The sequence below is a fragment of the Populus trichocarpa genome, chromosome 6, assembly GCF_000002775.5.
Source record: "Populus trichocarpa isolate Nisqually-1 chromosome 6, P.trichocarpa_v4.1, whole genome shotgun sequence".
Taxonomy (NCBI): Eukaryota; Viridiplantae; Streptophyta; class Magnoliopsida; order Malpighiales; family Salicaceae; genus Populus; species Populus trichocarpa.
The window spans coordinates 20,294,770-20,564,678 of record NC_037290.2 but is presented as its reverse complement, the minus strand read 5'-3'; the positions used below and the strand labels follow the sequence as shown (position 1 = coordinate 20,564,678).

Sequence of the window (269,909 nt, the reverse complement as noted above, 5' to 3'; positions counted from 1 at the left end):
TTATTATTATTATTGTTATCATTATCACCACAACTTTATTATCACTATTATAACTATTACTATTACTATCAATAGCATTAATATTATTATTGTTGCTATTATTATTATCTTTATCATTATCATTATCATTATCATTATCGAGAATATCATTATTATTATTACTATTATTACTATTTTTTTGTATCATCACTATAATTATTAATATCACAACCACCCTAATAAATTATTATCAGCACCACCACCACCATTATTATTATTATTATTATTATTACTATCTCTGCCACCATTATTATCTTAATAAACAATTATTATCACCGTTGTTATTATTATTATTATTACAATTCAACTAATATTATCACTAGTTAAAATTATTACTATCACCATTACTATTACAACTACCATTACTATTAGTAGTAACATTATCACTACTATCACAATTATTACTATTACTAACACTTTTATCACAATTATTGATATTATTAATATTTTTATCACAATTATTACTATTATTGCAACTATTATTGTCATGAAAAAAACATATTTGGTCTGCCAATCAACCTTGTGAACATATATGTGGACTTTATAAAGTTTAATAATATGGTTTTTCTTTGAAACTATTTCTTTTAGAACATGAGAAAAAAAATAGGTAAAAAAAAATCAATTTCAATAAAATGAAAAAAAAGATACTCCAACAAACCCATTTTTGGTTTGCTATTTTTTTCTAAAAAAATAAGAAAAACTGAGAGACAAATGTATATTAAGATATTTATTCATTAAATTCAATATCAAATAGAAATCGACGCACTCACAAGATTTATTAGATAAAATAAAAGTAAAAGCATACTATGTAAGGCTGCATATATTAAAATTATCATAAGAAATAAATATTTTTTTTTCTAAAAATAAAATTAATGTATATATAAAATATATTTAAATTACAAATGAATATTACTAATCTCTTCAAAAATTTAACAAATCCAATATAACTAAAAATTAATAACTATGTAAAAAAGGATAAATAAGATAAAAAAAATAAAATCACAAAGAAGTAAAATACGAACTTAAAAATTATTTTTAAAAAATATAAAAAAAATTCAAAATTTTTTAAAAAAATCAAAACTATAAAAAAGAAAGAAAGAAAAGAATGAGGACATGCCTAGCGCTTGGCCCATGACCAATGGGCCTGCAAAGTCAGGTTCAGTCACACACCTCTTTTTTTTTTAAAAAAAAAAACATCATCCACCTCAGATCAGTCGAGAAAAAAAACGATGCATCCCCTAGCATATCCAAATTTCAGCCACTATTGTGGCTGGGAAATCGAGGTGCCTGGTCTTTTCCCTTCAAAATTCTATTTTCAACACAAAACACCTAGAAACCACCATAATAACCGTGTGAAACCAATCTCTAAGCTCTAAAAGCGCAAAAACCAGTCCAAAACCAAGAATCAACCTGGTAACCAATTTCTTCCCGATCTCAGATTTGTGTTTTTGTGGCACTTTCAAGGCAAAACAAACTCTCAAGTCAAACTCTCTTCATCATATGAAACTATTTGAAACAAAAATATAATATTTTTGTTATCGGAATCATTGAAATGACATCTTTCTTTCTCTAGGCCGGATTCCGGCCATTTTCTTTTTCTCCTCTCACCCACTAAGAATCGAAAAATATTGAAAATGAAGTTTACTACTGAAATGAATTTTACAAACTTCAAAGGACCAATCATCTAATAGCAAAAAAAAAATTAGGGACAAAAATATACTTCACAAGTAAATTTACACACGCCACTTATGTTACCTGTGTTTTGTACTTCAGTCCCCTGTCTTTCAATCTAACCCTCAACCCCCCCCTCGAAATGCAATTGAGCTTTAATTTGAACTCAAAGGGCTAAGCTGTGCTAAAAAAAGTTTAAAAACCAAATTAAAAATTTTCAAAAATAACAATATTGTAATTCACATTAAAATATGTTAGGGTGAATAGTAAATTCATGTACGATGAAAACTCCACACCATTTAACTTTATACTTAATTAATAATAATAAAAAAAACATGAAAACTAAATCATATTTCTAATTAACATGACAGTTTATGGGATTATGTATAAATTAAGAGTATAAAATATAATAAAGCCTTAAATGATTTTTTTTTTTTTGGATTCGAGGAAACCCCACCTCCGGAAAGTGCACTTTGTGGGTCCAGGTGAGCGAGTAAAACCCCGGCTGTCCCAGGCTTTTATAAGAGGTGCACGTCCTGACTCGAACTTGAGACTTGCTATGGAGATCTCAAGTTTTTTGCTATTACGCTACGCTTTCTGAAGACACCTCAAATGATTTTATTTATTTATTTTTGTGGTAACCATTATTAAAATCCAATATGCATAGGGATTGCAGCTAACCCCCTCGGATTTGTTTTCATCCTTTGATCCAAATTTAGAGAAACCATTCCATGCAACCATTAATCCAATAAGATACCGAAATTGTTTTTTGTTGGACTGTAAAACCGAGCAGAGCACCTGGTCAGGAGTCCCTTTTTAGGACAGAAACTACTGACACTGTACGAAATTAATTGACCTAACAACACGGAATGTCTTTTTCAAGTTCACAGGGAGAGAATGTTTCAAGGAGGGTGGTACTGTAAGGAGATTTAAACCATGATATTGACTGGGATTACGGTCTCGCCCTCCGTTTTACATTTATGGGCATCTGATGCATTTCACTTGACATGTTGCAAACCCTTTTCACAGAATCTAGCCATCCATTTGCTTGTGAGCTACAATGCTATTTGCAGCTTCACTTGGCCTACACAGTAAATAGCCAGCCATCTGCAGTTTTCACTTCAGAAAGTTCCCCGGGATTGTATCTGATGTGTTCCTCCCTGAAGCTCTACTTGGTCTGCCCTGGCTGCAATAATCCTCTGGCTTTAGTTTCGATTCAGTAGCACTGAAGAATCACAATTTGAATTTCAAACCACATTGTGTGTAATAACTCAATTGTCATGAATATTGACAGAGATCGTATCTTTTTATCCTGGTTGAGAAATTCAACAGCTTCCACTTTCAAGTTTTTTCAGACAGACATTCACACTGTCATTACCAGGGGTCCAGCTGTGCTTAGAAACCAAGATTACTTTCTTGATCATTTGCACTCCCAGTGGAAAAGAAACCTCATTGCCAAATAAGACCATGAACATGCTTTACTTTTCCATGTATTTGATACTAATCTAGTTCGTAAGGATTTCAAACTTCTCTTGAAGACAAAAAAGAAAAAAATCATTTCAGCGGGGTGACGGAAGTTAAGGTGACTCGGCAGTTTCCTAGCAAATCTGCAAGGAGAAGTTGCTTGATCATGGACCAAAGCACTGCTAAACAGAGGAGTACCAGAAGAAACACAACCCCCCCCCCAAAAAAAAAAAAAAAAAATTTCAGATTTGTGTCTCCCTGATTTGCAATAATTGTCAAGAGAATCCAAGGTAATTGTTATTCAAAGCACTGAGCACATCTGAGCTTGAGTCCGTGTCCTTAATGTGATTCAACAATCTTTCTTGAATATCTAAAGAAATAATATGATTACGCCTTAATAGCTCCATGAAATCCTTCACTTTCTCCAAATACGCCTTAATAGCTCCATGAAATCCTTCACTTTCTCCAAATAAGCCTTAATAGCTCCATGAAATCTTTTCTGCGATTTCAAAGTCATCTAACTTAAGTAAAGAGGCTGTGATACTAATATATGCCTCTTTGTAAACCTTCTCATTCTTCTTGTAAAGTTCCCAAATTCTTAAGACTTCATTTGTCTTCTTCCCTGTTGCAGCATATAGGTGATAAGAGAATCATATGCTGTTCCCCTTCTTTTACCTGAGATTAGTCTGTCAGATTTCTTCAGCATTTCCAGAGCCTTTGTCAACAAGTCCAACTTTGTATAACCTTTCGCAGCAACAGTGTAAGTGGTCCAGTCAAAAAAAAAGTTGGGATCAGAATCCATCCTTGTCAGAGTCTTCTCAATGCCCTCAACGTCAGAAACAGACGTGTATGCACTCAGTTGTATGGAATGTGCAAATTTGTCACTGGCAATGCCATTTTGCTCCATTTCTTGCATTAGACTGTCAATTTTCTCAATGTTTCCAGTCTGAAAATAAAATTTTAAAATGATATTGTAAACCAAGGATGTGTAAGCATAACCTAGGGTCTTCATCTCCTGCGCGACAGACTGCTTTTTCCACAGATTTTGCTTTGGCATAGCAGTTAAGAAGTGCACGAAGTATTTTCAATTGTTATGGAGTATTGTTGAAGTGCTTTTGTGCTTGTTCTATCCCATGAACTTTTGTGATCAAGTCCAGCCGAATGGCAACGTCGTGTGATGCAAGTTCGAAGTACCCATTGTCAGTCATCCACGTTAAAATCTGGGGAAATTTATACAGACAGACTTATCAGGAGATGACATTTGTGAAATAATAGAATTAATTTATTGAGAAATGAAAGAAGGAATCAGCTAAAAAGTTAATCCATCAAGCTGGGTACAATGAACTTATTCTTCATGGCAATAGAAGTTAGAATGTTAGCATAGCTGTGCATTTAGTTGTCCATTGACATGGATGGCACAGAAACAGGAAAGAAGGAAGCAGGAAATAATGTGAAATTAATCCAGCATAATTGCATATAAAATTTCGTGTTAGACATTAGTTCCGTAATGATATCCTGTGCTCCATCTGTCTGCTTTTTGTAGTCACGCCATCAGTGGCATAATTTATCATACAATATTAAACCGGTTAAAGAACCATCTCAACTCAATAACTTAAACTGTTGGATGACGTTTCATGATATGATTTATATTATTCTCTAACACACCCCCTCAAGTGAAAGCCTTTTGGGTTTGAAACTTGCATAGACCCACATTACCTTGTGCTTAATTTTTTTATCAAATAAATGAGGATGATGAGATTCGAACTCGAGACCACTTGATCATCAAGATTCTGATACCATGTCAAAAAATCATTTCAACCTAATAGCTTAAACTTTTAGGTGAGGTCTCAGGATATGATTTATATTATTCTATAATAAAGTCACACTGATCAGGATTGCAAGTGTGTCCAGTTATCAGGTCTTGGGACACTAACCGTCCCCTGATTCATAGACCCTAAGCTACAACTCATCTCCATGTTAAGAATTTTGGTGCTATAAATCAAGCATGCTAAACCAGTCTAACAGGACAGCATCAGACCAAGAACGAGGGGTTCATAACAAGCTCATCCTATCACATTTTTAGAGAATAATATAAATCATATCTTGAGACTTCATTTAACAACTTAAACTTTTGTGTTGAGATGATTTTTTGACATGGTATCAGAGTCTTGATAACCAAGCGATCACGAGTTCAAATCTTACTATTTTATTTATTTGATAAAAAATTAAGCACAAGGTAATATGGACTTGTAGTTTCAAGTCCAAATAACTTTCACTTAAGAAAATATGTAAGAAAATAATATAAATCTATCTTGTAATCTCAGTATTTTCACTTGAAGAAATATATTGAAGAATAATAAAAATTATATTTTAAAATTTTATTTAATAACTTATTTTATATTAAGATGATTCTTTAAGACCGTCTGAAATTATTTATTACCACTACCACCTAAACTTATACGAAAGCAGTCGTTGCTTGAACTCATCCTGCTAGTGGGATGAACATAATTTAAGTTGATTGGACGTTAATATTTACTTATAAATACTCAAAATCAACATTGATTCAAAATGAGATTACAAGACTTGTGGTGCAATTTCAATGTTAAGGCAACATAAACACCATTCAGCAGATAAGTACCATTGGTTCTGGTTCAACCAAGTTAAGAAAACACTCAATAATGCAAGTTACCTTTTCAAAGTTACACGTTGAGTCAACACAGAAAAATTACAAGTTTAAGTTTATCTTGTGGTTATATATGGTAATAAAAGTTAATTAACAATCATTGTGCATATCTAATTTATTTTATTTTATTTTTATTTATCTTTTAGAAAACTGTTATATATATATATATATATATATATATCCTTCGGAACCATAAGTCCATCAAATACCTGTCAGAAACAACAAAAGTTCACCAACTTGTTTTTCAATAAATTAATTATTATTAGAACTATCTAGTAGAATGGCCAGTGATAAATCAATATCCCAACTACAAAACAGAAAATTATATCAAAATGTCATTATAATAACAGCAACCACTCAATAATCAATCAAATTGTTTGTTCTCAAAAACCCATTTCAGTACACACACAAATATATATACACTCCAGCAAAAGTATATCGTTTGTTAGACCGGAGCCTCGTGATGAGTTCATGGAACCGAATTTTGTTGATGGATTGTCATTCACGGACCCATTGATTGAGAAACAGAGCGGTGGTGATTCTTTGATCTGCGACTGACAATATTATGTTGTACATTGGGCTATTTCCTTCTTCCAGTTAGGATTGTTGTCGAGCATTAAGGAAGAATCACTTATGAATGGTCGTTTACGATTACCCATCACAGTGTTCTTCATGTGGTTGATGGAACAAATTTCATCATTTTAAAACTAATAAAGCTAGAGATGTTTGCGCCTGGTAATGTCGCGCTTTGGTCCGAAAAGTGAGAGGAGCATGACATTTATATTATAAATTAGTTCTTTTAAATTGCAAAATAAAAAAAATAGTTTATTCTTAGTTTTAAAAACTAGTTAATTACTCATAATAAATCCATTTTATGTTGGTTTTTAATTTATTTATTTTTTAAATGGCAAATAATATAGAAAGATTGACCAGAAGTAAATTAAAAAATAATATTGAATTGAGCTCGAGTCAATAAACTAATTCATTAGTTTTTCAAATTACAGAAACTATTCATTTATTTTGCAAAATTAGAGGAATCTCCATGTTAATGTAAAAACAATAGTGTTTACGCGAGGTAAAGGAAGCAATACAGAATACTAATGTTTCAAATTTAAAAAGCTTAGCAAGTTTTTAATTTAATGTAATCTTATACAGATTTTCGTGTTGAGATGCTCATGATATTCCTACTTCATGATAGATAATTCTGGGTATAATGTTTTTTGGGATTCTAGCTGGTTTTACAATTCTGGGTATAATGTTTTTTGGGATTCTAGCTGGTTTTACAATTCTGGGTATAATGTTTAAAGCACATGCCAATCTTTTTTTATAATAGCCATAAGACGTGATTTCAGATGGCTCGACGATTTAGATGATCCAACGCCATCCGAAATTACTCGGGTAGAGGCCTCCTAGGAGAAAAACAAAATTCCTACCATGACCTCCCAGAGGGAACGACAGATACCAATATTGTAAGCTAACAAGACTCCTACTCTAAGCCAAACTATAACTAAAACAAGATAAAATACGAGATGCTCAGCTAAACGAAGCCGCCCAACCATCAAGAAAAACCAAAAACACAGCAAGAATTAAAGTTGCTACTGCATTCTTAGCATTATAATGGAACTCCAAAAAAAAAACAAGAAACTCTCTGCAACGGACAGCAAACAAAACATAATTATCATGTCCAAATAATTAAGACCCTCAAAAGTTAAAAAAAATGTCTAAGGAATAACAAAACTCCACCCACCATTCTAAATAGATTCTTCAACGGTTGGCCTTGGCAACTCTTTCAATCTCATCCTTCTTCTTGATGGCATAGCTGAAGAAAATGAAAACAATCACCAAGAGCACAGAAAAACAATTATGAAAGGAACAGCCAAGGAGGAAAGAAAAAAACCTGTTTGAGGAACCCTTGGCTGCATTGATAAGTTCATCAGCCAAGCATTCAGCTATGGTCTTGATGTTCCTAAAAGCAGCCTCACGAGCACCAGTGGTAAGGAGATACAAGGCTTGGTTTACACGTCTAAGAGGTGAAATATCAACAGCCTGACGCCTGACAACACCAGCTGAGCCAATACGAGTAGCATCTTCACGAGGCCCACTGTTATAGATCAAAAAAATTGTCAAGCGGGTAGCCAACAGTAACAGATCATAAAAAAAAATACAGAACAGACCATATTCAAATAATCTGCTGATAATCTCAGCAGTGAGCAATCTACGAGAAGAAAAAAAGATGTAATTAATGACAGACCTGTTGACAACAGCATCAACAATAACTTGGACTGGGTTCTGGTCAGTCAAAAGGTGAATAATCTCCATAGCATGTTTGATAATGGTCACAGCCTTCAGTTTCTTTCCGTTGTTTCTGCCGTGCATCTGCAGTGAGTTTGTAAGCCTTTCAACAATTGGGCATTGGGCCTTCCTGAAACGCTTGACAGAGTATCTCCCAGCTGTGTGTGGGACATATGTAGCATGCTTAGCTTGGACTCCAATATAGTCAGCAAGAGAAATGTCATTTACCTGATCCACAACAAACAAATTAATTCCCAGGTTCAATAACATTATACAGCTCAGCAATTTTTTAGGCAATTGTTAAGATGTGTGATCCATCAGTTTCAGAAATCCCTAAACCACCCATTACTGTCCCAGGTATCATGAACGAATTAGATCAACTCAAACTACAAACAAAACACAGCTACTAGTAAAAAATGACCAGAACCAAATACATGAAACCTGCTAAGCTTTCAACACTATGCAATTCAGTAAAATTCAAATCAAATTACCTACAAAAACAAATAACAAACAGGAACCATAATCACTCATAAGAAGTCAAACCACCTCTATCTTCTTCCCAGTTGACACATTGTTAAAACACAAATATTACACGATTTTCCAACAACGAAGTTTTTTAGTACAATTTTCGACCTCATCTGCTTATCTAAAATATCAAAAACCACGTCTATGTATAAGAGAAAATCCCACATGAATAATACAGCAATGAAAACCACCAGTCATCCAAAAAATCTATTAAATCTATCCATGCACCAAAACACGAAACAAATTAATTGCAGACCCATTTAAAAGCAAATCATGTAAACTAAAACCCTAACTAATGCTTCTATAAATTATTCAATACCAAAAACGGCAGAAGCAAACAATAACAAATCTTTTTGAAATTAAACACTTATCGTATCACATTCCCGATAAAGTAAAAGAAACACAGCAAAAACTACAAATCCTAGAAAAGGCAGATCACTTATAATTACATAATTAGCCAAACAAGATTCCATAACACAGATCGATTAATGCAGAACCACTGAGAGATAGGAAAAAAAAAACCTACGGTAATATCCTCGAAAGTCCAGCGATTGAAGAGCTTGACATCGTGGTGTGGCTGAATAACTTCCGGGTTTGGTGGAGCCACCACAGCTGCTTCTGCCATCTTTACCGCTTACCTACACACACCACAAACAAATACGTTCAGAGAGGAAAGACAGTTTATTGTATTTTGAGAGAGACATTGCGACGGAGATAGAATGTGAATTGCAGACCTGGAAATCGGAAAGGTAGAGAGCTAGAGAGGCAGGCGGCACAGAGTTCTCGGTGCTAGGGATTGCAGCAGTGTTTAAATGTCCCAAGCTTTTAGCATTATATAGCGGCTGCAAAATGAAATTAGGGTTTCAGGGTTTTAGTCAGACGTGAAAACGGGAGTGGGTTAAGGTAGCTTGGGCTTCGGCTTGTTGGGCCTACTCTTCTCTTATTTAGTTATTTAAGATTTAGTAATGTGTGCCCTTCTTCTGAGGTAATGTCTCCTTAGTTTTTTTAAGGATAAAAGTAGTCAATTATTAAAAAAAAATAACATTCATGGTAAGAGTTTTTAAATAGTAATTTATTAAAAATTCAGTTATGATAAAAAAAAAAAAAAGTATATTTCATTTTTCGTAATTTTTAATCATATTAAACTCACTAAATGTCATTGTAAAACACGCCAGGTAATAATAAATTTTCTCGTATTATGGTGTTCTTTTTATTTTTTATTTTTTATTTTTTTTAACTTTTACTGTATAAGTTTATATAGCTGAGCCTAGTTTGTGTGTTTGCATTACATTATGCGGGGACCAAAATTTCTTTAAATAAAAAAAAAATTCTGGTCTCAAGAAATTGTTTTGCCATTGTTATATTGTCATTTTTTATTCTATTAAAATAATTTTTTTTATTATCATATCTTTTTTTTATCTTAGCGAACACAACTTGTTTTTAACTAGAATCATTTTTTTTCTTAAAACAAAAATATTTTATGGCTGTTAAAGGAAGTTAACAAAAAAATATCAAAATAGTATGTTCATATTTTATGTGTGGTTGAAAACAAAAAAAAATCATAAATATAATAAAATCATGTTCAAAATCTATTTAAAAATTATAAGAATAAAAAAATTGATATGAATCTAATTTTCATGAACAATTTATTATTATTATTATTATTTTCATATCATATACATAATAATAGAAAAAATATATTAAATTTCAAATAAAAACTTATACTAGTACTAAAAAATCATTTTAAAACTGGAGAGTAAATGAATCTGATAAAAAAATTTCAGAGTACTAGAAAAAGATAAAAAAAACAAAAAAAAATCAAGCCTAATGACCGGTCCACTAGCAGACAAGATAGCCTTTTTTTTCTATCACGTTATTTACCTTTTATTTTTTAAAAAAAAAATACACAAATGATAGGTGATCTATTTGAAAATATGTTGCTAGTGTCACCGAAACATGAGACTTTCTAGCTCTAACTCGCATACTAACTAACTAAGCTACGAAACATAATTGTTATAAAATGATTAAAAAACTATATTAAGATGTTTTATTATTTATAAAAACAGTAAACACATCATAAAAAAATTCTAGTTTTTTAGAGTATTTGGGTAGTTAATCTTGTTTAAAGTTCTATTTTATTTTAATTTAATATATTGATGTTGATTTTATTATCATAAATTAAGAAGTAATCTTTCTTAAAATGAAATTCTATCAAAGATATATTTGCATGGTTGTAAGTATAATATTATTCAATCAAAACAATATTTTCATTCATCAATCCATATAAATGCTAAAACACAAAATAATACTCAAAATGATTTAAAAACATCATTTAACATTGAAAAGCATAAATGGATAAGTCACATGGACTCCACCTTTGAGTTTTCACATGGTTATATCTTCTCCAAACTTGGTGGATATAGGATGTTACTTCTCTTATATTTTCCTTCCATCTTTCCCTTTCACTTTCTAATTTTTTCCAAAGCTTGCTAGACCTTCTATGTTAAGTCTTTGAACCTTTATACTAAAGTTTTTTTACAGAGTATATCCTCATGTTTTTTCTATATTCCTATTTTTTTTCAAATTTTCCATGGAGTATTTATAGGGTTTTTTTCTAGGTTTTTGATGGATTCTCAAATATAGTTATCAAAGCTTAACTTTTTAATCAAAATGAGAGAGTTTTGAACAAATGTTAATAGCTAGAACCTTTGTCCTTTAGTGGTTTTTGGGGATAGTGGTTTTTCTTAAGTGGTTTTCCCTATTTGGGAGATAAAAACATGTATTTCTCACCTTTTGATCCTGGATAAAAGATTTATGACCTTTTATAAAAACCTTCAATGAGTTTTTAAGTGTGAACACACATAAAAGTTGGGTGATTTTGTGTAAATATGTATCTTAATCAAGGCTAACTCGGTTGACCACTTTCGAGGCTTCGCCGACGTAATTCTAATGTAAACCTCATCGAAAACCATCTGAACTTGATAGAGGAGATGCGTATATTTTATTTAGATTCATCTTTGCTCAATTAAAGGTTTGTATCTCCACATTTATTCACTTGAAGGTGTCAACTCGATCAATTTAAAATCTAAAAATGCAGTGATGGCTGATTAGGGACAAGATGTTAGAGATTTTTATGAAAGAATTGGGATGTAAAAGTCTAATTTCATGGGAATGAGGTTGTATAGGGGATGTTATTCTTCTATTTACAAAAAATCTCATGTCATTTGGAGGTCTGGAACTCCACCACGAGCTCTTGGAATGTGTCAACTCAATCATCTAAAACTACCAAGTAATGAGATGAATAATGGCTGATCGGCATGTCACCCATCCCTTTATTTAACCCAAATGACGCGTTGTTCATATTAAACCCTAAAAATTAGGGTTTTTAATTTGGGATTAGGCAAATTTCAATCTAATCCTTGTTTTTTCAATTATAGCATATGCACTCTTAATTGACTCAAAATCTTTTTAATCCTTGCAATTTCACCACTAGAAATTCTAATTTGATGCCCCCCAAGTTCAGTGTCTTCTTCATTTTGATCATTGGTTTCTGATTTGTGCAATTTAATTCTCAATTGACCATCAAACTTTTAATTTTCTTTAATTTGACCCATGATTTAGTCAATTTCAGCCTTAGAAGTCTCGCGCCTTTTATGATTTGGTCGTTGATTTTGAATTTCTTCAATCAAACCCCTAATTGTCTATCAAACTTTAGTTTTTTTCACAATTAAGCCCTTGAATTAACCAATTAAACTTTTTAAAGTCCAATTTTAGTTCCCAAACTTTAATTTCTTTTTATTAACACCCAAATTGACTCCAAAAACTGATTTTCCTTGCAATTAAGTCCTTGATAAAATTAGTTAAGCCTTTGAAAATTCTCATTGAGTCCTTACTCATTCAAATTTGTATTTTTTTACCCCAAATAAAATGTTCTCACCAATAAGACCTTTTATAAATCAGAATTGGGTTGTCAATTTGCTAATCATATACATTTTGGTCCTCAAACTTTTTCACTTATATTTTGGTCCTTCACCACCAACTTGAGCAATCTTCTAAGCTTTCTTCATACATATCTTTTAGTATTTTTTTGATGTTGTTTTTCGATTTTTTCTTTTTTTGTTCTTGATTTTTTTTGTAAGGTAAAAAATGGGTAACAACAAACCTAAAAATATAAAATTAATTTATGAATACTTGTCTTGCATCTTTTTTTATAACCTATATGCACATAAATTGTTTCTTAACTTTTCAATATGGGATAATTATATATAGCCTACATCCACATAAATTGTTTATAAACTTTAGATGTGAGATAACTATACTACACTTTATGCCTCATTTTTTTATAACCTACATCCACATGTATTGTTTCTTAATTTTTCAATTTGGGATAACTATTTATGGCTACATCCATATGCATTTAATATTTCGATGTGGGATAACTATACATAGTCTATATCCATTTGGGTTGTTTCTTAATTTTTTGATGTGAGATAACTATATATAGCCTACTTTTCTTAAGTTTTTTATGTGGAATAAATATACTACACTTCATATTTTTTTTTATAGTCTATATTCACATAGATTGTTTCTTAACTTTTTGATGTGAGATCACTACACACTTCATACCTCACTTTTTTTTTATAGCGTGCATGTTTCAAAACTTTTTTATGCGGGATACTAAAATATCAAGCATAGGTTTTTTTTCTATTTTTTCAAGTTAACCCGGGTCAACTCATATGATCCAGGACTAAGCCCCTTGGCTGGGTCAACCCCGAGTTTGGGTTTAATAACTATGGTTGTAAGGAGAGCTAATAAGATGACATGTGATAAGAGAGAGATCAAAGAGTGGTGGGGGAGAGAGAGAGAGGGCAGAGCTTTGTTTGGTTATAGAAAATAGGATTTCATTTTCTATCTTTATTTTTCTTTTCCATTTACACCTTTTATTCTTTGAATTTGGAAAAAACTTATTCTGTAAAAAAAAAACTTATCTAAATTATTTATTTATGATAATTTATTTAAATTTCAATTATTTATTTATGATATTAAACTAGTTTATTTTATTTTATTTTCAAGTAATTTGTTTCATCGATGAGCAAGTAATATTGTTCATAATACTATAATATTTTTTCTCATAATAAAAAATCATACAAAAACACATAATAAAAGAGATTAATATGACTTGTGAATATTTTAAAAATCATAAAAAGAATAAGATCTTGTACTAATAAAAACTAGATATAGTATGAGTTTAGAAATATATGATTTAAATAGAAGAAAAAAATATTTAATATAAATATTTTCCATTCTATAGATAATTTTTATGTGTGTGTGTTTGATTCACATGTTTATTGGTTTTCTAAAATTATTATTTGTGCACACACCATGATTTAGGCAACCAGTACTTTCTGTTATGTATGGACATGGATAGCATCAACAATCAACCATGTCCAAAATGATTGAACGGTGAAAATTTAACATGGTTGCAAAGTTAGGTAACTAAAATGTTGAAATTGATGATTGATGGTGGTAGACGATGACTAAAATTATTGATTGAAATTGGGAGGTTTGTTCTCCAATTACATCTATAAAATAGAGGGGGATTATAAGAGTCAAAGATGCACTAGAAGATTGAGATAAGAATGCAATGAGAGTGCGAGAAATTGAGTTGAGTTTAGAGGTGTTTTCTACTCCTCATTGTAGCTTGTATTTTTCTTTTTATGAGTAAAATCAGTAACTTTGTAGACATAGACAAATTATTAAATCACGTTAAAAACAATGTTTTGTGTATATCATTCATATTTATCCTAACACCCCCTTCTTTAGATTAATAAATTACTCAGTAGAGGTAAAAAAGATCAAATAAAATTATGTGTTGGTTTGTCACCCTATAAATCATATCGGGTCTATTAGTTGTTTTGGACTCCAACCACAACTGCGATCATGAGGAGAATGGGTGGATGCATCTTCTCTATCTTGAAAAAAAAATCAATTATAATTAAAAAAAATTATAGGAATTAAAAAAAAAACTTAAAATGAATGCTTCATATTTGCTATCTATAAACTTCTTCACCCTTTTCTCCCTATCTACCTTTCTTATATGAGTTTCCTCATATAGCTCTATTTGAGTAGGCTTATGCCCCAGTTGTTGCTCCTACAAAAAGTCTAACAAATAAAAAGTAAATTAAAAAATTCAAGAAAAAATAATTTGGAGATTTTACAAGGAGCTTTGCATGGTTGACGAATAGGAGCGATTCACCGGTGTGCTTGTTCACCAAACCATGCACTTCTTTATTTAGTTCGATGATCTAGATCATGATCGCCTTTTAAATTCTTCCAATGCCACAAAATCATGAAACTTTACCCAATTATCCTTTGTGATGTGACTCGGTTTATACTTCTTCCATACCTCGATGTCATCAAAGTTGACTCGGTTTTTTGCATATTTATGAGCACTATACCATAAATCATGCAACCTGATACAACAAAAAAATTGCTAAATATACAAAAGATTTGGAAATTTAAGATTACAATTTCAAATATAAAATTTGTTAATTGCTTGATACTTACATAATAACATTGTAGTTTTCTCACACTTTACTTATCACCTCTTGTTTTCCCTTTCCCAATAATTTTTTACTTGCATTTTCAATTTGTACATGTAATTAGTTTTTTGAATCTTGAAACTTTTTTATATTTAGTTCATGAATTCTATTTTCATATGTTTCAGTCTTCGTTACCTGAGAGATGAGAGACAAAGTCATTGAAAATAGGAAGAGAGATAAATATTTTGACCGATTACTTCCTGACTATAAAAAGAGTAAATCTTGATACTAATGGGTTCATCTTCAAGAGGGTAGTTTAGCCTTTAAACATATAAAAGTACATTGAAATGAATAAAATTTATTTAGATTTAGGTTGATTTTAAGTTTTTAGGATAATTAAAAGGTGTTTTGTGGTTTTAAATTGAGCCGGTAAGTTCAAATAATGTATTTAAAATGTTTTTGAGTGAAAATAGATTCAGATTTGGGTTTTATGGTTTGAAATACACCAAACTTTATTTTTAGGTTATCTAAGCAGTTGACAATACCTCATTTGTCCTTACATACAACTTGTTGTTCATTCAATTTTTAAGAAAAAATAGTTGATGCCATGTCATCTATTATAGACAAAAAACAAAAACAAAAATGCCTGGGCTTTTTCAATAAGCTATGTGTAAAGGGTTAGCCTTCTAAAGCCACAAGAGCCTAGGGTTTTTTAATTTAGCACGCATGCAACCTTGATCTCATTCTTCACGCCCTTCCTTTTTTTTTTTTTTTCTATTTCTTCAATTATTATATTTTTATTACATTTTATGAGATACTTTTAAATAAAATCATTAAAATTAAATTTGCAATTTTTTTATTTTTCCATAAATCTTATTTCAGAGCAGTGCCTTTTATATTAATATTAACAATTACTTTATAAAAAAAAATATTAACCTAATAGACATAACTTAATTTTTAAAATATTTATTGTAAGTATTTACTAAAAATATAATTACTTTTCTTTTTTTTTCTTATGATTTTGTTATACAGATTTCTTACTTTAATTATCAATGTTCTTTTTTGTCTTTCATGTCGTCATTGTAAATTTATAAATATATGTTTTTTTTACATTAAAATTTATAAATATATGATATTATGCTTCTAATAAAAAAGACACTTATTCACTGAATTAAAAAAAAGTATAAATAAGAAAAATAAATTTTGATTAAAAGACCATATATTTATTCCTTAATTTAAATTGTTAGAATTCTTGAAAATATTTATTTAAATTGGATTCTAATTCTTTTTACAAAAAAGCTATTGATAAAGAAGATGTTTTTTTTTATTAAAAAAAAAGAAATGGATTAATACGAAATAAGATTATTTTACTGTAGGAATGCATTTTTTTACAAAAAAAAATAAATCATTATTTATTCCAAATATTTATATTAGTTGCCTTAGAATTCAATTCTACAAAAAATAAATAAATAAAAGTCTCACCGCAAACTATCTAGTTTGTACTAAGTAAACATAGTTACCTTTTTCATGGAAAGATATTTTTAGAATAAATGAAAAGGCTAGAGATGAAAGTAAAAAAGTATTTTTTTAAAAAATAAATTAATATAAAAAATTAAGACCCTTCAGTCTTTCACTGTACACTATGAGAGAAAGCACTGTTCATTTAAACACTGCTTTTTTTTTATCTTTAGGATTTTTCACACTTTGATCCTTTAATTTTTTTGTCTTCGTATTTAGTCCTTTAAAATTCATTTGAATTATGATTGGTATTGGTGATTTGTTTTTTCAAGCGTGCGTATAAGGATCTTGAGATGTTAAGAAAATATTTTGTTACTCGGTTAATTCTTTGTATGGAAAAAAAAATCAAATTTCATTGATTTAATATAATTAGAGATTCTAGGAGTGGATTTAAAGCTTAAAAAAATGTTCAATCCCTTTTGTTTACCAACATCAAAGATTGATTTACATAGCTAGGGGGGAGATGATGTCTTCTTTCTTTTTTTAATTTCAGCCCCTCAATTTTTTTTGTCCAATTTGGTCCTTTCACATTGGCTTTTTGTGATTTGACTTGGTTATTTGTTTTGGTTTACTTGATATAGCGATCTCGCAATATCGAGGAAAACTTATGGTGCTCAGTTTTATGAAATAAAACAAGATTTGACTATTTTAGAATAAATAAGAGTCAAGGGACTAAAATTTAAACTAAAACAAATACGAGGAAACAACATGAAAAATAACATGTGGGGGTAAACCAACGTGTTTAGGTGACACATAAGAAGTGTGTCGGCGGCTAAATACCAGCTTTTGTAGTGGTATTGGAAACAACGTGCTAAGCTCTTCCCATTGGGTTGATGTGTGGTAACGGTGCTTCAACGATCTTTTTCTTCTCTTTCTTTTCCCTCTCATCTCCTCGAGATTCGAGCTAGACCTGTCAAAATTGAAAGGCATCCTATCATTAAGTTTTTGTTTTAAATTTGGTTATCATTTTTTTAATTGTTATTTGTTTTGTTTTAAGTTCTTTTTTTAATTAATTTGTTTTTCAATTTCATCATTGAGTTTTTGGTTTCATTTATTTTTTATATCAAATTTTGATTCTCATTCTTTTAATTGTTATTTGTTTTATTTTTTTTATCCTTTTTTGTTTACTTTCATCCATCAATATTTATTTGATTGCAAATTTAGCCTTCTGATTTTTTCAGGTTGGCCTTTTATAAGTCATAAATTTAGAAAATTAGTTTGAGGTGACTTCGGTCTTTTGAGGTCTTTTTTTTACAATTGATTCTGTCTCAATTTCATCTTTCAATATTGAGTTTGTTAGGGATTAGGCTCTATGATTTTTTTTCACTTTCCTTTCTATATGGTTATCATGATATCATGTCTCGGATCGTGATCCACTATCAGATTTAACAGTTTTACCGACAAGAACTTCTGTCGATATTTACACTAGCAGTCCATCGGTACATATGTTACCAATGGACTCATGGACAGAAACAATCCATTGAAAAAACTCTCATCGATAATTTATGTACTATCAGTAAGTCCATCAGTAATAAATATATCAATGGGTTTATAAACAGATAAAGCACGACAAAAAAAAATTACTCATTTTATTCCATTGTTACCTCTATCGATAAATTTAACATATCACAAGAAAAACGTATGTCATACCATTGGTGTTTTTATTTGTCTGTCGATATATCCATCGAAAAATATAACATATCACCGATAAAATACTATCTGTAATTCTATCGGTGTGTTAACAGTAGCGATGACATTTGCAATAATTATTTTCCAACTCTGTGGAATATATCAACAATCTAGTTCCGTCAATAACCCCATCAGTAATAGTGATATTTGTAGTAATTCTTGTCAAACTCTTTGGAATATATCAATGGAGTTGTGTTATCGGTAACCCCCCGTCAATAATATTTTAAAAATATATATTTTTAAAAAATATATTGAACAGAAGTATAAAAATAATTAAAATAAAATAAATTAGTATAAAAATAAAATATTTATTACAAATCTAAACATTTGTATGTTCAAATACAATAAATCTAAAATAAAGGCGGCGTTGGAGAAGGAGGAGGAGGTTGGTCATCGTCGGGACCGTGGGGCCAATTAGAGGGTGCATATGAACCACCTATCTATGATCTCATCTCGATTACCAATCGACGGAATTATTCATAATTAACAGTGAGTCGTTCATATTTATCATTAAAATAAATTGTCCGATCACCTGTCGGGCTAACATCACCACAAACTCCTGATTTTGAATGCTGGAAATCGATTGCGAGCATCCAACAGTCGAAGCACTATAGGTTGTCTGAAAGTTCTCAGCCATAATGTTAGAGAGTTCATACATCTGATTTCTATCGAGTCCATTGGATGATCCTACCTCCAACCATAAATTCAGATCGATATCCAGATGGGTCGAAAGATTGTCCTCGTATCTCTCTTTCAACCAGTTGTTATATGTATCTTGAAAAGAAAAAATAAATTCATCAAATTCAAGGAAATAATAATTTAAGAAAAAAAAGATTGAAAACTAACATACCACAAAGTGCCGAGTTTGGCTATCAATGAACTGTTGTACCCTTCTTTTGCGATCATCACTCCACACATGTTTTTTTAACAAAAAGCTTCATCGGGTTTGGCTCGCGTCTAAGAAACGTAGCCTACAATAAAAAAAATATTGTTAGTTAAATATATTTATAAAAAACAACTAATAAAAAATGAATGTAATAAAAAAAATCGTATCATCTACTTCACATGCTAAACAAACAAAACGGAGCCGCTGGTGTGCATCGTAACAGAACTGTGAACACATCGGTTCCGATTCTCTGCATCAAACTGTGACTATCAAGTGAAATGCGTGGACATCATGTGTTGAATGTATTCTGCCCATACAACCTCTGAGACGTATGACGATCTAAAATCCTTCCAAACCGCCATATCATTCCAGCTTGAAAGCTCCTTTTCTTTCGCATATTTTTTGGTTTTTTTACGCCTTGTTTGAAAAATCACACACCTATATGGTACAAATTAATTATCTGATAGTAAATGAAAAATAAAATTGTAATATTTGTAATAAAAAAAATTATCCTAAATTTGATTTTACCTAATTGTACTGTGATTCTTTCAAACTCTCCTCGTAACATTATTATCAGCTCTCTCCCATTCAAATTTTCCATTGAAGTAAAAATTTATAAAAGAAAATTTTCAATAATTTCAATAAACTGTCCAAATTAACATAAAAATATTGAAGTTAATATTAACCTTGAAAACCATGCATTGACCTGCGGTTTTTATTCAGGATATTTGAAAACCTGACTCTATTGAAACAATAGAATTTCCATCAATGATTTAAAGGCCGATGTTATTGTTCTCGCAGTCTCAATGTTTGGAAACCTGAAATTGCATTCGTTAAATGATACTATTTTTTAAAAAAATTATTAAACATGTTGTTCTAAAAGCAAAACAAACTTATATTAAAAGGTTGTTCTTTCATTGGGCCTCGTATTTGTAGGTAAATGGATCCCGTTGTGAAGGAACCCCCCTTCAACATTGCGGGATCACACTCAACGAGCCCAGGTCGTGAGTTGATGTCTGTGCCTCCGGTACATGTTCTTGGTTGGCACCTAATAACTCATAGTCATTAGCATCACTTCTAGAAGAGCTAGCAGTGATTATGTCCTCGCGGCGTGCAATAAATTTTTTCCTAAGCATCTACACAAATTAATGGATTAAAAAAATTAAATGATTCTTATTTTTTAAAAAAAAAAATCAGCAGCATCTCCCTTGTACAAAAGACTACCCAAAAATTCTAAACTTGCAAATACACATCATATGTGCCACAAATCAGTTGATTTTATTCAATTTCTTCTAACAATTTAGCATAATTCAATTTTGTAGAAAATTTTCATTTTATACGTGATAATATTTCTAATCATAAATTTACAACAAATTATTCTAAATTTACAAAAAATCAAAATAATAATTAAAATTTATCCTACATATTTAATAGAAATTGAACAATAAAATTAAAAAAAAAACTAAAATTCAACAAAATAATGCAAAAAATATTATAATAACAACTAAAATTCAACACAATTATTTCTAAGTGATAATATTTTTAATCCTAGATTTTCAAAAAAATATTCCAAATGGAATAAATTCAAAATAATAATTAAAACTAATCCTACACATTTAATTAAAATTGAACAACAAAATTGTATTAAAAAAACAACTAAAATTCAAAAAAATAATGTAAAAATTATTACAATGACAACTAAAATTCAACATAATTATTTCTAAGTGATAATATTTTTAATCCTAAATTTGAAAAAATTTATTCTAAATGAAATAAATACAAATTAATAATTAAAATTAATCCTACACATTTAATTGAAATTGAACTAAAAATTTGAAAAAAATAAATAAAACTTAACAAAATAATGCAAAAATTATTTCAATAACAACTAAAATTCATGTCATTTATTAATTCATAAAATTATTAAAAACACAAAATTGAACAAAAATAATGACAAAAAATGATGCAAAAAAACACAAAAAAATGAAAAGGAATGAAAAATTCTTACCTTAATGGCGTGCTTTATTTTGTCTCTTAATAAACCCAAAAAAAATTGAAGAAAGACAACATACCTCAGGATGAAAAGAGACGAGAATGCTTGATTTCGGGTGAGAATGAGAGAGAAGAGAGAGAGAGAGAGAGAGAGAAACAATTCTCTAAAAGAAAAGGAAAGAAGAAAATGAAGCTCCGTCTATCATAATTATTCTTATTAAACATGTTTAATAAACAGGTGTTTGGAAGCCACATGTTTTTAAACATATTACATCCAAACTAATGTATTTAATTTGATTACATAAATGTATTAACAAGACTTACCTACTTGGTAAAACATTTCTTTTGTATAAGTGTTTGGATGCAATTTATAAAAAAAATCGTGTGAGTGGAAAAACAATTGCATCACTTGTGATAACCATGGAAAGCTAGAATTCAAATCAAATTCAAACACCACCACTTATGACTCCCAATCATATATAATCTCTATCTAAAATAGAACTCCAGTTGTTCCAGTTGTGTATCCCACTATGATTTTCTCTTAATTGTAACCATCATAAATTCCTTTAGTTTAGCTAAATATATTTCTGTCATAATTATCAATCCCTACAATTTAGGGAATGCTATGTAATCTTTGTCAATATATATACTTCACTAGAATCACCACAAGAGTGTGGTCTTAAACCCGATATACTTGCCATCTATATTCTTCTTCAACTTGGAGATGCATTGAAGAATGTTGAGTATGTAGCTAAAAATGACATTATTTATAACAACTCCTATGTTGTGCCACCACCTACTATATTAAATATTGTACCTCACTCATCCGAAGCTATTTAAAACTGATGGTTTAATCACTTTTGGATTTTCTAATCAAAATAAAAAAAGGTCTACATAAGTTCTTGACATTAATGAGTTGGTTGAAGCATTCAAGATAGCCATTGAGTCATCAAATAAGAATATAAGGATGATTCCAAGTAAGATGGATAATGGTGTTAGTGCTAAAGTTGATATTATTGTAGAACTTAAAAAAATGAACCTAACATATGAAAAGCTAGTGGAGGTTGGGATTAAGTTGATGGATAATCCAAAATATATACATTTGTTTTGGGTATTTGAGGAAGAACAAAAAACATTATTTGTTATAAGACCGATTCAATAGCTAATGGTTTCCTTGCTTGTTTCTAATTTATCCAATTTGCTTTGTATTCAGTTAAAGGTTTTTAATATTCTAGGTATCATGAACTATATAGGTGATGCAGGTGATGCATTGTTAGTTTTATTTCTCAATGTTAATTCCTAAACCATATTAAATAGTTTATTTCAAATCTAAACTCTGAACTCTGTATTATGAACTATGTTGTTGTTAAAGATGTTGTTACCAAATTGAAGATGTATATGGAATAATTTATAAGACATTTGTCTATATGTCATTACAAACATAAATGAATAATGACTTGATATTGAAAAGAAAAATGAATCAAAGAACTAAAATTTTTAACATTAATTTGTTTTAAAAAACCAAACCTAAGTTAACTTGAAGCAATTACAAGTGTCTGAAAGCTAGTTAATTACCAAGATAATATACTAATTAACCTAAAAAAAATGTGGATTTTGTTCAAAATAAAATAGTATTTAAATAAATAATAATAATGATTTTCTAAAAAAAATGTTTATGCATTATATTAAAAACAAAGTAAATTAGATTTTTGGGTTAAAATATATGTTATAATCTTCACTTCAAATATTAGATAAGACATTAGTATTTCACTTGGAAATGCATCAAGATAATATATTTTTTTTATTTTTTAAAATTTATTTTTACATCAGCATATCAAAACAATTCAAAAATACTAAAAACAATTAATTTGAAGCAAAAAAATAAATTTTTAAATTTTGATGAAAAATAGGTTGTATCATAACCCTAACGGAGTCTAGGAGTCCATTCTTTTAACAACCTTCCTAAGGGTATTTAATCTGTACTTTTGTCTGACATGGTGGGTGTTTTTTTTCCCCTTATAAGCATAGGCTCTTTTAGATCATTTAATCGTATTATGTTGCGGGCCAGATTATTTTTTTACAAATATAAAAAATATTATTCAAGCATTACTAATTTCTAACAAGAAGAATCAAGTGAGGATTGATTCAATATGACCTGATCAACTTGACAGGTTCAAAGATAACCCAAACGATTGGTAAAAACTTAGTTGGACTAAAACAATTTAAGATATTTTTTTTAAAAAAACTGAGACAATAACATATTGGATCGATCTAGGTTAACATGTCAAATCTGCAACCCTGATCTTGAGACCATGATAACCCCTACATAAAATAAATTGAAACAAATTGTGAAACATAATTCTCAATCAACCCAATATTGAAGAATGAAATTAAAAAAAAAAGGAAGAAAATTGTCCGAGTCAACCCGGATTAACCTACTAAACTCACAACCTGGGTTATAAGATCAAGATATTCTCATAGAACCCGAGTCAACCCAGATTAACCTACTAAACTCAGAACATGGGTCATAAGACTAAGATAACCCTATAAAAAAATAAATCAAAATAAATTATGAAACTCAATTCCTAATCAACTCAATAATGAATGATAAAATTGAGAAAAAAAATCAATTAAAAAGGATAAAAAAACTACCAAAGTCAACTTGGGTTAACCACCGAACTCATGACCCGAATCATGTGATTGAGAAAATTTCATATAAAATAAACTGAAACAAATTATGAAGTATAATTACTAATCAATCTAATATTGAAGAATAAAATTTTAGAAAAATAAATTTTAAAAAAGAACTAAAAAAATTACTTGGGTTAACCTGTCAAACCCATAAATTGACTCATATGACTGGGATAACCTCAAAGAAAGCAAAACAAAATAAATCATGATTTTCAATCAATAAAATATTAAAGGATAAAAATAAAAAAAACATGGGTCAACCAATCTATCCCGTCAAACTCACAATCGAAATCATAAGACTAAGATAATCTTATAGAAAATAAATAAAAAAAATCATGAAAATTAATTTTTAACAAAATAAATATTAAAAAATGAAATTAATTTTTTTAAAAAAAAACACTACTAAAATAATAATAGTGCTTCTTGAGATGGTGTATAATAAAAACATCATTTCTTTTGGTGTTTTGTTAAATAATTAATTCATTCATTAAAAAAAAATTCATTATATGATGATAATTGTGTACTTGTTTGCAAAGAAGAGAAATATAGGGGCAAAAGGGCAACACTCTCGAGCTATAAAAACAAAAAAATCAAAAATCAAATCACTCCCTGCTGCTATTGTCTGTTATTTACCACCCACCACTCTCCCTCTCTCTGCTCCTCAATGGAGCTGTCATTTTCTCCTCCATCTTCTCTTGGAATTTCTGCTTTAAACACTCACCGCAACACCTCTTCTCATCAACCAAAGATACCCATTAAGCCCACAAGCAAATCATTTGATTTATTCTTCAAAAGCTCTAAACCTTTTCCTTCAAGCACTGAAATTTACAGTCTCAAAAGAAGCTTAAAACTAGCACCGAACAGACATTACAGGCGGAATCCCATCTGGGTATGATTTATTTCTCTATAGTTTTCACTTAAGCAAAGAATGAGAATATTTTTATGATTGATGTTTATAGGATTTGCGCTTTGAATAATTTGGAAAAAGTCAGTATCTTTACTGATTTTACTTGCTTGCTGTTATTAGTTATAGTTATGTGTCTTGTGTCAAGTCGAGTCCTCTCATATTTGACCAACACAAGTGACACGGTTACTTGTTCCGACCTTTTTTGTTCACAGAACAACCAGGCAGCTGGAGTTATGGCACCCTGAAATAGAGGATCTCTAAATTTCTTCGATGAAAAAGATAGACAGAAATAAAAACTATACGAATTTCTTTTTATTAGCCACTGGGTTTTTAGTCCTTTTAAATTTGCATCATAAGCTAAGCAAGTGTTAGTTATGTGGTTATGGCTGCGGTGGATTGGTTTCCATATATTGTAGTTGTAGTTGAAATTTTGATCTGGACATCTATATTGGAAAGGCTTACTTAACCGCCGGTTAGTCTTGGAATGGCTAATGTACACATATATACAAATGAATGTGCAAATTGAACTCATTCAGTTTAATTGAAAAGGCCGAAATGAATCCGAAACTTTTAGAAGAAATGAAAGGGTTTAGGCTGAGTAAAGTTTGAGCCAAGACATCAATTTGCTTATCAAATTGCTATATGGAGGATAGTGGTCTTATTGTTTTCCATGGGTGTCGTTGGTTACTTTCTTCAAGTCACTGGCTGGTGTTTACTACTTTCTCATCACATGTCCTGGGAGTTAATTTGGTTATATCAACATGGTCGTATACAAGTTTGGTTAACTTCATCCAAGAGACACATGATTCTACCTATAAGGCATTAATGTGAAACCGGCTTCTACCAGGCCTGCAGTCAAGCTGGAGCAGCTGGATCTGATCCAATGTTAAACAAAATCTCAGATTTCAAAGATGCATGTTGGAGATTTTTAAGGCCTCACACCATACGCGGCACAGCTCTAGGTTCTACGTAAGTTTACTTTGTGTATATGCTTTTCCACCTTAATAAATTTATACTTGTCCACACTCATGCCAGTACCGTAACTGATCCATTGTCATCATTTTATTTGTTGATAGCGCTTTGGTGGCAAGAGCATTGATCGAGAACACAAATATGATTAAGTGGTCTCTGGTGTTAAAGGCATTCTCTGGTCTTTTTGCTCTAATATGTGGGAATGGTTATATAGTCGGCATCAATCAAATCTATGATATTGGAATAGACAAGTATGCATCACTTTTGACTACTTATTTTCTTTTAGAGCTATTATATCTTGGTTGTGGAAATAATCTGAAACCTTAATGTTGATCACCAGCTCTAGAATGGATTTCAATACACATTTTTGTGGCTTGAGACCTAGAACAAGTAGGTCCCTGTTAGAGTTTGCCAAGCAAAGAAATATTAGTTTAAGCCATGTAATTTAATGATTAGTGAATATCTTGAAAGGCATTTCATTGCCCGAGAAAACCAAGAGAATAGTGCTAGATGGACTTGACTAAAAAATTTGTCCATGTTCTTTTTTCTAGGCCATTTCAACAGTCTTATATGGTATATGCAAGGATTTTTCCTTCAATTTTAAACAATTTTCTTATAAAATTCTCCGTACCTGGATCCAAAATTCTTTTTAATTGACCCCTCTCTCTTTATTTTGCAGGGTTAACAAACCTTATTTACCTATAGCTGCAGGAGATCTTTCAGTTCAATCTGCATGGTTGTTGGTGATATTTTTTGCAGTAGCTGGGGTCCTGATTGTAGGACTAAACTTTGGTCCATTCATCACTTCTCTTTACTGTCTTGGCCTTTTCTTAGGCACCATCTATTCAGTTCCTCCACTTCGATTCAAGAGATTTCCAGTCATAGCATTTCTTATAATTGCCACGGTATGACTTCCTATTTTTCCTCCTTTTCTTTTTCAACAATTAAACTTGTGCTGTGTTTGTCATCTTCTCCATGGGTATTTCGAATTTGGTGAGAACAGAAGATTGAATGACGTTTGGAAAAACAAAAAACCATCTAAATCTGATCATAACTTATGCCACAAAATTGATGACAAAGGAAAAGATGGTGATTTTTGCTCTATGCTCTTATATGAACATGAATGTGGGTTAAGCCCTGAGAAAATGAAATAATTCCTCCAGTTGATGAAAAAGAAGTAACTCATTAAATAAGTCAGGGAAGCAAATGATCATTGTATTGGTTCACTTATAGTTGACATTAGCATGGTGTCAGAAACGTTTTTAAGATAGAAAGGATGTGTTCAGATGCTACTCCAACACCACCCTCTTAAATATTATTAACATATCGATGCATATTTTTTATTTGCAAATTAGATAAACATAATGACATGAGTGCCTCTCAAAAATTGTAGCAGTTGGATGAAACCTTGATAGAATACAATATCACAGGTACGGGGTTTTCTTCTCAATTTTGGCGTGTATCATGCAACCAGAGCCGCCCTCGGACTTCCTTTTGAATGGAGGTACTTTACCTTAATCATATATTGCTTCATATTTTGGTTGAGATAAAATGCTACAAAATTATGCATTCCTACCAAATATGAATTCTTCAAAAGCATCTGTATGTCTTGTTAGACTCCAACAATCAAACAATTGGAGTTACGGTGATGATTCAGGCTTCCTGAGGACATGCAGTCAATACACAGTTGGGTAGATCTTTGACAGAATAAATAAATAAAATAGGTTATTCAGTTGGTTTTAGTGTTTTCAACACATGTTTGTGTGAGTTATTTCTTTAATGCATTGATCAACTGACAAGGGCGCCATTGCTCAGTGCAGTAGTAAAGGTCTTTGGCTTGCAACCACAAGGGTGCAGGTTCAAGCCCTTAGACCAGCCCTTCATGCAAACATGTTGAAGGGTGAAACCATTTCAAATTTCTCCATTACTAGTTAATGGATTAATAATTGATCAATTGGCATACCTGAAGTCAGCAAGGCAGTTCTTCTGTTATAAACCCTTAAGCTGCAACTTCTCCCTGGCTTGAGGTGCACTATAGCATCTGAGTCTGTAGAAGTTGCAACTTTTAACCTCTCCTGAAAGTCAGGTATTGGCTGTACTGTTAAAAAAGAGCAATTATATTTAGACTGAGTGTGTAAAAGTAACCTTCTGCTTTAACACTTCAGAAAATCTATCAAATTTGGTAATTCACATGTGCCCATTCTCTAATCTTTGATGAGTTTTCTCATGTTCTCACTTCTATTTGTACCTGCAGCTCACCCGTGGCATTCATTACAACCTTTGTCACATTGTTTGCACTGGTGATTGCCATAACAAAAGATCTTCCAGATGTGGAGGGGGATCGCAAGTAAGTTCTAGAAATTTACTCACTCAAGGTGATTAATAGTGCATTTTCCTCATGTTTGTGGTATGCCTACTTCCTGTGTAGTAAAACATTTATGACCTTGATAAGCAACATTCCAGTTAATAGTTATTCAAAGTTCCTCCTAAACCTTATTTTATTTTATGTTCCTCCCTCAATGTTTTTTTTACTTCATTTTCTCTCACACCCAAAATAACCCTGCTATTTTGTTAGAGGCCAAACACTTGTATGTTTTAATTTAAACATGTACATGTGATCTCATATCTCATTGAATATTGTCACTGCAGATATAACATATCAACTTTAGCAACTAAACTTGGAGTCAGAAACATTGCATTTCTTGGTTCTGGGCTTTTACTGGTGAATTATGTTGGAGCTGTACTAGCAGCTATTTACATGCCTCAGGTATAAGTTTCCCTTGAAGCTGCTCCTGTGCTTATACGGAACTCATAGTATTAGTTGAAGGTCCACCTAACTCCTTGAGTTTTCTTCCATGAAGGCAAACTTAACCCCTCCACTTGCATCTTTTACAGGATTTCAGTCGTAGCCTAATGATACCCGCACATACAATCCTTGCACTGAGCTTGGTTTTCCAGGTGTGTTTCATGGTATTAGTAACCATGTTGATTAGCACTGTGACTAGGATGACTTTTAGTGTGTGTTCTTAGCTGGTATGGTTCATTTGATTTATTCTGCTAGTTTATTTATTTATTTATTCAGCAAGATAAATATCAATTCCTTCTTGCAGCTCTCATTAATTTGCTTATTCTTATGAGGACATTGATTTGTGCTTCTGCTCTTTCCATGGGATCTCATTGTTAAATTTTGGTATTTTTAATGGTTTCTTAAAAAAAAATTGACTTTGGCATCATCATGTGCCTTTCCATGGAGAGGTTACTGGTTCCATCTAGGAAGGCCTTCTCATCCAGCTTTTTATGCTCTTGAAGTAGTGATTAGATGGGCCTGTGAGATGGATGTGGAATTGGAATAAGCCAAACTTGCCTTCAAAACTTTTTCACTATTAGCTTGCTGATCTTGGAGCATGAGCAAGTTCCTCATTGTTAATGGTAGTCTTTGATGATATTAATGACCTTCAGACTGTTGCCACTGACCATAATCCCTACTGGGTTTCCATGTGCACAATAGATCAGGGAATCAAAACACAGAAATCAGCATATAAGTGTGCTTGGTTTTGCTAAAGTTTCACTATTTGCAAAATTGGCGTATTGATTTTTTCCTCAAAATGGGATGGAGATCGGCTTGATCCTTATCTTGGACCAGGTTGATCTGGATGGAACCCCTTACTAAAACTAAAACAACAACAAACATACGATCTCTTAAACATCAAGAACAATGTTTAAATATGATAAGCAATGAGGAATTCTGATTGTTGATCCAAACATTTTCTGTACAAGTGATGAATTTCAATCATAATTGTGAATGTTACCTGTATATATTTTGAATCAATATTGTCAATATACCATCATACAGACCTGAAGAGTTGCATGGATATCACAGTTCATTTAATTTCTAGTGCTTTGTTGTTTACGATAGATCTTTTCTGCTGGTTGCTGGTTTTTTTGGGATCGTGTAAAATGTTTACTTATGTTTTTTCCTCTTACATGCATCCTTTTTGTACCTGTCTCAGATGTGGGTGTTGGAACAAGCAAATTACACAAAGGTAATGCCTAGTTTCATGTTGTCTATAACAAGGTCTTGAAACTTCTGCTATAGTCGCAATTTGGATGGAGGATTTCATATATATAGGAGATTATTCAGCAATTATTTTGACTCAAAATCAAAGAGGGGTTAGGTTTTGCCTTTAGGCAATGAATTTAATTCAACTTAGAACTACAATTTCACTGATATAAACATGTGCCTTTTCTATTTTCTCAATTCGAGGGGCACTGAAATATGTACATTGAAAATATCCTTCTAGATACACGAATCATATTTCCAGAAAAGTAAAGGAGTTCTCTTGTTGCTCTGAGGGTACTTAATATGATTCATTTTTATAACAGAAAGTCTTCCACTGTTTTTTAATCTAATATGCTAGTTTTAAACTTTCACGTTTAATGGGAAATGTATCAAAGGGAAGCACGCTTCCTGTTGGACAAAACAAAAAGAACATAGATTCTTACAATCATCGCAGACACTGTTATTAAAATTTTTACTTCTATTTCACTGTTCTGTTGGCCTCTGTTGTCTTGCTTTATTTACTTGTTACTTGCAGAACATAGTGAATTGATCATGTCTGCATACTATGTCCAGAGACTGCTGCATTGGCAGACATTTTGAGAAAATAAGTCGAGCTTGATTGAGGAAATTTTGCAATTTTAGCCTTTTGCCACTTGTTTTTAATTATGATAAGCCAGCCCAATCATGCTTATACAGTGAATTCAGTGCAGCTTCTAGAAAATTTGCAACTGGTTTGAAATTCGACGTGATTCTCAATTAGGCTATAACAGTGAAACACACTCCACCAGTTGGATATGATTTCACCAAATACAAATACTGAGAATTTTTTTCAGTTGTCCTGATTATATTCATGTTTCCATTTGCAGGAGGCAATCTCAGGGTTCTATCGGTTTATATGGAATCTCTTTTATGCTGAATACATCATATTTCCTTTTATCTAGCCGAATTTTGATATTTTTCCCGGAATTCAGAGTTCAGAGAGAGATTGTACTTCACATATCTGTTATTTTGCAACGTAATAGTTATTGTTGTAATCTGTAACATGCAATTAGCATCACTTTGTGTCATTATACCAGTCTCTTCCTCGATAGCAAAAAGTTGTGAGATTTTATTTATCTTCTGAATCGTATGAAAATTCTTTGCTCTCACGGGCTTTGACTTGGATCTTCTGCGCATGAGAAATCCAACTTAAAAATGTAAAGTGAGATAGAATAAACAATAAAAATAAAAAGTAAATGAGACTTTCACCAAGAAACGCAGGGAATGCTGTAAGTGATGCAATCTACTTGAACTACTAGGTGCGAGCGGGTTTTCATGGTAGCGATACACCTATCTAGCGGAACCTGGTGACAGAAGAAATTCTTTGCAGTGCTTTTGCTTGAAAGGTCTGTTCTCAGGACTCCCAGGTTCAGGCTTTAGGTTGGCAGCCGCGAGGTACTGGTTTGTGTTCTGAAAGAAGCTATTTTGCCTAATAAAAGTGGAAGGCTAGGACTGACTTCACATTCTCTCTCGTAAGATCTCACCTGTCCTCACTTCAACTATTTCACCATAACTAGTTAAAGGTATTTTAGATGCTGCAGATGATGCCAAGAAATGTGGTGAAGTGTAGTTCAACTGGTTTCGGAGGACTATATTATGGACCAGAAATCATGCAGGTTGCCAAAAACATTCCGCCATCCAAATTCCTGGCATGTTCAAAGTTCTCAAAGCACACAAACTGATTGCAAGAAATCGAAGGAACTTAAAGAATGAAAGAAACCCATTGTCATGAAGATAAGGACAGCAAAGAACCTTGCAAAGCCCTTTTCTTTTTCATTCCATTTTTGTATCTCCACAAAAGAGAGGTATACAGAATGGAGTATAAAAAAAAATACAAAGAATGCCCTGTATCGTTTCTATCCCACTATTAATAAATCAGCAAAAGAAAAATTCTTGATCTAACATAGTCTAAGGGTTTGCTGTTTGTGAAAACAACACTAGGTCTGGGGCAAGGGGACTTCTGGATGATGTTTCTTTACACAATGAGGCTTGCGTCAAAACCATTGGTGATGAAACCTTCGGGCTAAACCGAGATGAGGTCCGTGGTGATGGATTATCACTTCTTGTTCTTGGTGACAGGTTTGCATGCTCTAAAACCCGGAATTGAAGCTCCGATGGATAATCCCTCATGCATCCTATCCGTGGCCCTGCACCAGTGGTCCATTTAGAGGACAAGTGCTCCGCCAATTGATACGATTTCATTCCTTTATGCGAATCTATCCTCTTCAGGATTTTTTCTTTGGGGACAGGCTCCTCGTCTTCTTCTTCTTCATCATCTTTGTCAAACAAATTAAGTTTAGTAATCATGAAGTCTTCCTCTGTCAAAAATGAATCTTCTGCCGTTTCATAACCATCTTCTCCAGGAGAATCAGGATCTTCTGCCTGGCAGCTTGGTCCAAGTTCTTCTGTTTTGAAAGTGTCGATCACATCTCCTCTTGTTGGTATTTCAAGTTCAGTAATTTTTAATTGTAATCCACGTGACAATTTTGATGCGTGCAGATTAGCATTTTCTGCCACATTAGAATCTCGTTTCCTTGAATCTGTGTCCTCTGGAGCCAAGATCTCAACATTTGTTGCTCCGGTGACTCGGAGTAAATCTGCATCTGGTTGGTCTCGGAGACTACCATGAATGTCCTTTTTGATAATGGATTCGTCTTCTTCATCAGTTGGGCTTTCCTGAATATATAAGAGAATAAGAGAAGTGCATCAATGATTCACGTCTATATTTCTGAAAATGCATAAATGACAGCTCGAAAACAAATAACTGATCTGCTATGAACCCTGGTGCACAAAGTCCCCACATAAAAGAACGGCATGAGCCTTTTGGCTTACTACAAAGATGAATTTGTTACCAACGTCAATTGATGGAGACCTCCATGTTCATAACGACCCTAATTCATGGAAAATGTTACTAATTTGGATGCTGCCGGCTGATAGTGTGCTGTTGAGGAACCTTCTTTTCTTGGGTTTCTAGCAGATGCTAACTTCATTGAAGTTACTGAAAGCAAACTTAATAGTTTCGTACCTTTACATCAGTTAGATCCACGTTGTGTTCCCTGAGGAAAGACATGAATGCCTGGAAGTTTTCTTCGGTTGGGAGATAATGGCCACTGTGAGGCCAAACTGCCTGTCAAAATGAAAGAACCTTGTAAATATATAAAAAAAGTAACATTGACAGAGAAAAAAAAGGGAGTTCGTGAAGCTATCTTAAAAACACCAGACAGTTCCTATCTACCTTTAGAACACCATCTTCCACAACCAATCTTCCAGCAGATAGAGTGGCTCCACCGGCCAAGAAACTTGAATGTTGAAATGTGCCCTTGATCTTCAGACCAATATAGAAGGTCTTCGATGTGCTGAGAACAAAAATCCATTTGGCATCCTTGGGTCCTTCTGTTGTACAGATAAGTTTCCCACTTTGTTTGTATAAAAATTTCCCGTTCTCCACAGTTACTTCAAAAGCCTCTCTTTCAATCTGAAAGATGGATGGACATTACTTGTAAGTAGATTTTAACAGCTGGGTAAGCGAAAGAAGAAGGAAAAAAGATGATAGACTTTAGCAGAATTTATAAAACATGGACGTTCCATTTCAAGTTCCAGGCTTTGGACTGTATTCAAATTGAAGCAGAAAACTGCAGTAACTATACTAACCACCAAATTTTGCAAGTCTTCTCATGACTATAAAAGTTAATACTTACAGGACCAAGATATTTTATGCATTGTTGTTGAAGCTTTGATCTAAGACATCTATCAAGGTTGACTTCTTTCCCATCTCCAATATCGAGCCTGCAGGTTTAAGAGGATTGGTATCAACTGTGAATAATGTTTATCCTGAAGCAAAGATGACTTTGTCATATGCAAGTCTTCAATTTCAAAAAAACTTACCAATAGAAGAAAGGCTGTTTACTCTGACAGTGAAGCCAATTGACATAATAAAATTGAAGATTATGTCCATAACGATGCCGTGGATCAATCTATTAGAAAGAAGAATAAGATCAATACGAGACAAAGTAAACTAGTAACTTCGTTTCAAGTTTCTATTTCAAGACTTGATCTTACTGCCTCAAGCCAATGCTGTAAAGCAAGTTTCCGAGCCTTTGCATCCTTTGACAATCCTTTTCCTACCTGCAAAGGATAAAAAATCCTGGCACTCAGAAATGCAGTAGAACAAAATGTTATCTGTATAGATACATCAATTTCTTTAGAACTTACCTTGGCAGCTCTCATTCTTGCTCTTGACCAACGTGAAATTGCACTCTCAGGTTTCTCAATATCAAAAAAAGATATGGAGCTTCTCTTGAGCTCTGCAAAATCCAACAACTTCCACCTACAAAACACATTGCAAGAACATTAAGTTCAGTGAAAAAGGAGATATACCACAACGAAATATATACAGAAGGAATTGCAAACGTAGACTGATACCAACCATCTCTGCTCGACAACAACAGCACAATCAGCCAACTGCCTCCTGGTTCTGAAGCTTTTATAGACTTTCTGCAACGTCACTGCAGCCTGGTGTCTTTGTTTCCCTGGCCCAGGCAATGATGAGTGGAGTTTTTTGTCAAGCAAGCTATCTGATCTTGTCAACTGATTACACCTTTCTCCAACTCTAGGACTTATGATTGATCTAGCAAGCACGTCCATGTCTGAGGTAGTACTTTTGAAGGACAATGTAGTACTCAGTTCCCTCTCCTTAAAGCCAGGGCATTCTTCAAATATCACCTTTCCTGAACCATATGATCTCATCGAATCAGGATCTGAGTCACAGCCATTAAAACCAACAGATTGTAATGCATTCCCCGCGTCTTCACTCCCAAAACTAACTGATCTCACAAGAACAGTGTCAAAAGGACCATCCAATTCAGCAAGGGGACATGAAAAGCTTATTCCCATTTTAGGAAAGGAACAGAGATATCTTTCTTAGACTCCAAATAAACAAGAGCAATAGGTCTCAATAACTGTTAAAAATAAGTAGAACAAAGAGAATTAATTCAAACTAAAAGTGCAAGTAGATTTATATCTATATGAAAGGCATAATATGGCAGATACATCAAGGCCAATTTTTTGTGCTCTCGAATGTTCATAAACACCTTTTATAATTATAATAGTAATAGTAATAAGGTCAAGCACCATTTTTTTTCCTTCTTATCTGCGAGAAAACCATTGATTGGAGGCAACAATGAGCAAAATATAACACATTCAAAGGGATTCAAAGGCTGGAGGAAAAAAAAGTGGAGGCTTTCAGATTAAACAGACAAAGAACATAGCTTTATCCAAAACATCAAAATGGGTATCCAAACATTTGAATATAATCACATCAGGAATTGGTCAAGTACACCAAATAATAAATGTTAATGTTATGAGGCCCCTGTGTATAATAATGAATTCAAAACCCTTCAAGCCCATGTTCCCAAAATACATTTTCAAACCAAGAAAATAAGTTCAATAAAAACTGGGAAAAAAAGAAGAAAAAGAAAACATTGAGGTACCTTCAATGGCTCCCCATCATTATAAAAATATCATAAACATGAGAAAATCAAAAAAAGAAAATCAGGGGAATTTTCATTTGACCTCTCTATTTTTCTATCTCAATCTTTTCATAACACAAACAACACAATGGCATCAGTGTCCAGAATGCGCCGTTATCCTGTTTCTAATGCCTAACCTTAAAAAACAAAAACAACAATCTTAAAGAAAACAAAGAATGAAAGTATAAGAACCAACAACATGGGAATGAAATGAAGGGAATATAGCAGGCTTACCTCAATCTGATACAGGAGAAACACAGAATCTTTGGAGGACAAAATGCAAGACGGAGAGAACCAAAGAAACAATGTTAATGAGGAAGGTGGGATGATAAAAGAAAGAAAGAAAGAAAAATGGCCAAATGCTTAGGATTGGATTTGGTAAGAAATGCGAGAGGGAGCGAGCAATGTGGGGTTGGTTGATGATTTTGCAGGTTCCAAGGATTGTTTACAGATTGGCTTCGATCGTTTTAATGCTCTCTCTCTCTCTTCCCCTCTCTCTCCCCCCCTCAAATGAATGTACTGTGTTGCCTTTAATGTTAACAAAATAGTTTGGCTTCCTTTGCTATTCTTGCAAATTTGTGAGATTAATATAGAGAGGGAAAAGGAAAGAAGCAGCAAGCGAAGATGGAAAAGGATGGGTGTAGCAGGTAGACAGGTTCCAACCACGTGTGCTGACTTCAAACAACCTTTTTTTTTACGTTCTTTTTTCAGCAAATTAAATTAAAAAGAACTTGTACTCATGCAAGATAATACTAGTATAATTTGCTTCTTCTTTTTTGAAATATAAATATATTTTACTATTTTTTATCCATTCCTCCTGTTAATATTGTGTTTGTTTTTCCATTTAAAAATAATTTTAAAAATTCTTGAATTCTTTTTATTTCATTTTTATGTAAAATAAATAAAAAAATATTATTATAATATATTTCTAAATAAAAATAACTTTAAAAAACAAAGTTACCGCTATATCATAATCCTAGATAATATCTCTAATTTCAAATAAATGGAATTCTTTTAAAACTTTAGGTTTGGTATTTTTATCTTAATTATAGGAGGGGATAAAATCGGTCTAAAGACGATTTCACTATATAATTTAATTTACAATCCATACCTTAATTTTATAATTGCTAAGTCAATTACCTACTTTTATTAAGCAGCAATATAATTACACTCCAAAGTCTAAGCCAGGTCATTGCTTGTAGTAAATTGCAAACACCAAGACCAAGTAGTAGAGCTAAGTAGGAGACGTCAAAGGTTGCCGTGACTCGTGTGGGGCTAAGCGGACCCGCACAGACCCTGATCATCAGTCCCTTCGATGTCTTTTCCTGAGCGGACCAGCTTGGGCTAGTCCATACATCAGCTTTTTAAAAAAAACAGTTAATTTAATTTGCAGATTAAGAAATAATAATAATTATATACTCAATAAAAACTAGTCAAATATCATGGATACCACTCTAACAGTTTATCATTAAATTAGAATGTTTTACGAATATTCAATGGTTTAATGGGATATTTTGTATAAATAAAAGGACTGAATAGGGCTTTTTAAAGGCCTGATATACTTTTTTTTTTTTTTATCTAAAACATTGGGAATAAAGAAGAACAACTATTTATATCAGTCCAATATAGTTGTAACTCATAAGACACTTGATATATTTTTTTAACTGATTATTAGTATTAATGACTTAAAAATATAAGATAAGTTGGTAATATTAGATTTAAAATGACATCGTTTTATATTATTGACTTTATACAATCTAAAAGTCAAACTTTTAATGGTTGAGTCGAGTTCTATCTTTTTATAGCTAGAACTTGCATAGTATGGTCTAGCACTTTTGCATGCCCGACTCATAACTTGGTTTTCCATGGTTATCTCTATATGGTCTATGGTCAAGGATTATGTATGATTTTGATTGGTGAGTGGTTGTATTTAAACATTTCAATCTTGAATTTTCTTAATGGAAAAGGAGATGTATCATTAGTGAAGAAAATATTATGTTGTAATAGTGTTTATATAATTGTTGTGTTGTATCATAGTTGTTGTGGCATATATTGTCGGTAAAAATATTGATGAAAAGTAATATTTTTACGTAAAATATGATGCATTTCTCCATAAAAAAAGTAATTGTTCAGTCATCTCATAATTGTTGTGACATATTATCAGTAAAAATATTGATGAAAAGTAATATCTATACATTTTTAAAAAAAATAAAATGCACCTATAGAAAAAATTATGTATTTCTGAAAACAAAAAAAAAATGCAGGATTCAGCAGACCAAAGTTGAAGTTGATGTCAGATTGAAAATTCCATTCGTTTATGCTGGAATTCCAGCTGCTGCGCATCCCAAATTGTTTAAAAAAAATTAAGAAAATCTGGGCATTATCAATATGATTGTTACTGCCTGTTTGTTTCTGTGTTTTAAAAGCGTTTTTGATAAAATTTGAAATTTTTTTATTTTTTTATTAACTTCAAATTAATATGTTTTTAGTGTTTTCAAATCATTTTGATGTGCTGATGTCAAAAATGATTTTTAAAAAATAAAAAAAACATCATTGGCATGCATTTTGGCACGAAAAGCTATTTAAAAAGAAACCGCAACCACACTGCCAAACAAATCCGGGTGTAAAGAAACTTGAAATTACAAGTTCAAATTCTTTCATAAGTGCAGCAGGAAAAAAAAAAAAAAAAACAAAGGAGAGAGATGCTTGTGAGGTAAAGAAAGCAAATTATTATAAATGATTTACACACACAAAAATAAAAATACTAATAAAAAAAATAAAAATAGCAAAAAAAGAAAGAAAGGTGTCGGAAAGTTTAGCAGGCAGCCTCCACCGTCACAGTTCGCTGATTAATGTACCCTGAAGTACATTTTTTGTTAGTCAATTAAAACCTAGATTGCCACGAGAGGCGCTAACTATTGCCCTGTCGCATTGTGCTGAGGTAATTGCCACGCTCCACGAAATTGGAAGTGAGTCCCTGTGAGAGTGGAAACACTCGCCACAGGGTGACGTGGGAATCGTTTTCTTTGAAAGTCAACAGCATAGAGATGACGATCTCAGCCAGCCAACTGTTCCTTCGTGGGACCCATGCATATACAGCTGTGATCCTTTGAATGTACGGACATGCTCCCTTTGGAAATACGACGTAGCGTGATTTTTTAATGGATTTTCAGTTTTTTCTTGTCTTTTGGGCATGAAATTAGAAACTTCGTAGTGACGAGGACGAAATTAAAAAAAAAAAATCATGCAAAAGCCAATATTCAAACAAGGCATAAGAGCTACCAATCCTATATTCTCACGGCATGAAAATGGCTTAACTTGTAAAAATTCCAAGGAAGGTAAAACTTTAAGGGTTTGATTTTTTCTTCAGAAATTATTAAAATAATATTTTTTATTTTTTATTTTTTAAATTTTATTTTTAACATTAAAACAATTCAAAAATATAAAAATATTAATTTTAAACAAAAATAAATAAATTTTAGCCACCCTCTATTCAAACCACAAACCTAAACCGGGATAAATTGAAACATCAATCTCAGTGATGTATTTGCTCACAGTAAGAGGAAGGGCAGTAGCTATCATTGAATGCAAAAGAAATGACCCGAAGGAGGAGACCTGAGAATTGTATATTGGCAAGAAAGAAGGAGGCAGAAGCAGCACTGTCAGGCGTGTTTTTAAATCTTGAAAGTGCAGCTGGAAAGCATGATGTTAGAAGAGAAGGACGCAGAAAGATGATAAAACGACATGATCAGGGTTGGGATTCTGTCTTGAGATTTTAGATAATATAGACAGGCAGTTCGAGGCAATTAACGTTCTTTTAAGAAGTCCAACGCGCTTCCCTGAAAGAAAGCACCGACATCACTGTCAGGCTCACAAGACAAGTGGTAGGTGGGGTAAAGGACTGATTTCCATTCAATTTTTATTGAACAAGTCCTCAGCAGGTAAAATACGTCTTTCAGGGCGCATCAATCACCTCTCAAGAGCCAAGTCTTGGAATCCTATCTCCGATTTGTCGGGTAATTCATTTTGGTGGGTATTTAATTACTTTTGAGAATAATTACATATTTATTTATTTGTTGAAAAATATTTTTTTAAAATTAAATTTTAAAAGATAAAATTAAAAAATAAATATTCAAAACAAAATATATATAGCAATCAAAAGTTTGAGGACCAAATTTGATATAATCAGCAAATAATATGACATTTCTAAATTTTTCACAACTTTCAAAAAGTATTTTTCATCCAAAATAAAAGAAAGAAAACCAAGCTAAATTTTTTTTCGACTTAAAAATGTTTTTCGTTGACCGGAAAGTGTTTTTTGTTGACTAACTTTTCTAATGGTAAATAAACACAAAAAAAATTAGAAAATAACTTTTCAAAAATAATTTTTAAAAAATAAACATGGTCTAAAAAAATAAAAATAGTAAAAAAAAAACATGTTTGGTCGTGAATATGAAAACAAAAATGAAGTGAGGGCAAGTGGTGAGTAGCTAGGATAATTTTTTAAGAGATGATAAAATTTAAATATTTTACAGGGCCGACAAGACAAGCCTCCCCTTGTCTTCACCCCTGAGTGAGGGACAAAAGTTACAGGAAGTAGGAACTGAGACAAATTCAATTAATTTTATTTTTCACAAATACCCTTATTTTTTTATATAATTTTATCCTTTTTTTTATTTTATTAATTTTAAAATGTACTTTAACATGGACACGCGTATACACACATGTGCAAGCGCACTCTTATCAATAGTTTATTTTTTATAATATTTTTTTATAATGTACTTGTATTTTAGTTTTTTCATACCATCAAATTAATAAAGAAAAATAAATTACTAAAAATAAATATTAAATTACTTTATACAATTTAATAACTTATAACAACTGAAAATGAATGAATCAGAGTAAATAAATTTTTTTATATACAAAGTTAATTAAACAAAGAGTATTTCTTTATTAAAAAAATATAACAAGAAATATTTTTAACGAACGAGTGAGTTTTTTTAAATTATGAAAGAAATTAATATTATTATTGAAAACTAATATAATAATAAAAACATGCATGACATAGAGAAATGAGAATTAATCATGCTCTCATAAAAAAATAATTTAATTTAATTTAATTTAATTATGAAGATGTGAGGATTAAGTGATAACCAATAATATGTATTTGTAATGAAATTATTATCTTACATTTTCAACTATGTTGGGTTTTATCTTTATATTGATGCAAATGTTTTATTGACATGTAATTAGTTTAATTATTAAATATATTTAGATAAATAATTTAATAGCTAATTTAATTATATTATCTTCTTAGAAATGAATTATATTTTTTACAATAATTACAATTTTCTTGACATGATTTCAGTAGACGAAGAAATTGTCATTTTAAGTTAGTTAAAAAAATCAGTATCATTGCAAATTAAAGAAAATAATAATCTCTATTTATTGTTCCAAAAAATACAAGTTTGATATATATAATAAATAAAACATATTTCTTTTAAAATTTATTTTATCTTGTACTTTCTTGTCCATCATCAACTAAACAAGATAAATAGCAATTTAATCATTTATTTTGTTTTGTTTATTATTACTAAACACAATATTATTTTTATTTGTTTTTCTGTCTAGTTTTTTCTATCACAACCACGATATAATATATAATACCTACATTGATCATGAAAACCATAATGGCCCAAATTTATACTTGACAATGTCAAAAAACTATCTCAATCCAATAGTTTAAACTGTTAGGTGAGGTCCCAAGATATGATTTATATTATTTTCTAACACCCCCCTCAAGTGAAAGCCTTTTGGTCTTGAAACCTGCACATGTCCACATTACTTCGTGCTTAATTTTTATCAAGTAAATGGGGATGGTGAGATTCGAATTCGTGACCGCTTGGTCATCAATGCTCTAATACCATGTCAAAGAACCATCTCAACCCAATAGATTAAACTGTTAGATGAGATCCCAAGATATGATTTATATTATTCTCTAACAGGCAATATACATGTAAGTTTACATCAAGCAAGCTCTCGTGAACCTTGAGGTTTATACTAAACAAACTATCAAGTTTGTGTCAAACAATAAATTATATAAATTTATATAAATAAATTATAAAGAGTTTACATTGAGCATACAGTTATCAGAGCTAAAAAAAGGTTAAATTGCACGAGAAACAAAATAATTAAATAAAACGATAAATAAAATTGTGAGAAAAGCAATAGATAAAACATAAAGGCAAAGCAAGTGATGGGAATACACTTATTTAAAGTAAATTATGAAAGATAAATTACAGAAAAAACTTATGCTCATATACACACTATTTTAAAACCTAAACTTATTTATGATACAAACAAGAAAAAACAAAACTGATATTTAGTCCCAAACTAGAGAAAAATACATGAATTAAGATAAACATCAATTTACAAATCTCACAAGAAATCAAATAATTTAAACATACATATGATTTTGAATCACTTATAAAGACTAAATATAACGATGCTACAAATGGATACTAATTATTTTTTTAATTTACTTTATGAAAACACGAACTTGAGAGTAATTAATATATTTTTAATATTTTAATATTTAACCTCTCTAAAAAATAATAACAAACATTCTTAAAATCATTTCCTTATTTGCTATTGTTTGCCCTCACATTAATTTTTTTTTTTAAGTTGGTGGATTATGGAATATATGTACAAAAAAACCTCCAGGCGCTATAAATTAATTGCATGTTTAGAATTATGGTAAAGATGACGGTTCAAAGTGTTTTTTATTTATAAATATATTAAAATAATTTTTTTTATTTTTAAAAAATTATTTTTAATATAACACATCAAAACAATCTAAAAATATATAAAATATTTATTTTAAATAAAAAAAATTAAAACTTTTAATAACACAATTTGCCGCATTCCTAAATACACCTAACTTGACGGCTGGGAGATATGATCGAGGCATCAATTTCCCTCTATCACAACAGTCAATGTTGATTCGAGAGTGACTGCGCACGAATTCGAAAGCCCACAAGTCTACTTGTCATAATCACTCGTGACTTGGAAATGTCTATATCATTCATAGTTCTTACTCAGATTGGTATCAACAAGCTTCGGTCCTCAGGTTCCTTTCCGTGCACTTTCTCTCCTTGACGAAGAGGTTAAATCTATCAACTAGCCAACCAGCAGACTCAAATTCACAGTCAAAGAAAGACGCTCATTGCCTCACTCGAACTTCTGGGCTTGGAAGACTTTTCATTTGAAGTTTCTCAGCTGTTCCGAGGCAGGTAGCCCAGTTACTTTTGTAATTTCTAGTCGAGTCGATGAAGATCCAATTTTCCACAAGGACTTGGTCCCGAGAGTTTGGTTGGATACTTTTCCGTCGAGCAGACGAAGTTTCTTTCACGAGGACTCTGTCGTCCCTTGAATCTTCAATTTCAATGTGCTCGGTTTGATAACTAAGCTTGATGTTAAAAACGTAACTAAAATAATGAAGGACTGAAATCTGTTCAAGGGATGAGCCTGACTTTTGATTTTGTACAAAGATTGTTAAAATTGTTTTTTTTTTTTTTTACACGAATCGAAATATATAATATAAACTAAAATCATAAAATTATAAATAAAATATTTTAATTAATTATATATTAACAAAATCCTAACACCTTTATTTTTTTACATTGATCCATCTATTTTTTAGACAAATCAACTCACTTACTTTGTAATTTATAAGAACTAAGTCCTTTCAAATTTTGGTAGGTCATTTAACATTACTTACTCTAAAAGTCAAGTATATTAACTTACAATTTTTATTCTATATATTTGCTGGCTAAAATAGAGGAATATGCCAATTGATATATTAATAATTTATATAAGGAACTATATGAATGGATATGTATTTTTATTTTACAAAAATAAAATCCACAAATAACTTACATTATTAAAAAATTATAATAATTATAGTCAAAATCAAGCATTTGATTATCAGATTGTACAAGTTTTGCAAGATATAAATTTGGAATAATGAAAATGTTAAAATACATATTTTTTTTTAAACTCGTAAAATCGGTTTGAGTTTCCTAAATTTACTAAGTTTAATTAAGTTTGATCGATTTTAACCGAGTTTAACTGATTTTATTGATTTTCAAGTTTTTAATCTAATCTCACACATTAAATATATATTACTTATAAAATTATAATTTTACAAATCAACTCATATTTTTATCACCTTTGGTTTTGTCAAAATCAGTCTTGAATCTCTTGAAGTTTAAAACGTAAGAAGTAAAAAACACGTGCGTTGTTTCTAGATTTTTTTTTCTTTCCATAGCTTGAAGTAATCCTTACTTCGATTATATTTATTTTGTTTTCTATAATATAATTACGTAAACAAAACATTTACTTAGGAATTACTGTAGCGGTCCCACTAGACTGGACATTACAGCGTGTTCATATTTTATTACTGCGGCCATTTAACTTTATCCAGCAGCCGTCAAGGCCGAGGAACGGTGTGAAACTATGCTTTCTTCCTTTCCATCAATGCCCTTTAGGCCCATTTGAACAGCATGCCTACAGAAACCAGGTTCTATCAATGGAAAACTAGCTATGTGACCATGTTCTTGTTCCATTATGGGTTTTTTTTTTCAACAATTTTTTTTGAATATATAAACATTTATAACATGTTTTTTATATAAAAAATATAAGTGTTAATTAAAAAATTTATACATATATTTAATTAAATAAATCGAGAATCATCTATTTCAATAAATAAAAAATCATTAACAATAACTAAATATATATATGAAAAAGTCAAGAGCAGGAAGTAGATCAAAATATTTGATCTTGCAACACAGTCCATTCATCCGATTATGTCCAATAACTCTATTTATTAAAATTATTATTTTTATTTAATCAAGTAATAATAGAAATAAATAAACCCATAAAATTGATTGAATACAATAAAAAAAAAAGAAATATCTCATAAGGTTGCATTTATTATAAATACTATTCAAAACTAAATATTTTTCGTCTTTAAAAATAAAGTTCAATTGTATAAAATATATAAAAAAATTATAGATGAATTAGAATAATCTCTTCAAAAATTAAACACATACAAAAATAATTAAAAAAACAGCTACTAATTAAAAAAAACTAAATAAAAAAAACAAGGAGAAAGAGCATTAATTTCCATATAAATTAAAAATTATTTAAAAAACACATTTAAAAAAACACATGCTTTAAAAAAGTTTAGAAAGAAAAAGGTTAGGTCAAGCCGGAGCCTAACCCTTTTAGAAAGGGCATGCACACGGGCTTACAAAAAAAATCCAATTGGGGTGGATAAACCACTATTTTTTAAAAACAAAATTTCAACCGACATATCGCCTAATCTTTTCTAGATTACAGCCATTGTGGTGAATGGAAAAACAAGTTCTATTATTATTTTTTAAAAAAACTCATTTTCAACCCAATTTTGACCCTAAACATCTAAAAAATAGCCTAAACACTTTGAAAAATCCATAAATGACTTAAAAAAACAACATAAAAATTTGTAATTAACTAGAAAAAAAAACTATTCATGAGCCTAGAATATAGTTTTTAAAGAAATTTCAAGTTGAAAAAAAAACCTAAGTTGAACTCCCATCATCATCATCAGAACGTAGTCTCTTCCTTTTGTTTTTTATCAGTTTCTTTTAAGGTACAAAAACATTCACACCCTCTCATTCTCTTTTTCTTTCTTTTTGTTTGGTTTCCTATAAAATAATAAGAATGAAGTATAGAAAGAAAAAAAAATCATGATGAGAATATTCATGTTTGGGAAACTTAATGGCTTTCATTGAGAGGATAGATAACGAGATTTTAAGAGCTTGACATTTATGCACCGTTAGATGGTGGCTCACAATTGAGCCATTTAATGTCTACTGTCATCCCTCATTTGATGTCAACAACCACCTCATGAGTACAAGCCACAAATCATGAGATTTAGCCATTAAATGCTCTAAATAAATGTATATATTTATATACTTGGTCCCTTAAAGTTTGTTTAATTACAAAGCCAAGTCCCCGAAGCTCTAATATAAATAGAGTACTCATTTTCTATTTTAAGCATCTAGTTTTCAAAGAAAAATAGAGAGAAAAACATCAGCGAAAAGTATTGACTATGCTCTTAGTATACAAGAGTTAATGTATATTCTTGCTAGGATAAAGATAAAGATATTGAATCATGAAATATCCTCTTGCTAGTGGACGTAGGTTAAGCTGAACCATATAAATATTTATGTTGTTCTTTGTGCTTGTTTCCTTTCTTTCCATTATCCATTTATTTTTAGTTTGTTGCTTGATTTCTTGCTTTTACTTCAGAAAATGGTATCAAAGCTATTTGATTGAAATTATTTCATTTATGCATGTTATTGTTCATGCATGTGATACCATTCACATATATGGTAAGACACCACGGTGACTAGATATAAATTAAGAAGTTTTGTTTATAAAGACTGGATTTTTAACGAGACCAATTATCATATTTGGTAGAGACAATCTTATCATGAAAGGTGTGGAGGCAACCCTAAACTCGAGATAGTTAAAAAGAAAGATTGTGTCGAAGAGTAGTGTACAAGGCTCGATTAAAGGATTGGTTATAAAAGGACTAAAAAAAAAGGATCGAATAATAAAGGTAGTATTAGATCAAAACCAAGTTCTGAAAAACTTAAATATTTCCAATATCACAAGAAAAATACTAATGACTTGGTTTTTAAGCTGGGTTAATCACAAAAAGATATGGATATCTTTCTGAACTATATCCCAATGAAAAAGTGAGGAAGTTGCTTGCACAAGGAGTTTTTCAAAATAGATATCATGAGAGAACTTCATAACAAGTGCTTTTCCTTTTCTTTTTGTGTGTTTGTGTACTTTCTTAGTTATTTCATGTTTCTTAGCCATGACACTTTAGTCTTTATTGAAGTGTGATTTATCTACAATGCATTTTGGTTTTGAAAACTAATAGGTATTTTCTGCTTCTTCGTTACCAAAGTGATTTAAGAGGTTCAAATTCAGTAGATATAGGCTAAATAGTTTGTTTGTAGAAGATGTTGCTTATTATTCAGTAGATAGGGTTTAAGATCTCTTTTCAAGCAAGGCTTGTAATATCATGAGGTGAAGTTGATGTCAAACACTATACGAACTTTGTTTTGAATTCATCTTAGGATGGGTGGGTAACTCGTCTGCTATACTCATCATACGCTCTCTGACTCTGTTTCGAATGCGTTGGGTAGAATACACAATTTGGCTTTTTTTTCAGTTACACATGGGGTTATGTTTTCTTAGCCAGGGGTGTTTTATAGTTCATGCTACAATATAATATACCAGTAAGATGTGCATGAAATGATCCATTAATGCCAAATATATGCTCTAGTTATCTGTATTTCATATATCTTTAATTACCTGTATAAAATGTTAAACGCCATGGACTGCATAAAGCATATTAATATGGTTATAGATCTCCTTTTGTTCTTTATGTGATTTAATTTGATGAAATTTAGGATGGTGATGTCTTTATTTATGTGCTTTTCTTATCAAATATTTTTTTTTAAAAAAAATCCAATAATATACCTTTATATGACATAGTTACATCTTTGTGTAAGAGTGAATAGTCTTAACAGAAAAGGTTATAGAGGAGACGCCAAATCTTATATCATATGCACATAAACCTTAAGCTACCGGTGGATGCACATAAACCTTGGCTGCCCATCTCATCTCTGATAGCTGCTAGAGGTCCCTAATATGGAAATTAACATTCATGATGCCAATTGAAAAGTCATTATCAAGATATTTTGGCGGTTGCTTGAAACAAGTGAGAGACAATTTCACTCGTCCTCCTGAAAATATCAAAGACCATGTAATGGTTGCTACCAAGGCCTTTAACAAGGGAGACCACCAGAAGGCTTTTGATGTCAGCAAGGAAGACCATATAATGGCTAGATTTTTTCTATAGTATTTTTAGATTGTTTTGATGCGTTGAACTGAAATTAAAAATAAATTTCAAAAAATTAAAAAAATATTTTAATACATATCTAAATAAAAATATTTTAAAAAATAACCATAACCGCTACCATACTAAATGTGAGTCTAACCTTCTTAAACTAGTTTTATTTTTTATTGTTTAAAAATTTATTTGGTTCAAGTAGATGAAGTTTTGGATGTTTGGTGGTAAGGTGCACTCACATGTAATAATAAAAGGAACATGATCCAACAAAGATAATTAAGAGAAAAAAGCATGGTTTTGACATTCTTTTCATAAGAATTTTTTTTAATGAAAAATAAGGGTATAGGAGAAAAAGATAAATACATTAACCCCTAGCTCTAAAGCCCAAAATTGTTGCCTAGGAAACAAAGTTGGGACATTTGAAAAGAACAAAGCTTGCAAATATAGTATCTTTCTTGGTAAAGTTTCTTCCTCTTTCACTCGTTGAATTTTTTAGCATTACAAAAGTTTATTAGGTGCAAACTTGCATCCCAACTTCCTTTGATGCATTAGCTATTAAACTTGAATACTCGAAAATTCTTCACCAACCATGCTTATGGTCTCGATGGATTTTTCACTGCCAATTTTGTCTTTCACGATTGTTTCTCCAATGGATTTCTCACCATCTATTTTTGCCACCTCAGTCGATTCTTCACCACCCTTGTTTCTAGCCTCAATGGATTCTTCACCACCATTCTCTTTAGCCTTGTTAGATTCTTCACTAACCTTTTCAGCAACTTTAACTTATAATGGCCCAAGCTTTGCTTCAAGATCCTTGACTTTAAGGATTAGAGATCTCACATTAGGGCTGAGCATTTCCGGTTTGGTCCGGTTTTGAACCAAAATAAACAACCAGACCGAATTATTTTTTTTTTAATTTTTTGAACCGAACCGAACCGAAAACCGGTTCAAACCGATTAATTTCGGTTCGGTTCGGTTCGGTTTTTTTCCCTTCCAAACCGGTTCAAACCCAATGGTTCTCTCTACTTCTCCTGCAATCTCATATAACAGATCCCAAGTTGCTGGAGGTGAAGACCCATTCGGGCTTCCACGGCTAGATCCTTGTCTACAACTGCACCCAACCTTGCAAATCAGGCAAAAAAACCAAGACCCGAACATTAGCCCCAGAAAACATAATCACAGAAACCAGAGCAGATTGTCCTATTTTAAAAAGAAACATAAAGGAAGCAATACCTTAGTCTTTTCGGTGCTGCAAGGGAGGTCATTTCTCTTGAAATCATCTTCAAGGGTGGAGCGAGTCATTTGATGAGTTAACTCAGCCAAGTACTCTTCTTCATCACTCTTTGTCTTAGTAGAGCCAACGATGACCAACTTGTTTTGCTTTGATTTTTCACCAGCCAGAGAGTGAAGGGAAAGAGATGCAGAGAAGGGAGGGGAGGGGGGCGGCCCACCAGCCAAAGAGTGAAATGAGAGAGATGCAGAGAAGGTAGGGCAGGGGGGAGAGTAAAGTGAGAGTGAAATGAGAGAGATGCAGAGGGGGGGCGGCAGCTGATGGCTTAATGCCTTATTCTAGGGTTAGAAAAGATTGTATTTATACTTGTCTTTTTTTTGAAGTGCTGACTGGTTGAACCGGTTCGGTTCGGTTCGGTTCAATCGGTTTCAGACTTTAGAAACCGAAACCGAACCGAACCGGAATTTTTTTGTGATTTTTTAATCGGTTAATTCGGTTTTTTTTTCGGTTCGGTTTTTTCGGTTATTTTTTGTCCGGTTTTCTCGGTTTAATCGGTTTATTGGTTTTTTTGCTCACCCCTATCTCACATCCCTAGTGGCGGATGGTCTACCAGAAGATAATTGTGATAAAGCGTGAGATTTTTTGCTAGTGGTTAAGCATTGCCAAGAAATTCACATGCCACGTTTGACAGATACAATAAGAGCAAACAAATTATGTACTGCAATGCAGTAGATGTTCCATGATTAAAATAAATTTCATACCACAGTTCCACCGAAACTAATCAAACTTGTTAATGAACAACACACAACAAAACCCATCTACCAAATAAGGTGCGAGAATAACAACATATGTAATGGGACCCTACCCCTACATGGAAAAGTTTTAACGAACAAAAACAAACACTTCTTAAAAGCTCTATGTAGTGATCCGACAAGTTCAAAATTATGTATGAGGGATGCCCTTCAATAGGTGTGAGTATGCACACCTCTAATATGTTCATATTCACAAGACCAGAACGAGCAAGACTTTGCTTAAAAACGTGTGTTCCATAAGTAAAATTGCAACTAGTGGTAAGTTAGTATATATGGTCACACAAGATTTGTATTAGTGAGAAAAAGGATTAGCAAAGGTTCTTGATCATACCTTTTGAATTAATAACAAAACAAAAACATGGGAAGCTACCACAAACCACCATTAATGTTCAATAATTGTATAAGTAAGATAATATGTAATCAACAAAGACTCATCTCCACTATCTGGTCAACATGTTTCTTTAGATCCTTCTCTGATGATCCGTTATGAATACCACCTTTAAGAGTATTTAGCAAGTGTGAATGGAGATTGTCGGAACGATGTTGCTGAACAATAGATTGTGGCATTGTGGATTGACAACCCACAACATAGAAAGGACAATTCACTATCTTCATTGGATAGATAGTTATGCAATATCGGTCCATTTCACGTCTCATGATGTTTTTCTAAGCATTGCTGCTCACATGGGATTATTTTAAAAGGACAAGCTAAATCATACTTCTCTAATTAGCTTGCGCAGAACACAGTTGTACACCCATTATTTGTGCAATTCATGGTCTTAAATCCACAGTTGCCAATATGCTCAGCCAACTCTTGAGTAGTGTTAAACTTCTTGTCATAATGAAAAATGTTCTTGTAGTCAACATTTTTTACCAAAATCTGTGCAATTATTTCTCTTTTTTCCAACAACCAAAATCTATTTGTTTCCATCTCTTGCATGAAATCATCTATTTTATCCTCTCTCATTTCATTCAGTAACCATCATGAAACCTGACCAAACAAATTCCTTTTCAAACTCGCAAAATCATCAACCATATAAAAAATGATATCATAGGGATGGTCGAATACCGCAACATTCGGACCACCTTCTAGTACAACTAATTTTGCAACAAAAATTTCACTCCTTTAGGTTAGATAATCAATCATTTCTTTCCTAACATCAATAGCTACTGAACTAGGGAGCCTAAACATATCCCAAGTTGTGTTATCAACACAAGCCAATGATAATCCATGAAGGAAAACTTGACCTGTCTTGCGAACTATTTCTGTGTCATAGAGCTCACAACGAGATATGTGTCCTTTCTCTTTCTCAACCTCAATTTTCTAGCACAAGCTCCACATCACTTACAGAAAGATCCATGCTTATGATTTATAACGACATAAAAATTCAGTTCACAAACCATAAATTAAAGTCAATAAACTTCCATATCCATCCACCAATCAATACCTAACAAAATGTTATCATTCTATAACCAAAATCATTTTTAATTTCAAGCCATCAAATGTGAATTTATGCAAAATCATCCTTTTAAATTGTTGGCATTTGAGAAAGACAAACTTTACCACTTGAAAAAAAAGCAAATCCTATTTAAACCCCTCCATCCTTTTTTTTCTTCAAATTACATTTTCTTTCTTCAAGCTTCATAAATCCTTAATGTACTTCTCTTGATATAAAAATCAAGACTTTTACCACACACAGAATGTCATAATTATAGAATACAAAAGACTAGAATTTGCCTTTACTTGGATTTCTCTTCCAAATTTGATGCTTTAGAGATCTGAACAGAAAAAGTCACCAAATAGGCACTTAAAATTTTTGGGCAATTTTCTCCTTTTCTTTTTAGCACCATAAATGCCAGAGTTTTTAGTTATGACCCTCTCGCTCCTCACTTCTTTCTCTTTCTCTCTCTCTTCTTACATCGTTAATTATTTGTAACGGTCTTTTTATCATTGACCAAGAGTTTTCATTTTACTAATATACCCCTCAGTTTTAAAAGACTCAAAGGCTCAACCTGTCGGGTTTCCATAAAAAGCAATGTTATTGGGGTCATGTACATTTTTGGAGTTGAAGATGGACGGTACAGATTGAATTTAAGGAAATTAAATCACAAGATGAATTTTTCTGGATTATGTATTTACTACTAGTGTTTTTCTTGACAACCAAATAGGAATCCGAGTTTTTCTACATTTTTTTAAAGTTTTTTAAATGTAATTTTTTTTTGCTTTTTTGGGTTAGAAGAGAAAAGTTTTGCAATGACAATAGGCACATACCCACCACTGCCATCGTTTTACAAACTGTACAAAGATTATATTGAAAATCCTAAATCAGCTCCAAAACCACCCCCTCCATTTGAAGGCACTTATGTGTGTTATGGTGGAAATTACACTGTAATCTCTCTTTACCTCTCATATTTTTTTAATTATTTACTCTAGTTTTAGAATTGCTTTGCAACAGAATGAAAAAAAAGAAGAAGCTAATTTTAATGTTTATGGAGATGTTAGGGTTCTAGTTGTACACATTGTGTGTGTCTAGAGGATTTCTTTGTTTTGGTATTTTTGGAATTAAGGTTTCTCATTGGTGGTCTTATTTTTGTTTTATTTTAGACAGATGATGTGTTTCCAAGCTTAAAAGAGTAGGGAGTACGACAATTGTACTTGAAAGGACCAAATATTGGTGTGTTTTACCTCTATGTCAATGCTTTTTTATTGTATATTTCTATGAAACTATAGAGTAATGTTATAATTGAGGAATTTTAATACATGCCTTATTTCCAAAATATTATTTATCATTTTTTAATTAAAAATATATGTTTTTTAAGGGTGAAAGTCGATTGTAGGTGGTGCATTAGATGACTTTTTTTTTTGTTTATCTACGTAATATTAAGTTGTTAGTTTGATTGTTGAGTGATGAATTTTTTTCATAGCTGTTTGTGCAATTTCTTTTGAGTTTTAATGATAAAACTCACACAAGATAGCAATTGCATAGTACAACTGTTCCATATTTTGTACTCTGCTTTCAGAATAATACAAGTTAGTAATCCAAATTAAATATTCTACATGGACTAGCCCAAAAATATTGTATGGGGAAGTATTGTGCATGCCTTTATCTTTCTCGTATTGAGCTTGTTGTAGGGTTCAAGATTTCTTTGGAGTTTTAATGATAAAACTCACACAAGATAGCAATTGCATAGTACAACTGTTCCATATTTTGTACTCTGCTTTCAGAATAATACAAGTTAGTAATCCAAATTAAATATTCTACATGGACTAGCCCAAAAATATTGTATGGGGAAGTATTGTGCATGCCTTTATCTTTCTCGTATTGAGCTTGTTGTAGGGTTCAAGATTTGCATGATGTTCTGCAAAGGGACAGAAAGGGACGTTCTTCGTAAGAAATGGATGAAAATCCACTCCTTATTTAGTTGTTTCCCCGAACATGATAAAAAGACAGTTTATTGGTTGTTTTTCTGTTTTTTTATATTGATTTTGATCTATTAATAAGTAAAGTTGCTAACTGATTGATAATAACTTTTAATATAAATTTCAAGAAAGAACTGAGGTCATTTAATAGAGAATTGCAGCTTCATATTTTGGACCTTGCTGAAAGACCTTCACAATATGCTAGGAAAGTGGAAGACATATCCCTTATATTTAAGAATTTGCATCACTTTCTCAATTCATTGCGTCCCCATCAGGTGAAGTGTTTTTGAGGTATCATTCATACCTTGTTTTGGTTCTATCTAAGAGTTAAATTCACTGTGCAAATGGCTTTTCCCCACAGGCTAGAGCCACTTTAATTCACATTCTAGAGCTTTAGATATAACGTCGTAAACAAGCAATGGAGGATATCTTTTTGAATATCTTATGTAATATAGAGTTGCTTGCTAAAAATGTCCTTTTTTCCATTTAGTTGCCTAAGCATATGGAATGAGCTTCTTTCATTTTTCAAACCTTTTTAATTCATGGTTACATTGAAAATAATATGTATCTTACATCCTTTAGAGATGTTAACATGGGACTCAAGAAACAATGCTATGTTATAGTTTCTTAGTTAGTCATCTGGATCAAGCATACTATTAAGGAAAATTTCGAGCCATTTTTATAGTGACTGGAAGAGTTTCTATCTCATATATAGGGTATAAGAAAACATGTATTGATGTGAAAACTGTTTCTATATTATATTGGGCATTTTGGTTTCCTTATTTGTTGACTTGTTTTATAGTTCCAACAAGAGTGGTGTTATTCACTGCAATGCCCTCTTTTAAAAGCAAGATCACATAAATCACTAGATAAAAATTGATTGTGCTTTCAAATTTGTTAGATTATATTTAACTAGGTTGGTATTATCACTGCCTGATTGTTTTCCTATTAAAATGCCTAATAAATTTAGGAGAAAAATTAGCTTAGTGTTTGTATCCTATGTCAAAGTTTGGCTATCGACTATATTTTAAGTTTACATTATTTCCAAGCCAATAATGAGTATTTTTAATCATTGAGAACTGAAGCTATTTATTTTTAATATAAAAGTGCTTATTTTTTTTTATTCACATTAGTGATATATGATTTTTAATCATACTGGAATATCTGTCATTTATCTTTGCTACTTCTTCTTCCTTCCTTTGTCTAGAAGGAGAAAAGAGGCACATAAACTTCTCAATGAGGCTCTTGGAACCTTAGATGGATAGTAGAGCAAGGATTGTAAGGTTGGTGTGCTGTTAGTTATTAATGCTTGTGTTGCCATCCGCTTGTGGATTTTTTCAAGACTTGTAGATTGCCTCAAGAGAGCCTCTTCATATGCTGCTAGTTTAATTTGTAAAATCTGAAAATCAACAAGTTTAATTACTACCTTTTCTTTTTTCCATTTTCCATTTCGCAAACAAATTAGTATTTCTGTGGAAAGTATGCAGAATAATTTTCCTATGCTCACTGAATAACAATAAAGAGACTGCTCAACTGACTTAAGAACCTTTTTTTATTTTTCTACAGTAAGTTTTAAACATTGACATCAAGAATCATATATTTCATCAAAACTTAGATGCTCTTAATCCTTTTATAAAGAGTCAATAGTTGTTCGCTAATGATGCTTAACAAACCCCTTTTAGTTGGTCTAAATTTGGATTCAATTGAAGTATGAAAAGTTATAATGTTAGATGTTTATGAGTAGATGATTAAACATAGTCTAAAGCTAGCTATCATATTATTTCCATGACAAACCACCAACTTTCTTTGTTAACTAGTGGAATATAAAGACTCTTTATTACTTCCTACCTCTAAGTTCCCAATTTATTATTATTATTATTTAATCTTTAGGTTAGGTTTCCATATTGACTGTTATGAAACTAGCACATGTTGATAATTTTTTTAAAAAAATATCACAAGAGAGAAAAATATTTGAGAAGTAGCGTACTTTCAACTCAACTGTTATTGGAAAACACGATTTTATTAACAATTGTTAATGGTAATAACGGTTGTAAACACTCACTATTGTCATTAGCTGTTGTATTTGTGTCAAGTAGCACAATCAACTCTAAGATTTTACATAAAATAAAGTTTAAATCACCACAACCAAAGGCCAAACAAAACCACAAAGTCTAAACCACCACAACCAAAGGCAAAACAAAACCATAAATTATCAAATCTCAAACCCATAATTGGAACAAAAGTTATTTTAACATCATTTTTATTTGTTAATTATAATCCCAAATTAATGCTTGTGTTTTTTTTAAAATGTTTTTATTTATATGTATTTTTTATGTTGTTAATGGATGATTTGAAATTTTAAACAACACGTTCACATGTTCAGTTGTTAATTAACGATATTAAATCATGCTTATATATAAAGTCTAAACCACCACAACTAAAGGCAAAACAAAATCATAAATTACCAAATCTCAAACCCATAATTGAAACAAAAGTTATTTTAACATTATTTTTACTTGTTAATTATAATCCCAAATTAACGCGTGTGTTTTTTTAAAATTATTTTTATTTATATGTATTTTTTAAGTTGTTAATGGATAATTTGAAATTTTAAACAACACGTTCACATGTTCAGTTGTTAATTAATGATATTAAATCATGCTTATATATAAACCAAGTATACAAATGTATAATATGTAAGAAAATTTTAAAATCAACATGACAATTAGCAAAAACATATTACAAAAGTAGTGATAATAAAAATAATTCTTAACTAGAAAAATAACACTACATAATTATACACAACATAATAATATATTTGAGTCTATGTATGTCTTCTGTGACGATGAGTGGTTGGACCAACTTCATCAATAGCACGACTTACACTTGTCCGTGTGGTCTCATCCTCCGAGACAACATCATATGGGCTTAATATCTCTCATAACAGGTCAAGTGTAGTACGACATGTCTCGAACCTAAAAGATGCATAATAACAAGCAAATCCATCATCATTGTCAGGATAACAAAGATTAGCCGCAACAGTCGATTATCGTGTAACAACTGTCCAACCTAATATAAAGTAAATAGAAATTATTAATCCATAAATAAAATACAACATTTTTTTTTGTCAAAGCCTATAAAAAGTAACAAATACTTATAATATTTTGAATCCGACATGCATGCGGCTCATACTCCATCTCCTTGCATGGAGGAACTTGCGATAGGTTAGGTGTAAGATTTAGCGTGTTATACTCAAGTACCAGTTGTTGTATTCCTCCTTAGAAATTATAGGATACATCTCTCTAAAAATAAAATTTCTTCGTGTACCCCACATCGATACATGTTGGAGATGGTGGATCATCCAATTATAATTAATGTGCTTACCCTAACGACTAATGGAATACAACTGATCGCTTGTATCTATGTTAGACGAGATGTGTTGCTTAAAGATAAATTGTTGCATTACATGATATGATGAATGTATCTCAACAAGCTTAAAAAATATAAGAGGGACAACTGTTGTCCATAAATCTATGATCGATGTGCATATAACAAGAGCAGTTGCCATATCATCTTCTGAATAAGGATTTCATGCAACCAATTGAAACATCAACAATGCAATTATTTCTCATTATTTACCAACATCAACCCATGAATAAAGTTTGTTGTAATATTGTCATATTAGTTACCCTCGTCATAAAAAGATGTCAATATTTCTTTCGGTTCCCGCTCAAGCCATTCTTTCCATTATAAATGACTATTACCCATATCATCAAACCATACATCAAATTTACACTTCGAAGATTCATAACACATCCTAAACAACTTCTTTTTAGCTGACAAATCTTTGAATTTGTGATTGAAGTTGCTTGCCAGGTGTCTAACACAATACTGATGATATCCAATCAGTTCAAGCCAGTTTGTTGTCATTTCATGTTTAATACTAACATGCATATCCAATATTATGCATATACCACTAAGGTCACCTGTAATGTGATGTTGAATAAGTAGTGAAAACCATCTCCAGTTGACATTATTTTCTTCTTCAATTGGTGCATAAGCCAATAAAAAAATCTCATTGTCTGTATCAAAAGCAACTGCAATCAACAACTTTTTACTGAACCTTTTATATAGATGGGTGCCATTCACACTGATAATTGGTCTACAAGACTTGAACCCTTCAATTGCTGGACCAAATGCCTATAAAACACTACCAAGACACAATTGTTTCACTATCAAGCTGTCCATTATGTTTCCACTCAACAACTGTTCCAGAATTTGATTTTTGTAAATTCACAAACAATTTTGGTAACATTTCAAATGAGTCCTCATGTGTTCTGAAAAATTCCTCAAATATCTTTTGTTTTGCAACCCATGCTTTACAATAAGAAACTTTGAACTTATGGTGCAATTTACCAACATCAACGGTTGTAACTCTTATTCAAGATAACCTTGTCTATATTGTTTCCAACATATTAAAACTATGATTCTGAATCACAATTTTTATTTAAATCGTTATATTGCACCCGACATCGTGGCGATCTTAAAAATATTTCAGTGAAAAGAACATGTTTTTAGCATCTTGTTCTTCAACGAGGAAATGTCTTGTTTAAGAAGTCGCCACCTAGTATTATGATCACTAAGAACCTTAACCGGTTAACAGAAATTCTAGAGTACGAGACTAGTTATGCAAAATAGAAAATATTATTACCCCTTAAGCGTCATACATGAGACAGACTGCATTGCTGATTTTGTCATAAATTATTAAGGATTTGTTGTATTATACTGCTGATGGTATGCTTGTAATATTCTTGACTCTGACATAAGTGAATATTCACTTATGAATATTTCCCAACTCTGACGTTGATAAATATAACGTAACCCAAACAGTATGATATTCCCGATTCTGGCGTAAATGAATAAATTTATAAAATTTAAATAAAAATATATTTTTTATTTTTTTAGGGCTGAATCTAACTTAGCCTGTACAGATTGGGTTGGACCTAGCCAGCCCGGCCTGATCACTAGCAGGCCCGACCTAGTCACTAGCCGAAGCCATGGCTGGGTAGTAGGCATGCGTGAATTATAATCGTTGAAGCAGAAAGAGTGAATTAAAATTGCATATGAACAGTATCTATGCAATTATAATTGTAAACGAGGGGGGAATGAAGAACTTACCTGGTTGCTGCAAGTCGAGGACGATGATGAAGGCGTGAGGTTGCTGGCCGAAAAGAAACTCTCTCATCTGCTTCTTCTCGTCTTTCACTTTCTTGGGTCGCCTGTTCTCTTTCTGTATTTGTCTCTCTGTGTCTGTGTTTATGTTCTTCTTCGTTCGTGTTCTCCTGTGTTGTTCATCCTCCGGTTCTCTCAGTTTGCTCTCAGTTCCCCCTGGTTCGTGGCCTTTCTCTATTTTTTTTTGCTCCTCTCTCCTCTGTCTCTCCCCCTCTGGGTTTTTTCCTCATTTCTCCTCTCGTTTGTGGCCTTCTATGGCTTTTTTATAAAGCCATATGATGGCCTCTGTTCATGTGTTCGTGCCCCACAATCATGAGGCACGAACGCCTCTGTTTCTTTGAGAAGAAACAGGGGAATAACAGTCCTGCTATTGCAGGATTGTTCAACGTGGCCTTTAGAAGATAATGGGCAGTTGAAGAGACGTTCATGTGAGACGTGGCCCAAAACGGTTTTGGTTTCTTGTTGAATCGGTCCCTGGTCTGGAGATGAAGAAGGCGATGAACAGTGGTTCAAAACGGCGCCGTTTGTATATAGAAATGACTATTTTCAACTTGGCCCCTGAACTTCTGAAATTTAACAATTGAGTCCCTAATTAATGAAAATCAATTTTTAATTTTGCCTCTGGATCAATTGCAATTCGACCACTGAATTATAACGTCATTTACAAAGCAGTCTTTGGTTTCTAGATTATTCAATTTGGTATTTAATTAACTCTTTAACTTTTAATTTTTTTAAAATTACCCTTGAAAACATTAATTAAACTCCCTAAAGTAACCCCACCATTTCACTTTGGTCCTTAGACTTTAATTTCTTGCAATTGTGCCTCGAATCAGCCCCAAACTTTGGTATTTTTTTTAATTAAGCTCCTGATTTCATTAATTAATTAAATCAAAGTTTAATTAAGTCCCCAAACTTATCAATTCTTTTAATTTATGACCAAATTGACTCTTAGATTTAACAATTTCATCCTCAAACTTTTAATTTGTGTTGTCTTAACCTCATTCTCAAATATATTTTTTATTTTTTTATTTTTTTATTTTTTTATTTTTTAAAAAATTCAAAAATTAGATTATGACACATTATTCTAAATAATGGTTCTTCAACAATTGTGATTCCCAACAACAGTTCTTTACAAACTATATTATTTTTCCAAAACTTTTCAAAACTGTATCATTTCCTATTAACTTTTTTGAAACCGTGTTAGTTTAAAAAAATTCATTTCTATTTGTGCCTTGTAAAAGATACTGGGACGAGACAAACATAGAATGTTTATGAGTGCGGTAACAATGATTTTTTAAAATACTTTTCGCTTAGAAATATATAAAAATAATATATTTTTTATTTTTTAAAATTTATTTTTATATTAGTATATTAATATAATATGAAAATATAAAAGAATTAATTTCAAACGAATAAGTTTTTGAATTTTTGCAAAATTCTCTTTGGGCCGCACTCCTAGATGCCAGAAAACAATTTTATATTTTTTAAAAATAAAAATAAATAAATTAGAAAAGACTATTGATAGATGGGAAAAGTTATAAACGGATTAAATACATAATATTATGAAACTCTTAAGGTGTAATTATTATTAGCAGCTAGTTTCAGGGACTAAATTGCAATTAACTCTTAAAAAAAAACCAAGTGAAAGAAAACCCCCGTATCTGGTCTATCCCTCTCTTCGTTGTATTTTGTACACCTGTTAACTGTGATGGTCCTCCTGAAACACAACGCTCCAAATCCAACCACCACCATTACTACATCTCTCTAGAAACCAGGAGGATCAGGGGATGCTCAATTCCACTTTCTGGCGAATCAAACCCTAGCTTTCAAGTAAACCGAAAAAAGGAGACCACAAAAATAAATGGCAGTATCAGAGGAAGAGTGCTCTAATGCAAAGGTCAGATCATCATCATCACCATCTTCTTCTTCATCCTCTGCGCCATCTAACGGCGTTCACTACTTAGCTAAGTCCGTTCTGAGAGGCAGCGCTGTTTTACACGCTATTTACGGTCACTTCCGTTCTTCGTTCTCTTACGACATCGTTTTTGGCAAGGTCAGATACATACTTCTCTCCTTTTTACTTAATTAACTGCGTTACTCCGTACTATTAACTGCTAATTAGGCACTAATTTATTCCCTTTTCTCTCAGGTTACTTGAATTTTGAATAGTCTTCTTAGCTTATCATTGCTAAGAAAACGAACTAAATTACTACTCCTATTACTGCTCAATCATGAAGAAAGTTAAATTAACGCTGCCCCTGATTCGGATTGTTTATTTTGTTGTTATGGATATTTTTTGTTGCAGGAGACGTCAATAGAGTTGGCGATAATAGGGGAAGATGGAATTGTACAGGCAATATGTGAACAACCTTTATTTGGCACGATTAAAGATATGGCTGTTGTACCTTGGAATGACAAGTTCCATGCGCAGACTCCACGGGTCTGCTAGTCTATGAATTCTGAACTCTTTATAGGACGTCTCTTTATATGTTGTGTTACTTGAAGAGATGTTTATTTGATAAGGAATGGTCCTTTTTTTTAGGTGCAAGGAAAAGACCATTTGGTTGTTATATCTGATTCTGGGAAGCTTACATTTCTCACATTTTGCAATGAAATGCACAGGTTTTTTTCCTTTTCCTTTTTCTAAGTTCACTCATACAAATGGGAATGTTACTGAAGTAACATGATGTTGCTGTTTTCTTGTGAATAGGTTTTTTCCGTTGACACACATTCAACTTTCGAATCCTGGAAACTCAAGACATCAACTTGGAAGAATGCTAGCCATAGATTCCAGGCAAGCAGCTTTTATCAATAGAATATTTCTTTTGTGTAGCTGTTCTCTAAGTTATGAACTTTGCCTCTTAACTCGGATAATCTTTCTTGCCTCTCAACCAGGGGAGGGTATGTAATTGAGTTTCAATTGTTTAACTCGTCAGCTACCTACATTGCCTTTGGCTTGGTCAAATTGCTAGGGATGTGGAAAGAGCAACATTGAACTTTATGCTATTTAACTTTGTATGAGATTCATCTGCTAAATAGCATCATACTAAAGGACACAAACAATCTTTATTAAATATAGACGAGATCTTATGTTAGCGATATTAAAGGTGGGTGACAGGGAAGGTTTAGATGATTGCAGCACCAACTTATTGAGTTAACCATTGCATAATGATGCAAGATTCTTCTTCTCTGTGCTACAAGAGAAGGTCTTTCCACCTTTAGCTTTCATCCTTCTTGCCCTAAGATTTTTAGCTTTTCTCCCATACAGTTTGTTCTCTTGTAATCTTTTATACATTTTATTCCAAACATGTGTTCTTACATCCTCAGTTACAAATTTGTACTTTGCCTGGTGCTCTTATAAAAACTGCTAGCTGTCTGACAATTGAAGAGGGTGCTGATTGTGCAGCTTGGTGATAGATGTTTTTTTGACGATCCCCTACCCTGGATGAAAGGCCAACAAAACAGTTAGCTTGCTATCAGAGTTCCTGGCTAATCAGGCTCTTAGCAAGGCTCCCTTTTGAAATCAAAACAAATATCTCTTGATTATCATTTATGTGAATTATTTAGATGTAGTTGCCTTGTTTACTGTATGATTAAGAGCGTATTTGGTACTTTACATAGGTGATGTGACTTGAGAGTATTGTTTTCTCTTCATTAATAGGAGTTTAGGTTAGGTTCAAGATGACTTTATGGTTCACAAGCCAGCAATTAGTTCTGAAAAGTCTTGCTTGTCTGAGAGAACATGTAGACATGGCTCAATCATGATACTTTTTTGAAAACCCATCAACTGATTTCCTACTGGCACTAACATTATTTGTGTTCAATTTTCCTTCTTAACCTTTTCTAGTTAAGTTCACATGTGTAAGGGCATAATTCAGTTTGTATTGAAAGAAATGATTGAAAGAAGAACACTTGAATTCCCATTGAGTTCCTAACTGTTGGGCTTTTCATTTCTCAGTGGCTGTTTTGTCGCTACTAGCGCATATGAAGACCAATTGGCTTTGTTTTCCCTTTCAGCATCTGGTGGCAGTGAGATCATTGATGAGGTTGATACCTATATATTTACTCTACTTCTATTATGTTAGAAGATCAGAAGATGGAGTTATCCTATATAGTTTATTTTGTGATAATATGAATGTAAGCACAATTATTGAAATGCTTCAATTTGCCACACTTTTAGAGAATTCTTTATCCTCCTGAAAATGAAGGGAATGCAAATGTTGCCAGAAGTATCCAGAGACCACTCACATCTGGTACCATATGGAGTATGTGCTTCATTTCGAGGGATTCTAGCCATCCAAGTAAGGAGCATAATCCTGTACTAGCCATTATTCTAAATAGGTATGACGATTTAGTATGCTTGTGCTACATTTTTGGGAAACCTGAAAGATGTTTTCTGTTATGCAGCAACTTTAGGATGAAACTTTTTCCTCTTTATCTATGTTTAGGCATTTTGCCAACGTTAATTTAAGAGAAACTGATATTGTTTTTGTTGTGCAGGAGGGGAGCGCTCCTAAATGAACTGCTGTTATTGAGATGGGACATTAGAGACCATGCTATAAGCTATATTTCGCAGTTTGTTGAATCTGGACCGCTAGCGCATGACATCGTTGAAGTTCCTCATTCCAATGGATTTGCCCTTATGTTCAGGGTTGGTGATGTTCTCCTAATGGATCTTAGAGATGCTCTCCACCCACGTTGTGTCTGTAGAACAAGCTTGAATTATTTTCCCAATGCAGTGGAGGAGCAGAATTTTGTTGAAGACAGTAGAGTTACTGATTTTGATGAAGATGGTTCATTCAATGTTGCTGCACGTGCTTTACTGGAGCTTCAAGATTATGATCCCATGTGTATTGATGGTGAAGGGAGCAATGTAAAATCAACTTTGAAACATGCATGCTCTTGGAGCTGGGAGCCAGATAATGATAAAAACCCTAGGATGGTTTTTTGTGCGGACACAGGAGAATTTTTCATGATTGAGATTTCTTATGACGGGGAAGATCTTAAAGTTAATCTTTCAGATTGTCTTTACAAAGACCTATCATGTAAGACACTTTTGTGGGTTGATGATGGATTCCTGGCAGCTCTTGTGGAGATGGGAGATGGGATTGTCCTGAAAATGGAAAATGAAAGCCTACAATATATAAGTCCTATTCAAAATGTTGCACCCATCTTGGATATGTCCATCGTGGATTATCATGATGAGGAGCGTGATCAAATGTTTGCCTGCTGTGGGGTCGCACCTGAGGGGTCATTAAGGATTATTAGAAGTGGTATCATTGTTGAAAAGCTACTGAAGACTGCCCCTATATATCAAGGCATTACTGGGACCTGGACTGTTGGAATGAAAGTAGCTGATTTGCATCATTCTTTTCTTGTTCTATCATTTGTTGAAGAGACTAGGGTACTCTCAGTTGGATTAAGTTTTACTGATGTGACGGATTTGGTTGGTTTTCAGCCTGATGTCTGTACTCTGGCATGTGGTCTGGTAGGTGATGGGTTGCTGGTCCAAATTCATCAAACTGCAGTTAGACTTTGTTTGCCTACCAGGGCTGCCCATCCAGAAGGTATTCCTTTGTCTTCCCCAGTTTGCTCATCTTGGTTTCCAGCTAACATGGGTATCAATTTGGGGGCTGTTGGACATGACCTGATTGTTGTTTCTACTTCTAATCCTTGTTTCCTATATATTCTCGGGGTGAGATGTCTTTCACCATTTCATTACGAAATATTTGAAATGCAACATTTGAGATTGCTGAATGAGTTATCCTGCATCTCCATTCCTCAAAAATATTTTGAGCGAAGACGATCAAGTTTTATGAATCATGCGGTTGGTAGTTGTGCAGCTGCCCTTCCAGTTGGGGTTGACACTGGCAATACCTTTGTTATCGGGACGCATAAACCTTCAGTGGAAGTTGTGTCTTTTGTGCCTGGTGATGGCCTAAGAATTATTGCTTCTGGAACAATATCATTAACAAGTTCTTTGGGAACCACTGTTAGTGGTTGCATCCCTCAAGATGTAAGGCTTGTACTGGCTGATCGGTTTTATGTTCTTTCTGGTTTAAGGAATGGAATGTTGCTTCGATTTGAATGGCCTTCTGCCTCTTCAATGTTTTCAGTGGAAATTCCCAGTCATGGATGTTCTATTGGTTCCTGTATGCTAAGTTCTGATACTGCTATATCAAATACAGCTGCAATTTCTTTAGAGCCAAAAATGCTTGCTGTCGATTCAATTGACAACACAATGGATGACCTTCCTATTAATCTGCAATTGATTGCCACCCGTCGCATTGGCATTACTCCTGTTTTCCTGGTTCCTTTGAGTGATTCTCTTGACTCAGATATGATTGCTCTCAGTGATCGGCCATGGTTATTGCACGCTGCGAGGCACAGCCTCTCTTACACTTCAATCTCCTTTCAGCCTTCAACACATGCAACACCTGTATGCTCTGTTGAATGCCCGAAGGGAATTTTATTTGTTGCAGACAACAGTCTTCATTTGGTGAGCATTCTTGCTTGTAATTATATGAGCTGTTCTGATTCTTTAGCATTATCTGTCTAAGTTACTGTTTCTTGTTTCAGCATGTTAAAAACTATATTTCATCTGCAGAGGATACAAAAGAAATATGGTGCTAAAAGTAGCACTCATGGTGAACCACCCTAATGTGACTATTTTTATGAAGTTCCCATCCAGTTTATAAATATTTTTATTTTATTGAATGTTTTTTGTGTCCGCACAGAAATGATATGAAGAATTAGATCCAAAAGTAGAGATTTTCCTATTCCTCTTCCACATAGTAATTAGGGCTAAGAGCTGATCATCTGTGAAATGGAAGGTTTGGCATGAAAAAAATAGCATTCCTGGGACATAAGGTTTTGGGAACCTGATGCCTGGAAATGCCATATTCCTAACCAAAAAGGTGTGGACTGCATTTCCTGAAATTGGTTGTGGGAGTATTAGGTCATGCTAGATTTCCTAGAAGTGATTTCTTTATCAAACCAATAACAGGAGCCCTTGGAATCGTAGATTTCATTTGATTTGAATTCTGCATTCCCATACCAAATGCTCCTATATGTAGCTTGTCTTCATAGGTTGGAGATCTCATGGGACTAACCCTATAGCCAAGTTGGAATTTTAGACTCTGTTGTCTTGTGCTTTGTGCAATTTCACTAAGAAAAAAAAAGAGTACTCGATGAAACTGTACCTACAGGTAGCATAATAATGTAAAATTTTGTGAGCCTCTCTGTTTATTACATTATTTTGATGTCATTAGAGTTTCTAGGTGGCTCCACTTTCTGACTTATCACAATAAGTGGTAAAAAACTGAAATAGTGGTCCTTTGAATTTTATTTTAGCAAGGATCTCTTTCTTTTTGTAGTTCTTGAATGTTTTGTCTCGAAGATGGGTATACAGGCCCTAAACCTAGTTCTTGAATTTTATATTAGCAAGGGTCTCTTTCTTTTTGTAGTTCTTGAATGTTTTGTCTCGAAGTTGGATATACAGGTCCTAAACCTAGTCTCCCAGGGTCAAACTAATGCATATGATCTTTGATTCATGACGCTTCAGGTGGAAATGGTGCATAGCACGAGGCTTAATGTGCAGAAGTTTCATCTTGGAGGCACTCCACGGAAGGTCCAGTACCATAGTGAAAGCAAGTTGTTACTTGTTATGAGGACTGAACTAAGCAATGACAATGATACATGTTCATCTGATATATGTTGTGTTGACCCCCTGAGTGGTTCAACTGTGTCATCATTTAAACTTGAACGTGGAGAAACAGGAAAATCCATGGAGCTGGTGAAGATTGGAAATGAACAGGTTCTGGTAATTGGAACCAGTCTGTCTTCTGGCCCAGCTATTATGCCTAGTGGTGAAGCCGAAAGGTATATCATATCATCTGTCTTGTGCCTATTATTTTACTTTATTGTTGTATTTTAAAATTGAAGGATTAAGCAATACTAATGACTTTGCTAGAACGCGAGGCTTGTCACCCAATGATGTGATGTCTTCAAGTTTCTTTTGGATCAAAATACAAGTTTTAATGATCTCAAAAATAAATTTGATTGGTTTTGAAAGACCTAACAATTTTACTTGGAAGTCATCCCATTCAATGTCATTTCATATCTGGGCATTTTTTCTGCAGTACCAAGGGCCGAGTAATAGTCCTCTGCCTAGAAAACTTGCAAAATTCAGATAGTGGCTCAATGACATTCTGCTCAAAGGCAGGGTCATCTTCTCAACGAACATCACCATTTCGTGAAATTGTTGGTTATGCTGCTGAGCAGCTATCAAGCAGTAGTCTTTGCAGTAGCCCAGATGATACTAGCTGCGATGGAGTCAAACTTGAAGAAACTGAAACATGGCAGTTGCGATTTGTTTCTGCCACAACATTGCCTGGAATGGTGCTTGCGATTTGTCCATATCTTGACCGTTTTTTCTTGGCTTCTGCTGGTAATTCTGTAAGTAGTAAAGTCCCATGTTTTAAAGAGGTTGGTGTGGTATGGTTTATTTGTTGCTGTTGCTGATAAAGTTGGTCTTCCTTTTTTCTCAGTTTTATGTATGTGGTTTCGCAAATGATAATAAAAGAGTGAAAAAGTTTGCTGTTGGAAGGACACGTTTTATGATAATGTCCTTGACTGCATATCACACCAGAATTGCTGTTGGTGATTGCCGCGATGGTATCCTTTTCTATGCTTATCATGTGGTATGTGATATCGTTTTCAGGCAATTCCAGGCTAGACAGAGCCTGGTTTTTCATCTTATTTGCTTTTAATTTCCCTTTTATTTATTGGAAGCCTTTTCTTTTTGCAATTTCCCTCTGGAATAACGGGAGTATGAGCTGTTGCTTCTATGCTTGTTCTGAACTTGTGTCACTGCTCTTTCTATCATGCCAGGAGTCCAAAAAACTGGAGCAACTTTATTGTGACCCGTCTCAGAGATTAGTTGCTGGTTGTGTCCTTATGGATGTTGATACAGCAGTGGTTTCAGATCGGAAGGGAAGCATTGCTGTGTTGTCACGTTCTGATCGATTTGAGTGTATGTACTATGTCAACTCCTCTGCGATTACAAGCAACTGGCTGTTTTACTACCAATATTTTCTGTTTTCTTATTGGATGTATCAATATAAAGCCTCTCTCTGTCCTAGGTACTGGAAGTCCAGAGTGCAACTTGACATTGAATTGTGCTTATTATATGGGTGAGATAGCAATGAGCATCAGGAAGGTAGTTCTTTCTGTCACTGTAACTGTTATACCAAGGTACATGGTAATATGAACATTGTTTTGTCAAGTCCTGATAGTTTTCCAAAGCTAGAGGATATGATTGTTCATCTGGTAAGTGTTTGAAGGATATTATCCTCAGTATTGTCATTGAAATTACAAGGCACGATGATTTCATAATTCTGGACAAGCACATAGCAGAAAAGGGAAAGGATATGTATGTTGCTCAAGTGCCAACACATGCTTGATATTTATAATCAGGCATTGTAGCTAAATGTCTGATGTCTTTTGTTTATTTGGTATCATGCTATGTCAAAATCATGTAAGGATTTAAGTGTGTGGAAGAAAGAAACCCATTGCAGCAAGGGAGTGTGCTGAAACTGAACCTTAGAAGTGAGAGTGACGCCTCCATCATCAAATGAACTGGGGGATGGTGGTTTGGGGTGGTTTTGGATGTTTGTGTTCTGCAATAGGATATAAGGAATTTTTGTATTTCTAGTAGGCTTTATTCTTTTTTCCCTCGCACCGTTTCTTTAGTGGATGAATTCTACAGAAATGCTTTGAGGTGGTTAGTGTCTTCGTATAATTTTAGACAATTAATTACTGCCACTGGGGTTTGGGTGGTTGTTTAGCAAACTGATTGATTTTTATCACTATTTCCTCATTTAATCTTTGTCAAATTATGTTTCTTGTAGGGATCATTTACATATAAACTCCCTGCTGATGATATATTAACGGGGTGTGATGGTGTTATTACAAAGATGGATGCATCTAACAATACTATCGTGGCCAGCACACTCTTAGGAAGCATAATAGTTTTTATTCCTCTATCAAGGTATGTTTTTTTTTTTTTTTTTTTTTTTTTTGGGGGGGGGGGGGGGGTGCCTGCTGAAGGAGTGAGGTTGCATAGGAGTCTCTTTTTAAATGTATTGATTTTCTATACTAAGTGGACAAATATGCACTACACACATAACAGACACTTTGAGGTTCAATTTAAAGATGCTTTCCTCTTTTGAAATTTTCTCCAACTGCTGATGCTGTGAAGACAAAGTAGTAACATAATGGCAGATGTAGTGTCCCAAGGAAATTGAATTGGAAGGTCTCCTATGCATGTGAGGATCCACAATCTAGAAATTGTTTGTGGCTGCAACCAAAAAGAGAAGGTGAAAGAACCACCTAAGGAATTGGGGTATTCTGATTTACCTTGCGTTATAGTTTCCCCTCACCATATGACAGATTAATTGCTGAAAGAAGGATAGATGTTAAATGAGTGATGAGAAATCCAATAGTGTTCCTTTGCAAGTTTAATGCTCAACAACCATAATACATATTGGAAACCGCTTCTGTGAGTCTATTTCTTAGTTCTGTAATTTCTCACTGAACATAAATGCTAGGATAGTAAATGAGAAGATACATGTATAAATCAACCTACGAATATTGTTACTCTGTCTTGAGATGGTTTAGGGAAAACTCAAAATGCTCCTGTTACTATGTGTTAAAATGAACTATATTTACTAAGATTGAACATACTAGGATTTCAACAATTTAGCACTCTGAGACAAGGATATTTTAGGTTGAGAAATTATATAGTAAATATGAGGTCTTTCTCTCCTGAAAAAGGTGTTTTGTTTGGATATTTTAGGTTGAGAAATTATATGTTAAATATGAGGTCTCTCTCTCCTGAAAAAGGTGTTTTGTTTGGATCCTCATGCATAGCGGTTGAATTTGACCTTCTGAAACATGTGCTTTTAGTACGAAGTCTAGCCTCACACATTCAGATATTGTTTTGGGTACAAGTTTGAGACTATAGTTGGATGGGACTTGAAATGCCAACATCAGTTCCCTACGTAATCTCATCCTTCTTTAGGTCTTTACCTACTAGTTGCTGTAAACAAGTCTTAAAATTGCAATTGTGAACTTAAACAAAAGTTTGTGGTGACATTTTTGATTTTGCACCATGGTGCCCTTTGCTTGGTTTGATTGCTTGAATTTTATTCTCAATAAATATCTCTTCCTTTAAGGGAGGAACATGTTTGTTGGTATAGTTCTGATTTGAATATTTCATGAACAATCATGGTTTGAATGTTATTCTCAACAAATTTCTCACATTTTGTTTTGTTTGTTAATGTAGGGAAGAATTTGAACTTCTACAAGCTGTCCAATCTAGACTTGTGGTCCATCCCTTAACTGCTCCTGTTTTAGGAAATGATCATCATGAGTTCCGAAGCCGTGAAAACCCTGTGAGTTTACAACTAAGCATAGAGATGTGTTTGTTTTATTTGTCTTTGGAAAGTTCAAAGTTACCTGTATCTCAGTGAATGTTGATGTGCCTCATCTGTCCATCTGTTCAAGAAATATTCCAGTCTTTGAATATGTTTTGGAAAAATCTAAGTACATTAGCTCAGCTGAGTTTCTTGTTATACCATTTTTTTTTTGTCAATAACTTTATATCATGAAAGTTGAATTGTTTGATTTGCGAAATAGTAGAATTGATGATTCCAGTAGCTCAAGTGGTCACTCTAGAAAATGAAATCACCAACAAAACTGTTTTTTGTGGGATCAAAATTGTGGTTGGTCCCGAACCCCCGTGGAGAATCGAAGAGAGGAAATATTTTGACTCTCTGAAGTTTGATTAACTATATCTCACTTCATCATATTTGATCAGGGTTATTGATCATTTCAAGATGGAAAGGTTATGGTTATTTAGAGCTTGATTCACAAATGTTCATATCACTCCTATCTGTTTGTGCTTTCCTCCTTAAACTCCCTTCTTCTTCTGCCTTGTTTCCCTCACCCTTGTATCTTGATTGACAGGTTGGAGTGCCCAAGATACTTGACGGCGACATGCTAGCTCAGTTCCTGGAGCTAACGAGTTCACAGCAAGAGGCAGTGTTATCATTACCTCTTGGACCACCAGATACAATTAAAACAAATTTAAAACCATTTTCTACCTTGCCCATATCAATTAGTCAGGTTGTGCAACTTCTTGAGCGGGTTCATTATGCCCTCAATTAAATTGCACCTCCTTCATCTCACCAATTTGAAGGTCGTGGGTGGAGGGAATAACTGCTAAAAACCAACGCACAACTGCCCGGTTTCTAGTGGCTTCTATAGCCTTGCTGCACAAGTGCTGGAATGCCGATGCAAGACCTGCCGAGTCAGTAAGAAATTGAATGCTGATGCAACACTTGTCGATTACTGTGGTTGATATACGGACCTGGCTACGAGACAACTGTTAATTGAATTCCTTGGGCTCGAAGCCAATTCCGATATGCATGAAGCTTCTCGTCACCATGCTACCGCTATTCATGAGCTCATGGCAACAGCTGCACAGGTAATAAAATGTGAAATACAGGCGCCATTTTTCACGTAATTATTGTATCATCTAACCTTGAGTTATAGTAACCACTGGTATGGTTGTCTGTTCATTGTGGTGGGGAACTTTTTGATAACGCTATTAAACTTGACTCGGCAAGTCAATTTAGTGACCTAGTGACATGGTTTATGTTTTTTTTTTTTTTTTTTTATGTAGGTTGAGTCTTAAATTAAATCATGGGAATTGATTTGATGTGATATAGTTGAATTAGCAGGTACATGACTCGGTTCTTGGTTAAAATTCAGTTTGATTCTTTAAAAGAAATATAAGACGGTGTCATTTTAAGTTTTTTTTTTTTTTTTTAATATTGAACAAAGACATTGTCTTGAATGAGCTAGAGTTATCTTTGGTTAACTTATTTATTATGTGGCTGGTTAATTTATTTATTATGTGGCTTGGGTCGGAGAGAGGTAGAGGCATAACTGTATTTAATAATTTTGTTTTTTGAATTTTTTTTATTTAATTATATAATAATAAAAGCATTCATGAAAGATAACAATTAAAATTTATTTTTTTCAGAAACAATCTTTTTTTATATATATTAGTACTATTGTCGGTTGAATAAAAAGCAACAAAAAGTAACTAAAATGATTTTTGAATTGAAAATGAAAAAATCAATATCCTATGATTTTATTTATGCATTTTATTTTTATTTTGATGAATTTTTTATAACGAGAAATATTGTTTTTTAAATAAATATTTATTATGATGTGAAATGAAAATTCACTTGAATTAGATCCGTCTGAAAAATATTTTCTAAAAATTTAACTTAGTTTTTTAGAAAGGTGTTTTTTTTCAAATTTTAGATGGAAAATACTTCTAAAAAATTATGAAAAATTAAAAAAATACCATATCTTTTTATTATATCAAATTTGATCCTTAATCTTTTGATTGTTATATATTTTATTTTGAATTATTTTTATTTTTTCTTTTAGTTTCTTTTCTTAAAATTTGATTTGATTTGATTTTTATATTAACTTTGATTATTATTATTTGAATTCTTATTTACTTTTCTCTTATTATTTTCTTAAATGAAGTTCTATATCCATTATATTTGATCCTTAGTTTTTTTTATTGCTATTTATTTTATTTGAAATGATTTATGAAATTGAATTTTTTAATCTCATCATCTTTTAATTTTTTTAATTTGTTAGATTTGGTCTCTATTTTTTTGATTGTTATTTATTTTTTTGAAATAATTTATAAAATTAAATTTTTTTTCTTTAATTTTATCATCCTTTAATTTTTTATTTGTCATATTTAGTTCCTATTTTTTTTATTAAACTTGAATAAAAATTTCATGATATAGCTAAATACTGAAAAATATTTTTAAATTTATATTTTATGAAACTACCAGCACATCAAAAAAATAATTTATTTTTTAAAATTCACTTTTTATAAAAACTATTTTCTAAATAAAAATTCCTTTCAGGAAACAAACTTATAAGTATAACAAGTTGCCTTGAAAATAACGTGGAAAAATGAAAAGAAATGTATGGTTGTACAAAGCTGTAGTAAAATTTGGGTCCCGGCCGTGTTGGATGGATTTAGATTGTTACTGATGGACTGAGATGTTTTTTGTACGATTTAAATTAATGGGCCACGTATTGGGCCGAATGAGGCCTTACATACACGATGCCGAAAGGAATACACATAGCGAGAGAGAATCAGGATTGTTAATTATTGAACTGAAGAGTATTAACGGCTAGATTGTGGAAACCTCTTGAGGACTCACAGCACTACGATGCATGCTAACATAGGCAACTAGACAAGAAGGTTCTCGAGTCTTGAAGGGGCCCATTATAGCTGTTTCGCTTTCCCTCGAAGCTTTCTTTAGTTTTCTTTCTTGCAGAAACCTCTGGAAAGAGAAGCCATACAGACATCGATCCAGGTAATTCTCTCTCTTTCTCTGCATTTTACCCTCTTGATTTTTCAAACATTCTTTCATTTTTTATTGTTATAGTCTAATTTGATTAGAAATTGTGAGAGATAAAGGAAAAGTTCGAAACTTTTTTTTTCCTTTTTTTTAATTATTTAATTGGATATTTAAAACTGTTGTTTGTCTTGTCTTTTGTCTTTTGATTTATTGTTTTTTAGTGGTTCTAAAATGGGTTTTTCTCTTTGATTGTTGCAGGCTGTGATATTTGTTGAAAATGAGGGGAAGAAGCTACGATTACAGTCCCTCACCCCCAAGGGGTTATGGGAGGAGACATAGGAATCCTAGCCCTAGGGGTCGGGATGGAGGTCGTGGTAGGGATCTTCCTACTAGTCTCTTGGTCCGCAATCTCCGTCATGATTGCAGGTTTGGCTTTTCTCTTTTCTTCCCTGCCATTTGAATGTCTGTTTTTGGTGCTCATGTATACATCTGTTGCTTTATGTGAATTTCCCCCGCATATATGCTTCTACTCTTCTTCTTTTTTTTTTGTCTGTAAATGTCTTCAATTATATGCATGTTATTATATCCTTGATCTCACTTTGGATAAGATGCAAATAAAAGGTATACTGCCTTCAAATCTGTAGTAGCTGAAGCCACGATTTTAATCCACAGCTATATTGTGTTGTTCCAAAAAAACGAAGACAAAGTGGAGCTAATTCAACAATTTATGGTTATTATAGGTTCTTCAAAATTTACGCCAACAAAATGTGTGAGCTGATTCTTTTTCTTGTTTCCTGTTTTGCAGGCCTGAAGATCTTCGTGGACTTTTTGGACGGTTTGGTCAGCTAAAGGACATTTACTTGCCCCGAGACTATTATACTGGGTAAGATGAACTTCTTTTCACTTAGGGCTGTAATAGCTTCAAGCAAGAAACATATAGTGATTCCAATGAGCACATATGTTTAATTTTTTCAATCTGTGTGTTCAATTTGGTTAGCATGTCTGATCCTCATGAATCTCAAAACTATCTAGTGTGGGATTTTTTCTTGTTATGTGCCATTGGTTTATGGGAATTTGGTTGTTTTTATTGAAAGCGTTGAAGAAACAAATGAAGTAATTAGAGTGAAGACAAGAATGAAGTAGTAAGAGTGAAGACTAGAATGAAGTAATAAGACTGTATTGAAGACACCATTCAGGTAATAAGAGTACTGTACACCTTGATGTACATGAAGGTTGAGGGGAAGGTGGGTTTGAATACATTCTGAAGAAGTTCCAAGTGTTGAAGAATATCAACTCAATTTAAAATTTGGCTTCTACAAGGTTAGCAGCCACATAATCATTTTATTTCAATGGCACAAGTGTCAGCAAGTGCTTATCATGATCTTCCACGTAACTCCTGGACTCTGGATCCTGTCATTTGACAGTCAGGACACATGTTAATGTTCATTTGTCTATGCTCACTTTGTTGTGTCATTGTTATGCATTTGTTGCAGGGAGCCACGTGGCTTTGGATTTGTCCAATATTTAGAATCAGCTGATGCTGCAGATGCTAAGCACCATTTGGATGGTGAAATTCTTCTTGGCCAGGAACTGACAGTTGTTTTTGCCGAGGAAAATAGGAAGAAGCCTGCAGAAATGAGGCAAAGAGATCGTGTGAGGTAACTGTGGTTATTTATATTAATCTGAATTCATTGAATATTGATGCATTGTATGGAAAATTGGACCTAAACTTTTGTTCATGTGTTCTGTTACAAGAGATGATGTTTATAGATTTTTTTTTTATGTCAGTGGATTTTTTATACCTTGTATGGTTGCTGTTGTTTGAACACTAACCACTGTTTTTAGGTTGCCCGCATTTGGGGGCACATAAAGTGCTTATTTTAATCCTTTTTAAAACTGAAACAAAAAAAAAAAGAACCAAGGGTTCTGATTGTTTGTGGTGCTGTAAATTTTGATGACTGCAAAGCTAGGATTTGAGCTGTTTATTTGAATAAAATTGATGTTGTCAGGGGTGGTCGGTACTATGACCAAAGGCGCTCTCCATCGCCGCTCTATGGACGGAGTTACTCTCATAGTCCTGTCTATTATTCTCCTTCCCCCAGGAGAAGACATTATTCAAGGTCTGCTGCCACTTCTCTTTATCAATTTACTTTAATTAAGTTGGACCTTTTGTGTTTTCCTGTAAAGTTTGACAGGTTTGGAAAAGCAGTATGTTCTAATACATCTTCGATTACCATCCAGATCAATTTCTCCTAGAGATAGGAGCCCCTACTCAAGGTCCCCACATGGTTCAAGGAGCTACAGCAGGAGCCCAGTTAGGAGTTGGTCTCCTTATGGTTCAAGGAGCAGGAGCCGGAGCCTAGAGGACTCCAGGTGATTAGTAGTAACATTGTACGCTGTGAAGGCCTACCGTGAGTTAATAGTGGAGATTAATGATGTATCATCATGAGCTGATTGTGGGTCAATTAGATAGTATGATGTTTAGAGGATGTGTCGTGTTAATTCAGTTCTTGCACTGTTTACTGCTGATGGTTTATGAATATGAGATGTGGTATGCCAAAGCTTTTATGATTTGTCTATTCTCAAGTCTGCAGACGAATCATCTAAACATCAGCATGATTCATCAATAAACTTGTGAATATGTACCATAACATCTAATCATCTTAACACAGGCATCCAAGATTATTAGATGTGTTAATGTATTTTAACACGGTGGAACTACCAAGGTAATCAAAACATGATTATGAGCGCATTACAATAACTACTCCAGGTGAAAAGGTTATGGTTTGGCAGAACTAATTTATAATTTCAAGGGAAATGGTCTTGCATCTTATCAATTGTGGCAAGTTTGAATCTATTAGGGTATTTTAGGAATCAAAGGACGGTTTTGTGGCACTTATGCAAAGACTATTTTAGGTGTAAAGGGCTAGTTTTGAAATTTGCAAAGATTTTTGTCACATTTTGAATGATTTTCATACTTTACAGTAACTTGCTGCAATTGTCCAATCATTTCTCTGTATAAATTTAACCTTCACTCTTGTGGGTGTTTCATGTGATGGAAGCACTTGTTGGTTAAAGAAAAATCAGAAGCACTTGAAAATGTTGTGTGGAGTAGCATCTCTCTTGTCAAAGTAAAGTGTAGAACTAGTTGCAAGGTTACTATATATAGCTGTGGTTGGTGCCGATGCTAAATACTGATCAATGCATCATGCATCTCTGTTTGATATTTGCAAGGCTTCAAGACCTAGAAAATAACTGAGAGAACCCGAGTTTTTGGTAGCAAACTCATAGTGGAGTTTATGAGTAAAACTATTAAGAAGAGATAAGTCGTTCTCAGTAATAATAATACCATCAACATAAAAAGTAAATAAATAATTGCAGAGTGCTTATGAAAAACAAATAGAGATGTGTCAGCATGGCCACAAGTAAACCCAAGTTGAAGAAGAAAAGAACGGCAATGCTGAAACTAGGCACGAGGCACAAGGAGCCTGCTTGAAACCATGTAGCTTACTTCAATTGGCAAACATAATTAAGGAAACGATGATCAATGTAGCTAGGAGATTGCCCCATATAGATATTTTCACTAAAAATGCTATTGAGAAAAGCATTTTTGATGTTGGATTGGTCAAGGGGCCACTGGTTGGTCAGAGAAAGGACAACAAAAACAATAATAGCCTTAATAATAAGGCTAAAAGTATCAGTATAGTCAAGACCAGGGATCTCAGTGTAACCCTTGGCAACAAGACGAGTCTTGAGTCTCTCGATAGAGCCATCAGAAAAATATTTGGTTCAAAACATCCATTTGGAGCCCCCAATGTTGGTGTTGGCAGGGCAAGGGACCAAAACCCAGGTGCGGTTATGCTACAGATCTCGAACTTCTTCATTCATGGTGGCAAGCCAGGCAAGATTCTTAGCAGTAGATTTGAAGCCCTTAAGCTTAGCAGAGGCAAGAAATGTCGAAAGAAGGCCAGTGGAGCTGAAGACACCAAGATTGCGGGGTGGCGACTCTTAAAATTCCAGCCTTAGCACGTGTGAGCATGGGATGAGAACTGATCAGATTGGAGGTGATAGAAATAGGAGGGACCGTCTGTGCCACAACAGGACCCGACAGTGCCACAACAGGACCCGACAGTGCCATGGGAGAAAGTGGACCAGAGACCGAAGTGGGCGAAGAGGGACCTGGAACAGAACCAAAATCATATTTGAATTGTAAGGGATAAAGCCAACTAAAGCGAGAATAATTGTCAATGACGAGAACATAATACGTAGAGACAGAATTTGATTTGACGGGGGAGGAACCCCAAATATCGTAATGAACAATGGAGAAGGACCTACGTTCATTACATGGAGATGACAAGCGATGGTTTTTCACAAGTAGGAGCAGCATAAATGAGGAGAAGCTTGTAAAGAGGTAAAAGATAAAGATTGCATTTTTTTATTTGAAGAATAAATAACATAATTAATTACATGTCCAATGCGAGTATGCCATAAATCATAGGAAGCATGTTATTGTTTATTTTTTAGAACGGAAATAAAGGCCAAGTTGCCACGCCCTAGCACATTCCATCTTACCGGTTGCTACCACCCTTCCTTCTTGTTTGACGATTCTGAATAAAAAAACGATTATTAATAAAAGTAACAACCACTGGAAAATCAGATGTTAATTTACTAATGGAAAGTAAATCTTTGGTGAGATGTATAAATGAAGATTAGGAGTAGGGAAAAGGCAACCAGTATGTGTGATAGTTAAAGATGCACCATTTCCCACAATTACAGAGTCCTTACCAACATATGGCATGGGTAGATCCAAAGAGGGAGCATTAGACACATGTGAGCTTAAGCTCTAGTGTCTAAAAACCAATCAGAGGTCGGAGGGTCATTGAGAGAACAAGACCCAGTGAATGCTTCAGCAAGATGGGCAGCAGAGTCACCACGGTTGTAGCGCTGGGGGGACTGATCAGCGTAGTGACCTTCATCACGATCGATAGATTTGACAGCGAGGAAGACGACCAGGAGAGAAGTTAGTGCGGCCATTGCAGGAGGATTGGCCAGGGTTAAAGCGGGAAGGATTCCGCTGGTTTGGGCTGTTGGACACGCGGGGAATGGCTGTGAAGGCAGCAGAAGGAGGTGCTGTAGGCTTAAGGGACCTCTGAAAAATCTCAAAACTTTCAGCTTTGGAAACAAGATCAGCAAATATGGGCAAGTGAGTGAGTGTAATCTAGTTAGAGGAGAAACTGGAGAAATCGCACCGAGGCCACAGAGGAACCAGTGCACTTTGTTCGTGTCATCGATCAACTGGACGACCAATGGCATGAAACTGATCGTAGAGGCTTTTGAAGGCACGAGCAAAGTTAGTCACGGGTCTGGAACCTCTTTTCATTAACTGGAGTTCATCTTTGAGATGAATCTCAGGGGCCTTGGACCGATGATTGAAAGCAGTCTCTAAGGCAAGCCAGACCTCTCGTGTAGTAGAGAGGCCAACAATTTCAGCAAAAGATTCTTCAGTGAGAGAAGAGAAGAAGACAAAGGAGACGTTGGTCGGCAGCCCTCCACGCCAGGTATTTGTCATTTGGTGTCTGAAAAGTAGCAGGGTTAAATTTTGAAGGTAGGACAATGGAACCATCAATATGACCACTAAGATATTGGCTTTCAATGAGGGGAAGAATCTGACCATGCCATATAAGATAATTTGTGGAGGGTGATCATTTGAACAATAGTATTGAAAGGGAGAAGATTGGAAGAGCCTTCGGTGGCCATGGGAAAAAAAAGAGAGACAGGATCGGAGAAGGAAACCGTTGATATGGGCGTGTGATCCTCAACACTTGATAGGGTATTGAAGATATAAAATAAGAATTATAGGCGGTGCGTTGTAATGCGCGGAGGTCTGGAACTTGCATGGGAACTGGGTTTTCGTCGTGGTGCTAGAGGCGGTGCTTCATCCACTGCTCTTGACAGCTAGTTTAGAAAAGTCTTGGCTCTCGCGAATATTTGGGGATCTTCTGTCTTTTCAGAACCCAACCATTGACTTGTTGAAAACAGCTCCTTCGTCTACCTTCCATCTTAGTGCCAGGATTTTAGGAAGAATGATTTCATTCGACTAAATTACTCCTTGTACTATAGTTTTGAAGCCCGGCCCGACCAGCAGGTCGTCCGGGACCCGGTCGATCCCGGACTGGAACCGGGCCAGGTTGATGTAAAAATAGAAAAAGTCATTACCCGATGTGACCCGGCAACTCGGTTGACCCGGCAAAACCCGGTCAAAAACCAGGTTGCAACTTGTTGATTTTTGTTTTTTTTGCAAAAACAACGCCGTTTTGAATTTTTTTAAAATAGGAATTGACTCAGCTGGCCCAGTGACCCGGTCAAAACCCAAAACCCGGGCCTTGGATCAGGCTGGTTTTAAAAACTATGCTTTGTACATGACACTATTCATTAGATTCTTTTTTCTTTCTATTTCAAATTTATCATTCAATATAATAAGTTTAACTTTATTTTTTTTTTAATTTATTTTTTATGAAATTATCTCAATTTCATTACCTGAACTACAAGATTGACGAGTTAACTCGATTGATTGAATTTTTTTTTCCTTTTTTCTAATCTAAGTTTCACCTTTTAATATTAAATTAATTAATAATTAAATTTTTTGATTTGTTTTGGTTTAAGGATATCTCATTTTTATGATTCTAGTTATGGATTTGACAGATTAATCCGGGTTGAATCGAGTTGTTTTTTTATCCTTTTTTAATCAATTATTTTTTTAATTTCATTTTTCAATACTAGAATAATTGACAATTGAACTTTATAGTTTATTTTAACTAATTTTTTATTAGGTTATCTTGATTTCATAACCCGAGTCACAGATTTATCAAATCAATCCGGATTGATTCAGTTCATCTTTTTTTAATTAGTTTTTTCACCCTCAACATTAGATTTATTAGAAATCAAACTTTAAAATTTATTTTTTATGAAATTATCATAATTCATAACTTGACATACAGATTGATAAGTTAATTCGAATTGATTCAATATATTATCATCTCGATATTTATATAAAAAATATCACCTTAAATTCAGATAGATTTTTTACCAAAAACAATTAGCAATCCTTAAATACTTTTTTTATACTAAAATCTTTTTTTGATCGGACTTGAAATATATCAGGGAGTACCAACTAAGAAAAAAAATTAAGGATAAGCACAATCAAATGGATAAGCACAATCAAGTTGGATGATGTGCGACGTCAAGGTTGATTTCGATTGGCGTGATATAATATAATAGAAAAAATAAAAACATGTTTTGAAGAAGTAAAGAAAAAAGCGACAAAATGAATTCTTATTCAGGAAATCCAGGGAACTTGTCCCTTTCATCTCCTGCTATCCCTTAGTTTTGGATCAATTAGATTTGTTTTTAGACTGGCTCTGTGTAGTTCAGTTGTTCTTTGTATTTGCTTGGGCTTTCCCTTTTAACCCCGGTTTTTTTTTTTTAAAAAAAAATGGTATAGGTCAGTGTAATTGTATAATATCTTTGAAAAAAATAGTAAAAAATACACACAAACATATTAAAATAACCCAAAAAAACTAATTAAAAAAATCAAAATACTTGAAAACAGGAAAATAAAAAAGCATACACTGAGTCAAGTAGATCAAAATAGCAATCAAAACTCGCCATGCAAATAGTAAAGTTGCAGACACACACTTCTGTTTTTACTGTTTTTTACAGAGATCCAAACGTGTAAAAGACTCATTTCCTCTCCACTCAATTTGACTTGTGTGCTATTTCTGACACTATCTATATCTCCACACAGCAGCCAGATTGAACAAATCCACAAAATTCACCTGTTACATTTAACTTCTCCCATTTACCATTTTGTCCATCCACAAGAAAGAACCCTTGTGGCCCGCCTTCATGAGCTGATCCGGACACAAATGTCTTTTCACCTAGATGGACGCTACTTGCCCCGACTTTCAACGCCGAATCAGACTCGGCCCAGCTGAACAGTTTCTCATCGCTGCCCACTCCGAGAGAGGACCTTGGGCACTGGCTCGCTTTCCACGCGTCCTCAACTCGCTTCCACTTGCTCGCTCCGAGTTCAATCGACTCGGCGCTTCCCTCAAACCCGCCTTGACTGTCAGTTCTGTATCCACTAACGACCCAGAACTCGGACCCAATCACAACTCCCTCGCACTCGTCTCGCTCCTGGCTCATCTGAGGTAACTCAGCCCACTCGTCCTGAATCACATCATACACCCAGGCTGTTTTCAACGCGTTCTTGTTCTCGTCATGGCCACCAGCGATTATAATCCGGCCGTTCAACTCACCTACAGCGAAAAAAGAACGATTTTCTGGCATGTCCTTGCCTCGCCTCCATTGACGGGTGGTGAACTCGTAAACAAAGACTTGACTCAGAGGCTCGTACTTCACCGGGTCCCATCCTCCCAAGAGGACGAGCTTGCCCTCCGAGCTTGTGACTTGGCAGAACAAAGGAAGCCCGTCTGGGTACGCCGGAACCGGGTCGACCCGGTCCCACGACCCATTAACAGAGTCAAATATAGAAACTCCATATTTGGGGGGTCCAATCGGTTTGGGTTGGCTCGAACCGTTCTGGTCCGGGATAGCTTGGATTAAGCAAGCAGCTTTGTGGGTAAGCCCGTTCTGCTTTCTCTGATAGTAAAAATCTCTGCTTTGAAGAACGGGACGCCAGCGTTTGCAAACTTGGGACGCGACTCGGTGAGTAGTGTAGTGAAGGCGAAAGAGGCATTCGAGGGCTATTTCGTCGGGCAGACTTGGTATTAACTCGGTCATCTTTTTTAGATAGTGAAGTGGTCTCTCTCTCCTCTTTCTTTCCTAAGTTTCTCTCTTCTTTCAAGAAAGGTATGTGGAGACTGGTTCTCTGCTTGATATTTATAGAAGAAGTTGAAGTAAAACAAAATATGTCTATTCTCGGACATGATGGTTGATTAGCCTAATAAACAAACTAATCTGTCCCGTTAAATTACTATCATAACAATAACAGCGGTTACAACTGGTGTAATTATTTAAAAATATAATCGTGATTATTTTTTAATTGATTAGACTAATAAATAAACTAACCTGTCCCGGTAAATTACTATGATAACAATAACAGCGGTGGCAACTGGTGTGACTGTTTAAAAATATAATTACAGTTTTTTTATTTAAAAATGTATTAAAATAATATTTTTTATTTTTTAAAAATTATTTTTATATCAGTACGTTAAATTAAATTAAAAATATATTAATTTAAAATAAAAAAAATTCAATTTTTTTAAAACATATTAAAAACAAACATTACTGATTTATCTTGATATTTGGTATTATTGGCTTTGACTATCTCTGTGGGCCATGCCCAATCGACCACATGATCGAAACTGTTACTGTATCCTGTGAATCCGAGGTTAACGACTCCTGTACTGTATGTGTTTGCCGAAGGGGCATTCTACTCTCTCTATCCACTTGAGATATGAATGTGAGATGTATCCATTGAATTTGAATGGTATTTGCCGGTCAAGTTGGCGCCAATGTCGAGCAAAAGCAATATCATTCCACTTGAATTTGGAAATTTGACGAAATATCCATCACCGAGTAACTGCCTCCACTGAATGATTTGTGTGTGATAGTGACGGTGCATGAACCAGCTGAAATGTTGATATACATTATGAGATGGATTTAACTACTAATTAAAAGAAACTAAAAGGATTCTGATTTTACCGTACATTTATTTCTGGTTCATTCTATCACAGATTATTAAAATTACAATGATGATTTTTTTAAAAAAATTTATTTTGGTTTTTAATTTTCCTTTTGTTTTGGACAGTTAAGCTCTTTTACGTCTATATTAATAGCCAATCTTTTTGTTTAAGAGCAGGTGAAATAGAAAAATAAAGAATCAAAATAAAAAACACGAACACACTAGAGGGATTTCATAAAATTTAGTTTAGTCTTCTATCTTTTTAACTTAATAAGCGATTAGTCATTAGATTTTCTAAATTTAAATTTCATACCAAACTTAATTTTCATTATTTTCAGTTTTTTTTAAAAAATTTTTGGAGAGAAAGCTTAACATATTTCAGTGTGGAGAGATATATCTTGTCATTAACATATTTTTTGACAATCAAAATAGTTAAAATTGGTGTCAACGGATTCCAATAGGTGAGGGGAGTCTTATGATGGTTGTTATAAGCCTCAATATAGCCTAAAAACCATATATAAGTCGAGGATGATATATTTTTTTTGGTTTGATTTTGTGGTTTGGACTGTTTTTTGGATTTGATAAGGTGGTTTCTTGGTGTTTCAAGGGTGTTTGTGAGGTGTTTTTTGATTGAAATGGATTGAAAATTGGGTTTCTTGGGTAAAAAAAAACTCATAGCCTTGATTTTCTAGCCATCACTGTGGTGGATGGAATCTGGGTTGTTGTCTACCACAACTTGCGACGTATTGTCTGCTTATTCCTTTTTTTTTTCCCCTAAAAAAAAGGGTTGTCCATCCCTTTAAATAAAAAAAAAATTAGCAACCTAGATGCGCAAACTTTGCCTTAAAGTCTACATGTCTGGGCCTTTTCTTTCAAAGGCTTAGGGCACTGGGCCATTGGGCCGCGCTATTAGGCTCTGTTTCAGCATTTTTTTTAATATATATATTTTGAGGTTAGATATAAATTTATATATATAAAAAATAAACCCAATTAAGTCTATCATCTAAATCACAACTTCAACGAGTTAAGCCACATCACCCGAGCTATTTTTTTCTTTTTATGTATTTTTTGTCCCTTAATTTAAAGAAAATGCAATTTCTTCCTTCGTTATTGATGAATTATTTTATTATTTAACTTAAAACTAAAAAAAATAATATAATTTCATCTTTTATTATCAATAATTTGTCTTTGCTATATCAGTCTCATATGCCTGTCATTTTTTTTTCCTTTTAAGAAAAAAGTTTCATGCAAAAACATTGACAATCATTTTATTGTCATAAAAATATATTAAATGAAAAATAATCTATGGGATAAAAAAATATTGAATTCAATGGCGTACATGACTTTTGTTGCAAGTCTAATTAGTTCACACAAATTCACATGATGTTTTGTGTAAGGCCCGAACCACTCCCCCTTGCAGAATATTGTCCGCCATGACTCAGCCCAATCTGGCTTCCACGCTTCATGGTTTTGTTTCTGGCAGCCCACAGGCCCCAAAACGCGTCCTATAAGGTTCGGTACCTATTGCTTTAATATGCCTTGGCTCTGGACACTCTTCTCTTGATGTGGGATGTTATAATCCACCTTAAAATGAGTCGTCCTCGACTCTAATATCATATGTAAAGCTCAGCTCACTCCCCCTTGCAAAATATTGTCTGCTATAACTTAGCTCAACCCGGCTTTCACACCTCACGATTTTGTTCCTGGCAGTTCACAGGTCCCAAAACGCGTCCTCTAAGGTTAGGTACCAACTGTCTTAATATGTCTTGACTCTGGATACTCTTCTCTCGATGTGGGATGTTACATTTTGTTTTTAATTGAGTGTTGTTTTTTACTAGTTTAGTTCTTGAACATTGAGTTAATTGGAGACTTAAAGCTTTCTAGGTTGTTTTTTTTTTCAAGATTATCTCCACGAGTTTTGCATGTCAACTCGGATTGACCCAGTTTATTTTCAATTCATTAAAATCTTTTTTTTTAGAAGCACATTAACAATATCTGGACTTTGTTTTGCGCTTAAAAAAAATATTTACTCCACCTATCATGTTTTTTTTTTCCTTTTAAGAAAAATGTTTCATGCAAAAAAAAAATGACAAGCATTTTATTATCATATAAATCTATTAAATGAAAAATAATCTATGAGATAAAAAAAATATATTGAATTCGATGGCATGCAAGACTTGCGTCGCAAGTCTGGTTAGTTCACTTGAATTCATATGATGTTTTGTTTTTTAATTGAATGTTGTTTTTTAGTAGTTTCATCCTTGAACATTGACTTAATTAGAGACTTAGCTTTCTAGTTTGTTTGTTTTTTTCAAGATTATGTCAACAAGTTTTACATATTAACCTGGGTTAACCCAAGTAGATCTAATGTGTTTTCGTCTCAATACTAGATAAATATTGTTCACTTTACAATTGATTTTCAATTCATCGTTAAAATCTATTTCATTTCCTAAGAAGCGTGTTAACAATACCTAGACTTTTTTGGCACTTCAAAAAAAATATTTACTCCGACTCGCGGCGTAACACATACCAATAGGCTAGACATATTAGGGTTATCCCGATCTCATGTGCCAGGTCACGAGCTTCACGTGTTAGCCCAGCTTTGCCCAGGACAATATTGTTTTAAAATTTATTGCCTCATTTTTTTTATCATATTATTAGATTAATTAAGATTTAACCTGGTTATCACATTTATCTTTCTTCTTTTAAAAACATAATCGTCCCCTGAACTTATTTTTTTGTTAATGTTTTTTTTATCCAACCCATGGCATCGTGCGAGCCAAAAATCTAGTTTTACCATATAAGCGTCTACATTAAATTTTATTTCTTACATTATTGCTTTGTCACTTTGGATTCATTCAACAAAGAATGAAGAATCTTACCTAAGAATAAAATCTTCAATAGCTTACCTAAGAATAAATGAAGGAAGAATCTTAATCTTAATATATGAAAATATCTTAAACATTAAAAAATATAATTTCCTTTATTATTTTTTCTAGTAAATAAGGTGGAAGCATGGCTAGGATGTTGTATATACTAAAAATAAATAATCATTTATTATTTGATTAAGAATAATAGTTATGCACTTTATAAATTAGCAAAGAAATACAAAATTGATCATCGACCAGTGAAATCGATCATCAACCCATAAAGATAACTAAAATCGATCATCAACCGATGAAGTTTGAATTCACAATAATAATTTATCAATCGAGTCTTATTCAGAACAACAGTTTTTAACAGTTAAACTAGTGGATATCATAGTATAACCAGAAAACATACAACTATTAGAAGGATCTATGCAAATTGAGAATATGAGTTATACTAAAATTTAGATTTTAAAATCTTTATTTGTCATAAATAATTTATATATGATTATGATTTTAAGTCTATATTTAACTCCATCTTTGTAACATTATAAATAGGTTATCTAGTAGCTGAAATAATGATCAATCTCATATACACAATTACTTCTTATAATTAAGCTTTTTTGCAATTTATCTTTCATTTTCTTTTATAGCCTTTACAATTTTTATTTTCTTTCATTGTTTTTTTATGTTTTTTTTTTCTAAATTAGTTGATTTGCATTTTTCTTTTCTTTTTAATCTATTAAAGGCAAGCAGGGATCCTGCACTTGAGATTGCTACATGCCTCTCTCATGATTGAGTTTGTTATTAATTGTAGTTTCTTCTCATTGAAATGAAAAAACAAAAAACAAAAAATATATTGATTCATATTACCTGAGTGCTCAACAATCATCTCATACCATGAGGGAATATTATGCTAATATTATATAAAAAATTTTTTATCTAAAAAGACCACAACACAACACATCTATGTTAGGTTCGAAGCTTAAGGTTCTTTAAAAAAAAGCTACATTCATGTATGCGAACATAGACATATCACCAACTATTAGCTAAAGTATGTGAGATTCAAATTCTCAACTTTATAAGTAAGTGTTTTGTGAGGAGTTCACTTATTACTAGACTAACCCTCTATTGGCATTTCCTTTATTTAATATGGGATTGAATTGTTCTCCAAAAATATCATGAGAATCAATTTAGTTTTGTTTGTTTCTTAATTGATGACACAAGATGGATAAATTAATCTTTTTACAAGAACAAGTTTTAAGAATTTCCATAAACTACATGAGTATTTGTATATTATCAAAACTCTAAAAGGCGTAGCAAAACTATTATACACCCAGACATAAAAAAAAACTATTCATTGCTATAATAAAATTACTTTTTTGCCTTTCAATGAAAAAATTATACACCTTGGAATGGGGGGTAATTCAATCTTTTTTTCATGGCTCATTGGTTATTAAAGGATTGTGCAAGGTATATGCGTCTTTAAAAATTTCTAAATAGTAAAATGACTAAAATACCGCTAAAGTCAAAAAAATTTAAAGCTGTTTACGAAGGGTGTTCATGTCCTTTTGTTTTTCTAAATACAATAAAAAAATCATCTTTACCCTTGGAATCAAGAAAAAAATAAGGCATCCGTGAAGGGGAATTATCATCCTTTTCATAGAGTTTTTTTTTTATTTCAAGATTCATGGAGGGCATTTTGGTCTTTTTACATTGAATAATAGATTTTTAAATTCAAAAAGTATTAGCCTGGTTCTATTTGCACCAACGCGTGGGAGATGTTAGTGTTATTTGGGTGGCACGTGCAGCGCCTTTGAATGATCAAATCTGTCATTTCATCATGTTGTTGGAAGCATCATAGCATCCTTTTTATCTTGGTACAGGATTGATAGTTGTCTATAGTAGTTCTGTTTTCTTTTCTTTTCTCTTTACTCCCCCAAAAAATACACCTCGATCCTTTTTTTTAGTATTTCAATTTTAGTATTTATTCTTTTGATTTTTTTTTTGCTTTTTTATAAAAGTTTTGTTTGTTTTCAATTTAATCTTTTAATTATAATTTTTTTAGATATTATTTTTTCAACTCGGTCCTTAATCTTTTGATTTTTTAATTTTTTTCTTTAACTCTTTTATTAAAGTTTTATTGGTTTTTAATTTCATGCTTCAATCAAAGTTTATGATTTATTAATTTTGTTTTAACGTGGTCCTTATTTTTTTAAATTAATTATTGATTAGGTACAGTAATCAATGGCTCACAGTCTTCTTGAAACTTTTTTTTTCCTGTTAAATATAACTTAATTTTATTAAATTGGACGACTATATATGCTCCCCTACTGCTGAAAAATAGAAAAAGGAGAACTTAGTCGCATATTACACCAGCAAGTACGTTTTATACATTTGCAAACAACATTTAATCGGTCTGTTAGGCTGATAGAAATACAGGGGCAGATTGATAGACTTAATAACGTGAGGTTTACAGCAAGACTTGAATCCACTTGATTAGCATAATTAGATGGTCCCATGTGAAGAAAGTTATGGCTCGTTGCCAATAGCAATCTCTAATCTATCCGTCTTACCCACGGTATGAGATAAATTGCAAACCGACGCAGAAGCAGCGAGGGGAGTTGACTATGAGGACTTTGGAGCTTTCATGGATAAGGGCTGGCCTCTGTAGTTGCATGTGAAAAGATGGCTATGGCACCTGTAGCAGATGCCGTGGATGGATAAGAATATTAAGCCTTTTGAGCTGAGACAAGTTGGATAAGGTTGTGGTTTACTTGAAAAGGTGAGTTCCTCATGGGTCCCATTGGTCATCGCCTCCACAGCAGGCTGTTTTCGACGCACAGCACACTGTCCCCATCTCCCCTGAGTCTTTCGAGGGGTGGAATAAAAAAACATCTACAGACTAGTTCTCGCTTCAAATATGGCTAGAATACAAGCACCGTAGCAAGCAAACATTGCGTTGTCATCGGCGTCCCTAGACTTGCACATGCAGGCAGCATATTCGTCTCTATGCAAGCTGCTGGGCGGTGGCATTTTCGATTCCTCTGTGTTGGCTTTTGTTTTCTTCCTGTGATCTCACTATAACTACCCATCTTTGATAATGGATTAGTACTAATTGTACTGTTTCTTCAGGACAAACTGCATTTGCATGGGACCGTCCTGAAGCAAAGCAACTTACCTTGCAGTATTCTTTACGGTTTCTTTCTCCTCCGCCTTGTTTTTATAATGGTCATTTTGTTTCAATTATTAGATAAATGATCATTATTTATCATTTTCAATGAAAAGGCCCGCGGTGCCGGGAATTTTTCCTACCCTGAGCTATTAAATAAATATATAAATTTTTTTAAGATAAATTATTAACTTATGTATATAAATTTTTAAAGTTAACAGTAATGTTTAAATTCAAATACACTACCCAAAATATTAAAAAATAAATTTAAAAGTATATAAAATTAAAATGAAAGTAAAAATAAACTCACTATTAAAATTACATCCTTCGATATTTTGTAAAATATAATTCATTTATAATCGAATCTGAATCGATATTGTAACAACTCCTCAACCGGAATAAAATAACAATCTCATGTCAACTGAAAAACAAAGTAATTAAATTTTTTTTCCCCTCTCAATTCCTCCTTTCTTCACTTGATTCTTCCTTAGATTAGTATTTTATAAGTTAGACTTTGTAAGTTTATAAGGGTATTCTCTCACTTTTTTATTTATTTTCTTGGATTTTTTTTATGTTTTTTCCTTACTTTTCTCTCTCTCTCTCTCTCGCCTTTTCTTTTTTTTTCTTTTACTATTCTGCTTCTGCCCAGTCGGCAACATATAAAAGGAAGGAAGAATTGATTTTTTTTATTTTTTAATAGCAAATAACCATTTTACCCTTAATGAGTCGTTTTGCTTTTATTTGATGTTTTTTTTTTAGCACTATCAAACTCTGTTCATCCTAAAATTTAAACCAGATTTTATTCAATATATTTTAAGATCCCTCGTAAAATTTCAGCTCAATCTGATGGTTGAATTGAAAATTACATCCAATAACGTAAAACTGGTCAAATTGTGATTTTTTATCAAATTTCTGAATTTCTCCAAAAATTCTGAAATTTTAACCCAAGCTAAAGCATTATATTAGAAGGCTATACGTAAATTTTCAAAAGTTTTTGATACCTCAATTGAGAATTACAAATTTTTTTAACATAAAACTAATAAAAAAATATTGATAAAATCTTGACCTGGACTAGAGCCCATCCTAGCCCATACATGCCTCCACCCTTGCCCATAAAGTCTGAACTATATTACGGGCTTCGATGCTTTGATGCACATATTAAGCCTGGATAATGGATAATGATATCATGAAAGCTTAGCCATCAAAGGAGATTGCTATGGCCTACTTGAAGAAGGAACCCAAACGAAACAAGTGGATATCTTTAAGGTTTAATCTTCGCTTCAAAAAGAATCCTGGGAAAGAAGAGCAGCCAGGGGCATGCAAGTGTCGGGTCGGGTCGGGTTTATAGCAAGATATCCAAGCATGTTGTATATACCGGGTTTGCTAAAGATTTAAGGATAATTATCAAATCCTTCTTCTGAAAAAATATTTTATCCAAAAAAAAACCATCATTTTTTTTTTGTTATAATACTTTATAGGTTTGTGCTGTAAACAAATATAAAGGTTATAAAGAATTGTTTGATATTTTTATTAAAATTAATCAAATGAGTTAATCTTAAAATTTCTTGATTCAATTTCTTACCTAGTTTAGATTTAAAATTAAATTGTGTGAGAGTTATCTTGACATGATCTAGTTGACTTAAAAAAATAACTTAAGTTAACCCGAGTTAGCATGCCAAACTAGCGATCCAAGTCGTAAGATCAAGATAACCTTATAAAAAGCAAATAAAAAAAATTATGAAACTCAATTCCTAACAAATCCAATGTAAAATGATAAAATAAAAAAATAACAAAGAACACTTAAAAAACACCAACAAACCAGGGTAAGTTCATTGAAACCCATACCCTGGATCATGTGAACAAAATTACTTAATAAAATACAAAACATGAAAAAGAATGAAGCCCAATTTTGAAACCAACTCAATTTTAAAGGATGAAACCAAAAACTTATTCATTAAAATCAAAGAAAAAAAAAGACTTGACTTAACCCATGTGAACCTGTCAAACCTGTGATCCAAGTCATATAGTTATGATGACCCCATAGAAAAGAAAGTAAAGAAAATCACAAAGTTTAATTTCAAATAAACCCAATGTTGAAGAATGAATTTGAATGAAGAAAGTAAGTGTAAAAAAAAGGATCTAAAATGATTGATATCAACTTGGGTTAACTTTTTAAATTCATGACTCGGGTCATGAGACCAGGATTACTCCATAAAAAAAATTCATGAAGCTCAATTCTCAACAACCCAATCTTGAATGATGAAATTGAAAAAAATATTGAAGTTTTTTTAAAAAAAAACTTTAAAAAATAGCAATAAAAAAAATAAGAATCACATTTGAAATAAAAAAAAAATGAAGGACACCTTAAAATTTTGGATAGATCAACATTGTAAACCCTTGACCTAAAACTAGTAAATTAGTGCTAGAAATGGTACATTTTGATTGAGAAATGATAATTAAGAAGGAAAATTGTTATATACTAGGATAAAAACTTTAGTAATTTAACTTAAACTTCGGATGAAATAAAGTAATAAATCGGTATGCGAAATGTTAACTCAGACACAAATCGCATAAATTTCTCAATCAGGTAAAATAATTATCTAATAGAAATTTTGTATAAATTGGGGTGAAAATAGTTGTATAATAATAATAATAATAATAATAATAATAATAGAATGGAATGGAATTCTAAATAAAAAAAATGCATGATTTTACACGCGAAAAATATTGATCGCCAATATAAGCCCTGCGTATAATCGCGTTATTTTTACCAAGAGTGGTGAAGACTCTGAGCGAATTTTTATGATGATTATGAATGGGAGTCATCAATGAATTAGTTTAAAAAATCATAATGATTAAATAAAATAAAATGGTACGTAAAATTCAAATTTTGGCATAAAATTATTTATTTTCTAGTTTTACGGTATTAATCTGACCGTTTGATCAAGCTAAAGTTTTATGATTAGTCTTTTGACATATTTTTATATTTTAGAGTAAAATTTTATAGCAATCGAAGTTGTAAAAGACCTTGCAAGACTGGCAATAGTCAGAAAAAAGTACAAAAAAAACACTTGTACTCACTAATGGCATTGTTGTAATTTTAGCCAACCTTTTCTCCTTGCAACTGTTCTGACGAAGAGCCATTAAACAACAAAAGATTATTCATTATTCTTCATTCTTATTTAAATTTTGTGTTTGTTCTTTAAAGAGTTTGGGCTAGAAAAAGTGTAAAAGTGATTTCTACTTAAAGACATCAAGCCAAGAAAAAATATTAGAGAGAAAGGAGAGTTTTAAGCTTTGGAAGTTAGTGAAAAAAAGAGTGCAAGAATTGAAGAGGAAGGCGAAAATGTGGGATTTGTCGCAAGAAACACACTTAATTGAGTGTTTTGATATTGGTAAGATGTTTCTACCCAATAAATTTCAATTTCTTGTTGGGTTTTAATTAGTAATTGGAAAGCCCCCAATTCTTGAGATTAGGGTTTATATGGGTTTTTGTGTGGTAATGATAATTGAGTTATATACTATTGTTGTTGGGTTATTTGAATGCATGAAAATGATTTGAAATGGTCATATTGTACAAAGAATTAAAAAACCCTTAATTTTGAATTATAGGATTCATGAAGATAGTTGAGGAAAAAAGTATATTGTTAGAAATTGATTTAACAATCATGGAATGGGTGTTATTTAGAGCGAAATTATGGAATAAATTGATATAAATCAAAGAGGTTTTAGCACATCAATGGTTGACCACTGTAGGGAAATTTTAAAAGATTTGAAAATTTGATTATACGGTGTTGTTTTGATGTATTAATGATGATGAAAATACTTGAAAATTGTTGTGTTGTGATTGATATTTTAGGAAGGTTTGGTTATAGTTAAAGTATATGTAAAATGGTGATCGTTTTGGAATGCCCATTAAATATATGATAAAATGAGTGTAAGTATTTGAAAATAAGTGTGTGTTATTGGACCTAAGATGTTGGCTAAACTAAAAATCATGAAGTCATGAGTTTTGGTTAGACTTTTGAGCATGTTGTATGAATTAAGAAACCTATAAGAGCTGTTATGATAACTATTTATGTGTGGAAAATGGGCTCTTATGGTAGCACCAAATAGGAGAAATTAAGGGTTGTCACGGTAGTGTGAAACTGTATAAATTTGGATAAATTTAGGCAACTTTATATACACAAATAGAAGCTATTATAACAACCCCTATACGTGGAAAAAAAAAGAGGTTGTTATGACAATCTAAAAGCTTAACTTATCTTGATTTTCATTATAGGCAATATTTTCATCACATGAATAAATAAGAGTGTTCTTACTTAATTGACATATAATTTGGTTGTTCTTTTAAACCTAGATTTTGGGATCTCCGATCAAATAAGTAAGGTTGCAATCATGACAATTCTTTGAGTGTAGGCTTTAATCTCATCATTTTTTAAGATTTATCAACTTGCTCTCTTGTTAAGCATTTTATAAGTAGATCCACAACATTTTTCTTTGACTTTATATAGTCAATGAATATAATCTCAATTAAAAGTAATTATCTTATGGTATTGTGTCTTCAACAAATATATCAAGAATAATCGTTATACATACTATTTTATACCCTGCCAATTATAAATAAGTTATTGCAATGTATTCATATTGTTGGCACATGCATGTTTTGATCAACTTAGAATACTTTTTAAAATGTTTTGAAGCCAATTTGATTCTTCTCCAACTTTGATATAAACTGAGACTTCATAATAGATCTGGATATGCAAGTTTATTTAAAGGTTTCTAAGAAACTGCAACTTCTCCAATGATAAAGATAAATCAACTCATAGATTTAGAGCTTTTAATATTGGATATCCGATAAGCATCATTATAGTTTTAAAGTACAATTGAATATTTTGTATAATGCAATTTGTTTTTTAACTTTCTTTGATAGAGGAACTGTAACTTTTGCTGGACACCTTTACACTTTCATGTATTTATATGATGGTCTTCGATCTTTTTATAACTTATAAGGTATATAATCTAATTTCTTGTAAAGTATTTTATTTAGAATATAATTTGTTAATAAAATAGTCTACCCCACAAGTTCTGAGGTAATATTGAACTTATAAACATAAAATCATCTATCTTTTCAACACTTGGTTCTTGTATTCAACACTACCATGTTGCGGTGAATAATAAGCCAAGGTTTGATGGATCATATCATTCTCAAAATAAAATTCATCAAAAAATAAATCAGATTCCCCATCTATAGTTTTTTTCACACTTAAATAATGTAAAAAATAACACACTTAATCACAAACTAATCATAAAATTTGTGACATATACACACACACACACCAACATAAAGTTTGTATATACAATCTATATTTTAATACATATTATATTAAAATATGTTTTAATGATATATCAGATCACCCCACTAGTTACCTTAACATATTTTTAATTAAATGTATTTGCATATCAGAAAGGTTTTAGTAGAAACCTACATTTTTTTCCAACTTATTTCAATGACAGCAAGTTTCAAAGCGAAGCACACTCAACACGGCAAAGCACAGCAAGAGCAATTAACGTAATAAAAAAAAAACAACTAATTAACAGCAATTAATTCTTGTATACATGGCAGCAACAAACTCAATTAATAGTGAGCAATTAACGTAGCATCTCACAATTTGAGATACACGATAAATTTTCAACAAGACAACAAAATATATATACTTTTTCTCGGAATTCAATATTTCATAAAATTATATTTATTAAACAGATTATTTTGTATCGGTATCAAAAATAATTTTTAAAAAATAAAAAAAATATTATTTTAATATATTTCAGAGAAAAAACACTCTTAAACACCACCGAAAACAACTACAGTGCATTATTGCCCATGATTATGGCTTCTGTGTTATACATTTATCTACTTAATAGAGTTCAAATTTCCCCTTGGAAAAGGAGAGAAATTTGGGATGTGCATTTTGAGTTCTTACTAACAAAATGAAAAACAATAGCAATACGTCCGATGGAGTTCCTAAATTTGCACCAAACTTACCAGAAAAGCTATAATTGCATCTGGGAAACAGACGTGGACAAGTCGCCCGCCTTGCCTTCCTTTGAAGCTCCTCCCTTCTCTTGACTATGCCCACGCGCCCATGGTCATATAAATATTAATTAAGGTTTCTAAACCATTTTCCACGTATTTAGATAAAGTTTATCTTGGATTCGTAAGAATTCTATTCTTTAATATTAAAGTCTAAATACTACTGACTAAATAATAAAATTAACCTTGTTAATCCGCGTGTCAATTATCTTAAGATTAAATTAAAATAAATACATTTTTTCAAAAAATAATTGACACAGTGTTAGGAATAACAGTGGGCAAGGAAAAATAGAGACTGCATAAATTCTATCTTTAATTAGTAACATTTGCCAGCATCAATTATTTTAAACTAGATAGTAGATAGAATGTAAATATACTTTTTAAGACACGACAAATCTATCCAAAAATAAAAATAAAAATAAAAATGAATGGCAATCTAGAGATTTCTCTTAAGAGTTCTCAAATAATTATGTTTTGAAATAGAAAATGAAGGAGAAAATATTTTAGATTTTATGATTATGCTTCATGCAATTTCTCAACTTGTTTATATATATATATATAAAATTCTTGAGCTTGAGAATTAGAATACCAAATCTTTAGATAGGCTTTAGCCTCTCGTCATCAACAACGGCAAAGCCAAAATGAGGCAAGAGGGAGCAATTACCTCTTATCTTTTATTTTAAAAGTATTTTTTTTATAATAACTTTACATACTTAATTTTCTTTGTTAACTACTAATTGATCCAAATTCCTTTTATTTTTCATTATTGTTTCTGTCTCTATCTTTTCTATAAAATTTCTTTTCAAGCCCTAAGCTATTAATTAGTTAAGCAAGTAACCTCTTATATTTTATGTTTTAGGAAAGTTGCCCTCATCTTTTCTATTTGTTTCATTATCTAATTTTAGTTTTATTTCTTTATAATTAGTTATTGAAAATATTGGGATTTATAATAATATATGGGTTTGTTGAATTAATATGTGTATGGGTAATATTATATGTTAATGGATATGAATTGAAATGAGTTTTGATGAATTGATAAGTATTTTGTTATGAATTTCATATGAAAAATGATGGTGATGAATTTACTAATGATTAAAAATGAAGTACAGGACAACTAAAAAACATTAGGGATATAATAAATAAATTAAAAAGAAAACATTTAATATTTATGTCTAATCCACTTGTACAAAACAACATATCAGTAAGAACAACATCAATTTGTGATAATCCTTTTAAGCTATGATTTTATATGTTATGTACCATATGTCAGTATATAATTGTTACCAAAAACTTTCCTAGTCCTTGAAAGATTTAGAAATAGATAAATGAAAGTTTGTTATATATATTGAGAAAGATTTTTTAATGAGATTAAAAATAAAATCATTATGAAGTAATTTTAAAATATAAAATCTCAAAAAAAAACAATTATAATGTAAGTTTTTTTATTTTAAAAATATTCTTAAATTAATTTTACTTAACTTGAGTTGGTATATATATTTCAAATTAATTTTTTTATATAACACATGTATGTATAGCATATAATATCATATATTTATTAGTAATTTGTCTTCTCATGTAAAAATTTGTAGCTCTGCCACTGGTGATAAAGTTCTTCAACCAAGATTTTTATGTTTCTTGTGTTTTTTTTCTTTATTTCTTTTCCTCTACATTTGTATCATAGTCTATACTTTACATACAGTAACGATAGTCAATCCAAAGATTTAATGAGATAATATCTTTTTTTTTAAAAAAAAAAAACTCAATTTAGTCCATGACCTTAATATCCATTCTTCACTCAATTAGATTCCAAGTTCTTAAAACGTTCTCGGTTTGGTCATTTTGCCATGGTTTATGCATAAATATATTTTCCATCCAACATGCTTCTTTTATGCAATATAAAGTGTCGTTTTAATAAGAATTTGACGGAAAAAAATAATACCAAATGTAGACAAGAGCACCCAATGGAGCAATTTTCTAAAACTTCTGGGATGCGATTGATGAAATTGTTTGTTTTGAGACTCAATTGATAATTTGGTATCAACTTAGAAGCTAATCTGAGGTTTTCTGTTTCTTAACAAGATTATAACATCGAGTGGTGTATATGCATGAATTTTCGTTCCATCGTGGGTCATTTCTTGTATTTTAGATTAGAACTGCGATTTCTACATCAAAATTTAATGTTCAAAATTCATGGAGAAAGGAATGTTGTATAATTCAAAGTCCTACCATTGAACATAATTATCTGGCATGACATACTACATAGATCAACTCGAAATTCAATTGATTCAACTACTAAGTTAGCTAAGTTTAAGAAAAAAATTAATATGACTAGTCAATCCATAATCTAATTAATCTAATCAAAATTTAATTTAATTTCTTTTATAAGAATGTTTTATTTTATTTTATTTAAAAAGAGAATTGAAAATGATGTATTTATGGATTAATTTGGATCAATATTTATTAACCTATTTAACTCGTGACTTAAATCTTGAATCGGGTAAATAAATTAGTTTAAGTTTAATAATTTTGCCTGCAATTGGCCAATTATCCTGGAAAATAAATGAAAGAAACAACTTAGTCCTTTCTCCTATTATATCCATTCAATAACAAGTTAATAATATTTTTATTTTATAAACTTTTAAATTTTTTTGTTTTTAGTTTAAGCTTGCGAGCATTATTCAAACGTGTGAACTTTCATTTTTTTTTTATATTCAATTATTTCTGCTAGGTTCCATCTATTTTAGTGTGGCATGGTTGTTAGATTGAACAATGATATATTTGTCACGTGTGCATGAATTTTTAAGTTCGTCTCTATTGAATGCTTGTACTTGTAATTTTATTTTTTCGATTTGAGTGTCTATATTTTTTATTTCCTGTTTAGCTGTCACAACTTTTAATAATTTATTAATCAAGTTTTTTTTTTAATTCGTTAGTTAATACTTAATATTTGCACCAGCTAACAAGTTATATTGGAAATTTTCCCAACTGTTTGCTGAAAAGTAATTTAATTTTAAAAAGTGAATTTTGAAAAAATAAATTATTTTTCAATGTTTGGTAGTGTAATGAAAAATAAGTTGGAAAATATTTTCTAGTATTTGGTTATGTCATGGAAAATAAACTAAAAAATAACTTATTAATGTTTTATTTTTTTCAAGTTTATTAAAAAATGAGGAACAAATCTTACAAATTAAAAAGTTGAATGATAATGAAATTGAAAAAAAATATAATTTCATAAATTATCTCAAATAAAATAAATAATAATCAAAATAATAGAGATCAAATCTAAAAAAAAAAAGATGAAGAAATTAAAATAATAATAATTAACATTTCATAAATTATTTCAAATAAAATAAGTAACAATCAAAAGAATAAGGACCAAATTTGATAGATAAAAAATTTCAATTAAAAAATAATAAGGGAAAAGCAAATAACAATTATAAAAATAAGGATCAAAATTAATATAAAAATTAAATTATAAGGGATGAAATTAAAAAATAAATTTTCAAAAGAAAATATATATATAGCAATCAAAAGTTTGAGAATCAAATTTGATATAATCAGCAAATAATATAATATTTCTAAATTTTTCACAACTTTCGAAAAGTGTTTTCCGTCCAGAATAAAAAGAAAACACTTTCCTGAAAACCAAGCCAAATTTTTCTTTGACTGGAAAGTGTTTTCCGTTGACCAATTTTCTAAAGGCAAATAAGATAGGAAAGTTTGAAAAATGATATTTAAAAAACCAGTTTCTAAGAAACAAACACAGCCTTAATGAATCTTGGGTAGATTTCCATGTTGTTGAGCTCGTAGGTGTGCGATATCCGATAAATGGTTCTTGTGCCATTAGCATTTATCAAACTAAACTCAACTCTGCTTGCCTACACGTCCTTGTTGCTTGGAACTTGAACTCATGCAATAAAAAAAGTTATGTAATATTATATCTGACGGTGCAAAAAATCTTACCTTGCCAATTAATCAGTTCGTAGCTACCTATATTATATGCCCATCTGATTTCCAATACATGATGACGACGATGAGATTTTGAGAGGTCCCACAGAGAAAACGACAGCGAGTTGTCTTCAAAGTTGTGATCATTTACTTGTTAATCTCAAACCCGATTCACAGGTAGATCCGATCAGATCCGATCCTCTATGATTAATAATTCAAATATCAAATCAATTAACCTCCTCGAACTATACAGGACCGATTAATGTCGTTTACTCCTTTCAGATGCAACCAATCTAGTTAATGTGTTAGTTGCGTGTGAAGCAATCCAATCATTAAGAATATAGAATCAATTGCTTTAATTATCTTATTTTTACGTTTTAAAAATAATTTTTTAAAAAATTATTATTTATTATTTTTTAAAATTATTTTAATATGTTGATATAAAAAATATTTTTTAAAAAATAAAAAATATTATTTTAATATATTTTCGAGCAAAATTATTTTAAAAAACAATCACTATAATATTTTTAAACACCCCTAACATATATTACCGAGTGCCGTGGGAAAACCAAAACCATGATGAAGGGATTAATGTGATAATCACAAATAAAGATGAAGAGTTAATTTATATAGGATGTAAACCACAACTAATTAAGTTTATTAGTAATTAAGCTAGTTTATTACTAAGCAAAAACAAAATAGGTAACCATCTAGGTGGTGACCCAGTGGTAAGCTTGGAACTAAGAGGTTTGTTCTTTATGTGGTCTCAGGTTCGAGCCCTGTGGTTGCTCATATGATGGCCACTGGAGGCTTACATGGTCGTTAACTTCAGGATCCGTGGGATTAGTCGAGGTGCACGCAAGTTGGCCCGGACATCCACGTTAAACTAAAAAAAAAAGACAAAATAGGCATTATATTAAATTAAATAATCACAGGTATTAATATGAACTAACTTCTTGAAATCTGTGAAGCTATTCATTTCATAATTAATTTGTGAGCTATATCCCTACATGTTTCCCTTTTCTCCCCTGTATATTTCATAATTATTAATATTTTTAAACAATTATTTTTAATATTAACAAATTAAAATGATATAATTAAATAAAAAATATTTAAATTCCTGTGAAAAAGCGTTTCGATCTCATTCCTAAACAATACCTTAATTTTCTTGTACTAGCCCACATGTATCCCCTTGTGCTTTTTCTTGGGAAACCAGCTATTTTAGGTACTGGCACATAAAATTTAAGATTTTAATATGATAACACAGCTTGTGCTTGTTGTGCTTCCAATACCAAACATATAAAGAACTTATATTTAAAAACATGATATTAAGTAAATATCATATATATAAAATACAATTTTATTACATAAGGTGATATTAAAAAAAGGAGATTAATGTTTAATTTCTTGATATATTACAATTCAGAATCGCTACATGGTATTGTGACAGACTAAAACTATGTTATTTCATTAATTTTTTAACTTATATTTTTACACGGGTATCTTTTAATTTAGTGTGCGATGTATTTTTATTAATTTTTTAAACTATACTTTACACGGATATCTTCAATTTATTGTGCTATTTTAAAAAAAAAACACCCGGAAACCTCATTTTTCATCCTGATTACTTTAATTCTTCTTTTATCCTGTTGTAACTAATTTTATCATCTTATCACTAACTTCCCATTTATTTTTTTAATGGATCCTTCTGTAAAAACTACACAATTTCTTGTGACAAAAATGCCAAATCCTCTTCAAAACAGCATCTTTGCACTGCGTAAAATAACAGAAAATATTGACAAACCCAGATAAAAGGTCTAAGTTGGAAAGCATTAGAAATCGAATTGAGAAAATTGTTAATTTGGATCCATTTGAGAATTGATGGGTGAGTTTGAGATTGGTTCACGATTTCTCTCTCGTTTCTTATTTTTTTTTACGTGGGGTGTCCGGGTTAAGTTATGTGCACCTCGACTAATTCTCACGGATCTTGAAGTTAACGATCAGGTAAGCTTTTAATGACCATCAATATTGATAATTATAAAACTCGAACTTAAAATCACAGGAAAAATGAATCTCAACCTCTTATCTTTAATTTCTTGTGTCTTTTCTTTTCTTTTGAGAATGCCTTTTTTATTATTTTATACGAAAAAAAAAGGTAAGCAAAAAGCAAAAGCTTGATTGGAGAAGGAAAAAAATAACGATCAACTTCAACAAAATACTTTACAGGTTCAAAAGCAGTTCCTTAATTCTTTGCACTTTTGCACCCTCTTCGTATAAAGATCAGAAAAGTGAAGAAAATATTTTAATGAAGTGTTCTTAGTTACAACACCGAAAGGGGAAAAAAAACAAAGAAAAAGAAAAGAAAGAAACTTAAATAAAAGAATTGAGCAACACGCACCGAAACAGCGTGTGCATAAAGTTGAAACCCAAAGAAAGGCTCCCTTTAAGTACACTTCCTCTCGTCCCTCCACTGCTATTTCCATAATAGCCACCACTCTCTCACCTCTCTCTCAACAAACGAGAAGAAAGAGAGCAAATGAGTCGTCTTGCACCGTTATCAGAGGAACCCATAAACGAAGATGAAGAATACAGCACAAACTGTTCAAAGAAGAAGGGTTACTCATGGAAAAACTGGCTCAAGACTCATTTCTATCTTGTTTTCAACAAAAAATCTGACCTTAAAGTTCTTCTAAGTGTTCTTGGATGCCCTCTCTTTCCTGTCTCCATCCATTCTAAATTACCCATCAATGAGGTACGTTGTTATGTACTATGCATATGAATGCATGTGTTTTTAGATCTTTTTTCTTGCAGAAAAGGAAATAAAGTTAGCTCATTTTGATCTATTGGTGCACTATTTTCAAAGAACATGTAGTGATATTTGCCTTTCCTAGATTTGTTGTACTTTTGTCAAAATGTATTTAGGTTTTTCGCTTTGTTCTTGCTGCTTAGGAGTTCTAAGCCAAGGTAACCAATGTTGTAAGCCCCAAAACAAAAAAAGAAGGAAAGAAAGTAACCACTCTGTGGTCATTTTCTGAGTTCGGGTGATCAGTGCCTCACTGGCTCTCCACTGAGATGCCTCAAAGCCCCCACTAAGAAACAGGCCAATTAAAGAATATATAAAAAGAGAAAAGAAAAAACCTCGAGGGCCAACATTTTGTGGGTCAAGTAATTAATATAGCTATCAAGTACATGTGGAAAAGTATAAAGCGAAAGGGTTAAGATTATAATCAGGGTGTTCTTCTACTGGGTCAACTTATCAATTCGAAAAATTAATGATTCCAACGAGGGTCTGAATCTTTTTCATTAAAACTTGAGGGAAAGTTAACTAGTTAAAAGATGGTCTAGAGGAGAGCGGTGATGTAATTTTCTTTGAAATATATACCACAAGAAAAACTAAAGACCATAGAGAGTGAAAACTGAAAAGTGTGCTCCTACTTAATTATTATTATTTTATAATTGCTAGTACTTAATTCAGTATTAGTAAAATTAAGTACTCCTGACTACCATTATTGATGTGGTCTGGTCTGCCTAGCGAGTAGCGATATATATATATATATATAAGAACTTGGGTTCAAGCTGGTATAGTCTATAAAAAAATTATAGATTTGTTTTTGTATTTTGAAGGAAAACATTTAATACAAAAGATTATGTTTGGTGAAAATTTAGATGAACTTAATAATTACTACTGATTTACACTAACTGGCAACAACCGTAACACGTGTTTAATTAACAGGTATCCTCCTCAGCTCAATACATTATACAACATTTCAGTGCAGCAACCGGTTGCCGGAAATTACAAGGAGAAGTGAAGAACCTTTTTGCTACAGGAAAAGTTACAATGGCCATGGTTGACGAGCTTGGTGGCTCACCTATGGCTGGAGCCACTACAGTTGCAGAAAAGGGGTGTTTTGTAATGTGGCAAATGGCCCCTAACAAGTGGCTAATCGAGCTAGTTGTTGATGGTCATAAAGTTGTTGCTGGTAGTGATGGCAATGTGGCTTGGCGTCACACTCCTTGGCTTGCCTCTCATGCAGCTAAAGGTGGAGTTCGGCCTCTACGCCGAGCTCTTCAGGCAAGTGGTACTGATTAATTATGCCAATTGGGTTTTAATTACTTCATGTTTTGGTTGTTGCAGTTAATTCATTTTTGCTTTGCATGTGTAGCTACTAGTAATAAATAGGAGTAATAATTATTGATGCACTTTTGTCTTATTCAATTAATAATGAGTGATCTAACTTTGGATCTTGGCTAGTGACTAAATAGAAAGAGTAGGGGTGACCCTGAAATCATCACCTCTCTTTCTCTCATATATATATATATATATATATATATATATATATAGGAAGATCAGGTGGCCATAGTCTTAATCTATGTAGATATCACAGGGCAGGGCAACCATATAAATATCTAGCATTGACACAATGCCAATAATCATTAGGGTTAATCGAATTTGAATAAAATAGAAAAAGAAAGAAAGATCCATGAGGAAGTCATTAGATTCAAATCTAATGGCCTCATGGCCATCAACATTGTGTTACATTGACGTTAAATATGGATATGCCGACGAATCAAGTCACAATGAGTTGGGGTGGTGATTTTGGTTGAGAAATGTTCTTCCACTCAACAGTCCCTTGTCAGTAGAATCAGAATCACAGAATGAATAGTTGAGATGAAAAAGAGTAAACCGACTTTATGTGTTGCTTGAGTTTACTATTTAAGAAGCACAGATTGGTTGGTTGGTCTCCACTGTGATTTTTTTTACTCTGATCATGTGGGAGCTATCTGAGATTTCGTGCCTGTTCATGTGCTACACATATGCGACTAGGTGCTATAGGTGGTCCCTGTTCAATTTCATACCTCACTTTACATGAATCAAGATCCAACCACCCCCAAGATGCCGGGTCTTGGTTCCCCTTTGTCAAATTATGGAGTCAGTTAAGTCATATTTTGTCAGAAAAGAAACCAATGCTAGCTATTTAATGGAGATAGACAGCGGTAGTTTTTGACAGTGATGCTCTAGGCACAGGCATCAAAAGCTACTCTACATGTGATCATTTATTAAAAAGTACCCCTCATTTTTCTGGGATTGAAAAGAAATGTGTTTCATTTATTAATTTTAACATTGTTAAGTAAATGCATAAAGGTTTGGGCTGTCTTCATAATTCTTCCTCATAGCTCTTTGAGACACCATTTTAGAGGTAATGACCCTTTGCATGAGGTTTGAGTGTAACTTGGAGCAGATTTTTTTTTTTTTGACAATGAACTTGGAGTAGATTATTGAATGGGTGAAACAGTTTTGAACTGTTCATGAGTTTCATATTATTGATTGTTACCATTTTGAAAATATTCTTGGCTTTCAATTCTGTGGAGTAAAAATTAAAGCAGTACTTGCAGAGGTGATTAAAACACAGTACGATTATATGGAGTACCATAAAAATCTCAAGTTGTTAATGTTCAAGATGGAATAATTTATGCAGGGACTAGATCCCATGGCAATATCAGCTGTGTTCTCTCCAGCACAATACATGGGAGAAAAGCGTGTCTCAGGCACAGATTGTTTCGTACTGAAATTGTCTGCTGATCAAGCAGACTTGGCTGCTCGAAGCGATAGCACAGCAGAGATGATCAAGCACATAATATTTGGCTACTTTAGCCAAAGAAGTGGCCTGCTGGTGCATCTAGAAGACTCGTACTTAACCAGAATTCAGTCTCCAGGAACCTACCCCACATATTGGGAAACCACAATGGCAACAAAAATCGAAGACTATCGGATAGTGGAGGGTGTGATGATAGCACATGGTGGTCAATCAAGTGTAATGATCACAAGGTTTGGGGACAGCTTGAAGTCAGGTCTTTCGATCACACGAATGGAGGAGACATGGACAATCGATGATCTTGCATTCAATGTACCTGGACTCTCCATGGACTGCTTCATCCCTCCCGAAGAAATGCAAAAGGACTATCCAGAGGAGAATCTTGACTGGAGATCACCATTGCATCGATGATCATCTTCTGGGGCACGACAGAGCTAAATACTTGTGCAAGTCTGCTTTATACATACATAAATATAATATATACTCTTTTTAACTATGACTAGTATAGTAGAGATGATCTTTAATCTGTGTGAATAATGAATATACATATTATGTAGTCCTTTTGTTTCCTTAAAAGGAGACTTCTGCATCCAGGTCTACTGGTAATGAATATTTTTGTCATGCAGACTCTCAAGTCACACCAAAATTGTATACATATTTGCTCGATGGGGAGTCTTCGATCCTTTGAATTGTAATTGAGCTTTTATATCCTTAGGCTACAGGAAAGTTGTTTTCTTTTGAAAAGTGAATTCCGGGAAAGTATTTTTCGATGTTTGGTAGTGTTATGGAAAATAAACTGGAAAACACTTTCCAGTGTTTGGTTATGTTATGGAAAATGAACTGAAAAATAATTTATTAATAATTTTTTTTTTTCAAGTTTATCTAATATATATAAAATATTTAATATAAATATTTAATCACTTACAATAAAATAATGAAATCTAAAAAGTATAATGATGAATTTTTTTTATTATAATATATATTCATACATAGCTTATTTTATAAAATATAACTATATATGTCATATCATATTATATAGAAATAAGCTTGCGAAATATTTTTTAAGTAAAACCTATTACTATATTTTTTTTAATTTTAAAAGCTTAAAATAAGTTTTTTTTTTTCATATAAAGAAAGCCAAATTAGTTTATGGTAAGAGTTATATATTTGGGTTTTTTTTTTTTTTGGTATGAAGTTTTTTTAAAAAGATAAATAGATTCAAAAAATATTTTGATGGGTTTTTTGGATAAATATTTTTTTTACGGGTAAAGGCAATTATCCCTTTAATATATATCAAATAAACATCAAGAAATAAATATAAATATCTAACATTAAACAAAGTCATGCATAAATATTAAGTTTCGATATCATATACAAACATATTAGTTCAAATTACAAACATAAACATGCTAGACCGAATTAAACAAGTAAACATACTTGTCAAATAACAAACATAGTCTGAACCCAAATTTTAAACATAGTCAAACCATCTTAGCAAGCAGGCCTGTAGTAATGTTGATTCATAAAATTCTGAACCCAAATTTTCCTCAAATTAGCATTTTTTGCCATAAATGCTTTTGCCATCATTTCATTTTGGACCAAATGATCAAATGCATCCCCAAGAGTAATCTCATCAAAGCCTTCAATTTTCATCACTTCCGCATACAACGCATTAACATCAAGTTGATTTTTGCTGAGGCTTTGAATTACAAGTGCTACATCTCCAATCTGTTTAGACAACTTTTCAACACCATAATCTTCATACATGCGCTTTCTCTTTCTATGTTGCCTCTTTTGTGTACTAGAGGAAGATGTCTCTTTTCCCTTAGCAGTTTCTTCATACTCCCCTTTATTTTCAATTGAAATTGATTGCTCTTCAGTGTTCTCTTCCATGTTGACATCAGCATATGATTCGGCATAATTTCCGGTTGCCATGTCTTTTCCAACAACAATTGCCATTGCCTCGTACATATCAAGTTTTTTGTTGAGAAACTTGTCATGATTGGGATGTGTCTGTTCATAAAGTTTAGAATATGTAATTTTTTAGTTCATTGTATAACATTTTAGAAACAAAAGTAAATATAAAAATTACAAAGAGTATACTATTTATCATACCTTTACTTCTTCATCATATACATCTTTTGAAACTGTAATCATCTTCAGACAATCATCCCAGCCAAAGCCACTTTTATTTTTAAGTTTGGTTATTATGCCCCATTCTTTTTTCACAGTCTTGAGATGATTGTCTACATGCTTAGGCTCACATTGCACGTTGAACTTTTGACTGATTTCTGTAGCCACCTTAACAAAAGATTCTGCTTTAAATGTCGAAGAAGGTTTGCTTCCTTTAAGTGCCTCCTCAGTTAATATCTCAAGTAACATGTGCGACATAGGCTTAGACAATGTGAAGTGCTTGCCCTTGCATTTTTCATTTTGTGTGGAACTCATTTCTACAAAAAAGAAGTTATAAATTTATACAAAATCAAATCATATAATATTTAGATTTAATAAATTTCATATAAAAACTACAATTAATATTTAAAAGAGAATACATAAAATACATAAGAACTTATAATAAAATCAACATCTACTTCAAATACATAACAAAGATAATACAAACTCAAGCAAGACATAATAAAAACAAACATATATAATTAACACTCAATTACTAGTTTCTTTGAGTGTTATAATCATTCCACATGGTTGATGCAATCATTTCTCTTTTTGTTATCCACTCCCTATTCTATTCCCTTTCCTCCCGTTGACTTAAGTTGATTGTTCGTCTAATTGGTTCACTTTCCGAACATATTTCTTCTATAAGAAAGTCATAAGGATCAACTCCCATTATGTGATTATGAATAATACAACATGCAAGCACAACATCTACTTGTGTTTCATAAGACCAAAAAGATTTTCCATCAATTGATCTAAAACGACTCTTCAAAATACCAAACCCTCGCTCAATAGCGGTTCTCAATGAAGAGTGTCGAAGATTAAATAGCTCCTTTTCATTTTCTGGTGAACGTTCTGTAAACTCATTCAAGTGATATCGAACTCCACGAAAAGGAGAAATGATTCCTTTTCGAATACCGTAACCAGCATCACCGAGATAATATTTCCTTACAAATTAAAAAAAACCTATTACTATCTTTATGTAATAAGACATTTTATATGTTTATTGCATATAATACATACTTTATTATATACCTTCTGGAATTTTTAGACCATTAGGTCTTGATAATGCATCACCTAAAACCCGTGAATCACGGGCACTTCCTTCCCAGCCAGCTAAAACATATATAAATTTCAAATCAAAAGTTATAGCTGCTAAAACATTCTGTGTTGTTCCTTCTTTTCGACCTCGAAACTTTCCTTGAATCTCAACAGGAACATTTACAGGAACATGGGTACCATCAATTGCTCCCACACAATTCTATATAAACATGAAAAAATAATTTATAACCTTTTCTTCAAGATATAATTACTTAATGTATAAAAATATTGGTATTGTTTTTATACCTTAAAACAAGGATAGAATCTTCGATTATTCATTATCTCTGCTGGAATTGTATCTTCTGGATTTTTAATAAAGTGTTTGTATAACTTAAGAACTGCTTTTAAAACAATTCTAAAGTAACGATGGATAGTTTCAACAGACCTATAGTATACACCACTAATAAAACGAAATATTTGGTTTTGGCCTACAATTTGTAAGAACACTATTACTTGCTTCCTAATGGACACATTTTGAGTTGATCGTAATAGGTCACGACTTGTGAGAACATCACACAATCTATATAAGACAACAGGTTTCATACGAATTTGTTCAACGCAATGTCTATTACCTCGATTTAAAATGCTGTCAATATAGAATTCTCGTTGAGCAATTGCATTTATACGTGGTTCTCTTAGTATATAAATTCTATTTCTTTCTTGTTCAATAATAGCTACCCCTGTTGCTATCACAGTTACAGCTACTCTCATACATGCTGCATGAATTATCTTACTATCCATGACATGAAAGTGAAGTTTTCTGATAACAAAACCTAAAAATTTAGGGAAATAAATATTAAAAAAAACATATAAAATACTTACACAATCAATACAATAAAACCGTTTTGAAAATTATACAATTCAAATTTAATAACGATTAGAAATTGCGCAATGAAATCCATATAATTACCAGCATCGTCCCACAAATTTATCCATATGTAACAAATATAATCAAACACTAATCATAAATTAATCAAAGCAAAATAAAACAAGCACATCTATAAATATAGCAAAATAAAACAATAATTGTGGCAAAAAAAAACATGCTTTTTAGTGTTATCAACGTTTTTATATTTGATTCTGTTAATTCCCCTTATTAAACTTCCTCTCGGTCTCGGTGGATTCCCCTGCAATCACCTCTCATGCCCCTTCCTCTAATTCCCCTTCCCCGGTTTCTCTCATCTAATTCCCCTTCCCCTGGTTTCTCTCTTCCCCTGTCATCCCCTTCCCCTTCCCCTGTTCGGTTTCGGTTTCGGTTTCTCCCTTCCCCTGTCATCCCCTTCCCCTTCCCCTGTTCGATTTTGGTTTCTCTCATCCCCTTCCCCTTCCCCTTCCCCTTCCCCTGTTCGGTTTCGGTTTCTCTCTTCCCCTTCCCCTTCCCCGGTTTCTCCCTGTTCGGTTTCTGTCATCCCCTTCCCCTTTCCCTGTTCGGTTTCTCTAGGTTTCTGTCATCCCCTTCCCCTTCCCGCTCCTCCTTCCCAGTTCTCCTCCCTCTCTCCCCCGACTACTTCTACTGGGACTTGAAAAAAAGAGAGCAAGGGTTGATTAATTCCTTCATATGATGGCTAATTCCAGTTCTACACATTGCCTCTCTCTCTTTATGCTTCCACCCGGGATATGGTGGCTGGATCCGGGGACGGGGAAACCGGGTAGGGAATGCTTTTTGCTGGGGAAGTTTGGCCATTTTGCTTTGATTGATTCACAGTAATCTTCAAGGTAGGGATTTTGCTTTGATTTGTGGTTTGTTTGGTTCTGCCGGTTCTGCAAGATGTGAGTGAGGAAGAATGGAAAACATGTGCTTTTTATGGCTTGCTTTGTGAATTTGGGTTGTTTTGAACACACCGAATGTGACGAGGAAAGATGAAGAAGCAAACTGTGTTATGTTATGGGAAAAATATGACAGGTAGCAGATTTATCAAGAAGATGAAGAATTTATGCTATAATTCTTACAGATCTAAGAAGATAAAAACATAAAGGAGAAGAAAATAAACATAAAGGAAATAATAAAGGCAAACAAATACCTGAAATGATTTGAGAGAGACCGTGATTTAAGAGCTTCCAATTGTTCAAGAGAAATGATGCACTTGTTGCTGCTTCCCAATTGTTGACGAAAAGAGAGAGACCGTGAATTGAGAATTTGAGAAAAATGTGTGTAATGAAAGAAAAGGAAAGTGTTTTCCGGTTCTTATCAAAAGGAAAACACTTTCCTTTGTTAAAGTTGTGTTTTCTGTGTTGACCGGAATTAAGTTTCCGTTGACTAGTTTTCCATGTTGTTGCCAAACATGGGAAAATAAGGAAAATGAATTCCAGGAATTGGTTTTCCTAGAAACAAACACACACTTAATCAATGGATCCTAACAGTATTTTCTTTCTAGCTGTGCTACCATTTTTTTCTGGCTATGCTATTTTCTAAATTTTTTCATGCTACTTTCCCATATTTTTCTTTCAAGCTGCAGCTGTTTTTTTTTTCTTTTTAAAAAAAAGAGTTACAAGATGACATGCTATATTGAAAAAAAAAAGAGTAATGTTGATATATTGTATATATAAAGATATTATTGTCAAGACTTAAGATATGAATTCTGTAATCTTATTTCTCATTTTTTTCTAATTTTTTTTTTAGGATGGTTCTAGAAACAAAGAATATTAAGATAATAGTGTTGTTTTTAAAATATTTTTTATTTAAAATTATGTTAAAACAATATTTTTTTTATTTTTTAAAATTTATTTTTAATTTATTTTTTTAAATTCAAAATTATGGTTGGTACTCGTAGAAACCGTTTGGAAACACAGTGCAAACCGCGTTTCCAAAAAATTCAAATTTGTTTTTTTTTTGCTAAAATTTAATATGATTTGTATGTTTTGGATCGTTTTAATGTGTTGATGTCAAAAATAATTTTTTAAAAATAAAAAAACATCATTAACATATATTTCATTACGAAAAATTATTCCTCGTTTCTGGGTGCCTAGGTATCCACCGTAAGCCTTTCCTCGTTTGAACCTCGCCCTTAACTTTAAGGCTATACCATCCTAAGGTGCTGCTAAATGGAAGGATCTTATCAACGTCCATGAATGATAAATCATAGATCGAACTACCGAATCAGAAAAATTGAATTTAAAAAACAATTACTATCAAATTCTCAATCATACTCATAATCGTCCCATGCCATGTTTGTATATAGAAGACAAGAAGAGATATCACATGAGATAGAAGTACCATTGAACCAAAATGTCCCATTTAGTCCGTTATAGCCGTTACCTTTCCCGCTTCAAAACCCCACTTTTCCCAAGATCCCAACATTCCACACTTCCCTTCTCCACCACCACAGAAGATTACAACAAACCTTCCAGACCCGATCCGCCTCCGATTCGAGTCGCACTCACTGAGTCAGCTGGTCGAGGCGTGTTTTCCACTAGGAAAATCTGTGCTGGAGATCTCATACACACTGCAAAACCTATTTTGGCTCATCCTTCTCTTTCAACTATTAACACTGTCTGTTATTTTTGCCTCAAGAAGTTAACTTCGACCGAGTTTCATGGAAAAGGGGTTGCCTTTTGCAGTCAAGAGTGTAAAGAGAATGCTAAGGTATACTGGGACTTGCAGTTTTCGTTAAATAGGCAACGGATATTGGTCACACAGTAAAATACCCATAACCTGTTTGATATTTTGATTAAGAGACAAAGTTGGTTTATTGGCATGGCGTGAGAAATAGCTCAAATTTGATGTGTGATTAATGTAGACCATATTTTAGTTAACTGGGTGCGTTTTACTAGTTCTATTTGCAGATAATAAGTGCAATTCAGCTTAAGAGGTTGAATTATGATTTTAATCAAAGGTGGGTCGCACACACACACACACACACACACACTTTGTACTGTTGAGAAGTTGCTTCCGTTTTCGGGCTTTCTTTGCTATGATTTTTTATTGGATGTTTCCTGGCCAAGGACTGGATTTCGTAAACTAAATTTAAGTTTCTCACAACTTTTTCAGGTGTTAAGTTGAGACGAAAGCAGATTGGTTAGCTTTTGATGACTATTGTCGGTATGAAGGTTTCTCAAACCCATTTCATTTGACTTATTTGTATCTTGATGATGCCTTGATCTCATCTTGATTTCTTTAACTAATAGCATTAATGTAAGCCTAATTTCTAATGTCGTGCTCTACTCTACTACAGTCTAGTATGAGATTTAGCGATTTACTCAGTGGCATCGAGAACAACAGATCATTTATTTAATCATTGCAGAGCCAGATATCCTTTAATTGTACTCGTTCCTCCTCTTAACTTCTTGTGTAAAAGAATGTTATATCAGTGAGCTTTCAGGTTCCAGCTCCTTTCATTAGCTCTTTCCACAGTTGCTCTTTTGTTGCAGGGAAAACAGAAATGAAATGCAGTACTTATCTTCCAAGGATTTGACTTGTAGGGCATTTTTTTTTGTCTTGTATTCTTACTCTTTGATTCTGTCATCATGTAGGAACAAAGGTCTAAAGTATCCACTTCTTGTAAAGCGGTTGGCTTGCATGGTTATATCAGGAGCTGCATCCGCTGAAAGTCTTGACATACTTCAACCATCTAATTTATCTCATGAGATGGTTTTAGAGGTGAGGACTTTACATGAACCTTTTATTTGTGATACCACACATATGCTGGATAAGGTGTTATAGGTTGAAATAACGCAGCACAAATAATGGCATTTTATATGTGGTTTGAGCTTGACAAATTCACTATTCTTGTTGCTATGACAGAGAATGTTTGCCACACCTTTTTTCTCTTCCAAAAAAAATTGTGATGCGGACCTCTTGATCACGTAGTCAAGCAACCCCCAACGAAGTAGATAACAACCCGGAAAGCCGAAAAACCATGTTTGATAGAACCTTAAGCCAAAGGTAACTCTATACCTAAGAACCAAAGGTATTGGAAAAAGACTTTGATCTAGAGATAACTCTGTATTTAAGAACCTTAAGCATGCGAATGACACCACGAAACCAGTTAATCTTTGATAAGTCTATGTACGATCTTTGTCTCTACAAAGAAAGGTTGTTTTGCCGTAAACAAACAAACAAAAAAAAACTCACGTTTATTCTCCAACTTGCTGCTAAAATTTGCAGCTAAAAAAAAACATAATATAGTCTCTTCTAACTAACTCTAGTGGACCTCTTTTGGGTTGCAAGCTAATGGACCTAAACTAGTAATCAACTAACATAAGTCCAATAATGAAATAAACCCCTAAACAATGTCTAATGGGTTAGAACAAACCCAAATTAAAAAAATAATTATTCAACGTTAAATAAATAAATAAATAAATAAATAAAATTGGATAATAAAAACAAAGTCTTCTTGCCAAAATTCTTCCATGTAGCTTGAATCTTCAATTTTCGCACATTCTTGGCAGATCTTCAATTCTGATTTCAAACACGTCGTTCTCTGTTGTCTGGATGAATTATTGGGCCTACCATAAATGGTTGGTAAACTTGAGATGTCTAGTTTACAGCTCAACTTGAATCGCAACAACATTCCACTTGTAGCTCCGGATATGTCCCAAACAATACACAAAGGCCTAATCTGACATATTTGACAAGATTTGTCTAGTAACTTCAACCCTCTGAATAATATGTTTCTGAATTCTATTTGACCTAAAAAATTATCAAAATATAGTTTCATGTGTGTAGCATCTCCCTGTAAAATTTCAGCTTGTTATGATATACGGTTTGAGAGATATGTTTGATCTTGCAAAACTAGTCAGCAAATATTTTAAGGTCAAATTCGGACGTGACTGGGTTCTAATCAAATTCCTTTCTCTATTCTCTTGTTTGGGTTTCATAGGGAAATCCTCCTCCACACCTTTCTGCTTTGCTGATCAATGCATGCAATATTTGTAGTAATGAATAGAGGATTTGTTGTTAATTTGATGGAGTGCTTTTACCCGCTCATTTTTATTGGCCTTATTTGAGAGAGTTGAAAAATGTGTTAGCTTTATCAATCATATATTTTTCAATCTCCATTCTAGCCTTCTCAAATCTTTGAGCAGGCTAATCATTTTTTGGTCTCTTAACTGAAAATGTTATGTTACTGTTGACAGTCTTTGGAGAAAGCCCATTGTCTCGCTTTTGAAGTTATTGTCTAGTACAGAACCTAAGTCCCTGCTCGTATGATCTTTTAATCGGAATATGATTTTTGGCTCATAATAGATTGATATGTTTTGCTCTGTCCTCTTTCTTGATGGTATAGCTACAATTCAGTTGTGCGAAGATTATTATAATATATGAACATTTTACAGATGGAAGAGGGCTATGGTTTGCTGAAGAGTGGTTTTGCTATGGCAAATATTTCAGATGAACAGATGGCTTGTATCCTGGATTGTTTATCATTACTTTTTAATTTAAATTGCTCTGTGCTTACTGTTTTTGAATGAGAATTTGTCTTTGACATTGTAAGTCCTCACCAAGGAATGGTACAACAGCGTACTGGCACGAATTCGCATAAATGCATTTCGTATTGAATTGGCAGTAGGATCATATGAGGATCTTCTATCATCAGCTGCAGCCTGTATAGAAGCTGAAGCTGCTGTTGGAAATGCTGTGTACATGCTTCCATCCTTATACAATCATGATTGTGGTAAGTTCACCCTTTCCTTGACATAATGCTGGGGTATATTATAAAGGAATAGTTCATTTATTATTTGTTTCTGATAAATTCATGCTGTTGGTAACTGGAGTTTTTGTTGAAGCATGACCATGCATAGTCAATTTGTGATATGCAAGTCTGCAGTTCATCTTATGTAGTACTGCCTTTGGTGATTCTATTGATAAATCTTTTCTCAAATCTTGAAATTTCAGTCATTGATCGGAAAATCATATTGATCTTTAACAAGGAATTAATAAACGTGGTCTGTCCACCCTACTGAACTTACCAGGATTTTTTCAATTGGCTTTGCATTCAATCCTAACACATCTGCCATACCATGCCTGGAATTCATCGAACTGATCTATCAATTATTTATTGCAGATCCCAATGCACACATTGTATGGATAGACAATGCAGATGCACAGTTGAAGGCCCTTTGTGATGTTGAGGAAGGTTTGTCTAATGAAGTGTAGTTTTAATTTGTTGTCCTTTCCCCCCTCTATAAGTAGTAATTTTTTGATTTGATTTCCTTCAATGTCAAATATTCTGGCTATTGGTTTCAGATATTAGAGTTGAGAATCACTATAATTGTCTTACTAGTCTTTTTTATTAGATCTCCACTACTCATGAAGGCTGTTAACATTAGGGCTGTAGCTACTGTGAAGTCAGGGAGAGAAGTTGCTTACAGTCGAATGGTTTCAATGGATTTAAAAACTTTGTTCATTGGTGAAGAACAAGAGAGATATGGCAGATGCAGATGAATAGAGTTTCAAGTTTTGGGGAGCAAAAGGAAGAACGAGAGAAATGGTAGGCTAGGGAGAGTGTTGCTGGCTGTTTTGTTAAGTGAAATGGGGGATAATTTTGGGTTTAGGTTAACTGGTTAAGTATTTAATATATGTACCCCTCTTTTTTTAGAGATATTAGGCTCTTTTTGTCTGGTCCGGTTTAACGGTTTCAGTTTTTGAAACCGAAACCAAACCAAACCGAGTGGGTTTTATGGTTTTTAAATCGGTTTAGTCGGTTTTTCCTCTTGGTTCGGTGTTTTTGGTTTACTCGGTTTTCTTAGTTGATCGGTTTTTGTTAACACCCCTAATTAGCATAGTTAAGCATTACTGGTTTGCAAAAATGGATGCTTGAGATGTAACAAGGAAGTCGAGAAATCATTTTACACCTTTGAGTTTATGTGAAGTTTGTTTTGTGCAACTATTGTTTTGTCTCTACTCCCCAAACGACTTTTGGTAGCTAGTCGTGTGCTTACTTTGAGCAGTTACACGACTGCAATTTGTGGGTTGGGCTTGCCTGGCTGTAGGAAAATCCGGCAAACCTTGTCATGTGAACGTAAAAATCTCTAATAGCTTCTGTTGGTATCTTGCAGATGAAGAGCTCCGGATCTGCTATATAGATGCAAGTATGGATCATGATGCTCGGCAATCTTTCTTGCTTCAAGGGTTTGGTTTCAAGTGCAATTGCCTTCGGTGTTTGTCAGGGGATTAATGAAATGCCATGCTTTTGCAAGAGAAAGATGTTGACGTGATGACGGCATGCTTGTTTGATCATTTTTAAGATGGTTTACAAAGGGAGAAAGTGTTTCTTTTCTTACCAGTGTACCTGAGAAAGAATTAAAAATAAAACTTTGCTGTCCTGTTTTACCTACAGCTCTTTGGTTTTTTCTCATGGAATTCTATGGGTTTTTTCGTGAAAAATAAGAATGCGTTTGCCGGGAGTCGAACCCGGGTCTATTGCTTGGAAGGCAATTATCCTAACCGTTGGACTACAGATGCTGTCGCCGGAGTCTGCAAACTACAATTTTATAAAGACTTTGTCATTTCTGTTGTGGGGGTATGTATGTAGAAAGAGCTAACAATGTCTATTGAGAAATCAACATTCTCTGCAAGTTGAACGTAGGTTTTACTCTTTTTTTTTTTTTGTTTTTTAAATGTTTTTAATTTTTTTTTAAATTAATAATTTTTTATATTTTTAGATCATTTAGATATACTGATATAAAAAAAATAAAAAATATTATTTTAATATATTTTTAAATAAAAAATACTTTAAAAAATTAAAAATATCACCCTTCCTTTTTTATTTTCCTGAGTAATACTTGATAGAAAAAATACCTCATATAAAAGATTATTTTGGCGCTAAATTTGTTTTTTCTTGGTCATGTTGACAAAAACATCGTTATAATATAATAACATGTATGCCTTCATCGTGAATCACTGAACACTCTGTTTTTTGTGGATAATATCCTTAATGGGATTGCATAAAAATCAGATTAAGATACGACTCCGTTATATTGGTTCCATCGAATCATTAGTTTTTACTTTAAAGACTTGAATCTCATTGTCTGATAAGGTAAAAACTCATAAATGGTAGGTTTAATCTGAGCCAAGCACATGTCCACTACCCATCTACACACCCTTTCCTCTATTTTATTTCATAAAGAACTTAATTATGACCAACTGTAACCCAAAAAACAATAATGCAAAACTACATTTTCTAAACAAGAATTACTAATCAAATGAGGGATATAGAGAGACCTCCCGCCATCTTAGTCTTTAATGGTGGTAAATGTGAAGGGGTGGCAAAAAGAGAGCTCTTGTAGCTAGAGATTTTCTCCTATAGAAACATTGCCATGAATATATATATACCTAACCCTCTTCTCCTTTTCCCTTTAACCAAACCAAGCCAAAACGTATGTCATATTTATCTTATAGAGCGTAGTTAGTTTGCTAGCTTTTATTTCTGCTCTTGTCTAGATAGATTTTAGCTAAGGTTTAAAGCCAACCATCTCTTTAACTGCGAAACATCTTTAGTTTGTCCACTTTCTTTGTCCATCTCGTGCTCTCTTGTTTCTTGGTCAGTGAAAATGGGGTCCATGTTCCTCGATTCTCCTTCACTTGCACCCAATAGACTCATAAGAGTGTCTAGTAAGTGCGGCTGGTGTGTTCTGAGGTGGAGGAAGAGGAATGTTGTTGTATATTGCCAAGGTGGTGGAGGAAAGGCAATAATATTGTCTAGTGGATTTCCTTCAGTTTTAACAGAAAGATCAGCAGTGGGTAGTGATCAGGATCATAATGCAGCTGTTAGGGATTCAGGAAGTTTGGTTTTGTCTCCAAACGGAAAAGGGCAACCTGAAATTGCTGTTACGGACCTTGTGCCTTGTGGTGGACCAACTAGTTCTTCTTTGGTGGAGAAGCAAGATGGTATTGGCATTGTCAAATTTCTTAGAGGGAAATGTTTCTTCATCAGTGGTGCAACTGGGTTTCTAGCCAAAGGTATAGTGTTCTAATTAGATTTTCTTTGCCCTGAATTCTTTCTTCTTTTGATGATAATTAATACGTACCATATGCTAAAACCTGCAGTTCTTATTGAGAAGATTTTAAGGACCATGCCTGATGTGGGAAAGATATATCTTTTCATCAAGGCAAAAGACAAGGAAGCTGCAATTGCGAGATTGAAAAATGAGGTGTGTTCCTCTTGATCATTTCCTGTCTCCTAACTTTCATCTACTTAATTCATCAATCGCAGAGGTTTCATTTATAAATGGTGAATGAGAATTTGATTTATCGTTTTTACTTAGATAATAAATGCAGAGCTATTCAAGTGCCTCAGAGAGACCTATGGAGTTTCCTACCAATCTTTTATGTTGAGCAAACTAGTTCCTGTGGTAGGAAATGTCTGCGAATCCAATCTTGGGTTCGAAGAAGATTTAGCAGATGAGATTGCTAATGAAGTTGACGTAATCATTAACTCAGCAGCTAATACAAGTTTTGATGAAAGGCACGACCTCTTTCCATTCCTACCATGACAATTTTCTCCGGTACTAGTATGTGTTTTCAAGCTATATTCTACTGTTGCATTGTGACCTTGTGGAAATGCAGGTATGATGTTGCTATTGATGTCAACACGCGAGGAACTTGCCACCTCGTGAGATTTGCGAAGTGCCAGAAACTCAAGCTCTTCTTGCAAGTATCAACAGGTTAAGTTCTAATTTTATATGACATCTTTCAGGAGGGTCTTCTAATGACAATCCTTAATGGTTTGCATGGCTAGAGAATCCAATGTCCAGAATAAGTTGGATTTTGGTTATTTTTTGGTTACAGCTTATGTCAATGGACAAAGACAAGGAAGAATTATGGAGAAGCCACTCTGTTTAGGCGACTGCATAGCAAGGGAAAATCCAATAGTCTCTGAAAGCACAACATTGGACATCGAAAATGAAGTGAAGCTGGCCGTGAATTCCAAGGAAGATTTTCAAGAAAATGAAGTGGCTCAAAAGATGAAAGATTTGGGTTTAGAAAGATGAATGATTCCAACTTTCCTTCTCCTTTGCTCTACAATTTCTGAAGGAATCGATATGAATTATATTGGTCAAGATGTAGTAATTGGGAAAATGGCAAGTAGAAGTGAATAAATTGTGACTTGAAGTGTGATAGTTGACACCAAAACAGGGCAAAAGATATGGGTGGCAAGATACTTATGTATTCACCAAGGCTATGAGGGAGATGGTGGTTGATAACATGAGAGGAGACATACCGGTTGTCGTAATTCGACCAAGTGTCATTGAGAGCACATGGAAAGAACCATTCCCAGGATGGATGGAAGGGAATAGGTATCTCTTATCGAACCTCTTATCATCACATTAATTAATTTCAATGATTCAATATTATTCTGTTCAGCTAAATGTTTCTTTCATTCTCTTTCACCCTTTGTCTCAGGATGATGGATCCAATAGTTTTGTGCTATGGAAAAGGGCAGCTCACAGGTTTTTTAGCAGACCCAAATGGAGTCCTTGATGTGGTAACTAGTGCTTAATTCTCATAATCCTATATTGTTACAAGGAAAGTAATATCTCATCTTTCTTTACTTGTGAAGAATTGCTTCTTCCTTGAAATTCGTTGAAGGTCCCAGCAGATATGGTGGTTAATGCAACATTGGCAGCAATAGCTTGGCATGGAATGGAGCAAAAATCAGATATCAATGTCTACCAGATTGCTTCATCCGTTGTCAATCCACTTGTTTTCCAAGACCTGGCTACATTGCTCTACGAACACTACAATTCCTCTCCATACATGGACTCAAATGGCCGGCCAATCCATGTTCCATCAATGCAGCTCTTCAGCTCTATGGAAGACTTCTTTGTTCATCTATGGAGAGATGTCATTCAGCAAAGTCGGTTAGCAGAAATGGCCTCATCGGATAGGAAGCTGTCGCAAAAACATGAAAATATATGCAGAAAATCACTGGAACAAGCAAAGTACTTGGCCAATATATACGAGCCATACACTTTCTATGGTGGAAGGTAGGGACATATATGATTTACTTTACCCTTACACGAAGCAAAGCTTAATCAATTTGAAAGGAAAAATGTATAAATGCAGGTTTGATAATAGCAATACTCAAAAATTGATGGAGAGAATGTCAGAAAATGAGAAGGGGGAATTTGGATTTGACGTGGGAAGCATGGACTGGAGAGATTATATTACAAATGTACATATCTCAGGCCTGAGGAGGCATCTCATGAAGGGGAGAGGAATGTGTGGCTGAATGCCAAATAACTTTGTCAAACCATGTAAAAGTATTTCAGCAACTACTTGCAATAAAAAAAATGTATTTTTTCGGTTAGAATTTCATGACACGATTTTTTTTTTTTACCAACTTCATATTTTTTTCAATACAAATTTAAAGTAATTAAAATACAAATTCATAAAAATTAAAATAACTTAAATTTAGGGGGAAATGTATTTTTTAAAACAAAACTTCATTTTTATTATTTCATTCTATTTTTTTTTATGAACAATAACTTCTTTTTTTTTTATCAAAGTTGTTTTCATCTGAAAATTATGTTTTCTCGATACATTATATGTCAAAGTCTCAGATGACCACAATTGTTTCAACTCATCAATCAATGGATAAAAACAAACATTTATATTCTAACTTGGACTATTAGAATCGAGTATGATCGTAGATAAAAACATAACTTCAGACTCATACACATCTCTGATGGCAAGTTGTAAACCGTGATTATCACCGGCCAATAAGAATAAAGAGTAGCAAATAACCGGAATGGATTGAATCTGTTTGTACATGATCCAAGACGCATGTTCTTTTGTTCCACTAAAAAACTAATGATGCACCCTATTAAAATGTTTTCAGGCTTCATTATCGGAAGAGTGCATCATCACTCCATCTACTGTATCATATGAATAATGAGATATCATGTGTTCAACAGTCTTTGGTGACATGAATAATTTTTGAAGTCTAGGTGTTATTAGGAAGTATCTATGTTTTCTATATGTGACAATAGTTATTTCCCTATCAATTTTGGGTTTATAATGAGCATACCCATATGTTCTGCACTTGTTCAACTCTGTATTTTTAAGGTAGTATAACATGCATAATTTTAAACATATGTTAATTTTTTGTAATCCTAAACCGAGAGGATTCATCATGGATTTAATAGTATAAAAGTTCTTTTTCAGCCTATTCCTTTCAGGTAATTAAAATGCTTCTCTTTCAACATGTATTAATTAATTACTTAAATTAAATAAATAATATGCCATAATTTATATAAGGATATATATAGATATAGGATGATAAAAATTTATATTGATCTGGTGCGTCTTCATGTTTTGTTACCTGCATCAATAAAAAATCATAAATGTGTTAGGGTTTGTCCCATTTAAGGCTTACAAAAGCAAAGCCTTTTCGGCATTGAGTATCACAAGGAAGTTAGTTATTTCAGTTGGGCAATAAATGGGTTCTCAGCTCTTACCTCCTTACTGAACCTGATGTCGGGCGCAACAAATCTATTGCCTTGGCTGTTGATGGTCGGGTTAGCACTCCCTCCAATGGCGTACATTTCCCAATGGGTGTAGTCATTGTTGACCACATGGAAATACCCGTGTCTGCATCTGAAAATGTGAGCAAATACTAATTAGTTTCAAATCTTGAAAGATTATCGACACCTGGATGGCTGATAAAGAGCATGTTGTTAGCTAATTACCCCACCAATCAACACTTTCGTAATTAAGAAAAAACAAATAATTGTTTTAACTTTTTTATTTACCTTGGCATTCTCTGGACAAGCCCTTCTCCAAAGTGATTAAAGGCTATGGTGACTTGCATGTTCTTGTCTTGAGTGTAGGAATCGCTGTGCCCCAGAAGCATGACTTTATCATGGTGGGTCATGTAGATAATTTTTTCAATTTTAAAATTATAAAATTTCTCCCTTTTTTTTCAGCCACATTTTAAATTAAGATCTGTTTCATTGTGAGGCTCTTGTCTCTTGCCCAAAATGAGTATATCTTCTGGGACTCGGAGATTCTGGCTTGAACTACAAGACCACAGCTAAGCTCATAAACAAGCAAACAGATATTTGTTGGCTGCATTAATGTGGACAGCATTGGAGAGACCGTCACACTTGCCCAACTGTCCCTCGGGCCCTTCTTAATTTTGTTTAACGTGGGACCAATGCAAGTGTCCAATTAAGTCACTTTCAACCAATTTTTTATTAAAATTTAAATTGTTTTTTATTCCAGATAAATTTTTTAATATTTTTAAATTATTTTGATGTGTAAATTTTAAAAATAAAAAATATATTATTTTAATATTTTTCTAAAACAAAAATATTTTAAAAAACAATCGTACCACCCTATACAATGCAGACTACAGCTCTTCCTTGTCCGGTTTGTGAAGAGATTGAAAAGCAAACCAGAGCTTTTCTTTCTGGATCAGGTGTAAAAAAAGCCTTATTTGGTGCGTTGGGATAGGACCTAAAAAAAACAGCGGTCTAGGTATTAGGAAAGCTAAGGAAAATAACGAGGCTCTTATCATGAAGCTAGGATGGGGTTTATTAACACAACCGGATAAACTCTGGGTGCAGATTTTGAAAGGAATTTCGAAAAATGCTTGAAAAAACTAAATTAGTAGATAGGATGGAAATAAGGGGATCCATAGCTAGACTTCCGCTGATCATTGAAACGAAATCTCACAAAAGACCTGTTTTCTCGCCGGTAGCTTTGTTGGGAAATGCTAATCCTGGTGGAGGGTTGGAAAAAAGAGGCGAGGAGAGGTGCTAACCCGGCCACCAACAGGGTAGGATGGACGGTACGGTTATAGGTCGAATCCTTGCACCATTCTTGTGGATCATCTGGTGTGCTGAGCGCATGATGGGAATAAGAAGAATAAAGAAATATCAACGGGATATGGAAATCGTCTCAATCACTCTGTATCTTGCCTACTTGCCTTAGTCTAATGTCAATTTTTCAACCATAAACAAAATATGAAATGTCAGTTTAAATGGTCAGTTATTTCTCTTCCGTTTGAAGTCAATTACATATAGATATTGTACACGAGTGAGACTTCACCATTTTGGTCAAGTTTGCATGGCTGCCATGAACGTTCCAGGAACCTTCTCAGTAAAAAACAACTCTTATTTGATAAATTCCCAGAGAAGGAATTAGAAATTTAACATTATTTGGACGTTAAGATTGAGTTCTCTGTTATTGTTTTTTTTGTGAAACTTGCAGTATATTTGGAAATTTTAAGAGGAGGGGAGAATAATCAAAGAGAGAGGAAGAAAATAAGGCCCTTCTTGTTTTGATTCATAATAAGGTGAATGGAAGTTAAAAAAAAAAAAAAGAATTCCATTCTACTTCTTCAATGTTTAAACCTATGATGATTTAAATTATGTCAAGTTTTTTAGACTGATTCTTATATATCAATTATTATTGTCTTTCCCCTCTCTCTCTCTCTCTCTCTCAACTAATAAAATATAAATAAGCATTCGTGTTTATGCCGAACCACATCTGAAATAAAAACTGCAAAGCTTAATTTTCAATAAATTAAACGTTAAAAAATGAAGTAGGGATAAAAACCAATTACATGAAAGGATCCAAAACAAAAAATTATAATTAAAAGAATAAGGATAAAAATCAAAATAAAAAATAAATTAGAGAGAATCCAAACAATTTATTTATATATTTGTTTTTAAATTAAAGAAAGTATTGTCCTAACACACACACATACTGATTATTTGACCTATGCTCCATCATGGGTAGTAATTTTTTTTTTATAAAAAAAACATGGCTATGCAAGCTATTTTGATAAAAAAAATTACATAAAAAATTCAAAGTATAAATTAAAAGACTTATACAAGCATATAATTAAATAAATTAACAATAACTAAAAAAAACTATTATCATCGTGTTTGTCATGCACCACCACTATTTTGAGTTATTTCTGACAGCTTTGCAGCTACTTCAATGATACCTAAAGGTTAATTTCAAACTTCAAATTAATATTTTGATATTCTTAAAATATTTTGATGCATTATGCATATTTGTGTTGCGATATTTGAAATGTTATGGGTTTGTGAGCGTTGCATGACAGTCTTAGGATAAAATGTGATTGTAGAATTTATTTTTAAATAGAATAAAGCCAGAATTGATATATTACAATGAAGTTGAGAGGATTAAGTTGCAATAGATTTATTCTAAATATAATGGTTTGGTGTCACTGTGAAATTTATGTGTTAATATTGCTTTTAAATTGTGAAATTTATGTGTTAATATTATTTTAAATTGTTATTTTATTTGATGGAATAAAATTTAATAAGTATTCATATGCAACAACATATATTTTGGTATATTATCATACAAGCAACAAGTTTAATCATTACCTTTTTATAAAGTGTTGCAAAATTCACACGAATTTTTTTTATTATTATATTTAGAGAATGATTAAGAAGGATTGTGGTTGTAGATGTTTTTTAAAGTATTTTTTTATTTAAAAATATATTAAAATAATAATTTTTAAAATTAATTTTTATATTAACATATTAAAATGATTTGAAAAAAATAAAAAAAAATCATTTTAAAAAAATTCCTTTTGAACAAAAAAAAAAAGTGTATTACCGTTAACATGTAATTTAGTAGCACGAGCTAAAATGTTAATATTACTAGTTTCCTTTCCTTTTCTTTTTTAAATTTATTCAACCTTTTTGTTTCTCATCCATACAATTTTCTTTTCGTGTTTGTTGTTCGTTCTTCCGCCTGCCAAATCCACCGAAGCCCTGCCGGCTGCTTCCTCGAAAAGAATCACAATAAAAAATTAAGAGGAAAAAAAGAGAGGAGAGTAAACATTCAAACCTGCCGAGTCCAAATTCTTTCTTGCGTTGGCTGGTTCTATTGCTTTCTCCTTTTTGTTTACTTTCTTTGATCCCTCTTTTTTAGGAGGGAATCTAAGAGATACTGATTAATTAATGGAGAGCATATCATTATGGCAAGGTTTGGCACTTTGTGGGATTGTGTCGTGGATTGTTTTATCTTCATCCCTTGATGTCACTCGAAAGCTTAGAACTTTGGTCCAACCTTGGGTTTCTCACCATGTCATCACTGGCACTCCTATCATCCTCCAGATCCAGGTTTCTATCACTTTTCATCAATATAAACACAACCCAGATATTCTTCTTTTGTATTGAATTCTGTGTGTGGGATTTATTTTTTCATTTTTCTCATTTTTTGTTGCTCTTATTTGCAGAAATATCAGCATGGATTTTTGGATGCTTTATTCTCTGGATTATCCTGTGTTGTTTCTGTGCCTTTCTACACTGCTTTTCTTCCTTTGCTCTTCTGGGTATGCTTTATTTATTTCTGTTTAGAGGTTATTTTGGATTTTATTGTTGTTTTGGTAATAATTGAGTGGTTTTTGGGTTCACAATGTAGAGTGGGCATGGCAAGTTGGCTAGGCAAATGACCCTTTTAATGTCTCTCTGTGATTATTCAGGAAACTGCATAAAGGTACTTATTTACTTTCTTTCTTACCCGATCCATGCCATTTCTTTTGCTGTTAATGTCTTTGATTTGGAAGATGAACTGTAAGGCTACAGGCTTTCTTTATTTTATCTGCTCACTGTTGATATTTTATTTATCATAGGATGTGGTATCAGCTCCTCGACCCTCTTGTCCTCCTGTTAGGAGAATAACTGCCACAAAAGATGAGCAGGAGAATGCTTTGGAATATGGATTGCCTTCTTCCCACACTCTTAACACAGTTTGCTTATCTGGGTAGTCATCTTCCTCCTTTCGTACTCATCTTTGCAATGCGGTTTTTGACATGGGTTATAGGATTTACCAGGCATCTGACCGTTTTGTGTTATTCAAGTAATTGAAGAATACCAGTAGGTAATTTATGAGGCATTGTCCATGTTCCAAAGAAACTAGAGAAGTTGTTTTTTTCCCTAGTCAAGAATACTGAATAATACTTCTGTAGCTAAGCTCCTGATTATTGCTTATTGATATAAAGCTGATCTTGCTTTTTTCTTTTTTCTTTCGTCTCCCTTCTATTTTCAATTTTTTCAAGGTTCTAGCAGTGGTATGATTGTAATATTAATTAGTTGGTTGTTGTCTCCTCAAAAACTCAAATGTGGTTATTATATTGCTTTGAAATTTGCACCTCAACATTCTACAGCATTTTTATTATTGGACTAACTGTACTCTCTTTAAATAATTTTCCAGATACCTATTGCACTATGTTTTATCCTATACCCAAAATGAAGATGCCTCTTTGAAATTTGCGGGATTTGCCGTTGTTTGCTTGATTGTTTGCCTCACTGGTTTGGGTATGTGTAGTTGTCTTTCATAATTTTTGGCAGCATTATCAGTTTTTCCTTTTAGATTTTCCCAAAATGAAATTTTTTTTTTCTTGTTAGGAAGAATTTACCTCGGAATGCACAGTGGAATTGATATCATAGCTGGTCTTGCTGTTGGTTTTGTGATCCTTTCCTTTTGGCTATCCGTCCATGATTATGTCGACAGTTTCGTAGTCTCGGGACAAAATGGTATGTAATCTTGTGGTTCTAGCATTCATAGTTTTCAAATTTTGATTTGCAGAAGCTACTTTTAGAACTATTAAATTGTTTTCAAGCCAATCAAGTGGCAAAAATTTATGGAAGGAATGCATGTTTGATGAGTATGATTAAGCAAAACCTTCACAGAAGAACGCTACCTTCTTCCCATGTTATCATAATTCTAGAGTCCTTTTCCCTCTTCAGTCTATTCACATTTGAACAAATTCCCATATGAGGCTTTGAATACCAATCAAAATTTCTGAATAGCCCATCAGCTCCAAAGTTGGTGAGCAAGACATGAAATTTTTGACAAATAGGAAGACTGTTGGAGACAAACCAAGATACATGTTTGGAGAAACATGAAAACTCTATGGATGCCTCTATGGATGCCTAGTGCAGAGCCAGCAATCCTAGAATGAGTTAGTTGGATGAACTTCATACAACCAATACCAAGATGGAATTTTGCCTGCTGGCAGGTTACAAATGATTGTCCTCAAGCTTTCTTCCTCTCAAATGGAGAAAAGGTATGCAAATACCGGTATCCCATTATATTGAAAAGAATTTGAGGGTTCTAATTATTTACCCTCTTTAGGGACACACATCTTTTTACTGAATCGTGACTCAGGATATTGTTAATAATTTGATTGGGGTTGTTTAGGTTACAGGGGATGATTCTTTAGTGCTTGAATTATGAATTTTGTACTTACTTTTGACCTCACCTTGTTCAAAGAAGGTATAACATGAAATCGCACTCCCTGTTCAAATACCAGCATCAAAATTTTTAATCTGGATAAATTTGCAATTGTTGTCTTCTCGTTATGAATGTACTATTTCACTTGCAGTGACAACCTTCTGGGCCGCCCTAAGCCTTTTATTGCTTTTTGCTTATCCGACTCCAGAACTTCCAACTCCAAGCTTTGAGTTCCACACAGCCTTCGATGGTGTTGCATTTGGAATAGTAAGCAATCACTCACCCATTACCTTTGGAATAATGCTTAGCTTTATTTGTCTGCCTTTTCTGTTATATCAATTATCATGCAGTGGGAAGTATTTGCACTTTTATATTTTCTTATGATCATCATTCTTTGAAATAGGAAAAGTTGAAAGTCTACATTGTTGTGACTTGAGAGAACATCCTGAAAGTAGAAACAGTGGAACTTTGGAGGCATTTTGATTAACCTTAATAAATATTAGAAAAATAAAATCTCACAAGAGTGAAACCGTGTTCCATGCATAAAGGAAAATATATTTAGCGAAGTAAGATAAATAATTCCACCATTATCTTTCTGCTGATTATTCGTGAAAGGGAAGGAAAAAGGCACTTAGACCATTACTAATCTTGGCATAGAACGAAAAGGCAAAGGCTAGGATAGTGAAGATAGTGAAGATAGTAAGAGAGTTAGGGGTGAGAGGAATTATTGGTGTGACAAAAAAAGGGATAAAACAACAAGGTAGGTGGAAAATTCCACAAGGTTCTTGTCTCCATGATGACAATGCAATAGCTTGCCTACAATGCATCTCAGCAATCACATAGTGCCAAGGAGAAACTTGATGCTGGGAATTAATGATGTACATTCTTGGAAACAATTCTTTAAAGGCTAGCACAAAATCATTTAGGATATAGCCAAGAGTGAGAACATGTATCGGTGCATGTAGTGGGAAGAAAATAGGGGGGAAAAAAGTTTGAGGCTTGGTGTATGTGATAACATGAATTACAAATTCAATTTCAAGATCATAAAGGTGTCGTCTGGTTGCTATTTTGGGACACAACAGATGAAGATAGTGGGGATAGAGGGGGCATGTCTCCTTGTACTTCTTGTTTTAAAAGTACAAAAATTCACTCCAAAAAATGTCCTGGACATATTATTTTTATCTTTGTCTCTTCAACCAAACACATATCTATTTCTTTTGTATCTGTCTTGTTTGTCCTTGGACACTAACCAGGCGTAATCAAAGAGACCGCACATAGAATGCATAGAGAAAAGGAGTGTACCAATGTATAAGCCAGTCCTCCGGTTCAATAATGAAGCATCATATCCGAAGCATCAACTTCCTAAAATTGTTTAAAATCCCCCTCTCCTTTCTCACCATGGTGAAGTCTTTTCATTCATCATTCTTTATTACACAATGAAATCTCTATCAACTATTAGATAGCGATTGCTGGCACAATGAAACTACTTGCAGACTGTGCACTGCCTTATCCTTTGAGATAAATTTTTTATATACTAATTGTGGTTATGTGGTGAGAACAAAGAACAGCCATGCATTCTATGCCTTGAGGCTTGAGTATTCCTGTCAATTAATTTTAGTAGCAGAACATGGATGTCATTTAGATGCTATTTCTTTTTTTAACTTGCAGATGTCAGTGAAGTTTTTATCAAGCATATCTTATCAAGTCTGAAATACCATTTTATTACTATTATGAAACAAGCTACTTAGTTAATATTGATTTTACTACTGTTATGAAACAAGCTACTTAGTTAACATTCATGAGGTAAATTTGCAATATTTTTCAGGTGGCCGGCGTCCAGCAAACCTACCACCAGTTCCACCATGAATCAGTGCCCCGTATATTTACACCACAACTCCCTCTTTCAGCCTTTCTTGGAAGAATGCTCGTGGGGATACCAACAATACTCATTGTGAAGTACTGCAGCAAGGCGCTGGCAAAATGGATCCTTCCTATTGTATCAAACACCTTGGGCATTCCTATAAAATCAACCAGCTACATCCCCATGCTAAAAGGATCAGTTACTGGTAAAAAGATGGAAGAGCTTAAGCAATCAGGTTATATTAAGAAGTTACCCGTTTTCTCATCTCAGGGCTCATTTGATGTTGACACGGGCATTAGATTCCTCCAATACTCAGGCCTCGCATGGTCTGTGGTGGATCTTGTTCCATCTCTCTTTTCGTATCTGAGGTTGTAAAGATCCTAGGGTGAATTTATCATACCTTCATCTTATATATAATTGCATAATTTTTTTCGTCGATGAAGACACCTCTCCCTTGGCAACTGATCCTGTCCAGAAAATGCCATTGCTCCATTTGCAGCCTATACCCTCCGATTGCTTTCTTGTGGCCTCTTTTGTCACCAGGTGGCAATTGTAGTAGAATCAGAATTTTGGGAAGGTCCTAGGACGAATGTCGCAATCCATTTTAGAGTCATAATAATATAGTGTGTGTTTTCTCTCGCACAAGTCATAATGTAGTTAAACACAACATCAGTGCTGATGACTCCGGATTTATAGATCATTTAGGCAATCTTTGGGTTTCCATGAGGACTTGAAACGTGCAATGAGCATAGCAAATTAAACTGGGGATGAAATTTACTTGCCCTTGGCGAGAAATTAAAATCCAAGTGGTGATCGTTCTTAATTTCAACGAAGCATCCATGCGCTCAATCACAGAAGAGCGAGCACCATTAGAAAAACTCTAGCATGGAGCATCAAGTAGCCGTCAACCTCATTGTCGCCATAGAGGCCCCAGAAGGAAAGCTAAATATGAAACAGGGATACCTTACATTCTAATGCTTCACTGTGCATCAGCTTATAGCTGATTCCCACAAAAATATCCAGCGTGGTTTCAAGCACAAGACAGGAAAGAAAAGGCAAGACAGGAAAGAAAAAGCATCCAACTTGCCTACTATAATACAGGCTTTTTCTCATCCCATGACCATCGGCAAGGCATACTAGAACTTAAATTTGATAGACCCAAAGTAACTAGGATCCACAACCATCTGAGCATGAGGTAGGGATTTGGGGTTGGGTGGGTGGGTGAGGAAGTGGTGGTGGTATTACAAAAGGCTGCTTACAGGAAGTAATCAGGAGTTCTACGGGTAACATCAGGTTCTCCCCTCCTGGGAGCTGGCTCAAACTGTAATGCACCAAAAATCCAAAATGAGAAGCTGGCACTGAAATTATGTAAGATCATGTGAAGAATATCAGTGGATGACATATTTACCTGGATGAATGTGTGGCCCTTGCAGTCATCAACTTCCAGTATGGAGGCCATGTTTCCACAGCGGTAACAATAATTAGGTGCACTAAATATGGTAACCACCTTTTGTTCCTGCACCGAAGAAACAATGTCATTCCCAAACCTCATTTTCATTCCAAACATGAAAGTGCAAATACTATTCATGAATTTCAAGAATGGTGATTACATGTGCCCAATTAAATCCATCCATAACAAGCTGATGTGCTCTAGCAATCAACTTCAAGCTGTTCACATGATTAAATTGCTCAGATATATCCTGCATAAAATAACAAACGTAGATGAAGAGAACTCAGGAGAAATGAGGTCACCATTGTAACTTCGATAAAAACAACACATTCTTTGCATGAATAGAGATAGAATGCGTGAAGCTCAAGTTACCTGGCCAAAGGTATACCCGGCACCACGAGGTGATATACCCCAACCACACCTGTCATCTGGATCAGACCACAGCAGATCACACATGGCTCCTTCATGAGGAACCTCTTGAACACGATCAAAGTTTCTTATGTTATCAAGAGTCTCTATAGTTGGGGACAATCCACCATGTAAACAAAATATTTCAGACTCAACCTATGAAGCAAAATAGGAAAAAGAAGAGTTTCAGGAGTTACTAAATATAGCCAATAACCAATGATACATTTCAACTTCCATCAAACCATTAGCTTTCTACTGTCACTAACTTCCAACACTCTAGTTGATCTTAGCTTTCTTAAACACCAAATAAAGCTGCAAAATTCACCCAAGAGATTCCTCAAAATAATATGAGACGATTTCTGGTGATATATGTAGTGAGAAATGAAAAATTTGTGATGACCACATTTGTAAATAACACTAAACCAGGAAATCTTCTAGCCAAACTCATAAGATGGGCAAATCACACCATTTTAGAAGGATCATTTTGGAACATGAAGAAGTGTAAGCTGGAGCTTCCAAAGACCACAATACTAGGAAATACACAGTGATGATTGACCAAATGATACAGCCTCAAAAGGCTAATTTAACAACGCTATCAAAGCAAGCATAACAGTCATAACAGTGAGATTTGAAAATGAAAAACAAAAAAGAACTCAACATGAGTCAGCTAAAAGATTAGAGCAGGTTGGTTAATATCTCCCAATGTATTTTCCCACACACCCAGTTCTTTTTTTCTTTTTTTTACTACTTACAAAATCAATAGTAGGCCCCAGAAATAGAAAGTCTTACTAACCAATGCAGTCAATGGGAAATAGTCAAAAAGGTCGGTGAAGATCTTCCAAACATTAGCATTACCATACCTGTAACAAGTCATAAGAAAAGAGTAATATAAGAGATTTGAAAGAAAAGATCGAAAATTTACAAAAATACTGCACGATAGTATGTTAGATGTGTCAAATTATTGCAGTGGATCTACAAGGGCATACCAACAGCAGCTCAGACAAATTCAACAAACTAGTCTCCCACAATAATACCACTTATAATCAATACTTGTTTTGCACATTTATCAACTGTTTCCATCACTATATTAGCGCACTTTGAATTATAACAAAGTGCTAGCCCTACCTTATAAGAAGTGAAGTTATATGTAGCAAAAAAGAAGTGCATGTCAAAATGTATAAACAGATAGAGAAGGAAGTGTTCTGTATCAGCAACAAAAGCAGTCAAATGCTATGCACATGAATATGCTGTAATGAAAGAAACTTTGACCAGATAATCCAGAAACTTCACAAGCAATGAAGATGTAAGAAACCAGCAACAGAAATTCCAAGGGAGCATCTAATTTGTGCCCATCTAATTGTATTACCTAATTTTAACCAGATAATCAAGAAACTTCACAAGCAATGAAGATGTACGAAATCGGCGAAAAATTTCCAAAGGAGCATCTAATTTGGATTAAGACAAGCCCAACTACAGCAAAGTAGTTGTGAAGCACATTAATATGTTACTACATCCTTTGAGCAAATTGTTGAATGGACTTGATACATGGAAGAAAAAAAAGGATAGAGCTGAACAAGAGAAAAGAATGCACAGTAATCCCAAGTAGGGGGGGTAGGATGCCAGAGGTTCTTTAAATGTAAAAAATTTATCCCAGCATGAATGTATTACATTGATGAAAAAGGAACCTACAAGTCAAAAGTTGTCAACTTGTAAAACTTCAATACCACTATTTTCCAATGGTGCTATCTTTTTTTTCTCTAAATAGCTGTTGAGTTATGCAAATTTGAACTTTGTCAAAACTTGACCAAAAACTTTTACAAGGATCCCACCAAATGCATTACTCAAACAAGCAAAAGTAGGAGGAAAATTAAAAATGCTTGCAAGGATTATTAATACCAATGCAGCAAAAAAAGGTTAGTTATTGGAACCAAAAAAATAGACTTTAATGCAACTGTAAGAACATTGCTGATAAATTCCAATGGATAAAATCATTAAAAAAAAATAAACAAATTGACATATGCTACATATGCATTATAATTGCATGTCCAGCATGTGCTGCACACTTATTATTAGAAAATATCAGCACTACTAAAACTTATAGCCAACTAATAAAGGTTGCAAACAAAAAACTTACTTTCTTAGACATTCATCATAAAACCCATAAACTTGAGTAATCTGCATGGAGAAAAAACGATGTAAGCAATCAGTATTTCCATATGCAGGCACAGCCCACAATTTAAAGTAAACACAATTAGTACAAATTAACATTTAACTTCAACTGTCCAAAATAAAACTAAGTATCACATCTTCTAGAAACCTCCATTGAACATCCACCTCCAGGAATTAAGTGAAAAATCTAGATGATGAAATGTCTATCATACACTAAACTGCCTAAAATTATAAATCCAGATTACAAGTTTACAACAGAAGCGTTTATAAAAGAAATAGAAAGACCCACACAGGATCCAAGCATTACCACAGTGGTCAGTATAAATAAAAACTCATGATGAAAAAGTTCACAAAAAATAAAGTACCTGGCGACTTTCATGGTTTCCTCTGAGAATGGTAATCCTATGATGATAGCGCACTTTCAATGCCACCAAGAGCTGGAAAAATATATCAATAAGTGTCACCAATTTAAATCTTCCAAGTGTCAGACATTTTCTATGCTCAGATTGGGTAGAAGCACAGTTTAGAAAGGTAGTATTTGAAATAATTACCTCAAACAGGAGGCATAGAATGTCAACATGCAATTTATATTAGCCAAACCAAACATCAAAGAAAAGCCAGTCAGAAATTCAAGGATCATTGCTCAAAAATTATCACCAGCTCTTAAAATTGGCCACAAGCATTGGCATTATCCCTTACATCAAATTCGAATTAACACATGAAGAACATTTAATTGTGCCACTAAACTATTTTTAAATTATTTCTCCAGCTACTGCAGCCCTATCACGATATTGTGGGAAGAGGAACGAGCCTCAGCAACAAGGGTCCTTTTTGAGTTTTTGTAGGTAAAAGAAGTTTTGTAATATAATCAAGGCCACTAGTCTATCATGGATATCTATGCTTCTTTCTGTTAGTATATGTAAGCAAAGAGTGGAATGACATACAGCCTATCTAATACTAATCAGTTTAATAAAGCAATGAAAAGCAAATGACTGGATGAATTATGTACATACCGTCACGGTTTCAACAGAATAATAGCCACGATCCACATAATCCCCCATAAACAAGTAATTGGTGTCAGGACACTGTCAATAAATTTTAAAATGGTCACGAGTCTAATCAGGGAATTAGATAGTAACGAAGTCAGGAGCATAAAACAACTAATGAACCAAAAAAAATATATTGTATATAGTAGATACTTCTATAGATGAACCCAAGGGACCAATCAAAACACAAGGTGAAACAGCACAATGAACAAAAACAAGTAGTTTCCTGACCAATGACAACTTGACTATACCTCAGGATAACTTGAATCTTCAAAAGCATTTGGCACAGGTCTCAATAAACTATCTAAGACAAAGCCCTCATCTGAAACAGAAGAGTTGAAAAACTACAAAGTGATGTCATAGTCAGAACTGATACCTTCCCTCCAATACGAAAAAGTTCTGCAAGATCATGAAACTGCCCATGAATATCGCCACATATTGTCACAGGGCTTTTCACAGGCTGTCATCCAAAAACAAATCAACAAACTCAACATCTTCCAATTCCAGCATGCGACAACAGAGCAATTGAATTCAATAAAAAAAATGAGTTAAACCTGAACATTGCTTTCCTGCATTAGTATCTCCTTAGCTTTCTCGCATAATGTCCTAACCTACATCGAAACAGATCAAAAAAAAATATTAACTCACCATTTTTTACGATAAAGAAAAAAAAAACATGCATTAACCAAATTTTTTTAAAAAAATCCTAAATCTTCCCGCATTGACTGCCAAAAATCCTATCGTGACCCCGTCAGTAAAAGAAAGTAGTAATTATTTTGCAAATCATTTCTATTTTTATCACTATATTTTCTCTCTACCAGAAGCCAAAAAAAACTAAAATAAAAAATAAAAGAAACTAGTAAATTTCAAAATTACTAAATACAGTTGAATCCAACTACTAAAAAACAATTAAAAACACTAAACCAAGTTATCAACTGTTAAATTAGGGAATTCGATTCAATTTTTCCTAAATCAAGCAGAAATTGAATTGAGCAAAACCTGAGGTTCAGAGAGGGGCTTGCACTGCATGAGTTGCTCGATCTGTTGATCAAGATCGGTAATTGATTCTGAAGATAACGAATTCGTGCCCATCTTGATTGATCTTAACACCGAATTGGGTTTAACAATATCCCGATTAGGGATAGCCCTAAACCTATATTGATTCAATCAGATTTTTTTCACTTGTGTCTTTCTTTTCGCAGTTCTTTTGGTGTAGTGAAGGAAATGGTGAAGCGCGTGAACGAGAAAGCGAGTGTGATGCTTTGGTTGATAAAGTTAACAGGCTGATTTTTTTATTTTTTTTCCTTCTTTGGAGGTTTTTTTTTTCGAGTAATAGACACAAGAGGTGTTCGTTTTATTTGAAATATTTTAGAAAAGAATTAATCAAAGTAAAAATATTATTATAATTTTAGTTAATTTATTGAAAATATTTTCTCAAGCTTGGAAGTTTGCATAAAATATTTTAGTAATAGTAAGAGATGATTCTTATTTTAGTAATCACTATTCACTTTCATATTATTATTATTTTTATAATCACCGTTATTATTCTAATATCATCATAATTATTTTTTTTCTATTATCATTATTGTCATTATTATTTTTTTATAATCTTGTCATAATTGACTGAGTGTGTAATCGAAAAACAATGTGATTTTAAAAACTATCTCAAATTATAAAAATAGTAATTAAAAGAATAGAAATCAAATTTGACAAAGAAAAAAATTAAATGCGGATGAAATCGAATTAAGAATCATATTTCATAAATTATTTCAACTAAAAAAAAATAATAACCAAAAGAACATGGACTAAATAAAAAATAAAGGGAAGTATAGGGGCTAACTTGAAGGTTTAAAGGGAAGGGTGCAAATAGAGAGTAAAAGAGGGGAAAGAAAGAAGAAAAAAATGTTTGTCGGCGCCGAACCGGAATTCTTCTCATTACATGTACCATATTTTCATGTAGGAGACGTCAAGACGAAGCGAAAGTGACCTCAGAATTGTTGTTTTGGCTACTGATATTAGCCGCATGCGCCATCTAAATATAGCGAAAAGGCTGATGCTCACACATCAACTAATATATATTTTTTAATATTGTTTTTCATTTATTAAAAGACAAAACAAACATTGACCCAACACAATAACAACAAAAAAAACTAGCTGCTCAATGACCTAAATACTCACTAACCCTAAACTTAAGAATATAAACTCTAAGGACAATTAAGTTTTTATACTATGCTTATTAAAATGAAAAAAAAAAAAAAAAGCCCTCAATGCCAACCCAATAATTTATTTCTTTTAAGGGCACCAACATAAGTTTGTTGTGCAAGAAAGAAAGTAAATGCCACTTTGTACATGATCAATTGTAAAATGCAAAAATGATCGATAATTTTACTCTCAGCTTAACCTTTTTTATTTTCAAGGACAATACAGTAAATATACTATTACTTTCTACGGTGCATTGTGTTTAGAGGTATAGTGAATTCATCAAATCTTTCGGGTCTTTCCACCACCAACAACAACAACAAATAAATAAATCTTAATAAACAAAGCATAGAAAAGGACAACATCCGTAACGATATTTTCGCTTCGTGTCCGATCCCGATAAATCATTTAAGAAGAAAAAGAAAAGAAAGAGCAGACTAGGGTTTCTCCATTTGAATTTTAGAACTCAAATTAACGCAACAACTCGGGTCTCTCTATCTCTCTCCCCCTCTCTCCCTCTCTCTCGGCTTCAATTTAGGTTTTGTTTTTACAATTTTGTTACTCTATTTTTTGCATTTTCCGATTATTTCGCTTCGTTTTTAACAAACTCACCATCTCATGATAGTTAGTGAATTTTGTGCTTCTTCCTTTTCTTTTTTACAATTTTGCTTAATTGTTGTTGTTTATCTAATTTAATTTAACTTGAGGTTTAGTTTTACTTGCAATTGCGATTGATCGAGTTTCTGATGTTCAATTACAGGGAATTTCGGCGCTGTGGTATTGGATTCTCTTTTCAGTTGTGATTTGCTACCAATTATGAGAACTTCATGGGCAGATTCTGTGGCTAACTCTGCATCTGAGAATGCAGCATCTGGTCCGCGTCCTACTCGTGCCACTTACATTCCGCCACACCTTCGTAACCGGCCACCATCTTCTGATTTCCTGGCGCCACCACCTGCTGCTCCGTCATTAGGGAATGATCGTGTAGGTTATGGTGGGCCAGCGGGTGGTTCTCGATGGGGTGGCGGTGGCGGCAGTGCTTCGAAACCGGATTCTGGGCGCTTAGGTTATGGTTCTGGTGGTAGAGGAGGTGGTGGTGGTGGTGGTGGTGGTGGTGGTTGGAATAATAGAATGGAACGTGGGAGGGAGCGTGAGGTGAATCCATTTGATGAAGATGGTGATGCAGAGCCGGCTTTTGGCGTGCAAGAGAATACAGGAATTAACTTTGATGCGTATGAGGATATTCCTGTGGAGACGAGTGGGCAAAATGTGCCACCACCTGTGAATACCTTTGCAGAGATAGACCTGGGTGAGGCAGTGAATCAGAATATTCGGAGATGCAAGTATGTGAAGCCAACTCCAGTGCAGCGCAATGCAATCCCAATATTGCTTGCTGGGAGGGACCTGATGGCTTGTGCTCAGACAGGGTCAGGGAAGACAGCTGCCTTTTGCTTTCCAATAATTGCTGGAATTATGCGGGAGCAGTATGTGCAGAGACCACATGGAGGGAGGACAGTGTACCCACTGGCTCTCATTCTTTCTCCTACAAGGGAGCTTTCGTGTCAGGTGTTATTTAGTTTCAGGCTAGTCATGTGCATTCTGGATCATGTAATGGCTTTATACGACTTGTTTTTCTTATTTTTCTTTATTTGCAATCTGACTGCAGATACACGATGAAGCCAAAAAATTCGCCTATCAAACTGGTGTCAAGGTGGTGGTAGTTTATGGAGGTGCTCCTGTCAACCAACAGGTTTAAATCATATGACAATAGCTCTCTCTCTCTTCATTTCTTTTCTTTTCTTTTTTTCTATTAGTGCTGGATATCTTTTGTATGGTTCTCTTCTTCTTGAATCCATTATCCTTAAAAAGTAATTGCTCATTGGAAATTATTCTATCATTGGTGCTTTTTTCTTATTTCATTCATACCCTCTATTATATGATAGAGGGAAATAGATAAGACCAGAGTCCACTTGTGCCCACTGTACCTCCTATGTGACAACATGGGGGCGTTTCGGATTGGGTTTCCTAACCAACTTTAAAATGATAACAATAGCTCGTTTCTGGTTTGTTATTTTGAATGATATCTCCTTCATTGGAAACTGCTCAGATGTCTGGTAAACCATGGGAAATACAGTGGCACTAATAGTAGCAAAGTCCTCCTTAGCAGCACCCTTCTTTTTCAGACCAATTACATGGATTCATTTCTGGATGTACTTCAACTGACACATCACCCAAATTTCTAGCCTGAACCATGTTCAAAATGATTAGATCAATTGTCCATTCTTCTAATGATGCTCACATGACTTGCATTGAGTTGGCAATTTCCTATCAATGTGTTAAATGATTTATTCTGGAAATGTGAATATGCGTGCGGCCTTGCACTAATGTTTGGAACCTTCGAATATGTCAGCCATTATGTGCTTCGCTGTTTTGTTCCAAATTTTACGGGTGATAATAATTTTTTCATACACCTGAAATATTATGGGCTGCAGGTGCTCTTCCACCACGCTCCAGGTTCTTTCTTTTCCCTTTTACCCACTACGGCATGCCTTCATACCTGTGTCAACCCCTATACCCACTAGAGCATGCCTTCATGCCTGTGCCATGATGGTTGTGAGGAGATTACCATTGCTCCTTGTATATTTTCGCCACACTGTACTTGGACTTTACCATTAGCCATGTCTTTATGAGCACATTTGCCTCATATTTATAAGCTCGCTTACAGGTTTGTTACTAGCAAGCTACCTTACTGGGGATGCATCTCAATGAATTTTACTCTTATCTCACTTGTTTCAAAAATGCTTGTTCCATATGTCTTGATTAGTTCAGTATTCTGCATGCTCCATTTTGCTGTTGAATTGCAGATAGTCATTTATTGACTTGTACTTGGACTAGAACTAGATGTCACTCTGTAGATTGCTTGATGTGAGGGAGTTATTACATAGTTGTCCAATATGCTCATTCAGCTCCTGGATGATTTTAATCTTTGTGGGGCCACTGTGTTTTGCTAGTGCCTAAGTGGTAGTGATTGTCCGAGGGTTGTTAAAATGGATGATACATTAAAGGGGTCTGGGTTAAAGGGGATTTGAACTGCTATTGTCATGCTCCCACCACCTACAATGCCTTAACTGCTGTAGCTGCCACCAGTAATACCACCATACCTCTATCTTGCCAATAACACAGCCAACTACTCTTAACATTTATACTTGTAGCTTTTTATCTCCATGCCAAATGCAACCTTGGCATGAATGTTGTGGTGCAAGGGAGCTGATTGGCAGGGAGGGTGATATTTAAGGGACCATCATAAAATGTTTTTAAAATGTTACTATGAAGCGACTTACTTCACTTGGGGAGTTGCAATAGCAATGGTTATACTTGCTTTTACACCATCAAAGTCAATTGCATTGCTGGATACACATATATATGTTTTTCTTCATAACGTTATGCCTTTTGTGACCTTTCAGCTTTATTTTGCCTTTATGTTGTCTCAAAGGAGTGCCTGTCATCTAGTTTAATTATTCATTAGCTCTTTATTGCTTGGTCAGTTGCGAGAACTTGAGAGAGGGGTTGATGTTCTAGTGGCAACTCCTGGACGGTTAGTGGATTTGGTTGAGAGGGCTAGAGTGTCATTGCAGATGATCAGATATTTAGCACTTGATGAGGCAGACAGGATGCTGGATATGGGATTTGAACCTCAGATTAGAAAGATAGTGGAACAAATGGACATGCCCCCATGTGGCAGGAGACAGACAATGCTGTTCAGTGCCACCTTTCCTAAAGAAATACAGGTTTGTTTTAGTTGCTGGTGCTGGTTGAGTTAGTTTCCACTCTTTTTCTTGTGAAGCTCATTTATTAATATAGTGATATGAGTATTTTATCTTGGTTATGAAAATGTTGGATGTTATTTTTTCAGTGAGTGTAAATATAATAATACTTGTTGCTAAATTATGGTATGAAGTAGCTTGACTGCTAAAGTTTATCGTTCTAGTGAGGATGTACCTTTGGTTCTGTTTGGACAATTGCCTACTTAGATAAGCAAGTACCATTGCTATCTTGTAGTTGCTGCGCACTCTTTTAGGTGCTAACCATTCACATGTGAAGGTTGCTTGTTGATATCCATTGAAGACTGCCATTTCAGTTGCATCTGACTGTTTTTTTGCAATTTGGCTGACATGCAGAGACTTGCATCTGATTTTCTTTCAAATTACATATTTTTGGCTGTCGGAAGGGTCGGTTCGAGTACTGATTTAATTGTTCAAAGAGTTGAATATGTTCATGAGACTGACAAGAGAAGTCATCTCATGGACCTTCTTCATGCTCAGAGAGAAACTGAAGTTAATGGCAAGGTACGATGAAACAACTTGCTGACCATGACAATTTTATATGATCTAATCTTTTCTCTAGCAAAATTACTGGTGATTTGATTTATTCATATCAATTAAGGAAAAAAGTCTCTTCCAGCCTCGTTAAAATTTCAAACTTGGCCCCTTGAATTTGATTTATCTAGTGACAGGTAGGTGAGTAGAAGGTTTTAACTCATATTATAAAACGGATAAAATTGAGGAAAAAGGTGAGACATGTCTTATCAAGAGAGAAAAAAGCCTGAATGAGAGAAGAGAGGAATAAAAGGATGCAAACAGCCACCATACAAAAGACTTCAAAAGTGTACAATAGTGACCATGGATTTTTGTTAAATTGCAGCATTCTCTGACATTAGTTTTTGTGGAGACAAAGAAGGGAGCCGACTCATTGGAACATTGGTTGTATGTCAATAAATTTCCTGCTACATCAATTCATGGAGATAGATCACAACAGGTAAGTTGTCGGATTTGGGTTTAGTATTGAGTACTGAGTACATGAATGTGTCATGTATCTTTTACTTTGTTTCTTCAGCATTTTTATTTATGCAATACCCTACAACATTGATGAGCTTAAGCAGTCTTGAGGTTAGTGTTTTTATAAAGATTATTCTGGGGCATATGGTAATTTAGACTCCTTTCTTTGGTAAAATGTGAGAAAGTAACACTACAATTTAGGAAAAGGAACAGATGGCCTTCTTCACTCTTGACACACAAAAAATCTGTAGAGAGTAGAGAATCGCTCCAACTTGTTTAGTTGCCTGTTCTTCTGTTGTCTGTTGTTTTCTTGCACCATGCAATTACTAGCTATATTCTTCAAAATGATCATCTCTATGTTGGCATGCAGGAAAGAGAAATGGCACTTAGATCATTCAAGAGTGGGAAGACGCCAATTCTAGTTGCGACAGATGTGGCAGCAAGGGGTCTTGATATACCCCATGTGGCTCATGTGGTGAATTTTGATCTTCCAAATGACATTGACGATTATGTTCACCGGATAGGGCGAACAGGGCGAGCTGGAAAAACAGGTCTGGCTACAGCATTTTTTAATGAGAATAATTTGTCATTAGCAAGACCTCTAGCTGATCTTATGCAAGAAGCAAATCAAGAAGTGCCTGCCTGGCTCACCCGTTATGCTTCACGGGTTTCATTTAGTGGTGGCAAGAATCGGCGCTCTGGGGGAGCCCGTTTTGGTGGCCGTGATATGAGAAGGGATGGCTCTTTTAACAGGGGTGTAGATTATTATGGAGGAAACAGTAGTAGCGGTGGATATGGGGTTTCTGCTGGTTATGGTGGGGGTTACAATCCAGCTGTAGCCAGTGCTTGGGATTAGTATCGTACTAAATCCCGGAATCCGATCTCTTGTTTTCGTATGCGTATATAAATTTCTTTTCTTCACAATTCAAAGGATTAAATTAATTTTTTTATCCTCCAGAAGTCATAGATTAGTCTTTGTATTTGTGTTTTATGCATCAGCTGTCATGGGAGGTGAAACAATCAATTTGCGCCAGGTAGGTGATACATTAGATTTTTTAATGTTAAAAATTGAATTACAATTTTAAATGCGGTTATTTTTTACTTCAAAAATACCAAAAAAAAAATCATTTTAAAAAGAAAAAAAAAACCGAAAAGCAAGTCATGTTCGAACTTCGAAGTCATATCATTATTAACCAAAGAAATACAGTCGGCATGGATTTGAACTCTTGAAAGAGTTTGTAACCTCAGAATAATTTGATGAAAAACAAACTCAAATGACTCCACGATGTTAAACTACTGTAGACCCTTTGTCTGCCTGAAAGATGCTTAAAGTAGAAGAACACGACTTGAAGGACTACATGTTGGTAACACATAAGTGTATGATCATCGAATTGGCTCACACCGCATCAAGAGCTTTATCCACCTGGTCAACTTGAAGACAAAACGCATGCATGCTGATGTGCATAAACACAATCCCCTAATAACATAAACAGTCAAGAGCTACCTTTGCAACTGGCAAGATAATCATCCAAATTCAATACTTCTGTTCGGAGTTCATTAACTCAATATCTGAAGGTCCCGAGGACAATCTCTCTCACTTCTAAAATGTGGCAATTAGCGAATTTATTCCGATAAAAGACTAATCTTCATCAGAATCCTCTCCCATCTCAGAGGTTTCCTCGTAGCAGTCATCACCTATTTCAACCTCTTCCTCCTCAGATTCTTCTTGTCCAGTTTCATCGTCCACGTCATTTAGCAAAATTTCCTGAGGAATCATCTTTACACCTCTATCGCGATAAAGAAGCCCTGTCCTCATCACATGATAAAACTTTTCTCTTAGACGAGCAAGAGGATGTGGATTTGCTAATTTTCCACGCCTGTAACCTTCTCTTAGAGCAACAGTTGTTGTCTTACACTTCAACGAGAGGTAGAAAATCCCTGGATACCTTGTAAAGAGTCGAGTAAACTTATGAGGAAGAATTAATTCCTCTCTCAGGCTCCTCACGTAGTTTCTCTTAGTCTTCTTATGAATTGTGAGGCTCAAAAGCTCATGCAGAACTCCAACAACCCGTTTCTCCATGAGTTCACTATCCGGGTCAATCCTTTTTGAATCATCATAAGGTGAAATATAAGGTAATTTGTGAAACTCCTCCATCCATGCTCTCACTTTCTTCTGCCCTCCATAGCCCTTTGGAAAACTCATTGGGAAAGTCAAAGCTGTGTACCCACTCTTAAACTGCCGATACTCCTTACCCTTTTCACCAGTCTCATTGCTCCTCTGCAATGCCGTAACTGCAAATTCTTCATGCCATTGCACAAGCCGCAAACTCCTAGTCCCATTTGGTGCCTTAGCAAATTGAAAATGGTCAGGATACTTAGGTATCAGTACTTTCTCGAAGTTAACAGGCAAACCCAGATCCCATTTCAAGGGGTGTAGTGATTGAAGGGGCACTGTCTGACTCTTCATCATCATAAGCACTCTACAAAGTCTTTCCACTGTATCACTCTCATAAGTTTGATGGATAGTTTGTTCTTGTGAATCTAGCAAGAGCGCAGTGTCTGTTAACCGAAAACAAGGCAAATTTGTGTATTGAGCATGTGGAAACTCATTAAAAAGAGTTGGGTACCTACACATAAACGGATTAAGTAGTCAGAAAATATCATTCCTTTAACCATCAATAAATCCCACCAATAATATCATTCAAATAAGTCATTAATTGCATACGAGGTGAAGGTATACCTAAATCCATGAAAGAAAACTGATTTTACTCAAGAGTTGCTTTCTTAGAATTTTAGGACAGAATCTATCAACTACAATTTAGAACCAAAGAGAATACATAGAATTAGTAAACTACAAAACTCCAATTTCCACATCAATTCATAAAGCACAAAATCCTCTAAAAATCGCCGCTCTCGAAATCTCATCGCAAAACAACCACACAACCAAGTTATCATGATATATGGGAAAATCACAAAATGGGCACCTAAAAACTGAAGAAAAGATTCAAACTTTCATCTAACACATTCATTTCTACAACCCTACATTCAATAAAACAAGGCAAAATCACTTAAGGGTAATAAGAAAAACCGCATAAACACTTCAAAATACCTGCGCATGAAACGTAAAACAGGGACAGTAAGGCCAAGAAGTTTTTGCCACTCAGAGACAGACTTTGCAGTGAGAAATCCAGTAGGAGACCTTTTGATTGCATCTTTTAAAAGACAAGCTGCTTTAAGATCAGTTTCTGTATCAATTATATTGTCTAAAGATCGGTTTTTCACCCATTTAAGCCTAACTTTTACAATGGACCGACTTTGGAAAAAATCGTAAAGTTTGTTGCTTTGAGGTTCAAGCTGGGATTTTGATTGTAATAAGGTTTTTAATGTAATAAGAGAATTGTGGGTTTTGAACATCATTGTTCAGTGAAGTTCGTCTCCTAGGTTTTTGTTAATGTTAGATTTTTGTGTTTTCTCTTTTGTTTTGGTTGCAATGGCGACAGTCTAATTTCCTTTCGACTTGTCGTTTTCTCCATGGGTAATTTCTTTTTCTTCCCCGACAGGTCGTTCTTCTTCTTGTATTTTTTTGTATCGCTTAATGTTGTTGTTTTTCCTTGTTCTTAAGAAAAATGAAAAAGAAAGAAAGAACAAATTTAATTTGATTTCTCATAAGTGCATTCCTCTCAATATTTCAAGGAGAAGATGCCCAAAGGGTGATGTGAATGGATGAACATAAGAGAAAATGTTAATATGTGGTTCTAGGCAAGTAATACTAAAAAATAAAAAATAAAACATAAGATAAAATCTCAAAAAAAATTATGAAACATTGGATTATAATGTTAATATAAAATCCAATCACTGGTCATGAATTATAAATTTTTTATGAATATTTTAAATTTTTATTTTATATATTTTTAAAGATTTAGTCTAATTATAAATAATAAGTACATTTTACACATTATTATTCCAGCTTGAATTTAAAATAATCTTTTTTATTAACTTATTAACTTGATCATCATATATGATATATGAAAATAAAACTTTATTGTAAAAAAGAAAATAAAAAGATGATTTCGTTCATCTAACTCCATCCATTATGGAGAACGAATCCATGACATATTGATTTTCAGGAATTGATATATCAATATATCCAACTATTTCAAAAAACTAGTATATGTAGGTGTTTGTCATAAAGCATGCATATTGAACTGACTCACATGAGAATTCTATATAGAGAGATCACTTATTTCTATGAAAAGGCTCACATGACGGTTGTGTAAATGATTCATAGACTTTAGATCACTAAATTATCATATATAGAGAATGTTACATTTTTATCTTGTTACATGTTATCTTAATCAAGATAACGAAGGGATATACATTGTGTATAACATAAATTATATATAGGTACTTGGATGATCAAGAGAGGATTCATCACCTTAGGTGAATTAAAAAAAATATTTCATATGTTCTCAAATAGTATTCACTGAGAAATCTTTGATCAAGGTGTAATGAGATTTTTTAAAAGAGTTTCAAATCTTATTTAAACAATCAATGATTATTATGTAAAGAACAAATATGATTTAACATGACAGACATACTCCATACTTTAATGTCAAATCAGATCATGACATGTTGCTAAACGATGAACCTAGTCTTTAAATATAAATTAATCAATTGTTGAATTGGTAATAAATTAAATTGTTTAATTTATTTAATTCTATTTAATTAGAATTATAATTTATATTTGGGTCAGTATATTATGAACATAATGGGTCACACACATTAAGAACAATTAGTCAGAAATTAAACTAGAATGATTTAATTAAGTATGACTTGATTAAAATATATTTTAGAAATTAAGGACTAGAATATAATTAAATACAAGGATTATATTTCTAGATCTAGAAAAATCAAGTAAGCACTTTGATTGAGTTAATTTCTAAAATTTTCCTTAATTAATATATGAATATTATTCAAGAGGCAAATTGATATTTTGTCAATCTATTGGGTTTTTCAGATTTTCCTATAAATAGTAAGTTATGCCTCTTTTTTTTTAGTGATTGTTTGTTAGACAAAAAATCAATGCAAGTCACAAAATAGAGAACTAACACTCTAAGCATAGCAATCTCTCTCACCTAAATAGGGATTTATAAGATTTTTCATTGTGGTTCATGTGGATTACCATTTGAAGACGAACAAGTAGATGGCTTGTGATTTGCGACAATCCAGCTTTTAAAGAATTATTCAAAGCCAAATAAGATCAAATCTTTAAATAATAAAAATAATGAATAAAAATTGAATAAAAGATAATGTCCATATTATTGTTCTAATATTTATTTATTTTTTCTATTCAACAAGAGAATTGCCTTTAACTAGGCAACTAGACTCCATTCAACAAAAGAATTGTCTAAAATGGGGTTTTGACCAAAAAAAAATAAACCACATATAGAGCGTCGTCTATCTTTTCTTTTCTTCAAAAAATAAGGGTGGATAACCTGTCATCCGCCCCTTATAAAAAAAAAAAAAAGGTCTAGACGCGCGAGTCTGAGCTTCTTTTTTAAGGTCGAGGCCATGTCCACACACTCAGCCTATTTTTTATTTTTTTTGTCCTTTAATTTTTTTTTCTTCCAATTACATCCTTCAAGTTTTTTTAAAAAAAGTTCCTCTATTTTTTTTAATATATATTTAGCTAAAAAATAAATTTTAAAAACAAAATTATTAAATCCAATGAGGTCCATGATCCAGGTCACGGGTTTAAGAATTATGCCACGAAACCTGGGTTAATTTAATATATTTTCGTCTCTTTTTTTCATTTATTTTTTTATTCCAAATTCATCTTTTAACCCTCTAAAAAAATTTATTTTTCTAAATTTTTGTTATCATATATTCAAGTAAAAGAATAATTTTTTTAAAAAAAATTATTTAACTCAATGGAATTCATGATCCAAATCACAAGTTTGACGAGTTAAGCTATAAAATAAAAGTCCATCTAATATGTTGTCATCTCAATATGTTTTTTAAAATAAATGGTATGACTTGAAACATATAGTTTTAAACTCTAAAAAACTAGATGCGAGGATAAAAAATAAAAATCAGAGTTTATATAATATAATAAAAGAGATAGGAAGATTTATGGTGCTTTGTTGTTCATATTATGTATTAAAAAATGAGAAAACTTATGATGCTTCAGTGTTCATATAAATATTAAAACACCTGAACTTTTTTTCCTTTCAATTGAATCATTTTCTAGCATAACTAGATGAATATCAATTTGCAACTATGGTAAAAATATAAAATCAAAAGATTAAAAACTAAATTATAAAACACAAAGAAAATACATGGCTAATCCCTCATTCGCTACAATTTTCATTTTGGTTCAAAAGTTTATTTTGTTTATTGAGAGATGTGAGAGAAAGTCATAAAAAACAGCAGAAGAAAGAGAAAGTTGTTGGTTGTCATGATTTCAGCAACCAAAATAACCAAGTTTAATGTCAAAGGATTTTATTCAAAGAGAGAAGTTCGATGGTGGTAGTTTTTGACCTTCATCCTTCCTGAAAAATTAGATTGGGCTTGAGAGAGATTTTTTTCCGGTTTAATTTTGTAGTTTTTGACCAATTTATGAGAGTTTTGAGTTGAGAGATTAGTTATATTGAGGTTTACAAGGTGTTTTTTGGTTTTTTTCTTTCAAATATATATTTTTATTCTAATTCTTTTTGTTTTTTTTATCAAATAAAGAATCCATGGAAAAAAAATATATTAATAAGAAAAGCAGGAATTATACTAGATTTTTTTTCAATGGAGTTTAAATTATTTATGTTCTAAAAAAAAAAGTGAAGAGCTCTCGTAATATGAGATCAGATATCTTAATATATATCTTTATCTCAGCTTTTTGACTTAATCTTTTGTTGGAATCAATAAATTTTTTATCATTTATTAGCCCACATAATTATCAATTCATTTTATTGAACGCATGTATTAAATTTTTAATTACAATTAAGTTTTTTCTTGATTGTAGAAAAAAACATTAACAATGTTTGCGTCTTTTTTATGTTAAACAAAATTCCTCCATCCTGCAACGCAACACAAAGAATCAAATTAGTATTTTACTATTTGTTAATACCAGAACCATATTAATTTATTTGAAGAAATAGACTATGTCATGGCATGCATGGTGTCGAGTGGAGGGTTATCCTCCTGGATCGAGGGGTTTTTTGGATTTGTTGGGATAAATCATAAAATTATGATTTGAAAGGTTCAGGAGGCGTCACCTAGTATTATGGTCACTAAAAAACCCAATGGTTTACGAGAGTCTAGGTAAGAGAATTAGTTGTGCATGGAGAAAATGCATCACTCTTAGTGCACCCTACCTATGGAAAGTTACATTGTCGATTGATTGTTTTTCTCTAACTCTTGTTTTTATTTGTTGGTCCATCTAAGGTTCAAGAAAGGTCCTTCTTGGTAAGGAGGTCCCTATCTTATCAGGCTAAAATCTAACAATTCTAAAGTTTAAATCTTAACGGTGTATTTTTATTTTTATTTTTATTTTGTAACTTTAATACCTGAAGATATACTTTATAATGTAATTTTATACCCCTAAATATCAAAGTCTACAATTAATTCCTAATATTTTATTTTTGTCAATTCATTTAATTTAATATGAGAGTATGGATTACATTGTAAAATTCATATCCCAAATATTGATTAAACAAATTAATTTTTATGGTATTTTTGAAGTTTTGGTCAAATCCTAATGGATAATCATAAATTGGTTATGATACCCATTGACTGATTTTTTTTGTATTTAAGTATGATAAAAATGTGATTTTTATTTTTTATAAAATACGTATGATTTTTTTTATAGAATTTGGTTGTATGCATATGAATAAAAACATATTTTTGTATTTGTTTAAACAAGGAATTTTTGTGATTTTTATAAAAATCTTGAAGAAAAGCAGGTATTTTTAATACAAAGTAAGTATTTTACAATGTATCCCAATATTAAGTGAAATGGTTGGAAAAACATGCGAAGAACTCACAAATAATTCTAAAATGGTCCCTAAATCTTTTTTCTAAGATTTTGAAAATCATTTGGGGTTTGTTTGGAAAAATAAAATAATGTGTTTTAAATCAAACAAGATACCAATTCAAAACAATCTATTCTTTCATCATGCACCAACTTAATAACCCAACAAACAAACAATCAAACATAAAATCTTGATAATTTCACAAATTATATTCAAATCATATACTAATTCACAAACCTAAACATAATTAATGCATCAATATTTAATGTTCAAATATCAATCACAACCCTAAAAATGAACTCACTAATCAACACAAATTACCAAATCATTTCAAATAAAAAACACACATAAATCCAAACCAATAATGTCCAAACAATCCAAAAACATACATAACAATGAGCAATTTATCCTAAAAGTCATAACATTTTAGCAATTTATCAGAAAAATAATTTGAGGTTATGAATCGACCTTCTAGGATGTTTGACGTATCCAAGAATTACTGGAATCATGCTAAAAAGGCTGCTCGAATAACGGTGGCACATGTACCATGCAACAACGTCGCTACCGATACATGGAATCATGCTTTGTCACTACTGGAGGAGGATCACCATGTGAATCTAAAACTCCTCTATCTACTCTTTGATTCCTCACTGACGGTGCAACAAACAAACACTTGTAGAGGGAGCTCTTCCCTATTAATTTTCAGGCTTCTTTCTATTTTTCAGTCCAGGTCTATCTTTTCTTCATACTGCCAAGTGTTATTTCTACTGCTTTTAGAAAAAACTCTTACTAGTTTTGAAATAATACATCCTCTCTTTGATTCCTCACCAGTTGAGCTACGGAGATATCTCTTTAGAGGGGGATCTGCTACGTTGAAGTTTAATGTTTGCTCCTATTTTTAAGCCCATGTCTGTCTCTTCTCCCCACTATTGCGTTTTGATGTTGTTACTGGTGAGAGAGAATTTTACAAGGTCTGAAACTATAACATCTTCTCTTGAATTCCCTACTAGCAGTGCCACAAAAAGATCTTTATAGAGAGAGCTCTGCTACGTTGAAGTTCGATGTTTGTTTCTATTTTTCAACTCAAGTCTGTCTCTTCTCCCTATTGCTTTGTTTTAATGTTGCTACTGGTGGGAGAAGATTTTATAAGGTCTGAAACTACTACATACCCTCTTGGATTCCCCACTAGTAGTGTCGCGAACAAGTCTCTTTAAATGGGGATCTACTATGTTGAAGTTTAACGTTTGCTCATGTTTTTCAGCCCAAGTTTGTTTCTTTACTACTATGTTTTAATGCTGCTATTGGTGGGAGAAAATTTTATTAGGTCTGAAACTACTACATCCCCTCTTGGATTCCCTACTAGTAGTGTCATAAACAATTATTTGTATAGGGAGCTCTACTACATTGAAGTTCGATGTTTACTCTTGTTTTTTCTTTAGAGTTGGTTACCATTACCACAACTTGTAAAGGCTGTTTTGTGATGATTTGAGGGTTGTTTTGGGGTGAATTGGAAATGGAATTTTCTGGTATGGAAAATGGTTGTTTGGAAGGTGTTTTAGTGGTTAAAGCTTTATATGATTTGAGGTCTATTTCAAGGTGTTTTAGTTATAGTTTTCATAGCTGTTGTAGTCTTGGTTGGGAGGCAATATTCATGTCAGTGTTCCTCCTCCTCCAAGCTTCTTGGTTTAGGGTTTTGTGGGAGAAACAAAGAGATTATAGGGCCTATAAGTTGATGTAATCTTGACTTTTGATGTTGAAAAATAGATCTCTGTCATTCTTTGAAGATAAAGACAAAAGTTTGTCCATCTCTGCAAGCAAATGAAAGACACAATGTTGTTCTTACAGGTGGAGGAGTGTTGAGTAGCTTTTTTGGGAGAGAATCTGTAAATGGTTTTGGTGCAATTAGAGTTGGAATTTTAGTTTAGAGTTAAGTACAAATACTAGGGTGTAAGTTGACATAAGATTTGTGTGATGTGGTGAAGAGGCGAGGAAAAAATTAGGGCTAAAAGATGTGTATTTGGGCATATTTTTCTTTTCTTTTAATGGGAAGAAGACAATGAATAATGAAATTATAGTATTTTTCAATTTGATCCCTAAACCTTTGGAACTTTGCAATAGAACCCTCAATCTGCCCTAATCTTTTGAATTCCTTGCCATGTCACCCTTATCCTTCTTTAATTGGATCCTTAATTTTTTGCACTTTTTACAAAGAGGTCATTGTTCTCAAAATTCTTCAATTTGACCATCAATCAACCTTCAATCTTCAAATTTCTTTCAACTAAACCCCTGATTGCACCAATTTTGCCCTTCCAAGTTTCAATTGTGTCCATAATCTTTCAATTTTTGTGAATTAATTTGAATTAGGCTTTCAAACTTAATATTTTTCAATTAAGTCCTTGATTAAGTCAGTTAAACCTATTAAAAGTTTTTAAGTCCTTGAACTTAATTAATTCTTCTAATTTTAGTTAAATTAACTTTCTAACTTAATTTTTATTTTGATTAAGCCCATGATTAAATCAATTAGGCTTATCAAAAGTCCAATTATGTCTCTGAACTTAATTATTTTACAAGTTTGCCCCTATCTTCAGTATCTTTTTTTAATTTGATCCCAAATTCTCATTGTTTTCTTCAATTAAACCCTCCTTTGTTGCAAATGGACTCCCAACCTTAGCCACTCAATTCAATTGAGTCATTTAATCTTTAATTAACTCCCTCTTGTCAATTTTTTTCATTTTTTTGGGATAATTTTAGAGAACCCAAAATTTAATTATGACAGACCATATAATAATTAAAAGTGCTCAAAAAAGGTTTCTTGATCAAGCTAAATCATTTGATTACTTCAGGATTAGAATAACAAAAATTTAAAGCATTCAAATAATTCGAATTAAATGACTAAGAAAAAACAATTGAGAACTCTGAAAAAAAATGAAGGGGTTATTTTTAAATATGTAAAGAGAAAAAGGATGGAGGTGCAAAACCTCACATGCTATTTATTGAAAGCAAGAGAACCAGCGAAACTACAAGAAATGGATGCAAAAGAAATCGAACCGAAGCGAACAACGACAACAACATGGAACACAGAAACAATCCCAAAAGTAATGAAAATTGTCAGCACAAAACTCCCTCAAAGAGACCTCATTTCTCTTTTACTTGTCAGCCCCTGGCTTTACAGGACACTCACTTCCTTCCCACCTCTCTGGATGGTATGTTCTTTTCTTTTCTCTCTCTCTTTGTGGATCAATTTTTAATCTTATGGCTTGATATTGGTTTTTATGATCTGGGATCTTGTTAAAGGCTCTTGATTTTCGTGAGATGAATAAAGCTGGAGATAGACTCATTGCTGCTACTTCACTGGTAATAAATAATAAGCTCTGGTTTCTACATCCATGTGAAAACATTTGTTCGGTTTCATCCAAAAAAAATATTTGTTCTGTTCTGCTTTGTATTTTTTGATAAAAGGTAGTTTGTGTGTGTGTGTGTTGTATGTGAAAAGTGATGGCTTTGTGTTATTTGAAGTGGGGCGGAACTAAGAGAAAGTAGAGCATGTAATTGTTAAGCTTAGTGGAAAAAGTTTCAAAAGCTATGATGCCGTTGCTGGATGGAGATGGAGAGATTTGTATTATATAGTGAGTTAATTGATTAGATTCATGCATTAATTTTGTGCTACTTCCTTCATTGTATTCTTTCCTTGAATTATGGGATACCAAAAAGGTAGTAAATTGAGTTGTTTTATCGAAAAGATAATCATTTTTAGGATATCCAGTAACTAATTATACGATAAATTTAAAACTCAAAATACAGTTTCCATTAAGCTAGATTATTATCTCTCCTAAATATAAAAATTAACTTCAACATAAAATATATACTACAATGGACTTGGGCCAGAACTAGTTGTGTATATATTTGGGAGCATTTTAAAGATGGCATTTTTGTGCTATGGTGATAGACTGATATTGAGGTGTTGGACATGTTATGTTTCTATAGCCAAGATATCAGCACGTGAAGGAGATAAACCTTGAATTTGCACAAGATATCGAAGACGAACATCTAGAAGTCCTGCAAAGCAAGGTATGTATTATTTGATTATGGCAACAAATGATATTGCGGCATACTTTCTATCTTAACTGCTAGAAGTCTACAAATGTGGGATGTTTTAGCACATGTATGCACTAGTTCTCGAGGATCAATTTCATATAATATGTATTCTATAATTGACAGATAAGGTTGAGAGATAAACTTAAAATGTCAAGCATGACGAAGGGACAGGACTGACTCTAGGCGATAGGCTAATCAGAAGCTTTTGATTAGCTAATTTAGCTTAGTAGTTCATAGACTTGAACATGGAGAGGCATGATTGTTATTAGTAGATTTAAATCTGAGAAGGCAATGTTTTAAGCAGTGATATCCCTGTTACAAAATTTTGGACCATTCATGCAAGCAATACAATTCTCCACAATATTAACATGCTGATAAAAGGGCCTGCAAACTCTCAGATATTGTAGTTTTTCATGTAAGCAGGTTGAAAAGGAAAGCAAATTCACTTCAGGTCTGAGAATTTATTAATTATAATTAAAAGGAGATTTTGAGGACCCAGGTTACTGCTAAATCACAGATCTAGTGGAAGTAATTTGTCTTTGAGAATTGAATCTGAAAATTGCTAGAAATGAAGTTTTTATAATTTTAAATTGTTTTTAAATGATTTGGCCTTCTTTGAACATTTTACTGAGAATTCTTAGTACCTCAGTGTTTTGTTTCTCTTCAAAAACTGGAGTCTTTAAACCTGAATGGCTGCCAAAAGATATCTGACAAAGGAATAGAAGCAATAACCAGTACTTGTTCTAAACTAAAGGTCTTCTCTATTTATTGGAATGTCAGGTATGTAAAGATCATTTTCAGATCATTTGCTCTTCAAATAGATCCTTAAATGCAATTTTTTTTCAGTACTAAGTAGTCTGGCTTGTAAATTGAGCTTCAGGGTAACAGACATTGGTATAAAGCACGTGGTGGAAAATTGCAAGCAAATTGTTGATTTGAACTTGAGTGGGTGTAAGGTACTTGATTCGCAAATTGAATGTTACCTTTTTTCTTATATGATGCACATCATACTTGTTGTGATTAAAAACAAGAGACATGTAATTGTGTTATACTTCAATGGCTTTGTAGAAATGTGCTGCACCTTATGTTTACTTTCTTTCTTCTTCTATTTTACCGGAAAAAAAGCAACTTTTTTACGCTGTCTTAACTTCACTGTAGGGGGTTCTTCACAAACTTTAGTTTTATGTTGCCCAAATGTGCAGAACTGTTGAAGACTTGTTCTAATCCTGTGCAGTTGTTTATGATTGTTGCTTGTGCTTAAATCTGACTGTTTAAATTCAACACAATTAACTCAAAGTATAGATTTTGGGACCGGTTTGGGTTAACACACAGAACAAGTCAAACACGTTTATTATTAGTATAGCTTGTACTTAATTTTCAACTGTTCATGTTGAATATGCATTATCTCAATGTAATCCATGACTAGAGTAGTTTGATGTTTTGTTTGCAGAATATATCTGACAAAGCCTTGCAATTAATTGCTGAAAATTATCAAGAATTGGAGTCATTGAACCTGACTAGGTATGTAACTGATCGATGTTGGTTGTTATTATCATCGATTTTTGGGGATGAAAACTGAATAGATTAATATAAGGGAATGAGCGAAAAGATTACAATTAAACGTCATCAAATGAAATAGGAAGTGCCATAAATTTAGTTCACTGTGTTATGAGGGATGAATTAAAATTGCAAAAAGAAGTGCTTAAGTTTAAATAAGATCAAGAATAATTTTGCACTAATCCATGTTATGCAACTTAAAGCATCCTCTAGAAGGATATACTTATAAGGTTATGAATTTGATTGTTATTGGTACAAAACTATACTTTCCTGCTATGGTGTCCTTGCTATAAACTTACAATCATCTCGGGATTTCTAGGTGCATCAAGCTAACAGATGGTGGCTTGCAACAAATATTATCCAAGTGCTCCTCTCTACAGAGTTTAAATCTTTATGCTCTTTCCAGGTATCTCTAGATAGTTGTTAATTGTAATTTTAGGCGTTGCAGTTCCAAATAATAAAACCTGTCCTGCTTCACTGTCAGTTTCACAGACAAAGCCTATAAGAAGATATCAAGTCTATCCCTTCTAAAATTTTTAGATCTATGTGGTGCGCAGGTAAAACTCTTTTTTTGCTGGACATGCTTTTTACATTCCAAAATTTATCTTAGGTTTTGTAATACCTCGATTTGACTTTCAGAATCTATCTGATGAAGGACTCTCTTGTATAGCTAAATGCAAGAATATTGTCTCTCTCAATTTGACATGGTGAGTAAAATATAAGATAATTCCTGGAAAAATAAGAGAAAATTAGCTCAAAAGCTTCTGTTATTTTTCTATCAGGTGTGTTCGTGTCACTGATGTGGGGGCTGTAGCTATTGCTGAAGGTTGCACCTCTCTTGAATTTCTCAGGTAAATTCCTAGCTTAAGCTAGAGAAAGCTGATAATACATGTTTCTGGCAGTTAACACCGCCATAAGGAATGCACTCTCTGATTGCTGGTCTTTTCTTTTGTTCTCGGCACTAATGTGAAAATGCATCCCTACCCTGTCCCAATAAAGAATGAATGACAAAGCATGTAAACACTTGATTTTGCAGCCATCCTTAACTGACTGCTTTTCTGGTGCATTTTAAAGATCATATTATTGATTTTAGTCAAGCCTAGCTGGAAGAGTTTGTTGAACATATTGTTCTTTAGTTCTGGTACTATTTGACAGCTTTGTCAAGCTTGAACTTTGCTCACGGGGAACTGTGCCAGACAAATGTGCCCTTGCCTTGGTCATTCCGCTGCTCCCAGTTTGCCAGTTTTTCAGAAATGGAGGATGATGTTCTGGATGTTGGTATAATTTTTACATAACACAAACTACAGGCTAGGATATCCTAAACACAATAGACAACTGGAAATTTCTTCATATGTATAGTTAATTTAATATGTTTCATGACAGATGTTGCCATCTGCCTAATAGAATGACAATCAAATTAATGCCTATAAATTTGGTTAAAATTGACGAGCATGATGTCCATTCTGTATTGTTACTCTGATAAAACTCACTCAGCATGCAGTGACCTTGCAGTTATTGCAATTTCTCATGCTATACTCTTGTTTCTGATGTCATGTTAAAAAATGATGCAGCTTGTTTGGAATAGTTGGTGTGACAGATAAGTGCCTGGAGGTCCTTTCAAGGTTCTGCTCAAACACAGTTACAACCCTTGATGTAAATGGATGCATTGGCATAAAGGTATTGGTTGTTTGTTACTGCGAACAGCCTCAGAGTTTCTCTTGAAGTTTGTGTATTTATAAATTAATAGTCAGAATAATTACCAATGAGCTTGTACCTCACCGATGCTATTGCATAAGCAGGAGGGGGGGCTTGTCAAAAACTATAACAAAATTGGAACACACTCATCAAATAAATAAAAAAAAAAAGGGAAGTCAGCAGCATTGCCGTGATACATCTTTCAGATTAAAACTGGAAAATATGTGGCAGACTCCTCCGCCTCCTGTCTTATCCCAAACCTATAAACAAGATAAACAACATGAATATTGGTAGTCTCTTTGAAATAGCCAATTCTTGTTTTCTTGCAATTCACAACAAATGCAATAAGAAAAGACGATCTATCTGGCTTGGATCCCATAATATTCCATTACATCCATTATATTCTTGCAATTTGTGCCCTATACTTCTATCCAACACTGATGTAGCTCTAAGTATCTAGCAATTTATTGCAGAACACAAAATCCTTCCAGTTTTGAATAGCTAGTCCTGTTATATATTACCCAAAGCTTAATTTGGATTTTTACATACATGCATCATCTATTGGTGCCGGATGATTTGGTACCTATTGTCAGTGGCAAATGGGCCACTTTAGTCACCATTGCTATTACTTGACTGTTAAAAAATCGTGCAATATGAAGAACAAAGAGACACACCCTATCATGTGGTGAGACTAGGTAGGTCATGTTGGGGGAATATGAGAAAAGCATCAATAAGGTTTAATTGAAATTTTGATGTGAATGCTCAAAGCTGGAGGTGCGTGACTGCACATTCAGGTTATGCATCACAACAATGTGCTGAGATAGATTTTCATGTGTGAAGGAGCAAACCTGTTTTTTTTTTGTTTTTTTTTTAATTCCCTTGATGTTTCTTTTATTTTTATTTTCACAACATGCTAATTTTCTTGCAGAGACGAAGCCGTGATGAATTGCTTCAATTGTTTCCTCGTTTGAGGTGTTTTAAAGTGCACAGCTGATGTGGTGTTAAGTGGATAGCTTACTATCATCCCTTCTCATCAAGTTGAGTGTCCCACATTGTTGGCCATTTTGTTTACTTTAACAAAGTTTGCTGATGACAAAGATTAGGATTAGCATATCCATACTGATAAACAGCACATATATATCTCTATGACATTGAACCATGCACTTGTCAGTTCGCTACTACTTTCATGTATTTAATAGTCTTGCTCGGATCCTATCAATTTCTATAATTTTCCAGGGCATGACTATACAGCGGGTCACAGCAAGGTCATTCCAGATAAAGGTGAAAAGGCCAGGATACGTTATGAAAAATTACAGATGCTTTCAGGACACATTGAACACTGAAGTCTTCGAATCTTACATGTATTGCTAAGAAACAGTTTAGAGCCTGAACACCTCTTACAAATCTGAGTTGGTTTAAAATAGCTGTGCTAGATGAAATTTTTTTATCAGATATATCTTACTGTAATATCACCTTATTGTTTTTTATCATTTGATATTTCTTTTTGGTCAGAGGATGTTGCATGTTCGCTTGCAGTGGAGTTTGAGTTAGTATCTATTTGATCAGTGGTATTAGTTGCAGCAAAATTTGGGGTGTGATCAAGTGACAAGCAATAGGGCTTGCAGATTGGTCGACAGTGGAAAGAGTGATGGAATTACAATACGTGGAGTAATTTCTTAACATGAGCATTACACATTTAATCGACAAGGATTGTATCAAGTGTTATGTTCTTAACCCGCAATGGTGAGAGCTGATGTGATAACAGCAACCATGCTCACTTCAATGATAACAGCAACCATGCTCACTTCAAGCCATTTCCTTTCCTTCATTGTATTGCTTGAACTGGTTTGAACGCCTGTGATGGGGAAGTTAGTCAGTACAAAAGCTAGGTGTGCTAAAAAGAAATGCCATCCACTTTAACACACATTCACGTGATATGATGAAGGTTGACATTAGGTCATTACCAGCAACAACTGCGTTACTCTTATTGCTTGCTGCAAAATCCTCGAAAACTTGAGCATCTGTTGAATTGGGAGCCAGATGTAGCATTTCTGTCAAGAAGGAAAACAATGATACAAAGGAATGATAAACCAAGCAGATCTCGGTCTCAAATTAGCTTGAAACATATATGTAAGCGTTAAAAAATCATTTGTTTTAGAGGTACCAGGGCATGCAGAAACATTAGCAGGAGCGTGACAAATTGAAGGGAGGCTCAATGCAAGAGTGGCATTGATCTTGAAGCCAAGGTCGGGTTCATTGCGATCCTTAACTAGGATGCATAGACACTTCTCTGTCTTGCTAATTTCTTGTCTTAATCCGCTGCAACATGTTGGAGTAGGAACTTTTGTGTCGCCGCCAACAAAAGGTAGGCATGCTGAGAGGCTAGCCAACTGCTCATTACACTCTCGTTTATCCGCAGCCAAATCTGAGAAGACAAAATTAAACATCATCAAGACTACAATGCTTGAGACCATGGCATGAACGACCTCAGAACACATTGTTTTTGCCATGAGAAGGAAGAACTGTGTCTGATTTTAAGCTTAGCTGAACTCAATGTGATAAAAGTAGTGTTTTCACTGCGAGGTTTTTCGTGTGTAGAATTGTTGACCTTTATGGACTTGTACATTTATAAAAAATACTCTTTCTTACCATTGGATGAAAGTTTATTTATATATCGAGGATGGTAAGCATATAACATCAGAGGCAACCAAGCATTGAGATATATTATTTGTTTAAGTGAAACTCTTTTCGCACGCCCTCTTATTATAAATAAATTCAGTGAGCAAATAAATTAAGTGAGCCAGTATTGGAGTATTTGCCAGTGTCGTTGTAGTTGTTTTTCAAATAACTTTTTATGCTGAAATGCATGTCAATGATATTTTTTTATTTTTTAAAAATTATTTTTGACATCAGCACATCAAAACGATTTAAAACATACAAAACATATTAAATTTTAGCAAAAAAAAATTAATTTTTTTGAAAACGCGGTTTGCACCGTGTTCCCAAACGTATTTCAAATATAAAATATCTGGCTACCATAGTATATAAAATAAATATATATGTGACCTAATAAATACATATAATATACATGCCACTCATGACTTAATAAATATATTTTTGTCACTTGACTATCGCATGCCATCATTTGCTAGTAATAGACTAGTTAGGGTGTGTTTGTTTTTATATTTATAGAGTGTTTTTTAAAAATTTTATTTTTATTTTTTAAAATTTTTATTTTTATGATTTTGAATAGTTTTGATGTACTGATATCAAAAATAAATTTTAAAATATAATAATAATAAAATATTATTTTAATATATTAAAAAAAATACTTTTAAAAACAATTACTACTATAATTTTAAGTTTTGTGAAGCAAATAATAATATCATCATCTTGGGAAGCATAAGCTACCAATAGAAAACAAAAGAAAAGGTAAAAAAAAAAGGAGGCTATCCAAGATAAAAATATTGAAAAGTTTCAATATTACAAATCCTTACAAAAAGATTCAGATCATATTTAAGAGTCACACTGCCGAGATTATCAATACATTGTGATATTTTACAAAGAGTTGGTTTGATAATATCCTCAATTAAATTATTATTATTATATTTATTGATTTATTTATTTGCATGAAAAATAGAAGCTTAAAATATCTAAAGATAAAAACATTCCACGAAAGTTAATTCTTTGTTAAGTTTTATAATGAGTTTTGGCGCATACTCAAAAAATTTAAATTTAATATTATCTAAATTCAAAAAAACTTGGGTTGAATAAATATACTAGATCTAAAAAACTTGAACTTAGCAGTCAGCTAAGCCTAAGAAAACGTTGGTCTAACAAACATGACAGACCCAAAAAACCTAAACATTACTAAGAGTGTGTTTGGTATTGTGGTTGCTGTTGTGATTGTGGTTTGAAAAAAGTTATTTTATAAAAAATACTTTTAGTTGAGGTTGGTTTGAAAAAATATATGTTTGGTTAAAACTGTGGTTGAAATTGAGGTTGAACAAAAAGTAGTTTAACGTGTTTGGTTAAAAAAAATGTTTTTCAAATTGAGGTTATAAAATAACTATATATATATATATATATATATATATATTAATGATTTTTAATTTAAATATTGTAGATTTAACTACTGTTATTACATCATGAAATAAATAATATTGATATCAAATATTTTTTATTATTCCATTAAACTATGTGCAATGTCATTACATACAAAATCTATCCAACAAGGACTATATTTTTCATGGTTTCTTAAGCGCGCAACAACAAAAACTGAGTTTTTTAATTTATGTAGTGTTATGAAATAATAAAGATTGTGATATCTTTATTATTGGAATTGCGATCAAATTCCACAAATGCTACGTCATCATGCGATATCTTTCTAATTTATGTAGTGTTATTAAATAATATTAAATACTAGTTTTTCGAGTAAAACACAATTTTTTAAAAAAAAATTTACAATTTCATTACAGTACGAGTAAATTTAATTCACCTTAAACTAATTTTAAAAAAAAAACAAAAAAAAAATTGTTCATGATTAACTGCACTGGTTTTTCGGGGGGAAAAAAACTAAACTTTTCTCATTGGTTTTTCAAAAAAAAAAAAAAACTGAACATTGCGACAGTGGAGCCATGCTCCACTGTTCCTAAAAATAACCACGAGAAGCAGCAAAATGCTGCTTCTCCAATCCTGCAGTTGGGCAACAAAAATTAGTGGGCCCTACCAAGCAAAATCAGTTTTGTTTCCTTTACCAAACATTAAAATGTGTGGCTGCGGGTGAACCTTACCTGCAGCCACATTACCAAACAACATCTAAGTATTAAAGCTATATGTCTGATCTTGAACGATCCTCTACAATACAAGTATAAAAAACATAGTAAATCGTCATATCTCTTCATCTAGAATAATTGTTCATATTAAGATAACAATTTCCTTATACTTATAGGTGTATATAAGATCTCTCGAGGAACCTACCATACTTACTATCTTATTAATGATATGCAAAAGATATTTATCTTTCATTAATATCGACGAAAGTAAAGGACTTTCCAGTCTTTCCCTTCTCTGAAAACAACAAGGTTCAGAGGATATAAATACCTCTTGAACCCCAGGTAAAAAGTTAATAACTTTTCATCTCTTAAGATAAAAGATACATAGATTTTACAGTATTAATCAACTTAAAATTCAAGAACAAACATCTTTATTCCTTGAATTTAAGGCTCATTTAAATCATTTATTGTCTTAAGTCATTTTATATCTTTCTCATAAATATACTGATTTTATCCTAGAATTTTATTATTTTTTAAAAATTTCATCCTTTTAGTTTTTTCTTTTCGATTTGATACTTTTATAGTCTAATTTCATGAGATAAAGTTTTCAACTGAATTAGAAAGACAAAACGTAAAGTGAGATGATCACAAAATAAAACACGGAGAAAAAACATGGTTAATCTCAAAGTTTCTAGAATTAAAAAAAGTAAATATTAAATCTATTAGGTAATATTTGTTTATTGTCATGGGATAGAAGAGACAATTATTAAATTGATTAGGTAATGTTCATTTATTATCATGGGATAAAAGAGACAGACAATGAAGACTGCGGAGACAAGACAAAAAAAAAATGAAGACAAAATTATGTGTGCTTGTGGTGTACAAGACAAAATGATTGTCCATACATCATGTTTAGTTATGGTAGACAAGACACAATAAAATATGAAAAAAAATATATTTTACCTTTAATATGTGTTAATGTCAAACTTACATATTTAAAAAATAATTAGATATTATTTTTTTATTTTAGTTTATATTGAGTATTCAAATTAATAATATTATAATAACTTTAGTTATAAAACAAGGACTGGACTGGTGGGATGACCCGAAACCGGGTCAAATCAGGGTCTGAGCTAGTCCGAGTTTAAAAAAAATAAAGAAATGATTGACTCAACCTAGCCCGATATAAAACTAAGGTCAATCTAGGATAAAACACAAGTTAAAAACCCATTGACTTTTTAGAAAATAAAATTTGATCAAAATAAGGATGCTTTAATTAATTTTTAATTTTTTAGGTTATCTAGGCTAACCACTCGTGACATGAACCTTTTTTCGGATTGACTCCCGAGTCAGGTTTTAAAATTATTATAATAAGCACTTTTATTCATACGCTTACTTGGGTTAACTCATGTTTAAAAACCATGTTAATAACAATTTTTATCCTCACATTGACCCATATCAACCCAAGTTGACTCTTCTAATCAGTGACCCGAGCCTTGCCCCGAGTTGACCACCGGATCAAGTTTTAAAACTATGATAAAAACTATTTTTATTCTTATATTGACCCTCTTGACACGTGACTCGAGTCTTATCCCAGATCGACCCCTAAATCGAGTTTTAAAACTATGATAATAATCATTTCTGTTCTGACACTGACTCGGGTTAATCTAACCCGTGACCCGTGCCTTGACTAATGACCAAGGCTTTCCCTTCGATCAACCTCGAGTTGTGTTTTAAAACTATGATAATAATCATTTTTATCCTTGCAAGTCTTAATAAGACAACTTTGGAATTAAGATTTTTTTTACAATTATATTTTAGGAATAAAAAAATATTGTCTATGGAGTCATGTCCTTTCTATATCTCCTGTTTTTAAAGTATAAAAATTAACTTCAAAATTATCTAGAGATAAATTTATTTTTATATCATTATCCCTGTCTCTTCAACCATATTTATTTGTTTCTTTGTTGTCTCCATCCTTTTTGTCCTAAGATAATAACTAAACGCTATCTTGGAGCCCATGATCTGAGTTCTATGTTTGGAGCGTTAAACTATAAAACTCGAGTCTATCCAATAGATTATCATCTTAATATTAATAAAAATAAATCGTGTTGGATTTTTATTAAAAAGCTAGACCATGTTTTTTACTGGTTTTCATGATTGTAATTGAACTCACTAAGTTATAATAAAATAAATTTTATATGAGTTAACTTTCAACTCGAGTAAGAGAAAAAGTGGAGAATTTTTTTTTTAAATTCACCTAAGAATTGTATATAATAACAATGATAAATATTATGTTGCGATCTGGAATTATTTTTTTAAATCTGAGTTAGTAAAATGAGAAGGATTTGTGAGGTGGGTTCGGTTATAATAAGAATAATGTAATTTTGAGACATGAGACATGACAGAACAGGAAGCTAACTAATACTGCACGTACACATTCCCGGGAAGTGGAAATATAAAACCTCAGTATATATAAAACTTACTATTATAGTATTATCACTAAGAGGATACTCTCTCCCAACGAATAACACCTCTCGTTTTGGAAGGGTTCACTTAGTAGCCGATTTTAGACATAGCAGAACACCACCGTTACCACCTCCAACACCACCACACAAACTCACGCGCGTCGTATTTTCATATTATTATTATTATTATTATTCACTCTGCCTTTTTCTCTGTAAAACCCTAATTATCGAAATCTCCCCTTTCTCTCCCTCTCTCAAAAAATTTCAAAAAATTCTCGCTCCCCCTCTCTCTGGAAATTTCTCGATCATCTCCCTAGTCGATCCATCGCTCTCTAAACCCTAACTTGAATTTCACTTGTAATTTCTTGAGATCTGCTGTTTATTTTTTTAATTGGGAAATCTAGGGTTTTTTGATTGATTGATTGATTGATTTAGGCTGGCGGGTAATCGGTTCAATTAGATGGCGGATCCGCCAGATAATATCCGCCGATTGATTTTATTATCGATGATAGGGTTACAGTGTGATTAGGAAAGTGAAGTGTAACAAAAAAACTTTGAAGAAGAAAATAAAAGCATGCTGAGCGTGCTGCGTGTGCATCTTCCATCGGATATTCCTATTGTTGGCTGTGAGTTAACGCCGTATGTTGTTTTACGGCGACCTGATAAGGATTATATTACCGATGATGTGCCCGAGTCTGCCCCTCTTGACGGTCATTTCTTGAGATATAAGTGGTGAGTGATTTTCTTTTGTTTTTGCTCGTAATGGGTTTTCAGAATTTTTGGATTTGGTTGATTATTTTTGTGCATTTTGGGGCTCTTTTAATGTTATTATGTGTGTTTTAAATGGGGCGGAATAGTCTGTTACGCGGGGTTTTGCTGATGCTGTGAACTTTTTTTAAATGTAGAGTGGTAGAGCTAAAGCTTGTGGATGTAAATAATTGGTACTGTATAAGAGGTTTTTTATTTTTTTGCTTTCGGTGGTGTCAGTACTTATGTGAAGTGAATTTCATTAATGAGTGTATTCTGGTTCGGGGGACACCTTGAATATGCAAGCAGAGTTTTCTTGCTGGCTTACTTTCGCATATTTTATTATGGATTGTATCTGAATATTGTTTTATGGTGTTTAGTGGCTGCTTTAATGTGTCATTCTAATATTTGTCGTTCTCATTTTAAAGCGTTTTAGATAACATATCATAAGGCTTAAAATTTCTATTAATACACTGGGGATAAGTCAAATTGCTTGGCGAATTAGACTCCATGAAAACAGTATGTTGCTGTAGCAAGGATTATTTGGTTTGGTATTGTGGTGACCTATACGACAAAAAACTAGGGTAAACTGAAAATCTAGGCTGTGTAGTTTGTATTTTACTTCCCCCCCCCCCCCCCAATTGTTAGTACCATATTGTTGTCAAAGGTGAAAGGCACCAAGCTTGTAAAATGCTTGAGTCGCGAGGCACACGCCCAAATGAACCAAGGTGATATACTATAAATAAAAAAAAAGTAATATTATATAAATCTAAAATATATATCTTCCTAATTAAGATTAGATCATTATAAAATCAAAAGAAAATATAAAATACCATAACATAGTCATATAAAATTAAAATTTTTTCATCCTTGAAGCAAAATAAGATAATTTAAAGTAGTAAGTAGCTATATAGACTAAAAAGAAAAATTAAATATCAGTTAAAAAAATGGACAAATAGGCCAAAACATAAATCAGTTAAAAAAAAGAAGAAAAATCCTACATAAAAAGAAGAACTTCAAGTAGGTGCTAGCCTTAACGCCTTGCACCCACTCACAAGGCACTTGTCTCGGTGGCACTTCATTGAAATCAAATGCTCGAGTCTAATAAAGGCGCTGGGGCCTTGCCTCGCCTTGCCTTGCTTGGAGCGCCTAGGCGAGTGCCTCAACCCCTCTTGACAACTGTTAGGCACATCGTACCACCACGTGGTGAACAGTGAAGAGTCGTAATAGAAAGGTAGGTGATGAATTACTGATTAGTGATGCAAATGAAAGCTTTTACATTATGCAGTTTTAAAAGTAACTTGGTGAGCTACAAGCAATTATCTTGAAATATTTGACAAGTTGGCTCAATAAAATGATGTTGTGTGTGAGCTGTAACACTTGACGGCCTTTTACAGCTTCACAGGGTGGTATTATACATCTCAAATGTTGGGCATTCATTTTTTTTTTTTTTTTGAAATATGAGTCAGTAATCCAGGGTTGAAGTTTTTAACCAACAGCAAGTAAACCTAAGAAGAGAAGTGAGAGATATAATTGGTAGTTGGACCACGTGTCTCGGCTTTTGAGTCATGCTTGTCCTCCGGTCCTGCACTTTTCTCTATTTTCTGTTGGGTGGTTGATTGGATAGATTCTAATGTGTCTTATAAATTTATTAGTGTGGTCAGTTGTTATTGAACTAGTCGATGCACAGTTATTTGAAAACATATTGATGATTTAATGGGAATAGATATATTTTATCAGACAAGTGTTCTGGCGCAAGTGAGATTTGCCATTTGAGATTAATAGTAGTTCAAAATGGAAAGAGCTGCAATGCTTCCAGACTTAATTCCTTAAAAAGTAATGTTAATGATTGTTATATACCAATTTGGGTAATTGCATTTAGTAATGAAAACTGTTACTATAATTGACTAGTATTATGGTGATCTATGTTGGGTTTTTGCTTCCTGACCTGTATAAACTTCCTCCTGTAGCACTTAAAAAGTAAGAATTTAATGTCACTTTCTTAGTTTTCCCATTGGATTTACAATTAAAGTGCCTTATCCATTATGGGGCAAATAGTTCAATAAAAGTTTTTGGAGGAATATAGTATTCGTTTTTTTTCCCACTACATCAATTAGATAAGTTAATATCCTGGAGGTGTTAGGGTCACCACTTTTATCATTCTTAATTCATGTGCCACATGACTTAGCCTTGACCATTGGCATGGACATGGGCATGAGCCTCTGTTCCCATGCCTTTGTATCTGGCGAGGACCCATGCCTGTGCCCTGCTCTTGTTCTGGGCTCTGATAGCTCTCAGTTCTACTTGCTGATGTGGCAGCTGTTTGGCAGTAATGTGCTGTATGCAATAATAGAGGGAGTGATAATGCACATGCATGCTCAACATGTGTTTTGTTATTTTCTTTGGTAGCTGGCATATGATTTGGAATAAAACCTTGGTATCATTGGTATTTCCCAACATTGCATGCTAATAGTTCTCTTCAATATTTGTGAGAACGTTCTTATAAAAAAAAGTTTGAACATATATAAGATCTGGACTAGATTAATCTGGTCAATGGAAAAGCTTTTAGATTTTTGTCACCAACTTAAGATATGCATGTCTTTACTTTTCCTAAAGCATGGTGACTTTAGGGTTTAGGATTTTTAGCTGGAACTTCGACCATTTTTGTCATCCTTTTTGTTTCCTCCAGGAGGTGTTTTTTTGACAAAAAAGGTGTGACCTGTATTGTTAGCTTTATTGACATTTTTGCTTTATGGTGACACATTTGAGTATGATAATTGTAAGCTGTGAAGCAAAATATGCTTAGCTAGGTGGGACCATTTGTAGTCGGTGCAGAAAACAGAGAGAGTACCCCGTGGTCAATATAGTTAAAGGAGAAATAAGGAAACTTAAAAATGGAGTTGCATTTTGAATGGTCAAAAGAATATCATAATTAAATGTAATGTAGTGCCAATTATGGATAACTTATGAATGGATTGAAACAAATCTTTTTTGACTTGGTAAATGACTTAGTAGTAGCAGCAAAATAAATTGTAAAAGAACCGATTAAACATCAGCACTTTAATTTAGCATATTTACACATTTATTAAAGTTTAGCTTTTTGATGGAATTGCTGTTTCATGCTTGTGATTTGGTTGAACTTTAAGGTGCATCCTCTGACTGGGCATCATTGCACCGGTACCTTAGTTACAGGATGATTTGAAACATAGAAGTTAGTCTTATCTTAGTTTGATATGCATCACCCTGTTTTTGGGCTTGTTTGCAGGTATCGGATACAGAGTGATAGAAAAGTTGCTGTATGTAGTGTACATCCATCTGAGCATGCTACACTGCAGTGTATAGGTTGTGTTAAGGCCAAAATACCTGTTGCCAAAAGTTACCATTGCTCTCCCAAGTGCTTCTCTGATGCATGGCAGCATCATCGTGTTCTACATGATCGAGCTGCAAGTGCTGTAAATGAAAATGGAAATGAGGAGGAAGAGTTGTTTGGGCGTTATAATAGCTCAGGATCTGGAGTTCTTAATACTAGTTTATCTGGTTCTGCATCAAGTGCTAGCTTGACAAATGGTTCCACGCCTTTGTATCCTGCGGCGGTGACACAGAGGAGTGGTGAAACTTGGTTTGAGGTTGGGCGTTCCAAAATATATACACCATCAGCTGATGATATTGGCCATGTTCTCAAGTTTGAATGCGTTGTGGTAGATGCAGAAACTAAATTACCTGTAGGACATCCAAACACACTATTAACTTCCCGTGTCATTCCAGCCCCCTCCCCAACTCCACGTCGTTTGATCCCAGTTAGTGGACTTGATGCAATGGTGCCTTTAGATTTGGATGGTCGTATCTCATCAACTGGAACCTTTACTGTGCTCTCATACAACATTTTATCTGATGTGTATGCTACAAATGAAACATACAGTTATTGTCCTTCATGGGCTCTTTCTTGGCCATATCGTCGACAGAACTTACTGAGGGAAATAGTTGGCTATCGTGCAGACATTGTTTGTCTTCAGGAGGTAAGACAGGAAATGAATATCAATTTCATTTATCAGTCAGGATAGTGAGCGGAAATTTTAAAGTTGATTTTTTCCGTTGAAGTTCTTAATCTCGTCAGAAAATGCAAGTGAAAGTGATATACACGGGGATAGATGATTGGACTTCTTTCATTCTTTTCTTTTTGGCTGCCTTGCTATTGCTTTTGTTTCTTTAGGTTTGGCTAAGTAAAATAGTCGGACTCTTAACTGGATTACTTATTCTAGCAATGTTCTAGATGAAAAAGACTGATTATGTTTCTTGAAAGACCTTGCATGAAAACTATTTGTTAGTGAGCTCACTATAATCTATGATGCACATGACAAGAGGTATGGTAGCTTCCTGGAAAATTGAGTCTTGCATAGCTAATTCTTTGTTTAATGGTTATATTCATCAATGGAGAAGGGAGATAATCTTCTGCCTATTCAGGGAAACTTAAACAATTTTTTCCCCTGCTTTCAGGTACAAAGTGATCATTATGAGGAATTTTTTGCCCCTGAGCTGGACAAGCATGGTTATCAAGCCCTATATAAGAGAAAAACTAACGAGGTTGTTAAACTACTCCTTGTTATCGTTGCTATTCATGTATCAAGTTCAATATTCATAATTAATGCTTAGTCTTGTTATTAATTGCAGGTCTATGCTGGAAATACCCATACAATTGATGGTTGTGCAACATTTTTCCGCAGAGATAGATTTTCACATGTTAAAAAATATGAGGTTTGAAAGTCCTTTGGACGTGGGGGTATGTTTTTGTGTATTTTTTCTTTATTTTTTTTTCATGCATCAAAGGGTCACTTGTTTGCAGGTTGAATTTAATAAGGCTGCTCAGTCTTTGACTGATGCGCTGGTTCCAAGTGCTCAAAGAAAAACTGCTCTAAATCGATTAGTTAAGGTTAGTGTATTGCAGTTGATTTTGTTAAAGTTTTGCAGGTGCACGAGGAACTTTTTCCATTTTATGTTGGCCTAGTTATCTCATGTAAATTCTTTTATACTTGTAGGATAATGTTGCATTAATAGTTGTTCTGGAAGCAAAATTTAGTAATCAAGGAGTTGATAATCCTGGGAAGCGGCAGCTACTTTGTGTTGTAAGTGATCTTGTGCTTATTATTGTGTCAATAGTGATCCTATTTCGGTCCTCATAAAGAGGTTGTTTCAGCAGTCGTGCCTTGTTTTCTCATTAAAAAATATTTTTTTTCTTCATGCTAAATAGCATGGCGTCTGTCATAATTTGCTCACGAGGTCTCTAATTGATGGTGCGGATATGATACTTTGTCTCTTATTAAATGTCTGCTGTATTTTTTCACTTTTTAAATTTCCTTGAGGTTGGTGCAAAACATAAGATAGTTGCTCCAATTTTTATGGATGAATAACTTTTCTGTTTGTAATTGCTTTTGGATTCCTTTTATCTTGCAATACAGGCAAATACACATATAAATGTTCACCAGGATTTAAAGGATGTCAAGCTTTGGCAGGTTCTTATTTATTTCTCCATTTTATGTGTAAATTTCTTTTGATTTGTGTTTGTAAACTTGATGATTGATTTGTGATTTCTGGTTTGTGAACTTAGGTCCTTACTCTCTTGAAAGGATTGGAGAAAATAGCTGCTAGTGCTGACATTCCTATGTTGGTGTGTGGAGATTTCAATTCAGTTCCTGGAAGGTTGGTCTACTGTTATGAACAGTTTTATCACTTATAGAAGAAGATGCGTTTGCCTTGTGCATGTTTGGTACATTCAATAACTAAGGTTACTGTTGAACCTGGTTGCAGTGCTCCCCATTCTCTTCTTGCAATGGGTAAGGTGGATCCATTGCATCCGGATTTAGTAGTAGACCCTCTTGGAATCTTACGGCCTCACAACAAGCTTACACATCAGCTGCCGCTGGTAATATGTCCTCTGATAAGAGACTGGTCTCAGTATATAGCTTGCACTAAATTTCTTTCTGGAGATTTTAGGGAAATCAAAATGCTGGTAACTTTTGGCTAATATTTTATATTTGAAAAAGAAGGCCAAGAGGAAGGCTTGTCTCTTGTTTCTGGGGTGGTGGGATTTAGGCAAGGTTTGTAATGTCTGCTCTGCTTGTTGTGGGCTGTGCTGGTAGTGATATAATTAATATTGCAGGTCAGTGCATACTCATCTTTTGCAAGAGTGGGCGTTGGTCTTGGTTCAGATCAGCAGAGGAGGAGAATGGACGCTACAACAAATGAACCCTTATTTACGAATTGCACTAGAGACTTTATCGGTGCCCTAGATTATATATTTTACACAGGTTAACTTCTTTGCAACACATTATTCTTTCTTATCTTTTGCCGTGCTGTTGACTCCTATCCTAATTTGGTCATGCTATTTGAAGTTTGATCCTTGTTTGATGCAAAGCTTAGTAAAATGGGATTCACAGTTGTTTTTTTCTCTCAGCGGACTCTTTAATGGTGGAGTCTTTGTTGGAACTATTGGATGAGGAAAGCTTGAGGAAAGACACAGCCCTTCCTTCTCCAGAGTGGTCTTCAGATCATATAGCACTTCTTGCTGAATTTCGTTGCAAGAATAGACCAAGACGTTGACACTACAGGTAGCAAATATGAGTTTTGTTGCTGAATTTCTTTCTTCCTGTTTTTATGGATTTTTCTCTTCCATGGTTTTTGGTTTTTTCATGCGATATGGATGTCAGCTTGTGGTTCCTTGAGGCCTATGCTATTATAAGAACCTGCAATATGTGTTTTATGGAAGGGCTTGACAGAAATAGTTGCCTTAAATTGGTGTATCTAAGTGAATGGTCATCAACTGCCTTTTAGCTAAATTCAAGGAGATTGCTCAGTCCCAGCTTGAGCCTTAGGGACATCACTGTGTTGCTGAATTTATTAAAAGAAGTTTCTCATGAAGAGGAAATGCCTGTGTTTACATCTTCAATACTTTTTGGGCACTCGGGCATGGTTATTTTTCCTAACAGATATAATAAAAGATATGTCAAGGACTATCTAGTCCTGGACTTGCAACTCACAACTCATAGTCAAGAGCTATGCAAATCAAACATGTGGCGGTTTACTTTCCATGCTAGCAGGGTGACCTTCAAGAGAATTGGTGGTTCATTCAAAATTAAGTGTTAGACTGTTTGAAAATTGGAGCCTTTATTTTAGCCACTACCTTTGTGATGTGTAGTGCTTGATTGAAAGAATTTCTGATTTGTATGATGAGTTTTAAATACTGGACCATCTAATAATCGCAATGTGGTCAGTATAGGGGTTTTGGATTTTGAAAAACCGTGTTAAAATGCATTTCTTTTCTGCTGGTCCTAGAATGAGAATTTAAATGCACCTTCTTTTCTGTGTGTGTATTTGTGTTTTGCTATTGTTTTGAATGATGGTTAAATGATTGATTAGTTGCTGTTGTTGTGGGCAGGATTAGAGATCCCAAGGCAATGACCTGCAGATATGGATCGATTTAAGCTATTGTAAGAATCGTAGATCATGGTTAATATGCTCTATTCTAGGTGTCTCCTAGCGGGGATCCTTGCTATGATCTGCTTTGTATCATGTCACCTTTGTCTCATAGAAAAGTTATGCCTCGTTCAATTGCTTTTTTCGTTGCTAATAGAATGCCCTGTGGCATAGTCTGTCATTATCCTGTACTTATAAGTTCCCGGCAAAGCAAGCGGTTAGTGGCATGCTATTGCATGTGCCCCCTTAGGTTTTTGGGTTTAATGATCGTTTTGTCACAGTTCCTTCTTTTTCTCTGGTTTCTGAAAGGAATAAAATTCTCAAGTTTTCAGCTTTTGTTTCTTACCACACGGACTACATGACAAGTTTTCAGCTTCAGGAGTAGAAAGATTTGGGGCATCCTACTGTTCTCCTTTTGATATTCATTAGATGGAGTCACCGGCTGGACACCTTAACTGGAAAAAACGCACAGATGAAGTGCCTGAGTCCTTGATGATCTCGGTAATCACCGTTTCTCCAAGGAAAAAAGAATGTGGTTATGTATCCAGTCAGTGGAGAATTGAGGAAATTTGAAGGATAGTATAGAATCTTCATAACTCGCAGCTGTAAAGCAAAAGGTATCCTTAAAAGGAATGAAATTCCGTGAGTACCACTAGAAGGAGAGAACTGTTTGGTTCTTAAAAAATACATTTATAGATGATATATAGTTATTATGCAAGAATTTTATTAGTTTGAATAATATGTGATGGTAGAAGATCATGTTCAAGATCTTAAAAATATAAGAACATAATATATATATATATATACATGATATATATATATATATATAATGATATGTGTAGAAGCTCAACGGATACGGCCCTTCAAAATATAATGATAAATGAGCTACTTGTCTCGTTTGAAGGGGTATTTTTGATATCGAGATAAATCATGTGCAAATTAGGTAATCTTATACAAGTTTGGATGAAAAAATAAAATAAAATGACATTAAAAAAATCCTTTACTAAATTAAATTGACAAAATTAAAGATATAAATTCAAATTAGATAATTGCTCCATTTTGTACAGACAAATAGAGCTATTTTCTCCCCCATAAAAGTTTGCATCCAGAAATTTTAATTGAAAATTAGTTTATTGGCATGTGCTTTGCTGGAGGTTGAGTCAAAAAAATTTTGCATATGAAAAAGAAAAAAATATTTATATCACGGAATTATTTAACATTGTTATTAAAATCGATTCAATGAATTAGCCTTGAAACTTTTCGAACCAACTCCTTGCATTGCTAAGGTTTAAAATTAATCCATGTGAGAATTGCATCAAGATCTAGTTAATTTGACAGGTCTTAAAAATACTGAATGATTGGTAAAAAAACATGGTTTGACTTTAATTTTTTTCAAGATGACATTTTTTTTTTGTTTTTGAATATTGAGACGAACCAACTCCTTGCATTGCTAAGGTTTCAAATTAATCCATATGAGAAATGCAATAAGGATCTAGTTGATTTGATAGGTCCTAAAGAATACTGAATAATTGGTAAAAAAAAACATGGTTTGACTTTAATTGTTTTTCAAGATGATATTTTTTTTTGTTTTTAAATATTAAAACAATGACAGATTGGATCGACTTGAGCTTTACGGCGTAACCTGCCAAACTCGAAACCCGGATCATGAACTCCACTAAGTTTAACAACTTTATTTTTTTAATCTATTTTTTACTTAATGTATCAAAAATAGATTCTCACAAAATTAATTAGCTTCATGACGTAACCTGCCAAACTTTCCACCCGGATATTGATTCCATTAGGTTTAAGCTTTTTTTAACTGTTTTAATTAATGATATGACAACAAAAATAGATATCTGTAAAATAGAACACCAACCAAATATTAAGATATTTGTTTGAAATGACAATAACGTAATAGAAAGCAAACTGAAATAAATTATGAATACCATTTCAAAATCAATGGAATGTTATATGATAGAATTGAAAAAATTCAATCAAAAGACAAAAAATTGAAAGAAAGAAAAAGGTTTTAAAAAGTTCATTATTTATATGAACAATGAAGAGTTGAGTTTCCCTCGGTTTTAGTTTTTAGTTAATTTTTCTCTTGGTATTATCTTTTAAGTACCGTGTTATTTGTTTTGTTTTTTTGAAATCGTCCACCAATTAAAAACTTAAAAAATAAAGAATGATGAAATTTTAAAAAATACAAAAAATTAATTGAAAAAAATAGCATATGGAATTTAAACAATTTTTTTTTTAAAGCAGGCTAGTTCCTCTACTGTGCTGGTTTCCAAGTTCTTTTAGTTTTTGGTTAACTTTTCTCTTGGTATTATTTTATAAGTATTACTATATTTGTTTTTGCCCCTGCTACCCTGAGGGTCGAGCCAATTTTTTTAACGTAAAAAAGATGTCAAGACGATTTTAACTTGAGTTAAACTGGGTTAATTTGATGAACATGTGTGACATGAGATTGAGATATCCCATAGAATAGAAAGCCAAAAAAGCCACAAAACTCAAGGCTAAATAACTTGTTCTCAAAGGATGAAATGAAAAAAGAAATGTCAAAGAAAACAACACAAGTCAACTTAGGTTACCTCTACCAACCCGCCTCCCATGACATGAGATAAGGATTAAAAATTTTAATTTTTTTAAAATGACTTAGAAAAAAGGATCAAATTTAAATAAAAAAACATTGAAAATAAACCTGAGTCATCCCGGGTTAGCCAAATCGCCAACCATGATCACCCTATAGAAAAAAAAGGCATAAAAAATAAGAAAGTTCAAGACCCAACAACCTAATATCAAAGAATGAAATTGAAAAAAAAAACATTGAAAAAAAAACAAAATAACCCAAAAAAAAAAGAACAATATAAAGAATGAGGACCAAAATTGAATAAAAAAAATGAAAAACAATGTTGAAAAAAAATTACAAAAAGGATAAAAAAAAGAGCAATTAATACAATGAAGATCAAAATTGAATAAAAAACTAAGTGAAATCAAATGTTGAGGGATAAAATTAAAATAATAATAATATAAAAGGTTAAAAAAGAGCATTTAAAAGAATGATGATCAAAATTGAATAAATAAATAAATAAAATAAAATACTGAGGGAAAAAAATTGAAAAAATAAACAAATCAAGAAAATGATAAAAAACAGCAATCAAAATGATGATTACCATATTTAATATAAAAATTAAATAAAATCAAATGGAAATAGATGAAATTAAAAAACAAATTTGAGGATGATTTTAAAATAAATAGTAAATTTAGAAAATCAATTAAATGCTTAATTAAAGGAGAAAGTTGAAATTGAGAGTCAAAATTAGCCTAAAAATGAAGAATTAAAGAACTAAGGACTGAAATGAAAGCAATGGAAAAATCAGAAGGCCTATGGTAATTCAATCAGGGGCAAAATTGAAAGCAATTAAGATAAAAATGGTGAAAATTGGTGGAAAATAGAAGGACCAAGTGCTGAAGTGCAAAAGGCGCTGGAATGAGATGACAAAATTTGAAGTTTGGGTGAAAACCTAATTTTAATTAAGGAAAAAAAATGACATTGTTTTATATTAAATGAAATTGTGCATTTTGTTTAAATTCGGGAATAACACAATTTGAACATTCAAGGAAAACGACACTGTTTTGTTTCGTAATCTGGAGATTTTCTAGGTAGCAGAAACGATTGACTCTTGTGTAATTTTCAGGTTTAATTTTTGATCCTAATTGATTTTATTGACCACTCAAAAACACAAGAAACATGTGCTCCAACATGCAAACTGTAATTGTGGCATAAAATATAATAATCAAGGTTGTCAAAAACGTATTTTTGACACGATACAAAAAATACAATATAAACTCGGATTGTAAAATCGTAATTTTTTTTTTCATACATAATTCAAGCACTTCAAAATATATGATTCAAATAAAATTCAAACACCTCAAAATGCATGGTTTGAATAAAAATAAATACATAGTTTAAGTAACTTAAAAATACAATACAATCACTCATGTCCATAAATTTTCATTAACTAACAATTAACAAACTTAAGATAAATAATTTGTTGGTGTGTCATGTAAACTAAAACTAGCTTCCTTCATCTTCCTCGGTATTCCTCAAACATTCATCAATATCATTACCTTCTGGAGGATTATTAGTGTCACTACTAGTACCAACGCTAATATTGTGAACATTAGTGCTACTACTAGTACTAACACCAATATTGTCAATATTATTTAACTCAAAACTCCTTGAATTCTTATTAATATTTATACCATATTGCTATCCCACATCAAGACTATTACTAGAGGGATTTTTTCTAGATGCCTTGTGTTTAATAATTCAAGAATCAATTTAAATCAGCCCTGTAATCAATTCAAACATGATTATTAGAACCAAATCATAATCAATACAAACACATCTTATATATTTTATAAACATATTTTATTTTGGAAGCATCATCAATAAATAGTTAATATATATCAAATTGCATATCAACACACTGTAAATATCACAGTGAAACTAGCCAAAAAAAAAAAAAGGAAAGAAATTCTTGCATGCTCTTTATAAAGCTCACGGGGAGACTGTATATGCAATTATTAAAGATGATTGGGAATGACATCATCGACGTTATATAAAAAATAAGACTATCAAACTAAGGAAAAAAGGCTATAATTATATAATAATGCTTCTGCTGTAGAGCTAGACAAAATAGAGTTGGCTGATGGCAAATAGCCTGACAATTATTGTCAAAAAATGCTTATCCAAATGTTTGATTGCTAAGAAAAATCCTGTGACCAAATGCAACAAAGAAGAAAAAGAAATGTAAAGCTATTCCATAACAACTTAAATATGGAGTATCAAATGCCACCTTAACAAAATGTTTGGCCCATAAACAGTGTAATCAATGCTATTGTAACTCCTTAAATATTCAATATGATCCTTCAAAACTCAATGAATGAAAGATGCTTTTATGTTTATGCATGCTGGTATACGCAAAAGCTTTAATATTAACTAGCTGAAATTGGAGGGGCAATTAATTTATAATATTATACACCAAATATTTTTGCTAGCAGAGAGGCAAATGCTTAACATGCATATAATTCTCTGTCCAGGTCAGGCCAGCAAGGTTGGTGAATTCATTACCTAATTCAAGCCTTGAGCATATTGACCAGACTTAACCCAGAACTTAATGAGGAGTGTAAATTAAAGAGAGAACACAGAAAAAACCCAGAACTTATTGTCTTCTGCAAATTTAAGTTTTGCTTGATGATTTTAAATAGGAAAAATTACACATTACTTCTCTGTTTTTACACTCTCTGTTCTCTCACAATTTATATTCCACAATCCACAATCTATAAATTAAGTAACACCTTCTCCTAAAAAAATCACCAGCAAATTTCCAAGTACCCTAAACCAAGAACAGCTTCACAGATCTATAGCAACTCTATCAACTTTTGAAATTTTAATTGATTTAAATTAGCCCAGTTTTTTATTGGAACGAAGTAGAATTACTGGAACAATTAACAAAGGAAAAGACTTGCAAAGAAGTAGAATTACTGAAACGAACTCAACAAAGGATCAAACTCAAGCAATTAAAAGTAATTGTCTATGATGATTGGTGACCATCTTTGTGTCATACATTCAAGTAAGGAGAGAGAAGAAGGAGAAAGCAAGGAACGTGACAAAGAACAACCAGGGCTAAAAATCCTTTTCCAGCAAGAAAAATTCAATATAAGCAATTAAGTATTACTTGTTGATGAATAGTGATTCAGTGAAGGCTGAAAAGAATGCCGTTAATGATGGGAAAAAAAGGAAAATGTTGTTGACGAAGAGTGAAGACTGAAGAGAAAGCTGTTGAAGTGTTGATGACGAGAAAAAAAAGGAAAGTGCTGTTGATGAAGAGGAAGCCATCGATCTCACTGTGGTTGGTTAATTGTTGAATCATTAATGGTTGAGAGCATGAGAGTATGAGATTGAGAGAAAGAGATTAGGGCAAATGTTGTATGTGGCGTGTACTGTGTAGCTAATAATGACGTGGAGGGCTGGAAGGTTTTATATGTTTTTTTTAGTTGAAATCGTAAAACCGGTTCTAAACTCGTGATTTCACTTTATTTTACCCGATTTTAATTCAATTTTATCAATTTTCAAGTTTTTAAAGCGATTTTACACGTTAAGCATGTATTGACTCGTAAAATCGTACAATTTTACGAGTCAACTCGCGAATTTAACAACCTTGAATAATGATTTAATCCTTCGAATCCACTTAAGATCTCGAGCCAAAGATCTCGAGTTTAACACTCAATCAACATTTTTTCCATATCAGAAACCTAATTTTTCCTTTCTTAGATAGATCCAGCTTTAACCTTATTCTCTCCCCCAAATCCAAGCAAAATATCATAATTATTGGCCTTAAATGAAAGAATATTACCTTCCTTGTGCCTAATCTTTCAACCTTTTCAGAAAGCAGTGACTAGCTAGGGGTTAGGTAAAATTCACTCTCCCAAATCTAAAACAGTATACCATAATTGTTTATGTATAATGTTTATGCATGTATATTTGGACTTAATAACAAGTTTATTATATCTATCAAGATTTGGACAAAATAAAAAAGCCCATTGGACCGACATATCCAAGTTTCAAAAGCTCAATTATCATCATCGATATGGGTCCAATGCCTGTTTTTGACAACTTCGACGCAACTTTCTTTTTAAGTGATAGACGTCATTTTCGACTTGTCTTTTTAGAGGGACCAATGTCAAATTTTTTAAAAAATAAATAAGCAAAAAATAAAAATTAAAGAAAGGGCTAAAAAGAATTAGGATAATCAATGGCAATCAAAAAGATAAATTTAGAAGAAAGCACATAAGTAAAGGTAGCCTTTCATAAGAAAGGATGCTATAAGAGTAACATCGTTCTTCTCTTAAGCATAAGTAACCCCTTACATGAATCTTTGGAACCCGTGAACATTTTAGGATCCCTAGTTTTCTCTAATTACTAGGTGGCGACTCCCAATTTTCCACGATATACATATTTACCTCCGTCATGACGTCCACCAAGGTGCGACAATAACAATTAATGGATCATGAAAAAACATTATGTATTATGTATTTATTACTGTAGTATATAAACTAGTTATGGACCCGTGTTATGTCGGGAGCCTAATTTGTTTTCCTATGACTCAGGTCATAGAACTGACTGGATCAAATAAGTTGATTTCGTTTTCATTAGATGATAAAAAAATAGGCAATAATAACAGATGAACCAAATTAAATAAAAACGCTCATGATAACCTAGAAAAAAATATTTTTCCAAACAAGGATAAATGATATAGCTTAATTCTCAACCCATTAAATACAGAAGGATGAAGTTCGATAAAAAAAACACCTAAAAAAATCAGGTCGAGTCAATCCGAATTAGCATGACAAACCTATAACCTCTTAATCAAGGTTAAGCCAAGTTAGGTCATCTCGTCAAGCCCGTGGTCCAGGTCATAAGAAGGGGATAACTTGATAGAAAAGAAAACAAAGAAAATCAGAAAGCTTTTTTATTTATAAAAAAATAAGACCAGTGTCAACTTGTGTGAACTCTTCAAACTCATGACCTGAGTCATTAGATTCAAAGTGCCCTACTTGGAAAGTCAAGAAACTTAATTCCTAATAAATTAAATGTTGAAGGATGAAAATGAAAAAAAAAAGGTTTCAACTATACAAAAGGATTGAAAACAAAGCATAACAATTAAAAGAATAAGGATCAAAATTGAAATACAAAATACAAATAATTTTTTGATTGAACGGTGAGATTGAAAAGAAAAATCAATTTGACCAAAGGCCCAAAAAACAATCAAAAAAATGAGAACCAAATAAAAAAAAAAAAACATATCACAAATTGCGATTGGAGGATAAAGTTGAAAAAAAAAATCAAAGTTTTACAAAAGGGCCAAAAATAAAAATTATAAATCAAGAGAAGAAGCACCAAAATAAAAATCCTCATAAATCATATGACAACTATGAAATTATACATGGCCAACATAAATTTCAAGGGGATGGGAAAGAAAAAAAGGGAAAAAAGAGAAAAACAAAAGTGTCGACGACGACAAATAATGCCATCATCGACCACATGCATCGCTCTAAAAGGAAGAGGAAACAACAAAATTTCCAATATCATGTAGTAGGGGTATTTGGCTACCGGGAGGCACCACAAGCGCTACTTGAAAGGCACAAACGCCTCTCACTAGGTAGCACGAGCCAACCATGTTTTGTTTTTTCAATATTTATACAATTACCAAATTGCCTCTTTGTTAACCTGAAAATAATGAAAAAAACACTGTCAAAATGTGAAATATTCCCTTGAGGCCAGTTTTAAATTTTTTTTAACTTCCAATGGTATTTTGGTTATTTCATTGTGTTTTTTGTTTTTTTTTTTGTTTTTTTGTTTTTCTATATTTATAAAAAATACTAAATTACCCCTCAGCTAACTTGATAATAATAATAAAAAAAACATTGTGAAAATATAAAAAAACCTTGGACACCGGTCTTAAAAATATTTGCTTTCAAAAGCACTTTGGATGTTTTATTATGCTTTTGAAATGAAAATAAAAATTATTTGTCATCGATTAATTTAGCAATGACTAATACACCTTGTTAATTGACATCATTGCCTCCAATTGCCAATTTAATATTTTTGGGTGTGAAGGGAAAAGATGTCATTACATTATTCCAGTGAACAATGTAAATGAGTATGGTGTACAATGTTTTTCCAAGATTGATTTAAGTTTTGTTTTGTTTTTTTTTTAATTTTCTATATTTATGAAAAATACTAAATTATCTCTCAACTAACTTGATAATATTAAAAAATATTGTGAAAATATAAAAAAAACCTTGGACACTGGTCTTAAAATATTTCATTTCAAAGACATTTTGGATGTTTCATTATACTTTTGAAATGAATTTTTTTTATTTATTATCTATCAATTTAGTAATGACTAATGCGCCTTGTTAATTGATATCATTACCTTCAATAACCAATTTAATATTTTTAGGTGTGAAGGGAATAGATGTCATTATATTGTTCCAATGAACAATGCAAATGAACATGTGTATACAATGTTTTTACAAGATTGATTAGGTTTTATTAACGAGTTAGTTAATTAAATCTAATTAATAATTTCTCTTATTACATTGGTTATGTGATTCTTCTTAATTAGTCATATAAAAGTATTTTCAATTTTATATATATAGAAAATGGGTTTTAATTACAGAAAAAAAAAAGTTGGCAACACCCAATTTAGTAATGACTAATGTACCTTGTTAATTGAAATCATTGCCTCCAATAACTAGTATAATATTTTTGGATGTGAAGGAAAAAGATGTCATTATATTATTCCGGTGAACAAAAAAGATGGGTAGATGGGTATGTATGTACAATGTTTTTCCAAGACTAGTTAAGTTTTGTTTTCGAGTTAATTAGTTAATTAAATCTACTTATAAATAATTTCTGAAATTACATTGGTTATGTGATTCTTTTTATTCATATAAAAGTATTTTTAATTTTTTCATTTCCGGAAGTTCACCCCAAATTTGGATATTATGATATATATATATATATATATATATATATATATATATATATATATATATATAGAAAATGGGTTTTAATTACAGAAAAAAAAAAAAGAAGAAGTTTGCAACACCCATGGCACCCTAGTCATTTGCGGAAGTTCACCCCAAATCTGGTACATATATGGATATTATGATAGATATAGAAAAATATGGGCTTTAATTACAGAGAAAATATTAGCAACACCTATGCCACCTTTCCTTTTGTCTTGCATTTTTTATTAATGAATTCACGTTATAAATCCTCATTCTAACCCTATATAAATCCCTTTCCAACGAGGTGTGTTCACACTTTCTTGATCAAGAACATAAAGACTTCTAGTGTGTAGAGCCTTGCTTATGATGGCTAAGATTTCTTTCACCCTTTTCTTCATCCTTGTCCTCATTTTCTCAGGTGTGTTCAGTCATCCTTTATAATTGTATATTTTCTAGGAAATTCTAGGGTAAACCATATTTTTTCTCTTATGGATTTGTCAATATTCCATTTCTACCAATATAATTTAAGATTCCTCAGTTATATCTTATTGCCCTTAAAAAGTTTTCCTTTCTTTCTGGGACATATAGAGAACTAATTGAAATTAAAAATAGTTTTTTTTTGCTTATAAATGAAAGAACTTTTACGAATCAAACCAGCTCAAACAGGACAAATTGTCCAGAAAGAGAAAAGAACAAAAAAGATTGGGTGAGGGGTTTGTTTGCAAATCTCTTTTGATAAACGTAAATCGGCCCATATTTCATAACCCTAGGATTTACTTTTCCAGAAATAACTTCAGAGTAGTATTCCTGCCAATAGAGAATTAATGTAATCATTCTTGGGGCTGATGTATTTCTTGCAGTTACAACAATGGCGCCTACTGTGAATGCAACAGTGGTGCCTGGAAAGGAGACAGAACAGAGAAGATGTGAAGAGATTCTGTATAAAAAAGGTTGCACTCTCCTTGATTGCGGCAAGAAGTGCTACGAGAAGTACATGAACAAGGGGGGAAATGGGAAATGCATTTCCAATGCTGAGATGACTCGATATGCTTGCTATTGCTTCTGGAACTGCTAATTGTTAATCTAACTAGTTCTACGTTTTCACTGAAACGAATAATGTACTCGTGATAGGTAGCCCTAAAGCACCAGACCTGCGTTGTCAACTGAATTGCTTCCTGTGTGTTTCCTTTCTCTTGAAAATGCTTCTTTAAAATCTTATTATTGCTAGAAATTAAATCTCAATATATTTTTTATCTAAGATACGCATCAATTAATTATACATAAACATGGCCGTAAAAAAGTTTAACGTATATGTGTGTGTGTGTGTACATGTCCCGTCTAAATATCCCTTTCCATCATGGGCGGCCAAAAATTAATAGAAACTGTATCCAATCTAAGAGGTTAAGTGTTGACATGGCTTAATATGTTTAATATGTGGGCAGCACTGGTTAGTAAATGTATATTAAAACCATGGATATAAAACCTCAATCGGTATATGACTCGACCCAAAAGCAGGATCATGAGTTGGATAAGTTATTTCGGGTAGATCCAAATCAATTTTTAAAAAAAAATCGATAATCTTGCTTAAGAAAGAGGTAAGTATAAAAGGTAAATACGATAATAAATACACAAAAGATATAATAATAATAAGATACTCATATTAGCTTAAGAAAGAGAACTGACTTAATTGTTGGAGAGGTGATCAGAAATCAATTTCCAGTCCGGTCTAATCTTGCTTTTACAGGTATACCAACATCTCAGGCCGAGAATTCTCTAGTTTTCACAACAAGGCAACAACACACAGAAAAATATTATGGTGCTGTGCACTTTCCTTCCTACCTTTTTCTTGCTTGGTTCTAAGATTTTCTCAGTTATTGATTCGCAGGAGAGGTGATATGATTCACAAGATTAAACTTGTTTGAAACAAGAATTTCTTTCCTTTTTCAGAATTTAAACAAAATTTCTTCGAAGGTCAACCTTTCCCCGTAATCGTAAACCAACTTCTAGCTAGGCAATTCGCTTAGAATTCTCATTACTTTCCTCGTAACATTGATTACATTTAATCTGACTTCACTGTCTATATATTTTATTAAATCTCATTACTTATATTTTTGAAAATTTGATTTATTGGGTTGAGTATTAACATTTTTTTTTTCATTTTAAGTGACCATGAATGTTTGTAAAGTAATTTATCGATATGTTTATATCATAATTATGTGTGTGATATATATTGCTTCTCCATTATTGAAGTCTTTCACGAAATTTATTTGTTATTACCAAATTGATTAATAAAAAATATGTTTTTTCTTATTTTGATTGCACAGCAAAACAACTAAAAATACCATTGGAAATAAAAAATTTCATGAGCCATGAATTGAGATACAATGTTTGTTCTTTTTTGAAAAAATATTTTTCCCCATGTTATCCTAAATCACTTTTTTTAAAAAAAATTTAATCCATTTACTTTGTTTTTGTTTTGTCTAATTGAAATAAAGCCACCTTATTCAGCCATCTTATTCAATCCACTCGAGTCTATGATATGAGTATCATATTTTTCTTTCTTTTTCTAAACACGCTTGTAGTAACTAATCATTATTTTTATGCAAAAACAATAGTCCAACCCCGTAGCGAAACGCGAACACCGAGGCTAGTTTGTTTGTGTACTAATTAGAAATATTATATGTCACATGGGACATCTTAGTGAACTATAAGTTAAAAGGGATGAAATTAAAAAAAAAAAAAAGAAGAAAACTCATCATCTAGTCTTATGATTACTCAAAATCCTAACTGGTCTTCAAATGTTTTAAATAAGAGGTTGATTATATAATAGGAAAGATATGATCACTCTATTTATCCTACATAAGATAAGTTGCATTGTTATTTGTTTTAAAATGAAATATATTCATTATGCCCGAGGATTGCATAAACCTAATGTTTTTATTTTAAACTTAAACTAAAAAGTTGTATTGGTTTGGGTAAAAAAAAGACACAATCCCTACTTTGACAAAAGTCAACGTTGGACCTAATATAAAAATAATTTTATAGTATCTAGAATTCCTACCTAAACATTTATCAGTTTGGTTAATAGCATCACAACTAAACATTTATGAAGGTACTATATGTGAAATCGAGTTGAACCCTTCCAATTGCATTCTCAAGGCTTGTTATGCAGAGTGCTTGGAAAAATTCAATGGCCATGGGCAATGGGCACACATGGATCCTAAGCTTCATAGTGTGTGCTTCTATTATTGCCATTGATGTATCTTGTTTCTTCATTAATTTGGTTACATTTTATGAGAGAGAGGGAGAGAGAGGGGAGACATGATTAAAAGAGACAAATCACATGACAGTCACGACTTGATTTTAACCCAAGTCATTCTGCAGACTGTCTTCCGAGCCAATTATTGTTGCTTTGTGTAAGACAACACCTATAGATGGCAGTGAATGATAGGAAGAGCAAAATCAAAAAACATTTCGCTGATTTTGTACCAAAATACTGCATCCCTTTACATATGAGTGAAGACTCATCTTATGCCATCATGACGATGCCCTAGATCTAAATGTGTATTATGTACGTGCCTGAATACAAACTCCGGCATTGTGACACAGCAGTATGGGAATGCATTACATTGGAGGTTGCTTGCAATAATATGTGCAAGAACAGTTGGCATTCCTACACTCTCCTACCCCTAGAGGTTCCTGGGAACACTCTTGGTTACATTTCTGCAAGTCACATCTGTTCATGCTTAGCAGCTTGTGGCACGTGTGCTCTGGAATCCTCGCCGCACTGGCCCCATGGATTGCCCTGGCATGGCTAAACTCAGCTGCCAATATGAAAAGAAAAAAATTTGAGTGGAACAAAGAAGCATGAATGCCTAACCTCCCAAATGCCATAGGTCCAGACTCCAGCAGTTTATGGCATGTTAACATGATTTGTTGATTTTAACATCTATTTCTGCTTTAATTGGTAATCTGCCAAACTCACACACAATGTAATGGTAGAACATATGTGAAATGATTAATTATTTGTAGGGTGATAAGAGAATGACCTGAGACTAGCAGGAGCAGGAGAGAGAAGAATGCATAGGATATCCTCATCGTTCTGGCTTCAGCTTGATCTTGTAGACTCAGCTTCTTCTTGGTTGGAAGAGAGGGGAGAGAATAACCTGAGACTAGCAGGAGAGAAGAGAGAAGAGTGCATAGGATATCCTCATCTTTCAGCATCAGCTTCAGCTTGATCTTGTAGACTCAGCTTCTTCTTGGTTGGGAAGAGAGGGGGGGTCCTCAAGCTTAATGTCTTGATTGTATGGTAAGATTCTTTCAACATGAATAAAGGGTTCAAATCATTTCAAATCACTAGCTAGTGAATATTTTCTTCGAGAGAATAATTTGTCTTAGATCCCCAAGTCACTTCTGTAGTGCTCGTGACAGGCTTGCTGTAAAATACATATTCTTTTCTTTGAAGAGACGGTCTTTTTTAATCTTTTCCAGAGAGAGAAAGAGAGGGGCCTTCTTAAGATGACAACAAATAACAACAGAGGCAAGCATGCCACGGATACAGAGATGTGTCAAAGTTTTATTCAACAGGTCTCAAAAGAACTACAATTAACTCGCTGACTGCTGCTTATTATGTAACAATTTTATGCATTCCTAATTTCTAACTCGCAGATTTTCTTTAACATGGATAATTTTTTCGCAAATGAATTTCGATTTACTGGCACAAACTACTACTGGAATTTAGCCAGCTTAAAAACGAAAAAAGGGGACTGCCATGCCTTTCCTCTATCCAGTTTTGCGTGATACATGAAAAATAGTTGCCACCAAGTCCCAACGCACGGTGCAGGCCAAAACAGAAGAAAACAAAGCAAGAGCAAATGCATGGCCGAAAAACTAGCTGTGAACATTAATCATACATTAACGCATAAGGAGCTTAGAGACTAAAATCCTTGACCCGTCAGTTTAAATATTAACATTTGGGAATGCAGTGGAATCCATTTTTTATAAAAAATTAATTTTTTTTGAAATTGTTTATATATATATATTCAAATATTTTGATATACTAATATAAAAAATAATTTTTTAAAAATAAAAAATTATTATTTTAATACATTTATAAATAAAAAACAAACGTTCAAGTTGATGTCGGACAGTATGCCAAGAACTTGCCTATCAGCTGTCGACAGTAAAATAACAAGTTGATGTCGCGAAGGCAAAGAAAAAAGTGGGTGGCTTAACTGGTAAACATTCAATACTTGAATTATCAGGAATATTTTGAAAAGGCAACCGATGCTTCTTCAAAACAAGCCACCCTAACGAGCAGGAAAATGAAACGCAAAAGTGCAGGGAAAACATTTAATTCGAAAACTACTTTAAATGAATTCCAAATTCCCACAAGTATATTATAATCTTGCTGATCTCTAACAGTGAAATGTAAACTGAAACTGAAAATACCAATGACTCGCCCCAGTTGACACAAACCAAACTGCACGACAAAAAGTTGAGAGGGGGCCTAGTAACCGCCCTTAAGATCATTAACAACATCATATGGAATGGGTGTAACAGTTTCCAATGTCGCACCTTCCACCATGAAACCAGGTTTAGGACCCTGTGGCTGCCTCTTTGTGCTGATAACCTCACCTCTGGCCTTAGCCTCTGCCTTCAGTTGATCATTCTTCTTCTTCCTGAGACGAAATTCCTCAGTGCACCTTGAAGGCAGCAAATGCTCCACTCTAACATGGATCCTCTTCCTAATGATTCTGTTACCCACCTGTAAAAATGAAAGGGATTAACATGGAAGCCTTCCATTGCTCAAATTATAGTAAACAGTAAAAAGCATCAATCACTAAAACAACACAAGCAACCATCTCAGAAACAAACAGGCAGGTCAATCCGTTACGGTGATATGCAAAGCACAAAATATGAGGCCACGCTGAGCAATGGTGTGTAATAATGTCAGATGGAAATTCAGTAAAAACCTATTAAACAAAGATATAATCTTCACGCTCGTTTTCCATGAATACTTAAATAAGGCCGTCTACAGTTCAAGCTAAAAAGAGATCACCCATGTCATGCAACCAATGATACAGGGGCTCATTTGAATATTCAGCAGAAACAAATCAAAAGAAAAGATTTAATAAAAAAAGGACCACGACGAAAGAAAGGACCAACGACAATGAAGGAGGTGTGAGCTCGGTTTGGACCCTTCTTTGATCCACCTTCACGGACAGGGAAGCGAAAGAGCATAGTCCACGTATGGTGGGCGTGGCAGGTTGGTTACCTCAATCTCATACAAAATGGCTAAATTAAACAGTTCAAAAGCTAAGCACAAGCAAAGATGTCTAAGCAGTAATTAAACCAAAAAAGTAAAACCAACCCAGCTAGTTACTTCAGCTTCAAAATTACTGGTTATGAAAATAAGCTCAAATCTTCAAACAAAGTAAAAAAAAAAACCTTATAAGACAACCTCAAATTCATCAATAACAAAAACAAAATCACAAATAGATACCCTCACAGCATCTTTTAGATATAAAAAAGAAACCCATGTCAACCACGAAGCAAACTGTCTATACATATCGAACCTATAAGTAAAAGCCTATCATTTTCACACAAACAAATCACCAAACACATAAAGTGCACTAGAAAACTCTTACCAAAAACCCTAAGATACAGTTAAGGATACAAGGAGATTAATATACCTGCTTGTTGATCTCGACGCCGATGGCGCGTTTGGTGACATTCCAGACACGTCCAGTACGTCCATGGTAGAACTTGTGAGGCATACCCTTGTGGACAGCGCCGTTAACCTTGATGTCTACATTGTCTCCAATCTTGTAGGTTCTGAGGTAGGTTGTCAATGGAATGTAACCCTTCTTTCTGAAGGGACGAGCAAAGAGATCTCTTGTGCGAGACCGGAGACCGTGACCAGCCGGCATTTTGTGTTTGTGAGAGAGGGGGCTGGCGGAGGTAGGGTGTAAAGAAGGAATTAAAACCCTAGATGGCAATTTATAGGTGGTTTTGGACTACGGTTTGTGTTTGTGGGTATTGGGTTTTTTGGGCCTGTGTCTGGTTCGAGGTTTGTGATTGAGTTGGGTCTAATAATGAAGAAATGAGAGTGTTTCTCTTTGGGCATGTGCGTACTCGTGCTGAGTTTGATGGGATAAAGTGGCTTATAGCTCGGTATCCATAGTTAAAGCAATTTCAATTTAAAGAATTTTGTCAATTAAATAGAATTTTGATGGGTTCAAAAAGTTAATAGATTGATCAACTAAATCAAATGATTTAAGGTTAATTTTAATTTAATTTTTTTAAAATCCAGTCTAGATTAGGCATCGAGTCAATAAAAAATTAGGTTTAAGAAACTCTAAACTCTTTGATAAGCAAATAAAACTTAATTAAATATGCTTTTTTTCTTGTTTTTTTTTAAATCAAAACTTCATATTAAAAAAAATATATATTCTATTTTTTTATTAAGAAAAACCGATATATACAATTATTATTGGCATCTTATGGCGTAATTGTCGAGAACCGAGCTTGAAATATGCGCTTGCCATACAAGACAAGTAATAAAAATGGAAAATTCTTTTCACTACGGCTTATGGACCAACTTCACATGTAGTATAATATGCGCTACGCTTCAAATTAATTAAATTTTTTTCTTGAAACTAAAAAAAATTTCAGATGTTATTTTTTTTGAAAAAAAAACTATATGAGGTTTGATTTGATGTGATCCAGTTAATTTTACGGGTTCAAAAGCAACCTAGATGATCTTTAAAACATATTTTGACTATTTTTTTTCCAAAATAACATCTATTTTTAATATTAAAATAACAACATAATTAATTGACACGAGTTAACTCGGGTTAACATGTTAAAATCATGACCCGGGTTATGAGACTACGATAACTTTATAGAAAACAAATCAAATCAAAATAAATTATAAAATCTTTGTTGCATGTCAAAATCCACGCGACATCGGCTGGCGATTTTTCATTTCTCGTTTTCTTTGATTGGTTTGTTGGAGTTGCCACCTAGTATTTAATTGAGGGCTACTAGAAAACCCGGGTGTACTGGTCTTGTCAGAGATTCACCGGGTAAGGGACTGGTTGTGGTTAGGAAAGATATTAGCACCCCTAACACACCCTACCTCAGGTAAGCTGCTTCGTGGACTTGATGTGTTAAAGAAGTTTTAAAAATTTTGTTCTTTCATCGAATTTTAGAAATACGACTTACGTGTAAGTTCATAATTCTTTATCCGTGAGCAAATCAAAATATTAAATTCTTCTTTATTCTTTGCAATTTTATCCCTAAAAAAAGAAACATTCATAAACAAAATACAAACAACACATTCACTTTCACTATATTTTCTTTTTTTCTTTTCTTTTCTTTTTTTGGTACATCCACACTACAAATTGTAAAAAATTCAAAACTAAACAAAAATTACATTAAATAATTTAAAATTTACAAAATAACCCCTAAAACTCCAGAAATTGCAGGGAAGGCCTTCTGCAACCGCAGGAACAGTGGCGGCGCGTGGTCTCCCCACGCGCCACCACCAATGGCGACGCGTGGGTTCACGCGCCGCCGCAAGAAAACCCAGGCAAGCAGGAGGGTCAGTCACGGCTTCCTCTTTTCTTCCCCTCCTCGCCGGCAGTGACCTGCAAAATACCAGAAAAACACAATAGGCAAACTGTTTTAATCTTCTTTCATGGTTTTTAGGTCTGCCTCTCTCTCTTTTCCTTTAGATCTGCTTCACTGCAGATCGGCTCTTCTATGGGTTTTTTTCGTCTTCCCCTCCGCTTCAGGTAGCTGGCAGAAGGAGGAAGGATGGCTGCTGATCTGTAGGTGCCGTTGTGTTCAGGCCGCCGCTGGAGGCTGTTGGGTCTGCGAGCGCTGGTGGAGCGAGAAGGCGAGCAGGAGGCCGGTCTGTGCAAAGGAGAGTTGGTGGGTGAGGAAGGGGACGACGTCTGTGGGCGCTGTCGTTCCTGGGTTGCAGCTGGAGGCTGGTTGAGGGAGATGAAGAGGGTGTTGGCTGTGTTGAGGCGGAGACACCGCGGCTGGGAGGAGGAGATGAAAACGATGGAGATGGGACTCTTGGGTTAGCCGGGATGCTGCGACTTTGATTGATTCTGGTTTGTGGGTATGGAGAGGGAAATCAATGAGGTGAGGGGAGTAGATGGTCGGGAAAAGGGAGGGGGTCTGTTCTGTAGGCTGGGACTTGAAGATGAGTGGAAATGGGGGAATGGCGATGGCTGGTTTGGCCGCGTGTGGGGGAGCTGTGGCCGAGAGAGGTTGATGTGGGTGTGGCGGCAGTGAAGATCAGGAGCAGAGATGGCCGGGTTGAGGAAGAAGAAAAAAAAAATCAGGAGTGGGGGGCGGCGGCTGCTTCGAGTGGAGATGGATTTTAGGGTTAGGTTTCCCTTTTTTTTTTTTCTTTCAAAAGTGCCCCCCTTTGTGTGTGTTGAAGACCAGTATTTATAGGCAAAAATATTACTAGGTTTTCAAAATTGGTCCCTCAACTTCTTTTTTTGTAAATTTTGATTTTTCTTATTTTTTTTATATTTTTTGAAAACGAGCAAATCAACATCGACTCAATGAGGAAAATCAATGATTTTAAAAATAACACGTTAAAAGTTGAACGCGTTCCAAATGTCTTTGAAAATTTAAATTCTTTTGAGACGATGCTAAAAATGCTAAAAACGATGCAAATGTATTAAAAATGTATTTTTTGGATTTTCAATGTTTTTCGCTATTTTTGGATTTTTCTAAAAATTTATCAAAACATGGGTCAAAAATTGGGTAGCAACAACCTTATTCACAATCAACCCAATATTAAAAGATGAAATAAAACAAAATCAACTAAAAAAAGCGACTCAAGTTAACCTGTCAAACTTGTGACCTATGTCATAAGACCAAGATAACTCCATAGAAAGAAAACTGAAACAAATTACAAAATCTAATTCTTAATCAACATAATATTAAATGATGAGATTAAAAAAAGAAATCAATTTAAAAACGAACATAAAAAATGACTCAAGTCAATCCATCAAACTCATGACCTGAATCTTGAAACTAAGATAACCTCATAGAAAGAAAAAAAGACAACTTGATTTAACCTGAATTAACCTACCAAATTCGCGACTCTGGTTATGAGACTTAAATAAATAGAGAGAAAATTAAAACAAATATTGAAACTCAATCCCCAATCGCCTTATCATATCCAATGTTGAACAATGAAATTTTTAAAAAAATTAATTAAAAACATAACATAAGAAATGAGTTAAGTTAACTCGGGTTAACCCACTAAGCATTATTTTCGAGTTATGAGGCCAAAATAACATAATAAAAAGAAAATAAAAAAAAAATCATTAAGCATAATTCTCAATCAAACACAATATTAAATGATGAAATTGAGAAAAAAAAAAACTAAGTCAATTAACTCCATTAGAAAACAACTTAAAATCTAAAAGCATAAAGGAAATTAAAACACAATCCGAAATAAAATAATATTCCAAAAAATCCTAGAAAAAATAACAAAATTAACTCAAATAATAAATTCTAGAACTAATTTCGAGAAATCCAATAGTCTAAAAATAACAAAGTTATTATTCATAAAATAACCGCTATAGAATCATTTGAAAAGATTTAAGCCTAATTAAACCATCAAATCTTGTATTATTGTAATTTTAAGTTGTTAAAAATTTTATTTTGAGATTAGACTATTTGTTGGTCTATAATAGTATCTCTTAGGCTATATAACTGAATCAAATCTTGACTTGCTTCTTGTAGGATCCTCACTTGCGTTAGGTTTTTTTAACCCTCTTTGTGTTTTTTTGAACCCTCCTCCTCTAAGAAAGGGATTTAATTCTGAGTCTCCGAGTGTGTTTGGTATTGCGATAGCTGTTGTGGTTGTAGTTTGAAAAAAGTTGTTTTATAAAAAGTGCTTTTAGTTGAGGTTAGTTTGGAAAAATATATGTTTGGTTAAAACTGTGGTTGAAATTGAGGTTGAACAAAAAGTAGTTTAATGTGTTTGGTTAAAAAATGCTTTTCAAATTGAGGTTATAAAAAAATTAAAAAAGATATATATTAATATTGATGGTTTTTAATTTAAATATTGTAAATTTAAGTACAAATATTATATTATTAAATAAATAATACTTTATATCAAATATTTTTTATTGTTTCATTAACTTATCTATAATTTCATCACGTATGAAATTCATCCAATAAGAATTTCAATTTTCATGGTTTTTTGACCGTGCAACAAAATCAGGTAAAATATCATTAGAAGTGAAATTGAAATTGCGATCAAATTCTGCAAATACTATGTTATATAATGTTATTGAATAATATTAAACAATATTTTTTCAAGTCAAACATAATTAAAAAAAAAATTCAATGGGTCATACGGGTCCAATGCACATTGGAGACATTGTTAACGTTAACAGTGCCAAGTGAATTAATTCACTGGGCACTGTTCACTTCAATATTCTTTCTTCCATGTTTCAGATCTTTCTTTCACCACTGAAAGTTGGGAATATTAGAAGAAGCATCACTGAAGATCTCCTCAGCAGTCCGGAGCAACAAATCACGGGTTGACTGGTAAGCATCATTTTTTTCACTGTCACTCTCACTCTCATCCGTGCTCAACTCTCCCTTAATTTTCTCGTCAGAACCATCCACCTCCATGCATGACAATCTCTTCGAATCAAAACGAGTTTTCCTGCGTTGACGAGCCTTAGCCCTTTTTTCCATATCCATCCGTTTCTGTAAGTTGATATCTCTGCCAAATTCATCTAACTTCATTGGCAGATTTGCTTGATCTTTCAAGGCAACTAATGCAGCTGCTGCAGCACTTTTCTTGAAGTGAACAGGCGGAGTGAATTAATTCTCTCTGCACTGTTCACTTGAACAGTGCAGAGTGAATTAATTCCCTCTGCACAAACGCTAAGGAAAAAGCAGATAAATGTTGCTTTCGGCGAACCGGCGTTTGAAACGTTAATTCTGGTGGGTCCTACGCACAGTAAATAACGTTTCTCATTTTACCAAACTATTTGTTTCCGTGGTTTCCTTCAAACGCAGAAGCAACCACGGAAACAAACACACTTAGTGTGTTTGGTATTGCGGTAGCTGTTGTGGTTGTGGTTTGAAAAAAGTTGTTTTATAAAAAGTACTTTTAATTGAGGTTGGTTTGAAAAAATAGGTGTTTGGTTAAAACTGTGGTTGAAATTGAGGTTGAAATAGTTTAATATGTTTGGTTAAGAATGCTTTTGAAATTAAGGTTATAAAATAATTTACAAATATATATTAATATTGATGGTTTACATTTAAATATTGTAGAATTAATTATTCCTATTACATCATGAAATAAATAATATTTTATATAAAATATTTTTTATTATTCTATTAAATAATTTATAATTCTATTACGTACAAAATTCATTCGATAAGAACTATAGTTTTTATACGTGTAATAAAATTAGATAAAATATTATCTGGTATAAAATTGATATTACAGTGCGAGTAAATTTAATTCACTTTACACTAATTTTTTGAAAAAAAAATATTGTTAACATCATAGTGCAAGTGAATTTAATTTAATCTATACTAGTTTTTTTTTAAAAAAAAAATATTAAAAAACTTAACACAATTGAAAAAAAAAAAAACTGTCCACGTGAACAGTGCAATTCACGAACAATGCAGTGAATTGCTGCTAATTGCACTGTACAGTACAGTGCAATTAGCATGCACAGTAAACACAAAGCAGCAAAATGCTGCTTCTTCTTTTCTGCGTCACAGACGCAAAAAACATGTGGGGTCCATACACAGTAAACTGTGTATGGATTGTTACCAAACAGTTGTAGACTGCGTTTTAATTAAAACGCAGCTGCAGCCGCGTAAACAAACCGACTTAGTCTTGAATTCTTCTGCGTGAAGGAATGGAATGCACTATCGCCTTTGCCATTTTCACCATGTAAATATGCAAAATCCTTCACCACATAAATCAAGGTCTCAGAGCCAAATCTTGAGTGTGACCGCTCCGCATGAAACGAAGTGTCATTATTATAATCTGAAGGGCAGATTTTCATCAAGGTGTGATTCTGGTTGTCTGTTTTCGTCTTTTACTTATACTTTAATTAGCCTTGATAATTTGTTTAATATTCCACGTTCCACCCGCTCTTTAGTTTAATTAATTTAAGCACAGCGTGATTTTTTTCTTAAAAAAAGTAAAAAAAAATCACCATAACGTGGATCCATACTTCATCATCAACAATTCTTCACTATGTTTGTAAGCAGAAGATGGATAGCTAGATGTACTAAGAAAGGGATTGCAAATATTTTTATTCTGATAAGAATGGATTAAAAGGAATCCTTTAAGGTAATAATTATCTTCTAAAATATGCTAACAGTAGCTAGGTGAAAGTACAGCAACGAAACCCGTCTTGCAATTACTTCATGGACACTAAAGCATGTCCTTCGAGTCCAGTTTTAGCGATTTCCAGTAGTACAGTAATATCAGTTAAAGGCATCTTTCATTTAGGGCTAAACTGCCCTACTCCTCCCCTTCAATGCGATTAATTTGGTATATTGGCTATTACTTTTGGCCATTATTTTCCAGTGTCATTAGTTAGCTCGAATATTCCATCAAAAAGAAGGAAGAAAACAACAAAGCTGGCTAGTGATTTTATATTTTAGTCACTGTCACTTGGAAAGGATCTACTTATCAAGAAGACCACACTGACACGGCTATGTATAAGCTCATAAAATCAACATCATTGTTGCCTAATTAAATATTCGAGACCCGACGAGTGGGATTTTATGCGTAGAACACCTTGAAAAAATGAAAGCAGTGTAGACGGGGGACCAAAGGGAAAAGAAGTGTCAGCGGAATGGCAGCTTCATTCTATTTACAGATATCTTGGCCCATCAAGACATGGGCAATTAATTTTTCAACAACTTAATTTATTAATTAATAAAGCACTGTGCAACCAAGGAGCATATGATGTATTCAGCAAATTACAGCAGCGCAGTTTTTTTCTTGAAAATAGAAAATCACCCAAGAACCACTCAATAATGGAAGACATAAACATTATACTCCACAATAGCATCACCAGTTTTGAAGTCAAGGTCATGAGTTTTTGCCTGAGCATAGCCTCTCGCAAACCTGAAAAGCCCACTCCCACCAACAACTGGCATCTCTCTAATGCCAGAAAGCACACTGTTTCGCCCCAGAATGCTAAGGGTGCTACCATTATACTTCCCTTCCGTGAAAACAAAGTTTAATGCCATCAAAAAACTAAGTTCACTTTGTGATGCAGATGCATAAATCCCCTGTGCTCTTCCTACAAGCTTGGAGCTGATCTCGGGCTTCACCGTCAAAGGGTCATCCATCATTGTGACCAGTCCAAATGATGAGAAAGAATTATTAGTCATGGCTGCTCGGGCAACTGGAACAGCAGTGGGGTTGCTTCCACTGACTATGTCATGGAAGTAGAAGTGGAGGTGGCTTAGTTTCTCTCGCTTGAGGCCTAGGGTTTTTGGAGATAAGTTTCTTGAGAAACCTTCAGGTTTTGCTGCAGCAAGGGTCAAGGAGAAGAGAATAACGTTGAAGAGAAAAATGAAGGAACTAGTAGCATTTGCGAAGATTTTGGCCATAGTGAATCAGAACTAATTAACGTTTGGCAGAGAAAGAAAAGAAGGTTTATAAATGGGCTTGGGTGGGACTTACATATATAGCCACTGAGTATGGAGTTTAATTACCAATAGGTCCTTCTCTTCCAAGAAATCTTGTATTTTAGCCTCTTCTTTGTAATAAAAAAAATATATAAAATGCAAGATTTGACTCAACAATCTCGTGGTTTTTTTCATAAGCAACTAATTGAGTTATGACATTGAATTGTTATAAAACGATTAAAAATATATTAAGGTGATTTATTTTTCATGTAAACCATAAGATACCTTAGTATTTTTATGGTGATTAGATAATGTAAAAAAATAAATAATATAAATACTATTAAAAAATATGTTAAAATTAAAAAAAAACAAATCTTTAAAACGTTTTCTGTCGGGTCATAAAGGTAAATCTAATAAACTATCTTTATCATGGACCCGGGAAAGAAGGCAGAAAGGTCCATGAGAAATAATTCTTATTTCTTGAAGCATGTTTCAAGTACAACGTAAAATGAACGTATAGTATATATGAACAACCAATATCAGAGAAGAATTGTGCTAATTAAAAGAGAAAAACACAAAAAAGAAGCAATCACCATGCTCTGACTCAATATCTAATAGTATTCCATTCATAACGGAAAACTTGTTTGAGAATGTGGTTATGATTATTTTTTAAAGTGTTTTTTATTTAGAAATATATTAAAATAATGTTTTTTTTATTTTTAAAAAATTATTTTTGACATCAGCGCATCAAAATGATATGAAAACACCAAAAAATATTAATTTGAAGCAGAAAAAATTAAATTAAATTTTTTTTCAAAAACACTTTTAAAACACAAACAAATAAGACCGCACAAATTCAAAATCAAGGAAACATATAACCATGAAAATTAAAAATCAGATGCCTGAATAAAATTAATGCAACGCGTCAAAGAACCAATTCAATTCAAAATCTTAAGTTATTAAGGGAGATCTCGAGATATAATTTATATTATTCTCTAAAATATACCCTTAAATGAAAGCTTTTTGGATTTGAAACTTGCAATGACTCATACTATTTTGTACTTGATTTTTATCAAATAAATAGAGGTAATATTGAGATTTGAACTCGTAACCGCTTGATCATCAAGGCTCTAAATACCACGTTAAAAAATCATCTCAATCTAATAATTTAAACTATTAGGCGAGCTCTAAAAATCATCTCAATCTAATAATTTAAACTATTAGGCGAGCTCTAAAAATATAATTTATATTATTCTTTAAGAGGCAAAGTCTTTAAACCAATTGTTAAGGCAAGAAAAGGAAAAATGTATACATTTGACAAAGAAATTACTCTAGACCTTCCAACACGAGTCAATTTGAGGAAAATTATAAATCGAATCCATGGGTGTTCAAGAACTCAATGTTGAATACAGAGAACATAAAACAAGGAAAAGGTGTTGAAATTTCCGAGCAACCCATAACCTACTTTTCCATTGGACAAATTGCAGTTGCACTCGGGCCGTTGGATATAAAGACAGAGTGCAGATGGAGCCATGTGGAAAGTGAAAGGTCTTTGACTGCCAACTTGTGCCAAGGTCTAAAGAAGACATACTGACAAGTCTATTGGACCCCTTTGTATTATTCCTCCAACATCAAAAAAAGAAAAAGAGCACTTGTGAATATTTGCTTTCATGATATGCTGCCTCCAACTTACGGATGCTCTGAGGAAAAGACTAATCCAATGATAAATTGCTAGCAGCAATGGTTTATTTAGAGGTAACAATGAAAGCACATAGAAGTCAGAAATGGAACATGAAACAACTATAGAAATTATACTTCTGTGGAATATTTATGCCCTGGGGACATACTTAATTTCCACCAACTCTTGAAGCACAATCTTGGAGAGTTCCACTCTAGATTTTATAATCTTGATCGATTTTCTGTGTCCCGTCATCAAGATATACCATTCCAAGAAGGCCAAAATTGATCGGTTACTCTATACCCGCACATGGTGTAGCTTGACTTAGAGGGCGTTTGGTAACGTGGCTGCGGGTGAGGTGGAAATTTTACCTAATTTTATTCCTGATAATATTTTATCTAATTTTATTACACGCTCAAAAAATCATGAAAACTGTAGTTCTTGTCGAATGAATTTTATACGTAATGAAATTGTAAATTTTTTTTAAAAAAATTGAGTTTTACTCGAAAAACTAGTATTTAATATTATTTAATAACACTACATAAATTAGAAGGATATCGCATGATGACGTAACATTTGTGGAATTTGATCGCAATTCCAATTATGTTCTTGCCGGGTCCGACCTAGTTAAAAAAATTCAGTTTTTATTTTTATTTTAATTGTGTTTTATTCAAAAAATTAGAAGGATATCGCTTGATGACGTAACAAAAAATTCAGTTTTTGTTGTTGCGTGCTTAAGAAACCATGAAAAATATAGTCATTGTTGGATAGATTTCGTATGTGATGACATTGCATATAGTTTAATGGAATAATAAAAAAAAATTTGATATCAATATTATTTATTTCATGATGTAATAATAGTAGTTAAATCTACAATATTTAAATTAAAAATATTTTTTTAATTATTTTATAACCTCAATTTGAAAAGCATTTTTTTAACCAAACACATTAAACTACTTTTTGTTCAACCTCAATTTCAACCACAGTTTTAACCAAACATATATTTTTCCAACCCAACCTCAACAAAAGTACTTTTTATAAAACAACTTTTTTAAAACCACAACCACAACAGCAACCGCAATACCAAACACGCTCTTATAAGTCTTAGGGCATCCATAGCCACCACAAGGAGATCCAAGTGCCTCATCTGGTCATGTCTTTAATTTGTTCTTTAAATGTTACCAGTTTGAGTCCTACAAACCTCAGAGTCACTGGAGGCTTACATGATCGTTAACTTAAGAACTCGTGAGATTAATCGAGGAGTACACAAGTTGGCCCAGACACCGACGTTAATAAAAAAAGAAGAAGCAAGTGCCCCATCTTCCCCAATTGCATGTTTGTAAGAAAATGGAAGGATAGATAATTTAATAACAAAGAATGAAACATATTACGTTACAACATGAACTAAAAGGGTTCATGGTTAACATAGGCTTGTTGTTTATCATTTCAGAGTCACTAGAGGCTTACATGATCGTTAACTTAAGGACCCGTGAGATTAGTCGAGGTGTACGCAAGTTGGCCCAGACACCAACGTTAATAAAAAAAGAAGAAGCAAGTGCCCCATCTTCCCCAATTGCATGTTTGTAAGAAAATGGAAGGATAGATAATTTAATAACAAAGAATGAAACATATTACGTTACAACATGAACTAAAAGGGTTCATGGTTAACATAGGCTTGTTGTTTATCATTTTAGCTTTTATTATAGATTATAATAGTGCCTCTCTTTTTTTTTCATGCTGGTCATTAATTTTTTTTATTGCATCCTTTTTATGAGCCTATTTTAGATGTTTTGTGAGTTGATGGTTTCATATTCGTGATTTTAAGAGATTTAATTAAAGGTTTTTGTTAGATTTTAAAACTTGATTGGAAGTCAAACTTAATGAGATGTAGACTAATTAAAATTGCTATAAATTGAGATTCTCGATACCCATAAATGATGTAGCTTGATTTATAAGTTACTAACTTCTCTTGGGTTATCTATAGAACCACAAGTAAACCTAGGGGTGAGCAAAAAAATCGAATAACCGATTAAACTGAAAAAACCAGAAAAAAATTAACCGAAAAAATCAAACTGGAAAAAAAAACCGAATTAACCGATTAGAAAATCACAAAACATTTCTGGTTCGATTCAGTTTTGTTTTTCAAAGTCTGAAACCGATTGAACTGAACCGAACCGGCCCGGTTCAACGAGGCTAGCACTTGAAAAAAAAAAACAAGTATAAATAGCATATTTATTCTAACCTTAAACTTAAATCAGCATTATCAGCTGCCCCCTCTCCTTGCTCTTTGTCTCTCATCTCTCAAATCTATCTTCTCCTTCTTCATGCTTCACAACCATTAGATTGTTCTAGAAACGAAAGACTCAGACGAGGAACTGAATAAAAATAAAAGGTATCCAAGCCGATTAAAAGGCTGACATAAGAGTTTCCAAAAAGAAAAATGTTGAGAGGGAACTTAATTAGCTAAAACAAGAAGAGAAGTGACTTCACCCGTGTGAAGAAGATAAAGATGGATGGTGAGGATCTATGTAGATTTTTTGCAATTGATTTTCTTTGGTTCAAATAATAATGATTTGATGGTTTTACATTTCAATAACTTTTGATCTTCTCTTTGTTTTTTTGCAGTCAAATTACTTCTTTTCTTTCCTTTCTTTTTGTTTTGTGTATTTTTTTTGGGTTTAACTTCTGGGTAAGGATCTATATATATAAAAAAATTAGAGTTGATTTTTTGGAAAATAAAAGCAAGTAGAAAAATAAAAGCCCTAAAAAACATGGTCAATAAAAAGCCCAAAAAAAACTCATCTGGAATAATTTTGGTTTGAACCAGTTTGGAAGGGGAAAAACCAAACTGAACCAAACTGAAATTAATTGGTTTGAATCAGTTTTCGATTCGATTCGGTTCAGAAACTTGAAAAAAAAATAATTTTGGTTTGGTTGTTTATTTTGATCCAATACCGGACCGGACCAAAAATGCTCAGCCCTATGTAAACCCCAAGCAAATGCCCCATCTACCTCGTTGCTTGGGTTTTTTTTTCCAATGGTGTCAAGGGTCCTTTTTTAATAAATAATTAATATGTCATCTATTTAAGCAGAAACACATCATCTTATTGTTCAAATTCTAGCGATTTTCAATCACTGGAAAGTCATGGTCTAAGTTTTTTTATATATAAAAAACCCAAGTTTCAATTTGTTTTCACCTTAAAACATCCAAAAAACCATCATATGACCTTTAATAAATTGATTTTCAATCTCAAAACATCATTTATTCACTTTAAAACTGGAAATCTAATCAAATATAAAAAATAATTTTACAAGTCTCGACCAAAGTTTTTTGTCGTGTTCAAAGAGAAACACCACCCCCATTTAATTTTCCTCTCCAAGATGAATACATTGATGTCAAGATCAGCTTATTTATGGCTGGAATGTGGCTTATTAAACCCTATCTTTCTTTTCTCTCTCTATTTCAACAACTTTTTCTCTTATCTCTTAATATCTAGGAAGTAAAATGCATAATCTTAAAACAAAAGAATCAAATTAAAAAAAAATCAAAGACCGGAAGTTTTCCCTTCCTTAAATAAGTAAAAGATCCAAAACACTATTTTTATGTTAATTGTGTTCCTTGTTGTTTAAATTTTTTTTTTAACATTAACTTAAAATTCAATTATGTAATATTGATCTTTAATTTAATGTCAGAATACTTCATGACACCTCAAATATGCTAGAATATGCAAATTAAAACAAATGATATAACTAATCATGCTAACATAATGTGAGAGGATGTAATTGAAAATAAATAAAGTTTAATGATTTTTTATTGTATAATTTTTTAAGCACAAGAAAAAAAGATAACCATTGTGAATTGTAAATATAGTAATTCACAATGCATTTTTCTTTGCCTCCACTCTCATGCCCTCCTCGCGAGGGTGTGGCATCGTGACGACACTTTCTGGGCAGTGTTCTAGAATGATCTTTAGTTGGATAAGAGAGTCGCTATCTAATATTATAGTTACTAGAAACCCTAACTGGTCTTTTAGATATTCTAGGTAAAGGACTAATTGTGTAAATGAAAGGTATCAGCACTCCTAGTACACTCTACTTAAGGTAGGCTGCATTATTTTTTTTTCCCGCTTTGTTTGCCATGGTCTGATGATGTTTTTATTTCTATCAGTCTACTATGGTGGGTTTGCCGTGATGAACAAACCCTGGTTTTCTAAGTCAAAAACTTGATCTGAAATGGTGAAATGTCCCTAATTATCATTAAGGTTTTTTTTCGGGGTGAAATTGAAATTTTAGCTATCGCATCATTATAAATAATATTTTAGATAAAATTCCTTACATTTTTTTTATCCTTATATTATGAGTGAATGAGTTATATTATTCTTAATAATATTTTGGATATTAACCTCATACAAGTCTTTTATCCTTATATTAAAGTGAGTAATAATAAATTATTATCCCTAATAATATTTTGGATATTAACCTATTTTAGGTTTTTTATCCTTATATTACAAATGAATAGTATATTTTTCTTGCAAAAAAAATTAATAATTTTGAAATATAGGTCAAAATCCTTTGGAATTTTACTAACTTGTTATAAAATTCATGCCAAAGTATTTACATTTTTTTAAAAAAAAAAAATGCTCTGATATTTTTTAAGGATTTTTGGCTATATGCAAGAAAAAAAAGAGTATTTTTTTGTATTTTTTCTTATTTTTAGGCTTTGTTTGGCAAAAACGCATTTTTCTTTATAATAAAATTGTCAAAACAGGCCGAAAAGGGTGTTTGTCAAACACACTCTTAAACCAAAAAACCCTTTAGCAAAAACATTGTCAGCCAAACAAGACCTTAGCCATTTGACCTGATTTTAACCTGATTGAGTTGAACCAACTAAGTTGACCCGAAATCCTTGGTTCGACTATAAACCAAACCAAAGATTTGGGTTTGACTTGAAAACAAACCATAAACAAAAACAAAGCCAAAAACATATTAAATATAAAAAACTCGAAAATTCTTGAATGAAAAGGATCAAATGCAAAAAGAAATAAATAAATAAAGAACATTCAATGAGAACCCAACAACGTGGATCAATATTTAGATCATATTTCATGAAATAAAAGGCGCAAAAAGGATGGAAGTCAATCACTAAACAATAATAAAACATCAAACATCGACGATTATCAACCAATAATCATGATTTAGTCAAAATATATTTCAGTTCAAAATTGAAACCCTATGATTAAAACCCCTAGAAAACTTATTATTAATGCAAATAAACCCTGGATTATTGTCTAATGATGTCATGTGAAGGTGAAGATACAACAAAATGGACCAGAATTGGTTCAAATCATGAAGCTAAGACAATGTTCTTTTCAAGAACACGAAGAATACTACCTAGTAACTTAGAAATAACCCAGAAACCTAGCAAACTATCAAGCCTTCAAAACTAACATTTTTTACTTCTAAAGCATGTTTTCTTCATTCTAGCAAGTCACATTACCATAACCGAACATATTTGAATAAAAAAACTAACAAATAATATCAAAACATCAAAATCTTGCAAAGAGATTCCAAGCTTCAAAAGTACCAACTTAAAACAGCATATATATATATATATATATATATATATATATATATATGCAATTTGGATTCAATTTTTTTATAAACCTTTAATAAGACCTAACTGAAACCTAGAAACCTGCATCAGCCAACACAAAAAAACATCATAGCCTTGTTGCCATATTTGGCAGATTTCAAAATCACTTCATTTTATCAAAACTCACCCAACAAACATCACCTAAATATTCAGAAACATCAACAAATAACTCATAGCAAGATTTAAACAATAAAACAATCTTTTTATGTATTAATCAAAATCAAAACTAAAGAACATCATAACAATAAAACATGTTCAAAAACACTTTTAAACACGTAAAACAAGCTAGAGATGTGCCTTTTAGACATTACCCACTAGGTTAGTGAAGGATTATACATTCCCAAGACTCAGAATAGTTACTGCCTTTCTTGCTTCGAAAACCCAATCTTTTGCTCAAACTTTGACTTATCATTTTAGCTTTTAGGTGCCAAGCAATAAACTTGATTATGAATGAACTCCAAGAATAAGCTTTTCTCTTTTTTCTTCCTTGCCACCTTTTTTTCCCTTCCTGCCCTGATTTTTCAAGGGTTATTTATAGGGTTTCAACTTAGGATTTTTATGGATTTAATCAAAGATTGATCCTCATTCATCAAAGCTTGGCCCTCTTATCAAAATGAGAGAGTTTTATGTATGTTTTACAGATGTGAGTTATATATATATGTTAGCTTTGCAATGGTAGTTTTGCAACAAACTTAATTTCGAAGATTTTGGTGGTTTTTCTAGACTTGGAGACCAATGAGCTTGTTTTCTAGCCTTTAGATCTTGAGAGAAACATGTCCAATCTTTGATAAGAACCCACTAAGAAGGCTTGCAGTGTGAATACACGAAAAAAATTAGTGGTCTTGCGAAATGAGAATCACAACCATCGATGATTGAGTTACCCATTTTTGAGACTTTGTCGGAGCAACTCTGACGTCATTGTCATTGAAGAACACCTGAAGTTGGTAGAGGGCACACCTTTCATTTCAATCGAACCTTGCTCGATTTGGAGATCTATAGCTTCACATCCATTCGCTTGAAAGTGTCAACCCAATCAACCAAGAATCTAAAAATATAATGATGACTGATCGAGGACAAGATGTTGTTGAGTTCATTGAAGAAAATAGGATGTAAACGTTTGATGAGAATAACTGATCTTTGTAAAAGGTATGTTTCTCAGTTGATTGGTGGTGGTTACTGACACGATCAAAGAGTTGATGTCTTATCCCAAGTGCAAGAGTGTCGAAGTAATAAATAACCCGACAAGACTGGGGTCGAACCACAGGGAGGTGAATTATATAAATTACAAACAATAAAATGATATTAATGTTGAAGAGAGCTTTGAGATGTAATAATGATGAAAAGATTAAACAAGGATAAAACAATTGTCAAGGTTAGAGGATCCACTAATGGTATTTCAAATAAATATAATATAAACTCTTTTTATTACTCAATTGGAAACCACACACAAAGGAGGTTCTAATCGGATGATTTATCGTTATTAGCTCATTATAAATTATTAACATGATCATATTAATCATCTTATTCAAGTAACACCATACTTATAAATATCATCAGACATTCATATTACTAGCTTATATTAACAATAAATCAAGTTCCTATCATAATAACGATGTCGGCCAAAGACTATGAATGATCAAGCATTTGATGTACCAAGTGTTATACAACACAAATCTAGTTAACCATTTAACAAGCAAGGTATTAATAATTAGTAAGATAAAAGATAAGACATGTTAATAGCAAACTTTCTTGGATATAAACATTGAAGTCCATGTTGAGTTTATATTATATCTATTCTAACACTACTAGTGAAACCTTTTCACCTTGACATAATTAACTTAGCTAAACATAATGAAGAAGAAAAATATAAATAAACAATATAAGAACATAAACATGATATAAGTTAACTAAGTATAGGAAAGGAAATGAAAAAGCATAAACAAGAGATTAATATAGCATGAAAGAAAACTTGAACATTACAAAGATATAAAAAAAGAAAGCAAGAAGATGATCTTGATCTGAAAACCAAGATGACTAAATACATGGCAAATGCCTTCTTTTGTAGGCTAAAATTTGGAACTATTGATTGGTTGACAAACTATTTAGTTGGTGGCCAACCATTGATTTGGTGGCTGGTTTTTGACATTGTTGGCTGCTGGTTATTGACATTGTTGGCTGGTTATTGATATTGTTGGCTGGCCAAAATGTCATTGCTAACATCAGAATTTGAGCCTTTTGTTCCATGAAAGTTGTGGGCATTTGTCTTAGCTTTCCAACAATAAAAACCAGAGCTCATTTGGACTTCTAGAACTCAAGATATGAGATGAAAACCGAACAGTATCTGAGCTACAGGACAGATTTTGATTTTTTCGTTGTTGCTAAGATTTGAACTTGACAACGGCAGAATTGAGTCTTGAACTCCTCATGAAAGTTTTAGGTCTATGTCTTAGCTTTCCATCCATATAAAAGCAGACCAAAATCCAAGGTCTATAGCTCCAGTTATGATCCAATAACCGAATGGTGTTCCAGTTTGGAATTGAACCAGCATCTCTTCTCTTAGCCTAGTCCTCTTTTTGTCTCTTCACTTTCAATAGTTAATCACATCAATCAATCCTTTGAATTGTGAGATATACCTGCATTCAAAACAAGCATTTATCATAAATTAAAGATATATTATATTATCAGACTTGTTATTATAAAACATGCTTTAGTTAGGAAATTTAATGATACTTTAGTGCAATATGATGATATAAAGCCTTAATGAGAATACACTTTTAAGTACTAATCAGTTACAACTCCAAAGGTGGTTGAAAATGCTATATTCATTAATTGCTTTTAATGAAGGTGCTTACTCGATCAACCAAAGCTGCCAAACAAAAAGATAAACAATGGTCGAACAACACGTCATTTAGGTTACAACTTCAATTTCTTTTTTCTTTTGATTTAGTTCTTCTTCTCTTAATTGCAATTGTTTTATTTATATTGGCTGTTTCTAATTGGATTTTATTTTTTATTTCATCTCTAGTTGTTTGATTTTGTTAGTTTTTTTTTTTTATCAAATTTAGTTCTCATTCTTTTAATTCTTTTTTTTTTCAATCAATTTCTTGATTTATTTTTTTTCTTTAATTCCATCTTTGATCATTTCTTTTCATTGAATTTTTATGTCAAGTTTGGTGCCAATTCTTTTAATTTTTATTCTTTTAATTTTTTTTTCAATTCCATCCCTAAACATTTAATTTCATTTAAATTTTCCCTTAACATTTAATTTCAATTGGTTTTTGTGTTGAATTTAGTTCTAATTCTTTAATTGATATTTGTTTTGTTTTTCATTGACTTTTTTTCTCTTAATTTCATCCTTCAATATTTGTTTGGTTAACAATCTAGCTTAGTCTTTTTCAAGTTTGCCTTTAATAGGGTCACCCTAAACTTATGACCCGGGTCATAGATATGAAAGATTAGCCCCGGTCAACTTTCATCTTTTTTTAAAGCATTTTTTTGCAAATATTTTTTTTTGCTGGTATTTTTTTGCTTTGGTATTGACGATGTCATCCCAATTTCATATCCTAAGTCATATATTTGATTTGTTCACCCGGGTTAGCTGTCGGGTTCACTCGAGACCTTTTTTTTAATCTTTTTTTATGTGTTTCCATCATATTGCCTTGTGTCCATTTTTTATATTTTTCTGATGTGTTCAGTCTTTCGTAATATTTTCTATGTTGTGGGTTTATTCAATCATTTTCGTTTGTATTTATCGTTTAAACCATGAGTTTTTTACGGTAGATTTATCTTTTATTGATTCAAATAAAATTTTTTGATAAACATAATTGGATAAATATCTCATATTTACAGTTTGTTTCTTGGTTATTGTTAATGATTTTTTTTATTTACATAAATGGTTATAAATTTATTTATAGTTAGATAATTGCATAGGCTTTTCAAATGACACTTTTACTTTTTCACGTAAAAAAACACATTGAAACAGCTTGTATACCTGGTATTGTTTTTTTTTTTTTTAAATATAACTTGCATACCAAATAAATGATTTTATTTTTTTCCCTTTTTTTCTCTTTACACTTTTTTTTTTGGAAAAAAATATTATTTTTTTATGCTTTACACTTTGGCCTATTTTTACCATTTTTTATTATTCTTTTGTAATTTGTTTTTTTAATATTTTTTCTTTACACTTTTTGTTTTTGGAAATTTATTCTACACAGACTGAGGAAATGGTGTTTCAGTGTAGCAATTGCAATATTGTTTTATTTTTTGGCTATGTTAAAAATTCGCTTAAGATCTTACATATTTTTATTAGTGTATATGATCTTTATTATATTTTATTATATGTAAGCATCGACTTTGTGATTCACGGTTATTTTTTTACTTGATGTAAGAGAACACGTTAATAATACCTACACATTAATTCTTTTGTGTTGGAAAAAAAATATTCAACCTATAGCTAGACGAGCAAATAAACACGTTAATACTTTGTTTTTTATATTTATTGACACAAATAGTTCTCATAGGCGTTCTGATTTATAATTAGAATTTTTTTTAAAAAATAAATTTAAAAAGCTTATATATTTATTTTTTATATTTTGCTAAAAACATTTATCCCATCTGCAGTGAATCGCAATTCGTATAACTAGTCTTACCTAATTGCCAAATACACACTTAGGCCATGTTTGTTTCCCGGAAAGTAGTTTCCGGGAAATCACTTTCCAAACTTTTATGTGTTTGTTTGCCATTAGGAAAGTTGGTCAACGGAAAACACTTTCCGGTCAAAGAAAAATCTGGTTTGGTTTTCAGGAAAGTGTTTTTCCTTTTGGCTTTGTTTGTTTTTCGGAAAGTGATTTCTGGGAAACCACTTTCCAAACTTTCCTATGTTTGTTTGCCATCAGAAAAATTAGTCAACGGAAAACACTTTCCAGTCAAAGGAAAATTTGGCTTGGTTTTCAGGAAAGTGTTTTCCTGGAAAATTTGGGCGGAAAACACTTTCCGGAAGTTGTGAAAAATTTAGAAATATCATTATTTGCTGATTATATCAAATTTGATCATCAAACTTTTGATTGCTATATATAATTTGTTTTGAATATTTATTTTTTAATTTCATCTCTTAAAATTTAATTTAATTTTTATATTAATTTTGGTTCTTATTTTTATAATTGCTATTTGCTTTTTCCTTATCATTTGTTTATTGAAATTTTTTATCTATCAAATTTGATCCTCATTCTTTTGATTGTTACTTATTTTATTTGAAATAATTTATGAAATATTAATTATTATTATTTTAATTTCTTCATCTTTTATTTTTTTTTAATTTTTTAGATTTGATCTCTATTATTTTGATTATTATTTATTTTATTTGAGATAATTTATGAAATTATATTTTTTTTCAATTTCATTCTCATTCAACTTTTTAATTTGTAAGATTTGTTCCTCATTATTTTAATAAACTTGAGAAAAATAAAACATTAATAAGTTATTTTCCAGCTCATTTTCCATGACATAACCAAACACTGTAAAATGTTTTCCAACTTATTTTTCATTACACTACCAAACATCGGAAAATACTTTCCTGGAATTCACTTTTCTTGAAATTTACTTTCTAAAAAAAAACTACTTTCCAGCAAACAAACAGGACCTAAAGTTCTCCTCGGCAAACAGTAGCATTGTAGCATGAACCAATTATAAAACTAGATGGGCCAATTTATGTGTTGGGCTTTTGATTTTTGCTCTCTCTGTTGTATGTAGGTTTTGAATTGCAGAGTGCAGCAAGCGAGCGCTGCGAGCGTCTTATTTTGGTGAGAGTGAGGCTACAAATTGGTGGTGGGTCAATGGGGACTAGAGAGGTATACGAGCAGAAATTAAGAACCGGAAATCTCTATCACGATCCTACTATCAAACCTGGACTCGGTTCCCCTCGCTGCCCTCGCTGCCTTTCTCTCTTAAACCCTATTTCTGTACCGACTCATCTTCAATCTCTCTCTCCTTTTCCCCTTCTTCTTTCAATGATGTAAAAAAACGTAAACAACCCGCTGATTTGCAACTTTTTTCTTTTTCGGTGCAGGCAAAGGGAGAATGGACCATTACCTCTATTTTACATGACGCAACCGCTGTGGTCAGTTAATTTATTTTTTTTGAATTTCTGTTTCATCCAATTTTCAATTTTTTGCTCGATTTCTGTTTAATTAAACTCCATTTTTAGTTGTTTTCATGCTCGTTTAATTTTCTTTTCTGTTTTTTACTTTTCGAGATAAGTTGAGTTTGAGGATTTTATATAGGAAAACTTCGAATCCTTAATGTATTTTCTAGAATTATTATAGCTGATGATTTAATTTAAATCTCTTTTTCTCGTCATTGAATTGAATAGGCTGGCTCGGGTATTGGTGGAATGCTTAGTGCAGTTCATGGTTTCAATACCGGTAACAATTAAAAATCCCTCGTCTTGGTGAATTTTGCTGTTGTTTTCGCTTAGTGTTTGTGTTAAGTACACTCTTTTATTTCAGGGATTCCATTCCTTCAGAATCGATTGAAGGGACCAAAGTGGCTTCCTTTCCTAGTCGGGGTACATCTATTATCCTTATTTGTTTCTGCTTTTTGAATCTTTTGACTAACTTATGCCTGCCATTTGTTTTTGGCAAATATCAATGAATCATGACACGCTTACTCAGTTTGTTAATGCGTTGTTTACTCACAGCTTCCTCCACTGCTTGCTGTCTCGGCTGCCAGTGCTGCATTTGGAGGTAGGCGTAACCTCTGTTACTGTGATTGATTTATTGCAACATTTTTTCTTAGCATGAAATGGATAAGTGGGTTGTCTTGATTCTACAATTTTATTTTATCTTATTTGGGGGGGGGGGGGGGGGGGGGGGGGGCGGCGGGGGGCGGGTTGCTTGAGGTTATACGCTGAACTAAGACTCCAATGCCCAGTTTGGTAGTGACTTCTAGAAGTCACATTCCTATAACCATTTTCTGAAAATGGAAATGAGTTCAGGAACTTAAACGTTTTTCTGTTGCCATATTACCCTCTACATACTATTTCTTGAAAATAAAATATTTTTCTTTTCCTCATATCTTTTCTCTTCTAACATATACTAATTCTCAGTTGCCCCTCAAGTGCTTGATACTGCGACGGGCAATAACAGCCATATCAATCAAAGGATCAGCTAGTCCCAATGAACCAAACAATTCAAAGGATTTCAGTTTCAAAAAAGAAAAGTAAAGACAAAAATTGCAAACATTTAGGTGTCAAGTAAATGCTACTGGTTTATTGTAATTCAAGCTAAAGAGTTTAATGATCTATATGATCTGATCGATTGTGTAAGGCATGCTGTAGCAATGGTACCAGGGAAAATATAGAGAAATGTTTCATACAGCTCATGAAAGTACGAGCTTGAAGAGTCTCAATGCAATCCAATTAGTTGCTGGCTTATGGATCATAGGAGGTTGGCTTGAGAGCCCAAATGGGGCCAAACCCTTGGCTTCTTGCTGCAATAGCATGTCACTTGATGAGGAATGAGAGGACTAGGCTGATGTGCCTCTATCAATCTTGTGGAAGTTTCATCATCTGAGGCAGTAACAGGTAGCAATAGCATGGTGAAATAAGAAACTTAAGAGGGTAATTGTCCTATTTGAGCTGAATGAGTTTCCACCTTCCTCACAGTTGTGGGATCCCTAAAGGTTAGCTTCTTGGATTTGGACAAGTACGAGAGGAAGTTCCTTACAGTTTTGGGTCAAAGGTATGTGACAGGGTTAGGGAAGCATTTATAGTCCGTACTAGGTTCCTTGACAGGTACTAGACTGCCTTGGTGCTTAGTCTTCTAACTGGCTACTACTAGGTGCTCTCAGAGCATTTTTTTAAGGGTATATTGTACCATGTATCTTATTAATACAAATAAGGACTGTTATTCAATTTCTCGTATGTTCGACGTTTTCTTTCCATGTCTTGTTGACTAAAACATGTGGATTTATGGGAGTGTTTAAACTCAGCATTAGTGTGTTTTTTTTTTATTTTTTTTTAAATGTATAATGACATGATTGATAAAACAAACGTTTTATACTAAAGCACTTCATCATCTTGACCGTGTATTTTCGTTTGCTGATTTGCTTTCTTGAGTTAGATTTACATGTATTCTTATCTTTTCTACAATTTACATATATTGAATTGCGTGTTTAATTATAACTTTGTAGGTTATGTGCTTCCAAAGTTTGCTCAACTTACTGTGACATCCTATTATGCTTCCTCAAGTGTCTCTCATTATGGGATTTCACTCCTCACCCGACATATTGAAGAGTCCTATACTTCCCGAGCTCAGCAAGAAAAGCTCAGATGATGTCTTGCAGGTGCATGTACAACAGAATTTACTTTCCTCAATTTTGTAAGCAGGTTCAATTGTGTGCATGAATGCATGAATTTGTAGATGCTGTAATTTATAACTCTTACATTTCTGCATTTTTTAGTATTAAATTTGTCATGCTAAAATCAATTAATGAGCGATAAATGTTGTTTTCAAGATGCTTTTGGGGTGCTCTTCCAACCATTTTGATTGTAAAGGTATTGATAACAAATTCACTTTCTTTGGATGGCAGATGTTATCAACATGGACGACTGTCATATAATGGTATAAGTTGTCAAATATAGGGATAACAACTGTTACTTTACAAGGTACATTATATTAATTTACTAAAAGAGTTGTTCTTTTGAAAAGTGCAGATGACCGTTTGGGCATCGTTATAATTTCACCGTGACCTACACTGTTCATTTTTACAGTTTTTATTTTATTTTATTTTATGTTTTGGTCATCAAACTTTATTTTTTTTTTTATAATTTCATCCTCATAAGTTATATTAGCATGGTTTTATGCGATGAGATTTTTTTTTCCAGCTTGGCATGCTCTCATATATTTGAAGTATCAAAGAACATTCTGGAGTTAAATTGAAGATTGATCATTGATGTGATGAACTAGAATTTTAGGTTATAGTTTAAAAAAATTTAAAATAATAGAGATGACATTTAACACAAGAAAAAAACAAAACTCTTTTGTTTCTAGTGTGAAAAACTTCAATTTCGTTTCAGTTTCAACTACACGAATGCCCTGTATCAGGTTAAATTTTTGCCAAGATAAAAAAAAAAAGATAAAGAACTAAGAAACGAGCATCTTTATTTAATTTAATTAAAAAAATAAAATTCTTTTTTAAAACGTTAGAATCTTTTAAAAAAATCCAAGATAATCCTTTTACTTTCAAAACCACATAAAAATCATATGAAAAGGATAAAAAAAAACAAAATGTTGTTGGATGAAACAAAAAAAAACTTTTTTTAAAAAAAAAAACTAAGTCCAAGTGAACCTTATAAATTTAGGTTAATTTTTTAAACCTTTAGCATGTTAAATTGTAGACTTGGATAAAATTAAAAAGCTTAATTCCTATCTAACTAAATTTTAGAGGTTGAAATCAATAAAATTAATTTAATTAAAAAACAATTTTTTTTTATAAAAAAAACTAAATTTAACAAAAATTAAAAAAAAATCAGAGGTAGCCCTTGTTATTTTAAAAAAAAAACAAATCTCAAAGAAAACAAATAAGAAGAATATTAGAGGATGAATTCACAAAAAAAGCTTAAAAAAACAGGAAAAAACAAGCAAATCCGAGTGAACCTTGTAATTCGTTAAATTCTCGACCTGGGTTCAATTTAGAAGCTCAATATGAAATCAATTAATTTAATTTAATTAAAAACATTCCTTCAGAAAAACTAAATTTAACAAAGACAAAAAAAACTGAGGCAATTCATATTATTTTCAAAACAACTAAAAAATCTCATAGAAAATGAATTAAAAAATAAAAAAATACTGCAGGATAAGGAAAAAATAAATCTTAAAATAGTTTTAAAAAAATCAAGAAAATCAATGTCAACTTCGTAAATTAGGATTAATCTCTTAAACCCGCAACCTATTAAATTTTAGATCTGAGCTCAATTAAAAAGCTAAAAACCTGACCAATTAAATATTGTAAAATTAAATAAATCAATCTAAAAAAATCTTGCAAGGTAAAAAAATAGCAATAAATAAAGATTAGATTTGATAGGAAAAAAACTCAAGAATGATGAAATTATATATAAAAAAATAATTTCAAAAACCATCTTTAATAAAAAAAAAATAGAAACCAAATCTGACAAATAAAAAAAATCCATTGATTATAAAATTGAAAAACAAATCCTTAATTTCATAAATTATTTTAAATAAAAAAATTATAAGAAAGAGAATATGGATGAAATCTTAAGAATAACAAACCTCAAGGTTTGATTTGATTTTTTTAAAGGTTAGCATGAAAATCGAGTAGGAGAAGGGGAAAGAGAAAAAAGCAAAAGGCCACACGCACCATACATGTAACAATTATGCCACATGCAATGCTTATACATGAAAAGGATGCTAATATACTTTGGCCGTCGCCCTAAAAGCAAGGTTTTGGACATCGGATGACATCGTGCCGCCCAAACCTAGCAGACATTGTTCACGCACTTCTAACTTTTTTTTTACATATTTATGAAATCATCATGTTAATAATTATCAAATAACAAAATGTAAAAACTAAAAGAATTCCTAAATCAAAGACAACTTTTTAAATTATAAGAACAATGAAGTAACTTAACTGTTTTAAAATTAAGTCAAAGACTAAAAAGCTCCTTGACCAAAGTTTAATGTATTTTGCTTTTAATGGTAATAAAATAAATACATTGTGCAATCAAAACGCAAAAAAACAAATTACCTCTATTCATTTTTGTAATAACTAATAGGTCTTATGGTAAAAACATCTTTATCCCTAAAACAAAGCTATATAATTTTGCCAAACAAGGGAAAAATAATAATTTTTGTAATGTTTTTTAAGCTTCAAAATAGCTTTCTAAAGGGTTTTGTTTTTATATTTTTAAATTAAAACAAGTTAAAATTTAAATTTATATAATTTAAAAACTTGTACCTAACTTTATAACCATATGAGAGGGTCAAAACTAGCGTTAAAAGATGATGCGTATTATATATATATATATATATAATCAGGTTAAATAATGTATCATTAATCCATTTTAAAAAAACAAAGAATGCTAGGTAAGTGGATTTGACCTTTTAAGCCTTATATGTTAAATAACCCTTAACTTTTTTTTTTCCTTAAGAAATTAGAATAATTTTTTAAAATTAATGTATTAAAATAATTTTCAAGTAATTATACAATAAGGCATAGTTTTCAAGAACGTTAGCGGTTTTTTATGGTAATATTAATAATTAGTTTATGATTAATTATATATCAACATAATATGAAGAATTTTTTTTTTAAAATTGCTCATTATTATTCAATAAAAATAAAATATCTATTTTGTTTTTATTGTAAATGTTTTATATAATTTTCACATTTTTATTATTCTTACATTTATTCATTCATGTAAATAAAAATGATTAATTCAGGATTTTGTGTTATTAAAACCTAGTTACACTATCATATAAAACTACCGATTACTGTATTGATCCAAATCTTCAAAATCTCCACAACCAGACGCATCTTTTGTTTTTTTTGCCCAAGGGTTATATCGAAACCTAATTGCTTCTCATTAACTTTCTTTTTATATATGGGCACGATTTTTAAAATATTTTTTATTAGAAAATATATTAAAATAATATTTTTTTTATTTTAAAAATTATTTATGACATGAATACATTAAAATAATTTGAATTGAAAATACTAAAAATTAATAATTTAAAGCAAAGAAAAAAATAAAAAAAATTTAATTATTTTTAAAAACGTTTTTTTTTTTTTTAAAAAAATCATCAGTATCGAAATTTTCCACATTGTTTAACTAAAGTGATATTGGAAATAGTCTGTTTGCCCACCTGTCCCTTTTTCACAGGAATTCGAGGCCTTGTCCTTCCAAATCAGTTGAGTATATAGGAACTGTCAAGTGACTGTTGCATGGCCGGAATCTGCGACTGCATATCCAATCGAGCTCCTTTCGATGCCAAATATGCAACTGGGAGGGTCCATTTGTACGTGTAAACCGCTCGAAAAACCATGACTCCTTTGACTAACTAGGTTGTGCTAGTCTTTTGCTAGGATCTTTCATGGATGGCCACAAAATGTGCTTCCTATGCCACTGTGGGGTAGGCACCCTTACTGCTAGGATCTTTCATGGATGGCCACAAAATGTGCTTCCTATACTGTGTAGCCTTCGATGCGTGAACGGGAAAACATGTCCTTGAGGCATACATAGTAGCCAGCAGTGAAATGTTGTCTTATGTCCTTGTTACCTTGCTGACAGCTTTATCCAGCTGCTCCCAAAAGGATACGAGAGGAAAGTGAAAAGTTTTACCATGGATATGCATTACGTGTGGCAGTGTTGGGTATGTGAAAAGAAGATGGTTATGTGATTAACCTTCGTCGAAACATGAACTCTTTACGTTTTTCAAAATCTGGACCTGGGCTTTGTTAAGTACCTACTTGGGCGAAAAGCTGTTAAATCTGTGTCCGAAATAATACTTACCTCAGCAGTACAATCTGTAGCCCAGCAATAGTAGATAAGTATAGGCCTGTAAAATTTCAATCCATAGACGTTGAAGTTCTAGGACAAACAATGGTAAAAGTAGCAATTGAAAATGAGTGCAAGACCATGTAAAAAGTAGTACCTTATTATTATGAAATAGTTGTTTTGTTGGGATTATTTTAAATTGTGGGTCCAAGTGAAAAAAAAAATCAATGTATTTAGTTTAAAGTTGTTATATTTTACGATTAAAATTTATTTATGAGTGTTTCTATTCTCTACACTTTGATGGCTAGAAAGATGAGGGATAAAAAGTGAGTTTTGGGTAACTTTGAGATTTTGAATGGGAGCAATTTTGTGTGACACCTTGTAATCTTCTACTTTCTTATAGTGAATTTTCCTGATCGTCTCACTCGTGGAGTAGACCCAAGTTGCCAAACCACGTCAATTTCATGTGTGCTCTTGTGTGATTGATTGTGCTTGTCTTTTATATTTTTCTACTTACCTACTGGTTTGATGTTTTAGGGTTTTCGCTACAAACTAGTATCAGAGCTCGCTTTTTTATCAATTGGCTTTTGCAATGGCGACAAAAGTAACGTCGACAATGCAGTTTGATATAAGGAAGTTTAATGGTAGAAATAACTTCAATATATGGTGTATTAAGATGCACGCCTTGTTAGTTCAACAAGGTTTATTTAAGGCATTAAAAGGTGTAGACAGTCTGCCTAAGGGGATGAATGATGAGGATAAATAAGATCTTATGGAAGGCGCACATAGTGCTATTTAGCTTTGTTTGCCCGATGAAGTTTTAAGGGAGGTTGTTGAAGAGACTACATTCGTTGGGTTATAGACAAAGTTAGAAAATCTTTACATGACCAAATCCCAAATGAATTGATTGTGTCTGAAGCATCGACTATATACTCACTAGATGAAATAATATATGCCTATTAAAGACCATCCTGATGAATTCAATAAAGTAATTTTAGATTTGCAAAATATTGATGTAAAGGTTGAAGACGAGGACCGAACTTTGATTTTATTATGTTTGTTACCTCCATCTTATGAGCATTTTGTTGGTACTTTGCTATATAAAAGGGATAATCTGTTTAGAAGATGTCAAAGCTTTCTTAAACTCTAGGAAGCTAAAAAAATGAGTGTTAGAGAGTCATAATGATGATAACACAAAGGGCTTCGTTATAAGGGGTAGAACACATAATAAGGTTTCGGGTAGTGGAGGCAAGTCTAGATTAAAATCAAAGTAAAAAACAATTAAATGCTTTGAATGTCATGAAGTAGAACATTTTAAGAAGAATTGTCCTAAGCAGAAAGACAAGAGAAAGAAGGAGGAAACCTTCGATGTTGCAAATATTGCTAGCAAAGGATAAATTTATGATGAAGTTGAAAATGTTCAGGCTATGTTTGTTGATGGCTTAGGTGATGAGTGGATTTTTTATTCGGCTTGCACATTTCATATTTGTCCTAATAAAAGCTAGTTTTACACTTATAAAGTTGTCAATGATATTGTTTTATTAAGAGACAACAAAGAACTTTCTATTATTAGTGCGAGTACAATTTGAATTAGAATGTATTATGACATTATTAGAATAGTAGAGGTTCAACATATTCCAAAGATGAAGAAGAATTTGATTTTTTTGAGTCTTCTTCATTTATAAGGTTATGGTTATTCTGCTAAAGGTGGAGTTCTAAGGGTTTGTAAATGTGCTTTTTTCATGATGAAATGAAAGCTAGTTAATGACCTCTACCATTTTCAAGGTTTAGCAATTATTAATTCAACTTGTGTATCATCTATGATTGATTCGAATATTGCTTCTACTCAGTTATCGCATACGTGACTAAGACATATAAATGGGAAAGGGATGATAGAGTTAAGTAAACAAGATTTACTATGTGGTCTGAAAATAGATAAATTAGATTTTTCTGAGCATTGTATTTATGGTAAAATATGCAAGGTCAAATTCAGTACAACTATTCATTGTACCAAGGGCATTGTGGATTATGTTTATTTTGACCTTTGAGGTTCTTCTCCTATTATATCAAAAGTTGTAGCATAATATCTATTAATATTTATTAATGACTACTCTAGAAAGGTCTAAATGTATTTCTTGAAGAGAAAAAGTAATGTGTTTATCATATTCAAGTAGTGGAAAGCCTTGATTGAGAAGCAGACTTGTACGAAAATCAAACGCTTAAGAAATGATAATGGTTTAAAATTCTTCTTATGTGAGTTTAATGAGTTCTACAATAATGAAGGAATTTTTAGACATCGTAATGTCAAGAATACAACATAACAAAATAGGATTGCAAAACGTATGAATAGAACACTGTTGAAAAGAGCACATTATATGCTTTCACAAGCTGGATTGTCAAATCACTTTTGGGCTAAAAAAGTTAACGTGACTTATTATTTAGTGAATAGATCTCCATCAATAATTTTAGAGTTGAAGGCTCCATATGAGGTACGATCTACTTCTCCTACTGATTACTCTAAACTAAGAGTATTTGGTTGTCCTGCTTATGCTCATGTTAAGGAAATTAAACTTAAGCCTAGAGCAAGGAAATACATATTCTTAGGTTATGCATCTAGAGTGAAGGGATATTAGTTGTTGTGTGTTGATAACAATTGACTTGAGTTTATTACTAGTTTAGACATGACATTTGATGAGTCTACTATGTTTCGAAAGAAAAATGAGTCAACCAGTATTATGTTAAGATGGACTAGGGTACTAGAAAATAGGTAGAGCTTGAGGTTAGCGCTTCAGAGATAGTGCTGGAAGACATTCCAGTTGGGTCTATTGAGGAAATGGTGTATGATATTGTTGTTAAAAATGCATTTAAAGAATGACCTTATAGTATTGCTATAAGAAGATAAAAAAAAGATAGATAAAACCACTAGTTAAGTGTGGTTATGCTGATTTAATTGATTTTACCTTGAATGTTATAGAGAAACTTGATGATCATAAGCTTTGTTCTTATAAAAAGGTAATTTCTTGCAAATAACCTTATTAGTGAATGATTGATATGAATGAAGAGATTAAGTCTCTTTACAAGAAGAGAGATGAAATCCTAGAGGTTGAGGATGAAAGGTTTAAAGCACACCTAATTGCTAAGAGCTTTACATAAAGAGAAGGTGTTGAATTCAGAAAGTGTTCTCCCTAGTTGTGAAGTATAGTTCTATCTAGATATTGCTTGTTATGGTTTTTTTGTTTACTTAGAGCTTAAGTAGTTGGATATCAAAACAACTTTTCTATATGGTGAGCTAAAGAAAGGGATTTATATGCATCAACTAGAGGGTTTCATTGCTCAAGATAAGGAATGCCATGTATGCTTATTGAAGAAGTTATTATACGGGTTGAAGTATTCACTGAGACAATGGTATAAGTGGTTTGATATTTTTATGCTTGGATATGGTTACTCTAGGAATGACTATAATAACTGTGTATGTTTTAGAAAACCTTTAAATGGTTTATTTGTGTACCTGTTATATGTTAAAAACATGTTAATTATCTTTAAGAACATGTCTGAGATCAATATTTTGAAGGATCAATAGAGTGGTAAGTTGAGATGTAGGATTTGGGTGTGATAAGAAGATTTTAGGTATGGAGATGCACATAGATTGAAGCGTTGACAAGTTATACTCATAATAAAAAAAAGTATATTGAGAAGGTACTCGAGCATTTTGGTATGCAAGACTGCAATTCAGTGAGTATTCTATTTGCAGACCATTTTAGGTTATCTTCAACATTGTTACCAGGAACTAAAAAAGAGAAGGAGAACATGTCAAGTGTTTCATATTCTAGGTCTACACTCGTCTAGATATTCCACATGTTAGTGTGGTCAGCAGGTTTATGGAAAATCATGATAAAGTCCTCTAGTAGACCGTGAAATGAATACTCTGTTATCTTAGATACTACATATGTTGGTTTGATATATGATAAGGGTAGTAGCACTATATGTGGTATTAAGGGCTTTGTAGATTTAGATTATGCTAGTGATTTGAATATGAAGAGGTCGCTGACATGTTATATTTTTACTTTCTTGGGGTGTGTCATTCCCTGGAAAATAATTTTGTAACCCATTGTTTCCTTGTCTATAATAGAGGTTGAGTATTCATTGACAGAGGTAGTGAAAGAGTTTTATAGTCGAGAAGTTTGGTTGATAATCTTGATTTGTCATATGAGTTGATTGTTATACATTGTGATAGCTAGAATGCTATTCATTTACCCAAGAACCATACCATAAAAGGACCAAACATATTGATATGAAATATCACTTCATTCTAGATATCATCTCATAAAGTATTGTAATAGTGAAGAAGATTACTACAGTTGAGAACCATGTAAACATGTTGACAAAGCCTATCTCTACAGTTAAGTTCAAGCATTGCTTGAACTTGATTGTTTTGTGTAATACTTTAGATATGCTTGTGGAGAAAATCAAAGAGAAGTTCAAGTTTTGTAAGTTGGCTCAATTTAAGCCAAGATATAGATTTGTTGGGTTTGTCTTAAATTACAAGTCAAAGTGAGAAAATAAATACTGATATACTTCTTTCATATATAAAAGCCTAAAGTTGTTATATTTTAGGGTTAAGGTTTATTTATGAGTTCTTACTTTCTCGACACTTTGGTAGCTAGAAAGAGAAGAGAAGGTGTGAGTTTTAGGTTATTATAGGTTTTTTAGTGAGATAACAATTTTGTGTGATACATTGTAATCTTCTACTTTCTCGTGGTAATTTTTTTTATTGTCTCGCCTATGGAGTAGGCCTAAGTTGTTGAACCATGTAAGTTCTTTGTGTGCTTTTGTGTGATTAATTATGATTGTCTTTTATATATCTCTACATACCAGTTGGTTTGAGGTTTTAGGGTTGTTTTCACTACATGCTTCATAAATGCCCTCATGTTGATCAAATATGTGACTCATGGGCAAATTAATCTTGAGCTGATAAATTATGATGTTGTAGTTCTCAATTATTCATTGTAGGAATAAAGTTTGAACCATTTATGTACACTACCAATAAAATGGTAAATAAGAATGGAAACGTTGATGAAAATAATCCGTTAGTAATTTTTGACTAAAATAACAACAAAAATTTTTTGTTGGTAATTTCTGACAGAAATAATGATAGAATAGAAAAAAAATAAAAAATCAATTAAAATCTTATCGATAATTTCATTGAAAACTTGACATGTTAGTAATGTTGATGAAAGTTTTGATAGAATTTTCAATGAAGATTTTAAATGTTTTAAAACTCGACAATTCTCTATTTCCTTTCATTTCTTCATTTTCTAAAAACCACAAATACCCTCCTCTTCAATTCTCTTCATATTCTAGCAACCCTTTTGTAAATCTAGCCACCTAAACTCGTTAGTGTCAACCAACATTTGTCAATAGTGTCAACCTTTGTCTCTTGATTTCAATTTTTGTTAACTTTCACACCACCAAGTTAGTAACTCACTCATATTCTTTTGTAACCCATTTATTTTTTAAGTTAATTTATTGAAATGTGTTTGTAGTATTTGTTGTTTGCTTGTATATTGAAGTGTTTTTCAACTTTTTTTATAGATAATCTTATTGTATTAATGCATGATTTATATGTTAGGGTTTATTTAAGATTTGAGAGAAGTTGATTTTATTTGTCATTTTATGAAATTGAGATTGGTTCTATAGCTTAGGTGTGTTATAATTGAAGAAATAACAAGTACCAATTATATTTTATCAATTTTATTGTTAAGTTGGAGATTTAGGATAAATTGATTTTTATGGAATTTATAATAATTAAAATGTATTAATTTAAGTTGAATAAATCTGAATTGAATAAATGATGGATGCTTAGTTGGGTACCAATACTTTGTTTTAAATTTTATTGTTCAGTTCATATTTTGATGGAAAATAGAATTTGTGAAATTGATAATTAGTTATTGGGTTGCAAATTTATTTTTAATAAAATGTTGTCATCGTTAATCTATATAGGTTTTATAAGTAATGGATGATCATTCTTGAATGTATTAAGATTCAAAAGAATGGTTGTATATGCAAGATTATCTCAAAGGGGTTGAAGGTTTTATTAATTTCATACTTTTTAATCTGAAAAATATTAGTGGGGTGAAATTAGATATCTATATGTATGAAGTGAAAAAACAAAAAGTTTCACTATAAAGATGTTATGATGATACATCTATTTAAAAAAAGATTTGGCAAGAAATACTTATATTGATTTCCACATGAAGAATCCTGTGTTTCTTACGAAACCATATTATAATGGATGGTTGACTCAAATCCAACTTCAACTTCTAGTAACTTATAAGAGTTTGTGAATGATAATAGTAATTCTTATAGGAGTATTGTGATGGATGCAACAAAAATGAATCAAAATTATTCATGTGAAGGTTCATGTAACATCCCTTTAGATTAAGAAGCAAATAGATGCAACTAAGTTTTTTAAACTTTTGAAAAATTCTGATAAACCATTATAGGATGGATGCATATACCATAATAAATTATCAGCAATTGCACAAGTGTTTACCATCAAGTCAGATTATAGGTTAAGTGAGGCTAGTTATGATCAGATCTTCGATTAGATGTAAAATATGTTACCTGAAGGGAGTTGATTAATGATGGGTTCCATGTTGCAAAGCTCAAAGCCACTTTCATCTTAGACAAGGATGCATAATTTCTTGTTTACGAATGGATTAAGAGTCTATGATTTCTAATGTATATGCTTCAAACTTAGCTAGATTAGTGAATTTAGAGGAATGAAGATTGTATAGAATAAAAAGTCATGACTGCCATGTGTTTATTCAAATACTCATTCCAACTACTTATAAGGATTTATGTCTAAGAGGGATATATGATGCATTGACATAGATTAATTACTTTTTTAGAGATATTTGTTCGAGCAAGTTGCATACCTAACACATGTAGTAGCTTGAAATGAACATTATTACGATAATTTACAAACTTGAAATGATTTTCTCTTTTTTTTTTTGACTAAATGAGCATCTGCTCATTCATCTAGCATATGATGCAAAAGCTAGAGGTCCTACATAGTACAAATTGATGTATCTATTTGAGATGTTAGGGATTATATGCATCCTAAGTAATTGACCATTTTATTTTATTTTAAAAAAAATTTAGTTATTCATTTCTAATTACTTGTATGTAGATACTTGTTCAACCATAAAAAAAAACATTAAAAACAAAACGCATATTGAGACTTCGATATATGAGACTTATATTGTTAAAGAGATTTCAATATTTACCTCGTATTATTTTAAGTCTCATTTGAGAACAATAATCAATCACATTCTAAGAAATAATGTTGATGGTGAGCTGTCTTCGATTGAGAATTTTTCAATATTTGACCATCCTAGATGACCATTATTAAGTAATGTAGTGAGGTGAAGATATTTGACACATCAAATTCAGACAGGCACATACTTATCTGTTATTTAACAATGATGAATTGACACCTTTTGTTCATTATGTAAATTTTACAATTATATATTTTTGAACCAGTTCTCTTATATTCTCATATAAACTAAATTCAGATAAATTCCTTATAGGAAATATTATTAATTATTGTTATCTAGAAATTTAAATGTTAGTAAATCTTAAATTTTTCAATTATAAGATGAATAATTTACCATGTGGTTTAAAACACGTGTAAGTATTTAAAAATTCATAACACTTAAGTTTAGATTTATTTATGTTTTTTCTTCGACCGTTAATGGTTGTTCAATGAATGTGATAATTGACTTTACGTTTGATTATTTGATATTTTTTCATATATATATATTTTTATTTTTTTCATTAATATATCAAAATTATTCAAAAGCACTTAAGATTTAAAGATCAAAATGATGTTTGTTTTTTAAAAACTCAAATGCACTTTTAAAAACACTTTTTAACACAATGAAAAATTATTACCAAACATAGCTTTTTCATGTAAAGATCCACAGAGAAGAAACTACAAAAACAATCATATCAAATCAGATTGTTTGTCAAGGAGAGTTTGTTTTACCTAAACTGTTTTTTTTTTTTATAAACATTGTTTTATATTTTTTTGAGTTTTTGTCATAAATTATTTTATAAAAAAATATCGACATAAATATTTTACTATTGGCCTAAATATTTAATTTATTTGTAAAGAAAATTGTTTAAGCTTATGAAGTTTTCTAAAATATATTATAAATAGTAATCAATTTATAATAGACTAAGAAATACCTGGTTAAAAAAATTATTTAAGTTTATGAATTACCTGACTAAGAAATCTCAGACTTGGAATTGCTCAATATTTGGAAATTAGGACATAGACTCTTGGACTTGCAAAGCCAAATAAAGAACTTAAAGTAGAAGGGGAGTTTCGACAGTTGACAACAACAGAGAAATCTCATTTAAGCAAACTAATTTTGAAGCAATAGATGGTAATTAAAAATGTGGAAGCCATTTGGAGATAAAAGTCATGACAAAATTGATGCAAGCTAGGAGATATAAATACAAGATTTTTCTGTACAATAGCTAATTTCAGAAAAGCTCGTAACATGATTACAAGAATTATATCTGATTGCTTTCGTTACACTTCTCTATGATGTTGTTTGTTTTTACTTCAACCTCTTCTTGAAGTCATATACTCGAAGAGCTAAAATGGGAGAAATAGGTTTCAAGACTCTTACTTCTCAAATGTCTAACTAGTTATAACAAGATGCTGGTTTGGATGAAGTAAGGTAAGCATTCTATGATTGTGATAGGTCAAAGGCTCAGGGACTTGATGGTTTTACTTTTATTTTCTACAAGAAAAATTGACACTTAACCGGGAACAAGATTCTCCAAATGGTGAAAGAATTCTTCAGACTTGGTAAGCTTTCAAAAGGCACTAATATTTCTCCTAGGGTGTTGTTTCTGAAAATAAAGCTACCATTTTGTTTCTTTGAATATAGACCTATTAGCTTAGTGCATGGTAAATATAAGATTGTAGTCAAACTACTCTCCATTAGGTTGAAATTAGTAAAGCCAAGTGTGATTAATGCCAATTAAACAACATTCATATCAAGAAGACAAATATTATATAGTTTTCTAATTGCTAATGAAGTGGTTCATGGGGTCAAAAAAAGGTGGAAAAAATTTCATACTTAAGGTAGATTTTACAAAGCATTTGATTTAATTTTATAGGAGTACTTAGAAGAGGTTATGGATTACATGGGTCCTAACAACAAATAGAGAACTATTAGACATGAATGCATCCCTAGTTCACATCTTGCCATTCTCATTAATGGCTCCCCAAGTCAAGATTTTAGAGTTCATAAAAGGTTGCAATAAGGTGACCTAATTTTACCATTTTTTTTTGACATAGCAATAAGTTTTGTTAGTGCTATTTAAAGAGCATATATATCTGGCTACTTCAGAGGCATTGAATATGGTAAGAGAGTCATCTAATACAACTGCATGGAGGTTTGGTGATTAAAGTATGGGAGGCTGACAAGATATTATAACTAGGAAATATAGGCCTAGTTATTAGAATGGGCTCTTAACTTTTAACATTCTATTATCTGATTATGGCAAAGCATTTACTTTTCAATAGCTCTGAAAGATTGTATTCAATTTATAGTGGGTAATAGGAAAGATACTTGTTTTTGGACTGATCATTGATTAGAAAATGACTTCAAGAACATTAATTTTCTTAGTTATATGCTCTTATACCAAAGCCAATAACTAGGATCAAAGAAATAGGATCTTGGAACTATAATACTTGGTCATGAAATCTATTTTAGAAGAGACATTTAAGAACTCTTGAGTTGGAACAACTTAATCTTTTTCTTACATTGTTGAAGGAGTTTGTTTGATACAACATAATGAAGACTTTAAATATTGGAAACTTGAGAGAAATGGGAAATACACTATTAGATCATGCAACACATTCATTGATAGAATTGCATATCTTGGTATGTTCGCTTTTATAGAAAGGTATAGCTCCCAAAAAAATTAAGGTATTTCTATGGTTGGTTTTACTGACACGACCAAAGAGTTGATGTCTTCTCCCAAGTGTAGGAGTGTCGAAATAATAAATAACCCAGCAAGACTGGAATCGAACCACAGGGAGGTTAACTATATAAACTACAAATAAAGAAATAGATAATAACAAAAAAAGGAGTTGAAGAGAGCTTTGAGATGTGATATTGATGTAAGGATTTAAACAAATGTAAAATAATTATCAAGGTTAGAGGATCCACTAATGGTATTTCAAACAAGTATAATATAAACTCTTTTTATTACTCAACTGGAAACCACACACAAAGGAGGTTCCAATCGGATTATAAATTGTTAACATGATTACATTAGTTATCTTATTCGAATAATGCTAATACTTGTAAATGTTGTCAGTTATTCATGATTATAACTTATGTTAACAACAAATCAAGTTCCTTTCATAGCACAAGTGTTGGTTATACCATACGGTTGGGCTATGAAAGTGCCAAGTATTTATTGTACCAAGGGTTATACAACATAAATCTAGATTAACCATTTAACAAGTAAAATATTAAAAGTGAACAAGATAACAAATACAAAACATGTTATTATCAAACATTAAAGTCCATGTTGAGTTTATACTATACTTATTCTTACACCATTAGTGTAATCTTTTCACCATGACATAATAAACTTAGCTAAACATAATGAAAGAGAGAAACATAAATAAACAAGATAAGAACATAAATAAGATATAAGTTAACTAAGTAAAGAAAAGGAAATGAAAAGCATAAACAAGAGATAAAAATAAACAAAACTTAAGCATTACAAAAATATAAAGAAAGAGAGCAAGAACATGATCTTGATATGAAAACCAAGATGCCTAAATGCATGGAAAATGCCTCATTTTATAGGCCAAAAATTTAGAACTATTGATTTGATGACTAATTGTTGAGTGGGTGGACACATCTTGACTTGGTGACAATCCTTATCTTCTTGTCTAAACAACACGTCATTGCTAACGTTAGAATTTGAATAGATTCTCTTCATGAAAGTTCTAGGAAATTGTCTAAGCTTTCCAACAAAAAAAAGAATCGGTGCATTTGGACTTCTAGAACTTGAGATATGGCCTGAACACTGAACAGTGTCTGGGCTGCAGAACAGATTCAAACTTCTCTTTTGATGTTAAGATTTGGACTTCGAAACAGTGGAATTAAGTCTTGGACTCTCCTGAATGTTTTAGGCTTATGTCTTAGCTTTCTAGCCATATAAACCAAACTGAAATCCAAGATCTACAACTCTAGATATGACCCAATGATTGAAAGTGTTCTAGTTTGGACTGAACCAGCATCTCTTTTCTAAGCTTAACCCTATTTTTTTCTTCTCAATTTCAGTAGTTAAACTCATCAATCAATCCCTTCATTTATGTGATAGGCCTGCATTTAAGATGAATATTTACGATAAATTAAAGGTATCTTATAGTATTAGATATGATATTATAAAACATGCTCTAGTTAAGGAGTTATTGATACTTTAAATGCAAAATGATGATATAAAACCTTGATAAAAATGCACTTTTAAGTACTAATCACACCCCCCTAACCAGCTTATTACTAGTCCCTAGTAATCAAAGCGTTAAAATAGAAAAACAATTTGCAAGTTCCACAAAGCAAGGCATTCATCATTCAACTTTCATTAATCTATCCAAATAAACAAACTCTCATTAAATTTATATATCCGCTTCATACTTCTTAAACAAGATATTAATAAACCTTCTTTTTATGCTCAATATATCAACACATAGTTATAGGGCTTTACTTGGAAGAAAACAAAATTTTGTTCTAATGTTTAAGGTTAACTTCCTTGGGTTGGGATTATTATTTTTTTTCCTTTTTTTTTTAATATATATACATATAACTTAAAACACAATGCATTTTTAACCCATGTAACGAGCTTTAGACTAATGACTCCCAGACCAGTTGGTCTTAGGGCATTAGGTGTTGAGACCCCTCCGAGCTTAGTAACTCGGGTTACAGATACTGATACGTATATGATGCAATGTTTGATTCCCTTAAGCTTTTCTCCTTAGCCCATGTAACAAGCACTGGGCCAATAGCTCCCAAGTCAGTTGACTTTAGGGTATTAGGTGTTAAAACACCTCTTCGGGCTTAATTGCTTAGGTTAGGGAGGCTACAAAACCAAACTTATCTATGTTTTTAGTATCATCAATATTATCAATTTGTTTTGCAAATTATATACTATCCCTTTCCCTTAGTTGTTACCTTTAACAAAAAAACATAAATAATATAATAATCCAATGTGCAACCCATAATTATATGTTAAAGTGTGTGTGTGGAAATGAAGGTTTAAGAATACTTGTTAAATGAGTATATGAGCAGAATCAATTATAATAATGCGACAGTTTGTAAACCTAAATATTTCAAGAGAAGTATGTGATAGACCTTGTTATGAATATTGCAAATAACCATTAGAAAATGTTTACTAAGATGCATCTCAAGAGTCAATAAAATTCCCCCTTACTCTACCATCCTAGTAATAACAGTTTTGTCAAATGGTTTTATTAAAAACAAAAGCAGTTAGTTGGTTAGTTTTTTTTTTTGTCAACTACTACCCTCTCCTCACAACCAAAACGAGACATTGTCCTCAATGTCATAAGATAGAAAGATAGAGTATAGAAGACATCATATAAAACAACGAACACTGACAAACCTAAAACACACTTAAACAAATATAAGAAACAACAAAACATAAATATTATGCTATTAATAAAACCAAAAGACATGTGTTCTTACAAACTAAGGTTTAAATTGTAGTTGTGATTGTGGCTCACATCTTTCCTTGGTTTTACGTCCAAGAATGAATTTAATGCCCTCTATGGGTCGAGGATAGACTTCCCATCCAGTTTTCTTAAAAACTGGCAAACAGGGTCTTTTATAGTAAGATTCCCAAGACTATGCCGAGCATGTTCTTTATGAAAATGGGGTCATAAGTTATGAAATGCACAATGCATATTGCCACTAGGATATGTCTCAAAAGTCAATAGAAGATTATCTAAAGATTCCTTATGTTTTGAAATAAATCCTGACTTTTGACAATTTTCACAAGCTTTGCAGAACACATGTGTGTCTTTGAACATGGTGGGCCAATAGAATCCATATTGTAAGATTTTTGCAGTCGTCTTTTTTTAACGAGAAATGACTCTCACATGCATGACAAAATGTAATGATACTACTTACCTCATTGTCTGAAATGCATCTTTGAAATATTTGATCAGGACAATATTTGAACAAGTAAGGGTCATCCTAATAAAAGTTCTTCACTTCGTTCAAAAACTTTCCTTTGTCTTTGGTACTCAAGTGAGCTGGCAAATCTCCTGTTGCAAGAAAATTGATATGATTAGCAAACCAAGGCTTTGGACAGAGAAAGTAAGGATTCGTCAGGAAAGTAATTATCGATTGGTGTGATGTCAGATGTCGAATCTATTGTCAATCTTGACAAAAGATCCATATCAACATTTTCGGTGCCTTTCTTGTCCTCGATTTCTTCTTGAGAATAAATCATTTGCAAATCTGCATATTCGTCAAACTCTGTTTTACTCACGGTGGATTCAAATTGATCATAAACTAATTCTTCAATAACATCTACTTCTTGTAAATCATTATCATCTCCGGTTGCTTGCAAATGTTGAAAATATTCATCTCTAATGTCATGTTTCCAAATGATAGCTTCATCAGTCCATTCCTACAATTAATCAATGCATTAAAAGTTGTAAGAAATGGACGTCCTAAAATAACAGGAAATGAATTACATGCTTTAATATGTTGTGTATCCAAGACAATAAAATCTACAGGATAAATGAATTTATCAACTTGTACTAACACATCTTCAACTATTCCTCTAGGCACTTTTATAGATCTATCAGCAAGTAAGAGAGTTACAGAAGTTGGTTTTAACTCACCTAGATTGAGACTCTAAAAGACTGAATATGGAAGTAAATTCACACTAGCTCCAAGATCATATGTTGGGTAATTTTGCTTATGCTACTTCAACTTCCTCTAGGTATAAGTAATTACATTATCATTCCGCATCAGAACATAACCTAATTCAATCCTAGATACATCACAACACATAATAAAATCACCAGACCATGATGGTACTGTCAAAATCAGAGCTGTAATCAACCTTTCCTTCAACTCCAGAAAACTCTTCTCATATTTTTCTAACCATTGAAAGTTGACACTTTTATGTGTCAACTTAGTCAACGAAGTAGGATTTCATAAAAAGTTCTCTAAGAACCTTCTATAGTATTCTGTTAAACCAAGAAAGCTTCTAATATCAATTGTTGTAGTCATTCTAGGCCACTGTTTAATTGCCTCCACCTTTTGTGGATCAACCTCTATCCCATTCCTGGATACAACATGTTCCAAAAACCCAACACTCTCTAACCAAAACTCATTTTTTAAGAACTTTCCATACAACTGATGATCTCTTAAAGTTTGAAACACCAATCTTAAATGCTCTTTATGTTCCTCTTTAATCATTGAACACACTAAGATTTCATCAATGAACATAATAACAAACCTATCAATAAAAGACCTAAAAACCTTGTTCATCATGTCCATAAAGGTTACTGGTTCATTCGTTAACCCAAAAGACAACACTAGAAACTCATAATACCTATGACGAGTCTTAAAAGCAGTTTTAGGAATATCCTTCTTTCTAATTCTCAACTGGTAATAGCCCGATCACAAATCGATCATTGAGAAACATTGAGCTCCTTATAACTGATAAAAAAGGTCATCTATTCTTAATAATGACCTTTTTCAACTACCTATAGTCTATACACATCTTTATCGACCCATCATTCTTCTTTACAAATAAAACAGGTGCTCCCCATAGAGACACACTTATACGGATAAACACCTTATCCAAGAAATCTTGAATATGTTCATTTAACTTCTTTAATTCTGCTGGCACTATCTTATAAGGTGCCATCAAAATTGGTTTCGTTCCCGAAACTAAATCAATATAGAATTCTATCTCCTTATCAGGAGATAGTCCAGGTAAGTCATCGAAAAAAACATCAATGAACTCCTAACTATCAAAACTTGTTCCATCTCTGGAACCTCCATACTCACATCCTGCACATAAGCAAAAAAGCCTTATACACCCTTCCATACCATCTTTCTCGTGATGGCCAAGAGAATACTCGATGAAGATGATAACCCATCTTCATGTAAAACAAATTATGTCTTTTCATCAGGCTTGAAAACTACTATCTTATTCTAATAATCAATTAAGGCATGGTGCCTAGAAAACCAATCCATACCTAGTATCACATTAAAGCCTACTATTTCTAAAATCACGAAATCACCCAAAAGCTTTCTACATTGCACCTCAACCTTACAATCAATACACATATATTCCCTAAACATAACCTTATATGATGGGGGTAGCCACATACAAGGGACTCTTTAACAAATTAGGTTGTTTACTAAACCTCCAAGCAAAATATGATGACACGAAAGAGAGAGTTGCTCACATGTCAAACAAAAGTCTAGTTTTGAAAAAACATATAAAGAGTGTTTGTGAAAACCCGATAAATTATAATCTGAACAAAATAAAATACGGAATAGATTAAATAAAAGGATTTCAGGTATTTTAAATGGACACAATTGAATAAAAGGTAAGGTGTTGTGGTGTAATGAAGTAAAAAGAAGAATTAAGTGACAAAAATAGAAATAAGAAGTAATGAGGGCCAATGTGTAAATAAATAAAACCTAGACTATAAATGCTCCAATTTCTCTCTCTTTTAGCCGAGAGTTTGAAACCAAGAGAGGGGGAGAAATTGTGTGATTTGTCTACACAAATTCTTGTTAATTTCACTAATTAAAATGAGTAATTAGAGTGATTAACTTAGTTAAACACCAAGAGGGGGTGATTTTAAGGTGGTGAGTGATTTGGAAGAAGAAATTCAAGCTGGGGTTTGAAGAGGGAGGAGAAGGAAACTTGATTTTTTTCTTACATTCTTTCCTTAAATCCTTATCAAAGTGAGGTAAATAACATGCTCCAAATGATTTATTCCTCTAATTTTATGTTTGATGAAGGATTATGTAGAATTGTGATTATGTGAAATTATGGGTTTATGTTATATTTTGTGTGAATGATGCAAATTATGATTGAACCATGTTAGAATGCATGTATTAAGATTGGGTAAGTGTTTAATTTTAAATAAAAGAAACAAAAATTATTTCCTCCCCTTTTTTATTGAACTTTTGGCCAAAAGAGGAAATAATTAGGGGATTTGAGGTTTTAATACAATTTTTTGGAAAATGTGGGAAGAAATAGGTTTATAAGTGTTATTATTATGAAAGGAGTAAGAATTCTTCAAAGAGAAAAGAAAAAAAAAGAAAAATCTTTACTTTCTTCCTTAGGTTAATTTCGGTTAAAAGAAGAAAATTAGAAAAAAAAATTAAGTTTTGATAATATTATTGAGAGATCTTGCCCTATTGAAGATAATTGATGTAAATAGGTTAAATTGAATAATGACTTATATAAGTAAAGAAATAAATGAATGATTCAATTAAGCTTAATTAAAGGTGTTGAGTATAATTAATAAATATGTCATTGGTATTAGAATTTTACGAGTACAAATAAATGAAAAATAACGTAGTAAATTGTGTTGGTACAGAGGAGGCCGTGAGACCTAATCAGCAACAAGAGACCTCTTCACGCATATAGACACCAGGTAGGTGTTCGACACCTTGAAATAATTAAATAGCTTATTTTAACTGATAGTAGAAGAAATATTTGTAGATTGTGATTTTTGGTATAAAGATTAAAAGAAAAAAAAAAGGGAGAGATAAAATAATGCCCTGTTGAATGGGCGAGGCGAGGAGATTATTTTCTGGTTACTAGAAATAATGTCATGTTGAATAGGCGGGTTGAGGGGATTATTTCTTGGATTACTGGGAATAATGCCCTGTTGAATCCTGGTTACAAGAAATAATGCCATATTGAATGGGCAAGTAGATAAAATAATTTTCTGGTTACTGGAAATAATGTCCTGTTTAATCCTGGTTACTGGGAATAATGCTCTGTTGAATGAACAAGTAGATAAAATAATTTTCTGGTTACTGGTAATAATACTTTTTTGAATGGGTGAGTCGATGAGATTATTTCCTGGTTACTGGAAATATTGTTTTGATGAATAAACATGTTCAGAGAATAAACTTTCGGGTTAATGAGATAATTAATCGGTGTAATAGATAAATAGTGAGCTTAATTAATTTATATGGAAGTTAAATATGTGGGTTCTATTAGAGACACTCTTGGTATTTGTTTTTGTAAATTATATCTTTTTATCTGGAAGAGAATTTATGAAATTATTAAACTATTAAGGATAAGATAATTCATTCAATGAGGCGAGAATTCCTTCAACGTACATGCATAATTATTCCTAAATTAATTATTTGTCGAAATGTGTAATTTTTTAATCATGTTTAAATGTGGTCATGGTTTTTTAGGCACTTCACACCCTCGAACCGGAAAGTAGATGCATGGATAAATATTTCGTTAAGAAATTGATGTAATTGATAGAACTAATATTTTGTTGTAATACACATTTATGTTTAGGAATTGTAATGTTTAACTTATTGACTTATATATGATGTAAGTTATGATGTTGTTATTTTTAGAATAGATGTATGGTTGGTTGTTTACATATTTTGAGCACAACTATTAAAAAAAGAAGAAGCAAACGATGCATGCTATGAATTATTTAGCTTTAACTAATTGTTCTATAGCAATATAAATGAGATATTGTTATATGCTTGTGTTTTGGAAGTCCATATGATGGGATGGGAATTTGATTGATGTTATAGGTTGAGAAATCTTTGAGTCGATAACTTGCCGAAATTTCAGTAAAATAATATATATATATATATATATATAAAATTTGGTAGCTATGAATTTATACCATATAATTTGGGTTTATATAATTGGTTGTTGTAGTGTACCTAAGACAACGATGTTGGATGCCTGAGCATCCTGCTGAGTAAAGGCAAAAACTATCGCCTATCTTTAACCTGATGGCACAAAACCTCTACCACTTGCTCCACAACTTCGTTGGTCGTGCTCACCGGCTCCACAACCACTCTTAAACATAGAATGACTAGTAGACTAAGTCCGAGTAGGAGATGCAACCGATACAAATGCACTGGGTATGGACAAATGTCTGTTCGGACAATCCCTCAATAAGTGATCAATTTGTCCATAACCAAAACAAGCTCTTGTATGCCTAGATCCTCAGGATTGACATAACGGCCTCCCCTTTGAACCCTATGGTGTTGATTGAATAGTATCCCGACTCTGAGTCTGACCACCTCCACCCATACTATGTTTATCGGCTCCTCTAAAAATAGACTTTGGCAAGAAACACGTCGACTGTCTAAATTAGCCTTGTCGACTCCTTGTCCTCTATTAGGACTTGTATTAGACCGCTACTGAAAAGAGAACTAACTCACCACTTTGGGCTTCTTGGCCAAATCAAGTGACAATTCATCCTCTAACTCTCATGCCTCAATAGCTCGGGTAAAATCCACTATAGCTGAGTATATCTTAAACTTGTGATCCTCAATAGCTTTGAACAAGTAGCTATTAAGACCTTGAACAAACCTCTTGATCTTTCTTTTCTTAGTTTGTACCAAATACTCAACATATTTGGACAGTCGCGTGAACTCCACCTCATAGTTAAATCACCTTGAACCAACTTGTCAAACTCATATGCTCTGGCATCCCTCAAGCTTTCAGGCAAAAAGCACTAAAAAAACATCTCTAAAACTCCTTCCACGTCATTGGTTGATAATTTGCTGCCTTTTCATTCATCTTAGACTTATACTAGTTCATAATCACCTCACATTCCAACCTGAAGGATGCTAACATCATTGCATGATGTTAACTTCACCTGAACTCCGGGTTTGTGACTAGCAACACAAGAGTGGTGCCACAGGGACACCCTTCTTTCGCTAAGCCTTAGAACATACATATCATAGAACCAAAACTATATAAAATCATGCATCATCTCATTATCTTCCAAATATGATATTGTTTAAAGAAATAAAATCAATAATAGTTTAAAACTTCTCTCACTAGCTAGGTATATAAATACAATGTGCACAAATACTAATAACTCTTCTTAGCATAGAGTTTCTGACAAATATATTGATATCAATGCATAATAGTTACTCACATGAATATCCAAAACAAATGAAAGTCATATCGAATATAATTTGATTCAAAAGAATACGAGTGAAAAATTAAGAATGAATGAGTACTCGGAAATAAAGCAACATGTGTGTGTGTGTGTGTGTGTATTCAAGAAATAAATGAGCACTCGGAAATAAAGCAACATATATGTGTGTGTATGTGTGTATTCAAGAAATAATCAATTGTGCTCATCCTAATATCAACATACATATATTATTTATATTTCATGCATATTAAAGATTATCCCACTCACCCGGAAAACAAAAATAAAAGGCAAACGGATGCAAAACCGAAGACTACTGAAGATCGTTAGGAGAAATGTTAGTAGAACCTATAATGGATATGTAAAACACTAAAAAACAACTCAAAACAAAACTAACATCAAAGATTAAAACTCTAAACTTAGAGACCAAATTGTAATTATAAAACCAAACTGATTCACCTGATCGGTTCTGAACATAACACAAACTGATCGAACCTAACAGACCTGATTAACCCTCACTGTAGGGTAAACCGGTCGTCTGGTTGCAACAAGTGAATCGGTTGGTCGGGATTTCTAGAATCCCGACCTACCAGTCTACAATCTATAGAACCCAAATAAAAAAATAGATGGCTTGTTCACCAAAACCTAACATTCCTGACATCCTAATAGTTCGTTTTATGCCATTTAACACCCTATTACATCAATTATAACTCCAAGATCAAATAATCATCAAAATCTTAACAAAACCCTAACTTTTTCATTGATTTTTCCATAAACAACCTAAAAATAAAAAATAAAAATATAGAAGGGAAACACTTACTTGTTACTTCCACCTTTCTTGAACCAAAAAATCAAGATAAAAAACTAAAATCCTTGATTTATGAGGGAAAGGTCATTACAACCATAAGAAAAAAAAAAAGAGAAAAAAATTCTCTTACAGCTTTTCATTATATACCTAGGTTTACTTAGGTTGGGTTTGGGCTGTCTTAGACTTTAGTTTAGGCTAAAAGTTTGGGTCTTATAATATCTTATTTTAAAAAAATCTTGGCAGCACCTCCCCTATATGAGAGTCTATTTCAAATTTTAAAACCTGTAAAATACGTATCAACAACTCATGTTGCAAACCAATTAATTCTATTTATGACTATTATTAAATTTATGTATGTATTTAGAAGAAGAAATTCCATCATTTACCCAATATTTTTCTGTGAATAACCTTCATAATTTTACTCTATTTAGTACTTAATTCATGATAGTTGATGATATTAACATCAAAATAGTCATTTTCCCTCAAATTTGCCTTAGAACCCTAAAATTGACAATTGAGAATTTCCTCCCCTTTTCATGGCAGCATGTATGAACACAAAATCATTTTCTTATCAAAACCAAAATAAATCTAATTCTCATCATTGATTATCTATAGGCATAATAAATTCACACTTTTTTTTTACAAACCAATTATCAAGATAATAATTGTTATCTTCAATTTAAATTTTTCATCCCAACCAATAGAGTTATTAACAATAAGCATAACAATATTTCAATTCCCGTAAAACAAATCTCAATTAATTCAAGAGTTATACCAAAAATAATATTATCAAAATTAAAAATTTCAAATAATAATAATCTCCTAATTTAATTTTCACCACCAATCAACAATTAACCCTAACCTATCCAAAATAACAATTTTCTCTATTAGATTTTCGCCATCATCCATAACAAATTATCAATCTATCACAATTAACAATTTATCTCAAACGTTTAAAAAATCCAAAAGATTATGTCTGTTTAAAAATCAACCTTTAATATGGTTGGGGATGACTAAACAATACAAGAATAACTAAGAACCTATTCGAGGCAACCAAAATAGTGTAGGCGCGTGTGAATCATGAGCTGTTACAGGTACCTCAAAACTTCAACTCATTGAAGAAAATGGTTAATTTCTTTTTAAAAAAATGAACACGGATATAATCTAACTCAAAAGGGGGGGGGGGGGGGAGCTCGAGAACCCATAACATTTTCCAAAAGCCCTCAAAACTTTCTGATGACATTTTGTTTAGTCGATAATTCCACCGATGATTTGAGATTTTAGTGGCAAAGTCCTGTAATGTTTCCCCAAAACTATGAAACTCTCAAATAGACTTAATCCATTGGTATAAAACAGAGGCAAGGTCTTGTAATTTGTTTCTATATCTCTAGAACTCTCCGAGGGATTAAATTTGTAGGTAATTCCATTGATAAAAAAACAATGGCAAAGTCTTGAATTTTTTTTGTCAAATCTTTAGATTTCTTTGAGGGAATAAGTCTGTTGGTAATTCCATCGATAAAAAACAATGGCAAAGTCCTGTAATCTTTTCCAACTTTTTAGAACTCTCCGAGGGATTATGGTCCTCAGTAATTCCATTGGTATTTGATATTTTATCGATATTTTCATTGTATTAAACAATTTCTTTTTTCTTAATGTTTTTGTATTCCTTATCTATCTAACATGCAAATACAGTAAAATCACAACATGTTAATACTAGGATAGTAAAAATTAATGATGTTGCCTACTAGGAATTACTTAATCTATCAGTTTATATGAAAGTATAAAAAAAATTATTTAAAAATAGCAACATTTTAATATTGTACTTATTAAAAGATCTCAATCCATCGTAGTTAAATAACACATAATTATGTACATGTCTAAATTTGATTTCTGTCAAGTATCTTCCTCTCACTGCTTTTTTTGATAAATGTCGTTCAGGATGAGGAAATATTAACAAATTCTCACATGAAGGAACTTCCCCCACCATCATAATATCTTGGAACATGGTTTATTCTTGTTCTTAAGTGAGATTCAAAATATTAAGAGATAAATGTTGAAATCTGTTCAACAAATATAAGCCTTATATATCAAAGCATCAACATACATCTTGTTTTTAACTTTTTTTTTTTAAGGTTGAATAAGTATCTATATGGAATTAAACAAATATTGAATAAATGAATGTTTTATTAAAAAAAAGACAATAGAAATTTACTTAGGATGGATATATAATCTTTAACCTCTCAAATGGATACATTAATCTATATTGGACTAAACCTCTAACTTTTTCCTTAAATGGTAAATATAAAGGTAGATGCTCTATTGAGTTGATGAAGAATGAAAGGAATATCATCTCAAATTTAAAGACGATATTCATTTCAAGCTTCTCCATATGTTTAATATGCAACTTGTGAGAGCATATATCTTTGAAAAAGTGACTGATTTCCTTGAATGCATCTTATATCCTTTTTGGCAATAAATCCCTGTAAGTAAATGGAATGAGTTTATATAAACACATGATAGTCATGACTCTTTTTTTTTAATACAATCTTACATCCTTCAAATTCACCAATCTAGATATGTTCGAAACATATCCATAAGGAAAACACAAACTTTTAAGCTATTAGTAGACAAGAAAGTCTAAGGCGAAACTGACTTTGGGCTTTACAACCCGTGTCTTATTATAAACTAAATCCATATTCTTATGGTGACAAAATAAATGTATATTCATTCTAATCTCCATGTTGTCCTTTGTCTTCCCTTTCACGTCAATCACCGTGTTAAAAATATTTTCAAACACGTTCTTTTTGGTATACATGACATCTAGATTATACATGACTCTAGCCTCACACACATCTTCGATGATAAGTTGTAAGCCATATGTGTCACTAGCCAACAAAAATAAGGTGCAATAAATGATCCAAATGGATTGAATCCATTTATATATAAACCAAGATGTACATTCCATGTTTCGATTAAAAATTAAGGATGCACCCTATTGAACTACTTTCAAGCTTCACCATTGAAAGGGTTCACCATGACTCCATCCATCACATAATATGAATGATATTATGTCATGTGCTCAATAATTATATTTAGAGACATAAATAACCTTTGCAACCTAGGAGTAATTAGGAAGTATCTCTGTTTTCTATATGTGAAAAAAGTCCTTCCCTACCAGTTTTAGGTTTATATTGAGCATGCCTACAAGTTCTACACTTGGTAAAATTTATAATTTCATGGTTGTACAACATGCAGAAATTTAGACATATGTCAATTTTTTAGTATCTCAGGCCAAAGAGTTTCATCATGAATTTAGCAATATAAAAGTTCCTTTTCAGCTTATTCCTTTCAGGTAAAATGCTTTTTGCCCATTTAATGTATCTATCACAACCGGCTTCACTCAGCCAATGATCCAACCTGATGGTGAACACATGTGTAACAAACAATAATTTACTATGATTGATGCACCCATCACAAAATAGTTTGTCAAAATCTTTGAAAAGTTCAAGAAACCTAATTGCGTCTATATTTGGTTCTTCATCTACACTTGAACATTTACCTACATAACCCAAATCAATTCTCATTAAATCCATCACTATACTCTTATAAGGATTACTATTATCATCTACAACTTCACACACGTTACTAGAAGTAGAAGTTGATCCAACCATCCTTTCTACCATGGTCTCGTAAGGAACATAGGGTTTTTCATGTGTAAACCAACATAAGTATTTTTTCATGAACCTTTTTTTTTTATATGTAGAAGATGCACCGTAACAACATTTACATTAAAGAGCTTTTTATTTTTACACCTCTTATATGGATATATAATAATACCACCCCTACTAATATTTTTCAGATTAGATAGCGCATAATTAATAAAACCCTCAACCCTATTATAATAATCCATATTGTGTAACCCTTCGGGTGAAACTCGATAAATCTAAGAATGATCATCCATTACTTATATGAATCATGTATAGAATATTGATGACAACATGTATTAATTAATAATGTAAACTAAACAAATTATCGGTACCTAATTAATTAGCTATCATCGGTTGAATTTAAACCTATTTAATCTATTTTAATGATACCCTTTAATAATCATCAATTTTCTCTAAAAATTCAAATTCTTTCAAATTTATCGAAACTTTCAACTTAACAATAAAATTGACAAAATGTGAAATGTACCCATTAAATAACCCATTATTTCTTTCATTATAAAATAATTAAGTTACAAAATCAAACTCAATTTCATTAAATGACAAACAAATATAATTTTTTAAAATCTCAAACAAACCCGAACATGTACAAATCATACATTCATACAACAAATTTCTATAGGAAAAAAACTATAAAACAAGTAAACACACAAATAAACTACATATACTACACAAAAATACCAAAAACATTAACATAAAAAATGGGTAGGCTTGCACACTTAATGTAGCGAATCTTAAAAAAAATAATTAAATCAAAACAGGGATACTGACAGACTATGTATTGGGGTGATTGAATTTGTAATGATGAAAGCTTAACATAAAAAATGGGTAGGCTTGCACACTTGATGTAGCGAATCTTTTAAAAAAAATTTAAATCAAGACAGGGATACTGATAGACTATGTATTGGGGTGATTGAATTTGTAATGATGAAAGCTTGATTTATAACAAAAAGAGGGGGGTGTTGTTTAATTTTCTAAAGAAAGAAAAATAAAGAAAAAAGAAGAAATGAGAGAGTGGGAGAAAGGGGGGGTTGTGTGACAGGTTATAACTTAAACATTATCTATGAAAATTAATGACGATAATTTTTCATCAGTAATTTCATTGGCAATATTAACACGTCAGATTTGTCGACAGAATTAACGAGAGAATACCTACTCAATTTTTTTCATTCTTTGAATTCCATCAGTAATTCCCTTTATATTCACTGACATAACTTTTTGTATTGTTGAATACCCAATGGAAACAACAACGTGATGTTTTGTCAGTAAATGTCATCTTAATTTACTAATGATATTTTTTTGTTGGTATTTTCATTGATATTTGATAATTTTCTGGTAGTACAATTATTTACTTAGCACAAGCTTTTATAATATTTTCTTTCAATTATTATATAAAAAGTTAATCAACTCATATTTTTATAAGTGAATTATTTTTCAACCATTTCAATAGCTGCCACCCTCTCATTTTCTCATATACCGTCCACCACATTTACCTTTACAACAACCATCACCACTGCTCCATCAAGGCCTTATTACCATTGTATTTTTTTTCATTATTTATCGAATATTAAAAAATATGTTTCATTTAAATATTATTTTTCCTACTAATAATATCACCATCACAATCATTATTTCGCTAATTAATCATTGAGAATCTATTGCAAGTTAGATTAATTGCATGATTCTAAACTTTCTTCCTTGATTTAGTAGATTAATTGCATGATTCTAAACTTCCTTCCTTGATTTAGTATTGTTTTCACAAATGGTTAATGTCCACAATATTGCTCAGCCGAGCAATACTCCTATAGCCTTCTTGTAAAAGATGTGTCCATCAAAGAATCATGGGATAATATTATCTTTGAAGGGTACGCTACTTTCAACTGTACTGTAACGTTCACAATTTAACAAAATATTTAGAATGAAGGTTGAGCTATTTTCAACTGTGTAACGTTCACCATTTTTTAAATATTTTTTAAGACGAAATAACTTAACTTTTTTAGTGTTTTTTTATTTTATTTTCGAGGTTACACTATTCGAGATATATATATATATATATATATATATATATATATATATATATATATATATATATATATATATATATATTGAGAGTATATATATGTTAAAAAAAGCCGTAAAATCAATAGTCTTTTTGAAATTATACTTGTTTCAATTTCGTTTTTTTGACATGTGTAAATTTAAAGAAAGACGTGTTTTTCCTTTCTTTTCAAATATTTTCATCTTATTAAATATTTTTGAAAAAAATTAATTTAATTTAATTTTTTTTATTTTTTTAAGATTTTCAGATTATTTCAATGTACTAATATTAAAAATAATTTTTCAAAATAAAAAATATTATTTTAATACATTTTAAAATAAATAACCTAACCACACTCACTACAAGATTTAACAGTTTTACCGATGGAATTTTTCCGTCGGTGTAAGACACATATTCCATCGGTAATTATATTACCGACGGAATCAAAGACGGAAATGATCCGTCGGTGAATCGTTCGTCGGTAATGTTTTGTCCGTCGGTAAATCCGTTGGTAATAAAATTACCGACGGATTTACTGACGGAACAAACGCGTCGGTAATAATTTTTTATTACCAACGGAATTACCGAGGGATTTACCGACGGAATTACCGATGGATTTACCGACGGAATTACCGACGGAATTTCCGTTGCTAATTCCGTCGGTAATTATTGAAAAACATTTAAAAAAAATTCATTTTATAAAATTATAAAATAATTAAATTAACATAAATTAACACTGTATAATATATACTCAAAATGCTTGGAAAAAAGAATAAGAAAATAAATTCAAATAAATTTGCAACAAATAAATAAAATAAAAAAATAAATTCAACTAAAAAATTAATTCATATGAAAAAAATGAAGTTGCAATTGCTAAAAATTTAAAAATCCTATAAATAAATCTACTAAAAATTGATCTCATATGAAAAAAAAATCTCACAACAACATTTATACAATTATTAAGAACAAAAACAATTAAAAATAAAATAAAAAACAAATATAGTGAAAAAAATCATGAAAAAAGAAGAAAAAAGAAAAATCTTACCTTAATGTAGTTGCAAGTGAAACTAAGGAGAGAAAAAAAATTTCATTAGCATATTAATTAAAAAAAAAACTAAGAGGATAAAAGAAGAAAGAAGAAGAAAACATACCCAAGCATGGAGGAAAAGAGAAGGAGATGAGGAGAGAAAAGAAGAGAAAGAAATAGATAAGAAATGATGTTTTTTTACATAAAGTGAAGAAGAAGAAGAAGACATACCTTAATGATGTTTTTTACATATAGTGAAGAAGAAGAAGAAGAAGAACAAGAAGAAGAAGAAGAAGTAGAAGAAACGGGTCTCTCTTGTGAAATAAGGGCATTCAGGCTTTTTATTAGAACGCTTTACCGACGGATAATTAAATATTAATATTTTTTAATTATTCCGTCGGTAATTCCATCGGTAATATTTAATTTAAATTTTAAATTTCGTAAAAATTTTTCAGAGACCGCCAAAAAATTACCGACGATTTTTCAATCCGTCGGTGATTCCGTCTGTAATATTTAAATGAAAATTTTAAATTAATTGAATTTTTTCAGAAAACCGCCAAATAACACCGACGACTTTCAATCCGTCGGTGATTTACTCTCTGGAAAATACCAACGGAATTTTCCGATGGAATTAACATTATGAACAGTGTTCACAATTTACCAACAAATTTACCGACGGAATCACCGACGGAATTTGTTCCGTCGGTGATTCCGTCGGTAATTCCGTTGGTAAAAATAACACGTCATCATTTTTTTTTTGCTTTGTTTTAATTTTTTTTCCCACGGTAATTCCCTCGGTATATACCGAGGGAATATTTCAGTCGGTAAAATCCCTCGGAAATTTACCAACGGAAATATTCCCTCGATATTTCCGTTTGTATTTATCAATTTTCTGGTAGTGACTCTCAAATATTTTACAAATAATTAAGCGATTTCTTTTATTTGCAAAATTTTGCAGCTTACCAGGCGCAGGTTAGCAAGAGACTAGTGTATAAACTGTCAACCTCGTTCGCGACTTTTATAGGGCTGTGGACCACTGTTTCTTAAATTCCACTGGTGTTTCTCTTATATACATGAAACAGGAGAAGAAGTGAGTGGAAGTGGTCCTAATGATAATACATGAAATATTCACAAATCTTTATTGTGCTTCTTCATATCATCTTCCTCATCACATGCCTTCTCCTAGATGCATTTACTCGTGGACCCCCTTGATAGCTGGTTGATGTTAACAATTTGGCAATTTTCCAGCTTCTCTTTTTTCTCGTTCTTTTGGGCTGGATGGGAACCCTAAATTTTCCAACTGTTCAGTAAATTTGCATATAGCTTATAGTCCGGGAGGATAGAAATGTCTCTTGCAAAGGTTTTCTAGGGTCCACAAACCAAATTACCTTAGTGAAAGAAGAATTTGATGGGTTTCCTTCCATTTACTGGATTATTGCTGAGTTGCAATGTACTTATTTCCTATCATCAATATTTGGACAAAACTTGGCAAACGCCTTATTCTCGTTATTGCCCTTTAGCTCCTAGCTCGCAACCACACAATGAACTGAACGCCTCAACAGGGTTTCTATTTGTCCTTAACCTTAGGGCTGATATTTCCAAGGGTACTATATATTTAGATCCAGCAGCAATGCAAGATCCTTTTTGAATGGCCATGGGGTAAATTTCCTTTCTTGAAAATTACAGCCGAGGGCTCTTTTTAGCTTACAGTACAAGTTCACTGCAGCTCTGGCGATTTAAAAGGAGTAAATATTTTGGTACTTTGTTCGACAGCTGGAATAGATACACAGTATAACTGGAAACAGGGCTTGTCACCTCACCTCCATGGTTGTCCTTTATGACAATATTCGGTAAAAAGCTCTGGAGTGAGAATTTCTCAATGTAGTTTGAGAACAGGTCCTCAACCTAACTGATGTTGAATTTGTTCTTCCATTTCGTAGTATTTGTTGAAATTACATAGTTTTTTTTTCAACAAATTCCTAAGGTTGCTATAAATAGTCGGTGTCTTTCCTATGTCTGGTCTGTCAAAATATTACTTCGTAGACTTTTTACTGTCGATCTACGGATAAAAGGCCTTTGGAGACATCTCTTAATTAGCCAGGGATTTTGATTCAAGGCAGCATGAACACGACACGACTCTGAATCCTACTTCCTCCCACGTCCACTTACTTCGGAGAATGGTCAATGGCTACAAGTCTGCATCATATCTTCCCTTCAGTTGATGGATTAATTAGAATTTTTAATCAAAATAAATTAATCATTGCAAGGGTTTTTGATTGGGAGGTGTTTTTTTATTAATTAGTACTAAGGCAAGTGGAGTTCTCATTACTTGCGTGAGGCATTTTTGGCACTTTGTTGCGAACACAAAGCAAATTATTGTGCCCAAGTGTCGGATGCCATGGTTAAAGTCTGGTGTTCTAGTGTTTTGAAAGTGTGCCAGATTGAAATCATGTCCAGTACAATAATTGGGTTGTAGATGACAGCTTTATGAGTTATTTCACATTGAATGCTTCTCTTGTATTGTTGTAATTATTGAGTTTTTTTAATTTCGAGGGTGTACTCTATATTTTATTTTATTTTAGAGGTTATATTTTTTTTTAATTTCGAGTGTATACTCTATATTTTTTTTTAGAGGTTATAAGTTTGAGTTTTATAAATTTCAGTAAATTTATTTATCAAGATATGTATAAAGTGATCCAGACAACCATGTTAATAAAAAATTAATAATTGTGTTTTCCTTTGTTGTACAAACAGGACTAATGTGACCGTTAATAACTTAATATGGCAATAACGATTTGTTTTAAAGTACTGTTTTGGGATATGAATCCTTGAAGTACCCTTTCTAGCTAGGGTCTATTAAGCGAAAAGCATTCTAATGAACACATTATTGAAGGCAATTAACTTCAGTGAATTAGTAAATTATGTTTCACCTAGATTCCCCAGCTAGATATAACTTTCAATTTTAATTCAAGGAGATACGCAAAGTAAAAGATGTTTCTTTCTTTGAAGTACCCTTTCTAGCTAAATATTTTTTCTATATGAGAATCATAGATATTATATAATTGTTTTACTGTTTCCACAGTTTTTTGTGCGTGTTTCTCCTTCCTGCACTGTTTGTAGACATATAATTTGCTTGAACTTGCGAAGTAAAGATGTTTTCCCCTTTGTTTAAACCAGAAAATCTATCAGCAAATAGGTTTAACTACTGACATTAACAATATTTAAAGCATGGTGGGAAGCATGCCAGTTCTTTCGAATAGAACCCTAGCTAGATTTCTGCACAGCATGTCAGGTTTTAGTTGTCTCCAATTTCACCAGACATTAATTCGAAACACTGAACTTTAGGATTTTTGTTGAAAAATGCCATAGTTTGGTAAAAATTTTTAGAGAATAACATAGGTTGGAAAAGTAAATAACACAACCGTGTTTTCCAATATTAATTATGTAAACAATTATTTTTGAAAATAACAATTTAAAACAACCATGTTTTCTAATATTAATCCTATACATAATCACTATTGAGTATAGAATAGCAGTTGTGTAGTGATGTTTTCTCTTTTACAAAATAATTAACCTTATCAAAAGTTAACTCAAAAGTTTTTGAAGATTAAATCGCTAAAAGATAAGATTTAAGATCTGATGACTAAATAGATAAGGTGTTCTGGCAGGAGAGAGAAATGAAGAAAGAAAAAATAGGTCACCGAGACACACCAGTAATCCGTTTTTGACACATTTGGTATCGTTATAAAGATTTCAACGAGACAATTCTAACTAGACCTTGAAAAATCACTAAACGAGGTCGTAATTAATCTTAAATTAACCTGAACAAAGCCCTAACAAATTATAACCATGTTTGGTGGTCTTTTAAGGTGTGATTAGAATTGTCTTGTTGAGATTTTTCTAACAATACCGAGTGTGTAAAAAAAAAAAGAGCTCCAGTGTGTTTTTGATGACCAATTTTTTCTTGGTCATTAGATCTTGAATTCAAGTTCTTAACCATTAATCTTCATAAAAATTTAAATTAATTTGTATTGTTGTTAATTAATCTGATTAAGATTAAGAAATAAGTTTTAAAACAACTGTTATTTTCAATAATGGTTCAAACCATGTTATTCTTTAAATACTTTTAAATTTTTCTCAAAATTTTTATTAAAATATGTCGGCATTACAAAATAATCCGAACTGTACTAGCTAATTGTACGAGACAAGTAACAAATCCTAACATCCTTCTTCTTGGATTTGATTAATTAGTGCATTGCTTTCTTTTGTAGTATGTTGCCAATTCACTGAATCATGTGTTAAATAATATCTAAGAACCCCCGTCTAAATTTTTTGTGCTTCCAGAGTAAAGTTGAGACAAGGAGAAGATACAAAATGCTGGACAACAATTGCTGGATTACCACAGCCAAAAAGCTATATAAGACTATGTTACTGTCGATCGACAAATAAGAATTCCCTCAGAGTCTCTCTCAAATTGCCGTGACTCAACTTACTCAAACTAGCCCACCTAACTTCTCCCTCCCTGTTGCAGACATAAAAACTAAGGTACACATAAAAAGGTAAGAAAAATAAAGATAGGCAGTCTAACTACCATGTTCATATGCTGCTTTAAGTCTCCTGAAGCAAATAAGGACACATGCTTTTCTAAGGGTTGGTTTTTCCATTTTAAAAGCCATGAAAGCTTTGGTACTAATATCTCAGAACACTGAAAATTGTGTCCCCTGCAACAGCTAAAGAAGAGGGAACCATGTCCTACATTAATTTGCTCTACTTCTCTACCTTGCATCTACATAAAATTATAATACACTGGCATCGACAAATTCCGATAAATATAACATCACACTAGATTTGACTTTACTAATGGCTGGATCGTGTCATGTTCAATATAATATCATAGACATTTAATCTTAATCTATCGCTCAATGACCGAGATTCCACTGTACAAAACATATGCGATCTCAGTCTAGGACGGTGAAGATTTTGGGGATTTTGCTGCTCCTCTAGAACAATTTATCTCATGTGGTCTTAAAACTGCCACCTTTGTTTCCTTAGCTTCAGGTCTAGTTAGAGGAGCATCCACTCAAATCTTTAGGCAGACATGAGCATCATTTAAAGTTTGATAGGCACATACACATACATAAAAAATAAAAATAAAAATCTCTCTCTCTCTCTCTCCCAGACACACATATTTATTGAAACATCAAACACATGGTGAATTAAAAAAAAAAGGAAAGGAAAACAAGAGGAGAAATTGCATTGGAGTTTGGCGAGCTATAGATATGCTTCCTGAAAATGCCATGGAAATATCATTTTCTTTCAGCAAGTTGTGCAGAAGAGACATCAAAACCTTATCACCTGATTTCCCTCATCACTGTTAAAGCACTCTTGCACTGTATCGAACCAACCTCTCTCCTCACTCCCACATGTCTAGACAACAAATAGATATACACACACGTGTTTATCCACAGATGTTTCATGCACTCACTACAGATACCCAGTTTTGAATATATATGTATGTATATTCCTCACACGTGTGACCAATTCTGAAGAAAGACTGAGATTGCACTGAACAAGGTTTGTTCAGGCTAGGGTACTGTGTGAACCTCCAATCACACTTAACAATGAAAAAGAGCCTTATATTTGCACTAATAGGTAAGAATTTTGAAGATGGTTCTCTTACTTTCAATGACTAAATCAACGAATTTTAGCTTTTAAAATCAGCTGGAGAATGTTTCCAAAATGATACATGAATACTAATAAACTAGCTACCATTAGAAAGCATCAAGGAACCTATCTAGTCCTGCGCAAACCTCAGCTCATGTTGTGATATTTATTATACTTGTGTTTTTGGGTTCGATTCAAGAGCACGTACGTAAATCATTTCATTTACAAAAGAAATTAATACTAAGTTAGAAGAAGGTAGAAGAATTGCCTCAAGATTACACTAGTGGTCATGAGTCTCTCCATAGAAGAATTGCCTCATTTTTTACATTAAAAGCTTTGATGACCATCTTAGGAAAAATCTCAAGTTCTCTCTTTTATCCTACTTATCAAATTACAGATGAAGATCTAAACTAACATGGTCTTGCGCGCTCGGCTTGGAATCATACCCATACCGCCCTTGCGAGCTTGAACCAGTACCGGCCGGTGAGGGTTTCAATTCCTCACCTGCAAATAATGGTAATGGATGATGCATCGAACGGTCACTATGATGGAAAGTACCACCACCATGAACAGCCGGGATCCGCCACAAGCCTAATGGACTTCCATTGATAGGTTGTTGTGAATAGGAGCCATGACTGCCGTAAAACCTGCTAGTGTTAGAGTGGCTATTCCATGAAGGATAAGTCATGGCTGAGCTCGGAGTTGAATCTATCCTGTAGTTTACAAGGCCATAATAGTGTGCATCTGTAAGGCTGTTGTGAGCCATGGCCGACTGGAGGTGGGCACGTTTCGCGTGCTGACGCTCTCTTTTGTGCGCGTTTTGGTGGCCACCTAAGGCTTGAGAAGTAGGGAAGTTTCTGCAACAGTAATGGCATTCAAATCTTCGGTTGTTGTCACTACTCTCGCTTTCTTTTACGGTGTCTTCATTAGTTTCGGCTGACTCAGACTCGTCAGCTGCTGGACTGTCGTTGTTGCTGCCGAATTCTATGCCGAAGAGGCGAATGCCCTTTTCTTTGACGGGTGCGGGGCGGATGAATGGAAGCTGAGAGAAGGATTCCACATTCATAAAGTCATGAGTCTCTCTTTCAACCTTATCCATGAATCACTGAACTATATATATAATAGTTTTAGGGCTGGTGTTGAGGAGGTTTAACAAGAAAAAGGAAGGGAGGAGGGTTCAACTTCAAAGAGGCACTCCAGAGACGGAGAGGAAGATCTGGAGGTGGGGAGGAGGAGGGGGTTTGTATGTGGGATGTGAGGAGGGTGGGCCTATAAAGGAAGAGGAGGAGTTGTGGTGTGATCACTGGACAAGTGGGGCTGACCCATCTGAAAGTGAAGGCTGACATGGTCACAAGTTCTGGTCAGATGAGAGTGGCTTCGGCTTCTCAAAGTACCATCTTGGCTTGCTTTCACAAGTTCTTGGTTTGTTTTGGAAAGTTCCTGAACACCTCCTAAGATCCTTGATAATTATGTTTTCATCCCCTACTTTTAACGAAGTGACAGAAATAATTATGGTAATAATAAGGTTTTTTTTACAACTGTAAACTAATCATTGACTCCATATAAATATTATGAGAGGGGGTAATACATGGGTCATGGGGGGGAGTCATCAATAATATATAGTTCCTAGTTTTTTACGACTATATTTAGTTCCAAACGAATCTACAGCCAAATTAATCAAAGGTTACAAACAGAAGTTTTTTAGGATTATTTTTAGGTTACAAACAAAAAAATAAAATAAAAAACACACTCTCTCTCTCTCATATATATGATTGAGCTTTTAATTTCTCTTTGATTTTTTTTTTTTTTTTTTTTTGCGACTTTAGTACCTAAGATGAAGGTTTACTCGACAAGCAATGCAGTTCAAATGTTAATTATTAGTCTGCTAGGATCATTTTTGTGGTCCGAGTTTCGTAAGTTTGTTAGCATCAATTAATGGGAGAGGGAAACCTCTAGTGAATTTTGAGCTACCAGGACAAGTTAACTTCAAGAGATATATAGTTCTATGTAATGTTAAGAGATTGATTTAATGATTAAAGAAGCTTGATTTCTTTTTTTTTTTAGCTTTTTAATTTAAATTTTGAGATTAGTACTTGGAAAATATATTAAATTCATTTTAATGCATAAATTCATTTAGAGATGTTTTTTTTTCAAGATTATCTAGAAATAGATTCTATCTCATTAATATAATGTACATAAACCCGACTAAATGATATCTTTATTTCCCAAAAAAAACTATCAAATTTAAAATTATCATAAAAAATATTATACTTATTAATGGAAAGAAATATTTTATATTTCTAATTAAAAAAATCATCACACTAACCAAATAAAAAAAATGTTAGGAAATAATTTTAATATTTCACTTTACTAAAAGTGCTTGTATGTAAAAGAAGAATATTGTATAATTCTCACCATCTTTGTATGGAAAATAATAAAAAGCTTGCAAAAGAAAAACTATGGAGATTCTAAAAAATATGTTGTACAAACTTAGTAATACTTTAATTTTCTATAAAATTGGAACTTCTTTTTCGAATATAATATTTTCTCATCTAGAGTTTGAAAATATATTTTTGAGGTCCTTCGTATTTTTCTTCTTGTAGTTTTTACTATTTTCAAATAAAAAAGCTAAAATGATGGAAAATAAAATTCTTTTTTTATTCATGCATTTTAGCAATACAAAAGATTAATTTTTTAATTTTTTTTTTTATATTTGGTTAGTGTTAGCGTCATAAATTTACTTTTATTGAAAATATAATATGAAAGATTCACTTTTTTTGAGTTAATAAAGTATAAATTTTTAATTTGAATAAATTAAAATAAATATTTTAGAATTCGATTATCACAAATACAAATATTAAGATGATTATTGGAAATTATTAGGGGTGTTCAAAATAACCGATTAACCGAGAAAACCGATAAAACCGAAGAAAAATTAACCGAAAAAACCGAACCGAAATTAAAAACCGATTAAACCGATTTAAAAAATCATAAATGTTAACAGGTCCGGTTCGGTTTCGGTTTTGACCCAGAAACCGGGCCAAACCGAACCGGACCCATTAAACAATTAAAAAAAAAGTAGTATAAATAGTTAAGTTAACCTAATCGGCCTCCCTCCCTAACCCTAACATCTCATTCTCATCTCAGTTCTCACAAAGCCGTCTCCTTCCTTCCCACTTCCAACAGAAATTCCCAATCTTCCTCGATAATTAATTCACTATCTTCCTTTCCTAGAAACCTTCTTCATTTAAGCAACGACAGCAAGGTAAATTCCATCTTCTTTGATTCTTTGTTTCGTGGGTTTGAAAGTATATTTTAAGTCTATTACATCTTCATCTTCATCTTTCCCAGAAACCATCTCCATCTTCATCTTTCCCAGAAACCGTCTCTATCTTTCAGGCGTCTTTATTTTAGCAACAACAGCAAGGTAAATTTTATCTTCATCTTTGATTCTTTGTTTAGTGGGTTTGAAAGTTTATTCTAAGTCTATTCCATTTTCATCTTCATCTTTCCCAGAAATCGTCTCCATCTTTCAGGCTTCATCATATATTGCTTTAGATTTCAAATAATCTGTTGAGTGTTGACTGTTGCTTTAGTTGCTTTAGTTTGGGGCTCTAGATAACGTGATTTCAAATAACCTCCATGTTTTCCTTTGTTGAACATTATACTACTATACAATTCTGTATTGGTTGCATTCTGTGGGGATTTGGATGTTTCTCATGAAAACTCTGCCATTACATCATATGTGATATGTTATCTTTGCATCGTAGGAGATGGCTTAAGTTATTTTAGACTCTGCATATTAGATTCAGTGACTAATGAGTCAATTGGTTGGAAGTTGCTTAATTCCAATCTTGGTAATGTTGTCATTGGCTTGTTACGTGTCTTTTCTCTATGTAGTGTTGCTTGTAACATTTTCTAGAAATATACATGACAAGCACTGGCACCACGTATTGTTATATATATCAGTTGTGAATTCTATACATGTCCTGAGAAAAAGCTGCAAGAGGTTTACAAATGTTATTCTTCATTTGTGATAGTTTGTAAACATGCTATACCGAAGTATCAGAACATTTTTTGAATTATTCCAGACAAACAACTGAATCCATTTATGATTTTTTGCTTAACATATAGATGGTTGTTACTCAAACTTAACGTGAGTGAGTTTATTCCAAGTATCTTTTGTTTACTGCTATGTATTGCAAAATATATCATAGGCTTTTTTTCTTCCTTTTAAAATTTTGCATTGCTAATTTTTTTAATAGTCAAACTGTAATATGTTGCTAATTTGCTAGTGTTTTTTTTAGCATTATCCTTGTTGGATCTTTTGGCTTTTGCTGTTGCTGGAAGTTTTGGATGTTGTTGCTGGTGCTGGATTTTTTTCTTCAAATTATACCGAATGTTTATGATAATTTATTACTTGTTGCTATTTGCTAATGTATTTATTCGCTAATGTAAACTTTTTTAGTGTGAACACCTCTTTTAATTTGAGGTGCCCAAATTTGATCATGCATCTTGCATATTGCATTGATTTGAATTTTCATAGCTTATTTCTTTGCATATTAAAGATAGGAAGATAGAACATTTCAAATTTATTGTTACTATAAGCATTTCAAAAAAATTTCATTTTATTAAAAAGCTTATAACAAAATTAATCAAATTACAACATTTTAAAAAGTTTTGATTAAAAAACCTATAAATTTAGCCCAACAAGGAAATTTAACAGCCCAATTTAATTTAAACCCATTAAAAAATAGTAAAAAAAACCCATTAATTTAATGATTAGGTTTCCCGGTTTTTAAGTTGCAAAACCGGATTCAACCGAACCGAACCGGTTCGGTTTGAACCGGAATCCGGTTCGGTTCGGTTTGAATTTTTAAAAATATGAGTTACTTGGTTCGGTTGGTTTTTATTGTTGAAACCGAACCGAACCGAACCGTGAACAGGCCTAGAAATTATAGTTTGATTGTTTTTTTTAATAATCATTGGGAGTATATTGAAAAGGCCATGAAGCCAATAGCTAAAGTAAAATACAAGGACATGACAAAAAGAAAAGAAAAGAACAGACTTAGAAAGAAAAAAAAAAACCGATCTCATACAATAAAAAATAAAGAGACTTCTAAAGATTTTTTATTACATCACAATTTGATGTCATCAGGTGATCTTAAGAGGTCATTTTCTATATAAGTGAAGTTTGAATCCAGAATATACAACCAAATAGCAACTCGATGAAGGATGGAGGAGAAACAATAAAAAAAGCTTATAGTTCCCTCCTCAAAAACAATTTTGTTCCTTAACAACCAAATCCTCCAAATAGTACTATTGGAGATTAGTCTTCAAGCTAATCTTTGAAATTTGCCTTGCACCATTCTGCCCACTACAGAAACAGTGAATCTAGTGTGCTTGGTAAACAACATTGGATACCCCATCAATCCAAAACTTACATCCAAATACTCCTAAAAAAATTATAGTGTATACAAAGGTGCTCTGAAGTTTTTAAATATGAGCTGCAAAAGACGCACAAAGCTTGTGTGGCAGGCAAAACATTCTAGTGATGGAGAAAAACTCTTGTTCTAACTTTGTTCTGGATTGCCAACTAGAGAAACACCTGAATTTTTGGAGGGGCCCCTTTAATTATGGTTTCATTGTTTTATGAAAAATAGTTATAATGTTGACGCACTTCATTTTTTAATGAAAAAAATTCTGAACATGTTTTTCAACTTTTAATTGGTGAAAAAAAAAACTAGAAAAAGAAAAATGATTTTCTATTATTATTCAATTTTTAATTTAAGTAATGTTCCATAATTCATTTGTATTAAGAAAAAAAATGTATTTTAACATAAGGAATAAGATCTAGAACTCTTGACAATAACATCACTTTCAGGTTCCGAAATGCTTTTATATACTCAAGTTTTTTTTTTTTTTTTATGAAATACGAATGATTTATAAGCACTTATTATAGCCACTGAAAACATAACATAATAGAAAAATATAAATAGTCTGCAAAATCACGAAACTTACAACAAAATAAAAGACATGTAATCTTAGTCATGAAAAATAAAACAGAATAAAAGCTAAAGCTAGCTAGGATACTATTTCAATATCTCTAAAAAATCCTTACTTGGAAAGACTATATATCTGATTACATGTTGAAAATCAACAGCAGGAAGCTTATAATTACATACATTGAAAAAAACATTAAATGCAACTTGCAAGCACCAAGGAGGAGAATGACTAGCATGTTTGTCACTCCGTATATAACACTATTTAAAAAAAAGGAGGGTTTTCATTCTACCCCTCCTAATATAACACTATTTACTAAAATAATATTTTTTTTTTCTTTGTTTTTCTTTTTAATTTTTTTATTTTAATTTCATCTTTCAACATTAAGTTTATTAAAAATTAGACTTCATAATTTTTTTTCAATTTATTTTTTATGAGGTTATTTCAGTCTCATGACCTAAACTGCATGTTTGACTGATTAACTCGATAGACTCGAGTTTTTTTTTCTTTTCTAATTGACTTTTTTTTTCTAAATTTCATCATTAAATATTGGGTTGATAGGGAATTAGATTTCTTGATTTGTTTTGATTATTGTCTATGAGGTTATTATCGTCTCATGATTTGAGTTGCGGGTTCATTCAAATTGACTCCAGTTGTTTTCTTGTGTTATTTTTTTAATAGATTTTAATATTTCAATTTTATCCTTCAACATTAGGTTTATTAGGGATTGAACTTCATAATTATTTTTCAATTTATGTTATATAAGGTTATTCTAGTCTCATGATCTGGATCGCTGGTTTGAAGAGTTAATTGATCAGTTGAATCAAGTTCTTTTTTCCATTTTCCTATTTGACTTTTTTTCTCTCAATATTATCCTTCAACATTGTGTTAATTAGGAATTAGGTTTTGTTATTTGTTTCATTTTTTTTCCTATGAATTTATCCTCGTATCATGACTTGGATCACGAGTTTGGTGGATTAACTCGAGTTGTTTTTTTTTTATCCTTTTTATCAATGTTTTTTTTCAATTTCATCTTTCAATACTAGATTGATTTAGGATTGAACTTTATAATTTGTTTCAATTTGATTTCTATTGAATTATCTCGATCTCATGACTTGGATCGCAGGTTTGGCAGGTTAACCCGAGTTTACCCGAGTCATTTTTTTGGTCCTTTTTTAATTGATGTTTTTCCCAATTTCATCATTTAACATTAAGTTTATTGGAAATCAGGCTTCATAATTTATTTTAATTTTATTTTTATGAGGTTATATATCATGGTCTATGTCTTGTCATGTAGATTGGTAGGTTAAATTAGATTGACCTGAGTCGATTCAATATGTTGTCATCTCAATATTTAAAAAATATCATCTTAAATATTTATTTTTAGTCAAATTATATTTTTATTGGACCCGCCAAGTCAATCAGATCCCCACAAGGTTTAATATTTTTTTTACTGGAAAAAACATTAGTAACGTCTAGATATTTTTTATGTTAAAAAAACTAATTTAACTCGCAGCATAGTATGGACCAATTATCTAGTTTTATATTCTAAAACATATTGATACAAACAATGTACATAATCTCTTCACAATATTCTAGAGATAAATTGTATCTCTTTAATACAATTTTCAAGTTCATACTACATTTTTGTTCTCATGGATTTGTCAATGTTCCCCTTCTTTTCTCATAGTTTAAAATTTGTCCTTGTAGCTTTTAAGAATTGTACTTGTTGAATTTTCAATTTTACCCACCAAATAAATTATTTTTTCCCCTCTCAAACCCGTACATCTATAATATCTCACAAAAACACTTAAAAACCTACAAAACTAAAGTGAGATTTTAATGGTAACGTTGCAAAATTTGAAAATGTGTAAGTAGAAACTGAAACAATAATGAATATATGAGAATAAAATTGAGCCCGGAAACAAGTTTGTTTCCGTGGTTGCTTCTGCTTTTAAAACCAACCACGAGAAACAAATGTTTGGTAACTAATAAAACTCAATTCACTATTCATGGGTCCCATCAATTTCTACATTGAAAACACAGGATTACTGAAAGCAACACAATACTGCTTTCAGCCGTGGAGAGCTCTACTATGCACTTAAGTGAACAGTGGAGAGTGAATTATTACTCTCTACTGTTCACTTAAGTGCACAGTGGAAAGTGACTCCACTGTTCACGTGAATAGTAATGTATGTTCACGTTAAATTTACAATATTTAAATTAAAAATCATCAATATTAATATATATTTTTTAAATTATTTTATAACCTAAATTTCAAAAACATTCTTAACCAAACACATTAAACTATTTTTTATTCAATCTCAATTTTAACCACAGTTTTAATAAAATATACATAAATATCAAACCAACATCAACTAAAATTACTTTTTATAAAATAATTTTTTTTCAAATTAGAATCACAAAAACTATCAAAATACTAAATACACTCGAAGTTTATCCATTCAATCACAAAGGCAACTATTTTCTTCTTTCTTATCACTTGTACGTCGCACGTTTCTCTCTCGTTATTATTACGATGGATGCTAACAATAAAGCCAGTTATCAATTCAAGGAGTGACTTCGTCAAGGAGACTGGACATGCAGTAGAAAAGCAGACATCAGTGTTACACCATGTGAATTGTTTGTACTTGAAAATCTCCATGCATTATAACCGAATTGATTTGAACAAGATTCCAAGTACATATCTATTTTATTTGATTTTTTAGAATTTTGCAACTAATTATAATTATCTTATTAATTAATTAATTTACTCACTAAAACCAAGTACATCTTCTCTTCTTCTTTTTCCAATAAAAAAACAAATTGGTTTTTGAAGATGAGGTGCTGAATTGAAGTGTATAGCTTTCGAGTTAATTTTTCAACGCCTAGTTTTTATCTATTGATGCTGACTTCACACACACACACACACACACACACACACACACATATATATATATATATATATATATATATATATATATATTGAATGGATTTATTCAGAAATAGAAATGTACCAACAAATAATTTTTTTTTTATTAACATGAGTGTCCGGGCCACCTTCATTATTTCTTAGTAAAGGTTGTTGAGGATTTATTTTCTCCTTTTGTATTCATAGACTTCTATACTCTTCTCTTCTAATTTGTTATTAATTATTCAATGACACTAGCGTCATTAATTAAAGTCTTGATTATCATAGAAAAATACAACCACCATCAATTATTGCACGTGCATATATACTTATCATGGTATTATTTGTAGAAAGAAAATACAATTAAAAAGAAATTAATCCCATATAGTTATAAGTATATCATTATTATTTGCTTGAGATGAATGGACGATAATGAAAGTTCACCTTCTCTCTACTGATATAGATCTTCATCTCTATCTCACACGCAAAAAAATCAAACTCAAAATTAATAAATACAAATAAAAATATTAATAGAAAAAATTTTATCTATAAATTACAGTGAATTTTACTAATATATTTTAAAGAGTTGAAAAAAATTACTGAAAATACCATTGATACTATTTAATCCTAACAAGTTCATTATGTAGCTTATAATAAAATAAATTACTGATGAAATTACAAATAATATTTTTCATTGGTGATATTCCATCTTTACTAATGAAAATACTAATGGAATGATATTAGTAAATATTTTTGTTTGGTGTTTTATTTTATTTATAAATGTATCAGTAATTATATTATCCAATAAAACAAAAATACTCAAAGATGATTTTTTCATCAAATAATAACTTTATGTAATCCCATCAATAGTCATGTCAATAAAATTAGTGACTAAATACCAACGGAATATTCCGCTGGTAAAATGCATACTTTTGATAGTGCCTCTGTGATTGCATATGTACATGACGTGTATGATCCATCAGTCAAAATCTACGTTATATTTGTTGAATCTGTGAAGGAAGAGTGATGATAGACGTATTTATCCAGCTTTGTGTACGTACATACATACTCTCTCTCTCTCTCTCTCTCTCTCTCTCTCTCTCTCTCTCTCTCTCTCTCTCTCTCTCTCTCTCTCTCTCCAGGACCAGGTACAAGACTACAATGTATTTATCCAGCTTTGTGTACGTACATACATACTCTCTCTCTCTCTCTCTCTCTCTCCAGGACCAGGTACAAGACTACAAGTAGTTGGTGCTGGTTCTTTATAGCAGTTGGCTGTTTTTATATCTGATGCATGTAAAGTGGTCCTCAGAAATGTTACCCAAGATTTTCACGAATGAATGTACAAGCCATTCTCCTCTATCTATCTAGATCTGTTACAAGTACACCCTTTCTCTTCCTCTTTCTTTTTTTTAATACTTGACATTCTTTTTGTTTTTATTTTATTGTTTTTCATGTTCTAATATTCTCACATCATTTTTATGCCAAAATTAAATTCTCTTTATGATTGGATTTATCTTATACTAAAGCTTTTTTTTTTTATTTAATAATAAAAATATTATCGTTGATTTGATTTTAATTAAAGACACCCTCTCATGTATAGATTCAAAGTAATTTAATAAATATTTTTGGAATTAATCTCTAAATTTTTATAATAAAAAGTGAAGTACTAGTAAGGTAACAAACTTTCTTAATCATTAAACCAACTCTTTGAAGTTTTGCACTAGATCCTGCTTTTGAACTTATATATATCATCTATTAATTTAAATTTATGATGATCATTATCTATTTTGGTATTTTCAAAATTGCATTCTTTTCGTAATCTTTGTATGAAGAAAATAAAACAACCTCAAAATTAATTTTTTATTTTTCAACCTATTCTCAACTAGTACACCAAACTAATTTTTTTTCTTAATTGGCTACTTAAATTATTAAACATTGCATAATTCAGGTTCATTAATTTTTTTCATCTAAATTGCATGTCTACTTAACCTTAAAGTTATAAAACCCAACTCGAGTCATGAGTCAACTTGAGTAAACCCAAGTTAATTTAATTTTTTTAAATGATATTGTTTTGTAAAAAAATTTCAAAAAAAGTTAATGAATTGATGACCGGATCTTGACTAGATTCTCATCGAGCCAACTCTGGTCACAGGTCAATCATGGTTTTTGATAACGTCACCCATGTTTTTTTCTTTATATAAGCCATACATTATACCCAAAATAGACAAGGAGATAAAAAGTTAGTGTACAAATCTAGAGCAAAAACCAAAAAGACAGCTCTACTGACATCAAATAGCAAAACAGGAAACCTCAAAAAGTCCCATAGATTTTTGCGCCTAACCTTTCAAAATTTCATGGCAGCCCTTCAATTTGTTTTTGCTTTCAAATCTAGTTCCTATTATTCCAATTGTTATTTTTTTATTTGAATTATTTTATAGAATTTAAATTTACTTTTAATTTCATCCTCTAATTTTTTTAATCTATCAGATTAAGTCTCGATTCTTTTGATTGTTATTTATTTTATTTGAGATCTTTTTTAAATTTAATTTTTTTATAATTTCATCCTCCATTTTTTATTGCTATTTTCTTTTTACATTGAAATTTTTTTAAAATTGATATTCTTTTTAATCCAATTTCATCCTTCAACATTGAATTGAGCTTCCTGATTCAGCATGAATCTAATATTTAACATGTTGTAATTTAGAGAGATTAACCTAAGTTTATGAGATTCACCCTTTTTCATTTCATTTCTTTTTTAATTAAGTCCATTTTTTTTAAATTTCTTCCTTTAAAATTTGATTGAATTGGAGATTGAGCTTCGTTATTTTTTTTTAATTTTCTCATAGGATTTTCACTAATTTTTTTTAATTTAGATTTTTTAAAAAGAATTTTTATTTTTTAATTAAATTAAATTAATCGTTTAAATATAAGTATGGTATGCTCATTTCATGATATTTTGTTTGGTTTGATTTTATAGTCGTTGCTTAGGTAGTGCGTACGACCTTTTTCAGTGTTGTCATGCAACTTTTTACAGTGGCATTAGAATCATCTCAGTGAGCTCTTTATGTTAGTGGGTTAGTGTCTAATATAGAGCAACAATGAGTCTCCAATGGATTTATGTATGATATTGGTGACTCATTTTTTATAGTTAATTATTGATATTTCTTTTGTTTGATTTATCTATTGTCATTGCTTTTTATTTATTTATTTATAATATTAGTAAATTAACTAGGCTTATTGGATCCAGCTAGGTCAATACCTTGAGTCTCAAATTGTTCTTGCTTCTTTGAAAACACTACCATTGTCTGAGCATACTTTGTTTTATTTTAGAAACAACTTGGTCCAATCCGCGGCGTAGAGCAAACCACCAATCTAGGTTAACCCGTGTAACTTTTTTTTTAGATTTTTTTTTTCATTATATGGCCTTTCAATATTTGGTTGATTAGAATTGGTTCTCCAATTTTGTTTCGATTTGGGTTCATGAGGGTTATCATGACTTTTTTGGGTTAACATTGTTTGGTTCAGGTCGATCCAGTATGTCATCATTTCAATATTGTTTTAAATAAATATATCATCCAATATGCCATCATCTTAATCTAGTGAGCATCAAATTTCTTACTTCCTAATACCTATATATTTTTTTAAAAGTTAAAAAAAAAATTATTCAACCCGCAACATGCGGCAAGAATCTAATTCAATTCTAAAATCAATGCCTAACATATAACTAATACCAACTCTTTATAACTTGCACTAAGTTTGACGTAATTGTCAGATATATTAAAAATATAACGTAGCTTAGAGAATTTGAAGTAAATTAATTTTAGCCTAATTAAGGAATAGACAAGGAAATCCGAGACTGTATCAAAATGCAATTATCTAAAAGCCAACTATTAATTAAAAAGATATATACTTAATAAGGGATTTATTTCTTTCCTTCTTCACTCCTTTGAATATATAATTTGCGAGACCAGATTTCGATAATCGTTGTAAAGCTAAAAAGAGTTTGTTTTTTATGATTCTATGCTATTTTTGTTTCCATGGAGGGGTAACAGATTTCTGTGTATCTATAGATTTTCATGTGTATTAGCTGAACTGGTAATTCAAGAGTAATACTTTTGGATCTCTTTCTGCGAAAACAGTCTGCTTTATTCGTGCATGCTTGACTCGTTTTGCGATTATTCTCAACCTCAACTGTCTCACTTGTTCTTCATAATTCCACCTTTTCCAGGCCATCCCAGGACAAGTCACTGTCCCCTCCCCCTCCCCCTCCCCCTCTCCCTCTCTCTCTCTCCCTCTCACTGTGTATCTTGGGCATTATCATTAAGAAGATCTTTCTTAATTATAGACTACTTGAGCTGAGCCACATTTACAAATTTCATGTTTTGAATTTAATGGAAGTACCTTTGATGGATTGCACCATCTCACGGTGAGGGGTCCGCCGCACCCAACAACATGCCTTTGAAGACCCACATTTGCTAACCCTAAAGAACAACGACAACCCGCAAAGCTCTTCTTCGCCATTAGAGTCAAAATCACGTAGGTTTGTGGGTTGAAAGGGGGACCGTTTATGGGTTAATTTCAATTCAATGCATCTGCACCACGTCTATGCCCCCTTATAAAAGTATAAAATTATCTGATGTGAACCCTAGCTATATAGCACACTACCTGTTTTTCCTTTTCCTCATGATGTGGCAACGTCTCATACAATATTTTTTGCCATCAAATTTACCATGCGCTGGATGAGCCTGCATTTGCTAATACCAACTTACAATCAATGGCTTACATAATACTTAACTTCCCTCTTATATAATTAATGTGATCATTCATAATATTTTAAACAATAGATTTCTATCAGTAATATTTTATCCACAAAAATTTTCGTAGGTATTTTTAGTGTAAATAAGTTTTTTTATCGATGGATTCTTTTTATAGATAAATTTTGTAAAAAAAATGTTTGTTGGTATTCCATTGGTAATGCAAATAAAAAAATATAAAATCCAAAAAAATTTAAAAAAAAAATTATTTATTTTTCAGTATTGTTATTACTTAATTTGTATTTCTTACATTTAAATTCAATGTAAAAAAAATCAAATTCACAAATCCATCACTTTTTATCACCATGAAACACAAGATTATAAACACCATACTATCATAAAAACAAAAAAGATATAAAATTAACAATGTCAACAAAATAATCAACCATAATATTATCTACACACAAAAAGAATTATTTATCAAGGAATTTATAAAGAGAAAACGTAAGAAAGAAGAGACAAAAAGTTGTTCTTCTAAAGTAATATTAATTGTTGGTTGGTAGATGAAGAGAATTAAGAATGAATTAATAATAAAGAAAAAAAATTAAGAGAATGAAGAAATAGGAAAGAAAGATAATGGAGAAGGAATAAGAGAGAGGAAGAGGAAGGGAACGGAAGAGACGTTAGAGGGAATAGGAGAGAGATATAAATAGAAGAAATTTGAGGGAGAGAAAATATTTTCGAAAGCAAGGGAAACCAATATTTTGCCTAATATTTGAATTATGAACAGAATTTATGCCAGCAATTTTATTTGTCAACATAAATTTAATTTTTTTCGGTATTTATTTTTTTTATGGACGGAATTCTTTGTTATTAAGTAATAATAATAAAAAATATAGTTCTATCAGACTTTGTTTTTAACCGACGGAATGAATTCTATAGGTTCTTTTAATCAACACAATAAATTCATTAAGTACACTCTATTTTTCTAATAATGCAGTGCTCAAATTAAGACCCTTAATTATATTGAAAAAACATTATATTGATCCGATAATTAAAAAGAATTACAAAATTGGCAGTACATAAAGCACTAGAGTTGATTGCTTCTAAAGAGGAATTTTATTGAGCTAAATTTTTGTTATGGATGGGAAAAACAGGCAATAGACAATGAAAGTTTGTTAACTTGTTCCTCAACATATATATATAACATGAGTGTCCGGATTAGTTTACGCGCAGCTCGACTAATCCCATGGACCCTGAAGTTAACGACTATGTAAGCCTCCAGTGGCTATCATTTTAGCAACCACATGGCTCGAACTTGAGACCATGGAGGGAGCAAATCTCTTAATCCCAAGCTCTTATCACTGGACCACCTACTAGATGGTTGATATATTTCAAGGATTCGGATTGTGTCTTTTTGTAGTCATGTAAGCTACGAAGGCAACTTTATGGCGGATGTCTTGGGTAAGCAAGGTGTGTCCATAGAATCTGAATTTGTTTCTTGCTCTGATGTATACGTATCGGTTGCTACTTTGTTTCTGGACTTGATACATATTTGTATCCTTATCTTATTTAGTGACTAAAAGTCTAATTGGAAACGCGATTTAAATCTTGTTCCATTAAAATTTGATTTTTTTTTATTTAAAATTATTTTTATATATATTTTCATATCGTTTTGATGTGCTCATGTTAAAAATAATTTTTTAAAAAATAAAAAAATATTTTAATACATTTCTAACTAAAAAGTACTTTAAACTACAACCGCTACTACAATATCAAACACATCCTAAATATTTTGCTAGTTTATTGTTGTTTTTATGCAGCTCCTCGCTATCTCTTCTCCTTGTTTTGCATAATAGTGCTTATTTATAAATTGATCTTTGCTTATCAAAAAATTAAAAAATGCAATTATCCAATTTTAGAACCTTTCATTCATTACACCATAAGAAATATATATATATATATATATATATATATATATATATATATATAAAACATGGATGCATATAATTTAATTTTTGGCATATTTCTTTTTATTGTATTACTTTCTTAATTTTTTGAATTTATTAGTTTTATTTAATTAGGCAAGTTGTTTATGAGAAAATTAGTAATAATTCTCATGTTCTTTTTTATTATTATTATTTCAAGAGTTGTAATGGCCTTTTAACAAAAAGACTTTGATTAATAAAAATTAAATGTTTTGGGTGTTTTCTACAATTATGGTGTATTTTTATCTTTGAAGATATTGACTTGTAACAAAATTTGTTATCTTTCACTATATATTGTATCAATTGGTATAAAAATAAGTTGACATGTTTGATAGATAAAGTTATTGGAAAAATCATCCCACCTCATAATGCGGTAGTCGAAGCTATCTAAGGCATTTTAAGGGCTTGAGATGCAATATAAAAAGCCCTATCATTTAGATTTTATTAGTTGGATAAACTACAAATAGGAGCCACAAACAAGTATTGTAATAAGAAGAGGGATGTGCCTAGAGACGTACCTCGATGCTAACCAAACCCTATATATACTCCTTCAAACCTATATAGGCTTCATGACTACGTGGAGAGTAGTATTTACAACAGACGAAACACTAAAGACTTAATTGTTCCTATGATTCATCATTGTTAAAAAAAAGTTCACAAATCATAATCAATTGTTCCTAAGCTTGAGGTGAAAACTAAGAGACAATCTCAAGTTTAAGTATCAGATAAAGACTCATTTGATTTATAAGCATCAATAATTAATTTGATCTTGAATTTTTTTGGTCTTAGAAGTTTTTCCTAGGTTTAGAAATTCTACATGCATCTTTCTTTGCAAAAATTAGATTTAAGTTATTTAGAAAACACTATTTTGTGTATAAATTGATAATATTTTATCTTATAAATATTTGTTCTTTCAGAATGTAACAAATCAATTTTTAACAGTTAATTTGAGTACGAGTTAACTTTTCTCAAGTTGTAGAGCCTAACAAAGGATTGTGATTATGGTATTTGATAGGGATGTCACACATTTAAAATGAAAAGAATGTGATATCCCATATCCATAATTGTTTATGATAAATTTGAATAAGATATAGGTCACGTTTATTTGCTATAAAGTAGTTTTTTTTAGAAGTTGTTTCCTTGAAAAGTGGATTCCTGTAAAGTGAATTACTTTTTAATATTTAGTAGTGTCATGAAAAATGAGTTAGAAAAGATTTTTTGATATTTGGATAAGTCATGAAAAATAAATTATTAATGTTTTAAGTTTATTAAAAGAATTAGGACAAAATCTTATAGATAAAAAAAAAGTTAAAGGATGAAATTAAAAATTACATATAATTTCATAAATTATTTCAAATAAAATAAATCATAATTAAAATAATAATGACCAAATCTGACAGATATAAAAAATTAAAAGATTATGAAATTAAAAAAAATACAATTTCATAAATAATTTTAAATAAAAATAAATAGCAATCAAAAGAATATGGACCAAATTAATATGATAGGTAAAAATTTTCAATTCATAAAATGATAAGAGAGAAGCAAATAATAATAAAAATATGAAGACCAAAATTTATATAAAACTAAAATAAAATCAAATTTTAAGAGATGAAATTAAAGAAAAAAAAAAGATTCAAAACAAAATATATAGCAATCAAAAGATTGATGATCAAATTTGTTATAATAACAAATTACAAGACATTTCTGAATTTTCCACAAATTCTGGAAAGTGTTTTTCACCAAAAATAAAAAGAAAACACTTTCATGAAAACCAAGCCAAATTTTTCTTTGACTAGTGTCGCTCATGCGCGCACGGAGTGACAGGACACCAAGATCGAGGAGTCGCCACCTAGTTGTTTGGTTTACGGTGCACTGGTGTTATCAGAAATTCCAAGGCAAGGGACTGGTTGTAAATAGGAAAGGTATTAGCACCCCTAACACACCTTACCTGAGGTAAGTTGCATTGTGTGGTCTGCATGTGATTTAAAGGTGTTGATGGTTCATCTATGGCTTAGGACAAAGATTTATGTTGATGAACAAAATTAGCCCTTCAAATTTATTATGGGCTTGTATGTCCAGATAAATCATTATAGGAAGAATCCATGTAGGTGTCCTGACAGAATTCACATATCTTAAAAGGCGAAAATGTTTTCCACAACTCATATATTGTGATGAAAAATACTTCCAATTAAAAATGTTGAATATTTAAAAAAATTCTAAGAACTTCCTAGTCAATTTCTAATATTTAAATATCAGCCTACTTGTAGTTTCATTATTTATACTAGAATGTTGACCATTAATTTTAAGAAGAAAAACAATTAGAGTTATTGAAATATTAGCTAAATCCGTAATGAATTTTACAAACCTATTGTAAATTCCATAAAAAATGCAAAGAAATACAAAACAATTTAAAAAACAATGCTAAAAAAATTTCTCTCTTTTTTTCTGAACAAAAATGCATTTTCTTTTAAGGATTAGGCCTTATGCAACAAATATAAATCTTTTTTTTAAGCCATGTTTTACAAAAACTCATTTTTCTTAAAAGAAAAACTATTTAAACAGACTTTTAGAGGGTGATTGCCCAACACACCCTTTAGCCAAAGAAAACATTTAACAAAAACATTACCAACCAAACAGGGTCTAAAATTTTTACCCGATTAAGTTGACCCAAAACTTTTGGTCTGATCATAAACTGAATTAAATTCCATTGGTTTAACCTAAGGTTGTCAATTTCGTTTCAGTAAGTGTTTTTTTTTTTCAATTGGAATGGAATGTTTAAGTTTCCGGAGTGTTTTGACATGCTGTTTCGGGGTTGTAGTGTTCATATATATATTCAACAAACATAATTCAAATTCAAGATAAATTAATTATAAATTATGCAATACAAACACAATGCCAAACAAATATAATTTCAAAATTTAAAATATTTCTAAATAGTCAAGATTAAATAGATCTTTAACTTAAAGTAATTCAACTTAAACAAAATATCAAAATATTATGAAAGTAAAATGTTTTAACACAAATATTTTAAATATAAAGTTAGGTCAATGTTATCAAGGCTAATGGAATGTAAAGCATCCCTTATTTTGCTCAAATTCCTATAAAGTATAAACATGAAAAAAACAACATGAATATAAACCATATATATTAGTGATAAATCTAATTTTAAAAAATTAATATCATTGTTAATGAAAATAGTAATAATAATTTTCAATATTATTATTAATATCATTGTTATTGAAAATAGTAATGAAAAAGAGTTTTTTATACTTGGGTGGTTTAATAATTAAATTGAACAAGGTTCAATTTGATTCAATGGCTTTTCAAGAACGGAACGGAACATGTGGAATGAAACCGGAACGTTCTGGCTAAAATTTAGCCGAAAAATCCGAAACGGACTGAGATTTAAAATGAGATGAAAATTGTTCCGTTTTTTGAATTGGTATGGAATGTTTCGGGCATTCCGGGCGAAACGAAACGGAATTGACAACCTTGGTTTAACCCGAAAAACAAACCAAAACTAGAATCCAAAACAAAATCAAACTTACAAAAAAACTCAAAAACTCTTTATTAAAATGAATCAAAACAAAAATAAAACAAAAAACATTAAGAATATTGAAGAACATTCAACGTGAACCTAGTAATGTAGATTTCAAATCAAACCAGATGTGGACAAGGCAAAGACACAAACATGCTGTAAATCATGCAAGGATTAATAATCTATCATTCATGCACTTTGATTATCACTCAAAAACTGTGATTTTATCAAAATAGGTTTCGGTTCAGAACCGAAACTTAGGGATTAAAACCTATTGAAAACATGTTATTGATACAAATAAACCCTAGAGTATTGACTAATAAAGTCGCACAAAAGATTTTGTGCAAACAATTGGACAAAAACTGGTCCAAATCATGAAGCTAAGACAATGTTCTTCCCGAGAACATGAAGAACACTTCCCAATAACTTAGATATAGCCTAGAAACCCAGCACACTGTCAAGCCTCCAAAATTGGCATTTTTTACTTTTGAAACATGCTTCTTCATTCTAAAAAGTTGCATGACAATAACCAAACATGTTTGAATAAAAAAAAAAACTAACAAATAACATCAAAATCATGCAAAAGGTTCTAAACTTTAAAATTGCCAACTTGAAACAGCCTATAAAAACATCAAATTTTGATTCAAAACTGACTTTTTAAACACTTGGACTCAAACCATGCCTAGGAACCAACACACACTAACAAACCAAAAAGAAAATCAATAACTCTATTGCCATTTTCAAATCACTTTATTTCATTTAATATATATAAACATATTCTAAACATCCAACAACAATAATAGACAACTGCAAACAGGATCAAACAAAGAAAACAAATGACATTTTATGCATTAATCAAAATCAAAACTAAAAACAATATAATGCAACAAATATTAAAAAATACCGTAAAACATGAAAGAACGGGCTAGAGATGTGCCTCATGGACATCATTTACTAGGATAAGTGAATGTTTTATACCTTCCAAAATCAAACAATGGTTAATGCCCTTTGACTCCTTCTTTTCCAAGTCGGTTACTTTCTCTCAAAGTTGAGGAAATCTTTGTGCTAGGCTCTTAAACCTTCACACTTTAGAGTTCATTTATCAATCTTTTCCTCACCTCTTTCTCTTTTTGTTTTTTTGCTTTGATTTTCAAGGTATATTTATACGGTTTTGTTAGGGTTTTTGATGAGTTCAAACATAAATTGATCAAAACTTACCCGCTTGATCAAATTGAGAGGGTTCTTTATCACATTTCATAGCTGTGAGTTTTGTACCTATGCTAGTTTTTCAATGGTGATTTTGCAACAAACTTAATTTTTGAAGGTTTTAGTGGCTTTCCAAACTTGGAGACCAAGAAACTTGTTTCAAACTTTTTTATTTTTAGAGAAACGTGGTCAATCTTTGATAAGAATCCACTAATAAGGCTTGAAGTGTAAACACGCAAAAAAAAATTAGTGATATTAAGAGTAGAAGAAGTTATTAAAGAGTTTAAGGAATTACAATGTACCGAAAATTTTAACATAGATACGTACAGATGCTTCACGCGTCACTTCCAATACAACTGGTGGCAGCCATTCAATTGATGCAATATTGGAACATTTGCCCATCTCTTCTCGTACTATATATTTCTGATCTCATTTTTAGCATTTGAATTGGTTTCTTTTGGACCAGCGATTAAGAGGCTTAAGTGTGTAATAAGTTAATCACTTCTATGCCCTCCCTAGACGACGTTCTAAAAATTAACCTAATAATTTTTGTGACTTAAAGTCATTTGATTTATACTATAACAAGTAAGAAATTGGGCCTTCAGCACTCATTTCCTAACGATAAAAAGAACCAGAAGATGCGTGACCATGCCAACTCCAAGTTCCGACTTCATCACCTTCCTTCAAAAGGGTCACTGTCCTAAGAAAACTTAATTATTCTTTACAAGCTTTAATGAGATTTTGTTCTGGTTTGGCTCGTCATGGTATTTTCTCTGTGAAGTGGGAACTCTCTCTAGCAAGCTAGCAGCCAGGTTGATATGTCTGCTTGAGGCACAAGGAGAAAGGTCACTATCTCGTTGTTCCTCATCTCTCTTTCCCATTAGGTGGATTGAATGGGACGTTGCCTCTGAGAATTTAACTCCTGTCTTTGCCCCTCCCACATTGCTCTCTCTCTCACACACACCGCTATATATCTGATATATCCTTCCCTCCTGCAACATGTGCATTCCCATATGCATGTGGACCAAATCAATGAAACTTTCCTAACTAATTATAGGGCTTTATCTTTCTGAATGAGACAAATTGTACATTAATTTATAATTAAGGCTACGTTTTAATAATACTTTCTTATAACAAATTCTCATATATTCACTGATATATGTGGTGATGATATAATTTTAAAATTATAAGCAATTCATTTATATGAGTGTATGCATGAGAAGAAACTCTTAAAATAAAGAAAAAGGCTATAATTTGTTGAAGTTGTAGAGATATCAAAATTCTTAAGCCAGTATTAGGATACAGAAAATACTAGCCGTGGAATCAGGTCCAGTGGGAAAAAAATATCATTTAGTGCTGTCCTCTAGGTACACAAGTCACATGCTCAAGGGTGATGGGTTCATAGACTGCATGTACAGGTGTCGGGTTCCAATTGGTTCATGCTCTAATATCCAGTTGTTGGATTCCATTATGTAATTTTGTTTTGAATTATAGGATGTGGAAGGTCAAGGGAAAAAGGTTTTCAGGCATCTTAGTTGTTCATCTCACCACATGTGACTTCATGACTGTTCGAAAGAGTGTTTCAAATTAATTTTTTAATTTTTTTTAAAATCATTTTAATAAACT

The 269,909-nt window shown here is 32.4% G+C and overlaps 23 protein-coding genes, 1 long non-coding RNA gene, 1 other non-coding gene and 1 pseudogene across 31 annotated transcripts; 12 read left to right on the top strand and 14 right to left on the bottom strand.

Moving 5' to 3' along the window:
• Nucleotides 1-7,443: 7,443 nt before the first annotated feature.
• LOC7479501 (40S ribosomal protein S5) lies at nt 7,444-9,574 on the bottom strand. The gene is made up of 5 exons (XM_002309242.4): nt 9,409-9,574; nt 9,201-9,312; nt 8,109-8,377; nt 7,755-7,958; nt 7,444-7,676 (listed from the first exon to the last, which is right to left on the bottom strand). The coding sequence occupies exons 2-5, from the start codon at nt 9,297-9,299 to the stop codon at nt 7,622-7,624; spliced, it is 627 nt and encodes a 208-aa protein (XP_002309278.1). The 5' UTR covers nt 9,300-9,312; nt 9,409-9,574; the 3' UTR covers nt 7,444-7,621.
• Nucleotides 9,575-24,586: 15,012 nt separating this feature from the next.
• LOC7479502 (homogentisate solanesyltransferase, chloroplastic) lies at nt 24,587-31,046 on the top strand. The gene is made up of 10 exons (XM_002308307.4): nt 24,587-24,881; nt 25,747-25,868; nt 25,976-26,122; nt 26,551-26,776; nt 27,302-27,375; nt 28,126-28,218; nt 28,521-28,638; nt 28,767-28,829; nt 29,882-29,914; nt 30,798-31,046. Exons 1-10 carry the CDS (start codon nt 24,657-24,659, stop codon nt 30,870-30,872), a joined length of 1,176 nt encoding a protein of 391 aa, XP_002308343.4. The 5' UTR covers nt 24,587-24,656; the 3' UTR covers nt 30,873-31,046.
• A 647-nt stretch (nt 31,047-31,693) lies between these two features.
• LOC7455619 (IQ domain-containing protein IQM6) lies at nt 31,694-36,076 on the bottom strand. The gene is made up of 9 exons (XM_024602567.2): nt 35,733-36,076; nt 34,397-34,928; nt 34,183-34,297; nt 34,030-34,095; nt 33,856-33,944; nt 33,669-33,756; nt 33,206-33,445; nt 32,996-33,097; nt 31,694-32,646 (listed from the first exon to the last, which is right to left on the bottom strand). Exons 2-9 carry the CDS (start codon nt 34,861-34,863, stop codon nt 31,879-31,881), a joined length of 1,935 nt encoding a protein of 644 aa, XP_024458335.2. The 5' UTR covers nt 34,864-34,928; nt 35,733-36,076; the 3' UTR covers nt 31,694-31,878.
• A 13,862-nt stretch (nt 36,077-49,938) lies between these two features.
• Nucleotides 49,939-50,879, bottom strand: LOC18100599 (uncharacterized). The gene is given in 3 exon segments (XM_024603759.2): nt 49,939-50,181; nt 50,183-50,851; nt 50,853-50,879. Coding segments are annotated over 3 exon segments (939 nt in total).
• Nucleotides 50,880-51,772: 893 nt separating this feature from the next.
• LOC18100598 (mediator of RNA polymerase II transcription subunit 7a-like) lies at nt 51,773-54,204 on the top strand (annotated as a pseudogene).
• A 5,622-nt stretch (nt 54,205-59,826) lies between these two features.
• On the top strand, nt 59,827-71,053 carry LOC7455620 (uncharacterized). Of its 2 annotated transcripts, XM_002308308.4 has the most exons (15): nt 59,830-60,224; nt 60,477-60,611; nt 60,714-60,793; nt 60,882-60,965; nt 62,130-62,217; nt 62,352-62,512; nt 62,672-64,670; nt 65,736-66,052; nt 66,313-66,628; nt 66,721-66,873; nt 67,064-67,205; nt 67,315-67,391; nt 68,083-68,222; nt 69,519-69,627; nt 70,202-71,053. In XM_002308308.4, the coding sequence occupies exons 1-15, from the start codon at nt 60,033-60,035 to the stop codon at nt 70,400-70,402; spliced, it is 4,194 nt and encodes a 1,397-aa protein (XP_002308344.3). In that variant the 5' UTR covers nt 59,830-60,032; the 3' UTR covers nt 70,403-71,053. The 2 variants fall into 2 exon arrangements, 1 of the variants encoding a protein (XP_002308344.3); XR_002982381.2 differs by lacking the exon at nt 70,202-71,053 and having other exon boundaries at nt 59,827-60,224; nt 67,315-67,426.
• Nucleotides 71,054-72,487: 1,434 nt separating this feature from the next.
• Nucleotides 72,488-75,218, top strand: LOC18100597 (serine/arginine-rich SC35-like splicing factor SCL33). Its single transcript, XM_006381859.3, has 6 exons — nt 72,488-72,654; nt 72,898-73,065; nt 73,445-73,522; nt 74,133-74,297; nt 74,649-74,759; nt 74,881-75,218. The coding sequence occupies exons 2-6, from the start codon at nt 72,917-72,919 to the stop codon at nt 75,014-75,016; spliced, it is 639 nt and encodes a 212-aa protein (XP_006381921.3). The 5' UTR covers nt 72,488-72,654; nt 72,898-72,916; the 3' UTR covers nt 75,017-75,218.
• A 691-nt stretch (nt 75,219-75,909) lies between these two features.
• LOC112328043 (uncharacterized) lies at nt 75,910-78,812 on the bottom strand. 2 transcript variants are annotated; one of them, XR_008059506.1, is made up of 3 exons: nt 77,425-78,792; nt 77,212-77,246; nt 75,910-76,818 (listed from the first exon to the last, which is right to left on the bottom strand). It is a non-coding gene; the product is annotated as an uncharacterized LOC112328043 (long non-coding RNA). The 2 variants fall into 2 exon arrangements; XR_002982672.2 differs by having other exon boundaries at nt 75,910-77,246; nt 77,425-78,812.
• A 1,405-nt stretch (nt 78,813-80,217) lies between these two features.
• LOC7455621 (F-box/kelch-repeat protein At1g15670) lies at nt 80,218-81,522 on the bottom strand. The gene has a single exon (XM_002309246.3). The coding sequence runs from the start codon at nt 81,439-81,441 to the stop codon at nt 80,428-80,430; it is 1,014 nt and encodes a 337-aa protein (XP_002309282.1). The 5' UTR covers nt 81,442-81,522; the 3' UTR covers nt 80,218-80,427.
• A 19,366-nt stretch (nt 81,523-100,888) lies between these two features.
• Nucleotides 100,889-104,747, top strand: LOC7479506 (uncharacterized). Its single transcript, XM_002308309.4, has 3 exons — nt 100,889-101,178; nt 102,160-102,498; nt 103,904-104,747. Exons 1-3 carry the CDS (start codon nt 100,963-100,965, stop codon nt 104,429-104,431), a joined length of 1,083 nt encoding a protein of 360 aa, XP_002308345.1. The 5' UTR covers nt 100,889-100,962; the 3' UTR covers nt 104,432-104,747.
• Nucleotides 104,748-105,511: 764 nt separating this feature from the next.
• Nucleotides 105,512-106,411, bottom strand: LOC18100596 (uncharacterized protein At2g29880). Its single transcript, XM_006381857.3, has 2 exons — nt 106,136-106,411; nt 105,512-106,033 (listed from the first exon to the last, which is right to left on the bottom strand). Exons 1-2 carry the CDS (start codon nt 106,409-106,411, stop codon nt 105,512-105,514), a joined length of 798 nt encoding a protein of 265 aa, XP_006381919.2.
• A 4,034-nt stretch (nt 106,412-110,445) lies between these two features.
• LOC7455622 (histone-lysine N-methyltransferase ATXR4) lies at nt 110,446-115,568 on the top strand. The gene is given in 7 exon segments (XM_024603328.2): nt 110,446-110,893; nt 111,282-111,332; nt 111,764-111,890; nt 113,567-113,636; nt 113,725-113,904; nt 114,295-114,366; nt 115,289-115,568. Coding segments are annotated over 7 exon segments (993 nt in total). The 5' UTR covers nt 110,446-110,519; the 3' UTR covers nt 115,408-115,568.
• A 54-nt stretch (nt 115,569-115,622) lies between these two features.
• Nucleotides 115,623-115,694, bottom strand: TRNAG-UCC (transfer RNA glycine (anticodon UCC)). The gene has a single exon. It is a non-coding gene; the product is annotated as a tRNA-Gly (tRNA).
• Nucleotides 115,695-116,782: 1,088 nt separating this feature from the next.
• On the top strand, nt 116,783-119,463 carry LOC7455623 (fatty acyl-CoA reductase 2, chloroplastic). The gene is made up of 9 exons (XM_024603758.2): nt 116,783-117,191; nt 117,279-117,382; nt 117,497-117,696; nt 117,798-117,895; nt 118,020-118,218; nt 118,367-118,528; nt 118,635-118,716; nt 118,821-119,218; nt 119,298-119,463. Exons 1-9 carry the CDS (start codon nt 116,783-116,785, stop codon nt 119,461-119,463), a joined length of 1,818 nt encoding a protein of 605 aa, XP_024459526.2.
• A 996-nt stretch (nt 119,464-120,459) lies between these two features.
• On the bottom strand, nt 120,460-121,107 carry LOC112327994 (probable pectate lyase 18). Its single transcript, XM_024603756.1, has 3 exons — nt 120,986-121,107; nt 120,692-120,830; nt 120,460-120,555 (listed from the first exon to the last, which is right to left on the bottom strand). The coding sequence occupies exons 1-3, from the start codon at nt 121,105-121,107 to the stop codon at nt 120,460-120,462; spliced, it is 357 nt and encodes a 118-aa protein (XP_024459524.1).
• Nucleotides 121,108-123,906: 2,799 nt separating this feature from the next.
• Nucleotides 123,907-128,761, top strand: LOC7455624 (lipid phosphate phosphatase delta). The gene is made up of 8 exons (XM_002308312.4): nt 123,907-124,342; nt 124,459-124,554; nt 124,644-124,718; nt 124,855-124,985; nt 125,436-125,539; nt 125,630-125,758; nt 126,610-126,725; nt 128,284-128,761. Exons 1-8 carry the CDS (start codon nt 124,181-124,183, stop codon nt 128,692-128,694), a joined length of 1,224 nt encoding a protein of 407 aa, XP_002308348.2. The 5' UTR covers nt 123,907-124,180; the 3' UTR covers nt 128,695-128,761.
• A 501-nt stretch (nt 128,762-129,262) lies between these two features.
• On the bottom strand, nt 129,263-134,686 carry LOC7455625 (serine/threonine-protein phosphatase PP2A catalytic subunit). Of its 2 annotated transcripts, XM_002309247.4 has the most exons (11): nt 134,392-134,686; nt 133,947-134,003; nt 133,769-133,852; nt 133,360-133,431; nt 132,712-132,783; nt 132,312-132,352; nt 130,971-131,037; nt 130,142-130,333; nt 129,930-130,019; nt 129,728-129,835; nt 129,263-129,640 (listed from the first exon to the last, which is right to left on the bottom strand). In XM_002309247.4, exons 1-11 carry the CDS (start codon nt 134,482-134,484, stop codon nt 129,575-129,577), a joined length of 942 nt encoding a protein of 313 aa, XP_002309283.1. In that variant the 5' UTR covers nt 134,485-134,686; the 3' UTR covers nt 129,263-129,574. The 2 variants fall into 2 exon arrangements, with proteins under 2 accessions (XP_002309283.1, XP_024459428.1); XM_024603660.2 differs by lacking the exons at nt 133,947-134,003; nt 134,392-134,686 and having other exon boundaries at nt 133,644-133,792.
• A 1,230-nt stretch (nt 134,687-135,916) lies between these two features.
• Nucleotides 135,917-141,376, top strand: LOC7479507 (DEAD-box ATP-dependent RNA helicase 37-like). Of its 2 annotated transcripts, none has more exons than XM_052453969.1 (7): nt 135,917-136,079; nt 136,352-137,157; nt 137,258-137,341; nt 139,137-139,379; nt 139,770-139,937; nt 140,293-140,406; nt 140,797-141,376. In XM_052453969.1, the coding sequence occupies exons 2-7, from the start codon at nt 136,408-136,410 to the stop codon at nt 141,280-141,282; spliced, it is 1,845 nt and encodes a 614-aa protein (XP_052309929.1). In that variant the 5' UTR covers nt 135,917-136,079; nt 136,352-136,407; the 3' UTR covers nt 141,283-141,376. The 2 variants fall into 2 exon arrangements, with proteins under 2 accessions (XP_052309929.1, XP_024459305.2); XM_024603537.2 differs by having other exon boundaries at nt 135,919-136,129.
• A 212-nt stretch (nt 141,377-141,588) lies between these two features.
• LOC7455626 (protein WHAT'S THIS FACTOR 9, mitochondrial) lies at nt 141,589-143,916 on the bottom strand. The gene is made up of 2 exons (XM_002309248.4): nt 143,536-143,916; nt 141,589-143,053 (listed from the first exon to the last, which is right to left on the bottom strand). Exons 1-2 carry the CDS (start codon nt 143,841-143,843, stop codon nt 142,066-142,068), a joined length of 1,296 nt encoding a protein of 431 aa, XP_002309284.1. The 5' UTR covers nt 143,844-143,916; the 3' UTR covers nt 141,589-142,065.
• A 7,539-nt stretch (nt 143,917-151,455) lies between these two features.
• LOC7479508 (F-box protein At3g58530) lies at nt 151,456-157,308 on the top strand. Its single transcript, XM_002308314.4, has 13 exons — nt 151,456-151,653; nt 151,745-151,804; nt 152,435-152,518; nt 153,195-153,325; nt 153,426-153,501; nt 153,996-154,066; nt 154,422-154,508; nt 154,587-154,659; nt 154,742-154,809; nt 154,885-154,953; nt 155,674-155,779; nt 156,726-156,834; nt 157,034-157,308. Exons 1-12 carry the CDS (start codon nt 151,477-151,479, stop codon nt 156,789-156,791), a joined length of 1,068 nt encoding a protein of 355 aa, XP_002308350.2. The 5' UTR covers nt 151,456-151,476; the 3' UTR covers nt 156,792-156,834; nt 157,034-157,308.
• Nucleotides 157,309-157,392: 84 nt separating this feature from the next.
• On the bottom strand, nt 157,393-158,411 carry LOC7455627 (non-specific lipid transfer protein GPI-anchored 14). The gene is made up of 3 exons (XM_024602624.2): nt 157,962-158,411; nt 157,762-157,848; nt 157,393-157,652 (listed from the first exon to the last, which is right to left on the bottom strand). The coding sequence occupies exons 1-3, from the start codon at nt 158,305-158,307 to the stop codon at nt 157,528-157,530; spliced, it is 558 nt and encodes a 185-aa protein (XP_024458392.1). The 5' UTR covers nt 158,308-158,411; the 3' UTR covers nt 157,393-157,527.
• Nucleotides 158,412-163,059: 4,648 nt separating this feature from the next.
• LOC7479509 (carbon catabolite repressor protein 4 homolog 1) lies at nt 163,060-171,585 on the top strand. 2 transcript variants are annotated; one of them, XM_024603703.2, is made up of 12 exons: nt 163,060-163,772; nt 167,053-167,803; nt 168,282-168,368; nt 168,456-168,539; nt 168,628-168,714; nt 168,821-168,907; nt 169,241-169,294; nt 169,390-169,481; nt 169,590-169,704; nt 169,942-170,089; nt 170,236-170,389; nt 171,198-171,585. In XM_024603703.2, the coding sequence occupies exons 1-11, from the start codon at nt 163,615-163,617 to the stop codon at nt 170,379-170,381; spliced, it is 1,809 nt and encodes a 602-aa protein (XP_024459471.1). In that variant the 5' UTR covers nt 163,060-163,614; the 3' UTR covers nt 170,382-170,389; nt 171,198-171,585. The 2 variants fall into 2 exon arrangements, with proteins under 2 accessions (XP_024459471.1, XP_002308351.1); XM_002308315.4 differs by having other exon boundaries at nt 163,061-163,772; nt 171,217-171,585.
• Nucleotides 171,586-186,180: 14,595 nt separating this feature from the next.
• LOC7479510 (60S ribosomal protein L21-1) lies at nt 186,181-187,831 on the bottom strand. Its single transcript, XM_002309251.4, has 2 exons — nt 187,538-187,831; nt 186,181-186,609 (listed from the first exon to the last, which is right to left on the bottom strand). The coding sequence occupies exons 1-2, from the start codon at nt 187,772-187,774 to the stop codon at nt 186,352-186,354; spliced, it is 495 nt and encodes a 164-aa protein (XP_002309287.1). The 5' UTR covers nt 187,775-187,831; the 3' UTR covers nt 186,181-186,351.
• Nucleotides 187,832-194,780: 6,949 nt separating this feature from the next.
• LOC7455629 (dirigent protein 22) lies at nt 194,781-195,546 on the bottom strand. The gene has a single exon (XM_002309252.4). It carries the CDS (start codon nt 195,492-195,494, stop codon nt 194,907-194,909), a length of 588 nt encoding a protein of 195 aa, XP_002309288.2. The 5' UTR covers nt 195,495-195,546; the 3' UTR covers nt 194,781-194,906.
• Nucleotides 195,547-208,565: 13,019 nt separating this feature from the next.
• Nucleotides 208,566-211,690, top strand: LOC7479512 (uncharacterized). 2 transcript variants are annotated; one of them, XM_024603234.2, is made up of 8 exons: nt 208,566-208,800; nt 208,908-208,958; nt 209,211-209,262; nt 209,347-209,405; nt 209,538-209,583; nt 211,031-211,183; nt 211,430-211,461; nt 211,554-211,690. In XM_024603234.2, the coding sequence occupies exons 1-6, from the start codon at nt 208,675-208,677 to the stop codon at nt 211,171-211,173; spliced, it is 477 nt and encodes a 158-aa protein (XP_024459002.1). In that variant the 5' UTR covers nt 208,566-208,674; the 3' UTR covers nt 211,174-211,183; nt 211,430-211,461; nt 211,554-211,690. The 2 variants fall into 2 exon arrangements, with proteins under 2 accessions (XP_024459002.1, XP_002308353.1); XM_002308317.4 differs by having other exon boundaries at nt 208,567-208,800; nt 211,430-211,690.
• A 36,421-nt stretch (nt 211,691-248,111) lies between these two features.
• LOC7455630 (zinc finger protein 8) lies at nt 248,112-249,149 on the bottom strand. Its single transcript, XM_024603487.2, has one exon. It carries the CDS (start codon nt 248,974-248,976, stop codon nt 248,269-248,271), a length of 708 nt encoding a protein of 235 aa, XP_024459255.1. The 5' UTR covers nt 248,977-249,149; the 3' UTR covers nt 248,112-248,268.
• Between the last annotated feature and the right edge of the window lie 20,760 nt (nt 249,150-269,909).

Bases quoted from the DNA above. Each gene is read 5' to 3' on its own strand.
- LOC7479506 (XM_002308309.4), top strand. From the start codon at position 100,963: ATGAGTCGTCTTGCACCGTTATCAGAGGAACCCATAAACGAAGATGAA. The intron at 101,179-102,159 runs GTACGTTGTTAT...TTTAATTAACAG, and splicing joins CTAAATTACCCATCAATGAG to GTATCCTCCTCAGCTCAATA. The intron at 102,499-103,903 runs GCAAGTGGTACT...TAATTTATGCAG, and splicing joins CTCTACGCCGAGCTCTTCAG to GGACTAGATCCCATGGCAAT.
- LOC7455620 (XM_002308308.4), top strand. From the start codon at position 60,033: ATGGCAGTATCAGAGGAAGAGTGCTCTAATGCAAAGGTCAGATCATCA. The intron at 60,794-60,881 runs GTTTTTTTCCTT...TCTTGTGAATAG, and splicing joins TTTTGCAATGAAATGCACAG to GTTTTTTCCGTTGACACACA. The intron at 66,874-67,063 runs GTATGTGATATC...CTATCATGCCAG, and splicing joins TTTTCTATGCTTATCATGTG to GAGTCCAAAAAACTGGAGCA.
- LOC7479501 (XM_002309242.4), bottom strand. From the start codon at position 9,299: ATGGCAGAAGCAGCTGTGGTGGCTCCACCAAACCCGGAAGTTATTCAG. The intron at 8,378-9,200 runs GTAGGTTTTTTT...GTTGTGGATCAG, and splicing joins GGACTTTCGAGGATATTACC to GTAAATGACATTTCTCTTGC. The intron at 7,677-7,754 runs GTTTTTTTCTTT...CATTTTCTTCAG, and splicing joins GCCAAGGGTTCCTCAAACAG to CTATGCCATCAAGAAGAAGG.
- LOC7455627 (XM_024602624.2), bottom strand. From the start codon at position 158,307: ATGGCAAAAACAATGTGTTCTGAGGTCGTTCATGCCATGGTCTCAAGC. The intron at 157,849-157,961 runs GTACCTCTAAAA...CCTTCTTGACAG, and splicing joins TAATGTTTCTGCATGCCCTG to AAATGCTACATCTGGCTCCC. The intron at 157,653-157,761 runs GTAATGACCTAA...TCCCCATCACAG, and splicing joins GAGTAACGCAGTTGTTGCTG to GCGTTCAAACCAGTTCAAGC.
- LOC7479502 (XM_002308307.4), top strand. From the start codon at position 24,657: ATGGAGCTGTCATTTTCTCCTCCATCTTCTCTTGGAATTTCTGCTTTA. The intron at 26,777-27,301 runs GTATGACTTCCT...ACAATATCACAG, and splicing joins CATTTCTTATAATTGCCACG to GTACGGGGTTTTCTTCTCAA. The intron at 28,219-28,520 runs GTAAGTTCTAGA...TTGTCACTGCAG, and splicing joins GATGTGGAGGGGGATCGCAA to ATATAACATATCAACTTTAG.
- LOC7455630 (XM_024603487.2), bottom strand. From the start codon at position 248,976: ATGGATAAGGTTGAAAGAGAGACTCATGACTTTATGAATGTGGAATCC.
- LOC112327994 (XM_024603756.1), bottom strand. From the start codon at position 121,107: ATGACCCACCATGATAAAGTCATGCTTCTGGGGCACAGCGATTCCTAC. The intron at 120,831-120,985 runs GTAAATAAAAAA...TCACATTTTCAG, and splicing joins CTTGTCCAGAGAATGCCAAG to ATGCAGACACGGGTATTTCC. The intron at 120,556-120,691 runs GTAAGAGCTGAG...TTATTGATGCAG, and splicing joins ACATCAGGTTCAGTAAGGAG to GTAACAAAACATGAAGACGC.
- LOC7479510 (XM_002309251.4), bottom strand. From the start codon at position 187,774: ATGCCGGCTGGTCACGGTCTCCGGTCTCGCACAAGAGATCTCTTTGCT. The intron at 186,610-187,537 runs GTATATTAATCT...TCATTTTTACAG, and splicing joins GCGTCGAGATCAACAAGCAG to GTGGGTAACAGAATCATTAG.
- LOC7479507 (XM_052453969.1), top strand. From the start codon at position 136,408: ATGAGAACTTCATGGGCAGATTCTGTGGCTAACTCTGCATCTGAGAAT. The intron at 137,342-139,136 runs GTTTAAATCATA...TTGCTTGGTCAG, and splicing joins GTGCTCCTGTCAACCAACAG to TTGCGAGAACTTGAGAGAGG. The intron at 139,380-139,769 runs GTTTGTTTTAGT...GCTGACATGCAG, and splicing joins CCTTTCCTAAAGAAATACAG to AGACTTGCATCTGATTTTCT.
- LOC7455624 (XM_002308312.4), top strand. From the start codon at position 124,181: ATGGAGAGCATATCATTATGGCAAGGTTTGGCACTTTGTGGGATTGTG. The intron at 124,343-124,458 runs GTTTCTATCACT...TCTTATTTGCAG, and splicing joins CTATCATCCTCCAGATCCAG to AAATATCAGCATGGATTTTT. The intron at 124,555-124,643 runs GTATGCTTTATT...TTCACAATGTAG, and splicing joins TTCTTCCTTTGCTCTTCTGG to AGTGGGCATGGCAAGTTGGC.
- LOC18100596 (XM_006381857.3), bottom strand. From the start codon at position 106,411: ATGTCGCACATGTTACTTGAGATATTAACTGAGGAGGCACTTAAAGGA. The intron at 106,034-106,135 runs GTATGATAAATA...CTTTATGAACAG, and splicing joins TATATGATGAAGAAGTAAAG to ACACATCCCAATCATGACAA.
- LOC7455621 (XM_002309246.3), bottom strand. From the start codon at position 81,441: ATGACCGAGTTAATACCAAGTCTGCCCGACGAAATAGCCCTCGAATGC.
- LOC7455623 (XM_024603758.2), top strand. From the start codon at position 116,783: ATGGGGTCCATGTTCCTCGATTCTCCTTCACTTGCACCCAATAGACTC. The intron at 117,192-117,278 runs GTATAGTGTTCT...TAAAACCTGCAG, and splicing joins AACTGGGTTTCTAGCCAAAG to TTCTTATTGAGAAGATTTTA. The intron at 117,896-118,019 runs GTTAAGTTCTAA...TTTTGGTTACAG, and splicing joins CTTCTTGCAAGTATCAACAG to CTTATGTCAATGGACAAAGA.
- LOC7455625 (XM_002309247.4), bottom strand. From the start codon at position 134,484: ATGGGCACGAATTCGTTATCTTCAGAATCAATTACCGATCTTGATCAA. The intron at 132,353-132,711 runs GTACTTTATTTT...TTCTCCATGCAG, and splicing joins GAAACCATGAAAGTCGCCAG to ATTACTCAAGTTTATGGGTT. The intron at 129,641-129,727 runs GTAAATATGTCA...GGTGCATTACAG, and splicing joins AGGGCCACACATTCATCCAG to TTTGAGCCAGCTCCCAGGAG.
- LOC7455629 (XM_002309252.4), bottom strand. From the start codon at position 195,494: ATGGCCAAAATCTTCGCAAATGCTACTAGTTCCTTCATTTTTCTCTTC.
- LOC7455626 (XM_002309248.4), bottom strand. From the start codon at position 143,843: ATGATGTTCAAAACCCACAATTCTCTTATTACATTAAAAACCTTATTA. The intron at 143,054-143,535 runs GTATTTTGAAGT...GTTTATGTGTAG, and splicing joins GTTTTACGTTTCATGCGCAG to GTACCCAACTCTTTTTAATG.
- LOC7479509 (XM_024603703.2), top strand. From the start codon at position 163,615: ATGCTGAGCGTGCTGCGTGTGCATCTTCCATCGGATATTCCTATTGTT. The intron at 168,908-169,240 runs GTAAGTGATCTT...CTTGCAATACAG, and splicing joins AGCGGCAGCTACTTTGTGTT to GCAAATACACATATAAATGT. The intron at 170,090-170,235 runs GTTAACTTCTTT...TTTTTCTCTCAG, and splicing joins AGATTATATATTTTACACAG to CGGACTCTTTAATGGTGGAG.
- LOC7479508 (XM_002308314.4), top strand. From the start codon at position 151,477: ATGGATGCAAAAGAAATCGAACCGAAGCGAACAACGACAACAACATGG. The intron at 151,805-152,434 runs GTAATAAATAAT...ATGTTTCTATAG, and splicing joins TCATTGCTGCTACTTCACTG to CCAAGATATCAGCACGTGAA. The intron at 153,502-153,995 runs GTACTTGATTCG...TTTTGTTTGCAG, and splicing joins TGAACTTGAGTGGGTGTAAG to AATATATCTGACAAAGCCTT.
- LOC7455619 (XM_024602567.2), bottom strand. From the start codon at position 34,863: ATGGGAATAAGCTTTTCATGTCCCCTTGCTGAATTGGATGGTCCTTTT. The intron at 34,096-34,182 runs GTAAGTTCTAAA...TATCCTTTGCAG, and splicing joins CAAGAATGAGAGCTGCCAAG to GTAGGAAAAGGATTGTCAAA. The intron at 32,647-32,995 runs GTACGAAACTAT...TTATATATTCAG, and splicing joins TGGATCTAACTGATGTAAAG to GAAAGCCCAACTGATGAAGA.
- LOC18100597 (XM_006381859.3), top strand. From the start codon at position 72,917: ATGAGGGGAAGAAGCTACGATTACAGTCCCTCACCCCCAAGGGGTTAT. The intron at 73,066-73,444 runs GTTTGGCTTTTC...CCTGTTTTGCAG, and splicing joins AATCTCCGTCATGATTGCAG to GCCTGAAGATCTTCGTGGAC. The intron at 74,298-74,648 runs GTAACTGTGGTT...TGATGTTGTCAG, and splicing joins AGGCAAAGAGATCGTGTGAG to GGGTGGTCGGTACTATGACC.
- LOC7479512 (XM_024603234.2), top strand. From the start codon at position 208,675: ATGGGGACTAGAGAGGTATACGAGCAGAAATTAAGAACCGGAAATCTC. The intron at 208,801-208,907 runs GTACCGACTCAT...TTTTCGGTGCAG, and splicing joins CTCTCTTAAACCCTATTTCT to GCAAAGGGAGAATGGACCAT. The intron at 209,263-209,346 runs GTAACAATTAAA...CTTTTATTTCAG, and splicing joins AGTTCATGGTTTCAATACCG to GGATTCCATTCCTTCAGAAT.